This window comes from Psittacula echo, assembly GCF_963264785.1.
Source record: "Psittacula echo genome assembly, chromosome: 2".
Taxonomy (NCBI): domain Eukaryota; kingdom Metazoa; phylum Chordata; class Aves; order Psittaciformes; family Psittacidae; genus Psittacula; species Psittacula echo.
The window spans coordinates 124,165,481-124,453,838 of record NC_137737.1 but is presented as its reverse complement, the minus strand read 5'-3'; the positions used below and the strand labels follow the sequence as shown (position 1 = coordinate 124,453,838).

The following is a 288,358-nucleotide window of genomic DNA, read 5'->3' as shown; positions in this document are numbered from 1 at the left end:
AGAAAATCTATGGAAATATTTTTTTATAGTGGGAGTTTATGATTGAAATATTTTTCTCCCACTTTATTGAAGGAAAGGAAAACTGCTTCACAGAAACCATTTCAAGAACTGCAAATATGAAGTTCCGCTAATTCTTATAGACATCTACATAGGAGAGCAAAGCAAAGGGAAAATAGAGGTACCATTGACACCTGTCATTACATTTGTGATCTAGATAATAAAGTAAGCAGACCCAAGCAATTCGCTAACACTAACGCTATTCTTTACATAAACAGTAAATGTTTAGATTTTCCTGTTCACTGACTAACAGCACACATATCATAAACACTAAGCTGTTATAGTACGTTTCGTGTGTTGATTCACTTTAACAGTTGTTAGTGTGAAGACAGGAAAAGAAAAGTGGGTGTAATGAGACCATGTGCAGTATGCTGTGAAAACAGAGGCCCTTATTTGGCATAATGGGTTGCACCATAAGGGCCATAAAATTGTGCATGTGTTAGTATCATTTTAATTATTACGGGTGCCACATGTTAAGCAGAATAGCGGAACTACTAAAACAGCTTCAAAATCCTTACTGCTGATCGCTGCATTTAATTACAAATAGGAACATTTGGAGATAGGTCACCATAAAACCCTTCTGTTGTCAAATGAGCTCAAATCTGATTTTTGTAATTATGTTTTTATACCACAGATCCTGTTGAATAACTATAGGGAATAAAATTTTAATAAGAACTTATTAAATGCAGGTACATCTTGCTTCCTAAGACTATTTATGAATGTTCTTCATCACATCAAGGTACCATAACTGCTTCTGTTTTGGTCAGTGGTGATCATTCAACCTTAATGCAAATAAGCTGAATAACTTTATGTGCCATGAAATATTGTTTTTTACCAGTGAAGCATAAAAGCACTGGATTTCAATTATTCATTCTGTTTGCTAGAGCTGTGTACAGTACTCTAATCCTCTACTACCAAGGCGCTTTCATTATAAAACTACATGTCACATGCAGTAGAGTATGATAATTAACCTTCCTGAGGCAGAGTTTTGTTGAAAAGAATGGCAAGTTTTATTGGTCTTTACCTTTTTCCCTTGTAATAACATATTCCTAGGTTCGTATTAATAATGTTCTTTTTTTTAGTATCAAAATGAAAATCGTAAGTATATCAAATTTGTAGTTTAATAGGGAAAAAATACTATGATATTAAAAGGTGTTAAAAATAGTAATTTTGGATTTAGATAAGTAAAATTTCATTTCATGTAAAGACTGACTATAAAGTTCTCTAAACAGGGTTTTCTCTTGGGAAGGATGAACAAATTAAAGAGGTATTCAGCAATATAAAAGGGAAGTAGCAATTGAATATATAAAAATTTATCATATGTTGTAGGCTGGATTTTGAGTTATACTAAGGACAGCAGCATTGTATTTGGATATATTGTTCAAACAAGATTAAAGGCAGAATGCACGTGCCTGTTTAAATCTCTGTGCATTTATCTGTTCATACTCCCTGTTTGCTTTCTGGAGTTACATGAAAACTTAAACAACGCCTGACCCTGTGGTTTTTCAATTTTAAATATTGTCATCAAACAGAGTATAAAAACAGCAACACATTGTAATGTCTAAAGGAGCGTCTGTCTTATGTGAGATTGCCATTGGGCTCATGGGCTAACCCCCAGTTAAGAACATGCTCCAGAGCTACTGCATATACACTGGCTTCAAGAGACCATCAACTGGAAATAAGTAAATATATAGTGCTTCCTGGAATGAGACTGATGTAATTTGTAAAATGGTCAGTGGAAGAGAATTACTTTGCTAGTTTTGATGCAGACTGACTGCTCTGCATCATTTATAGCTGCATTGTAAAAGCTCTCAACCCACATAGCAGTCCAAAAACCTATGCCCTGGTTCACAAGAAAAAAAAGAAAACTCTTGTTGACTTTCATAACCTTTTCAAGAATGTGATTGAATAAAAGCTAAATAGAGATCTCAAGATATACTGAGTGCCAGGAAAATAGTCCAGAAGTTTTGGCGATGGCACCAGGCAGGCAACACCAGGAAATAATGAACTCCTCTATATTAGAACATTTGCAGGTTATGTGCTAATGTGAACCAGTAGAAACATTTGTACCCAATAGGCTAAAACCATAGATATTGGTCTGGCTTCATTCTGATCTTAGACCATTTTGAGCACCTTTACAACTCCATTGGCCCACATATTATTTGTACTCCTCCCTGTAATGACAGAATGGAGTCCTCATTGCACCTTGGCCCAGTGCTGTAATAATGCATTGCTTGTATGAATGAAATTGTCTCTCACTAATGTGAAATCCTCATCTGACATAGTCACCCTCCTTTTAAAACACATGCGGCTAAAATCAGATGCTTGGCTTCAGTACTTCCATTGTAACTCTGAATCCCATGTAGCTCTGGTTGTGATCCTATTTCACTCTGTAAAGCGTGCTTAGTGTTGGACGGAATTATGTCCTTGCAGGTGAAAAATAATAATAAAGTAGTGTGAAGAATACTCAGCTGATTAACTGAGAGAAGTCATGTAGAGAAAGAGAAAAAAGAGTTTTATTTGTGGGGTTTCTTTCAGGTTAATTCCATTAATTGCTCTTGCTCTGCAACTGCAGAAATACAAATCTCTTAGTAGTAAGAGAATGAAGAAAGGCATATCTATATAAATACTGAAAGTTACAGAATGGTAAGACAAGTTGTCAGGAACATAATGGCTCATACCTGTGTGTTTGGGTAGGAAATGCTCTGTCAAGAAAGCAGAAGTCCTGTATACTAGATGTATCAGTCCTCATTCCTACAGTACTTGTATTCTGCTGCCTATGAGTGACTTGCTTTGGAAATTTGATACTATACTGGTGATATTTGTGCTATATTGCTTTGTTTGACTCAATCTCCCCAACTACAAAGGGGGAAAAAAAAATCTAATAAAAAAATCAGACACAGTAACTTCTGGGAAAAAAAACAATGCATCACCTCACATTTCCACAACTTAATTTTAAAGATCCATAACATAAAAATTAAGATTATTACCTATATTGCTACTGCATCTCAAAAACCCTGTCACCATTTTTTGTTGATAAAAAATATCATGGCACTCCCCTCAGAGCACAGTTGAGACTTTTGCAGGGATTGTGCATCTTGGGAGCTACAGCCAAACTTATGGTAAAGCCAGCTCATACAGATGGACTTGAATTCACATCCTTGAGGTCCACTTGTGACTGGTCTGTTCCTCCATGCAAACGTGGTTTCGTGTGTACATGAATCTTTAGGAATTTGAATCTCTGTAATTTCCTACAAGTATAGTAAGGAATGTTCCAAATGAGCAGAATATTTCCTACTGTACTCTTAAATAATCCTTCTTTCTAGAAATATTTTGCCACTACTAGAGGACCTTCTTCAGGGCCCTTTCTTTCATTCATTTTGCAGTTGGAGCCTGCAGAGTCGTCCATTTATGTGCTGTTGTGAATACTGTTTTGGGGAGCCAGGTAAGACTGTATTGTCTGCCAACTCTGCTCCACTTTCCAGGCTTACTGCTCTTTTTCCTCTTCTCAGTAGCTGGAAGATGAACTTTATGCAGTGGTAGATCTTGCTTTTTAAAGTTGAAATGTGTTGTTATGGAGGAAAAGGTTAGAAATAAAAAAATAAGGGTTATAAACATTCATTTGTTTTCTGGGAATTAGTATTTTACATAGTTATTTATTTAACTTTAGTATTTGACTTCAGTCACCAAACTAATCATATCTTCCTTATATAATTTGTATTAGTTCTCAGGTAACAAAGACTATCATCCCACTGGTCGTTGGCTACATTTAGAATCAGACAGTATTACTAGATTTTTAGTATTGAAATTATTTGAAATTTTTATTATAGAAATTATTTGATTGTTCCAATCAGAGGAAAAATATCCTAAACAATAGATTGCTATAAATTAAAATGTCTTATCACTGGGACTTAGTAACACTGTTACTTAGTGTTCAGTGACTGCATCAGATATGTTTTCTGGTTTTACTTCTCCATAGTGCCTTGTAGTACACATATTTTTGTGCCGAATTAATTACATTTGCTGGAATTTACAGCTACTAAAGCAGAAAAATTTGTGGCCACTTCATTTTCACCTCTAAGTCTTTGATGACTATGAGGTGTAAAGTGTGTAATAAACGAAAAGTTTAATAAACGAAAAAAATAAAAATAAACGAAAGTGCCACATAGAATCACAGAATTGTAGAATAGTTAAGGTTGGAAAGGACCTTGAGATCATTTAGTTCCAACCCCCTGAGATGGTCAGGGACACCTCACACTAGACCATATTGCCCAAGGCTCTGTCCAACCTGGCTAACACTGACTCCTGAGGGACACCACTTGTTACTTGTCTTCAGCTGGACATTGAGCCATTGACCACAACTCTGCATGTGGCCATCCAGCCAAATATTTATCCACCGTGTGATCCATCCATCAAATTGATGTCTCTCCAGTTTAGAGACAAGGATGTCATGTGGGACAGTGTTGAATGTTTTGCACAAGTCCAGGTAGATGACATCAGCTGCTTTGCCCCTATCCTGAGTGTCATTAAATATGAAGAGAAATATTTTTGTTGCATATTGAAAAGCATTCTTGATGAGACATTCCATCTGGGTCACTCTTCTGGCAAGGCTCCTGATGAGGACTGCTGCTTGCAATTGTACATATGTAACATTTTTCTCCTGCAAAATGTTAATATATGCTGAAATGGAAGCTCACCAATCCACTACATTTGCTTATCTATTAGTTTAATATTCAGAAATATTTGCAAAACGGTCAAGGACCTTTTAGATACTGGTCAAAATGTATTGTTTTATTTATGGCCCTACTTGCTGTGTCATCCAGTTACTAGAGGTAACTTGACATGTCAATGCCTTTTGTGAGGCATGTTGTGTTGTGTTAAAGCTTTTAATTTTGGGCCACATCATTAACAAATACACTTTAGCCTCCAGACCTGATCTGGCTTTTCAATGAGTTTAGGTTTTGTACTTTGTAAATGTAGAGAGCAGCTAATGCCCATTGAGCTAATTACCCCTGCAGTACCCACCTATCTCTGGATCTTGGTTCATTTTTGAGATAAGGGAGAAACTGCCATTGCTTTGTTTGTCGTGCTTTTTTTGGGGGATGATAATTTAAAGGAATGTCTAAACTTTTTTCATCTGTATCATGCACAGATTCTCTATCCTTCTGAGCCAAATCACGCCCTAAGAAAAACTATCACTTTACTTCCATGAAATGTTACTTCTTATTATGCAAAAGTGTTGCCTGTGTAATTTTATGTGGAATCTTTCTGTTCCTTTCAATCTTATTATGATTGATTTGGCTGAGCTGTCAGCAAATATCAGATTCTCTGCTTATCCAGCTCTGTGTTTTGGTTTCATTGTGAAAGTCTATCAATCACTTTATTAAAGACATTTAAAACTTTTCCTTCATCTCATAGCTTGTGTGAATCACAGTGCTTCTCCAGTTGTTATATGATAGTGGTCATGAAGAAGAAATGCCTTACTTTCCTTAAGAGGCAATATAAGTGTACCATGGTACTCAGATACACATGGTACACAGATATACAAAATACTTGAATGACCCTTTAAAATGCTCAGCAAGCAGACAGAAATACTAGCATTGGAGAAGGATGTGACAGAAGGTAATTATTATACATATCCAATTATTATCCATAATAGGGTAGAACCTAAAAGCCACCACAAGATTGAAATCCCATTCACTGGAACTGTTCAAAGGGAAAAAGAGATGGTCTCCTTGCTCTGAATTCTTACTATTTAATTTAAAGAAAGATATCAAAAGGAGGGGGGAGGCTTTTAATTACTACTGCATAGACAATAAAGAGAATAATCTTACAGTTTCACATATTCACAAATTATTCGTGTTGATTGCTTAGATCTATGGTTAAGAGCATTTAAATTCCAATGCAATCCACATCTCTCTCTGCTCCCATTTTACATATTTGTCATCCCAGAAAATATCAGTGATATTTCTCTGGCTATTCTTTCTATACTATTTATATCTTTACTTACATGTACCGTTGAAAAGATGGATAAATTGTAGGAATAAGTGAATTATGAGATGGCATCCATGCTGAAGAAGCTGAAAATGGGGTAACCCAAGAGGATAATTCATGTACTGAAACAGGAGCAGATGTCAAAAGAGACAGCTTGTCTGGTTTGTTTGGATGATGATTCTCTAGCATGTATTGACGGAGCAAGATTGTCAGACAGCCTGTTTGTGAAGTTCAGTATTGCCTGTCTTAATCGTTCTTTACGGGGAGGTAATATTTTGTTGCAGGCAATTGTAGAGCAAAATTTTTGTGAATTGTTTAAAGTAAACCAGAGCTGTCCTACCGAGCAGCATCCTTTGCAAATATCCAAAGTCCAGTGAGAACAACTGCCATTTTGACTTCTTAAAATGAAATTGGATGGGCTGCCTCCTCTATGTACTATGTGCAGAGTTGTTCTGTGCACTTCCTCTGGTATCCAGATGAGAAGGATTCAACTGACAACAGTGACAAGGGAGGAGAAATCTGTTATAGACAGAAGTTTGGGTAAACTGAGTCATTTAGAAAGCAATATGCATCTGCTGCATTTAGGGAGACGTGCTTCCTTAGGCTGAAGCTTGTGTTATGATGCAGTGTTAAAGAAAAGGCAATGAAGAATCTGAAGAATTTGTGGTATTTAGTAGTGCCCAGAAAAGCAAAATTCTACCTGGCTGACCTTGGTCGGTGATCAGATTTTCAACTATCTGCTGTGTAAGTAAACACAAAATAAACATTCAGCTCAAAACCTGATGTTAACATCTTAAAGGGAATGAATTTAACCCTCAGGTTTTGTGAATCCTGATGATATTAAGGATCAAGGGGTTTAGGAGGAAGGCTTAGCTCCTTTTTAGCAAACTAAGGAACAGCGAACACACGCTCCAAGAAGAATAAGAAAGGAAGGCTTGTAAACCCCTCTCTTCACAGACAGAAATGTAGGTTTTAAGCTAGCCTGACATGGTTGTGTATGCTCACCCACCTCTCAAATTATTTTATTGATATTAAATTTGCTTTCCATAGCTACTTAATTCTTCAATTTTTCAGTAATACTCTCACTGAAACACTTCCACTGACTCCAGTGTTTCCTCCTCTTGATGTTGTGGTCATATTTATTTAATTTACATAATATTCTGCTCCCCATCTCCTTTTCTGTTTCTCTCAATTTCCTGAAGGCCATAAACCACTGATGGTGACTTCAGGTTTCTTTCATTTTATTTAATATTCTTGTATTTTACAAGACTAGGATTCTTCAGGTTGAAATTGTTGGATTCTGCTCTCTCTTCCTATTACTGTTTTACTGATACTATTGTGCTTTCTACTTAATTTCTCCATCCATGCACTTCCCCTATCATCCTTCATGTCAGCTTTTCCATCTCCTTGAAACAGCCTTTTGCCTCTTCTGTGCCAGCCGTCAAGCCCCTCTTCTTTCAAATCCATCATTAAATCACATTGTTGCTTTTCATCTGTCAGTGACCATTTTTCCATGACCAGTAGACTATTTCCTCACTAAGCAAATAACAAAACCAGAAAAAGATAAATCAAGACACAAGATTTTCAAAAGTTACAGTCTGTTTTCATTAGATGCTAACTCTGGTACTCAGCATGATCTGCCCTTCATTTTTGTGTCTTCCTTCTTTAAAAGGATGCAGGTAAATCGGCATTGCCTTTGCTTTTCTCTTTTTCTTTTTGTCTAAAAACAATCGGTGTTGGTATCAAGGTTTATAGTAGAACCATATCGAGAACTTCAGCTGAAAGATCCTGATGTCAAGGGCTTTGTTGTTGTATTTCTTTGCTAAGTGAGATATATATTTCGTTCAAATACAAATAATAGTAGAAAACTGAATGAAAAGACCTTCAGAGGTTAAACTTAACGTTAGAAAGAAATCTGTGAAAACACAGGTGTTTTAACTACTGGTGGTTTTGTGCCAGCCATGACATATGGAGCAGACGCTAAGGAGATGGAATGGAAGACTATTGTTAGAATGCATTGGCATTATCTTGCATTTTGAGCATTGCAATCTGATTTACTAATCCAATTTATATCAGTGTATGTGTGCTTATGCTTAAATATATGATGAAACAGCCACGTATTTTTAAAAGATGACATATTTTTATTTACACTTAATTTTGCACTTCTCAGAATTTTTCTGTCTTTTCATATTGCCTTATGGTGTGTTGCTTGACTCCCGCTCTCTGTAAGTGTGAAAAGTCAGGAGGAGAGTTCACAGCAGGTTGATGGCCTGGAGATTAAAAGTCTGTCTAAGGACATTTCAAAGTTGTAAAGGTATTATTCTCACATGTACTTATTTCTTGGTGGGTGTGAACAACAGCTACTCACCAAGCTGGTGTAGTGTGAAATAGTTTCCTGTGAAATGATGTGCAGACATATGCAGAAAGCCACATGTACAGCACGTGCACAGACTCATCCCTGACTTACAGTTAGTGAGATCCTTGCTGATAACTGAGTTAGGAATGACCAGTGGGGAACCCGATGTTTTAATTACCCACACAACTATGTGGATTTTCCATATTTATCAGACTAAAGGCATGATCCTGTCCTAATGCTTTGAGATTAACACACTGGAAATGACCTTGACTTCTCAGCAGTAGTTCACTATTACTAGGCCAACTGCAGACTGAGAATTTTCTCTGTGAGTGGTTGTTCTCTATACATTCTTTTGTTTGTCAATGCCTGGGATTAGTTTTTCCCATGTTCTCAAAAGGAAGTTTTATTCTACTAAATGCTAAAAGTTATTCTTAGTCAACCTAAATACATCAGCTAAATTCAATAAAAGGAAGTTAAGTCTTTTCAGCAATTTTCAAAACCTGACTGATAATTTAATATCTGGCTATTATGGGGATGAATATAGAATATAGTATAACTGCTACTGCTAATAATTTGCTTTTATCTTTTTAAGGCAGTGAATAGTACACTGGAGCAAGTGGATCCAAGGCTTTTAACAAGGCCTGCTCAATCACAGATGCCCAGTGTGACTGTGACCAGAATGAGGGGCCTTTTCTACATTCACAGAAGTGAGCTTTTCCTGCCCTACTGCCATACACCAGCACAACCACACCTTTCTGGTGGGCCAAAAACTAGTGTGACACATGCCAGAAACGACAATAAGAAAAGAAAAGGCCATATGGAGCCATTGCTGCCTGCCAGTCATTGCAGTAGGTGGCAACTGGGACAGGAGACGTATTGGAGAGAGCTCCATGCATTAGGAGACTGAGAGAGTAATGCAAAATCTGGATATGATTCCTGGCAAAATTGGAATTATTTCCTTCTTTATGCTACTTTGCTCTGTTGTAATTTATTATATTAATAACTCCATATTAAGGATATACTGAGTTTTGCTTTGGAAACAGAACTCAGACTTGCTACAGCTACTAGGGTAACAATTTTCTTGCAGTACTATTTGGTGGATATTTGCTAACGTATGCATGTACTTCAGTCACCTGAAAGTCAGGCATTTTATCAGGCTTCGCCTGAAGTCATTGAAGAGAGCTAGATGACTCCAGGAGGGGAATCCTCCTATCCTAATGCAAGCAGATTGGATAAGTCATACTTTAGTGGGGTTCATCTCATTATGAAGTACTTGCCCTAGAGACCAGTTGAAACATGCCCTGGAAAAGCTGGATTCTCTCCAATTACTAGAGTGACTGCTTAGATGAGGATAATGTTCAGATGAGATTAATGCAACTAATGGTAAATACTTTCTGATCAGGAACATAGTGTGATGTATCAGAATTGTGAGGTCTTCTCAGAGAATTCCTGATTATTATGCATAGAAGATAAATTTAGAAATGCAGTGCTGGAACTAATGACATTTAAATGGAAAATGGTATTGCAGTATGAATTTGTATATTGAACACAAGATACTTACAGGCACATACTGTAGTTTTGTTACTCATAAGAATACCTTATTTTACACTAAATATCCAGTCTTTGATTTTGATTCCAAGTATACATCTCTGATGCTGCTTTGCTATGGCATTGCCAGACTTCTTTTTTCTTTTGGGCTAGTAGCTTAATTAAACTTTCATTATTTAAGAAATATTTTTTTTCTAAGATTTTCTGCATATTCCCTCTTCCCATCTTTCTGTTTCTTCTTGTATGTGATCCACTCCCTTTCATTAGTGGAAAATTAAAACTTGATAACTATTGTCTTGAATACTAAAGAGTTTAAATATAACTTCTGTACCAGTTAGTATGCTAAATACATATGCTTCTAAATACTAAAACAAACATGATGAAAAACAAATTTCAGTGCTTTAAGTGATAGCCTTAAGTACCTGGTGAGGCCATTCTGGAAATTTTTATGCAGGAAGACCTCTGTGCATATAGAAAATCTCAGATAATTTCACTCCAAATGATTTCTTAGCATGCTGTACTGTCCACTTTCTTGCCAGATGTCCCACCTCAAGCTCTAGCCTCACACCTTGTCCTGTGCTGATCAACCTCTGCAGAACAAGCTTAGGGTTTCTACATTTTAGGACATTACTCTGAGAGCAAAAAACTATTCAACGTGAACAAGGCTGTCAGACTGTGATGCTAAAAATAAAGTATTCATTCTTGTTCAGCTGTAACCTAGCTTAAGCCAAGGAAGGTCCAAAACACAGAGAGAAGGCCAAAAAGTTCTTACATGACATTCAACATTCTGGTCACTAGCATATTATTAGACAAAGAACCAACCAGACTGTAAATAAGGCAAGCATGTTTCGGAATAAGGTTTATCCAGGAACAATCCCAGGAGGAACAATTAGTCATCATCTGGCTCAGGTAAAAGAGCTGCTTATAATAAAAATTTCTATTTTGCACTTTAAAGGTATATTAAGGTGTTAAATTTTGTTAAATGTTTATTGACAAAAGAAAAAGAGGGCACTCATGCAGTCTTGTATCAGTCCATTTATTTGGTGCATTTGTTTGCTGATAAGAAGAATTTCCTTAAAGGAAAACAAAGGGAAAAAGAAAGTAAAATTAACCCATTTGGTGAAATTACCATTAAACATGAATGCTGTTATCCGTGATCAGGTGCCATTCTTATAAAAAAATGAATCCCAGAGGTGTTCATCATGACTCGTGTTCTCATCATTGTCTCACTATAGGGCTGTGTGTCCAAAGTGTGATAGATCTCCCTCTGTGGAAAAGATGGGGGTTTGCTTTTTTTTTTCTTACTTTATATTCAGTCCTCTTTTTATTTCAGGCATTAGCAGTGAGCAATTTGGCTTCATCTTCCTCCTAACTGTGATAGACTTTGTGGACATGACTACTGGTTATAGGCAGATTGCTCCATTACAAACACCATTTTCATCTGTTTCACAATGACTCAAGGAAGAAGTGATCTTACTGATTTTTTTAAAGCAACTTTAAAGTGTGAAGATAGAGCTTCCCTCTTTCCAGGAATTTGCAAAGTAGCTCTGTAGGCTTATAAAAAGTCACAGAGCAATCTAGGAAGGAAATTAACTCAAAAGGCCATCTATGTGGTTCAAACGCCTATTCAAACACAAGGTTATTTATTTGCACCAGGTACCTTGTTTGGACAAGTCTGAGTACCTCAAATGACTAAGGTTCCACAGTTTCTCTGAGTAACTTGTTCCAGTGTTTGATCTCCTGTACAGTGGATTTTGTTTCCCGGTATCTCATTGTAATTTCCCTTGTTGCAACCTGTATCTGTCGCCTATGTGCTGTTGTCTCTGTGCACTGCTAGGATCTGTTCTTCAGGCTGTATGTGGCTGGATAGATGCAGTGCTAGCTCATCCTCAACTGTTTGTGCACTTGTCTCATCTCGCAAAGTATATGATGAATTTCCATATTTGGAGAAGAAGGCAAACATGTTCATTTCCCTTCTACTATTTCTCACTTTCATAGTTCACTGCAAGGAAAGTCTAATCCAGAGAAAACACAGTTACTAACAAAATCCTTATATATTTCTTTATTCATGCCACAAACCTTACAGTAAATCTGTTGGAATTGTTTATTGCTGAAAACTTCTATTTCAAGGAACCATTTATTTTCATGTTCAATGAAACTGGGAATTTAAGGCACAATTTAAGACACAACTTCAGATGGATTCAATAAAATGTTGTATTTCTATGTGTGAAAACTGTCCAAATATCGGATAGGTATAAGATTTCATGCATAGTTAGGACAGGTTAGAACTGAGAGTAAGAAGCATATTTCTGCTACAAATCGCTTGTAGGCTTTGCATAAATGATTAAGAGACAGCTGTCCTGATAACTTTTTCTGATGCTTCTTACATCATAAATAAAAACTGTTCTCCGTAGTAGTCTACTTAATTGGAAGGTCCTCTGGACTATCTCAGATTGTGAACATATCTACAGAAATCACTTCTGTAACTGGTTCCTGAAAAGTAATTAAAAAAGGAAAGATAGACAGAGAAAAGAAAAAAGAATGAAATGTAACGGTAATTATCTGCCTTGTAAAAAACACATTGAAATTATGGGTGCAAGATCCAACTCAACCAAAAATAATGTTGATCTAATTTTAATTACTTTTACAATTTATATTCCTTTAATGGATTTCTAATTAATCAATTTCTGTATAGAGTTTTGTGTCTCATTGTATGTAAACAGTTGTGCCAACAGAAAGTCAGATTCAACTATCATCTGTACAGAACAGAAATTAGACCCTAAAGAGAGTCAGCTCATCATTATGGAATTAAATTAAGTCTATTGATTAAACCTTCCTATTGAGATTGGGTGTTTTTGGAGGCATGAATTTCATTCAGTTACATTACAGCAGTGAGGGGAAGTATATTTAAGGGAATTTCCTGTTCTCTCCACAACAGTTGCAATATACGTATTTTACTGATTAATATAATAAAAAATTAAAAGTCTCATAATTATGAACTAAAATGAATTTTTTTTTGAGGTTTTGGTGATAAAAATTTCAAAAGCAACTTTTGATTTGCTTCTCATGTTTCTACTGGAGATCCAGTGCCAGTCCTACCAGTCTCTCCCTTGCTGAAATCATTGTCATTTGATGGACATGAAGATCTGATGTTTAGAGGTCTTTCATGATTCATTTGCATTAGTGTGCCAAGCCTATGGTTGTCACTGCAAACAGATTTATCTTCTTTTTCTTCTGTCCCACACCTCTTCCTCCCTCTGTAATACTGTTACTGCACCTCCTCCCCTTCACTTCCCTGTTTTCACAGGAAATCATAGAATCATGCTGAGGAATTAAATCGTGTGTCAAATATTTATTGTCCAGCTGAGAACTGGAAGAGAAGCATGTGAATCTGAATAACACTCTCTAAGGGTCTCTCTAATTCTTAAAGTCAAAAGTTGCTTCTTTGTGAACAGTTTATGTCTACAATTCAAGTAACAAGTAAAATATATTGCTAGTGAAATGCACAGTTCTGTGTCATCTGCTTGTTAAATCACAGAGTGCAAAAGGACATTATCCTTACAACTTTGTTGTCATTGCTAATTTACATATAACTTTGTTATTATGGTCCTGGAAGTGGAACGGAGAACAATAGCTGACCTAACCTGCCCAATAAGACTAATCTTCCACCAAAGGTTATGGTAAAATCAAACGACTCAGGCCCATTTGTGGCCAATGGGAAATTTGGACCCAGGTCCTTCAGAAGTGCAAAGATACTTTTCACCAACAATAGCGATTAGCACCTTCCTGACACCATTTTATTGCTTAGCCATGTATTGGTCTGTGTCAACACAGATAGATAAAGTCATAAAATTTTACTAGACAATGTGAAAACTCATTTGCAAATTTTACAGCAGTTCATCATTGCCTGCATTCACAGTCCAGAGACCTTCCATTGCTGTGCATGACAACTGGGAGAAATTTCTGTCTATGGTCAATGTAGAGGTTGCAGTCTTCCACCAACAGGTGTTCTTTCCTAATTGCTTCCATTAGTTTCTTTTTATTGCAGGGCTTCATTACCCAATGAATACAGTGCTTCAACAAATACCAGACCAGATCTATCAGCTCCAGTGTAGCATGCTAATCAATGTACACTCATTGAATCCAACCTTAATAAAACACTTCAGTCAAACGTACTTCTATTTCCCAATACAGCAATTATTATAACAAATGCAATATTTTAAATAAAAAACTATTGGTGCTGAATTTGTGGCAAATACAAGTATTTGCCAACATTCGTATCAGAAACAGTGTGGCCAGTAGGACTAGGGAAGTGATTGTGCCCCAGCACTCAGCACTGATGAGGCCTCACCTCAAATACAGTGTTCAGTTTTGGGCACCTCACTACAAGAAAGACACTGAGTTGCTGGAGCCTGTCCAAAGAGGGGCAATGAAGGTGGAGAAGGGTCACGAGGAGAGGCTGAGGGAACTGAAGTTGCTCATTCTCCAGAAAAGGAGACACGGGGAGACCTTATTGCTCTTTGCAACTACCTGAAAGGAGGGTGTAACGAGGTGGGTGTTGGCCTCTTCTCCCAAGTAACAACTGATAGGACAAGGGGAAATGGCCTCAAGATGTGCCAAGAGAGGTTTAGAGAGGAAAAATTTCTTCACTGAAATGGTTGTCAATCACTGAAACAGGATTCCCAGGGAAGCCATTGAGTCACCATTCCAGGTAGTATTTGCATGATGTTTAAATGTGGTGCTTATAGCCTTTGCAGTGTTAGGTGTATAGTTGAGCTCAATTGATCTTAAGGGTCTTTTCTACCTAAAAGTTCTATCTCACCATAGATTCAATGATTCTATGATTTGTAAATACGCTGATAAGAGAAGACCTGATTCCCATGGGAAGGACAGAAACTTCTGATCTTGTAATCTCACTGCACCATAAAGGTTGATTTATTCTACATCAGGAACCTTCTTGTTCATCAAATCTTTGCCTACTTTGAACCAAAATCATAATAATTTTATCGAAGAGTGCATTTTGATTCCTCTTCCTTTTCATGCTTACTGAAGTATTAGCAGACATATCATGCAAACTAGATTTTTGCTTGCATCTTTCATTGTGAATTGTTGGGGGTTTTTGTTGGTTTTTTTTTTTTGTTTGTTTGTTTGTTTGTTTTGTTAATGGTTTTGCTTGGGTGTTTTATGTTATTTCATTTATTTTATTTTTTGTGGCAGTGCACAGAGATAAATGAAGAACAGAATACTCTTTCAGGCCTTTTGCTGCGTGTGTTGATACTCAAGCTAGAAAGAATAAAACTTGATTTTTTTTCAGATCTGAATTCACTTTTGCAGAAATTACATTTTAAAATAACAACAAAAGACCAGTGTCTTCTTACTTAGGAACTGAAGAAATTCAGTTGAGAATTCTGAAAGACAAACCCCTCAGAAAACCATTGTATGTCTTTCTCTAGAAGTGTGGTGTGATCCAAACCACAATTACATACCTCTATAGCTGCAAGGAATTGCTCCTGAAGTCCCTTTCTGCTATGGTATTACTTTAAAAATATTCTTCAGTGACAACTTGCTGTTAAAAGTAAAGACCTTTTTTTTGAGTAATACCATTCTTCCTTCAAAGGTAGATGTCTCTAAAAGCACTGAGTTTTTTGCATTCATTCTCTCCCTGTTTCTCTGTTTCTCCATGGTAACGCAGAAGTTGATAAAATTGTATGACACTTACCAGCGGGATTCAGAAGGGAGAAGTGTAAAGTGCAAGAAACGTAGAAACCTGTGTCTAGAGCTGCACACGTTTTCTAACTTCTGCAGGCTTTAACTTTATTCTGCTCTGTTCACATTCTCCAAAATGGACAAGTTCATTGGTTTTATCTGTTGTTTACTTTACCCTTCTCTTCCCTTTATTGGTTCCTCAAAGTGCAGAACAGTTCCTCAAGGTTTCCTCTGGAATGTTTCAGTGCTGACTGCAAGAGGAGAGAATCATGCAGCTGCTAACCTGAACTCAGAGGCAAATATCAATACAGCTAATACGGATGGAAGCTTGCAAGTGGAAACAAAACTAATTGGCAGCATAACCATGAAAACAGCAGCCAGTCTCTGTTTCGCAAACATTTTATTAGGACAAACCGAATTTTCTACGGATCGAGCTACTCTGGGCTATATATTGTTTTTTTGGCAAACTCCCAGCTGACCATCCATTGACACACTTGTGGCTCTTGTACCTGGACCAGACTCTGCTGCTGGGAGAATTCTCTGCACCAAGAACAACCAGAAAATAGCTTTTTCAGTCAATGTCATTTTGTCTTTTTGCTCTAAAGGCTAAATTACAGAATGAAAGACCTTTCAGATCTCTCTTTTTTTTCAGCTAGTGTGCAAAGAAGTGCCCCCAAATCCTCATCAGCTGATGCCTTTTCCCGCTACTTGATGTAAACATGATATCTCATTCATCGTGCTATTACTGCACCTTTATGGTTTTGACCACGTTGCTTGTACCTCAGCATCTCACAACTGTCTTGGCCAAATGCTTAGCCAAGTGAAAGGCCAAATTTTGGTCTGGAGGATTCATAAGACACAGTTCATGACTATGTTTTCCCTCTACCTGCAGTGAATTTAAATAATCCCTGTTTTCTATTAGTCTCCCAGAAGGAATGCAAATATCAGCATCATGATATGAATTTGTAACATTTTTTACACTCGTAGTCACACATACACACATTCACAATTTCTCTTTCCTTTGTTTTTGGGCATGCTTCCAACAGAACAATATGTGTCACTGAAATTTAGAACCGTTTGCTTAATCCTACCTTCTGGCACTCTCACCTGTGAGTCACAGACACAGTTAACGGATGGGATAGACAGATCCTCCAGAGTGCAAAACCCTGCTTCAAACTTGTTCTCCCTTAAACTAGCTAGCAGAGACAAGGATTTTCTAGCAAAAAAAGTTAGGTGCTTTAAAGCTCGTAATTAGAAAATAGGGGGGTTGTACACATTTTGGAGGTTGATTTTGGTAAAATGTTGCACTATGACCTTTTTCAGTCCAGAGTATTTCCATTTTTGGTACCAAAACCAGCTTTTCAAAAACCAGTCTTCATTTCAGCTAGTGAAATCAATTATTCATAGACTTTTATTGCATATCAAAGTTGCCTGGCTGTGGTTGGGCCCAGTGCCTCTGCTCTCACATTTCAATTTTCGTTTGTTTGCTTCTGCAGATCTGTGATCCTTAGAAAGAGCACATTTTGAGACCAAACTGTTATTTACAGCAAAGAGTTAAAACAGCAAACAAAGACAACCTAGGATGTAGCATACCAGTTTAGGAGGCAGCATACCATGCTGTTCTTTCCAGTTCAAAAGAAAGCGGGATTTGTTACATAAAGGATCCTTTTGTGGGAGTCTGCTGCTTTGCATGGGTATAGACTGGGTGAATATAAAGTGGTTTGGGGCAGCATACAGAGGAGGAGTTGATGCTGGTCTGAAGTCAATGGACTACCTGATGGGACGGAGTGGGTGACACCTCCTCCCTCCACTGGCAGTCTTGCTGGCATGGCTACGAATTTGCCCACTTTATGCCAGAAGCCATGATCTCATATTTCTTGGGTATTGGAAGCAGTCAAAGTCAAAAACACTCCTACGGTTTTGAGGACATGAGGATATTATTCTACTGCTACGCTACAGCTAGTTATGCTGTGCTGCTCTCACTTACTACCTCCTGTGCCGCCACCTGCCAGACCCAGCCCGCCTCATCCAAGCACCGTCTGGCATTGCTGGAGCGTGAGGGGCATGGCCTCCCCGTGAAGGTGGAGTATGTTGGCACCGCAGGCCAACAACCCTTCATTCTTCAATATGGCTGGCGCCCAGGGTCAGCACAGGAGAAGGTTTTTTTTCTGGTCCAAGTAGCTCGAACAAAAGCCAATTACTGCGCATACTGTGAGTCTAACAGTGCTCCCTGGGAGCAACGCTGTGATTGTATGGCAGCTACCTGCAGGTCCTCAACACACTGTTGGATCAGAAAACGTCATGTTCACCTGGCAGGTTAAGAATCTAGACACTCAGCCTGTCTTAAGGTACAGTGTATATTGAATGTCCTTTTATTGAAACCACAGAACTGCTTTCATGACGTTTGCATTTACCTCCTTACTTTCAGTCTTTACAGCTGGTTACAAGCAGTTCAACAGGTCTGACGGTTGTTTTTTATTCCTTTTCTAGGACAAACCCGCTGCAATTCTCCACTTTCAGGGTAAAACTGCAGTGCAGAGGCATAGCAGGGCCCAGGCATGCACTGCCATGGAAGAACAGCGCAGGCGACAGTGCGGCAGCTTGTGGCGTTATGGTATGTAACCCATACAACAGCAGAGAGGCAGATTGCCTGGCTTGAGCAGAGCCTCTTCTGCTGAGGTGCGCTACCACTAGCTCATTGAAGTGGGGACCTGTAGTCTGGGCCCACTCCCCCATTCACCCCATTACTCGCCGCCGTGGCCGCAGTCCAGATGGACACTGCGTTATGCAGGCTGGAGATGAGGCTTTGTTCCTGCTGTCAGTGCTGTGGAGCCCATTTTTCTGAGGAAGCAGCTTTCAGATATTTGGGGTTGTGCCAGGCCCTGATAATCCAGAAAATCCTAAATTTAAGCATGTTCCTTAAAAATAGTGTTCCCTATAACTTTCTGTCCAAAGCTCCAAATGCTGCCCTAGGAGTAATGGCACCTTGTTTGGCAGAGGTTTTTGTAGGTTCATGTGTGGCTTTTGTTTTAAAATGTATTAATTTATTATAATGTAAAATCATCTGCATGGGGGATGTAGGATGTTGTTGGACTACAACCAAGTATTGGCTTGTAGCCTCCTAAACTAGAGTGCTAAGAAATAAATCCTAAAGAGAAATGGATGAATGGGTTATGTTGAAAATGCATTCAACAGACATTAGCCTTCTTTTCTAAGGGTTTTTCTTAAAACAGTTGATGATTTCTGGATTTGTTCAGCACATGGAATACTGTATGCTGATACTAAAACCAACAAAAGTTGTTTGCTTAATTGCAAATTATTTGAAATGGTCTTCCCCTCTTTGGGGGCTCCATGGTCTTCTAATTACGTTGCATTATTCCTTCTCTCTGATTAGATGAGTGAAAAATTCAAAACCAAAAAAGACATTAACTACAACTAGTTTTCCTTAGGTGTTATCTTATTGCCAGTATTATTACATATAAAGAACAGATCAAAGAATGTGAATAGGAAAAACATACTAAAAATCTACTGTAAAATTATTGAGTGTAATGCAAGCAGTACATTCTTTTCCTTCTAAATAATTTTGAAGTGTACTTTCTACACTTTGAAGTATTTTTTATTATATTTGAAGTATTTTTTATTCTACTCATCTATTAATACTGATTTCCTAAGGTCTTACAAAAACTAGCTATAAAGATTCCCCTAAGGTGAGGATTTAAAGATGCATAGGTTTTTTTTCCTTCCATTGATGTTTCAACAGGCAATGCATTCTTCTGGAGTAAGATCGTGATATGAGCTGTGTTAGTTATCACCTCTCACATGTTCATTAACAGAATTTTTCAGACTTTTTAGCATGTTTGGTGAATTATAGTGACACTTTTTATTGGTTCAGTTGCTGCCGAATGAAATGTAGGTGTGTAAAACATTGTTATATTACTGATGATTAATTTGCATGTTTGTAACATCTGCAGATCAATGAGGAGAGGGTACCATTGTGCTACCCCCTTTACAAACACAAAAACTAAGCAAGCACTGATTTTTAACATCACAGAGTTTATAGTACTGCAGCACTTCTGCAATTGGTGGTATTTAAGGCAGCTTGCTGTGTCCACTGGCACTTCATTGACCTTAAAAGAGATCCTTATGGGAATGGCAGTCTTCTCATATTCTGCCAGTTATAAAGTTGGGAGAAAAAGACAGAGGGAAGAGACATAATGTGCAAGAAAGATTGATGGACACAAATTAACCCAAGCCAGCCCTGTGCAATATGACGTATTCAAATCTACATTTGATGCATTTGACATTGACTCTTCCCTTTTCAAACTGAAACTAGAGTAGGATGATGTGAAGGATTAGTTAAAGGAATCCACTTTGACCTTCACTGAATTATAGAATGATCATATCCATGGTTACAGGAGCACCTTGTTTTTAATTGGGAGCTATTTGACGGAATTCACATTTTCGGCTTTGGAAAGATAATCACAGAGTACTGGGTTGAAAGTGCTGATATTGTCTCAAAAATATTAGAGATTTGACAAAGAACAGCATTACTCTTTTCTTATCAGTACTCATTATGCTTGGGGAAAAGCTTCAGTCTAAATCCAGAAATCTGCCATGCTATGTTCCTGTAATCTTTACAATTAGTTTTAACACAGTGTCGGCAGAAGAATGCCAGTTGACAATGACTAAGCAGAGGGAGAGGAGCCTATTTTTTACACAGAGAAACATTTTTATTTTTTCATTTCCTCACTTACCCACAGTATTTGTCTCTTTCCATCATCTGTTTTGTCTCTTCAGGAAGCCAGGCTGTAAGCTGTCTGTGGCAGGCACCCATTTTTCATTATTTGTGCAGGTACTCTAATATAAATAAATACCAAAAAAGTCTTTTTCACTCCTCAGACAATAAAACATTTAATATAAGTGATGATACTAATGCTTGAGTGTGAACATGTGTGATGGTGTTGGCTGGGATAAAGATAATTTTCTTCATAGTAGCTAGTATGGGGCTATGTTTTGGATTTGTGCTGAAAACAGTGTTGATAATACAGGAATGTTTTCATTACTGCTGAGCAGTGCTTATACAGAGTCAAGGCCTTTTCTGCTCCTTACATGATGTAGTGCATGAGGTCCCAACAGCAAGTAGTGTGCGAGGAGTTGGGAAGGGACACAGGGGGACAGCTGACCCCAACTGACCAAAGGGATATTCCATACCATATGGTGTCATGCTCAGTATATAAAGCTGTGGGAAGAAGAAGGAAAGGGAGGGGGGGACATTCGTAATGACGTCTTTCTGCCAAAGTAACAATTAGTGTGTGATGGAGCCCTGCTTTCTTGGAGATGGCTGAACACCTGCCTGCCCATGGGAAGTGGTGACTGGATTCCTTGTTTTGCTCCGCTTACATGCACAGCTTTTGCTTTACTTGTCTATATCTCAACCCACAATTTTCCTCACTTTTACCCTTCTGAATCTCTTCCCATTCCACTGGGAGGAAGTGACATGTTACATTGAGGTTTCAGCTACCTCAATGTAGAAACCTGTGAAGAAACTATTACAGACTTTATACATGCAAAAGTTAAAATATCCCCAGCCAAGTTCGCTGTTGTGGGTTGTCTAGGAGGAAAAAAAGAAACCACCACAAACAAACGAAAACCCCCCAAAAGAAGGAGGACTGTCATCATTTGTAACACTAACGGTAACAGCATAGTTACCTGCATGTTTGACTACCCCAGAAGGGATTTATAGCTTTATGTTTGACTACCTCAAAGATCTTTAAATTTAGGTTGGTAATCAAAAATATTTTGATTGTAAGCTTAATCTTTTGAGATGTTACAAGAAGGCACTAAATTCATATAGTTAAATAAATAAGTAAACCAGACAATTATGTAAGAAACCTTAGGTAAAACCGACTTCAGAGAGATTTGAGAGATTACAGGCTGTTAACACTGTCATAATCACTGTTAAAATCTGTAATCTCATTAACATTAAAGAACTAGAACCAAACTGAACACAACTGAAAAATGATTCAAGAAAGACAAGAAATCTTTTTACTATAACCTCCAGTATTGCTATGAAATATAAGATGGAATACAGGAGAGCTAGAACATTTGAGAGGAGGCTGACGAAATGAAAGCTGTGATGAAATATCTCCTGCCCTTCTTTCCAGCACTTACAATTGAAGATTTTACATTTACTCCAAACTAATGTCTGTTAAGAGTGTTCTGTCATGGGGGCCGTGGGTGTATCCAAATGATGCATAACAGTAGTAATGAAATCACAGAAGATAGAATGGTACAGCTCATAATTTTCTCCATTGTTAAAACCCCTGTGTATTTGTTCAATGATTTTAGTATCAAATTTCTGTTTTAGTGCCTGCTTGTTGTTTATGTCAAAATTTCATAGGAATTTAGAAGCTCAAAATCAGCATTTTTCTGCTTCTGTTTTTGTTCAGGTTAGAATGAACTGGTGAGCTTATCTAGATTGTATACTTTGGTTACTGTTCTTTTTGCAGATAGAATTGTAAGATTTTTGATGAAGATAATGTAATTAGGTGGGTTTAAACCTTTTTGTCACCCATGATATTTTCACAGGATTTTGAAGAGTCAATATTTATTAAAAAAAAGGGGGAAGCATTCTATCTGATGCAAGCAGTCCCAAGGCACAGACTCAAGAGAAAGCCTAGATATGGCAATTCAGCATAAAGCAAAGCAATTATTTTTACTTTACAACAGTCTGCATATGTTACAAGCAGCATCTTCAAAAAGATAGGATGAGAAAGTGAGCAGATCCTCCTTTGTCAACACTGTGCAAAAATAAACTCAAACTAAAGAATAAATTAAAGATAAATAAATAAGATCTGTTTACAGCAAAAGATATTACACGGAAAAACCTCTCCAGAAGTGGGCTTTAAGTCTTTTAGTGTTGCGAAGTCAGGGTATGCTGGCCATGGCTCAGTGCTAGGGCTGGTATGGTGGATAGCAAGCAAGAATTTTGCCCTTGGTTCAGCTTCTGTGATTGTTCTAGTGTAGATCTAGTGTGTAGTTCTGTTTAGAGTGTGCTATGATAAGGTAATGTGGAACATGCAAAGGGATGGATGATAGCTGACAATTGTTTCTGAAAGATACAGTTAGTATCTATCTGTAAATATATGTTTCTAAATGGGGAAAAAAACCCTCAACTGACCTGTTCAAAGCAGCTGACTGATTTTCAAAGAAGAGGGAGAAGAGGGTTTCATGGGACAGCCCCAGACAGGGCCTTTAATCAATCATTCCAAGAATCTTCTGGGTCTACAGTAGGAATGGTGGAAAAGCTGCAATATAATCAGCAGGTAGAACGACAGGACTTCATGGGCAGGGTTAGCAAAACCTGCTCTTAGATTTAAAAGAAAGATGGGCACGTGACTGTTCTGTAGAGAAAATAAGACTAGTAAGCAACCCAGTATAAGCAATTTCCTGCCTTAATAACAGACTGAGTATAGTCCTAAGCTTTTGTGTCTCTGAATTGGTTACCAGAATGGCAGATGCTGCCAAATTTGCCTTTCTGATACTTTTTCAATAGTGTTCAGTTTACAGCTATCTGCAAAATACATGGCTGTGCGTACAGGGGAACAAAACCAGGGCTCTTGCTCTCTCCTGGGACACACAAAGACTCATCCTTCAACAGATGCAAAAGTGAAAGCAGATTCCCAACATCAGGAGGTTTGGTCAAGTGAACACACAACGGTAAGCTCTTCCAACCCCAAAACTACATAATACCTGAGGTTTGGTGTGGCTTTGCTCTAAGTCAGGGAGGTGGTAATAACTGCTCTCACTCAAAGCACCAAGGTGCCTATGTAGTTTCCGTTGCATTGTGGCCCATAGGAAGACTGATGTTATCCTTTCTTCCCTGGGTCTGTCTGGACCACATATCACTGCTTCTGAGTCAGTTACAGCTTCTGAAGTTGTGGGTGCTGTCTTTTTTGCACAAGCAGTGGAAAGCTTATGTTCATTAATCTGGCACTGCTGGGTTCAGTCTCTGTAGCTGGGGTGCCATTATACCACAACTGTATCTTCCAGTAGGACAGATGGGCAATATCAACAACAGCTCTTTGAAAACAATTAAGAAGCATTTCTGAGCAGAGTCCAGTGTGTCCACCATCATGGTAAAGTAGTTGGTCTATCTTGGGTGAAGATGGAAAAAATCATTCATGAAAAGTATGGTTCCCGTATTTGGATGTATTAAAAGCAAACCATGCATTTTTGAAAACTGGAAGTGGGCACTATTCAGGGAGTGCTCTCCCATTTTGACATGCCATGTGGACTCTGGTATAAAAAAAAGAAAGAAAAAAATAATAATGCATATGTGTGGTAATAATCTGCACATGACTGGTTGCTGTAATGTGCACTGCTGTACTGCCAGCAGGGAAGTGAATGATTGCCTCTTGCCTACACAATGGACGCTGCGTTTGCCTCACATGGTTTTTCAGCAGGAGAGCAAATAAGAGGGGGCGAAATAAGGAATGAAAAGCACTGCCTGACCCCACTGCATCACAACCCTTGTGGCTTGATTAAGTAGTCAATAAGAATTTTTTTTTGCTTTTAAAAATTTTTGGGTGGGCTGCTGTGCCCAGGGAACTTGCAGAGCAAGAGATGAAAAGCAACTACCTGCCTTTTGCTTTGACCTCTGTATCTTTTAGCTTAGGTGGAGAGACATATGCCACAGGAGCTGTGCTCATTGGGAAAGTTTTTACTTGTTTTGCTAGTCTGGTGGCTCATCCAGAGCAGTTTGATATTCAAATGAATCTGTCAGGAACAAGAGTATGGTGCTTCAGTTCTTGCTCGGGCCTGATGACATTGATTTGTGAGCATACTGCTTGACTACGGGATGTGTGACAGATAAATTTTATCAAAATTAAGGCACAATTAAACATTTCATCTTCCTAATTACTGGCTGTAGATTCAGCCTGATGACCATGTGCTGTAAGAAATCAGCGACCATTACACATTTTAATGGAGCACAGCTGTCTTACAGCTTGGTAATATTTGCACAGTGCCACAGAACTGTAATTTATGATAAAAAGAAAAAATGTGTATTGGCTCTTTTTTGCCAAAATAGATTAAGGATTCATATACTTTAATGAGATTTGGACCTAGCCTTGGATTATCGTTATAAATGATTTATGTGCATGTTGGTGGACTCCTGTAGTTTTGAGTTGATTTGTGTTTTGGTCGACCAATATGTAATTCAGTATTTCCTTGTGTGCCAGTATTTGCATTCTTTCCCCATCTCTGTTTCAGTTCTATTTTTCCTCCATAACTTAGAGAGAAGGGCAAGTCAGAAAGTTAAGAAAGCGTTGAGACATATTTTCCAGGAGCCTTCCTTGCAGCAATGCCCACTCCCAAAATCCATCCCTTGCTCATTGGCTCCACATCCTGAGCACGGAGAGGGCAGGAGAGAGGGAAGGGGGAGAGGTGAGTTGCACCAAACTGGATCAGGGTCGTTTCTGCAGACTGGAAAACAGGGCACAGGGGAACAGATGCTACCTGAACCTCTGCTTACGCAGAGACCTGCTCTAACATTGCTCTATCTCAAGGCAGAGTATCAAAAAATCTTCCTCCTGCTTGTTTAAATCATGACCTGACTTACAACAGGCTGTTTGTTTCCTCATTTGATATTTTTCCTGTTCCAGTCAGTTTTCCAAAAAATGTACTGCTGCTTTAAAGGAAAAAAAAAAACAACCAAACACCACCAACATACATAAACAAGTTATCGTTTTCGGAGCCACCTTTCTTCTCCACTGTTTTCTTAACTAGGTTTCTTTCACAGAATAATTAGTGTGTGGAATAGGGGAAATGATGAAGATAAAAGTAAATGTTTCATATATACATGTATATACATACATATATATGTGCATGTATGCATACACATACACAATGGCTGTGTTTGTATTTGTGCATGCTTTATTTTTACATTAAACTTAGTGAATCAAGTTCGCACTAAGTTTAACTGCCTATATTTGCAAGGAGTCACACTGAAGTTCAGAGTTTGGCCCCATATGTCGCGAAACCCTGAGACCCATATGTGCAGATGAAAAGAGAAACTAAATTATAATTTTCATAATAATAAAAAAAAAAAAAAAGTCCTGTCCAAGTTTGATTTACTTCAGTGTTCATATGCTGGAATGTTTCATACTGTACCAGGTTGCATATGCTTGCACACTAATTCTCAATTGCCGTATGCAGTTTGTGACAACCATCTGCTAAGACCTCCCTTAGAGTTCTTTCTCCCACTCAGCCCAGCTGAAATAAAAATATGGACAGAAACAACTTCCGCAGGGAGATTAAAAAGTTAATGGGGGACTTGGAATTAGACTGTGTATCTGATTCGAATTCAATTGTTCCTACAACTTATGCCCTCCGTATAAAACATTCCCGAGGGTTAAACATTAAATATAATGGAAAACTGTAAAATAAAGCCATACTTCTTTTGACAGACTTGACTGGGCTAGAAAGGTAATGAAATATGTATGCATAGTGCACATGTGTTAGCTAGCTCTCACTAACAGTTCTAAACCAGCAGCTTAGACTAACTGTGTATAGCACCTTATCACATTAAAGCACCCTAAAGCAGGAGGGGAGTGAGTGGTGAGAAAAAGAGGGTGTGAGAGAATAGGGGTTGAAAATGTGCTTTCAGTTTCCTCACCGCAGAAGTAATTCCATTTCAGCCAATCTCATCAGAAACTCTGAGTGTCAGGCCTTAGCTACTCTCTTTTAAGCTCAAGGGGCAAGCCAGCAACCAGAGCATCTGAAAACCAGGTGAAGGAAATGGGTAGATGAGAAAGTGATGAGCAACAGTAGAGGAGGGAGCTGTGGGCTAGGAAAGTGAAGATAAACTCTTACCTTCCAATATCTGATCATCTCCAGTTTTACATTTCACCTTATCATGCAGTAATGGGTTAAATTCCCCATCACAAGTATTTTTTAATACTCATGGAAACATGAGAGAGAGAAGGCGTTCAAAACTCCAAGTAGTCAGACCCCTGCCCCCAATCAGGACTGCCTTTGCCAAAGCCATGGTGTACCAGTGGCAGTGATGACAACTCAGTGTTTAGCTAATCTGTTCTTTAAAACCTTCTGATACAATAAAGTTGATCCAATCAGATTTTTCCTAAGATCAAATCTATTTCCATTTGTACCATCTAAAGCCTCAAGCTTCTTGCTGGAGTATCTGCTGTCATGGAAAAAGGTTGTGTTAGGTTTCTCTAGTGCTGCTCCTCTGCACACTTGTTGAGGTCCTGGCAGCAGAGTGGAGCAGAGGTAAAAACTATTTCAGGTGTCTTTTACATGCCAATATGATGCTCATCTAACCCATAACAGCATGACAGTTTTGCCTCATGTTTGGTTTGTGAGAGGAGACTAATGAGAGAAGAGAAGAATGAAGAGTTATATGTTTTGAGATGGAAATTATGGGTCTTAATGTGCATTTCTGTGATGACTTTATTTCAGTAGGTTTTCTGTGTAAGCGTGAGCGAAAAATCAAGCCCAGTGATGAAGCCTAACTGCTCAGAATTAAAAGGGGAAGAAGGGAAAAGGTAGAGGAGGAATGATTTTGATCTGTTGAAAAAAGCATACCTGGAACTCATGTTTTGTTAGTTTGTTAAAGGCAACTCATCAGGTTATTTGACAAACACAGTATTCCTTGGTCAGATTGTCTCAGGTGATAACCTTGGATTTTAAGGGCTCAGTAAGTCAGAAGGAATTTTTCCCTAGAAATTGTAAGGCTGCGCACATGTAAACCTTGTAGCTGAAATGGGTTTGAACTATTTTAAGAGCTTTTGAAAGGCTGGCATACTAAGTTATATATCAATCTGTCCCCCATTGGTTATAAGCTTTACAGCTGCTCTAAGTGTAGCCTATCAGCTTTAAATATAGGAACAGCAGTAAATAGTGCATTATGATACTCCAGATGGAACACTTAAAATAAATTGAAATATCCATATATTTGAGCGTTTTCTAGAATGCCACTATTATGTCATCATTTTTTGTAGGTAGTGTAACAACCACTTACCCCTACAGCATTAAAAATTTAGAGAACATAGATGAATGGACGAACTGACAACAACCAAACATCCAGCAAGACCTTTTGGCTTCAGAAAATGTTTCAGGTTTGATGCAGGAGTGTACTAGAGGAAGGAATGTACCAGGGATGAGATCTGGTTGCTCTTCTTCCTTCTTCTTTCTGCTCATGCCAGCTCTTGGAAATATCTATAAGTCCATGGAATCATGAACCATCTATGGCTGACTAGTAGAATGTGGTGTCTTGAGGGGTGTCTGCTGTAGAAGGGGAATAACTACATTAAAAGGAATTAGAGAGAAGGGCAGCTCTAGTGACTCAGCATTTCTGATGGAGAAAACACCCTGAATTCAACTGGAGACCAGAGGGCTTTCCCATCACAGAGCATGACCAATGTGCTTTGTTTACAAAGTAAAAGGGAAGTGAAATGACTGATCATTTTTCCTCTGCTGTAAAACTAGCTGCACAAGGGCATGGTAGCTTGCTTTTGAGGGACTGGGGCTGGAAGTGAGGTGGTATAATTTCTTAGCTGTGCTGAGAGACTGGTCTGCTGAGCCCTGGGTGTGATACTTGTACTAATTACCGTTTGGATTAGTGTTGCAATAACAGCCATACTAAAGCCTCTGCAAATCCGCTTTTTTTAACCCCACTTGCATTACTTAGGATATTGATGCTCTCACCTCATTTCACAGACAGGCGTTTTAGCTTCTGGCCTTACTATAGTTGCTCCAGAGGCCCAGCAGCTCAGCAACTTCAGAAACACAGAAGGCAAGTTATGATGTCTCTTTGTGCACATGTGGGCATTGAACAGATCAACTCAAACTTGCCATGAAAATATAAAAATATATCCCAACATATATTCTACAGAAAAATTAGGAAGATAGGACAAATGCCAGAATGTAGCCTAACTGTGATGGTTCTAAGCTGCACACAGAGCCTCATCTATCACTACTGGTCTTGCAAGCAGTTGACTTGGCTTTACAGCACTAGGTTCTTTGGAAGATGCTTGGGAAAGACATTCATCAGGCTCAGGAAATATTGCCTTTATTGTGTTCACATGCACTTTACTTTCTATCTAATTTACTTTTTCTCATCTGTTTGAAAGCCGTTTCCTGCACTGGAATAGTTGTGTTAATTATACTCATGCTTATCGGGCACAATGCAAGGGAAATGCGTCAGCTCAGATCTCTGCTGAAAACAAGGTAACATGGAAGTGGCTTATGCAGAATCACAGAATAACTTACTGGCTCCTTCAGAGCACTGCTGATTAGCAACAGGTATCTGTTCTGTTACTGCATCTCAACAGGGGCACAGGGATCTTCACTCACTGGTGAAAACCTTTTTAACCAGGAGTGCACATGCCCACCTGATCATGCCCAGATCATTCTTAGTGTCATTCTTATGAAACAGTTCATTTTCCAGCAACTTTTCTGGATGAAGTTGGCTACAAAATTAGCTTCCTTTTGTAAGTGGGAAAAAAGACCCCAAAAATCTCCACCTCCCCAAGGTCAGTTGGTGAGCCTAGGCTCACTCTTAAATGATTACCAGATTTTCTACCTATTAGATTATGCTACACCCAGCTTTATTTCTAGAGAATGCAATATTTATTTATAAGAGGTCATGATTAAGAAATCAAAACAAAATTGACATTGGAATTAATTATAAGACCTTCCTTACCATACAGTTCTTGGACTCTTGATCCCTGACTTTGGGTACAACCATTCCAACCCTTGTAGTTTTCAATAAAATTTCCATTTATTGACACTAGTCTGAACAGCTGAAAGCAATTACTTATACATAGCTTTGTATGAGCTGGGAAGAAGCACATTACAGGATGCCTATAGCCACATAACTCAGTACCAGTGGCAAGAGCCAGTATTAGGAGCAACATGATAACTGAATGCTGAAAAACCTCTGGCAGATTAGCTCCTCGTACTGGTAGGTGTTACTGTGACAATATATCAATCTTTTTAAGGTAACGCATTACCATTCACAGGTCTGTGGGCTGCTTTTATACTTCCATCATCATATCTTTGGCCTTCAAAATTACAGCTGATTGACCTTCTGTCAAGACCCAGCTATTTAATCAATGTGACATCATCCTACATTTTTTGAACCCCAGAGGCCTTGGAAAAGTTTAATGCAGCTTCCAGGTAAAGTTCAATCCACATGGCTGAGTCCCCTGAAGTATTTTCTGCAGAGAACTCTCTTCCCCCACCTTTTAGCAAACCCTATGTCCTTCACATTTGAAGAAAGGGAAGAGTTAAGATGGAAGGCGAGGCATTATTGCAATAGAAATACATGGTTCTTTCCTGCCCACTAAGAAGTCGGGTGCAAAACCTATAGTTAATCCCCACACACTTGGAAGAAACAGGACTTTTGCCAACAATAGTGAGTTTCTCCCCATCACAATAACCCAATGCATGTTTATGAGCATTTGTTGCCTAGAATATGAAAATTAACAATTTTTGAGGAAATGAAAAGGTGTGTTATCATTTGACAGGTAGAATAACATTTTTATCCATAAACATTCTGATGCTGATCTCAGTTACAATGTGCATGCACTGACATAACCCCATCAATGACCTCAAGTTACTTAACACTGTTGTAACCGTAACCGTCAAATGGTGGTAGGGAAATAGGATTACTTGAAAAAGTCACTGTGGGTCTGTAAGCCTCTCTGCTTTCCCCAGGTATAGCATCTGAGCCCAGAAAACACAATCCCTCTTTCTACATATCTTACTTTCCTAGGTAAAATAATTTCCTCTGTCTGTGTGTAACACAAATGCATACACACAGGGTCAGAATCTGATCCACAGTTCTTTTGTTTACAGCACTTGCCAATGAGTGCCAATTATATGTAAAAGAAATAAATGTTAGCCACATTATGATATGAATTTCCTTTAGAAGGGAATGTTTCAGAATTCTAATGGCTGCATTTTCTTTGTCTCTTTGAGTTTTACCTTTTACATGCAACATTATTAAATATAGTCATTATCTGACTTAAATAATAATGCCTGTAATTATAGCAGAAGCCAGTTCATTTATGGTTAAGTTAAAATGTTACATATCAGATATGTCAATGTGATCTGTATGATACCAAAAATTTAAACAATGAAAAATAACATTATCAAACATGAAAATCCATTAATGCTAGTCATTAGATTTTAACTATGCTTTTAGGGTTGTTAATATGGAGAAGAGGAAGACACTTCAGCTGACCATGCCTAATGCTGCAAACATGCAGCAGAATTAAATTCTTTATTTTCTCAGTACTCAATAAAGAAAACCAGAGCATTGCCTATTAAAATATAGCACATTTGATGAAAAGATTCCTTAGTTCCTAGTCCCTTACAATATCTTCCATCCAGAAATAGTACCGCAGGTACTACATTGCACAAATAAGCTGACCTGTCAGGTTTTTAGCAATTTATGGGGCCGGTCAGCCTGTACATTCGTGCAGTTTTTTTGTTGCAATGAGATGTAATGGCTTTTCAGCGCACCATAAGCACAGTTGTGACCACAGGCTCACTAGTGTCATTTTGTGTGCAGTAATGAAGCCTGACGAGTGGTCTCCTGCTTGCAGATAGCCGGCTGTTGTCCTAAAAATGCAAACCATTGCCTCGGGCCATGGAATCAGGAACAGGCAAAGGACAGTGGCACAGGCACGGCTCCCCACTGCTCACCCTCCCTTTAGCACACTGTACTTGGATGCAGTAGAATAGTCTTTACCCTTGTACATAAGGACACAATGAGAGAAAGTGATAAAAGCAATTGTATGAAGGCCATGTTGGAAATCAGGTTTTGTGAAGTTGCTGAGCTGACATTTGGGGGAAAAATTCCCATTGCCAACACGTTTTCCCCCATGCACAGTGAGGCCTTTGAGCAAAAATGCAGCTACTTCATTATCGCTTCCCTTCCTGTATTTTTTTTTTTAATCTGTATAAATATTTGTGCAGAAATGTGCATGCATGCTTATTTATATTTATTTATATTTTGAGAATATGTACTTACACCCACACTAGCACACATGCACACATGTATACATATATACAGAGAGACAGAGCTAGCAGGCACAGCAAATCACAGGAACAAACCTCTCTGCTATTTTTTTTTCACAGCTCATCAATATTCCACGGCCCAGGAAGGCCAGGCATGCACGGGGGTTCACACTTCCCACGGCACAGCCGCCTCACCACAGATCCCCCTCCTTGCTTCGACACCTGAGGGTCGCCAGAGAGCCACTCTGAGCTGAGTAGCACGGTGCTGGGAGATGGTCTGTTTTCCTGAGAAACATGAAAAACAAGTCTACCCTTACTCAAACCGCAACTGGGTCTTATCCTGGGAATGTGTGACTTATAATTTATTTAAGCCCCTTTCTATATACCAGACACCACTGAGCACCCTTGATGCTCGAGGCAGCAGATTGTCTAAATCCTGAAACCTGCTCTTTAGGAGGGTAGGAAACGCTTTTGTGGTTTACCCATGCACACCCAGTGTTTTGTAAACAACTAGAGGCAAAGGATATTGGAGCAAAAGTTACAAATCTGTTTCAGTTCTAACCTTGTTGTCATATTTCTTCTCACTGTTTCATAGTCTCTGGGAGTGATCCTTCCCTCCAAAACTTTTCCCGTGGTGGGAAGTGTCTTTGTAAAATGCCATATTAGAGGGAACGTATGGAGGCCAATGCTCTCATGCTTTCCTTGCTGAAACTTTTCCAATCTTCATCCTCAAAATATTTGTCCTTTCATCTCACAGACCACAAAAAGCTGCAGTTTATTTGGTGTTTCTCATGCAGAGGTAGAGTTAAGTGGTGCATGAGGCTGAGAAGAAGGGAGGCCAGAGGGAGGCAAGACAGGGGATTGTTTGCAGGCACTGCTCATCTGCTGATATTTTGTCTTAGAAGTGAGACCCTCGACCTCAAATATAAAACCTAGACTACATGTTTTTATATCACTTCACTTCTCAAATAAGAGGAAATATCTGGTGAAGTACTAGGTCTAACGCAAACTAACGTACTCAGCACAAGCAAGCAGTTCATCACATTATGTCACGCTAAAATGGCAAAATCAAAAGCAGTAGCTTCTATTGTAACAGTCAGTCGGTAACATGGTTTGTAAGAAACACATTACATCTGTCTTTATTTCTTAAATGTGTAGCTTAATATTGATATTTTTGACATGTTAAATATAAATCAGATAACACAGAATGTACAGCGTTGCCTTGGGAACCTTTTCTTTCTTTTTTTTTTTTTTTTCCGATTTCTGAAATTTTTATAATCCAAACTCTGCAAAGTTAAGGTAGCATTACCCCAGTCTTTGGGTATATATAATACAAAATGCTTGAACTGCTGGGACAGCAGCTATTTCTATGGATACAGTATGTTGAACAGACATAGAACAAAGAAAACCAAAACAGTTGGTTCTCTGCTGTCAAGGAAACAAGCTGCTCTTTCTGCTTAAATATCTTTTACCAAAACTAGGAGGAAAAAATCCTCCAAAACTCAAGTTTGCACTTAAAAAGAAGAAATCTGACGTACAGGCACTGGAATAAACGTATTTTCAGATATTTCAGTGAGGGATATTATTATGTTTGGTGTAGGTAGATAAATAGAACTCCCTGAAAGCCTCTAAGGCTAAGGTTATTCTTAAAGGTAAATATTAAATATTTTTTTTGAGAACAGTAGGAGTCCAGAAGGAAAATAAGAAAACGTTCTGCAGGGTTCTGGTTTTTGTGCTGTACTTACCTAGATCAAATTCTGTTATTTGTGCTCCTGTAAAACAAAGTCTCCCCTCTTTTTTTTATTTTTTTTATACCTATTCAAGCTGTTAGGAGCTTTGTGGTTTAAAATAATGAAAACTAAACCTCCTATTTGTTCAAACCCAGAAAATTTTAATGGGTATATTTCTTTCAGAAGTATTAAAAGGTGTACTGAATAGAATTACTTCATTTGATAAACAGGCTAAATGAAGATGCACGTATGTATTCTATATGACACTTCCAATATACAAATGAAATAAAAGACAGCAGCTACTCAGAAACATGGTTAAGGTGACATGAAAGAAAGGGGTTACACGAAAAAATGAAATTACTCATAACACTTTTAAAATCTTGGCATCACCTCCTGGTGAGTGACATTCTGGTTCTGGTTGGAATAAGCTTCATCTTGAGCTCCTGCACGGCTCTCAGCAAAGCACCACACTAGAAAATAGGTCTCTTCTAAGACAGAAAAATACCCTAGGAAAAAGGTCTGAGACATATCACTTAAGCTCACAGCATTCCTAGACGTATAAGTACACTGAAAACGCCCAGCTAGCTTTGAAACAAGTTCACAGACACGAATCCTTGCCTATTCACAGCACCATTTCTAATTTGAATGAGGGAACACAAATGAGGTTGAAGGTAAATGATCTGTTGAGTTAAAATTGGCTTTGTTTATGGGCCACACAGACTTTCTCTGGCAGGTTCCGTAACACCACTTGAGGACTTATATGTATGATGTCTGGATACTAAGTGTCCTCCCAGCAACGGGTACTGTCCATGACACGTTCTTATCTCCCAGTAGCGGAAAATGAGTACTTTACCCTTCTGTGAGCAGGAATCAGAGTAAACCCTATCATTGCACTCTTCCTGAGGGCTAGGAGCTGCAAAGGAACCTGGGAGTGTAAAGGAATCTTGTGTCCAGAGAGAGCATCTGCGTTGGAGGGAAGTTACAGAGAAATTCAGTGTATTTGGCCCATTGCATTCAAGTGGTTAAGGTTGATTTTGAAGAGAATCATAATGAAGATCCCTGAGCCTTATGACAGTGGCCAGAAGTAAGCCCTTTGCCTAGGTATTCTTGTCTGCTATATTAGCTTTGTTTGTCTTGTAGGCAAAGCATTAGGCTAGAAGTAGTTTTTAGAGTGTTTTTCTTGAGAAAAGACTGTGAAACATTTTAAAAACACAACCCTTAAGGAACAAGAAACTGATAGATTCAAAAGGCATACTCCAAAATGTCGTTAAAGATGCTACATACAACCCCACTAAAATAAGAATTACTACTGAAGACCTAGTACTTATCCATAATTAACTTCACAGTGTCTTCTTCACAAGTGCATGGATTATAAAATGTTGTATAGTAACCTTCTTATATTTGAATTTTTTGGCTTTTCTTGCTTTGTTTAGACACTATTGTAGCAGAAAAGAGGAGTGGGTTTGGGGGGGAGGGCTAGTTTGTACACTTGTGAATATTTGAGCTGTGTTTAATCATCCTCATGTGTGAAATCCTTTATTAAAAAAAATCAGTTTATCTGATACTTACTGCTCTTTAGTACAGCACAGCTTGGTAGCACTAGGTACGTCTTGTTGAAAGTATGTCCATAAATATGTCCCTTGCAGCACAGAACAGCTTGTTAACTTGGCAATCCTCAGCAATTTGCTTTGAAAAGTTTGCCTCAGTTTTGATAGTCCAAATGTAGGGCAAAAAACTCTGAGTAACTTTTTTAGCTAATTTTACCAATTGACACTTTCCTCCCAGTTTTAACTGCCTGTTTACTAGAACAGAGAGCACAGTGCTTCTTCAACCTCATTCAATAAGATTTTTTTGCAAGGTTTTACTATTTTCAGTGGGCTGGAGCTTCTGATTTTCTGTTTTACTAATGTACAATCTAAAAATCCATTATCTTCAGAAAGTATTATTCTACCGTCTTAGCTATATATATAAACCTGGTGCCAGTATTATATAGGGATAGTATTACTACAAATTTGCAATGCTTTCAAGCTGAAGAGAGTTACAAAAGTGGGCAAATGCTGCCTCTATGTCACAGGCAGAATAAGTGGGGCAGAGAGAGGGCAAGTAAATTGACTAGTACCCAAAGGCTACAAAGGATCAGCAGCCTTGAGAGAAGAACAGATTTTTGCATGGCTGGTGCTGTCAAGAATTTCCTTTGTTTTAGTAACACTTTTGGCTAGCTTTGATGGATATCCTTTGTAACGGGAGAATGCAAGTAGGATGCCCACATTACTTTTTTACCAAATACATTAGGTTGGCTTATGGGAGAAACCCTGAAGTGAAAACTCTTGAGTTTATGTTCTAATTTAGTCACATGAAGACTGTGATTGGAGGTACTTCAAAGTGGGTTACGATGGTTAACTAAGTGAAAGATAATATCCCTTTGCCATTACTGTCTAGTAGGTCTCGTTACTCCTCTGGGCATGCTCCTTAAAATAAATTAAGAGGATCCACTGAGAACCATTTTGCTTTGGGTTTTTTTTAATGATTGCCAAAAGCCATTTGCTAGAATAGTACAGAATGTTTACAGATGCCTTAGGAAGAAAACAGCAGAATGTGGAACTAATTGTGTTTATTCAAGATAATTATGAAACACAAATGACCATTACTTACAACAAGTCCCCTGACAGCTAGAGTATGACTCATGGGGCCAGTATCAAACTCAGAAAAAAAGGCCTTAATGTTAAGTTATATTGTCCATATGGACACCATGTATCTACACTAGTTCTCGCAGTTATTGCTCTTGCTCAGTGCTCTTCTACCCAACTTGTGTTCAGTACAGAATAAACACAGCTGCTAACTCTGAAGACGAAAGGCAGGTGGAAATGATGAGTACTTCAGAAGGAAGATCTTGCTGGGGTGAGAAGCTCTGAGAAATGCAGCCACACACTTTTCTGGCATTTGAAGTAGAAGTTCTGTCATAGGAAAACAAACTAGCTTTGCTGCACCAGTAATGACATTTAATCTCATCAAAGGATGGGATACATAAAGCAAATTTAAAGACATGACTATTAATTCCACTGTAAAGAACGATGATAATACTCACTGCATCTGCGTTCATCCCAAAATGGTTTGTCGAGCCATCCCTATATTGATGTGTAAAACTGGTTATATATGCTTCTTTTCTGCATAAGAGAAAAAGTGGAGTTTAGGGTAGAAATTGCATAAATGTAGGCGGAGAAGAAAAATTGTGGAAAATTTAATAATAAGAAAGTTTTAATAAAATGGATGCTAGTTGAAGGGAGCTAAATATAATCTGATACCCTGTTTGGGTTTTTTTTTAATTGATCTAGGAGGTTTTCTCTAATAATACTCAAATGGTCAATATTGTCATTACAGTTTAATTTCATTTACTTCATTCTTACTGCTGCTGTAGTTAAATTGTTTTTGCTTTGGACAAAAAATGAGATATTTAGACTACCAAAAAATTTATTAACATGTGGTTCTCATACAGAGAGGTCATTTATATTTTTAACAGTGTGAAAACATGATGCAGGCTGTACTGCTTTTGTTGATTTCATTTTCTGGCAACATACACAAAATCCAAAGCTCAGCAATGTCCAAAGGAAAAAAACCAGCAAGTTCTTTATTGACTTTAGATCTTGTTTGCCCATATGGATGAGAACACACCTTGGTGAAATCCTGGCCCTTAAATCACTGCGAGTTTTGGTTCAATGGTTACTCAACATACCATGCATGTAACTTATGTTGAACGTTATAAATCAGCATTCAGTGTAGATTTCAAAATTCCAGGGAAAAGGATGAGTGTTAGAACTAGCACACTAATACAGAATTGTTGATGAGGGTTGAAAGCCACCAGCAAATAAATTGTGACTGAAAAATGCCAGCAGCTCAAGGGGACTAGAAATGGTCTTAGCACACACGCTGGATCTTAGCAGTCTGGGTCCCTGTTAAGTTCCCATGTTTCAGTCTTCGTTGTTTTTCCTGGGAAAGAAAATCTCCACTTAGCTCAGCGTTTAATATGGCCAGAAGAAACTGGACCGAGATCTCAAATTAATTGTTAAAAATTTTACAGATGGTTTATCACACCTCCTGTGGCTGTTCAATTTCTGAAGTAAGTAATAGTAAGTGCACTCATATTCTGTAATGAACCCCTTGTTGTCATTGTTTTTCCTTGCCCTTTTCTTTACTCTCTTCTCAAGGTCCTGCCAAGACTGCAGGCTGTTTCCAGAACCCCCAGGAACATGCTGAGGCGAGGCAGGAGTGACCCACCATGAACAGGAGTCACTTCCCTCGGGGACAAAAAGAATTTTGAAGGAAAAAAAAGACTGTCAACCAAGACCTTGCCCGTCCTGGGAAGCAGGCACAGACACTCGTCAGCTGTTTGGGGGCATGGTTGTGAGAGAGAGCAGCAGGAGAGCTAGCTCCAACAGCAAAGTCCATGTGCTGCTGGTGTCCAGGGAAGCACCCCGGCAAGGTCCCCTCCACCTTCCACTGGGCTCACAGCAGAACCAGAGACTTCTCTGTGTGTGAATGAGTCCACGTTATTTCAGGTGGACTGAAGTGATTCGTGGTCCTGGGGGGAATTTGGTGACTATTTTTTTGTCGTTTAAAAGAAGCAGGGAATTAGAAGAATTCAGAAAATTTTTACTGTAAGATTTCTGCTTTGAATTTTTTTCATCTAATGGGTGATACAACTATAAGAAGGCAAACTGATTTTTAAAGGACTCCAAAGAAACTCAGAATTAAATTTAACATGTAACTGCATCAAGTAAAAAACTTTGATAGGGCTTGAAAAATTTTCCATGGGTTTTCATTTAATAGCTTTAAATAATGTTTTTACTTAGACCCAAATCTACCTTTTCTCATTGATTTTTTTGTTCAGCCAGTTTGCACTGGAGGATCAGTCCCTCCTGGTGACAACTGTTTTCACTGAATGTTACAAAGACCAGTCTGTGCCGAGTTCACCAGATCCCCAAACTATGTTTTTAGCCAGAAGGAAGCCTTACCTCTGTCCTATGAGTACAATTCCTTTTTGTGTCACTACAGGTACAGGCTGAAGTGATATGTGAGGAAAAGAAGGTGGAGAAGCAGAAGGCAAATAGTGTCCTGGGATGAGCAGTTTATACTAGTGAGAGCTCCTTGGATCTCTTGTCCAGTGCATGCAGGCAAGGAAAAGAGTGGGAAATAATTTAGCAGGAGCTGCAAAATAATAACAATAAAAAATTAATAGTAAAGCTCGCCAAAATCTCCTGATCTGTTAGGGAAGTAAACCCACAGCCTAGTGAGCCTTATATCTAAGTGCACATTTGAGTAGCCTGACTTCTCAGAAGTGGCTGTAAACAGCTTTTAGTGATGGCATTTAACAGGGCAGAACTGAAAAGGACCTTTGCTTGTCTTCCCTTTCTTGATGATTGTACCCCATAAGGGTTAATGAACTGCCTGCCAGCTGCCAGGCCCCTGTAAGCACCCTGCTCTTCTCTTGGCTGCCAGCTGATCCCCTCACCAAGACACCAAGGTGAGAGTTCACAGACAGAGGTGGATGAGGTTAAAGATAATAAGAGTCTAAATATCCATAGGGAGTTCAGCTCATGTACAAAGTCATAATTACATAAGCCATTACCATTGCCTGGGTGAAAAGAAATCACTGCAAGCAGGGACAGAAAACATTTGCAAAGACAGGCTTAAGAAGCAAGGATGGAAAATATCAGCCTTTATCCAGTGGATGAACTGTGGCTTTAGCAAGGCTATAAAATGAGGGTTGTTTGGTTATTCAAGTAGAAACCTGTTAAATGGATAACCTTGTTGCAACAATTTCCAATTTTTTTAGCAGGTCTTTTCTTTCAACAGGTATTGATTCAAGCAGCCTCTGCTATTTTTATCAAATGCATTTTAGAGCCGCAGAAAATGCCACTAAGGATTCAAACCCGAGTAAGCTACAGACGCAGTGTTTGTAGTATACTGCTTGCTGCTTTCCCAAGTTGGACAAACCTCATACATTATGGGCCAAATTATGCCCTTGGATGAGTATGCCTGATTCCCACTGCTGTCAATGTGGCTGTCATAGAAATCTGTGGGAGACCAGCTTGTGCATCCAAAGAGGAATCTGGCCTAAAATCTATTGTGCTCATATTCCTTGTTACTTAGATATTTCTCATGTCTGCCTAACTCACTCTCTTTTTTGTCAAGATAAAATAAACACATTTAAAGATGTTCTTCAGAAAAAAAGAAAATATAAAAGACCTCTAGTGCTACATTGTTTTGTTTGTGTGTCTGACTGTAATTAATGGATGTTCTTTCCCCACGGTTTCCTTGTAAAGTCCCATATAGATGAGTTTATAGAAATCTAGTGTTTCTGCAGCCTTTTGAGTTTTGGACAGGCGTGGCTGATATCTCCGAAAAAGTGGGAAAACATGGTCATTTCACCCCAAATTTTACTTTGCCAATTCTCAGTTGCATATCAGTGCTGCCCTCCCCAGAGGAAATACCTAAAATGAGCCATTCAGGAAACATTCTGCAGCCTCCATGATGCAGAAGCATCTCCCTTCTTCACTCAGGTGGCTTGTCTGGGAGTAAAGGATGGAAATAATTTGCAAATATAAATTACAAGGAAAAGACAGTTTTGGGCTGGGTAGCCCACATGAAACTCATACCTTGTGGATTGCCCATGGGTACTATTGTGCTATGGTGAGGCTGCATGGATGACAGCAGGAAGGATAGAGCTATGTGGCAGCTCCTCTGGAGGTATTCCCACTGGTCCCTCTGAATGTCTCAAGGTGTCCTGGATACCTCTGTGAGCTGGGTATCGAGCTCAAGATTTACTCCTCTTTGCACAGTTGCTTTGAATTTATTTTATTCCTAGGCAGCTAGTTGGAGTGGTAAATTTTTACATGCATTCAACATTGTCATAGTCATATCTTGCCTGAGGGCATATTGATCCTTGTTACCATATTGACTTGATGCTTCTACATCTGCCAGCAATAGGTCTACACTTTTTTTTCCCCCCAAAGAATGCACATTTTCCTTCCCCTGCCCCAAATCTCCTTTCAAAGTCTCCTTTTATTAAGGTTAAGCACTTTTTTTTTTTTTTTTTTTTGTAATGCATCTTTTTAAATGTGATGTGTTCGTGTTTTCTCAGGTGAAGGTTGTGCAACTGTTGCAGTTTAAACTAGCAAGAAAGACAGCAACCAAGCACCACACAGCTACATGCTCATTCACCTCAAAGTGGGTTGGGGGAGAGAATTGGAGAGGTAAAAGTGAGAAAACTCATGGGTTGAGAGAAAGACAGTTTAATAGGTAAAGCAAAAGCTGTGCAGACAAGCAAAACAAAACAAGGAATTCATTCACCCCTACCCATCAGAAGGCAGGTGTTCAGCCATCTCCAGGAAAGCAGGGCTTCAACACACATAATGGTTACTTGGAAGATAAAACCATCACTCCCTATGTCCCTCTCTTCCTTCTTCTTCCCCAGCTTTGTATGCTGAGCATGGAATCAAATGGTATGGAATATCCCTCTAGCCAGCTGAGGTCAGTTGTCCTGTCTATGTCCCCTCCCAATTCCTTGTGCACCCCCAGCCTACTTGCTGGTGGGGTGGTATGAGGAACAGAAAAGGCCTTGGCTTTATGTAAGTACTGCTCAGCAGGAATTTAAACATCGCTGTGTTATTGACATTGTTTTCAGCACAAATCCAAAACACAGACCCATAATAGCTCCCATGAAGAAAGTTAACTTTATCTCAGTCAAAATCAGCATTTTCTCCACCCCTTATTCCATATCATTTATGTTGTGCTCAGGTCCCACACTAATACATCATAATTAAACACCACACTTCTTCCCATCTTTTGATAGAATACACAGATATCATTCCCTTAGTCTATGGACCACTCCCATAAAATCACAGTATCACAGTATGCTAGAGATTGGAAGGGACCTCAAAAGATCATCTAGTCCAATCCCCCTGCCAGAGCAGGAACACCTAGATGAGGTTACACAGGAATGTGTCCAGGCGGGTTTTGAATGTCTCCAGAGAAGGAGACTCCACAACCCCCCTGGGCAGCCTGTTCCAGTGTTCCATCACCCTCACTGAGAAGAAGTTTCTTCTCAAGTTTAAGTGGAACCTCTTGTGTTCCAGTTTGTACCCATTACCCCTTGTCCTATCATTGTTTGCCACTGAGAAGAGCCTGGCTCCATCCTCGTGACACTCCCCCTTTATATATTTATATACACTAATAAGGTCCCCCCTCAGTCTCCTCTTCTCCAAACTACAGAGACCCAGCTCCCTCAGCCTTTCCTCATAAGGGAGATGCTCCACTCCCTTAATCATCTTAGTTGCCCTGCGCTGGACTCTCTCCAGCAGGTCCCTGTCCTTCTTGAACTGAGGGGCCCATGTCTGCAGAATGCTCAGAAATGTCCACAAATTGTCCACTGAGTGCAGCCTGGTTTTGGTACCCCATAACTCCATGCAGCACGCTTCCTCTACTGTTGTGAGTAACCACTGTAACAGATAGAGCCCAAGGTCATGGACTAAATGAACTCAGTGTACCTTCTCCAGTGTGGACTTACTCTTAGGCCACAATCCCTTCAGAGGTATACCTGCTATGGCACAGACATCACCAAGGCCAACAACGCCTGGCTCTGTACCTGCTCTGGCATGGACTAATTCATGGCCAAAGACACTTCAGGGTGTCCTGCTCCCACATGGACTCATCCACAAGTCATAGTCCCTTTGACTTGGGTTCATACTGGAGTTCCAACCTGTCCAGTACAGCAGTACAGCAGCACAGGAGCAGAATCAGAATCAGAATCAGAGCAGTAGTGATGGCCTGGCAATCTGTCCGCCAAGGCAAATAGCTGGTTTTTTCGGTAACATTGCTGATATCAGAATGTTCCCAGGCACAGCAGACTGAGATGATAAGAACTACAGCAGTACAGCAAGCAGCAAAAGCAAAAAGCAACCACTAACAAGCACTAGATTCTAACATACAGTAAGGCAAGCAAGTCTTATGACAAGGCACAGGAGCCTGTCAGTTAAAAGCTAAACAGCAGTAACAGCTATAAATTTAATCTAGCACATTCCAGTCAATTCTGTTACCTTAAACCCTTTGAGCCCTATGCTGGGTGCCAAAAGCGACTGTCATGGTTTAACTGGCAACTAAACACCACACAGCCACTTGCTCACTCCCCTCAAGCGAAATGGGAAGAGAATCAGAATGGTAACAGTGAGGAAACTTGTGAATTGAGACGAAGACAACAAGCTTAATAGGTAAAGCAAAAGCCGTGCACACAAGAAAAGTGAAATGAAGAACTCAGTCACCACTTCCCATCAGCAGGCAGGTGTTAAGCCATTTCCAGGAAATCAGGGCTCCATCACACCTAACCCTAACCCTTTTCTTTTTCTTCCCCCAACCTCATAGGCTGAGCGTGGAGTCATGCAGTGTGGAATATCCCTCTAATCAGCTGAAGTCAGCTGTCCTGGCTGTGTACCCTCCCAGCTCCTCATGCATCCACTAGTTGCTGGTGGGGTGTGTGAGAATCAGAAAAGACATTGACTCTGTATAAGCACTGCTCAGCAATAATGAAAACATTTCTCTATTATTAGCACTGTTTTCAGCACAAATATAAATTGTAGACCCGTACTAGCTCCTATGAAGAAAATTAACTTTATCCCAGCCAAAACCAGCACAGCAATCTTTAACGAAAAGAAAGGGTTGAAAATTAATTGGCAGCAGAACTTCCTTTCTAAATTATAAATGCACAGAAAGCACATTTTCTATTTGCTTTCCAGAGTGAAAGAAACAAAGCAAAGGGGAAGTTACCTGTTCATGTATAATTAAATCACTGAAGAATAGGAGAGCAGCAGCAAATTGGTCCTTGGCAACTGATATGCTTGCAGCAGGAGAATGGTCACTGCAGTCAATTTCTTATTTTCACTCATGTTCTCCATACAATTTCAACTATAAAAGTCACTAACTAAAGGCAGATGCTAGAGTGGGTCCAAAATAGTTTTTGCTTAACTTTTAGCATTTACTTAACTGATTACTAGTTACAAATCTGACACACGGCAGACATAACAGTGCTCTCAAGGAGATTAAAGGATTAGTCACTCACTAGCTTAATCAGATTAATCAGAGATTTTGAACACAATATATAATTCTATCCACAGAGGGAATACATGATAGCCACATGGTAGCCTAATTTGGGAAGGGATACTAGGGATGGACAGATCCAGACACAAGAGGAAAGAAAAAACTGCTAGTTATCACAAGGATTTTTCTATGTACTGCACTTGTAATACCACTTTGAGACCTTATATTTTCTGGTGGAATTACAAATTCACACAATATAACACCAACATCAGATAGTAGCTTACACAAAGCTATAAGACAACTAACATAATGTCTTGATATAAGCATGGTATACAATAAACATATGTATCTGCTTTTCCTTAATTTCATATTTGAAAGTGTGTTTTTAATTTGTAGAGAGAAGTTATTTCTTTTTAATTTGGATGTCACAGCATCAGGGGTCTGAAACATAAACTGTGGAGAAGGCCTGTGTAAAATATTAAAAGCTTTGTGACAAAAGGGAAGATGGTATTTGATATCGTAAATTATTCTAAAGTAGAAAACCCAAATAAATCTGTTGCCGTTTGTGAGAGCTGCCAAAGCATTTAAACCCGGTTTTACCTGTGGAAAAATCTAGTATTTTTAAATAAAACACGTGCTTCTCTTCCACATGGTTTGAATAAAGGGAAAAATAGGGTGGAATCTCAGCTCATTGAAGCTGAAGTTTTCCTGTAGTAGGGGTACTTAACAACTGTAGTATTTCTACCAACAATTAAGGAAGGAAATCATAGGCAACATTCCTTAATATGAGCCCTGTTTTTACATGTAAAGAAAAAGAGCCAGGAAAAGCAGCATAACCAATGCTATCTTATTCCATCACCCCCTTCTTATTGAAACCCTAGAATATTCTCTTCTTTCTTAATGAATTTTTTTTTTCCATTTTCCTGGGGTTTTTTTTTCCATTTCTGGGACAGTGACCATAACAAGTTCTGGTGTCTGTCTGGTGTCTGAATCCTATACCCTGACGTCCAGCCTTCAGAAAAGAAGCACTTTTGAGAAAGAAACAAAAAAATTACTCTCCGTGTGCTTCAGGAAAGACACCGTAGCTGGAAGTAGGCCAGGTTTTCACTCTGAAGGATGCTCTGTGCTTGGCAAAGCCCAGAAATGTGTGTCTGCAATGGTTCTTCTGCTAAGATTTTGAGATTTAATAATTACAGTTCTTTAAAGGAGGAACTGCAGCTTAGTGGGAAGATAGCAGCTAACAAGGAAAAACCGTGTTACCAGCAATTAAGTGTTTGTTATGCAGAAACTGCAAAAAGAAAACTGAACTCTCAGAGAGAAACACTCAAACTGTGCAATCTGGCAGCCTGCACTGAGGGTCACACATGCAGTACATGCATTAAATGAGACGAGGTGAGCGTCTGTGCTACGTGCAGGCTGTCGATGCTCCTTCGGCAAAGAGGAACTGTAGGATAGCTTTTTGCCGAGAGGATTCAACAAACCTATTTACAGGGGTCCACTGGTAGACTCAGCATTTGTCATCACCTCTCCTGTGACTTCCCTGTTCCCTCTCCCATCCTGACCCAGACCCGATGTGGTTCCCTCAGCGAGTTCCTCTTCCCCCAGCCCTGGCAGTCAGATTTCAGCCACGCAACCCATGGTAACCAGCATCCCATCACTGCTCTCCGACAGGAGAAACACAGACACAGACACAAAGCTGCCTTTGGAAAAACAGCAATCACACGCTCAGGCTTTGCTATAAAGAAAGAACGTGCTGAATTAAAAATGTGCCAAGAACAACCAGGATGGAATTGCTTTATTTTCACAAAGAAGTCTCTCCTAATTGCACATTAACTGTCTTTTCGCAAGCAAACTTGTTTCCACCTAACGCTGTCAGTCGCAGGAGTGTGTGTGTGTGTGTGTGTGTGTGTTGGGGACGGCGGGGGGGGCTGCTTTGTGGCAGTGTCTGTACGTCTCATGCCTGCGCTGATGGAATTATTGTTTATTTTTTTAATTTTCAGAGGTAGGTCGATGACAGCTGAAGAAGACTGTATTTGCTGAAGAGCAGCATGATGGTAGAGAGGAGCGGAGCTCCTGAGGGAGATCTAATGGTGCCTCTCCTTCCTGCACAGAGATAAAGACTTATAATAAGCGTGTATGTTCACCATCTGGCTCTGTGCATGTGGTCCTTATGGAGGCGAAAGCAGCACAATCTGTAAATGATCAGGAGCCATCGCACTCTCTCCAGAGAATCCACGATGCAATCAAGGTGACAGATGGCATGGCCGCTGCTGTGGCCTCATGGAGAAGATCAAAATCACCTTCAATAAACTCTGACTGAAATGGGCATGAGCACCTCAAAAAAGTCAGTTTGTCAGTCAAACTGCGACAGCAAGCTGCATTGGGGAAACATAGCGGCCAGCTCTCTGTTTTCAATCGTTTCCGTCTGACTGAGCCTGAACTATGATCTTTCTCAAATTGTCCTTTCTGTTTAGCTGAAGCAGGCCAGCAAATTGCCAGATTCATAGCTTTATTGAAGGAAATTGAAAACATGATGTCCTCAATTCAAGGGACAAACAGCTGGCAGGTGCTTGGACACCCAAGCACATAAAATGGACCCCTAGTCTTTTGGACAAGTTTGTCCAACTTTGGTCAGAATAAATATAAATATATTATAAAACAGATATAATAAAATTCCAATTTAGGCAGGGTTTATCAGGCATTAGCTGACAGCGATTATATGACTGCAAATGAACCTTGCACCATGTATCAAATGCTGGGTTTTCCCATTTATGCTAAATATTCCACATCTAAAGCTAATTATAGTGATTTTTGTTACCCCGTTTTCAGATGAATATCTTAGTATAGCCTTTTTGCCTTAGCTGCTTATCAACTTCAGGCACTAAGGGCCCAATCCTGCAAGGTTCCCAACACCCCTCCCTGACAAGGTGGCTTAGTACCTTACAGGATCTGCTTGCTGGAGCCAGACCCTCCAGATCACTCACTGTGTGTTGGCAACCTGGCCCCTCCACCTACACTTACACCACCAGCAGTCCCAAATGCCAAATTTCTACCATTGTGCAGGCAGGAGGTACCTGCAGGCGTTTTCTCTTATTTGTGCAACTGTTTGAGCAACCAAGGGGCTAGGTGAGCTTCCCTGAATGCCATGGTGAAGAAATACATCCATTCCTTTTTCTTTCCTATATCTTTCTATTTGTAATTCTTTTTTTTACTGTGTCCTTAGCTTGATTATCTCCCTTTTTTAAAGGAAGCTAAAATAAAGCACTTCCAGGCTGAAGCCCTATGGCCAAGCTGAAGCAAAAAGGGCAAACTGGTAGGTGACAGAGGAAGAGAAGGGCAGCCTTCCTCCCGCCTGTGGAATCCTGCCCCAAGATCTTTCTGGGGCCCATTGCGTGTCTGTTTTGGTATGAGAAGTGGATGGATGACTGTGTCCCTGCTCCATGTGGCAGATGGTCACTGTCTTTCTCGGTTTGCTTGTTTGCATGTTTGGTTTTCTACTGCCACATTTTAAGAAGTCCCTGTCGCCCTTAGCCTTCCCAGCTACTCATTTTTAGCTTTGCTACTCGTGAAATATTTTAGAAAGTCCTTTAGCCTGGTTCAAAGTCTGTTAATGGAAGGGAGTCTCTTCGCCAGCTTCACTAGGTTTGAAAAAGTCCTTGGCAGTTCTCTGTAAAACAGAGCATTATCAAAGGCAATTGAAAAACTTTTATTTTTCAGTTGATTGTGAAGCACAGGTCCCTTTTTAAACTCCAGGTTCCTGTTCCATCTGACTGATTCTGCACGTATAGCTGACCATCCTGGACTGCACATTTTACAGCTGCAAAATAAATAATAAACCAGTTGCATCTGTACTAGCTACCACTGTTCCTCTCTACCAATGTTATCTTTTTGGAAGTATGGGAGAAGAGCTAAGCTTCCTCTCACCAGTACACAGATGCCAAGAGATTGGGACAGAAATGATCCACTCTAAGAACATCATTTTCACCAGGCAGAACAATATTTTGTTACTCCAGTACTCTGGGAGTTGGGTAAAAATGCAGTGACAAAGCCTTGCTCTGACAAAGAGGGAGGTGGTACCAGGAGAATGAGGAAGGAGTTTTAGAGCTAGACTACTGAAGGTTTCTGCTGTCTCTATTGAGAAGTTTTATTTGGCATTACAAGATCTTGCACTACTTTTTCCTGTAGTATGGTACCAGAGAGCACAGCAGACCAGGTGTACGAACAATTTCTTTCAGAGCAGAACCTTTTCACAGTTGTCTGTGCTGCTGGTGTCCAGTTTATCCTCAGTGAAACATCTGAGTATTGCATGGACGTTTTCTATGGTGCAGTTGCCAAGACAGAGCTAACATAAAATAATAACTACAATAATAACTACAATAATAACTACAATACTATAAACTTGAGGTTCTTATGTGGACCATGTAAAAATATCTGAATATTTAACATCTTTATTATGGCAACCAGCCTGTGTGGTGAGACATTAAGGCATTTGGACACTGAGATTTTGAAACTAAAGTATTTTGAAAAAATAATGCCTTTTGCCACAAGCAACAGTGATCTGGGGTCTCTGAGTTGTAAATAAACCCAGGTAGTTTTCTGTCTTGGATTACCTCCTTAGTCCTATTTTATTTGCTGCTTGTTTCTGACACTGATCACAAAGGGAATAGCAAGGAAGTCTGCTTTGCTACATTGGTAAAAAGGGCAAAGTCCAGGTCAGGTGATTTTGTTGACAAGCCTCAGTCCACAGCTATGCCCTTGTTATGGAGTTTATTTTCCTGTACCATGATCTTCAGCAGGTTTCTAGATGGACTCTGCTGTTGGAGGAAAGGCCTGAATGAGTTCCTGCGTGGGAAAAGGAATGTGAAATCACCTTTAAGAGAATGCTTTGAGTATAATGAATGTGTTTACCTTGTGTTTAGTGGGCGACAATGCATGTCACACAATGCAAGGCAAATTTCAATAAACACATGCATTATATCAATGGAGGAAAAGCCAGGCCCAATCAAAATTTGTCACTACATGGCTAAGAAATCTGGAGGTCTCTCCCCAGCAGAGAGAAGTTTCACACAATGCTTAGAAATTTGATGTCATATATTATCAGGAGGAAAAAAATAGGTTTCTAGATTAATTGAATGAAGTGAAGGGAAATTTAGGGCCAGAAACTCTTTTGTCCTTGAATGTTCTTTTATTATATTCCAAATAAGGACTCTGTGTCATGGACCTGTGAATACAAAGACTGCTTTTAAATCTCTGCTTCTTGCATGACTGACACTTATAATTCAGTAACATCTTTCAAGATATCCTTTGTGCACATTTATTTCAGAATAATATATTGAACCTGTAAAATCTTATTAGAATATTTTTGCTGCAATTACACTTCCATATTCTGTGATCAACATTTAAGTTGATTGTCCCTTTTTCAGTATGACCTTACCCCATGACAGCAGAAAGACAGCACAAATACAGTGACAGTCACTGTCTGAAATTAAACAGCTTTTACATCACGTACTGGGGGTATTTTGTTACATATTGATGGAGGGGATAGTTGATTGAAAAAGGAAATCGTTTTGTTTTCTGGAAGAAAAGTACAGAATTTGGAGCCTAGCAACGTTGCCTGGGAACGTTTAATAATATTGCCATGCCTGCCACTTACCAGGGAAATTAACTTCCCAGCTATGCCTAGAAACTCAGGATCACTCCTTACCTTCCTTTTGTTTGCTTGCTTTATCTCTTTGACTCTCTTTCTAATTGGATAAAACATATTGCTTTAATCTTTCTTGAAATAATTAAAATGGAAGGAAATCAGGAAAAGGGGAATATCAGCATAGAGCAACCCACTCTCAGGAGTGGAGTCTCTTCCATTGGCAGTTCAGGGCAATATCCATTTCAGTTCCCTGGACAGCTTTATGGGGAAATGGGATGTTCTACTTCCATGGTTATCATCGCAGCAAAGGCAATAAAATAGCCCCTTAAGAGGAGGTCAACAGAGTCCAGTATCAAGAGCAGGAGTTTTCAATCGAGAAGAGAGGATAAGAAAATTGAAATAAAAGATTGATTTCAAACGCCAGTGTCAGTGCTTCATATATATGACTGTCTTTCATCTAATGAAAGTACTTCTTAAAGGGGGAAAAAAAGTAATTCATAAATAAAGAAGATTTCTTATGCATGTGAACCAACATGAATTTCTTTAACATGAACTTGCATTACTCTGATCAGGTATCACCAGGAAAGGAGAATGGCTATCATAATGCTCTACTGTGAATTTTTCTTTCAAAATTTCTGAGATGTTTCATGTAGTCTGTATGGTGGCTATTCAGCATGAACTGAAATACAGATAAAATAAAACTAGCATGGAGTGGCCATTTGGAAGTATTTGGGGGTGTGGATTAAGATTGCAAAAATTTATATGAGCAAAAGGGGAATGTTTTGCATGCAGTTTTTCTTTTGTGCATGTGCACACAGTTTTACCACCACAACAGATAGACAGATACATCTGTGGATGGTATTAAATAGCTACAAAAAACATACCCCTGTGTAGAAAGGTTCATTTACGTAGTGGTCTCAGCCTGATTTCTAATTGTTCATATACTGTTGTTTCAACGTAAAATCCTGTAATTGCTCCTGTGGTGGGAGCAGATTAGTGAACTCAGAATAGTCGATCTAAACCAAGAAAGCTGAAAGCTTTCAGCTGAAAGTTGAAAATATTTAGTATGATTGTGTTATATTTTGTGTTACGAATGTACCACAAACCTCTCAGATCATTATGTACTTGCATTACTATTTTAACAGCAGCTGCTACATCTGGGTGGTACATGGGTTCTGCTCCTACCTACCTGCAGCTCCACCAAAGTCACAGAATGGAAGTCTGATAAGAGGAGATGTATTGCTTTGTATGAGAAAAGGTACTTTCTTTGTCTGGCAAACCACTTCTTTTGTATGCACATCAACCAGATGGCCATTTCAGTTTGTCTCCGACTGTGAATCAGACAATATGGCAGAATTAAGGGAAAAGCAAAACCTTCCCCTCCACCCCTCCTCTCTGTACATAAAATTAGAAATCAACAACCTTTAGGGAGATTTAATTTTAATACTTCATTCCTTTGGTAATTTAGAGACTTCTGACTTTTTCAGTCAGTTACCGTGCATCACTGTCGTTAAGGTTTGTGACTAGTTAAATGCTTAAGGACCATGAGACAGAAAAAAGGGGGTAAGAGATTCAATAAAAAAAGGTGTGAAAGGGAGTGGTTATTAAAAAAAAAAAAAAAAAGAAAGAGAAAAAGAAAAAAAGAAGGGTGTTTTTTGTGCTTTAATTTGGTACAAACTATAGTTTTCATGGTAAGTTTCTTGATGGTATGAGACTGTGACTGCAGTTCTCTTTCGTCTCATACCAAGAAATCTGGGGTATTGTTACAGGAACACAGGAAGTTCTCTGCTGATGGTCTACCCTATTTTATCCTGCTTTGGAGATCCTTCTGCAAGTTTTGGACAGCTACATCATTATCCTGCAAAATTTAAGGAGGATTTAGAAAACCAATTTGTTTCTGGACCAGGCGGTGAACAGCAACTCCCACACAGGTGGAAAAGGTTACATGCTCTTAATACGTAAATTTGATGGGTTCAACTGGAGAGTAAGAAACAAGGTGAAGAAAGAGCACCAGCACAAATCTCGGTAAAACTAAACCTTAAAAAAAGTCTGAAATCTGCAACAGGACCCCTAAGACCTTGGGTGTTGGACTTTAAGGGCAAAAAGGCCTTACAAGGTTTACAAGAGACCTACTGTATGCAGCATGTAGTTACTAAAATCGTTTAGAGCCTCCTGATACTGTTCATTTGACTTATTTGGCATAACTGTGTGGGATAAAATCTTACAACAGCTATAAAAAGACCCAAAGTCACTATGCTAGAAAAAAACCCTAAACAAACACACACACAAAACTCCAAAATCCTAGTCCCTGGTAGGAGATGGCAAGTCTATATTAATTCCTATATTTGACTGAGGTTAATTTTGCAGTTTTCCAGATACCATACCAGAAATTTTCAAATATTTAGATATTGATTTCGGCACATCTCTCAACACAAAATGATCTCCGAGTACCAGCAACTTTTGCTATGTAACACAGTGATAGCCACATGCAGTTGTGAAAAGACACATAGTCTTTGAAGCTTGTACCCATGTTTTAGTAACTGCTAGAATTAAATCCATAGGTGGACCCCTCAGTTTGTTTGCTGTTTCCACCTACTAGTAACAAACATATCAGGAAATATGAAGATATTTCTCTAATAAGTGAGTAACATAACATCCTCTGGGCTCATAGAAGATGTCAAAGAATGACTGTGAAAGTTTATGTAAAATTAGGTCCTATGAAGTAATTAAACTGGGCCCTTTCAGGATTCATCCTACAGTTGGCAAGAACTTCTGTCTACTTCTGTTGAAACAGAGTTTTGAATCCTGTTTTAAACTTTTTGTTAGCAAACACTGCAACTTCATTCCTGTGACACTTAACATCCAGGACAATAAAGAACACTTTCCAATGCATCCCTTGTTGGACACTTGGAATTTATGCCACCAGTGACAACAAGCAATTGTATTTCATGATTTCCTCCATGTTATATATAACTAGTTTAAGTTCAGCTTTAACAAAATTCACTCAGTATTCCATTTATACATACGAATTTTACCAGAAAGCATGGGAAGAAAAGAGCAGTAAAAAAAATTTGGGAACATATAATGTATTAGTGAGTACCACTTTAAACAGAAATCAGGGTATAGGTTATAAATAATTAAATTTCAAGAGAATTTGGGATGTTTTACACCTTTAATCATTTATCTTAAGGCTCTAGAAATTGTATTTCCTGAGGCTGGCTGCTGTTTCAGTAAAGGTAAACATAACAACAGGCAAAAAAAATGAGACTTTCTGGAGTTTTGAAATTATTAGTTTCAATTCTTGTGCATTAACTTGTGTTAAGAAAACGTCGTGAGGGCCAGCAGACATTTTACTGAAGTTTGGTAGGAGATAGCTTTTACCCTTAAAGTTTAAGGGTCAACTTGCCAACACAGAGAATGGAGAAGATAGAAGAAAGAATCAATAATCACGATTTCAACTGTAAGATATCTGCTTATAAAATCTTGTTAAGTGTGAAATTGTGACTGAAATATTATAGATTTTCTGATAATGAAGCAAAAATCTAGAAAAAAGTTGCATGAGGGTTAGCTGAGTTATTTTTAAATGAATTTTCTAGGAGCGAAAAATCAAAAGGTAGAAGCAGCAAACATTCACATAGTTTATGAGTTTTGTCTCTTTGTCTCAAGACTTGTATTCTGACATTTAAACACTCAGGCTAAAAGCCTTGATTTTCAACAGCATTTGATGTTCATTTTCAGCTTTATATTAGATACCTTTCACGTTACAAGCTAAAGTTTAATCTCTTCTTTAATGTGCTTAGATCAAGTAAGATATCCATTACAGTCTGAAGGATGACAGATCCTTGAAAAAACTGTGAAATTAAAATACCTCAGTGCAAATCTAAGATCTATGGGGAATAACCAATTCTGATGAGGAGTTTCTTTGAACATCAGTGCTCCAGTCTGCAGAAATGAGACCATAATACGCAATTCCTTTTCAAAGTACCTTGAGATCTGAAAAGTCTGAACATACTGTATAATAAGTAGGTTTTGTTATCAATTAGTAGTGCATTGTTTGTACCAGATGTATTAGAGAAAGACAGAAGAGATCATGTGATGTGCAGTATGGAATAAACTCCCCAAGGGAAATTTCTTCTTTATCCATGACAATTTTACCTAAATGCAGAGGAAAAAAAGAACGGCATTCTGAAACGACTCTGGTCAAATTGCTTTTTTATGCAAGGAGTGGTAGAATTAACATGCTATCTGGTACACAATAACTGGAAGAATACATTTGACAGCATATCTGCATTTTGATACTGCTGCCATATAAATCTGATGCACTAGATATCAAATGCAATCACAAGAATCTGCATACCCACCTTTATCAATATTATAATATAAAAAAAGAAAATTGTTGGTTTCCTTGATGATTAAAAAAAAATCCCTAATTGGCAGGAAAATGTTTGTTAGGTATCTGCAAATCTCGGCACCATTCTCTTACTGGGTGATCTGTAATCTTACTCTGAAGTCACTTCATACTTATGGAAGCAAATCCCAAAAGTCAACAAAACAAGTCATTTTTCTGCTTTGAACTAGCATGCAATTTTTGCATTAAATAAAATTTATACCCCTACATAAACAGACTGCTCAAAATTAATGTCTTCCTACCTTTATTCAGTTATCTTCTCACGGTTTTAAATAATCAGAAGTCATAACTTATGGTATATGAATACCTGAGTGTTTTATATGTTGTTATCGTTCCTGAGGATGGCTTCCACAGATGCATGTATAGCCTGCAGTGTGTGTGTATATAACTTCTCTCTAGTAACCACTAAGCCTCTGGAGACAAACCCACCTCTTGTGCAGTTCTTAAGTACATGAATAACCTTAAGCACATGACTCATTCTGTTGATTGGAATATCATCTCATGCATTTAAAGTTATATACATGCTGAAGTGATTTGATGGATCAGGGACAAAACAAGTAGGGACTGTAGCACTGTGGGGCTAATGATGCTCTTGTTGTGAGACTCATTATCCCTGGTTTTGCATGAATTTTAACAAAGCAGGTCATTTGTGATTAGTGGGAATTCTTTAAGGTTTATTTAAATTTGTTTGATTTTATTCCATTGTGCATGGCCCATTTTTATGCTTGTGTTTCCAAGGAAACAGTTGTAAAGTGGAATTTGGTATGATGTGTTATCAGGTTCCTTGTCAGCAAGTTTCAAGTGATGGTTATGAACTTGACAAATTAAGTTTGAAAAAATTATGATTTGAGTATTAAGATAGTGCTACAAGTATAATGTTTGTTGTCATGTGAATTGTGTTCTAACGCTTTAATTTGGGGCGGAACAGAGAAATTGTTCTGATCACTGCAAGGAGGTCAAAGTATTGATAGCACACATCTAATATACAGTGTATGCAACACCGGAAGCAATGCTTGAGTATGCTGCTGGTTTGATATAATCTCATGAGAAAGTACATTGAGTTAAATTAGATGGACTCCATTTAAGAAGCCCTTTATCTTTACCAGATGGCTAAAAGTAAAAGGAAAGTGAAATCTAACTGGAGGGACCTGTGCCTTATATACCAAATACAAGTGGGGGTTGCAAATACAATAAGTCTATGTGGATGCAGTACTTTGGATGATATTTACAATCTGTTAATTGCTGTGCAAGCACAAACACAAATGTTTATTCCAAAACATTTGTACAAATGTATGTGTTTAAGAGAGCAACAAACAAACTGAAGTTCTGTTCCTCAGCTCCTCAGCTTCATTATTCTCATTGCAATAATGAAGACACCTTGAGTAAATGCACCTAAAAAAAAAAAAAAAGAAAAAAAAGAAAAAAAAAAGCATTGCTAAAAACAAAACCTTCGTGAAATTCCATGAAATTCAATCTCCAAAATGCTCTAGATCCAAGTTTGTGTCTGTGACATTTTTCACAGTTATTGACCTCAGGACAAAGTTGACTTGGAAACTCCAAACTCATACTGAAGACTCTGTTTCATACAATACTGTTTTTCAGTGGCCAGAGGTCTCTATCTTAATTAGAGCCTGAGGAACAGGACTGCACAGGAAACTTAGTGCCAAGCAAGAAGTCAAACCTGGTTTTCCTCAGCTGTAGGCTATTGCCTTAATGCCTGAGCTGATCTTCCTCCCTCAATACACAAGTGACGTGAAAATGAAAATGAAAAAATCTAAATGGGGATTATTGAAATGTTTACATCCTGACATCTTCAGAACACAGAATTCTCTCTGCTTTTTCTTGTTCCAGTTTCATAAATTTAGGGGCTGAGACTTCCAAATCCTCGCTTTTTTACATATGAGAAAATTGCTGCCTGCTCCTGATTTGGTGCTCCTACCCCGAACCTTTAGCAAGTATGATCCCAGGGAGGTGAATCTTAATACTCGAAAAGAATAAATGCTTTCCCTGTAGACTTAAGTGTTGCGGCAGCCCAAAAGTGTGTAATTTTTAATGATTTTTAGAAAGATTTCACACCAAAGATAGGTGAGGTGTTATAGGTGAATTATTTTCAAGCATAAACCTGCGTGGAGAAATCACCACTATTTGTATAGTTGTTTATGCAAGTGTACAAAATGTGACGTGCATACACAAGTACACTTATTGCGGATTTTTTTTATTTTTCATATATTAAAACTAAAACCAGTTTATGGGGTTATTTTGTATTAACAGTTTGAAGTGAGTTAATTTAAAATCAGCATAGCTGGACTTGGTGAGGCAAGGGTGAAGTGTACACTCAGTCATAGAAGTAAGTAACTTCATTTAAAATACTGCATTATTGTAGTTACATTTGCCTTAGATTTTTCCCTTTAGTAACAGTTTAAAAGAAGGAAAAGGAAAACAATTCATCTTGAAGGCAATTGAACCTGACACAAAAGACTGTAAAAGCTTGAAAGATGGTCTAATGTAGAAATACATATTTCAACAATTTGTAAATTGTGCATTGTATACTTAATGAATAATTATGGTCTGCTTGCCATATATGAATGTAGACAATTGTTAATGTACTATCATGTCAGTCCATATGACAGAGACATTATATTGTTGATACAAAAATGCACATTGAAGAAACAGTACCAAAGAAAGCAATACTTGCCACTGTTCAAGCATTAATAAAAGAGCTATTTTAATGTTGTTAGAGGTTGGAAGAAGTCTCATTTTGACACAACTAAAACTTTAAAGATTCCCTCCCTTAAATGTATATTACAAGAGTGCAAAATACAGCCACATATGATGTGTCGTTATCTTGTCTGTCTCTTTTTCTAATTCTGTCTTTTGATGTCATTTAAAAATGGCTAGGGGAGTGTTTTGAAGGCTTTTAAGGAAAAAAAAAAAAAAAAGCTGGTCTCATTTCCAAGACAAGTCTTGCTATGAAGTCTCAGGAATCAGTTTGGGTGAGTTATTGCAAATCCTTTAAGAAAATGGAAATACACAGGCTATAACAGCTCTATTTAAAATAGAAAATCTACTTTGCGTGTGTGTGTGAGTGTGCGTGTGCAGGCAAACATGGCATTCAGGAGAGTGAAATGAAATGAGCCAGAAACTTCTCACATTTTCCTGGCATCTGTGGCGTGTCGCCATATGAGAACCATATGACTGCTGGCAGATTGGCATGTCAGCTCAAGCATGTACAACTTGACCTCACGGAGCTCTGTGTTTATCAGTTTATAACAGGAATATTGATACAATTTTAGCTGCAGTCTTTCTGTGCAAGGACACTTCATCCTTTCACAGTCCTAATTCTCCTTTGCTAAAATGACAGCACCTTGTTTTTGAAGTTGCTTTTCCACTCGGGGAAGAAAAAAAGCAAAGGCGGCAGAAGACAGCAGAAAGCTGTTCTGTGTGCCAGAATGATGTTTCATTCATTGTTTTGTTAACTGTGAAGTTCTTAGTGGAGTTTGTAGTGGGATTGCCTGGCTGACTTGTGCTGTCTTTGTGGCTCAAAACCACAGCAGTATTAAAGACAGAGGTGGAGACAAAAATCTGTATCGTGTTAAAGCTGAAAGTCAATGCTGAGTTGTACCTTCACAGAGAAGATTATTGTCCTGGCATTTATTCACTCAAAAGGATAAAACGAAATACATAAAAATGTGGATGGGCAGATTTTCACCTCAAGTTGGCTTTAGTTGTCTTCATATTCAAATGAGTGGAATGTAAGCGTATATTAATTGCCACAACTCATATATATGCAGTTAAATATCAGAATGGTGGATGTGGTATAGAATCTGAGACAATAGCTCTCCATCAAGAATGAGATACTGGAGAGAAGTGTAATCATAAATCTGAGTTTGCTTAAAAAAATCTGATGTCATAGAAACTTATCAGGCTGTCTATGGCCAGGTGAGAATTGATAACAATGAAATGATGTGGGTATAGCCTGACTATGATCTGGATTGCAGACAGAAATAAAAAGTACAGAGAGCACTTCTGATCATACAATCTCATTTAAATTGCCTTTGTCACCATAATTTCCTTCAAGATTTAAAGTTTATCTTTGATCTTGACGCACTTAAACATACACTTACACCATGACTTTTTCCACTTAACAATGTGGAAAGATGATGTAATGAATATGCTTTGCTTCACATTAGTGGCTGCAACTATACTTACACTGTCTTTGAGAAATAATGTTATTCATACCTGCTCAAGCTTCCTTGAAGGTTAACATTTAAACTCTTGTAATTTTTCTTATTTTCTCAATACTAGCAATTTAATTAAAATTTCATCAGGGTAGATTTTAGGACCAAAGTTAAATCTTTCTCACCCACTGTCTTGACCAGAAACATCATAGAGATGGTACTATTACGACTAGTTACTTTGAAATGGCTGGCATGAAGGGTAGATGGAAAAGTAGTGAAAAATACTAGCAGGAAATTTTAATTAGATGACATCCTGAAGACTAAAAAGAAAATTAGAACAATTTTACTTGTTCTATTAAAAAAAACCCAAAACAAACCCAACAAACTAGGAACTGAAAGAAAGTGAGTAAAATCTCAGTTTCCCCAGAGGCAGACTATGGGACACTACGGGATACAAGGCAACATCCTGCCACATGCAACTATATAACTCTATATAACTCAGACAAGGAATCTGAGGTGATCAAAATTGCCATCTACAATGTCTTTGAGAGAATTTATCAGAAAACCTAAAATATTTGGATGTATTTTCCAGAATCTCATTCACCAGCCTTTTCACACTGATGGATTGGAAGAAAGCAAAAAAAATAGAAATAAAAAAGGGAGGGAAAATGGCTCTGTTCTGCTGAAAATGGAGAGCTATTTATTTCTAGTTTGTTTTGGCAGGTGATGTTTGGCCAGCAAATCTAATATTGTGGTAAGGCCAAACGTTTTTGAGTTTACCCATCTGTAACCTCTACACAACCTATGAAATTCAAAAAATTCAAATTTTCAGAATCTTTCATGCATGATGAACTCTGATTGAGTTTTCATTATCATCTGTAGTCTGAATCTCTGCTGATAGCTTGAGAAAACTTGCCATATCAAATTACTGCAAAAGATGTCCAGTCTCTGGAAAAGAGCAATGAGCAATATTTATTTGATAATTGTCTTTTATGTTGGCCGAGACATACTCTGTCAAAAGCACCACTATGGACTGATGATGACATCTAAAGGGGCAAAGTGCACACTCAGAAAGACCATTGAAAATCAAACATGGACACAAATTCTCATGGATGTGTCAGTCAGTTCAGGAATTTACACACACGTTTGCACTGTTGCACACTCAGAACTGGGAACAAACTGACAATTTATGAGTGAGCTAGATTCTCTCCAAATTGCATATATGGTCTGTGATATTTTTTCCTCTATTAAGGAAACAAAACCCCCCAAGAGATTATTTGCAATTACAGCTACATTTTCTTATCACGTTTACTTTATATATAATGTATTATTTTGAATGGTAGCGAAAATATGTTGAAAGGTAGTAAGAACTGAAAGTGTACCTGTGGCTCATGGTGGTGGTATACCTTTTTAAATAAAAGCCACTTCTGAGCTTTGAGTTCATCTTAAGCCATGGGCACCAAATAATCAAATTGTAGTCATCTCGGGAGAATGGCATAAATCTGCATAAAACAATATAAAAGATCTTACAGTTGTTACAGTATAAACTTGACTGAATGGTAGATTTATACATGAATAAGCAAAGCCTCTCATCATTAAATAGCACTTAGTGTAAATGGACCAGTCAAGCTGTTTGTGCCTTTTTGTTCTTTTCATAGAAGTGTAGTGGGGGGTGCTTAAGCATATGATTCAGAAGGGAGGGAAAATCATTTACTGCAGCATGTGGACAGGTTTGAGTGAGAGCAGATTTCCATGCAGGAATGAAATATGAGCCAGGGAAAACACCCCTTTTTGAACACACTCACAAGCCCTGATTACATGGCCCACAGCTGGAGTTAATCCAGATTCCTGTTTAATTAAATAGTAGCAGGCATTCTGCTGTACTACATCAAAATACACAAAGATGGAGGTGAAACATAAAATGTGATACCCACCTCCTCTTCATTGTTACTGAGAAAAAGTAAGATTTATTTAAAATAGTTCAATGAAAATCTATTAATTGCATGGGATAAATTCTAACTGCATAAAGAAATGTACATGATAAAGTGATGGCTTGGTACTAATGGACCAATGTTTGTTATTGAATAAACTGTGTACCAAATAACCTGTACTATAATTAGCTGTGAGAAAATCCATCCCATCCTGGACCCACACTATCAACTTGTTTCTGAAAAAGAAGAGTTCAAACTTTTTTTCTTCATAGCAATGAGAAGAAAAACTTCAGCTGAAGGATCTCTATATTTAAGAAAACCCAGATATACCATCCCATTTTAAAGCTGGGCACTTATTTATCCCATGGGCAGGACCTATCCTTCAGCATCTATCAAGCTCTACTGAAGTCTTTCACAGGTCAGAGTTGGAAACTTCCTCAGTCTTTGGGACTAGCAACTCATCTATAATGGAAGTTGAGTGAGATGTGAAAGGCATCCTCCAAGGTTAAAGGTTACAGAACAGAAGTAACCAGGTGAGAACTTCCTTACAAAAAAATACAGATGTATGCTCTTCTTCTCCCTAAAAGGAAGATCTTTTCTTTATTACAATTTCCATCTTTGGCACATGTATGCTGATTTCATTGCATGCCAGAGTCTGCGTGATTGAGAAGACATAGATACTTCAGAAAACACAGGCCATGAATATTTCCTTTATTTGAAAAAATCAGTTTTTACAGCGTATCTTATCATGCAGGAAACATGATATTATGGTATTGTGCATTTTTATAACATTGTATGGCAAACGTGGCTAACATCCTTGAAGAAATAACAACCACACCACCACCATCTGGGTTTCCTCCTGTTCTGAAATATAAGGGTTGAGTTCTCTTTGCTATTTGTCTGAAGTCAACAGCAAAGAAAATTACTGACCATAGACGGCAAAGAGGTTCTGGGTCTTTGAAGAGAAAGACTATTGAGTGGGTAAGCAAAAAGTGGATGTGAGAGGAGCAACATTTCCCTCACAACACATTTTGGCCCACTCTCAAAGAAAAATGTTTCTTTCTATTCTTTTTGCTGAAAGCACAAACTGAAACGAATAAATGAACCTGAATTGCAGATGGTTTAACAGTGGTCAAAGCTAAAAGTTGTCTTTATGTAACTTCTTATTAACTGGTGTAAACCCTTTCACAGAGATTACTGAGCCAAAGGTCAGCAGGATTCAGCAAATGTACAAAACCTTTCTGTGGTTACTGACAGCATTCAGTTACATTAAATTAAAATACGTTATTTCCTAACAGTATGAATACTGCTATCTTAAAGACTGAAACGCCCTGATTGCCTGCTCATCCTGGCTAGGACATTATTTCCAGTGCAGGCAGATGACTTCATATGGATTTTTAAACCTTGATGTGACGTATTAGAGGCCAATTAGATGGACTATTGGTCTGACCTGACATGGTTATTCTTATATCTCTTTTGATGTTGCTTGTCTTTTTGTCTGTTTTAGCATCATCCTTCTTATCACTTAGGCACACCTTTGGACATACAAAAATTTATTATTTACATCACATACCTTGACTGCCCACTTCCCTCTGCTTCATCTCTGGCAGTCTGAACACGTCACCCTTTCCCAGAGTCCCTCTGCATGTTTTTCCTCAACCCTTGACACGTTTCAACTCTGTGGAAACATCCTTTAAAGACTCCCTTAAAGAGTAAAGTAGAATTCATTTCCACCTTTCTCCACACATTCCTTCCACAGGCTTGCTGCTGTAGCAGGCTTGCCACTGTAGCAGACTTGCCAGGGATGGAAAGGATAGCAATAAATGCATTTGAGAAATAATAACACCTAGAAAAAAGAGCAGTGTTTCAGAACAAGAAAACGTTTGCTCTAAATTTTGCTTAATATATTTGTAAAATCTTTCCAAAGTACCTGTCTGGTTTCCAAATCCAGCCTCAATTGCCCCTTTTTCTTTTCTGGGTTTGAGACCCCATGTTTGCCTCCCTCCCCACACATCTGGAAGAGGGTCCTCAGAAGTAATGCTTTGCTTCAGGTTTCCTCTTCCAGGCTACTCATGGGGGCCAGGGTGCAGGTGGCCCCAGCTTGCACTACCACACTGGTACTGGCTCCCATTTCAGACCCCTGATGTTCCTGGCAATGGAGCTGCATTGGAAACATGCTTGTGGGCACTGTGCTCTGGGCAGTGCCTGCTAGGATACAAACTACAGGTAAATCATGTGCTCTACAGAACAAAGTATTTGGATCCAAGAGTAGAGGGATATCATCTCCATTTTCTTGCCAGCCACATCGCAGCCTGTGCAATACATTTACTTTATGACATCTAAAAAGGGCAAGTATTTTCCATCACAGCTGCATCATCTACATGCGTTATGTGTGTGCTCCATGCATATACAGTGTGTCTACGGCCAGCCTGAGACTCCCAAGAAGCCTTATAGGGCTCCCACACTAGTAGCATCTCCCATGAGAGACAGTGGGGCTTCCTGGTGTAGAGATGCAGATCACATTCCTACTGCAGGAAGGCAGGAGCAGACAGGGATGCCCCAGACTGCTAAGGCTATTGACCTATAGCTCAGTCTTGTCTCCTGGTGCTGCTGGAGGAAGCCTGGAGCACCCTATCTAGGTCATTTTCTCACTGCATAGTCATTGCTTTAGTTCTTTTTTCCTCATTCTGCTTGTTTTTGCTTCTTCAGACTATATTTGGTCACCTTGATTTCTTTCTCCACGTATTAGTCCTATTTATTTCCTTTTCTTGTAATGGCCTGTCATGGCTTAAGCCCAGGCCGTAAATCAGAACCACGCAGTCTACTTCCCCCCCACACCTTTCTTCCCTCCGCTTCTGGAGGGACGGGGAGGAGAATCGAAAGAATGCAACTCCCACAGGTTGAGATAAGAACAGTTTAATAACTAAGGTATAACACAAACCACTACTGCTACCACCAATAATAATAATGATAGAGGAAATAACAAGGGAAGAGAATACAACCGCTCACCGACTGGTACCTCGCCCCCACCCTGCAGTGATCCAGCCCTTCCGGGGGACTCCCAGTTACACATCCTGGGCATGACGTGCTGTGGTATGGAATACCTCTTTGGCTAGTTTGGGTCAGGTGTCCTGTCCCTGCTTCCTCCCAGCTTCTCCTCCTCCCTGGCAGAGCATGAGACTCACAAAGTCCTTGGTCAGGGTAAACATTCTGACCAGCAACTGAAAACATCGGCTTTATCAGTATTATTCCCAGGCCGAAAGTCAAAACCACAGCACTGCACCAGCTACTAAGAAGGAGAAAAACTGACCGCTGCTGCTAAACCAGGACATGGCCTTATTCTTTCCACCTGTTTGTTTCTTTCTGCGTGTCTACAGCTCCTTCTCTACCTAAATCGGAGAACTTAATATCTTTAGGGAAAGAAGCCCTAGTTTGAAACCTAGGCTTTTACTTTGGCAGAATGGATTTTCCTCTCCTTATGGCAATTTCCTTCTTTCCCCCAAATACAGTTTTAAAAACAATTGGAAACATAAGCCAGACTGAACTAAAAAGAAACTCAGTTTTAATAAAATGTCATTCAGGTCTTGAATGACAGAGTGAGGCTGTGCATTTGATATACTATAAAAAGCCTTGAACACCAGTATATTATGAGAAAAAGTAACTGCTATTCTTCATGAAGGTGCCATTTATCAGCATGTGAGGAGGTTATTCAAGTGAATAGATTAACAAACATGAGCTAAAGTGTAATGTTTATCAGCTGTCCTGTTTAACTCTAAATAACACCACGGAAGATGGCTCTTAAAAATGAAATGCCCATCAATCAATACACATCGCCATTTTACACGAGAAGCTATATATAACCCTATGGAAACAATGCATATATGAGGTGTGCCACCGGGGGTCACTCCACCAGACAAAGGAGAAAGGCTGAATCACACACCTTGGGAAGGCACAGGCAAGCACTCTATCATTTTAATAACACTCTCATTGCAGAAAGTTTCACCAGTTATGGCCGTGATGCTTAATTGCTCTCATTTATCTCCCTAATAAATGATGTCATTGACTTAGAGCTGTAGTACAAATACAACTGTCAAGTCTGTAAGCAAACCTGCTATCCACACCTACTGATGAGAGTGAAGGAATAAACGGGAAAACGAAATGCAGTAAAGGCCTTAACCATGTAGATAAATGAAATTTAGGACAGCAAAACCTTTCTTCCTCTATTTGTCTGAGACCATCTAAATTTATTGAGCAGTGATACACTAAAAATACATACAGAGAAATCCCAAATGCTCTGAGCGCAGAAGTAAGCCTATTTTGTCATGCTGGCTGGACCGTTTAAGGGGTGACAGTTGTCCTTTGATCCTGCTGTATCTTCACATAGTCAGAGATAGCTGCAAGGCAGTGCAGTGGATCCCTCTCTCTGTGCATAGAAAAAATGGCTTTCAGATCTTTATTTTCCTTTGTAGCAAAGTATCATTTTCGCATGAGGTAGAATAAGGAAAGCAATAAAGAGAAAAAAAACAAACAAAAGAACTGAAGCAAAAAAAGAGCCCCCCAAATGGCTTTACTTAAGCTGAGTGAACAAACAGAAAAATAAAACAAACAACCCAACCAACAAACATATACATTTTTAGCAATGACTCTGCTTTATCTCTATAGGGTACAAATCACTGCTATTTTCAAGTCTTTACCTCCCTTGTGGAGGTTACCACCTGCTGCCTTTCCAGCAGGTCTGGATGGTGTTGCTGTGGCCTGGCCAGAGGCTGTCAGAACCACTGTGCCCAGGCAGGATGATCTGTGAGCATCCAGGAGATGTGTCCAAGGTGGCTGCATTTGTGTTTGCTTACTCATTTGTTCTCATATATTTTTATTTCTCTCCTATATCTCTAAAAGGAATCTGTTCTGACAGAGCTCAGCTTTCAGAGCCAGTCTGGACTTCTCATCTCAGCTCTGTCACTTAATGGTGGGAAACATGAGAGGGCTGTTAATGTCCTTCTTCCTAGAAATCCTCCTTTCCCAGTCTCAGGGATTAAATGGCTGGAGTTTGATAGTTAAGAAAAGTTGCCTAATCTCCGTTGACCTTTGTGCCTACAAGGGCAGAAAGCAGCAGGACTTTAGAAGTCTGAGCACACTAAAAGTGGTCATGCAAGATGATGGGAGTCTTGGGGCATCCTGTGCTGCTTCATGCGGGAAATTATGTGATTATTTGAGATAAACTTCCTGGGAATTGTTAGGTTCCTCAAGACAGGATGAAAAAAAAGAAAGCTCCTTTAAGGAGAGCATAAAGGGAATGAGGGAGACAGAGCATGAACACAGAAAAGCCAAAGGGCTTCTGCAGGGGCAGAATTAGGTAATCGTCTGCTTGAGCAAATGAGAGGTACAGCAGGGAAGGATCAGTGACCCTGCAGCAAAGCTGGGCTGCTCCTTTCTCAGAACAGTTTGTTTATCTTTCTATTATTCTATTGCTTTTCAGGCGAGGGAAGATGATTTTTAAAGATGCTCCCTGTTTATGGCATGGCTTTAGATTTATTTTTATTTTTTTTAAGGTCTTGCACCTCTATCTGGAGCGCTCAAACTGCCGGTGGGCAGATAGCTTGCCACTGCAGCACCGAGAGACTGCCTCAGCAGAGTTCACAACTGCGGCTAACAGTTTGGGTGGTTCTACTAAAAATACATTACACCTGGAGATACTTGATGACTCTTTTCCCAGAGCTGATGAAAATTACTGTTACTTTTTTGAAGGGAATTTTCAGGAAGTGTTAAAAATATCTGTAATAAGAGGAGTTGGCTCTAAATGTAATATTCGCCACAGCTTTGAACTGTTGGCAAATCCAGTTTGCTTCCCACAATATCCCCACATTTCTTTATGGAAATAACTTCACACAGTTGGAATCTGTGAGAAAGAAGGTGATAAGGGTCATGAAATGATACCAGATTTTAATTTCTACTGTATGAAATTCATAGTGTGCAGGATCACAAACAGCAGCTAACAAGTTAGATTGTATTCTTAATATAGACCCTTTTGTGATTAGACCTTGACTTTTTTTTTATGTGAAAAGACAAGAGGTTGATATTGTGTGGGAAGTTCAAGGCACCCAGAATACAGCGTGTAAAAATAAGGAGAAAAAGGATTCTTTCCCCATTTTAGAGGCCTTTTAAAATATTAGAAAAATGTTTCAGGTCATTTCAAAAACAGTGGTTTTGAAAATGTTGGTAGAATTTTAAAAAAATATGGAATTAAACCTTTGTTTTTATAAATGGCTCTCACTGGTGTTAGAGAAAATTGTAAATGAAGAGGAATTAATTATTACTAAACCGCAAATTGAAATTTGTGGTTAAAAATACTGAAGAAAAAGATTTCAGTTTGTTCCACAGTCTCTTTAAAGCCTTTCAATTTTCCTAGGTAAACAACCTGGAAAAACAATGGAAATTTACGAAAAGCTTCAGTTTTGCTGACACAGAATTGTGAACGCTTCCCTCAGGCATCTGTGGCAGCAACGGGCACTTGGTCTGTGAAGAGCTAGGGTTTTACTAGGAGCAGAAGACTGCAGCAGAAGTAGGGAATAGGGACAGGAACGTCAAGAAACTACTGCACAAGTTATAGAGTGATGGAAAATGGACACACCAAGAAGAAAGGCAGTAACATGAAAGGAGACCCAACAGCTGAGACAAAGGAGCTACTGAGAATACAAACTGTAGATGGAAAGCCAATGAGTTGTATTGGCATCATGAAGGAAGCATTAAAAGGTTAGGAAACAGACATTAACAAGCAGAAGAAAAGACCACAGTGGGGCACTGGCGACAGTTCAGAAAGTGGTACTGCCGAAGAAGAGAAATATGATGTAGAGAGTAGAAAGGGTATGGAATGACAGCTGGAAATGTGTGTGCAAGCCGCTGTGAACTAGCCATGCGTGTTCCACAATAACACATATTCATTTATTCACTCTGGGTGAAATCCTGGCTCAGTGGCAGACCGTGGGAGTTTTGCCATTGACTTCACTAGGGCCAGCATTTGCTGGTTTTGGTTTAGTTCCATGAACAGTGTCTGTCTCATTTTAAGTGCAGAAAGATGTTTAAAAATGAAAAAGTTAAGTTTGCAAATCAAAAAATGTCATTACTCGAAAGGTTGGACCACGACTACAGAAACCCCTTTCTCAGAAACCAGTTGGGTGAGCAGCTTCTGCATTAATGGAATGGAATGGAATGGAATATTTATTTGTACGGGACTTAACATGATTATCTACTCCAATTGCCTGACCAATTCAGGGCTGACCAAGTTAAAGCATGTTGTTAAGGGCATTGTCCAAATGCCTCTTAAACACTGACAGGCTTGGAGCATCAATCACCTCTCTACAGAGCCTGTTCCACTGTTTGACCACCCTCTCAGTAAAGAAATGCTTCCTAATGTCAAGTCTAAACTGCTCCTAGTGCAGCTTTGAGCCATTCCCACATGTCCCATCACTGGATCCCAGCGAGAAGAGATCTCTCTGCTCCTCCCTCTCTGCTTCCCCTCCATAGAAAGCTGTAGAGAGCAATGAGCCTCCTTCTCTCCAAACTAGGCAAGCCTAACTTCCTCAGCCACTTCTCATAGGACATGGCTTCCAGTACTTTCACCAGCTTTCTTGCCCTCCTCTGGATGCATTCAAGGACCTTCTTAAATTGTGAGGCCCAGAACTGCGCACAGTGTTCAAGGTTTCTCAGTCTCTGCCTAGAAAGGCAATAAATGCACTGGCCACCAGCCATTTTTGTTGTGCCTATGAATGGCTGTACAATAGACAAAAGGGATATTATTTCTTTCTTCTATTTTTGTGTTCTGCAAAGCAAATTTCCACTAACGTTAAATTTCAACAAAAGTTGAAAAGAAATATCAATGTGTAGGTAATATATAGTAATAAACGAGTGAATTTTTAATAACCTGTTACTTGAGTATAGTTTTGTGAAAACTAAAATATCAAGGTGTATTTTAAACTAAAGAAGTTAAATCCTGATCTTTGGGAAAGCAATAAGGATTTTTAGCTGGGTTTCAGTGAAGTTGTTTTTGATGCCTAAATAAATATCACATGGGAATATCGTAACCAAGTAGGATATTGTTTGATTCAAAATACAGATATATTATATACCAACTGAATCATGCAAATAGAGCTGCTTTGGGTGATATCAGGGTAATGATGTTGTAAAACATTATTCCTGACTGGTAACCTTATCTTTCACACCCTTTGCAAGATATCTAAAATGCCATATTAAGAGAGTTTTAAAAATAAATAATTTCTTCCACTTCCTGGAGTGAAGTGCCTTTCATCAGAGCATACATTCAGTATGAAAATAAAAGGAAACCTTTGCAATTTTTCTGCAAAATTAAACACTGCTATCTGAATCACTGACAGAAATATATTTACATATTTCAGGCTAAAGATCTTTTGTAAATGTTTAGTTACCACATTCAAACCTTTCAACATTTCACGCAAAATCACATTATTCTTATGAAGATACAACAAGAAGTCAAAGAATAAAATGTAAAAAGCTCTACTTTAATAATATGAAGGTTGTGAAATGAGCTGACAGCATCCAGGAAGCTCAAAGTTATGGCTGACAGTTTGTCCTTAACTCAAGCTGTGTGAAAAAAATTGAATAGCACTAATGCATGTTAGCTGAGCTCAAAATTTGAACCCCTTGGCCCATCCCTCTGTCTCTATTTGAGTTATGGGAGCTGTTGTTTTAAGGTTTCATTTTCAAAATTGGCTTTGGTGTTGCTGTTAGGGGGCTTGTGTGGCACTTCCACACAAAATAAATCTTTGCTCCAAAAGCTCCGTTTTGTTCAAGTATGTGCCGATGCAGCAGCCAGGACACAAGATGTTGGTTACAAACATCAGTGTCTTTCTGTAGGCTTCAGCAAACACGCAACAGCTTGCTGTACACATACTGAGAAAACTTTTCCTTTTCCTGCTTTCTATCTTTCACCCTTGCTATAGTTTATTGGCCTTTTATGTATTTCTAACCCGTGATACTCACTAAGGCTAACACTTAACAAGCTAAGTACACCATATATGTTTAAAATCTCAGGGAAACTCAGAGATGACCTATAGGTGAAATCTATTCCTTTCTAGGAACAGAAGCCGATCACAGAAAAGTCGGCTCTAATGGTGCTTCGGGAAAATACCTGTGTTTCAACATGATATGTAGTCAGCTTACGGGAAGCAGGACAGACTTCCACTCATGCCTTGGAAACTCTGAGAGTAGAAATAAGTTCCCTAAAAGCTGAGTAAAGCAGCTTTTATTAGTCCACAGCCTAAGGAATCTCTCTTGCACTTCCTAATATACCACCAAGAACACTGTTTCAGCTAAAAAGAAATACTTTCTCAAACTGTTCAAATCCTGCTATGCCTTTTAAAAATAGAGTTTAGGCTGGGCAGGATGCACAAAAGTCTGTGTCTATCTTGTAGCATTTCTTTTATCCAAACTATGACCAAATATTCAATACCTGTAGCCTATAAACCCAAAGTATTCCCTGTATTTCAGTATAAGCAAGGTGTCTGCAGGATTTTGATGCTTACTTTCTTTGAATCCTCCTTCCTCTAGTATTGCTTCCCAAGTTACTATGTATTTGTATTACAGATTAATCTGAGCAATTTCCATAAGAGTGAGCCTTGACAATGTTCACTGGTTCTCGTGGGATAACACTTCTGTGACCCCTATTTGTGAAACCTTCCTGCCCGTTCCTGACAGTGTCTTCTTAGTAAATCTGAGATCAAACAACCAGCGGAAGGTGCTGGTAGCAGAATAATACTAATATTTTGTAAAAAGAACCAACCAACCAACCCCCACACTAGAGAAGGTACTTAAAAAAATTACAACATCTGAGATAAAAGGTGTAGAGAACATGACAGTCTGTCAGTAGAAGTCTGAGCTGATAAAGCCAGCAGTTTGTTGAAATGTAACGGCCTTCTACTAAAATGCTGGGAGAGTAACAAGGCACCCGTGCAAAAAAAGAAGAAACAAAAGAGGCTGAATGAACATTTTAATTAACTCATGTGCAATTTTAATTAAAAACATAATGTGTCAGGAAAATGAATAATGCCTTGGGGCAATAAAATAGCTAGATTTTCTGTTCAGTCTTCTGCTTCATATATTTTATGGAAGTAGGGTATTATTGTTAAAGGGGAAAAAAACACCCCCTCCAACCTCCCACCCCCTCTCTTATACATCCAACTGAGAACACGTAATGTAACAAAAAACAAAGGTGTGAACAAAAGGAATGGGATTAAATCAAGGTAACTTACAAGATATTCTGTGTTGCCATTGTGTTGGTTGTGCTGCAGCTCTTCTGGATCTTAACACAAAAACTTTGACCCTCAACTTCAAAGTCAGTGTTTTGGTCTTAATACATAAAAAACATGGGTGCCTCCATTTTTCTGACTGAAAACTTGAAATGTCTGAGTATTATCAGGCCTTCATGAAGAAGTGGTGGTCTCCAGCCTTTACAGATTAAGCCATTCTAAACTGTTGGGATTCGATATCTGTACCAGAAGTCACGTGACTTTTTAAATAAGAAAACTAAAGCTTTCAAATATCAGAAAGGAAAGGAAATAAAATAAAACAAGGAGAACTAAAGTTGAGGAAAGTTAACTTTTCCGCAAATGGAAAATGTGGAATGTCTAAACCTATTTATTTCTTTTCTTTGCCCAGATACCACTCAGCCCTTACTGAAAGAGATTTGAAATTCTAGCAGCTATAGCATAGCCTGGGGCAAAGGCAGGGTCACAAGCACCATCATATAACACATTTTAAGGGCTGTCAGAGACGTTTCTTCAGCGTCCTCAGCAGTCCCAGAGTCACTGGCTTGCTGCAGGGACTTGCTACCTGGTTATACCTTTTCTGTGGCTCACATCACTTTGACCGTAAATCACATCTAAACTGTGAGAAGGCTGTTTTCCTTAATGCACTCTGAAAGCATATGAAGCTTTGTGTGCAAACAGTTCTGGGCCACATTCAGTCTGCATCAGTTTTTGCAGAGCTCTAGTTCAATGGGCTTCCATGTGAAGTCCTGACACCCAGGATCTCCTCTAAATGTCCCTATGTATGTTTAAGATCCTAAATTTAAGCTTCTAACTTTAAAAATCTGATGGCAGTTATGAGCAGTTTCTAGGCTGATTTTTCTTTTTCTCTTCTGAAAGCAAGCAGGAAAAAAAGGTGCAACGCTGCGATGAGCTGGTGCCTATGAGTGTCCATGAGAGAACAGGTAGGGCATCATAGGCAGCAGGAATCCAAAATATGTCTGCTCCATGACTTTGAGCAAATTACTGATTTGGAAGTGGAGGTAACAATACTGAACGTGGGCAAACACTCTGAGTGCAAATGTTGTTCCTCAGCACGAAGTATCACTACTAGAAATGAAGTAAAAGTCCCTGTGGGATCTGCACATAACAAGTTGATCTCAGAGCTCGCAACGAGCAGCCCGTTCCCCAGCCTTCGCATCAGTATTTGCCTGCACATTAGCAAGCACAGCAGAAGCCGTAATCCGAACCCTACAACTTTTACTCATGAGTGACAAACCCCTTCATACTACGGCACTGCCAAAAGCAACTATTTCATGGACATTAATAATCACTACCTGAAACAAAGTGAAAGATTGTTGCTCAGGCTTCGTAAGGAGTGACACAATCAGTCCAGATAGAGCATCAAGGCACTGATGTGCTGCTTTTGCTGGACCCTACCGAAACTGATAATGGTGAACAGTTGTACCACTCTTCTCTCTGAACTTTTTTCACTTGAGTAGGATTTGGGTAGGCAAATTTTAGGCATTAGGAATTGGAATTTTGGATTCCAGGATGAGATTTTTTGATCTGGTCCTGTAACAGGACCAAATGTGATAAATGGATTTGCTCTGGACTTGGGACGAAATTTCTGCTAGCTGCAAACTCTCTGAAACCCTATTTCAGTAATTTTGTTCTCTCTGCCTACCTGTATGTTGGTGAGCATAGCACTTCCCTAGCTCTGAGAGTGCTGTGAGGATACATAGGCTACAGAGTCCTCACACCCTAGCATCGTGGAATCACATAGATGCACATACAGGAGAGACCCAAGTGCTGTGGGGCCATATCTGCTGAAGTCCCCAGAAAACATACCTGCAAAATCTTCCTCATCCATTTAATTTTCTCTTCCTGCTCCATTTAATTTCCTGTAATTCTGTCATCCCTCCAGCTTTCCCATATCAGGTTTGGGTTTTTTCCCAAGGAACTCCCCACATTTGCTGAAAGGTTGTGGATCTGCGCTGAAGCAACAGCACAGGAGTCCCTCTCAGAGTAAATGGTCAAGGACAAACATTTGCAGTATTTCACAGCAGGTTTGTTTCTTCCCCAGGGCAGGCAGTGGTGGAAGGCTCATTGCACAGCCTGGTGCCGACCCTGCAGAAGCACCTCTGCCTCTGGAGTTGCAGTGGTGTCAGATGTACCCTCATCACCACCGTTCACTGGCCAAACTTTAAGAGCCAAGACAAGCTGTGGTTTTTAGTCATCCAGCAAACAGTGGAGGGCTTGCTGCAGAAACATGCAGGGTTTAGACATTTAATGAGCAAATATGAGGTAAGGATCACCCTACAAAAGCCTCTGCATCTGAGGTCACTGCATTTAGATTGTGTATATGTCTGCATTCACTTAAAACACTGAAATTCCTGACAGCAAGGTTGAAATGCTGTTTTCCAGAGCCTGAGGGAAAAAACCCAAACTGATTTTCACTGTACAGAAAATTCCTTTGTTAGAAGTGCTTCTTTAATGCTTCCTCAGACCTGTTACTTGTCTTTTCCCCTTTTTGGTTCCCATCAAATTATAGGCTATAGCATATGTAATAAATAAAAACTACAATTCCAGGTTGCACGCACTATTGATGAACAAATGTGTTCTAGCAATATGCCTGCCATTTATATTTACTTCTCATAAATGATCTTGCTTTTGGCACTGCAGGAGTGGCCACAGTAAGGGTTAATTTTATGCAAATTCTGTAGAATATTCAGTTTAATTCTTTTTTTTTCCCTTTTTTTTTTTTTTTTTCTCCCAGTCATTGACTTGATTCTAAGACTGTCATTCACTGAAGGAATAGTAACACACCATTTGATTTAGGAGAGCAATCATGGTTCATGTTTCAAATCCTAAATATTCACAATAAACTGAAACAAATTTTTACAGAATTATTTATCAAATTGCTTTGAATAACAAATATATACCATGGAATTATGGTCTGAATGCAGATGCTTCACAAAGAGGCAAATACAGTAAAATGAACTAAATAAATTCTTAGCTGCTAATTCGGGGTTAGACTGCTACATTCTTCGATTGTTTGAGCATCAAGTTCCTTTGTAAACTATCAATTGATTTCAGTGGGATGATCTTCACCGGTATGACTTGTAGTATAAAAATTTTGCCATAGAAATGTTGAGCAATAGAAAAGAAGAACAATTTGATACCTTGACCTAGTGTCTTTATTTCTGGCCATAGACTAGAAGGATCTGAAAAGATGTATTTATTCGTATGAGCTGTAAAACAAATACATTTGCTTGTGTCTCTGAGTCTATTTATAAACTTACACCAAATGTTAAGGAGTTTAAGTTTGTCCACTGAGTATTGCAGACCTCTCTCATAATTTCTCTTTACAATTGGCCAGCCTTAAATGTCTCAAAAAATAGTGTCCCTAGGTCAGCTGGGATGCCTGATATGCATCTGTGTATGTAAAGGGCCATTCTGCCTCTGATGGCAGCAGCGTTGTGTCCTCTAGCTGCAGTGACTTGTGCAGCCTGAACTGAGCAGTCAGGGACTGAGCAGAGGCTCCAGAAGGCTGATTCTGGATACTGGCTGACAGTTATTTTCTCTCAATTCCTACTTAAATCACTTAAAAAAAATACTGAAACCATTTATTTGTATTTTGCTTAGTAAAGATTTGTCTGCATCAAAGCTGGAGCCAGAATTCAGTTGGTCACATTTGTTTTGGTAGAAGTCCACATGGGGACACTGCTGCAATAAATGTGCCTGCTTTTGAAACAGATCAGGATTGAATTGAAATAGAAGTACAGCTAGCTGCAAAATCAGAATTTTTCACAGACTTCTTCAAAAGGTACAGGTGTAGCTCATAGTCAAATCAACTAACTTGTTCTCAAGTTCCATATAGACATGCTCTATACCACTTTCTAGCCTAAATACAAGATCTCATTTCTAAAAGCATCCCATAAGAAGTGTTTCCCACCCTTCAGAGTACGAAACAAAATACCTGCCTAAACATCTGCAGAATCACCTATGCTGCTGAGGCCTGACATGCAGTTCAGTGGTTGTTAGCAGAGACTTTCCTCTTGTGTAACAGAGCTTTCCTTGGTGAAGCCTCTTTCTATACTGCTTGCCTACAAGTCAGGGATGGAAACACCAGTGAAACTCAACTCTGTCCTCCCTTTTAGAGGCCCAGAAATTTTTTTAATAACTCCTATACCCCCAAAATTATTATTATAAGCTTTCCTCACCTGATCTCCCCCAAAATACTTTCATTATGGCCATGAAATGGCTCGCAATCATCGTATAAATATAACAGCACTTGGGACTTTCAGGTTATGTGCTTACTAATATTTTGCAAAATGTCTCTGAACATGGTGACTGCAAACAGACCTATGCATAGGTGGAGGAGTTCCACATACCCTTTTTAAGGAAGTTTCACACTTCTAGGAGGATCCAGATCACCTTGACTGTTCCATAGACCCATCAAATATTTTGTATGACAGTTTAAGCTTGTGAGCCCTAAAATTTTACTCATTAAGGAAGTGGACTAGATCATTTACAAAGAAATAATTGCATACATCATCTAATTTAATCAATCTAATTTAGACTAGTAGATGTAAATCAACCTTTTTGCCTCAAGGTATCAACTAATCCTTACAGGATTTATCCCTTCTGCTCTGCACTCGACATTTCCAGATTGTCCAGGTAAGTTGCATAGGTTGACAACATGGTGTCTCAAAGCTCCTTGAGAGATGTCACACTTACAATTAGTCTGGAACAAAATGAAAAACAGTGGCCTTGCAGGTTCCAGCAGCAAGCTCTGCCCATCCGTCTGAAGTTTCCCTGTATGGCAAATACATATTGTCAGAAAAAAGAGGTTTCAAAAATTCAGAAGAATGAGGTTTGCATCCACCGTTAATGTTCTCTGTTGCAGATGCAAAGATAATTAATGTAATCTAACACATCTTGAGGTAAACTAATGTGCATACAGATATAAACAACAATTTCAATCTTTTAAAGAGCACAAATCTGGTGCTTATTAGAACGGTTCATAATCACTCCCATTTCAAGTTCTGCATGAGAATATGCTGTAATGAGGAATTTAAAATCTTCTAATTAGACATGATTTTATAAAACAGACAGATAATAAAATTGGTGACAGTTGCACAGAGAAGGATGAGAAAACTCTGTAGAATGGAAAGAAAGGAAGAAAAAAGATATAAAGGAAGAAAAAATAAACACGATGAGTTACTGTTGTAACAGATTTATCTTACAAAATTTGAAGCGTACTGCAGTTTTAAATTTCACAGTGTGAAAAGCTACTATTAGATACTTTTTTACAAAGTTGCATTAGAATAGGTAGACTTATGCTGCCTGACAATTTTATCTGATTAAAGGATGCTTACTAAGCCTTGGGGCTTATTTACTAACGTTATAGCACTGAAGAATAAGAAACAGAGGTATCTAGACAATCTGTTAAAAGCGATCAAAGCACCAATTTAATAGTTCTTATTTATGGAGCCACTGCAGAGCTATTTACCCTGATTTGTATTCAGTGAGATATTGGAACAAATAAAAAATATTTTCTATATATTTTGAAGAAGGATGATGTTCTGCTAAAAGACAGGAAGGGGTAAGAAGTTGACTTTACGGTGAGCAATTCTTCCTCTTCTATCACACAGTGTAAGTACCAGGTGGGATGCTAAAGGCTGTTTATTCCCCAGCAATACACAGAAAACACTACAGAACAGTCTGTTTGAGAATGAAGGTGACAGGTGACCCTTGTTAGGACAGATTGCACCCCAAGAGGAGGGCTGTCCTATTTCCTTCTTTTTAAGTTCATTTTGCCCTTGTAGTTTTAACAGAGACATTTTAAAAGGCTTGGAAATGACACTTTAACTGTGAGACTCATTTTGTTTTATGTTGTCACTGAACCAGCTGATTTTCCCCAACGGTTTAAGTTATTTCCAGATTGTCACAGGGGATGCCACACGCTAGCTAGATACTGAGCAAGCGCCTTATCCAAAGAATTGCTGCATTTCCAAATGCTCCATACCAGTGGGAGAAATTCAAGGAAGTACATATGTTGCATCTAGTTTCCACAATATTTTGGGTGTGACTGACTAGACTCATATGTTCCCGTATTTCACCAGCAGATATGTATTGGACTCAGAAACAATTCCACACTATCAATATGAAAGTGATGTGCGAAGCCAAGAATGATATTACTTTAGATCTTGCCAACTAGTCTTGATCAATAGATGAAGGTCAACTCACTCAAACACATATATCTATTTCTGATCAACTAGTTCTAGCTGCATAGCTGGGAAATTTTTTATCAGTTAGGAGCTAATCTGCATATATTAAAAGAGCAATGTTCCTCTTTACTGTTAAATAAATATCAGTGTTGAAAATGATAGCTTATTTTGTGAGGAATTGTTGTCTTGACTAAATCTATAAATGATAGCAAAGAGAAAGCAGTTCAAAACTCATCCAGAAGTGAACTTGTTGAGTAAAAGTCTCTTAGTGTGGTGTTTTGATGCAATTATTCAGCAAGAAATGACTAGTATGTCATAAAAGATAAAGTATGCTTTTCTCCTTCCACTTGCAAATACAGATAAAAAATTTGCTTTCAAAGAGAACTCTAAAATTTGGCTAAAAAGAAAATAATAGATAAATCAGAACCTTTTGAGACAAACTAAAATTATACTAGAGAAAGGCGCCTTTCCTTTTTCATACTGTAGCAGATAAAACATAGAGACATTTGACACTGCAATAATTTTACTTTTGACAAGGGTGTGGAATTTCGTGAGGCAAAATCACTAACAACATCATTCCCTATTTGCAAGCTTGGACTGATTTGCCATTGTCTTTTATTTCTTCTCCTTTTGCCTATACACTGAAACGATGTCTATGGCTCCTGGCACTTTCATCTTAAGCTTCAGCAGGCACTGATGTAAGGGGATCCTTGCTCTGTCTCAGCAGGCTTTGATATGAAGTAACTTAAGGTGTTGGAGGCTGGTCTAACAATGCCATACTTTTCCCATAACAGGTGGATTATCCTGTTTGATTCCTTCACTGAAAAATTCTTTCTGCCTCAAAGTGCTGAACAGACTTGCATATCACGTATATCTACTTCCTCTGATTCTTACCAAGCTTTACCTATAATGGCTTTTCTAGCAATCCAGGCCACTGCTGCAGTGGCTTGCTATTCCAACATACCTTGATCTAAAAGTAAGAGCCTAAGACAACCCTGAGAGCCATAGTTACCTGCTTTCAACATTAAAATTAAATATAGGTGATTTTAATCCCTAGAACTGAGAGATGCCTCACTTGAACAGAGGCCATCCAGCTTAACTTCTAGGTACATGTGTGCAGGGCTGGTGAATAACTAAATTGTCTCTGTATAGAGAGGCACAAAATATTTCTATGTCCAGTTGCTCAAAATTGATAATAGCAGCTACCTGTGTCTGCTCAGGGATTTTTGACTTCTGAACCAAGGAAGAAAACTATATGAGATAGCAAATGTGACGTAGAGAACATAATAGATGGGTGATAAACTGCAGTTCACATAATTTTGTGGTTTATTACATTATGTAGTGTTGCTATATGTGGTGTGGAGAGCAGAAAAGTATCACCCTTGAGTAAAGCATTGTTCTACAATACTTTACTTGAGACTTTCAGTAATGCCAGTGAGCCCCAGTTAAAAACCAAGACACCAACAGCTCATTTGTGGCTTGCACTGGAAAGTTAAAGTAGTAAGAGCTTTTGATGGCTTTTATTTTATTAAACCAGAAGATGAGTGAATTCTTGATTCTTCTCATCCAAAATCCAAGTATTCACAAATCAAGCTTTGTTCAAGGTGCACAATAATTTCAAAAGGATTTTTCTCCTTAATGAACATCTGATCTGTTCCTGGCAAAATGCATTTTTAAGCAGTCTCTTCCTGCTTTTTCTCAGTAGGTAGCTCAAATTGGAGTATGCTGTAAAAGATTTTCACACCATGGGTGGGTTATTGGGAGCTTTAGAAGGTAAGACCTGATTATTGAATAGCCATGGAATATGTCAGCTTCATATGGAGAAGAGGAGCAAAACAAATAAGAAATGTCCTCTCATGGAAATAATTCTTAAGTAGAGAGTCTGGCAAGGATTATCTGAGAAAGAAAAATGTTTAATCTCGGCTATTGAAAGTCAAAATTTCACACCGTAACCACAAAGGACTCTGGTTTTCAGCAGAACTGAGAAGCTGGCTTTCACCACTGCTGTTAAGTCCCCAGTTACAGAGGTGTGAAATGTTTACTTAGGAAGTGCAATTCTTCACAAGTGACAATGCAAAAACATTCATGCCTATGAGAAAACGCCGTTTGCATATATGCGTGAATATATCTAACCCCCCTGGATTTTATCCACTGAGTCTCCTCCAGGAAGAAATATTTCTTGGACTGACCTATTCCCCTGTTTCATTGGGGACTTTGCCCCCAGGGGTAGAAATTTCCCTGTTGCTTCTGCTCCCATTGGGGACTGCACTGAAACCTGGTGACAGGAACTTCTGAGTCTGTGTATCATCACACCATGGCATGGTCCTTTTTCCCCATGCCATTTACTTCGGGGCCATGCTGACTTTCTCCAGCCCTACTTCAAAGATGTTTTAACTGCAGGCAAAGACATTATAGAAGGCAAAGACTAGTTCAACTTTCAGTAAGACCACTGTCCTACTCATCTGTTTGATTGAGACCTGAAAGCAATGATAACCCAACTGGCCTTGGATTATCCATTCATAGCAACATTTTGGTTCATAATTGAGTTAAACAACTAGTTATTCCTATAGCCAGAAAGCATGAACGGGATGATAAGGGAAGAGTGATTAATGACCACTTGGTATCTGAAAGGTGTAACATTCTATTTAACAAATAGTATTCCTCTAGATTGGAAAACATCATAAACACATTGGAAAACCTTCAGCCCAGGCTCATAAACCACATGTATTTTTTTAACGTTTTAATTTAGCTATCTGTTTTGGATTACATAAATAAAAAAATGAATTCCGTATTTTTTTTTTTTCTGAAATAAATCAATTCTGCTACATTGGAATTGCCGATTAGATTGAGCATTAGGGAATGTATAAAACTGCATCTTTAACAGACATGACAACATTTCTCAATGAGAATCAAGCAGTTTGCAGTGACCTTCATGTTGATCAGTGGGGGGTCAGTACTGGCATTAAATCATTTTGATTCACAGATGAGATCAACATATTCATATTTGTTTGCCAAATGTGTATTTTAATTTAAGCTTCCTCTGATTGATGCATGTAATTTATGCTGCTTAGAACTAAGGCATCATATTTTTCTTTTTTCCTAACTAACCGGGGGAGACTTTCTTGGAAACAGATAAAGGAAAAAATCCAGTAATTTGTAGCAATGTGACTACAGCCACACATGTTCTAGAATTAATGTTCTTCATTAGGGTGAGGAGTATCAGCTGTATATATACATCAGGATTTTAATTAACTTGGTCCCCACAACAGGACACATGATTCAAACTGTTTTTCCTTTATTCCTTATTAAATTAGAAAAAATAAATAAATAAATCCAAATCAACATGATGTAAAGTTAAAACAGAAAAAAAGCCCCCAACAAAAACCAACCCCAGGCACAAGCAACAACAAGAAACAAAATCTAAGAGTTGCAGTTGAGGTCAAGTATATTTCTATAAGTCAGAATTAATTATTGTTAGTTACTTGGCACTGATTGCTCACAGAACTGTGCTCTAACTAAGAGGTTAGCAGTTCTACCTACCCTGCATAGCCCAGTCTGACACAAGGGTAGTGACCCATTCATGGGACAGTTTAAATTCTTTTCACGTATTTTTGAGATAGACACTATTGCATTTACAAGCAACTTGTAATTGTCTACAGAAATTGCAACTACTGAAAAAGAAGAAAGGTTTGGGTTCTGAGATAAAGGCATATTTTGAGGAAAACACGACCAGTCTTCCAAGGCCTGTGAACCTTGCCCATCAGCCACTTCCCTCACATCTCCAAAATTTCCACAGGTATTTTGTCATGTAAAAAAATGCGTCTAAGAAAAGGAACCTTTTTTTACAGTAGTGTAAGCAAAAGCAGGATGGTGCCTTTCATGTAGTCTCAGGCACGGCACACGAGATCCCAAATCATTTTGTGCATTCAGGCAGAAGCACATGGAGCTGAGTATTGGGTTAGATGAAACTGGTACTGATACCATATAACTCCATGGCTGGAGTATAGAAAGGGACTTACACAAGTGGAGCCAAGAATGGTGATAAATAATATGTGCTACATGTCCTCCCTCTGTGCCTCAACACGGTACCTTGTTTAGTTCTAGGCATGTCTTCATGTGTGTGTATTCAAGACAGAAATAGACAAACTCATATAATACCATACAGACCTCTCAACTTATTGCTGGTCAGAAGGAAAGTCAGCAAGAAGTGCCTTGCATTTGATGCTCACTGGTCTTAGACCAGCTTCAGAGAATCCTATAATGGTTTGGGTTGGAAGGAACCTTAAAAGTCATCTAGTTCCAACCCGCTGCCACAGGCGTGGACACCTTCCATTAAACCAAGTTGCTCCAAGCCCTGTCCAACCTGGCCTTGAACACAGCCAAAAATGGGGCAGCCACAGCTTCTCTGGGCAACCTGTGCCAGTGCCTCACCACTCTCATAGTGAAGAACTTCTTCCTAATCTCTAATCTAAATCTACCATCCTTCAGTTTAAAGCCATTACCCCTTGTCCTATCACCACAAGCCTTTGTAAAAAGTCCCTCTCTGGCTTTCTTGTAGGCTTCATTTAGGTGCTGGAAGGCTGTTACAAGGTCTCTCTGGAGAAGGTTCTCCATTGCCTGTAAAGATGATCTCCACCTTTTCTATAGAAATTATTATTGTGCTAAACTATTATTGTGCTAAAAGATTATTTATGCCCACTACTACCTTGGAATTTACCTAAGATACATAATTGTTGGCCAGGAGTCAAAGCAAGTTGAATTGTTGCACCTTATACAATCTGAACAAGAACTCATGTTTGAACAAAAATGTCTGCACTGGTGTGACTGAGATCCTCCCCTTTGGCAAAGACTGCATCTCAACAGTGAGATATAGTTTATTTAATTAAAGAAATTCAGAAGACATGAATAAAACCTGCATGCAGCTGAATCTTTGGGGTTAGCTTTTGCATAATTTTTGCCTTCTGACACAAATTCAGGCTGGAGTCTGACTTGTTGTTACATACTTCCTACCCTATCCATTTTGGACATTAAAGATGTAATTCAGAGAAATTAATATCCTACATTCTTTATACAATCAACAGAAGAGGTATACTGATGGAAAGATGTAGAGTTGATGCTAAAGTTAGGACAGATTCCTATAGCTTTGAAATAGTGAAAAATAGATATGCTGCAGAGAAACATGAAGGATCCTCACGTGCTGACAAAATATCCTGGCAATCTTGGCACAGTATAATCTTGGTAAAATAACACTAGTCTTTGTTTGTTGTTTTCCCGTAAGTCTTTATTTGTTTCTAGTATCTTAAACTGTCCTGTTAATCAGAGTGATTGAAAAGATGCCTTTTATCAGTCTGGAGCCACTGGAGCCAGCTGATACCTTAAATCTTTGCATTTCTAATAAAATAAATTGCATATTTAAAGAATGATAAATGACAAAAATTTATGTTTCACTATGTCACAGTGATATTTTTAACAAAAATTGGATTATAAACGCTTTTTTTTTTTTTTTTTTTTTTCAGGAATTAAGCATTTTGCTATCATGCCATACATTTTCAGTTGGCAATAAACAACTAAAAGCTATTTATTGTGGGCTTAATACAAACATGTTTGAAGCTCATCTGACAACAGGACACTGTCTTCATTTCACTCTAGGGGAATGAGGCTATCAATTGTTTTGAGGTTAAGAAATATTTAACTGGTTGGTTGTGTCTGTTATATAATAAATCAAGACTGTACATCTAGAGATCTATTCCTGGAAGTCGACCTGGCAGTCAAAATCCAGGTTGCACACTCCCTTTGCTTATGAATATCACAGGTCATTAAAAAATTGCCTATTATCAAAGCCATTAATCAGCTGATTATTTCCATACCATTATGTCTTACACCATTCCAGCCACCAACAATATGGAAATATTGTCAAATATTTCCTAAAAAGAAAAAAACCCCAAAAGCTCACACTTTCTCTGCAGTTGATCGGATAAGCTCTCTCTCATACATCGGAAAGCTGACTACTTTCCAACAACTTGATTTCACAAATGGAAAAACAGCATCTGTTTTCCCGCAGCTCCACATATGGCTCTCACTGTTGCTGCACGGAGCTGAAGCAGGTAGCCCCCGCGAGCACAGCCCTCTGGAGCCCCATGGCCCCCTGGGACCAGCCAGCACTGCCCGGCTGAGAGGGACACCGTCTCCCCAGGCACTTGGAAGCTCATACTTCATCAGCATATGCAAAGCATCCTTCCCAACGTCAACTTGTGGGGAAAAATGCTCAAACGTGTATTTAGGGCTCTTGCGCTTGTCTGTTTGGTGTGGCAATTTCAGTATATCTATTCTAAGGCATGATTGCTCAAGGACTTTAGAAAATGTCTAGCTGTCATCAGCAGAGCGTGAGGGGACCTCAAATAATTTTCAGGCAGAGTGGTGTGTGCATGTGAAGAAAGGAAACAGAGCATCTATGCTAGAATTAAGATAAAATGCATGCATTTTTTCTCCACGGCACATGATTATTTTTGGCTCTGTAATGTGTGCTATGCTATCCAGCAGCTCTTGCTGGTCCATTTGGAGGAGTTTGAAGCTGAAGTCAGATAAAAATATCCAGGTTGGTGGGTTTGGGTTTATTGGCATTTTTTTCTTTTCTTATGTTTTGGTAAGCATGTGTGCTTGTGAAGGTCAAGAGACTGGCAGCATCAGAAATTGCATTTCTGAATGCATCCACAGTCCAGGTATATTTCAGACAGATGCTCTTATTCTTGGACTGCCCTGCCAATGACCTTAACCCCAATTTGGAAGGACAACTTAATCTACAATAAAGAGGAAAGGTGATTTAGTCTCCAGCCAGTATTGGACTTCTCTGAACACAGTTTGTCACTTGTGCTGAAACATCAAATCATTTGGTAATGTGAACTATCTCCCACTAGCAATCAAACTGAGACTAATCATTAGTCTTTCCCTTTAAAATCTGGCTCTGAATAATCCCAGTGATAAAATACTCTCTATTTTCCCTCTCCATAACAAAATGTAATGCATAACTGTCTATTTAACCACCCATCTATACCATTGTTTCAGACTTCCTGAAGGCCATACTCAGGAAAAAACAAGACTATTTTCTGTGGCCACTGCTGGAAACTGCTTTATAGCAAGTTACTGCTTGACAACAACCAGATTGGTTCAAAAATATCATTCCTTTCTTCAAAGCTTTTATCCGTATCTTCAAACTGGGCCCCAAACTCCTAAAAGTAGTTTGGATCAGATCTAACAACACTAACTCTAACTGCACATCCTCTGGTGAGACAGCATTTCAATTCACAGCATCAAGAAAGCACCATGATCCAGGAGAAACGCTGACACGTGGCTGCAGCAAGATGTCTTTAACAGGGAGTAACACAATCCCCAAAACTGGATGCAGTCTACCTTTGGGGCAGGAGGAAGTAAACAAAGCTCATGGCTGTATTTGCCACAGAAGAGGCAGCAACACCTCAGACATTACTTCAGAGAGACAGGGATAGCAGGTGGGTCTGGAGAAAGTGAAGGTAAGAGATGAAGAAAAAGTGAGCATGAAGAGAATGTGGAAAGAAAAGGGCATACAGAAGACAGAACTAAAAAGAGAGAGGGAATCAGAGGAATTACAGCTGGTGAGAGGATGGATAAGGGGGAGAAGAATAGTGCCAGTTGTGATATTTAGGAAATCAGATGTCTCCTCTGATCTCTTACATATCAGCTGAAGGAAAACAAATGTCAACGCGATTTTGTTTGATGCAGGGAAAACAAACATCCTTTTACTGAAATCTGTGACAGTGTACAGCATCATTCCACTCACCTATGTCAGGAAGGAGCTGCTAGTGCTTAATCAGCCAGGGCAGACATCAGACTGTGAAGGAAAGGGAGAAAAAGAAATGCCAGCTTGGCAGCTGGTTTGCAGGATGGCAAAAATCTTCATTTTCAGTAAAACGGGGAGCCAAGTTAAACTAGGTATTATGGCAAAAAGCCAGCCAGACTGCTTTGCTTGGCCTCTTGTGGCTTTAGTTCTGCTCTAACTTAGTGAATTGTGTGTTGTGAAGCAAATGATCTCTGCATGCTCTGCAGACCTGGGCAAGATGAAAAGTCCACTGATGCCTGAGCCCAGAGGGAGAAGCAGGTTTTGGTTTAGGGAGTTTCACCCTCTCACATTCAGGAGAAGGCAGAGTGTTCCCATCCCTCTGTAGATACCTGGGTATCTCATCTGGAAAAATGCTGAGACCTACACTGAAACTAGAAGGCCAGGAGGGAAGCAGAGCTCCACGTGCTCTGCGCCTGCCGCAGTCAGCACTGTGGCAGCAAGCATCAGGTGTCTGCTTTTCATGGCTGCTGAATATCTTCTCAATACTGAAAGACTGACCCATGGAAAATGATGTTGGTCATTTAATAGATATCTTTAGCACTTGGAGAGTTAAATGCGCCATAAGGTCAGTGCAGAAATCCAGCACTTTCCAGCAAATTTGCAGAATAGCACTAACAACCATTGTATGGCTGCTCTCTAAGTGTCAAAGTTTCTGTTTGTTTGATAACCTCAGTTTCTAATGCATTAGTAAAGGTATGCTTTTATTTGCCTTGTGGTAAAGGTGTTAAATAGAGATCATATTTTCTGTGAGGCTCATTTATCCACAGATAAAGTTCCTTGAAAAGAAAATATCTAAGTCCTAATATAACAGGTGCCTATAGGAAAAACACCAAAAATGTAGTTGATGTGAAAACAGGCATCGTGACATATTAAAAAAATATGATTCCTCCTTTTACTACCAAGGTCTGTGTTTTTATGTTGAATCATGCTTCCATGTAACACTCCATTTCATTCAGTGAAATGCCATGGTTGTATTTGAAACGAAAAGCAAAATTCCTCCCTCACAAAGCAGTCAATTTTCCAAGTGTTTGTGGTTTGTTCTTTTCAGATGGATGAAAAAAGGAGGGAATCCACCTCAGAAATTATTAGAATACTGTCATAGTATCATTCATCTTGGCAAAAGTTGACTGAGCAGATGATGAAGATCCACTTAACTTGGACTCAATCAAAGGTTTTGCTATTTTCATTTCACAGGCCAGATGTAGCTCATCACCAGTTGGAGCTGATTTCAGAAGAGGTGTTGAGTTTGCTGGTCCAAGAGAGGATCTGATCCAGACATCAAAGGGATCCACGAGAGAAGCGTGTTCTCCCCCCTGCTTGCAATTGTCTGCAGTACTGGCTGCTCACTTCTGACAAACCTGCGCTACTGTCCCAGAGCAAGGGTTCCTGTACCCCTCTTCTCAACCCTCCCCTCCCTGTCCGAACCTACTGTCCTGCCAGCAGCCAGCTAAACACCGCAGACCTGACACCTGCAAAAAAGTGAGGAGGAATTGCTAGTAAATGCAAGCCTGTGCGTTGGGAAAATTAGGAGCCAGCTTCCTGCTGTGTGTTCTTTTGACTCATCCACGCCCATACACCAAGCAAGGAGGTAGCTATCTCTTAACCACTTCTTTGTGATTCTTAAACTTTTTCACTGTTTTGTGAGAAACACATTCCAAGTTATCTGTGCAGCATCTGTTGCCTGCTCTTTCTGACCCATGCAAGAAGCTTTGCTGGTCTAAAATGACTGAAATGGTTTATTGATGATGCCCACAGCATTCAAGATGCAAAAATTTCAGCAATACCCCAGCAGGATGCAAAAAGTGTGTGAAAAATTTTCTTACCCTGTCTTATGTCCTTAAATACAAAGTGTGCTTGAAACATTACTGATGCCTATTTTCCCCTGTTTCTGTCACTGATTCTAATCAGAAATCAGTACACCTCTTGAAAATGAAAGCCCTTGCAAGCAGTGGTAAATAGAAAATATCTATTATTGTTGTATTAATGTAGTACAGATTTGTTCTGTTAGGATATGACTCAGTCTTCTACAGAGGGTCAGCCTGAAACCTAGGCGTGACATTGTGAGCTTCAGAACCTAGCTAGACTTTCTCTGGGTTTCACACTTTTTTCCTGATCCTTCACACGAGGTGACCTTTCTCTCTCTTGTAGATTTTCTATGGATGGGTCACAGGAATCTCTGATGCATTTACAAAATTTTGTCAGCATTAGTAGCATAAAAAGCTCTTTCTGATATTATTTCTTCTATTTCCAGTCTCTGACTGGATAATCTTCAAATGACTAACCAGCAGAGCAGGAAAACGTCATAAAGACGTTGCAATCAAACAAACTAGTGAAATATTAATTTGGTTTTTCCAGCACATTTCCAGCACAGATGAATGCTGGGGTCAAAAGTAGTCCAGTTACAGACTTCATAAGGTCAGATCTCTGCCTTGTCATAAAAACAGATTGCATGTTAGTCACTTGCAACGTTCTGTTCCAACAAAAACTATTCAAATTCACATTCTCCAAGTGTCTGAAAGGATGAACAAATTGAAATTCCCATTGTAACAATAGATTTTATTAGAACAGTAAATATATTTATCAATTTTGGAAAAGATGGGCTGTCAGTTTTGTGCTTCTCCTTTCACATTTCTTCATTTTCTTCTTTACCATCATGCTAATGACAGCAACCAAAAAACCACTTAAAAAAATCCCAACAAACCCCCTTCCCCCATTGCCCTAGCAATCACCATTTGGAACACTTTCATAAATGTTCTTTTCAAGACATGCCCTACTCAATGAAATAGATGCCTGAAATCATGCATACTTCAGCGTATTTCCTTTTCACATTCCTTCTGGACATGTATTTATATGCCAACTCGTCTTCATAAATTTCATACCGGCCTTATAATAGCACAAATTAATGATGCTACTAGAAAAGAACTCAGCTGCTTTCAAAGGAGCAATAATCATGTCAGAGGTGCAGTTGGCATGAAGATGATTGAGTTGCACCTCTTCTCTGAGATATTTTCAGGGATGAATCATCCCTTACATAACATATAGCAATGGACAAATTTTCCATGTTACTCTGATACCTCATGCCATCACATTTAATTGTGTAACAGTCAATCACTCTCGCATAAATTTGCTTCCTCAATGATTTGTTGTAAGACCGTGGTAGATGTGTTTTCGGTAAGCTGATTCCAGACTTCAGAAGACACTGAATTGCAGGAACTGCAGGGTAGTGACACACCTTTCTGGACACAAACTCCCCTTCTGACTCTTTGATGTGAGCTAATTAGAACTCCTCTCTCGAATATTAACTCCTCCTTTGTGAACAATTACAAGTGAAAATGATAGACAATAAGTCACTTTACTGTAAATAAAAGACCTTCTTACACATTTTGCTTAAAAGACTTTTTCATATCCCTGTATATCAAAGATTTGCTTTACTGCTTGTGTCTTTTTTCAGGTTATGCCTTGCACCTCTCTGAGAGATGGTTAGATTAATCATTCTTCTAACACTGCAAGCTGAATATGCTGACCACAAGGCCCATGCGTCTCCTATACCACAGTACACAGACAGCATTGCTGACGTGTCACACTTTCAAGCCAGTCTTCTAGAGAATTCTTTGGGTTACTGACTATTTTAATAAACCAGAGTTCATTTTAGCATACATTATTGAAGTTTTTCATTGTGGACTGTTTTAAACAATAAAATTACACAGAAGTAATTAAAAACAGTAGTTTTGTATTAAATAGTTATTATACTGGTGGGTTCTAAACACGGAAAGTCCAGGAACATTGGCCTTACTTAGAAAAATGTTTTCAGTAGAAAACCATAGATCTGGCACAGTGTATCAGGCTGCTATTTCACACAGTGCTTCACAGAGTATGGAATATCTATAAACCACCCACTCTTCAGGACTGATAACATTTCACATCATCTTAGTGCATGACATCTCCGTATGCCAGAGAGTGGTGAAGTGGGTTTATATTTACATTGACTTTAACCTGGCTGAGGGTGATTCATCTCATTTTACTTTAAACATGTAACTGAAGTGACTAAGTTAGTAATCTAGATGCCCTGCAGCTTAGGTTGATTCAGTTTTGAGCTGGTGCATTAGGATTCACACCCCTAACCTGCTTCTCTCCCTCCTTCCACTGAGCCTAGCTTACCTCAGTGAGGTGCCAAAAGATACATGGGATAAATGAAATGAAATTAAAATATTGGATGGAATTCTGAAAAAAAGTAAGACCCACAATTATTGAAGGAGAATTTCTGCTAACAATAGAAGTATCAGAACTTAGTTCCTCTGATGAGGAGGAGAGTTGATTAGACTTTTACTAACATTGATATTTCAAAATCTTCAACAGGTATCGGATTCTTTTTACCAGAGGAGAGGGACATACACACACATTACCTAACATATTCCACCCCAATGACACCTGCATGAAAGAGCTCCCAGCAGACATTTATTTTGTGATAGTAATTTTAACGTAAATCTTTACTATATGGGTTTTGCGTAGATTTCAAAAGAGGGTTTATCTAAGCTATAGCAATGCTGAAGAAGGGAAAATCAACCTATGTAACACTGAACACAGTAGAGGAAGAGACCATAATTTTGGAAAAAATATGTAAAATCTTTTCTGTCTTACGCAAAAAAGAATTTAAAATCAGGAAAGGCTTTAAAGTTCACTGAAGACATAATATTGTGAATGGTATTTAAGATCTGAATTCTGCTAGAGTGTATTTTCCCTTCCACTGCAAAGTTTCAAACAGTGAAATAAATTTCCCTCGTCTCCAGTTATACGTGGTATGCACTCAACACAAAGTTTAGCTGCAACCTATGTGATCTAAGCCCTCATACAAAAAGTCGTGCTTTTCTTAACTGGCTACCATATATGAAAGGCTACCATATACTAAACCTTTCTCTTGATAAATTCCCTTTTCCTGCCAGAAATTTTGTCTGGATAGAAATTAAGGATCTTGAAAATCTGTCCAGAAATTCCAGATGTTTGGCAACCTGGCTGGGGTAACAACACTGCCTGGAACACTCTGGACATTCAGAAAACCTGATTGTGTCTGCAGTGGACATGCACATCAACCCTGAAAGATATGTAGGATATGGCTGAGGTTCTGGGAATGCATCTGTCAACAGTGCAGCTCGTGCTCAGGAGACAAGATGGCCAAACTGCATCCTACCTCAGTCTGCAGGATTGCTCTTGTACTTCACACTTAAGATGCCTTGTGCAATAAACCCTGTCTTGCCAACCTTTCCTCAGCTTGGCTATTACGGCACTGTTGAGGGGATGTAATTTGATTCCCATCAGTTTGGAGAACTCAGGTTACCCATTGCACAGAACATGTTTAAGGCTGCTGGCTTTTCTGTTTAATATCAGCTTTACATCTGCACATCTCAAGTCTCTTTAGATCTAGGCCTTCCAGCAAGGACATCCAGAGTCTGACAGAGGCAAGAGAAAAGTCTCCTAGGAATGACACTGTTAGCAAGAAAATGTATTTTATGTTCATATTTTCTGCAGTGGTCCTTCTGGGTCAATAAGTTGTACCTTTGGACAAAGGGCCTGAAAAAGGTTCTGGCTCCACTTTATGCCTACTGTCGAATTCAGCCCTTATTTGATATTGTGGTGGACTCATGAAAGTCAAAGTATTTGCTCATGTGCTAGCCAAAGTGAAATCCAGGATGTGAATGTTCATTTCAAGGGGCTGTATACAGTTTTTGACTGATTCAGTTCATAAGATTTTGGACTTGTACAAAACATTTATTCTACCTTCATAAAGATACAAACATACACCTTTACCTGCCTTTTCCAGTGCCACTTTGCAGAACAGAACATCAAGCTTAATCTTGCATTGTTACAAAAGATCTTAGCAAACCTAAGTTGTTCAACATATGTAGGGCCTTATGTCAAAACTTTTATATATTTCTCTGGATAAGCAGAGAGAAGTTGTTTAAAAAAAAGGCATCTGACCATAACTCGTGTTCTGGGAAGTTACATAAAACAGGAAACATGCCAGTAAAGAGTTTCTTCACTTTTAAGATGTTTCCAAATTAACGGACAATTGCCTTGGTTGACCAGAGACAGATTTCTTTGGTAGCTTGCCCACAAAAACAATCCAAGAATAATGAGTGTAAGTAGCTGGACAATATTTTTCTAAAAACTATTGCTTGAGCAAACATCATGGTTCTACAAATGACCAGCATGACTTTATGTTCTGTGTTTAAATAGTCCAGTATTCATTTCCCTCCTTTCCTTCTTTCTGAGTGTCCTTCCATGGCAATCTCCCTGCTGATGGGAAGATCATGTATTTCAGTACCTCTGTGAAAAAAAACCCTTATCTTTCTTTTTTATATAATAAATTAGACCAGGATTCTGCATTTTCACTGTAGTGCTTTTGGCTCTGTGGTGATGCAGTGAAACTCAGTAACTTTCTATTTTTATGCCTTAGTGGACGTTACTGCATGCAGAAAACTTCCTAACTTCTAAATATTATGGATTTGCTGGCTTTTAGTGCATTTCTTGACAATGTAATCAATCTTTCCTCCACTCTCTTTTTGTCAAGAAATGGCACCTTTTTAAAGGAAAAGAGAAAACAAAATCAAAACAACCTGATTTGAGGTCTGGATTCACACACAGTTTCCCTCTGGATTCACACACAGTTTCCTTCGTGGTAAGGATGAAGAAAGACACAGAACCTGAGTGACAGGTATGTTATCACTTCTATGAAATTGGCTACTCTTGCTAGACTCTCCCAACACAACTGTTAATATCTTATAATGCAGGAACAGAACATTGGTATTTAAACAAAGCATGGGTTATTTGTTTCATGTATCCTCTCTTCTTGGACACTCTATTCCTTTGCTTTTTATTTGCTTTTCCTCTTTATAGTCTGTCATTTTAACCAATATATCTAAAGGAATTTGTAACAACCTCTTTGCATGCATAGAAAAAACAAGAATTTTTTCATTTATTAAAAACTACTTCATGAAAAGAAATTTCATAATACTCTTTGGCATTCTATCCTCCTCACATGGCTTGTGAGACATCAAGTATTTCTCTCTCCAGGTTGTGAAAGTCTGTAAAAACTGCGAAGATAGCAATCAGGATCTGATATGAGGCACCCAGCATTTATAGTTTTAATCAAATTTTAAACATTCCAAACTGATTTAGGGTCTTAAACCAGAAAGTATTGCTTTGGCAACCTATCAGCTACACTTAAGCAAAAGCATATACAACAGTTTTATTCAGGAACTGAAAAGAATTGTTTCTTTTTCTCTTTCTGAAGAAAATTTGCATTAAATCTCTAATGTGAGTATTATTTAAAAAAATTGTTTTATTTCATCAGAGAAACAAAATTTCCTATGAATATTTGTCACACAGTAGATATTTTCCCCTCTGAGGTGTATTGATCCTGGCTGGGTGACAGGTGCCCCCCAAAGACATGCTGTCACTCCCCTCCTCAGTTGGATGGGGGAGAGAAAATAAGATGGCTCATGTGTCAAGATAAGGACAGAGAGATCATTTAGCAATTACTGACATGGGCAAAACAGACTCAACCTAGGGAAATTAATTCAATTTATCACTAATCAAATCAGAGTAAGATAATGACAAAATAAAAGCTAAACCTTTAAACACTTCTCTCTACCCCTCCCTTTTTCCCAGGCTTAACTCTACTCCCAAATCCTCTACCTCCTCCCTGCCACCCTGCCAGTGGTGCAGGAATAGGGTTGCAGGGTCCTTTTCATAGACCTTTGTGTTTGCAGAGTTGTTTCTCTTCTCACTCCTCTTTCCTGATGAAGTTGCCATTCAGTGGGTTTTTTTTCCCCTTCTTAATTAGAGTTGCTACCACCATCATTAATGGGCTCCGCCTTGGCCAGTGACAAGATCCCTCTTTGGAGCCAGCTGGTGTTAGCCACATCAGACATAGGGGAAGGTTCTAGCAGCTTCTCACAGAAACCACCTCTGTAGCCCCCCCACTACCAAAACCATGCCATGCAAACCTAATGCCCGAATTCCAAAACAAAACTGCTGTTATTAAAAGCTTACTGAAGTTAAAAAGCATTCAGTTGTTTAGGGTTTTTAATTGAAGACTAGAACTTCGATAGTACGGCACGGAGGTTTTTGAGTTAGGTTTTTGTCAAAGATTTGACTCTGACATCTAAGGGCTGAGTAGCTAACTGCTTTTAATCGTATTATTCTCACAACTTGTGTCAGCATCGCCTAGAGCTACAGAAAGCTGCTCGGTATTGTAGAGACTAAGATTCTAGTAAACAAAAATCAGTGTAAAATGTGAACAAAACTACATCAGTATGGATTTAGATAAAAGGAGGTGGGCAAGGGTAAGCTCTCATTTACCCTCTACCCTCTAATATGCAAATAAGAGGGCTGAATGGATGCAACACTAATGGGCAGCAATGTGTATGATTTACAGAAGCAAAGGTGAATGGAGGTGGGGGGGATTGTGGTAGTGCAGAAAAAAGGGAAGCCAGAGCCCAGCTGCTGTGTAACCATGGGCAACTACACGGACTCACAGGGAATTTCAAAGGTACCAGCACAACTGTCTTCGGTGTCTGCCAAACAGCCAGATGCTGGTGCAGAGTGAATGTTTTAGACCATTTGCCATACTGTCTTCAGAATTCTACCTGATCATCTTCCCAGCTCCTTTGGAAAACCCAGTGGTGTGTTAATTACAGACTTCATAAAAGGAAAAAAAAAGAAGTCCACAGTAAGCTTAGTGTATTTACAGAATTTCTGCTGAAATGCAAGACAAAAACGTACACTGTTACAATCAAGACGTTAAAATTCGTGAGCAATGTACAACATTCATGGCCTCTTTGATTAAAAATGAAATTCCTTCTTTCTGTAATACCCAGGGATTTTCATTAAGCAAAATGAAGATCTTAAGGATGGCTACTAAAAGCAGCAGCTGACATTCCTGTTAGTAGAGCTATACAGTGGCCTGTGACTTGTTTTTTCCCCACTTCTTATTTCTAGCAAGGCAACACATATCTGCTCCATATACCCTTCTTCTGAAAACCCTCTGACCACTGGAGAAATATGAGAGTCCTGTAATAATTCGTGGTTAAGTAGTTCTGATGAGAAGGGTAAGCTGAAGCTATAGATTTGCCATCGGTAGATGCCTGTCTGTTGATTAGATATAACTGTGTTTTTATTTCCATCTCTTCCAGATTAGAGGATATAAAAGCAGTCACCTGTCAACCCAATCCAGCAATGAAATTCAGCAGCCTATTGTCCCAATCACTGCTTTCAATCACTCTAAACGGTCTCCAGAGACAATCATTATTATAGGACATGTTCCTAAGAGTAGATAAATGGAGCTCAACCTGCCAGCCAGCATAGGAAAAGATGGACAGTCTTGGCCAAAAATATGAAAGGGCCTGGAGCTTTATTGACATTTACATCAAAAATAGTTAGCAATGAAAGCAGCTGTTGTGGAGAGCTTTCACCACAACGTGTTTGGAATATGCTGTGAATTGAAATACAGACCTCCTGACAAGCAATTTACCTTCTGTCATTCTCCATGTGCTTGCAGCATTACTGGGTACTTGCTGTGATAGCCCACTTAAAGCTGCACATGTGTACAGTTTGGATGAAAGATTAACTGCAATTTGAGGCAGGAAGTAACGAATTGTGGAGTGTCATTCATAATGGCCGACACTGTCATCTGCAGGGTGACACCACAGCAAGAAGGTGCCTCTGTTGTGACGAGCTTATAGATTCAGATGTCATTCATCCTGATGAAGATCTGCCTACAGTTCTAATAAGCAGAGTGTGAGACAGCTCAGGATTATAAGCATTAATCTGCCTTGTTTGTTGACATTAGCATGATGAGTAAAATGCCATTATGCAAGAAATTCTTTCTAAAGCTATTAAAAAGGGGCAATCTTAATGTGAGTATTACAGCCCAGAACAAAAGATGTGCCAGGAGTTAATTTCCGTGTTTACTCTTGTCATTTTCTACACCACATTGATTTTTTTATTCCTCAAAATAACTTATGTTGCACAAAAGTTTCTGCTATTTCATGAATATAGTACCACTTATTGCAGCTGAAATACAACCCACATGCTGGTTTCCTCTAATGCAAAATGTAAATCCATTAACCCCCAGTGCTCATAGCAGGTTATGTTTAATGCAAATAACAATAAGATAAATATTTATCTATCATTTTGTGAAAATAACAAACCTAAATCGTGCCAAGCATACTTAAAAGGAAGACTTATGCTAATATTTAATTTAAATAATTGACCTAATATGTAGGTAGATTGGATTTTCTTTTCAGCCACACGAATAAGCCATTTTCAAGCTGATGCAGTGCTCTTGACTAGGGGTGTCAATGGAGAACTGCCAAGGCTGATTTTTCCAAAGACATCAAGTCTCTTACATGTCATTATCAAATGGAATTGAAATAAATCTGTGTGTAAATCTGTGTTTAAAGAGAGCTAGAAGAAGGATATTAAGGGGTTTGATCTTTATCCCTGCAGAAGTGGATGACATATATAAAAAATGGATTTGTGTGCCTGTCTTTACAACTAAGCTTAAATATCATTTGCTATCTAAAAACTGTATTCACTAGCAAAATCCAGGCAACAATCTAGTATCTCAGATAAGGGATAAAATATTTTCATTGTAGATACACCTAAGACACACTGGTTTTAAAAGACGGTGATGGAGATGGGAGATTTCTTTGCACTTGTACATGCTTCAGCATCTTGGTTTGTTTTTTGTTTTGCTGTTTGGTTTTGGGTTGGTTTTTTTTTTTTTTACACCTAGTTTTTAAAACCAACTTGAAAATTCTTAATTCTTAATTTATGTAAGACACATTTCACCAGAACATAGCTATTGCTATTTTTGCTGTCTGGATGTGGAACAAATTACACTCCGAAGTAAGAGATTTGGGTTGAGGGTAGGTTAGCAAAAGATCTTCTAAAAAAGTTAGTAAAAATCTAGTGGCAGCTGTTATCTTTGTAACGTGTCGGTGGAGGACAAGGTGAAAGATTTATCTTGACATATGTTTGCCTATACATCAATGGATGGAGGTGAAGTAATTTAAAAGCAAGGAGGACCTAGGAGACATGCTGAGGGACAAGAAAATTATTCACTGTGCTTTCTAAGTCTTTTATATCTCTGCAAAATGGACAACACTAAATAGTCATATCTACCACAGTCCAGCAGGAAAAGAGTGGGAAGAAAATCCATGTTACGTGTGGGACCACTGTAGGCTGCTTCTAATGAGAGCTGGGAAGTGGGATCCTTATTGTAATTCTGTGACTTAGTGACTGAAAACTACATGCTACAGCAAAGCTAAGCATGGATTTTTGTTTTTCCTTCTACTAAAGAAGTCTTTACTACTAAGGCATGATACCTTTAGAAAGGTCCTTCTGTAACACTAGCTTAAGGACATATAAAAGGGAAACTAAAATTGCCAGAGAGTGCCTTTATTCCATGGGAGATCCAGGTTCCTTCGGGAGGTAAAAGAAGTACTCATTAAAGGTGAAGGATAAACTACCAGTTTATATCAGGCTTATATTTTTGCCCTACAGGCCAAGTCTAGTATAGCAGCTAAAAATGGTAAAGGCCTTCAGACTGGGAAGTCACTGGACTCCAAATGCAGTAACTGGGATGATTTAGAGATCTTGGAGTAGGGTTTAAAAACTGCTCGAAACAAAGAGCTTCCAGAAGAAGCAGGGGCATGGCATGGCATTTTAAGCCCAGACAAATAGGGAAATACCTCTGATGGGAATAATCCTAAATCTCAGTTTACAGAAATCTCTCACAAAAGCAGGAATTTTATCTCATTTCAAACAGTCAAGCAGGGAACACATTTATCGTATGGCAGGACCTGGAGAATGTGGCACTTCCCTTCTCCCCTGATTCTGGAGCAGAGTAGAAGCTGGCACATGGGGGGCTCAGGTTCATTTCATTTCCTCTGTTTGATGGATCCCTAATTCCACCCCCAGGCCTCTTTGGGGGGTCAGGATATTTGGTTTGGTCTCCAAGTCTCCCTGTGGATGAATGGGCTTTTTCTTAGCAGGTGAGAAGACTATTTCAAGTCTTCTTGAAGGGTGATTTTGCTGAAAGGTTTGAGCTGCCGGGCACGAAGCTCACTTGTGCTAGGGACTAGCAATAAGACAACGAAGAAATCCCAGGGGGGAGATGGAAGCTGGCCTCTGCCTTCCCCTTATTGTCTATATGGGATATGCTCTGAGAGTCTGAAGCACAAGGCTGCACTCACACAGAGGCATCCCATGTGGCTTATTGTCTTCTACATCCCTTTCATGGTGTGACTCCCTTGGCAGCGCTGCCAGGCAGTCCCTGTTGGCTGTTTCAGCTGGGTGGGACTCCTGGCTCAGCTAGCACTGACTCCTTGACATATTTCTGACTAGAGATATGCTCTGTCCCTGTGGGAATGTACCTCAAAAAGCAGCTGCTCTTCCTACCCCCTGCACCAGCTGCACATCTCTGGAGCACCAGATGCATACAGCAGCTTTCACGGTGTCTACACAGTGGGCTGGAACAACACAGTACTGAACCATTTTCCTGCTCTGTTTGAACAAGGCTGCTATTCATTTCTTAAGCCTGCATCAGGTAAATGAGGACAGCATAAAATTAAAATTTCAAGTCCTTCTGAGAGAATTTTCCTCTTGTAAAACACTGTGGTCCTTCATGGTGGTAATCTGGCTGTTTGTGGGAAGTGTCCTAGAGGTAAGGGTGAAATACCACCTGCAAGCATGTTTCTAAAACTTATAAAAACTACCTATCTCAATTACATAGCCATGAGAGTTATTCCAGGCCACAGAAACCCTGCTGCCATGCTTTAACCCCAGCTGCAACCATGCCATACACAGCCACTTGACCATTTTCCCACAGTTAGTTGGGGGAGAAAATGATAAGGGTAAAAGTGAGGAAATTCATGGGTAGGGATAAAGACAGTTTAAAAGGTAAAGCAAAAGCCACACATGCAAGCAAAGTAAAATAAGAAATTAATTCACCACTTCCCACCACAGGCAGATAGGTGTTTAGCCATACACAGGAGAGCAGGACTTCATCACATGTAATGGTTACTCGGGAAGACACACACCATCACTTCCAACATCCCTCCTTCCTTCTTCTTCCCCTACCTTTACATGCTGAGCATGACATCATATGGTGTGGAATATCTCTTGGGTCAGCTGGGGTCAGCTTTTCGGCTGTGTCCCCTCCCAACTTCTTGCGCACACCTAGCCTGCTTGCTGGTGGGGTGGTGAGAGGACCAGAAAAGGCCTTGACTCTGTGTAAGCGCTGCTCAGCTGTAACTGAAACATCCCTCAATTATCAACACTGTTTTCAGCACAAATCCAAAATATAGCCCCACGCCAGCTACTACGAAGAAAATTAACTTTATCCCAGCCAAAACCTGTACATTTGCTTAGGCTTCACGTAAACTGTGATACATGGATGTATGCCCACAGCAGGGTCCTGGTCTTCTGAGCAGGGGAGGTGCTTGGAAGCACACCGTGTATTTTGCCATCCTCCGCACACAGGTAGTCTTCCTGTGGAAAAACAAGAGGATTTGAGATGGTGAGGTAGAGAGGATCAAACCCCTGAATCACACCCAGACAGAGACAGCCCAGTCCTGGAAATCGCCTGCAAGCCACAGGCTGGGCCAGCTCTGAAGGTCTACCTACATCACTTCACTGAATAGCAGGCCCAGTTCAAACCCAGTAGATTCACAGGATATCAATTCAGCAGGAATAGTGTCTGCAGATTCAAAAGCCACCTCTGTGAACACTTGTTGGAACGGGGATTTTTAATTTTTTTATTTTTTAGTAATGAAAAAGACTTTTGAAGTGGTATATACTTACACTTGTTTGTTTGTTTATTTGTTTCCAAGCAATAAAATGAAGCATTCCAACAATCCAAACCCAGCTGAGATTTGGGATGAAATGGTTCTTTGCTGGGAAGTGCTTTTGCTTGTGGCATATATTTATTTTTGGGTAAAATCTAGTCATCCAGAAATGTCCACAAGCTCTAAGAAATGAGTCTGCAAGAACAGGCTTCTTACCACGCTTTTAATTCTTGACTCAGAGCAAAAACATAGCTGATTTATTAGATATTGCTAGAAATGTAAGTTAATTGTTTGAAGTTAACTACAGATTTTGGTGGCATAAGTGTCCCACAGATCCGACTGACTGAAGACATGTGAACAGGTGAATAGCACCCGAATTACTGATTACTTTCCATATTTAAAATGAGAGTGGAGTGGCGTATTTCTATAAGGCAAAGGAAAGTGATAGCTGAAAGCGTGAGGAGAATTTGAAGGAGAAATAAATTAAAAAAAAAAAAAAAAAGAGGGGGAAATTTTTTTTAAGATAAAAGTAGATAGAACCCAAAGTGTATGATGTTCAACAGACTCAAAGTATTTTTAACGAAGAGTTTCATCTGTTTTGATTTAATTCACTGAATAAAAACATTGCCTTTTCTAAGCAAAGTCTGATGCACAGTTTTCACAGAGCTTGGCAAAGCTTCCATCAAATCACTTGTGTCTTTAATTAGACCTTGTGCTGGGAAGAAGCTGACTGTGACTTTAGGGGTCAAGATGGAGCGTCTTATTTTTAAGAGAGAATAATAATGGGTCATTGAACCACTGGGTAGATGTTCAGAAAGCATGAGTATTTGACTGCCTGTCAAGTTTCCATTTGGATCTAGGAGCAGATCAGAAAAAGTCCATCAGCCTGCATGAAGAATTGTCAAAACTTACTGCAAGGCTAAGGGAAGTAAGCAAGAGAGGGTATCCTGGTGATCACACTGATCTGACCGAAAGCAAGGGCTTTTGGTCTATGCTTTGATATTTTCATATCAGAGAAAAATACTGGGCTTAATAATGGAAGGGAAAAAAGCCAAAACTAAAGGTCTGAAAATTGCTTATTTTCCCACAAGTATTAGGAGAAGCAGCCAAATGAATACACTGGAGGATTATCTTTTCCTCTTTTCAGACTGCATTAACTTTCAGCCAGAGCTATGTAGGCATATTTCTAGCCCAGAAGCTGGACCTACTTTTGCCTCCTATAACACTGTCATTAAACAGTAACACTATCTGGCAGCAACAAAGAGTGCAAAATAAGTCTAAGATTATCCAACAGCACACACAGCTGAGAACATTCAAAAGCAGCTGGCAAATGTTTGGATTTACTCCAGATTCTCATAGTTATCTTCCTTAATGCAGACAAAGGTAACAAATGTGAAAGAGGGGCCAAAGATACCTGGTTTGCTCCCATGCTGTGCTTTCACCATCAAACTGATTATCAGGTGATCTTCGCTAACAAGGACACACTGTGATTTTCTTTCCTTAAATCCCCTGAATTTTGTTGAACCTTGGCAAGGGATAGAACAAAGAATAAAAAAGCATCCATGAGGACAGCATGTGACCGAAAGGAAAAAATCTTCTGACATATCTTAGCAAAACCTTGCAAACTGATTATGTTGCGTATGACTTTTCTTCATTGTGCTCAAAGGGCCACACAAAATCAGCTCTCCAAAACCTGAAGCCTTGGCTTATAACCATCAGAAAAATCCAGACTCAGAGAACAAGTCCTTGAGCAAAGGACTTGTCTCTTTCATACAGCTCTTGTAGAAGAAGGAAAGACTTCAGACAGGCGTTGCCTGACACTAAAACCTGCTTGTCTGCCTGTGGTAAATCTGTGTTTGATACACCGATACAGATGTCCCCATGCTTGCCTTTCACTTGAGACCTTTCATTGCTTGTAGCTGACATTCAAACCAGCAAATGGAATAAAAGCTTGATTGCCCCAACCACACCAACCGTGAGCTCCAGCCTCCTTTCTGCAGTACACCTGTGCTGCTGGCAGCAGTAGGCTGCTCCACAGGACACTGGTAAAAGAAAAATTGTGAATGTTGTATTATTATCTACTTCTACTATTTGTATTTGTACTCAAAGAAGAGGCATGCTTTTGATTTCAAGCACAGCTGCTTCTCCTCAGTCTCCCCACCCCCTCCAAGTTCTTCCAACAGACTTGGGAGCTGCATGAATCACATCCTTTGTGAGGTTATTTGGTATCATGAGAAGACAGTCCTGCCATTTAGCCAGAAAGTATATTTTCTCTGTGAGTAGCTACATGTGAACACAATTTTGTAGCCAAGTTCAGCAGTAAGATGTTGTTAGAAAGTGTAAGTGAATTCATGCAGCTCTTGATCTCAGTGCTTTGAAGAGCAGGATTTCCCTTGTCAGGGAGGTCTTACTGCTCTGGAAGGACATGTCCTATTCAGCATACCTGAAGGATCTTTGGGGAGATCATCTGTGCCCTTTCCTGAAGACAATCTGGACCAAAACTGCCTCATTCCTGGGGGGAAGGGTGTAACACCCAACTACAAATGCTGGGGGAAAAAAGGCATACTTCTTATTGTGATGTGTGCCTTCTCTGGATTCTAGATATGATCTCTGAGAGGAGCTGTGTACTGTAAGACAGAGGGAAAACTAAGCTGATGCTTGATATTTGAGTACGGCAGGACCTAGGAGCCCAAGTCAGTCTCAGGGCTCCCCTATGCCAACTTTCCTTCAAACACTTTTTATGCTGTATCGCATTTACCTATTAATGGGGTTTTTCTCTCCTTTTTGGCTTCTTACAACTGTGGGGTTTTTTTTTCCTTTCTTTCTCAGGGGCTTATTCCCTCTGTCTTGTTTCTAAAACTCAGTAGGGAAAGCAAAAAATTTAGTTTAATTTAATGGGCTTCTCAGATTGCATTTGGTGACTAACTGACAAGGAAACTCCCCTGCTAGGGAAAATTTCCTTTGAGGTCTTCTTTTCTCGTAATATGAACAGTTTGAACAGGCAGTACTTGTTTCTTTTTAAAGCATTTTCTGAACAAACAACTTGAGTTAGAATTCTTTTGCTTGACTTCCTTATGACTTTGGGAGTACTTATTGCAAAAGGTACCCTCTAAGCTAATTAATAACTTATTACTCTGTTTCGCAAACATCTTCATTCTAACCTTTCAACTCAGCTACCTTCATAGACAGGTGAGGGCTACTTCAATAGCTGGTACAAATTGCCCCAAATCTGAGTGAAGAACTGGAGGAGACAGAAATGGGCAAGAAGAGAGGACTAGTTATATATCTGGCCAAGACACTGAAGGCAACATGATTTCCAGGCTTTCATTCCATGCTGCAGATGCGCAGACAGAAAAACCCACATGCAGTGGAATCAGTGAGCTCCACTGTGCTCTAATTGGTTTATAGCTATAAATTGACAAGCCGTTAGGAACAAAACCTGTTAAGATAAGTACTGTTAGAGATGCAGTTAACAGTCTGTGATGTTCGTTAGACATCCATGGCTGTGGAGCTGCAGATCACCCTATGGAGATGGAGGTGAAACTGCAACGCCTCCTTCCAGACCTGTCCCCTTCATGTCCTGGTGTCAGAGTTTGCTGCTGTTTTGTGAGTTGAGCAAACAGATTGAGCAGCAGCTCTGGAAGGCAGGGGGCCAGCGGGGCCCAGTCTCTGCAAAAAAGTGACCCAATGTGTGATGAAGGAATGGGAAAGCCCTTGAGACATGTGATGGCCATACTTCTCCGCCTAGCAGTATGCTTCTTTCCCCTCTGCCTTTTAATCTTGTCCTGTCACTGTGCCCATACATAAGCTCTACTACCTGTGAACCTTATCCCTCTCCTGCATAGTCAGACAGAAGCATAAATAAATGATAGCAAAGGGTGGGGAGAGATCTGAGTTTCAACATTTAAAGTAAAGCTCTGAGATAAGGGAAGTTGTGGTCATTTGAGCAAACAAACCTTGGACAAGTAAGGAAAGTTCAGGGGAGAACAAATGAATGAATAAATAAACAGATAAAGTGCTTGTGTGAAGCTTTAAATGAAGAGTCAGCTGCTCCATAAAAACAGGAAGCCTTTAAAGTATGAGAAAGAGGCTTTTGTTTTCTGTATGCAGAAAACGGTAGCCTTGCTGAGGTGGAAGGAGCAGTGGTTAGAGTCTGGGTACTTTCATTTCCACTCACAGTGCATGCAATTGTAGAGGCAGGCTTCTGCTCTAATGAGATGGGGAGACAGAGTCAAAGCCTGTAGGTTGAGTGAGTCCCTATGGACAAAGGGTAGAGCTGCATCTAGGCTAAGATGAAGCATGAATCAAGCCTTGGCCCTACTGAGATCATTCCAGTTTCCCTTCTTGCCACTTGCTTCTTATTTTTTGCTAATTAAATTTTCTTGAACTGAAAGGCTTTTTAGTTGCAGGACCAATTATAAACAGCTCTGAGTATTCAGTCTGAAGGAGTATGAAAAAAGAGAGGTATCTGCATTTACCTGATTCTGCATTTCACTAGCCTGTTTCTAGTTCAAGTTCAATATAATTTCCCTGTTTCTCATTCATACAATAGGAGACTCCTCTCATGAAGATATTTCAAGTATCTTGTTGATAAATATTTGATATAGACATATTGATATGCAATTTCTGACCTAAAATGACATATTTGTTTGCTTCTCTATTCACAAGAAGAGCAAATAAAACTTAAATTGTAAAGTGTATTGCATTAAAAGAATGCAAAGATCTCCTTAACAACATTCACAGGTGCTTCCCTGCAAAGAAAAGTTTATGAAACACATTTAAATATTTATGGAATGTTAAAAATGAGGCATTAATTGGCAAATGACTTAATTAAAATTCTTTTTTGAGTAATTAGGAGCAAATACTTTTGTCTCTGTTTTGCATGCCATTTGTCTTGTTCTCTGTTTGATAAAGCCTGCCTGTCAGTCAAACTTTGCTGCAGGTAATTTTTGGCTCTGTGGGGAAAATCTTCAAATATTACATCTGAATTTAAAATATTTTGATTATAATTTTTGTCTAACAAATTCTCCTTTTTACTTCATCTTCTATATGTCCCAGTAAAGCAGCATCTTGGGAATTTAGGGCCTGAAGATGAAATTCTGCATCAAGGCATTACTGAGTTTCCAAAACACTCTCCTGAGAACAAACTGAATCAATCTAGAATCAACAAACAGTGCAGTTAATTAATGAGTACACCATAAGGGAGCTTTTTTAAACAATGTTGACTGCTGCTGCCTCAGGACCAATAGCACCAGAAGTTATTGCTGGTTTCAAAGAAGTGATTCTTAGGGTTCCCCCAAGGCACCTTTTGCTTACATTAGCTATTTACTACAACTTTTCCTCTTATTTGCACCCTAGGGAAAGTATACTTATTTGCTAAATTACTTTTTAAGTGATGCTTCTTCATGCCAGTAGCCTGAGGCATATGAAGGAAGATGCTACAGCATAAATAACAGCAGAAATTGAGCTGCTTTACAGCAAAGTGCACAGAAAACCTTCGAGCTGGACATCACTCAGGCAGTGTTTCCAAGCCAAGCTGAACCTGGAGGGCTGGGGAGAGCCGCAGGGGCCAACCGCACACCCAGCCAACTGTGTGCCACCAGTGAACATGGACCCACACAAGTGCGTGGCTCCCCAGAGGGAGCAGCCCTGCAAATCACTTCAGAGAATCAGAACAGGATAATTGAGAAAAAACCCCAAACAAACCAGATGTCCAGCCACTATGAATTGGGGAAGCCGGTCTGATCTTAGGAGAGTGATGCAGGTTCGCACGAGGTGAGATACTGGATAGGAGACTGTCTCCAACAATGAATATTCAAACTACAGCCTTTAATGTAAAAAAAACCCCAAAATCCAAACAAAAGAATATTAAAAATGCTACTGCATTTTCTTTAAGGTCACAGTGCTACACAATGACAATGCAGTGATTATTTTTCTTGTGTAACTTTGGAATTTCCCTTTCGGGACACTCTGTAGGAGGAGAAAAAATTATCTAAAGTAGGAGGCTGTGTTTACCAAACACCCTTCAAAAGATAAGCTGAGTAGATCATCATGTTCTTGCAAAATGATGTTTTCTTATTACAGCTATGCAGTAAGAGTTTAAAATTGTTGTTAAGTAGGGTCAAGCTATCACTAGCCTAGGGTAAAGTTGTTTTTGTGTGTAACTAAATTCAGATGTTGGATAAATTGTGGAAGTTCCCATTTTAAAGACCCTTGCTGGCAATTTTACTTACCTAAGGCATGCTTTGAGCTCTTTTAACTGTAACAGCATCTGTCATTCACCAATTTAAAGTGTCCCATGAAACTGAAGTGTAGAAATTTTAATCTAAATCTGAATGTCAGCATTATATATCAATAAGTCCAAGAGACTGTACAAGCATTGGAGATAGCAATAATCAGTTGACAGTACTGATAGGTTCCTGCTGGAAGGTGTTTCCAGTCTTCACATGCTTTAGTGATGTTTACTTACAAGTTACCCCTACCATAAATATTTCAGTGGGGATTCACTGATGAAATGTAATTCCTCAATGTTAGGAATAATTAATATTCCAGTTTGCTCGTGTTATAAAATGCCATAGCATTTTAACCAGATTTTTGCAGGACCAAGGAAAGAGTGATGACCTGCAGAATAGGGGTGAAGCAAAAACTTTGTGTTTCTGGAGGACTTTCTCTGCAAAAGGTTCAGGCAGACTGAAAATGAAAGGATCCTGCAAAATGCTGCCTTTGCTCCCAGAGAAGACAGACAGTGAAATCTGCTGCCAGGAGGGCAAGTGCTGTCTAAACCCAGGAATCTAAACTCAGTCATTTAATTCTCTTATGTTTATGTCTGGTTTTGTTAATTTACTGTGAATTTGAATGGACTTTGCAGCACAGGCACCATGACAGGTTTTGACCCAGCAACAACCATCTGCTGGGAGGGAAAGACCTCTTGCCACCAAGGCTTGAGCACACAGTGCATGAGCCTTGTGCAGCTGAGTGTGAGGATGCTGTTGCTTTGGAGCTCCTTCTGGCATTGTCACTATTTATTTATTTTGTGGGATCCAGTTTCCCCAAGTGAGTGCTGCTGTGTGCTGCATACCAGAGCAGCTTCACGCAGGCACTGTGACCAGAGTTGGGGTGCTAGGTGGCCCCAGGGTCTAATCTCTAAAGGGCAGTGCTCAGCAGGTCAGTGCAGGTTTGGCTGCAGAGAAAGGTCCACAGAAGTTGCCATTTCCCTAGTGTTGTTTGGGATCGATTCCATTTACTTCAGACTGCAGTCACGGAGCATCTTCTAATTGTGCCTTGATGGTAATAAATTATACCTGATTGAAAAGATGAAACAAATAAACAAACAAAGATTGCTTAAATAAGAAAGAAAAATAGAATAGAAGTGGATACTGAGGTGGAAAGCTGAAGTACTTTCATTAAAAAAAGCATCAGATTTGTACTGCTGCTAGTGATGGTTCTGATTTCAGCTCTCAGAGCACCTTTATGAAGCAGCTTGTACATGCTGTTTTAAATGTCTCAGGAATAAGTGTTGCTTCTCTCCTTCAAACCTCAAATGAGGTTTAGTATACTTAAAGGATATGACTTCAGATCAGAAATGTTCATATCAAGCATTTCTATAAACAACATTTTTGTATCAAATAGAAACAAAAGTAATATACACTTGGCACTGATACACTGAATACTGCCTCAGTAGGAAAGCAAATGGATCATCTCCATATCTATTTGTTCCTTGATGTAAAGTTAAAATCTGCCTTAGAGATGTGCATCAGATTGTTGCATGTAAAAGCTGGAGATGTTTGCCTGCTTATCTCATGTAATATTCCAGTAACATGAACCACCAAAATCCTGGGACAGAATTTCTGCCTTACAAAAATTATTGTCAATATCTGCTTTTGTTTGTGTGTCATTCTTGTGCCAGATGGATGTGATGGAGTCAATTATTAAATCAAATCACTCAAAATTTTTAGTATGGGAAGGAAACAGTGCGCAACATGCTTTGTGGCACCACCTGCTGCCCTGTCTAGTCTACTTATAACTCAGCAGTATCACCTCAACATCTCCAGTCTTCAACAATGAACTCAACCAACTCATGTTCCCAAGTCCTTCCCTTTTCTCCACTGGATGTGGGACCCTTTCACCTCCCTTATAACGGCTATAATAGGTTGACTTGTTCCTAGTGCTGAGTGTTGCACTTCTATGCTTCTGCCCAAATGTGTTCTTTGTTTTATGCTAATTGAAAAGCCTTAGGAAAGTATTTCTTTTATGCACAACTTGGCCAGCCAGTTCAAGTTGTTTTCTAGTGGATCTGGTTCTCAAAATCACCTGTCACTTTACAGGAATGTGTTCTCTCCTTGATGATCTTACCAGCAAACTGTCCATCTACTACCAGTAGACTTTGACTGCACTCCTGAAACAAAGTGTCTGCTCTTCCCTGTTCACAATAACTCTATTGGACATTCAAGATTCATCTAATGTTTTCTGAGGGTTTAGGCTTAGGTACTGTTATTAACCTGCATAGCTACAGGGAGTATAATCTGAGGTTTCTGAATATGCTTCAGTATGAACACTTGGTAGGGCCAAATGATAGATCTCTCTGGACTTCTCTACTTCCAAAACACTTAGAAAAATGTGAAGCTCTCCATATCATAATGGACAAGATTCCAGGCAGAAAAGACAAAACTTCTGACTCTGCAGGTCAAGTACCCAAAAGTTAGGTATGACGCTGGATCCAGTGGCAGACCCTGTGTGGATTGACAGTGCTTCACAAATTTTAGAGTGCCTAAGGATTTAGTTTTTGACTGAACCCAAATTCTGGATCCTCTACAGCTTTAGAAATGCTGTACTAGTATGAACACATTCAACCAGTTCAAACTCTCTAAAAATGTTTCTGAGGAGTTGACTTTGTACAATACGTCTATGCATGCAGCTGTAATTGCTTTCTAACTCAGGCATCACCTAGCCTCCCCTTCTGACATGGAGCTTCATAAAAACATGTAGACAAAATAAAATCTGTATTCTGACTAATTTCACAGACAGTTGTGAATCCACACTTAACCTGGATGAAGCTTATATTAGCGGTTGATTCTATCGTGAATATGGCTGGTATGAAGGACTGTGCAACACAATCTCTGACCTGTTTGCGGTGAAGTTTAGAAAACATTTTCACTTTTTCTAATGTCAGATCATCTGAATTAGTGGAAGATGATGTCTAGTTTAAGTTGTTAGCTGAAATAACATACTTTAATTACCAATCTAATTGCTACCAATAGAAGTGAATATGAATATTGACATACAGCTAGTCTCTACCTGAGCCTTAAGAAATTCCTCAAAAAAACTGAGCTACCAAGTATCCCGAGTTTTCTGGACCACATATCATCAGCGCTGGTATTCTAGAAGGTGGGGTTTATAAAGCTGGATGAGTTGGGGATAATGTTGCAACAGAGTTTGTGACCCCCAACTTCCATATAGTCCTTTGCTGCAATCGCTTGGCAAAAAGAGTTTGGGTGGTGCTTTTGGTTCTTAACCACTTCTGGTTTTGGGTTTTAGGTTTGCTTTTTTTTTTCCCCTGTACAACATCAGACTGCTTAAGCGTTATAGCTGCAAGAGTTTGAAATGCAGTTTGCAAGTCAAACTGTTTCTAAGTAGCCATGAGGGAAAGGAAAACAAATATTCCCTTAACCTTCATTCTAATTATATCAGTCATTAAAATATAAGGAATAAAGAACAGTGTTTATTAAAACTATCTTCTGTTGATAGCTCCTCTTTTTAGTGTGGTTCATACCAGCAGATGTTTAGTGGCAACATCTTTGTGAGGAAGAGAATGCTTATAAATTGAGATCTGTTAACCAAATATTTTTAAATATTCAGATACTCCCTACTATATTTTTTATTATTTGTAAGCAGATGAGTTATTCTTAAAATGCATTTCCGTTATAGTTACCTCTGTCATTGTTCAACTTTGCGCAGTCCACTTAAATGTACAGTCCTGATGAAATGACAGTGTTTGATAGCTGACTAAGATACAGAACTGGCATTGTATGCTCTTCAGATAAGCAAACAGGAAGAGCAGAAGTGGCTGTTCCCCACTGAAGACTTAATTTCCCTTTGCAATGAGAACTCTTGATTCTGTAATCATAAATTAATTAGGTTAATTTTGAGATTATTAGTATAACTGCCACCTACTTCAAACAACAAAGCCATCTGCTTTTATAAGGCATTGAAGAGGTGCAGACTTCTGCTCTAAATCATTTACCTTCTTCATAGGTCTTATTTCATATGCTGCAGTTTTCAGAGTGTGCTTCAGAGCAGGTGCAAATATCCTGAACTTGCGACAGAGGTAACTACTGCACTGGATTCAAGATACTCACACTGTGCTTTGGAAAGATTGATTTCTGGCTGTCCAGTGATACATAGAGGCTACCAGAATAAAAGGAATACTCTGCTTTTTAGCCATAATTTGTACCTGAGTGGATAATTCTCTGTAAATTAAATGGCTTTTCATGATGATGTCTAGAGCAGGCTGTTGATCTCTATTTCTCTATTATAGAAGATAGATCTGAAAACCTCTACTCGATTCAGCTTTCAGTTTTCTTCCTAGCAGATAACTTTGTTATAAAAGTTTTAAAAATCCTAAGAGATTCTGTATTTATTCTAGAAGTGATCTCTGTTTCCTTACACTTTTCCTTTCATAATCCACAGAAAAGAAAATTGACTGCCATAAAGTTTTAGAAAACTACTTAAATATTTTGAAGCAGTATGTACATCTGGAAAAAATGAAGTTTGGAGTGGTGAACCTACTAGTCTGATAAAGACAGTAACAGTTTGGTTTTCTTTCTTGGTGCTCATATCACAGGGCCTCCAACTGGTTTACAGGATTGTTCTGGCATAAGCAAAATGAAGCAGCCAGAGCAATCAGCATGGGACTAAGGGGCTCTAGCTCTCAGATTGGTGCTGTGTTGCATGTCTACCTTTATAGGAAAATACATGTTGCTTTTGATGAACATGACGGTGATAGTGTACACTACTGATTTAATCCTCCTAAGTTGGGGAATTGTAGCATGTAAACCAGGTTACAGAGGCTTGTATGAAATTCAGGTCACACCTGACACAAGAAAGACAAAGGAGATGACTTCTGGGAAACTGCATATCCCAGCAGTAAAAGAGAGAGCACAACAAGCTCTTTAAGTTGAGTTCTCGAAGCTCCATGGCATGCAAGTGTCAGCTGGTATCTTGAACTCTGTCATGTCTTGTGGCTGTGAGTATGAAGACCATTCAGAGTGAAAAGAGCACAACAAGAGCACCAAGCATAGGGCTGATGGTATGAAAACAAACTGTTCAGGGAGCAGGTGGGAAGCAATGGGGGCCAAGCACCTTAACCCCACTTCAAGCATGTCTACTGCTCCAGCAGCAGAAGGCAGCTGTAATTGGCATGGATCCTGAGGCAGCTCAGAGCTACTGCAGTGACATGTAGATCCCTTATCACTGGAGTATAAGCTGAAACTGCCAAAGCATTTCTGTAGCATTTAAACATTTGTTTTCATTCAATACATAGATTATTTCTTTTGTTGTGCCTATGATATCAAAATAGGTGAGGAGTGGGCCTCTACAACAGCAGAAATTCTTCTGAGCTACTTGCTACAGAGGTATATTGAGACAGAAATGACCAGAAAGTAGCTCCAGTATGCAGCCATCCAGAGTTCTTCAGTAAATTTATCTCATCTCATTTAAGAGAATAGCATTGATTCATTCATTTTTTCTTCATCTGTATCTGGTTTTCTTAGCTAAAAGAAAAACAGCATCTGAATCTCTATTTCTATTTTAAAAAATAAAACTAGCAGATCAGTTAATATGAGTATTATTGGTATTTGTAGCGTATGCCCAGAGGGCTTGCTTCTGAAGACTCTCTTATTCCCTAGCAAGAGGTAATTCCCGATCCTCCGTGACTAATGCCACCAGGAAAATCTGATGATTTGTAGCAGTCTATTCCATGTTCTGCTGTGTCTTTTACCTCTAAAATCTGTCCCTTGTCTTTTTCTGTAAAAAGAAAAGCAGAGGAAAAAATGTGGTTCTGACAGATTTTTATTTTACTGAAATGCACAATTATTATATAGTATGTGGAATCATGTATGTCCTGAAGACAAAATGCTTGAAGTTATCAGTGTTACACAACTTGCATTCAGAAACGAGTTTTCACCACTTGTTGAATCTCAGGTAAAGAATTGTTGTTTTAAACAACTATGTCTTAGATTCTCTTAGCATTGACACAGACGCTGATACATTCAACTTGAGCTGGAGCAGAATAGATAGCTTTCCTCTACACTTAGCAATACAGGCTATAGAGTGACTTGGCCTTTCCAGATGAGGGGCCTAATTCCTTAAAGGTAGATTTCCATAGGGTTCTGGAACATACTTCCTTACTGAAGCATAATAGGATCCTAAAAAAAAAACCAAACAAAAAACCCGAATTTAAAAAATCTGGATATTTAGAAGCCTTACACAAGTTGTAACCAAATCTTTTTCCCTTAAGGATGTCATGCAAATAAGTGGGGTACTATTTTATGTGAAACTAAATGCATAACAGAAATCAGCAGTTCAGATTCTGTTCTGTCATACTCCAAATGCATTTAAATTAAGGATAATGCCTTCTACTTACACTTGTACCAGAAAAAACAACTGAGGGGGTTGCTTATTGCTAGATGTTACGGGAGCAACATGCAGTAAGTCATGTATACTCCGCTTTTACTTCTGAAATATCACAGGCACTATCTATCTGCTTCATTCTGTTTGGAGCCTTACGTTAAAAACAAAACAAAACAAAACAAAACAAAACAGTTTGGCTTTGAAAAATCACAGCAAAACTCAAATAATCCAATATTACATGTATTTTGAAAAATAAATATGATCTAGTTTAAAATGTGACTATAGAGGTAAAGCACCAGTTGCATTCAGTAATTGTCAGCAGTCAATGTTGTTTCACGCAGAAAATTGACTAGTATACCCAATATAAATTATTGATGCACTCATATTGACTTTTTCTGACTTTGATGGATAGAAAATGTGACACTATTGTAATATGCATATTGTATTAATAACATAACTAATCAAAGATAATTTTTAACAAACTATGACATAAGGCCTTAAATTATTGATGGAGAACAGTTTAGGGATGGTTAGTGCATTAGTTGAATGTGTTCATTTCACTGACCATTTGGTCTGGTCCCATCTGCCACAAGTTAGCTTCCGCATCTCTCTAGTACCCATTCAGGTGCATTTGGAGCAGCTGGAATATTAGTTCTCTATGGAGAAATAAGATCTCACCATGACTCGCCAATACTCCCTGCAGTTCCATGCTCCCCAGCAGCCTCTTCAACAATAGGACAAGGCCCTTCTCAGTTCCAGGTCTAATAATTTAATCTCATAAAACAATGTAACTTAGTCCCTTGGAGAGCCTTGCCTTATTAATAAAAAATGCAAACATACAATTTACATTGTTACAGTGACATTCCTCATATTGCTTTTTTTTCATTCTGTCAAAAGCTTCTGGAAAAAACCTTAATAAAGAGAGACTTTTTCAAGAAAACAATGTGGCTATTTGAGCTAGGTGGCCTACAATTATAGCACGAAAATGAAGAAAAGGTGGAGAGAGGGGTGGGAGAGATATGAGACATGGGGGAGTTATTGCATTAAAGGAGATCTGATTCTTTAATTCTTTAGTTTGGCAATGCTAAAAAAAAAAGTATGGAGTGCAAAACAACAAGTGCTCACTTTTGACCCATCTTTGCAGTTAAATGCTGTAATAACAAATAGACCATATTTGCTGAAGGACTCTTGTTAATACTAGTAGCACCATTTAGCAATCTGTTGGACAGTGAAGCAGGACAACACATAATGTGGAGCAAAGCACTAAAACAAATGGCTTCCCATGACTTTTATTTAAGTTTTGCAGTACAAATTTGCCATCTGTAGCATGCAGTGTTCGCAGGCTGTGTCCATTTCCACAGATGTTTTAAGTTAGAAGTTCTTTGTTCTTAACCCTGAAATAGCATCTCAAGAAGAACATCAAGGAGAAGCAAAAAGTTGGAAGCTTAAAGAAAACCTTAACTGATGGCAGGAATCTTTGGAAAGAAAATATTTTTCATTGCCAGCCTTCACTGGGGGTGGTGGGAAATGATGCTCATTAACTTAGTAGATGCTCATTAGCTTAGTAGACCTTCCAGAACTCCCCCTCCACTCTGCTGATTTTCTGCTGTAGGATGACTTCAATCCTCTTTACGCTGGAAGACTTGCCGTACTCCCACATGGTCTCCTAGACTGGATCAGCTTGCCCGCCTAAGCAGCACTTTGCATGCTTACACTGAGTCTCCGCCTTACTTAATACTTAGTGTGCTAAATGGATTTCAGTAACTACCAGCAGCAATCAGAGCATGAGTCAGAGGATGAAGTCAGCCTCTGAATGAACAAAAAGATGTGTCAGAGAACTCTTTGGTTAATCTTGTCAAAAATGTCTTTATTCTTTGGTTCCCAAAGTCGGAGAGTATATGATTTTACTTGTTCTTCCTTTAGGTAGGCTGCAATTACTATCCCCACTGAAGCAGAATGAGGTCTGAAAAAGCAGACATATTTCAGGAAGCATTCACACAGCAAACCACCATTTACTGTAACAACATGGACCCAGGAGCCAATGGTGAAAATGTATCTGGGTTTTCCATGTGCCTCCAGAGAATCAAGGCAGTGTTTCTATCTCCATCCTCAGCTTGCTTGCCACCTCACTGTCTAAAAACAAGCTGGAGGAAAAGACTTCTCCTGTCCTAGTCACAGGTGAGAGGTTATTAAGGGCAACTGAGAAATATCACAGCCACACTGCAGTGTGATCTGTTTTATGTGACTAACATATAACAAAGGAAGCTGTGAAGAAGTTTCCAGCTGTACAGCTCTGGTATCATGCACTGAGGATGTCTGTGGCTCTCCAGCTCAGTTACTCGCTGAGGGAATGCTTGGGAACTTCCAAAAGCTCAAGCTGGACTATTTCCCTTTTACTGACAAAACCACCACATTTGGCTTCCCCATCCTTGCCAGACATGACTAACTCTCAGGACTCATAAAAGCATTTCTGAAGAAGTGCTTTCTCTGAAGTGTATCAGATGTATAAATGAGAAAAGCTTTCTTTTTTTCTTTCTTTTTAAATGTTGCAAGGAGACTGTGTCCCATGAGACAGCAGAACCATCAAATTTTAACTCAATGTGCTGTTCAAATCTCACAAGCTGAACACGGCTGTGATATCAGTATGTGATTTTAGGAAACATGGCGCAAAGTACAGACGGGACAAAAAAGTGTTTTCCTACTGCTGCTGGCAAAAGTACTTATTTTGGTATTCTAACTGCTAGAGAGCATATGATCTCCAACTGTTTCTTCCAGAAGAATTAAAAATTGTCAAGTGGCATTCTGTCTTCTTCCTGGATTTCACGCAAGCAGCTGGCTAAACTTCTGTGCTCCCTCACCCTTCTGCTGGAGCCCAGTCTTCAGTCACTGGCTCCCCTTTGTGCCCTTCTATTTAAACATTGCTTATGCCTTATTAGTCTAAGTGACGTAAGACATTCTGCAAGGTATTGAAGTAAAGAACAAAAAACGTGTGGCAGATTTGTCAAAATGCACTTGAACAAGGACTGAGGTCTGACACTCCCAGTGTAAGTCAAAGGGTTTATCCATATTGGCAAAAGTTATTAAATCCCTGTATGATTTCACAAACATGAACTGCCCAATTAATGAAAAGAAGCCATAAAAGAAGCAATATTTTTCCTGAACTATGTATTTTATAATTAAATTGTTTGTTTCCAAGCCAGAGAAAACTGCGTATCTTGACTGCCTATCTGCATGCTTAAATCCTCACTGTAATACAGCTTAGTCAAAAGCTGGGGCTAGATGTATGCTCTGCTCACAATGCCTTCTTCAATCTACCAAACCCCCCAAAATTCTTGTTGCTGTTATTGGTGCCTGACTGTACTATTCATAGGATATGAATATTCATATTCATAGGATATGAATTTTTCTAACGAGAACTAAAATGCTGTGTAGACCAGTTCTTGCAAAACAAAGTTGAGGTTAGTTTTAAAGGGGACTTTTTTAGATATTGAGATTTCTCCAAGCAAAGAAACCCTGTTTTACTTCTTCGGGCTTAGTGAATTCAGTAGTACATTCTATTTGAATTCAGACTGGCTCTCAGTACATGGACACAGTTTTTCTGTTGCTGATTTTCTTTGTGTATTATGGTTATAAAAGTGTGAATGACAGCCCAATTACTATTTCATATTCTAGGTGAAAGGCATGGTGCCATCTCTTTTTGAAGGTGGCTTGGAAACCTTTCATAGAGGACAGAAGGCAGAGGTTTAGGTTGTACCACGCAACATCACAAAGACTGCAGTGTCACAAGCCATGTAGCAACATGAAAATACTGGTATAGCTTAGGCAATGTCTGACCTGTATTCTGTCTAAGAATACAATGGAGAGGTGAAGATATCCCAGGGTGGAATTTATTTACCCAAGCAGGCTGCCCAGACTAAAGCACCAGAACCTAATTAGAGGCATTTGCTGAAGTGCTCTGCTCTGCCAGGATGGGCAAACATGGGATGTCCACATTTCACTGGAGGTCTGAACTGCCCTTCCCACTCACACATCAGTGACAAAATCATCCTGCCCATCAGCATCCCATCTCTTAAGGATGGTACATGTCATGGCTTAAGTGCAGTCACTAACTCAGACCCATGCAGCCCGCTCGCTCACTCCCCCTCTTCCTTTCCCCCTGCTCCCGTAGGGACGGGGAGGAGAATTGAAAGAATGTAACTCCCATGGGTTGAGATAAGAACAGTTTAATAACTGAGGTATAACACAAATCACTACTGCTACCACCAATAATAATAATGATAAGGGAAATAACAAGGGAAGAGAATACAACCGCTCACAATCTGCCGATACCTAGCCTGACCCAGCAGTGACCTAGCCCTTCTGGGTAACTCTCAGTTTACATCCTGGGCATGATGTGCTGTGGTATGGAATACCTCTTTGGCTAGTTTGGGTCAGGTGTCCTGTCTCTGCTTCCTCCCAGCTTCCCCTTCTCCCTGGCAGAGCATGAGACTCAGGAAGTCCTTGGTCAGAGTAAACATTTGAGCAGTAACTGAAAACATTGGTGTTATCAGCACTGTTCCCAGGCCAAAAGTCAAAACCACAGCACTGCACCAGCTACTAAGAAGGAGAAAAAACTGACTGCTACGGCTGAACCCAGGACTGTACAGTAAAAGGGTACAAGAAAAATTCTGCTGTGGTTTTATATGCAGATTTCTGAGCCTCTCTAACAGGTTTTCTGGAGGGACTTGGATTTCATTGGCTATAGCTATGTTATAATGAGTCTGTGTTTAAGCCCAGAGCATATGGACACAAGCCCAGGCTGTGGCACAGACATTCAGTGAGCTCCATTCAGTGCTTGTGGAGAGAAAGCCTGATCCCACCTTCCCCCTTACAGAGAAGCCATGTCCCTTCTGCCTGTAGTGCTAAGTGGCTTTGTGCAGTTGTCCTAGTCACCAGCCTGTAACACACACCACCTCACAGCGATTGCACCTTGCTGAATTCAGGCAGCAAAGACAGGCCAGGGTCATTGCAAGAGCCAATACCATACATAGTAAGGACTGAAGGGGTGCAACAGACAGCCTGGGGTGCAACAGGCAGCCTAGTGTGCAACGCAGTCCTTTCTTTCAGCTCCACCAGGGATGTAACTCCACACTAAGAGTATGACCACTTAGTGCCAGCCAGACTTGCAAGATAGAGCTCTAATAGCAGGTGGAAATGTCCTGTTTCCTCCTTTTAAATTAATAAATATAGTGCTTTCTCCTGTTAAATTACATGCAATTTTTCCATCTACTACATTTGAAAATATGAAAGTGCTACCTGTTTTATTTGGTCAATAGAAGTGCAAACTTAAAAAGAAGCCAAGATATTTTTTTGTATTTTGCTCAGTTTACTAGTGTAACAAGGTGACACTTAGCTATAGAGCATTCGTTTGAGGACTGGTTTCTTTTGCACTGCATCATGAAATATATGGGAACAAGATTATATCTACAGTTACTGCAATCTCAAATTACTAATTTGTTTAATGAAATTCGACTCCTCCCAAGATTGCCCCAGGACTATGTAATGATTTGAAGTGTTAATGCTTGCATTGGGATCTTTACATTAGCAAATAAATCTGGGAAAATAAATGCATCCATTTGTCTGCCTTGAAGGGATATTTCTGAGGAGGCAGCTGCATGCTGTTTTGTTTCATTGTGTTGTTTCAGTTTTAACCAGTTTGGCTTTCTTTTCAGCCATGCTGCAGGATACGAAGGCTCCATTTCAGTGGTAAAAATGTTTCTTTTAATCCAAAACCATAAATGTGTCAGCTCCACCATGGAAATTGTAAGGCTACACAATACAGCTCTATTTGCAGTAGGACGGACTATAGAAGACACCACAGAGGGAGTCAGTCTTCTTTACTACTGGACTTCCACTCCTGAAAGCAGCCTGTAAGGACCAATCTCCAGACTTTAGTGAAGAAACCAGCAGAAAAAAATCAAAAATGTCTTAACTGAAGTAAAAATGTGAATTCATTTTTAAACTGAGATCATGTCTTTGAGGCTCAGCAAATTTGGGGGTCAGGCTCAAGTAATCCCTCCTGTAGGAAAAGTTTCACATGAGACAGATAAGGAAATCAAATTTCTTTAGATATCAGCTAAGGTGCCTGAAATAACATCGGTTCACAAAAATGAGGTTCACAAAAAAGAGTTTAATAATAAATCCTATTTTCAAATAATTGTTTTACCAGCTCCAGGTAAAGGAAAACCTTGGGAAAGAGATTCCACAACTGCAAACACATGTAACTACTACACATCCCATCTCTTGATTTTGCCAAGTAATATACATTTCTGTCATCTTTCAATCTTCAGAAATGAAAGCAAACAAAAAAAAAAACCAAAACAGAACCAACTAAATTCTTAATTTTTAACTTGGAATTCTGAGACTGCTCTCGTTCTTGCTTTCATTGCCTTACATGAAGATGCACCCATGTGAAAACTGATGCATTTTCTTTAAAGGATATCTAGGCTAGCAGATGGCTCACCTAATACTTATTTCAAATTTTAAGGTGTATTGAAGAGAGAGAGACACATACTCAACCCCTCCTAACATCACTGTCTCAGCTCCCTGGACAGTGAAAAGAAAGGAGTATTTCTGGATAGCTAGTTTAGATTTAGGCATCTAACTTTTGGTGGCTTAGGTTAAAGGAGATGAATCCCACCCTCAGTGAAGCTGTGCTGCCAATTGCCCATAAATAAAAGCTGTCTAAAATCTCCAGTGTGAAAATAAACTGGTGTTTGGAATATATAGACCTCTTTCCTGTTTTTTTCTGCTCACCAAAGTAACAGCTATACCTGTCACCTTAGGAGATATATACAGCTAGCTAGGTAGCTAGATATTTTCCACTTTGTGTCTAACTGCCATTACTGCTAGTAGGAGATCTAAGTGGCCATTGAGAGCAGAATATAACCCACTTTCAAGTACGTGAATTATTTTTACTTTGCATGGAAATATGATTAGTTGTAATGAGAATTCAGAATTCAGTGAAGGTGAGGTAGCTTAATGATAAGAATTTAGTGCACTTTTACAATCTGATTATCTTAAAATGTCTCAACTTATAGGTTTTTCAAGCAGACATAATGGACCTTATTCAATAAGTTTGCTTAATCAGGTGTTACTTGCAGAGAAATATGACCATTCTTCTAAAAATAAAAGATTATGTTTCCACGTGTTACTACTGGGCTTTTTCCTTTTCTTCCTCTGAAAGAAACTTCTGATATAGCCCCGAAATTCTTTTATTAATGTCTTTATTTCACTGAAACCAAAATAGCCTGTAGAATGGTCTCCCCTGTGTTTAGGTTTTCTTATGTATCTTATGATAGCAGTAACTTAGAGGTATTTCAGCCTCCACAAAATTATTTGGCAAAACCCAACTTAATTAACAAACCATGGCTTTGTAGGAACTAGGAAAGCCATTCTTCTGGGCTTAGGCACTGAAGAATGGGCCTCCTAAACCTGGCTTTGTCACTAACTCACGGTGTTTTTTCAAGAAGCTTGTCACATCCTCACCCTGCCTCAGGGTTTTCATCTGTAAAAAGGAGGCAGCAATACTTCCCATATCTCAGGACAAACCATGAGCATAGCCAGTGTTTTACTTGGTGCTTGAACAAGCTGTATGGAAAAGCTTAGCTAGTATCAGTGTTACAGTGCGTTGTCTGTGCCTTTCTCCCCATGAAGGCCACAGCCTCTTAATTTTGTGTTCAGAAATGAGTAATTTTGTGAAAATGGCCTTGGTATGCCTCCTTAAGGTCATAGACTGTGTCCACTTTCCTCTGCTTCTTTGGGACTGCTGCACTTAGTATAATAAGACACAGATTGGGTTGGGAACACTCCATTTGTGATTGCAATAATTCAATGTTTTTCCTGGTGTAGCTTTGGCTTATGACAGGATTAAGCAGTCTCAAGTAAAATATGTAATTTTAGGAAAACCACAAAGTCAACTATGCAGTGGTGGGGTTTTTTTTACGTTTTACATATACTGGACAGGTATCTATTTATGCATATATGAAGCACCTAACAAAGAAAACATCCTTCACCCTTTCCATGTTTAAAGGTTCAGACAAATAAGAACTCAATACTTGCCATGTCACCAACGTAGGAGGGCATGAGGAACCAGGAAAGTGTCTTCCACATGCTATCTTATGGTATGCTGTGTCAAGCTGGATACTTATCTCTGTGTGTTAACTCAAGCTGTCTAAACATTAATTTTCAAGGGTAAGCCATCTGAGCCTGAACACAGCACTTCTTCTTCTCTTAAAATCAGTGTTTAGGAAGGTGTAGTATATTGTCTTTCGGAAGCTTTAATCTTTCCACTGAGGATATAGGGGTCCAGATGTCCATTTTAGTCTAAAATTAAAAAATAATTTACATTACCATTGAGCAAAAAGAAAACAGCCTTCAGATTACTTGAAAATGCTAAAAATCTAAAAAGACTGTAAGAACTGGAAATAAGCAGAATGGCTTTAAATATGTTCATAATTCACTTTTAGCCCCATAAAGAAAAAGGTTGTTAATGTTATGAAATATCTATGGATAATTTTGAATACTTGGTCTTCAATAGACAATACATATATTGCTAGTGAGGGCACAAACCTTATAGATTTTTGACTGATGACATATCATGTGAGAAACTCACTATCACTGAACAGACTGGTATCCTATGCCGAAACAGTAGGCCAAACAAATGACTAACATGTTAGGGATGGCAAAAATCTGTCATCTCACACTATCAGCACCTCTCCACGGTTTTTTAGTGCTGCTATTTAGTATCAAACAGCCTATGGGATCTAGGAGGCTAAACCAGAAGAAAACTTTTAAAGTTTTGAAAGAATATAATGATTCAGAAAAGATCAGGATAGAGCAAATTTATGAAATTGAATCCTGTAGTCCATACTCAAACATTCAAATGGATTAAAGTTTTGTCTGGGTAAGTACGAAAGTTCACATTTTGACAGCACTTGCCAAGTGGTACTTTTTACTGATGGATATAGGAGATTGGCTGTGCCATTTCAGTCTGTTGAATATCAATTTATTTACCAGAAATAAAAATAGTCTGGGACTGAAAATGAAATCCAAAGTAGATACTAGAATTTGGAAAAAGCTAAGAAGCTTTGTGGTGACTTCAAGTGTAGCAACAAAGTGCCAAATGGCAACACGACAGAAGTAGTTTAAAGATCATTCTATGACTCAGTGCTCGAACAAATTTGGGGCTATTTTGGATGGCAATGCAGAAGGTCATTCCCTATTCATGTCTAGATAAGTCACTGGAGTTGCTCTGACCACACTGATGATGCCACTGGGAGAACAGCATCACCCCCATCTTTCAATTTCCTTTACTTGCTGATCCACATTGTCTTTGCCTCATACACATATACTGAGAACTCACTTCTATTGTTGCAAATGGTTGTAATCTAAAACAACAGTTTGTGGAGCAGACCTTTTGGATGATATTCAGGGTACTGTTATGATGTCGTCCATTTTGAAGTCTGCCGTGTCCTGTGAACCTCCATTCATGTTCAGAGAAAGTCACTTTCCTATTGTCTCTGTGTCATATGCACATATAGACAACGAATATGTTTTTGAAAACTAGAGCTTTCAGTGACTGGCTCGGCTACCATCATCCTTAACAAGCTTGTTTTAGTCTATTACTTCAAATTAATTTTTTAAGACTAGAGCATTAGAGAGTGTGTCTGCTGGGGCTACAGTTGGAAAGACAAGTCTGAGGGCTAGACTATGAAATAAAAACAGCACATAAGGGAAGAAAACTGCCTAAAGGAAACATACTGTTGTTTGAATAGCAGACGAGAGGTAGGAGGCAACCAGTTGAAATAACCCTCGTTTTTCAAAACTGGGAAAAAGGTCCAGATCCTCTTTAACATGCCAAACTCAAACTAAGGCTTTGCCAGTTTTATCCTATCCTACACATTTTTCTTATCACAGTGGTTGGCTTTTGAGAAATACCGGTAAAAAAAAGTGGAAAATTGTAAATGCTTTAGGGATTGCAACATGCCCGCTGGCAGATATACACTGGGGAGGAGGGGGCAGAGAGTGCTATAGTTGCCTCTTTGGCATTCTCTGTTTGATATATCTCATATGGCACATGGCAGGGAAATATCATTTTGTGTACAACTTCGTGCACCCATTAAACTTTGCAAGTCAAATTCTGAATTCCCAGAGCATTCATAAAAGGGGAGAAGCTTTATTTGTATGGTAGAAAAGAATAAAAAAGCAGATGTGACAACTAGGAGATTGTCATAAACACTCTGAGATTGTATGTGGTGGCTTCTTCTGATTTTTGGACTTTGAGAACTCACCTTCTAGTTAATTTCTACAAAGTAAATAACTATTTCTTGAAGAAAACTAAGATTTTTCTGTGGCTCCAAGATCTGGAGCTTAAAGAAAATGATGAGGCTCATACTATTACTGAGAGACAGCAAAACTGAGTCTAAAAGTCTGTCCAGAACCCGTAGCTCTGACAATACTAAAACCAAGAGTTCCTTTGAGAGGCACCCACTTATTAGTCAGGTGAAAGCAGAGCAGGTAGTACAGGACATTCCTGACCAAGGTCCTTCTAACAGAAATATTCATCTAGGTCAAAGGAGATGATGCTGTTGCCTCAGCCTCAGATGGCATTTGATGCCCATTCCAGTTCCCTCTGCTTCTTCTGTGAATATTTAATACTGGCAGCTTCAACAGCCTCACCTGGCTGCTGAGGCCCCTAGGAAACCCAAGCCTGAATCCTAGTGCAATTTCAGGTAAAAATAGGAAAGGCACATTAATGTGATATGTGTGTACATACCCCAAAAATTGTGATCAACAGACTACCGTGAGTTGTGATTTTTGGACTTTTATGCCGCTAAAAGGTTTATCAATACAGCTTCAGCCTTCATTTGGAAAAGGGTGCCTGCAATATTATGCATTACACTCCCTGTTCTTTTTTATTCTGCTGAGCACATTGCATGTAGTTCTCCAGGATTTGGTTAGATCTGAGATCCCCAGCTGTCAAATTTATACCTGCATCCTTATGCTAAACTTGTTGTCTAATTGTAATAGATTTCCCATTAATTTAGCTAATACACATCATGCACGTAATTTTCACCAGGTCAAAAACACTAATTAAGACTGAGCAGTAGTTAATATGTCCTGCCTAACTAACTCTTCCAGAGCAAAGAGATGCAGTTTGAACTTGCATAGCCAAAAATTAAATACAAAATCAGGCACCACCAAAATGACCAGCAACTGATAAGATTCCTATTTTAATCTGACAAAGAAATCCTCCTAGAAAAACAGAACCCGTGAAGCTGCATCCATCCTGCATCACATAATCCTTTGTGGGAGAATCAGAATTCCATACCAGCTGAGAGTAGGTATGTGCATACACGCATGTATGTAGAGTTACTTAAACAGCACACTACACTCTTTCCCAAAGGTAAAATCAGCATCAATTGAATAGTTTGCTTTCAACTGAGTGGTCTTCACATTTAACTCCTTCTCAAAAAAACTGACTGTGTTTAAAGCAGGACAGAATATTTTTTCCTTAAGTGCTTTAAGAAAAAAAGTGCTGAAAATTGCTGCTACATCCATTTTTAAATTATGTTTAACAACATAATTGCCACTAAACCTTCTCTTCTCCCCCACCCCCAAAAAAGAAGTGTATTTGAGGATACAAAATGTCATTGAAACAAGGAGAAAAAATATTTCAAACTGCTCTGTTGTTAGCATAGTATGGCTATAGCGAAACATATACTAGTGAGTTGGAATCATATCATCCTGAGCATCTGCACTACTCCTCCTTGGAGAGTGCATACTAATCATCGCTCTTCATGGTCAGTAACCACATAAGGACAACACCAGACGATGCCAGTGGTTTTAGTCCTGTAGCATTTATATGCTTTCCTGCAAAGATAGTCATGCCAGATAATATTCGTCAACCTTGTCTTTGGTCTTCTCTCTTGATTGAGGCAGATGTTTATTTTCCATCTGCACTATATGTCAGTGCAACTGCAGCCTTCATCTGGCAAAGGGTGCCTGTAATATTATGAGGCCATCGCATAAGCTGCTGGAAAGATTACTCTCGTGAATAAAATCATTTTATGGCTAAAAACATTTATTCTTCATTTTGATAAGCCCTTAACAAATGAAAATTTGCTTCCTTACACTTTTGCCAAGCATAGGACCATGTTTATTTCTAGCTATATGGGTCACGAAGGATTCCCAGCTGTTAGACAGAGTCAGTTGTGCATTGCTGCACTCAACAACATCTGTTTCACAAAAACAGTATCCAGCTTTTAGAGCTCAAATGGAGGTTATACCATATGCCAGCAGACCACTTAGTTTTTACCTTGGGAACCAACTTTACACTAGTCAAGGTAACAGAGGAAGTACTGAGTATTTAAATGCTACCAGGCTTCAGTCACATCTTCATGTGCTCTTGTCATTTCCAACTATATATAGTAAAATTAGTTCCAAGTGTATACCGCAAGCTGTTCCTCTGTTTAATAATTAACTGGAAGAAAGTTTGTTTGCAAAACAGTTAAAATGTTTTTTGTGATAGACTCTGATGTTGAAAGTGGTGCCATAAGATGCTTCTGCAAATACAGAACCTTGTTAAAATGTCAAATAATATCAGCTATCAACAAAGGCAGATCAGGTTGAATACCCTTTAACTACTGAGCAGGATGTCAAAAAGCCATACTACCGTGGAACTCTTCAGAGCCTCTCAAGCCATTCAAAATGTCTGGCTGTGTTACACAACCAGGATGTTTCGATTATGATTTATGCTGTTCTACCAACTGTCTTCTTTCCTCTCATTTGGTTTTAATCACTTAATGGCTCTCTAGAAATAAAGTTTTAAAAATACGTATCTTTGACAGCGACAGATAAATTGGATTAAAGGAGATGCCTCTGATAGGTCAATCATCCTCTAAGGAGAATACCAAAGAATTTTTATGCCCTTACTGGTACTAGGAGGACTGTTGTCACTGTAATATTGCATGGTATTATATTGCACTTTGTGATGTAGTAAAGCGGATTTGTTTGATGATGATTCATTTCTATCATAAATGTTTTGTTGCAAAATACATTTCTTAATTCCTAGTAAGATGTTTTCAATAGCAAATGGATTAAATTGGGTGTGCTCTCTGTAATAGCTACAAGATTCACATTACACTTGATTCTACCAAATTGTACCAGTGAATATGTGGATTATGTCAGTGAAGTGAATGAGTTAGATTCTGTTAACACAGACAAATTTTACTTGTATATAAGGCAATCGACTGCAATGGAATTATTCTTCATTGAAATGATGCAAAAAGCATCACTGAAATGATACTATAGACCAGTTTGCTCCAAATCCCATCCTTAGTTTGTAAAAGTGAAGAACAAGATGAGTCCAGTTGTACTGTGCAATTTCTTATTTCTATTTCCCTACCATTACACAACCAAGAAACTAACAGATTCATATCACCAAATATATTCTGTCCTGCCAACTTCAGGGGAGCAGCAATAAATTCACTTGTCCCACTGTAACTCTTCTGTGAGCAACACATAGTAGGAGTTTTATCTAGCTTACACTGTCTCCTTAACTTACCTTCTGCTCTTTTCTACTGGGATAGGGACTAGATCATCATGCCTCTTTCCTGGCTGCTCATATTTCTCTTCTGGATGAAAATGATGCAGTGTAACATGCTGGTATGGAGTTCACATCCTGATATGGAGAAAGGTATAGCCAAAAAAGCATCCACCTCCAATAACAAATGCTCTCAGTTCCCTATTACAGACTTTGCCAGAGCACCACAAAACCTTCCTTTGGGGAAATGTGTCAATAAATCTACAAAAGGCAAAACAAGATCCTAAGTAAGGCAAGTCATAAATTATACTTAGAATTCAGGGGGTTTGTCCCCAAAATGGATATTGACAAGAACAAGGACTCCAGGGCAGATCAGAATATTAGAGGCATCCTGAACAGGATGATGTGACCTTATGGTTCAGTTTATGTATCCTTTTTGCAGAAAACAGATGTTGAACTTTCAGATAAATAGGGATGGAACAGAAATAAGATGGCCTAGTTTTTAAATTCAGGTTAGGTGCTTGATAGATAGAAAATCTTCCCAGATAGCTAGGTCCAAACTGGTTTAGCAAAATTAAGTCAAGGAAATTACATCCATTTACACTGTCTCAGGGCTTCGCCTCTATGGCTTCTTCGTTGTTTTTTCTTAATTTTGCTCACTGTAGTAAGGTATGTAACTGAGCTACATCTGCAACATTTACGTAAATCATGGGTGGAAATTTGAGTTTTCAAACCTGTTTTCTGTTTCCAAGCCTTTAAGAAGTCATCCAGCTAAGAATGATCTGCTCAAAGGGCAATATGGAATACTTCATTAATTGTAAAAACCATCTGAAATCCAGGAAATTATCAGTTCTATCTACTCATGATGGAAAAACCCCATATTTGCTTGTATTTTGGATACATTTTTTTCTATCTTTATCTATTTTAAGTTCTCTGGGACATTGATGCCTTGCTGTAAGCATGTATCATGCCTGCATTCGGCTAATTATTATTATAAACAGTAACAGTTTAGTTTGTTCTTCCCTCAAGGGCTAAAATCACTGAAGTTTTGGGACTCCCATTTTTTCACCAGCAATTGTCTGAAGAGTCACATCCTCCACAGACTAAAACAGGGATTTTATTTAAAAATAAAGTAACCTTTGCAAAAAATGAAAAGTACGCTATAACTTTATGGCTTTCATCTTAGAACACACATTATTTTCCAAAGAAGGTGGGAAGTGTTACTGTTTCTATTTTTCAGTCTTCAGAAATTTATAAGTTCCTGGAAAATCTTCCCTTCTATTCATTGCTCTTTGGCATCCAGCTCAGTTTTAAAGTGTTGGCCCTTGCTCCACTTGAGAAACAAGAGGATTCACAGGAATGAAAATAAGATTGACTGACATGGCTAGGGTGCTGGGAATATTTACTGTTCCAAATCAAACAACAGCACAAAAATGTTCCCTCCTCACTGCAGGACCTTATCATAGAATTTTTTTTGCAATATTTTTGGCCAAGCATGCTAAACTTGGAACAGTAACTCCGTACATCCAGTATTCAGAGGTACTCCTGCTACCACTGATTTGATAGGAAAGCAGATAAGTACATTAGACTTATTCTGGACTTTGAAACTTTGCTCTTTCCTCCTAGTGAATCATTGACAGGAACAAGGGACCTCTCAGTGCCCCCTTTCAGCCCCTTAATTTCTACCACATACCTGCACAATCTTGCTTCACATAAGAAGAATTGCATGGGTACTTCAAAAGCCCATCTTTAGCCTGGAGCGTCTATGCTGCTGCAAAGCTGTGATGTCTCACAGCTGTCAGCTGAAAAGAGCCACTCTTCATTTGTCAGCTGTAGCTGAAATGTCAATATTGAATTTGTGACTCTCATTGAACACCTAGTCCCACACTGTCATTTTTCAGAGTCCAGCATACTTCTTCATGGAGCCCCATAGCCTCAGCAGGATAACAGGAGGGTAGCAGGCAGAGGGGTCAGACAAATTCTTGTTCAACCTTTTGATGGTTTCACTGTCATATCTCCACTTTTCATACATTTCATCTACCAAATCAAGGATGATGACTGGCACCATCCACTTCTGACTTCCCACTGTCTGTCACCTAGATTTTTTATTATGGTTTGTGTTTCTGCTTCATGTCCTTTTCCCTTCTCCCCCATTTAAAACTCTCCACTTGCTTTATTTAAGATCTCCCTAAGCTTACAAGTTTGGTGAGCTTTCCTGAACAAAATATATTCAAAAACAAGCTGGTTTTCCAGGTGGGTTTTCCCAAGCTCTCACAGCTCTCATTAGAATAAAGTTTTTACAGTTACATCTGTGCAAACACTGAAAGCAAATATAGTGTAATGGCACAGAGCTGAAAGAAGTTAAGTACACCTCTCCACCTGCCAAGGCCCAGATGTGGGAAATAACAAGGCACAAAGACCCCAAATATTGGGATACAGCACAATTATTGCTACAGAAGGCTTCGGTACTATGTTAATTTCTTGAAGCACGGTATTTTCTCAAATGATTGTTTTCCCATTTCTGCTGCAAGCAGTTTTGCAGCACTAAGCATGAGGTAAGATTTATAATGTTGCTACAACCAGAAACGAGAAAAATGTTTGTCTGCAATGAAGAATGCCCATCATTAAGGGAGACTATAAAGAGAGATGTTTGCGTCTATTACCAGAGATAGATAGGTAAGACATGCAACTTACAGCAGGACTTATTGCCTTACAGAGTTTGGATGTGTATTAAGAGAGTGCAAGACAAGTCTGTTTTCTGAAATTTCTGAGTTTCTCTAACTTCCCTTCAAACCCACAAATGAGGGCAGTAACACTCACACTGAATCTTTTTCTCTTCAGAAATCCTCTTATTTCTTCTTATGAAGTAATGCTATGTAGCATACAAAGGCAGTGTTATTTCTTAAAGCTGTTTCTTAAACAGATAAATACGCTGTTAGGGCCAGATACTTGCATCTACCAGACAGCCACAAACTGACATTAACTAGTGACTGTGAAAGCCTGGAAAGCTTCTGAGATGTAGTGGACTCAGTACATCTTGTCATACTGGGTCAGGCCACAGCTCTGTTGTATCTAGTATCTGATCTTTAATAATAAATATGACACTGCTAGAACATGTGCAGCACAATACTTTCTCAAATATACTTTCTCCCATTTTGTGCAGTCATACAGACTTGTATGGTCTTACAGACTTCATGGGTTGGACGTGCCAGCCACATCTTTCCCTTTAAATATTACTAGCATCGGTAATAATTGGAATGAATGGAAAAGTGCAAATGAAAAAAATGCTTTGTGTTTACATTCTGACAACACAGTCCACATCTGACAAATTAGGATTGGTAATAAAGCCAGGTACCCTTGGATTTCTTCAGGGAAAGCTTTGTTCAGGGATTTTGGTTGGGGTATTTTTTCCAAAATATTTACTATATTTCAAGTATGATTGAGGAGAAATTATTTACTGGTCTAGAAAGAGTAAAATCCCATGCTTAATAGAAATTATTTAAAAGCCTAGATTCATCCTTCTTTTGTTAGCTTATGGTAGTTGGAAGAATTGGACAAGAAGCGTGTTTAGATTTCAAGTGTAAGGATTTGCTTTCTGTCATGTTGCATCAGTCTTGGTATCTTTTTAAGAAGAGGTATTTATCAACCTGTAATGTAGGTTTCAATCATCTCTGTCAGTGCAGGATAGTGGAAACTGGTGAAATATGAACATAAGTGTGGGGAAAATATAGAAAAGACCTTCACATAGTTACTGTTGTATCCAAGTTACTTGACTCTTCAATTTGCCCAGATAGCTGATTTACTATAGTATTTTTTTGTCTTTGTTCCTAACCTCAGCTGTGAAGCTTTTGTGCTTTTCATATGACTAAAGTTCCATATATGATCAAATAGTGCTGTTATTTATCAGCAAGAGATTAATAGTCACACAGACTTGACTAATAAGGACCATATTCCACAAACAACTGACACAAGAAAGGTTATTCAGGGAATAGAATGCTACTAAATGTGCCTTGCATTAGTAGGTAATGTAGTAGGTAAGTAATGTGCAACCAGGCAAGTGCTCTCCATTTGTATTTCACTCAGAAGTTATCCATCTCTGTTTGAAAAAGCAGAATTTTTAGAGTTGAGAAATGGTTTGTATGCATAAAAGCTTGTAGCTTTCTCAATGACTTCAGCTGTTCTGATGGTACGTATTTTCTCTGCCTGCAATCCAAGACTTGCGCATGTCCTTAAACCTAATGAGTAGTGATCAGCAGTAATTCTATCACTTATTTTGATGACAACTTCAGATGTTGTTGATCCTACCACTGCAGAAAGACTCAAGACTAATGACAGTTTATTTGTGTACACCTTCTCCGGAAAACTTCAGACTAAGTCTTCCTCTCAGTCCTGATCCTGGATACAGAAATAGCTGTTGTCAGCTAAATGAACCTGCAAAGGCCCTATTTAGCTGGTGAAAACATTCTGTTTAAGTTTTGTTGCCTAGTGTTTTCCTGAATCCAGTTTTCCTGAACATTAGTATATAAAAAATTTGGTACTTGTTCAGATTTTTTCAGCTAGGTATAAGGGGGGTGTGATCTCAAAAAATTCGGATGTCTGCAGTGACAGATTGCTATATCTGAGATTGTTTCCTTTGGCTTCTTTGGTGGTCAGCAGAGAGAAGGAGAATTTATTTGATCTCTGTCATGGTTTAAGCCCAGGCCGTAAATTAGAACCACGCAGTCTACTTCCTCCCTCACCCCCCCAGAGGGATGGGGAGGAGAATCGAAAGAATGTAACTCCCACGGGTTGAGATAAGAACAGTCCAGTAACTAAGGTATAACACAAATCACTACTGCTACCACCAATAATAATAATGATAAGAGAAATAACAAGGGAAGAGAATATGATACCGCCCGCCGGAAAAGAGCCCGACAGAAAAGAGGACGTGCCCTTCTGGGTAGCTCCCAGTTACATCCCCCGGCATGACGTGCTGTGGTATGGAATACCTCTTTGGTTAGTTTGGGTCAGGTGTCCTGTCCCTGCTTCCTCCCGGCTTCTCCTCCTCCCTGGCAGAGCATGAGACTCACAAAGTCCTTGGTCAGGGTAAACATTCTGACCAGCAACTGAAAACATTGGCTTTATCAGTATTATTCCCAGGCCGAAAGTCAAAACCACAGCACTGCACCAGCTACTAAGAAGGAGAAAAACTGACTGCTACTGCTGAATCCAGGACAATCTCTTTTATATATTTGCTTTATAGAATAACAATAGAAAAATAAAAATTTTTAGGTTGGAAAAGACCTGGAAAATCTTTGAGTACAACCACTAACCCAGCACTGCCAAGGCCACCACTAAACCATGTCCTCAAGTACCACATCTACATGTCATTTAGATACCTCCAGGTATGGTGACTCCACCACTTCCCCAGACAGCCTGTTCTAATGCTTGACAACCATTTTGGTGAAGAAATTGTTCCTAATACCCAGTCAAAATCTCCCCATGTGCAGCTTGAGGCTGTTTCCTCTTGTTCTATCACTTGTTATGATGGGAGAGATCGCTTTGGAAGAGTTTGTCTCTTTGCTGCTAACAGGTAAAAAGGATACATAGAGTCTCCTCTGTAAAAACCTTTATGTAGTTTAATAAATCCCTCCCACCCAAAATGTGCTGTCACTTTTTCTGAGTTGTAAAATTTCATTAACAAAAACAGTTGAAGGAGAACATACAGTACTTGAAAAATCTGTTCCTTTACCTCTAGCTCACTGGTCTGAATGAAGACTGAGAGTGCTCATGGTCTAAAAGCTGTTCAGTGACTTCTGTGATATGGGTTTGCAGATTTTGGGTTTGCAAAATCCTAAAAATAACCTTCTTCTTGCCATCCACCTGCTCTGTTGCCACTGCTTGCATGCTTGGAGTGTTCGCTTGGGTATGTTAAATGTAGGGGGTTTAGTTCCTCCTTGGAAACAAGCTCTTCAGGAATTATTATGCCAAATGAAAGAATAAAGGGAAGAATACAGATTTACCTGATCTTGTCAGCAAGCGCTATTGCAAGAGCTAGTACCAACCAGCACAGTACCAGACAGGATATCAGAAGATAGGGACTCCCCTAACTACAGATTTGCACTCAAATTGTCTACTGACTTGATGTCATTTTCCAATGCCAAATAAGACCTTTGTCCTTATTTTAAAAACAATTCATAGTTTAATCCCCAGTTGCATCAAATTTGCATTATGAATTCTGCTGACAGCTAAGCTCTTCAGGGGCAACGCTAATCACAAATCTAAGAGCAAAGCTGGGGACACAGCGTTCTCTGTTCAGGGCATCTGGCTAAGGAACAACAGTCCAGAGGAAAACAGCTTTAGAAAATGTTGCAAAAGCTATGAGATATCCTTTCATCTCCGTAATTTACAATGCACAATTTGAACACTTTTTCTTCTCTTCATCTCAAAATCTTATCTGAAGAAACCATACCGCAACAGAGTTTTGGCCTTAAATGTACTGGAGACTCCCTGAATCCCGCTGTGCACTTTACTATTGCAAATGCTTTCATTTAGTGCCAGGACTTCTGGCAGCAGTATAAAACCCTGAGATGTATAGAATAAATATTGTGGTGCTTCCCAGGACTATTGAGAGGCCAGGTGGTACAATTGCACAACAACCTGTTAGGTCGAAGCAGAGGTGAATGAAGATAGAGGCAAATGCCAGACAAGTTGGTCAGGACTTTTTTCCTTATGCCAAGGAACATGCTAGCCTCTGGTGCTTCAGGTTATTTGGGGAAGACAGGACTCTCATCGCCTATTGAAGAGATTTACTTTATCCTGTGTTCTGTTTCCAGGGGAGGTTACTATGTGCCTGGCAAGGCTAGAAGCCGGTAAAAGAATTAAAAATTCAACTTTCCTTAAAACATTCATGCAAAAATCTGTACCTACGTAGTTGAATGCCTAAATTACTTTGCCTTTCTAAGGATTACGTAACTATATGTTTTCCATATTCAACATTATTTCAAGGACATTACCTGAAAAGGCTGGCTATCTAGAGCCCACCACACAGAAGCATTAATATATTAATAGCACCTTTTGGTATAACTGGGAAACAAAGCTGTAAAGAGTTATTCAATCAAGTGATACTAGAAAAGTTAGAAAATGCTTGTGGTATCATTTTGAAATACTTTTTGAATACCAGTGTTTGTAATGTAATAACAGTGCCATTAAATCCTGGGTACATGTCCATACCACTGTCACAGATGTCCCAGGGACCCCATGAGAGTTCAAGAGCTGCTCTCTGTAGGCAGTGAGACTTCACAGGTACTCAGAATTAGATGGGGTTTGTTGTCTCAAGACTGCATCTGATTACTAAGAAGAAGAAAAAAGTCTCTTAAATGCCCCATTATTGGTGTTGTGCCATTCATCAGAAGGTTCCCAGCCCTTTTGTAAGCACAGAGGCAGACAAGCAGGGGACGTGAAGTTTGTAACAGCTGTGGCAGTAGATTCCACAGAGCAAAGATAAGAAGGAGGAGGTGGCTGGTGAAAGAAACTCCGGAAATCTCTGTCATAAAAATGTTTCCAACCATAACCTTAAAATAATAACTATGCTGTTCATCAGGCATTCCAGCCAATAGCTCATGCTCTGTCCCATTGCATCATACACTTGCATCCCACTGGCAATGACTTGTTCTTTGAATTGCAATTAACCTATTTAAGACCAATTAAGAAACAGATATTGAATAGGCCTGCAGTATTACAGCTCAGTACTCACAGAAGATGACAATGATGTTTTAATTAAATATGGGAGCAAAAGGTCTCAAACTGAAGCTTACAGCTAACTAAGCAGCAGTCATTTGGTTACTGAACAGGCAAGGAGTTTTATGGTCTCCTTCCACATGGTTCAGCCTCCATAGCTCTCAAGTTTGCTTAAGGCTAAATAGCTTTCCTAACCTATTATTGCACAGAAGTCCCTCCCGCCCCCATTTTCCAGATCGCAGTTTGGTATGTTTTAACAAACTATGATAATCCCTTGGTTTTTGCAGGGCAACGTTATGGCTGATAAAGTGATTTCATTTAGGCAAATTAACTCTGTTAGTTACATGAAAGATTGAACACTGTTATCTTATGCTGGTATGTGCGAAGTCTCATAAGTGCAAAATACACATCAAGGGCCAATTTCATATGAAAAGCTCCTGATAGTATAAGAGCTGGTTAATATTTCTGAATTATTAAGTCTGACAGCAAAATCATGCTTTTTTGTTGTTTAGGCTGTTGATACCAGATGTTTAATGCACAGTAAAATGTGACAGTGTAATAGGAAGCATTTTAAGGAAGCACAGTTTTGGAAAATGAAGAAACTACTTGGGGTAATTTAAAGCATAAAAACAGATGCTGGAGTGTGGAGCTGCTTTAGTTTCAAGCAAATTGGAAGCCTTCCCTTAGAAGCCTATAGATACTCAACACCATTCGCTTTCCTCTCCTGGATGTAGATCTGTGGCCAGCCCAGCTGTGGCCAGCTTAGGCTGGGAAGTCAGGTCGAAGTGTCAAGTCTCACCATCATAGAATCATAGAATCATAGAATAGTTAGGGTTGGAAAGGACCTTGAGATCATCTAGTTCCAACCCCCCTGCCATGGGCAGGGCCACCCCACACTAAACCATGTCACCCAAGGCCTCATCCAACCTGGCCTTGAACACCGCCAACGATGGAGCATTAATAACCTCCCTGGGCAACCCATTCCAGTGCCTCACCACCCTCTCAGTAAAGAATTTCTTCCTTATATCCAATCTAAACTTCTCCTCTTTAAGTTTGAACCCATTACCCCTTGTCCTGTCACTACAGTCCCTGATGAATAGTCCATCCCCAGCATTCTTTTATGACCCCTTCAGAGACTGGAAGGCTGCTAGGAGGTCTCCACGCAGCCTTCTCTTCTCCAGGCTGAACAGCCCCAACTTTCTCAGCCTGACTTCGTATGGGAGGTGCTCCAGTCCCCTGATCATCCTCGTGGGCCTCCTCTGGACTTGTTCCAACAGTTCCATGTCCTTTTTATGTTGAGGACACCAGAACTGCACACAATACTCCAAGTGAGGTCTCACGAGAGCAGAGTAGAGGGGCAGGATCACCTCCTTCGACCTGCTGGTCACGCTCCTTTTGATGCAGCCCAGGATACGGTTGGCTTTCTGGGCTGCGAGTGCACACTGAAGCAGGTTCATGTTCATTTTCTCATCAACCAACACCCCCAAGTCCTTCTCTGCAGGGCTGCTCTGAATCTCTTCTCTGCCTAACCTATAGCTGTGCCTGGGATTGCTCCGACCCAGGTGTAGGACCTTGCACTTGGCATGGTTAAACTTCATAAGGTTGGCATCAGCCCCCCTCACAAGTGTGTCGAGGTCCCTCTGGATGGCATCCCTTCCCTCCGGTGTATCAACCGAACCACACAGCTTGGTGTCATCAGCAAACTTGCTGAGGGCACACTCAACCCCACTGTCCATGTCACTGACAAAGATGTTGAACAAGACCGGTCCCAACACCGATCCCTGAGGGACACCACTAGTTACCGGTCTCCAGCCGGACATCGAGCCATTGACCACAACTCTTTGCATGCGGCCATCCAGCCAGTTCTTTATCCACCAAGTGGTCCACCCATCAAATTGATGTTTCTCCAATTTAGAGACAAGGATGTCATGTGGGACAGTGTCAAAGGCTTTGCACAAATCCAGGTAGATGACGTCAACTGCTCTGCCCCTGTCCATCAGCTTTGTAGCCCCATCACAGAAGGCCACCAAATCGGTCAGGCAGGATTTCCCCTTAGTGAAGCCATGCTGGCTGCCACCAAGCACCTCCTTGTTTTTCATGTGCCTTAGCATGCCTTCCAGGAGAATCTGCTCCAAGATTCTGCCAGGCACAGAGGTGAGACTGACTGGTCCGTAATTCCCCGGGTCACATGATGTTCAACACCGTGCCTTGGCTGTGGTCACTGCAAATGTGAAGGAGGGATCAATCCCACTGCCTTAGAGCCGATTGCTCTGCCTCTGCTGGTTATTTAGCAGGACGACCACAGGAATGAATTGAAAACTTGATCGCAGTGCTCTTCCCGGTGTACTACTGGATTCAAGAAAGTTTTGGAGGTATTTCAGGGACATCAGTTTTACATTTGGGTGTGTTACCAAGCTGGTTATAAATTTGGCTGAATTTAGACCATGGATGCTTTTGTTAGCTCTTATAAATTGAGATTATTAAAAACTATTGCACAATGGGACAAAACACTATCTATGATTATATATTTCTTTAAAATATATTTGACAAAATATATGTATTTAATAAGGTGAGTTGCACATTAAAGACTAGCTTCATATGGAAGCAACAGACAATAATGAGTGCTGATCAGTATTTTGGGACTGCTGAGTCTAATAACGTAACCATGCTTCCCTTCTCCTTGCTGCTTCTTTTGGCACCAGACGCTTAAAGCACAGTAAAATGGAACCTTAATGTTCTCTGTAATTAATGGGTGAAAGCACAGAAGTATATACAGACCAGTTGTGTTTCTATTAAGATGTTGTCATATAATTTATGAGAGAAAACAGATGTTCCTTTAAACAATTTTCACTTGGTGTGCCTGGATTTACCCTTGAGAAATGCGATGTTGTGGGAATTTTCCATGACAAAAAGGAGTGAATTTCATACTTTAAAAATAGCTGTTATCATACAGAAATGATACACGGCTGGAAACTTTGTCACAGCAAAAACCATTCCAGTTTGATTATACGCCACCCTGTGTGTTGCAAGAAGTTCAGTTTTTAGGCAAGAGAGCTCACAGAGCTCAATGAAGGAGAGAGTTTATCTACAGGAGAAGATTAGGTCTCTCCTCATCTCTGACTATTTAACGAGTTGATTTGTGTTGGGTTTTTTTTCTTTTTGAAAGTCAACTGCTTCTCATTGGCCCAATGTCGTGCTTTAAGCCCAGGCTGTAAATCAGAACCACACAGTTTCTACTTCCCCCCCACACCTTTCTTCCCTCCGCTCCTGGAGGGACGGGGAGGAGAATCAAAAGAATGCAACTCCCACGGGTTGAGATAAGAACAGTTTAATAACTAAGGTATAACACAAATCACTACTGCTACCACTAATAGTAATAATGATAAAGGAAATAACAAGCAAGAGAATACAACCGCTTACCAACAGGTACCTCACCGTCACCCTCCAGTGATCCAGCCCTTCCGGGCACTCTCAATCCTACATCCTGGGCATGACGTGCTGTGGTATGGAATACCTCTTTGGCTAGTTCGGGTCAGGTGTCCTGTCTCTGCTTCCTCCCGGCTTCTCCTCCTCCCTGGCAGAGCATGAGACTCACAAAGTCCTTGGTCAGTCTAAACATCTGTGTTACCAGATCTGTTCCCAGGCCGAAAGTCAAAAACACAGAACTGCAGCAGCTACTAAGAAGAAGAAAAAATGACTGCTACTGCTGAACCAGGACACCCAAGAAAACCCTGCCAGATCCTCTTTGACACCCATCTGAACACAACTGGTATTTCAGCTTTCTTCAGTGGCTCTGATTTGCAGAGAACAGCTGCTGAGAGTTTTCTAATAACGGGCTTTTTGAAGGTGTCACAATTCAGCCACCCCAAAGAAAGCACTCAGATAGGCCTTAGTTCAAATGGGTTTTGAGTCATTAACTTAGTGGCACAGTGAATTACGTCTTCAAAGCACATTGCAAGTATTTTTTTAGCACAACACCCTTCACAAATGAAGAAATTATTTTCAACCCATGAAAAAGTGTGGCAGAAAGGGAAGAACACAGTGAAAAGCTACACAGGGAGAAGTCAGGCTCAAACCAGAACTGAAAGCTCAAATATTCCATCAAATTCTTGCAGCTTTGCTATTTATCTCATATCATCTGAAGGGCAATAACTATTTGTGAATACGTGTCTAGTTCATGGCAAAGGAAAGGTTAATTAGCCTACTTCAGTCCATGGTGAAAAAGGTGTAGTGGCTTAGATTGTGCACAGCAACATTCCTCAGCACTGGTCTTCATATTAGAATCATAGAATAGTTAGGGTTGGAAAGGACCTTGAGATCATCTAGTTCCAACCCCCCTGCCATGGGCAGGGCCACCCCACACTAAACCATGTCACCCAAGGCCTCATCCAACCTGGCCTTGAACACCACCAAGGATGGAGCATTAATAACCTCCCTGGGCAACCCATTCCAGTGCCTCACCACCCTCTCAGTAAAGAATTTCTTCCTTATATCCAATCTAAACTTCCCCTCTTTAAGTTTGAACCCATTACCCCTTGTCCTGTCACTACAGTCCCTGATGAATAGTCCATCCCCAGCATTCTTTTATGACCCCTTCAGATACTGGAAGGCTGCTAGGAGGTCTCCACGCAGCCTTCTCTTCTCCAGGCTGAACAGCCCCAACTTTCTCAGCCTGACTTCGTATGGGAGGTGCTCCAGTCCCCTGATCATCCTCGTGGGCCTCCTCTGGACTTGTTCCAACAGTTCCATGTCCTTTTTATGTTGAGGACACCAGAACTGCACACAATACTCCAAGTGAGGTCTCACGAGAGCAGAGTAGAGGGGCAGGATCACCTCCTTCGACCTGCTGGTCACGCTCCTTTTGATGCAGCCCAGGATACGGTTGGCTTTCTGGGCTGCGAGCGCACACTGAAGCAGGTTCATGTTCATTTTCTCATCGACCAACACCCCCAAGTCCTTCTCTGCAGGGCTGCTCTGAATCTCTTCTCTGCCCAACCTGTAGCTGTGCCTGGGATTGCTCCGACTCCGGTGTAGAACCTTGCACTTGTCATGGTTAAACTTCATAAAGTTGGCATCAGCCCACCTCACAAGCGTGTCAAGGTCCCTCTGGATGGCATCCCTTCCCTCCGGCGTACCAACCGAACCACACAGCTTCGTGTCATCGGCAAACTTGCTGAGGGCACACTCAATCCCACTGTCCATGTCACTGACAAAGATGTTGAACAAGACCGGTCCCAACACCGATCCCTGAGGGACACCACTCGTTACTGGTCTCCAGCCGGACATCGAGCCATTGACCTCAACTCTTTGCATGCGGCCATCCAGCCAGTTCTTTATCCACCAAGTGGTCCACCCATCAAATTGATGTCTCTCCAATTTAGAGACAAGGATGTCATGTGGGACAGTGTCAAAGGCTTTGCACAAGTCCAGGTAGATGACATCAACTGCTCTGCCCCGTCCATCAGTTTTGTAGCCCCATCACAGAAGGCCACCAAATCGGTCAGGCAGGATTTCCCCTTAGTGAAGCCATGCTGGCTGCCACCAAGCACCTCCTTGTTTTTCCTGTGCCTTAGCATGCCTTCCAGGAGAATCTGCTCCAAGAGTTTGCCAGGCACAGAGGTGAGATATTCCATGCTTAGGCCTCTCAACCATGATTTGAAAAATTCATAAATCTAATCAATGTATTTGCTTTAATTTTCTAAATTGTGAGAAATCTTCCATTGGGTTGTCCTCTAGTCACTGGTTTTGCCAGGCTTAAAAAACATATGACCAAAGGCTGCTGCCATGTGCACCAGATCTATAAGGCAGGACAGTAGGAAGATACTGAACTTTAGTTGCTCAGCATTGTCTTCCAGAGTAAAACAAAGATTCAGGATCAGATCCTGGGTCTAAGATTGTCCCATTATCTCATTTCAAATTAAAATAAGCTTCCCGAATCTTTCATTGCACAATCTGCTAATTTTTTTTGTAAACAGATGTGTAGTAGACAGCTGTTTTGTTTAACAACCAACTGAGAAAACCAGTCTCCTAAATGTAGTAAATAAACAGATGAAAATTAGATTTAGAATTGCTTCTTTCAGAAATATCAGCCAGAAAATACTGGTGGGGGCATGTCTACCCAATGCCTCTTCTTCTTAGCAATTCACATACTCCTTCTGGAAAACAGGGCAACTCCTCTGTCTCCAGCACGTGTGAATGAAACGCATAAGCTATCTACTCTCCAGTCTGTACCTCATTAGTTTACCTTATACAAATACAATTAAGATAAAAATAAAACTCAAAATTGGGGCGCTTTGGTGCAAAACTGCACTAATGGGCTACTTGTAATTATGGATTCGAGCAGAAAGTACAAATAATAGTATCAACATCTGAACCAAGAACACCCACCCCTCAAAAACTACTGACTCACCAATAGATTGCAAGAGTCTTCCGTGCTTCCAGTCACTCAGCACAGTCTTGTCAGGGCTTCTGAGAATTGTAGTAATACATTTGGGAAGTTCTCTTCTCTGGAGGGGGAATAAACTTGAAAGAAAAATCTATTTCTGTATGGTTTTGTGGCTTTGACATTTGCTTCCATCATCTCTAGTAACCCTAGTTTGGTAGAATGTCTGAAACACCATTCCACTATGCCTCCATATGGCCAACATTAAAAATGAACATCTGTCAAAAGTAACTTACTATTTAATGAGAAAGCAGTATTCCAGGAGAAAAAAAAATAATTTTTTTTACAATACAGACTTATTTCTCCTGGCAGTCTGGACACTTGTGTATTGTTCTCATTAAGTCGTATGACTCCCAAAGTGTCAACAAATTATTTGAGATGCCCAAAACAGAGTAACTATTTCATAAGATAAAGATTCCTGTTTCGATGTTGAGGATTACTGGGAATAATTCATACAGGGCTACTGTATTAAGGAAAACTCTTGAAAAGCCCGAGATTTTTTCAAGTATGTTTCTCTCATTTTTCAAGAAAAAAAGAAAAAAGCAAAACTAACCCTTTATATCTCACAATAAGCTCCATGCAAATCAATGGGTTATGATAAAACCCCCCCTCAGAAGGAAGGAACACTAAAAATATTTACCCTGAAACTAAAGCCATGATGATTCCTTTGGTGGGAGAAGCACGTCAAGTGCAACAGAAGTGTTCTCTGTAGCTTCCCTAACCCCAGCTGTACTTTTCAAGGATACAGATGACTCTGATTATAAGGCTGGCTCTACAGAGCACTTTGTTCACTCCCCAAAAGATCTGCTGCTCGAGGACTTGATGTCAAGATAACTTACCTTGCTTTGCTTGCTATGCCCTGGGAGACTGAAAGAACTCCTGCTCTCCAGAGATTTCATAAGAGATGTGGTTTTTTAAAGTCTGTTTAAAGTCAGGTATTTTTGTCTGTTTCCCTGCAAGAGGACTGTTCTTGACAGTACTTATTTATTCCCAGAAGGGTGAGGTCAATATGCCTACTGTATTGATTGTACGGGCAGATCCTGATCTCAGTTAGGCTGGAGTAAAGTAATCACTCCAGATTCAAACCAGCACAACGAAGCTCAGAATACAGCCCACAGTTTTGTTGTATGGGAGCTAGTCTTCTCATGTTTGCTCAGGGAGATACATCTGGGGGAACATGAGGGTTCTTCAGTGTCTTCATAATTTGTGCATTGCATTGCTCTCTTCTTTTGTTGTTTTATTATTGTTCTGTTCATATAGACACAGTCACAAACTACTGTGGAGAAAACTATTCACAGAATCGGGAGACAGGTTAAGTTTCCACAGCTTCCAGTGATTTTAAAGACTTAAAAATTAGCATGCCTGAGGATCAGGCATGTTAAGGAGACTGTAGGCAGTATTTGTTTAGAAATGGAAAGCTAAAACACTAATCACTCAAATTCACTGTTCTTTAACAGAGCCTAAATTTAATAATGAATTTCCCTCCCTCAGAAAAACAAACAAACATGTTTGTATGTTAAATATGAAACTGAGGTAAGAAGAAATATTATCGTGTCAAAATTAATGTCAGGAGGAGGAAGCCATGCTATCGGAACAGCAGTTATATCAGATGTGAAAAAGGTTGTTGTTAAAGAGCAGGTTTTGACTATATTGTTCCAGAACAAATGATTAGATGAGACAACAAAACAAGCAATTAAACCAGACATGTAGGAGCAAGGGGTGCAGAAAAACAACAGAAATCGAGAGGAAAAACCTGAGCAGGAATTTTTTGGAGAGTACAGCAATCAGCCGGGGGGGATTCAGAGCCATATTAAAACACCTTAAACTTAGGGTTCTTTTGTAGGTGTTCACATCTGCTTTAGGTGTTCACACCTGTTCAGCTCCCCTTGGTGCTCATTGGAGAGCTACCATGTGTGGAACCAGAGCTAATGATGGCAATGCCTGTCCATTTGAAGGGAAATGTCCCCATTGACCATAAAGGGAGTTTAACTACTACCTTATCTGTAGACACCTACATATTCATTTTTACACATTAAAACACATCTAAGTGTCCTGATCTTGAACATAATCTATGTTGAAATGGCAGGTAATGATGTTACGGGAGTCAAGCTGAGAACCTGGCAGTGGAAGCCAGGCAAAACATGACATTAACCAGAGGAAAGTAGTGGATGGGGAAAGCAGCTGTAACCTTGAAACTGGCTGGAAGCATGTAAGAACCATACCTCCTTTTCTTCCTTCCCACCATTACAGTGAATAAATTGAGAGAAAAATCATATGAGGTGTCCTATGCTAAGGAAACAGAAAGTGATATCAAAATATTAATTTAATATGGTTTTAATTTATAGCTATATTCTAGTTCATATATATTGACAAGTTAACCCTTAGAAGTATTTGTGATGCTACATATTAGGACACCCCCTCTCCCCAAATCTAATATTATTAATATGGAACAAAAATATAAGTGTGGTATGACTTTCAATTATTAGTGCTACTCCTACTTGTTATTTCTCATTTGCAGCAGTGCCTGTGAGAATGAGGGAATGGTACACATTCAGAGGTTGATAATAAACAGAGAGGATAGTCCTCAAGGTTCTTCATTAGCGAAGAATACATCACATTTCCAGACAGTACTTTTACTGAACATGCTAGGCCATCTGCTCATGAGGCTTTTGGTTTCATTTCAGACACAACTGGCTTCAGCCCATCTCTAGCAGTCAATAAAAAGAAAGTTTCTAAAAAATGAATTACCGTCCCAAAACACAAATCACTTTTCGCAAACGTTTTGATAAAGTTTCCAAGCAATGCAAAGTGGGCTACCATATGTGCAAAACTCTGTGGGCTCGTAAGAAGGGAGACATTCCCACTGTAGTTCTCTGAGGCCATGTATATTTTCATTTTAATATGCCAGTATTAAAAGCTATAGTCATTCTCCTTCTTTGTTAGCCACTACTGAAAAAAAATAAATTTTGTTCTGTTTAAATACCCAAGTTTAACAGTTGGTTTTCTTTTTCAAAGCAGACTGATAATGTCAGTAATCATAAGAAGTCAGCAAAAAGGGCAAATATTTCCTGTTGGTTGAAGGGAATTTGTGGACATTTTCTAGTGAGGACTCTCACTTGCAACAGGACTATCATCAACTCAAGAACAGGTCAGGTGTGACTTTTTCCAGCCAGCTGCTGAAAATCTCCAAGGGTGGGCTAAACCCTGATTTCTCTGGGTAACCTCTACCACTGCTGCATCACTGTCCTGGTGACAAATTGTTTCCTAATGACCAACCTGCGCATCCCAAGCCACAGCTGGAGTTTACTGTTTGCTTCCAACAAAACAGTATAATGCAGAGGGCCAGCAATGGCTGCAAGAATGACTCAAATATTAGATAAACTTGATCAACAAGAGTCAGGTAGAATCTAAGGGGAAACAGATTCTGTTTGTACATTGGCATTAAATGCTAAGTCTTCTGCCTGCAGCACTTTATTAATAATTAATAATATTATAATAAATATGTTATTAATAATCCTGTGCCCACAAGCATTTCTGTCCTGCAAGCACTATCGGAAGGGATCATCAGATGAAATCAACTATTTGCTTTTAATCTAGTGTTAGTTACTGCCATGCATCAGAAAGACAGGCTGACTGAGACAGCGGAGATGTTGGGGACCCTGCTTGTCACAAGAAGGACAGCAAGGATCTGCTGGATTTGTTCCTGCCTTGTTTTAAAAGGCAGGTTTCCTGCATGCTTGGGCAGACTAAGCATTTACTATTTTATAAGCTTACACCAAAAAATTAACATAGGTTATTTAAACTTCCCTTATAGTAATCTGTACATGATTAAAACTAGCATTCACCTTTCATCAGTGGCCTCCTGACAGTGGAAGAGCAGGTGTTTTGTTGACATTTTAAGATTGGGACGGTCTTTGAATTTTAAATTCTCTCTTATTGCAATAACCTGCTGACTGCCAAGTTGCAGCGCTGGGAGCCTTTCAGCAAGGGAGGACGACAGTGCAGGCTGGGCTTTGGAAAGATACTCGACTTGTTCTGGTTGTTTGGGGTACTCTGGAATCTAGTGCCACGTTTTGTTGAACTTCTATTACCCCTCAGTCAAAATAAGCTAGGTAGCTGTTTATAGACGTAGAACGTCAACTAAATAGTGGACTTCTCAGCCTAAGATAAAGAATTGAGGATCCTGACTCTTTGGATCAAGCTGAATGACTGAATGGTTGAAGCACCTTCTCAGGGCTGACATGACTCCTTCTGTGCAGCACTGTCTGCTAAGATGTGTGAAAAATCTTGCACTGCAATTGCCTGTGTAGCTGCCATTTCATTAATGCACAGCAGACTTCAGCCTTGAGGGCTACCGGTCTGGCACCTTTCAAAAGCATGACGCTTAGAACTTGTCAAATGGACCAGACCCAAAGAGTTAAGGTGAAGCTGAGGCACCCAGCCCCCAGGCTGGAGAAGCTCTGTGCTAAGATGCAGGAGCCAGGATACGGGTGCACTTAGGACTCACATGCCCAAAGCTAAATACAAAACCTCTCAAGATGAAGACTAAGGGTCAAGTGTTTAGCACAACTGGACATTTCTATGGTCATCAACACTTTAAACAAAATTCTTTATTTTCATGTCTGCAATAACAAACACTAAATGGACAGTGAATGAGTGAGAGGCACCAGTGTTATTCATATCTTCTGGGTGTACTTTCAGAGTGCCTTCTCTCCAGACCAGAAGACATGCCAATAAATCACAATGCAAAATGCTTTCGTCTACTGTCAGCTGAAATTATTTTTAAAACAAAAGTGAATGGAAACATTTGAATTTTAGGTAGTAGTTTGTCACTAATATCATTCCCTGAGTTTTTGTTTAATAAAATAATCTGTGGGAAGACGGATACCATTGTAGTGGAGAAAATATTTTCATAATATTTGACTTTCTGTAAACTTTTAAGGACAAAATTTTAAGATTAAGAAAATATACTTAACAAGTACAGCCCATATTTTACTGCTTTCAAAGTTGTCGAGACAGGAACTTGTAAACGTATCAATTTTATTGTAATAGGTAATAGAATAATATGCCATCTCCCAGCAGATGAATAATTACACTATTACACTTTTCTGCTTCATGAAGATTTGCTCTGACTTTGGTAGGAGTTCTAAATGTAAAACATTTATAGGCTGAAGTCTTTGGTGTTGTTTTCAGAGCTGAAATTCAATTCAATTCAAGTGCAAAATTTCCAGCAGATGCTCCTCACTGTCACTGAACTTAAGTAATGTCTCAGTTTCAGTTCAGTGAGACTGTTCAGGATTTTAAAGCTAATCATGTGCTTAAGTGATACATCAACTTTTTTCTAAAACATATATATAATGAAAAATATAACTTAAAGTTTTATAGAATGAAATGATTGCTAGGGATACTTAAGTAACCTGATATAAACAGATTCTTTAAGCAAAGTAATTTTTATTCTCCTCCAAAGTCCAAGCACTGGGTTAGAAATATAAATGCAAATAGAAGTAAACTTTAATTTTGAGAGACACTCAAGAAGCACAATATTTATCAGGAATTTGGTACCACTAATTAGGTATTTCTTATACTGTTTTAGAAGTTACTTCTAATTTACCTAGAAAAAAAAATGCATGGAATCCAGGGATAACTCCATTATAGTATCACAGAAATGTAATTAGGTGTAACAGAAATGAGTACAAAATCCAACAGAAAATGATCATGCTGTCATTACGCTTTCAACCAGCCTATGCCATTTAATATAAAATTGTGTCTGAGGCAATAGAGAATTCTTCGAGTTATCACAAAAAGCAATAGGAAAGACTTGTTTCTCAATTAAATGGGACCTTTTCCAAAATAAGGAAGGAAATATGATAATTTATATTCCGAATATATACAAGTTTGAAATTTACAGGGGCCTGTGAAATACATATATCACCATTTAGTGCTTGTGAATATAATACAAAAGCATAATGGATGTTGGGATGACACATCTCTGAAGCCTGTGCTGACCTTCATAGGTTCTCCTCCTACAAACGTAGGAGCAGCGATGCTTCCATCTGGAGTAAAGGGAAGGAAAGAGGCCACAGCCCAAAAACACAGCTCACCCAGAAACTGAAACTGGGGAAAAACTGCCTGGAGAGTATCATTATGTGGAAACACCTGTGTGTTTCTGGAGGCAGAAGCCACCTGTGATCTGCAAAAGAGAAACAGTCAGAAGTCTCAATCAGAGAGCAAAAGCAGGAAGCAGTGGACCTGGCAGAAGCAAAAAAGTAATAGCTATAGAAAGGCTTGGAAATGCGAACAAAGGAAACACCCCATTTTCTGCACTTGAAATCAGGCTTTTGCTCACTGTAGAGAAACAGGGTAGCATCAAGGACATGTCTTACCCCACTCACCACCAGTTTTTCCTTCCGGAAGGAAAAAAATCCCACAATAAGTGTTTTTCAAGGTAAACAATTATTTTCCTTTTTATTAAATATTTCTTTTTTGGTTTAGGAGTTTTTAAATGTGTCCTCTCTTGCTTAAATTTGTGGTAGCCATTTGTTTGATTGGTGTTTGTGAACTCCATCATGGCCTACTTTTGCATGCTCATGTGTGATATGGCCAGGTCACTCTGCTGCTTTGGTTAAACCACTGACATCTACATCTGATAATATATTATTTCGGCTCCTCCAGAACTATGAAGCTCCCCAAACTATGAAGCAGTCATTTGAATGAAAATACAGAAGACAAGTCCAAAAGTTCAAATACATTCCCCCACAGGCACAACACTACACTTTTTTTCAGGTTTTAACCAGGCCTTGACTATTAAGCTGGAAGCATGTTTTTAGGGAATACTTTTAAAGTCAAAACACCTTTCAAAGACAAGGCTTTCCAAGCGGAGCCATTTTTAACTGATGCATACCAAAACCAGTAAGCGAAAGATGCATACCAATAACCAGTGACATCTGTATAGCTCCAGCTTACAGCTCTAATAGAAACTGAATGGATCCAAGTAGTTCCCTTTCTTCATTTGTAACACTCCTTTTCCCTAGTAATCAAGCATTGTCTTGGCTGTGCTTACAGACATACAGCAGAATAACTTTCAAGTGTTCCTTTCATCACTTCAATGCCATAATCAGCTCAAAATCCACTGCTTAATTTCAGTTATGGCATGAGTTTCCACATACATATGAACCAGTGAAAAGTGTTTCTGAATGGCTCTAAATACCCAAGAGGGTATAAATGTTTCCATCTATCGCTGCCTTCCCTTCATCAGCTACATACTGAGATGACCCATAGACTGCATTACATGCAGATGCATGGAGGATTTTAAGCGGTTATGTGTTCAGCAGGTAGGTGACCAAAATGCCATGCTGCTTTCACCATCTCACGTGTGTATATGCTAAGGAATAAATCCTATCCCAATTCAGTATTACCATTCAGGAATTACAACATGTTCTCTCCTGTTTTTAAAGTCTAGTGCTTGAATTCATAAGTCTGCATCTATTTTTGTATTCCTCTTTTTATTCCTACATCTCAGTGACATTAGTTCTGCCTGTGGAGATGACACTCAGGAAGTATCCCGTCCCTTCTAATACACTGCCCACTTATCAGAGGCCAACCTCAGTACGTGTGTAAATGAGAGCTCCAGTGCCTTCTAATAGCACGACAAAGTGAGCATGTCCTCAGTTTCAACTTAGCCTGTGACAAACCTGGAAGGTAACTGTGGGCATAAGCTGTCTGTACACACTTTTCTCACTTCCCCTTTCACAGGATCTATGCTTGTGCCACTCTTTAGAGAGAAATTAAGGCAAAGTAACTTGTGAGGTCTGATTTCAGAGCTGCTTGAACTTAATCTTTATCCACCCACAGAAGATTTAATGGAGCAAATCTATTTAGGACAGAGTCAAGTACAGACTCTACCTCACCGCCCACCAATTCCTTTAATTAAAGCTCCTCCCGTAGGTGTGCCCCACAACGAGGCACACCTTTAGCAAACCCAACAGCTTTACTGGCCAACTTCACGCTTTGACAGATTTGCAGCACAAGATTAAGATCAGCTGACTGACATAATGATGGGCCACTAGCATCTGCCCCAGCCTTGTCATGAAGTCTCTGGGGTAGGAACACACATGACCCAGTGAATGAGCTGGGTGTTGCTCACCAAACGACAAAGGACTAATTCAGATCTAGTTTAGTTTAACACCAGCAATCAAAAACTGACTCCCAAAGACAAGAAACAGTAAAGGTATTAAACCCAGAGACTAATGGAATAGAAAGATGCCATTTTAAATTAAATCTGATTCTGTTTTTTAAAGGTGCTGAGCAATCTCAAGCACCTTTGACATACCTGATTGCACATTAACTCTGAACAACTGGCTGCTAAGCCAACTTCCATACAGAGTTTACTGTGCGATGATGTTTACTTTTTGTTCTTCACAGGCTTAATTCAAATTAGTAAGTACAAGAAAATACGATAACAAAGTATAAGCCCAAATCCTTTAACTGATATCTTAATCATGACAAGATTGATCAGCAAGACCATTAATAGAAAGCAGTATCAGATCAACAATCAATGCAGTAAGTCAGCAAAACCCAAAGAGCACACATTTACCACATTTAAAGGCATGGTTTAAAAGATTTGTAGCACTAATGAATGTAATGAAAAACTGTGGTCTAGAAGTAGCTAATAAGAAAGAAAAACTGATCATGCAGGAGTATAGTTAGCACCTTGGGAATCATTGTCAGCTCTAGTCTAAGACATCAGGATTTAGAAATCTTGCAATTGAGTCATGTTATTCAAGTCACATTTCAGGTTTATATGATCTTTTTCTCCTTGAAATCTTATTTGTTAACTGCATTTCTTTTCAGGGTGAATGTGAACACACAAGCATGCATTTGGAACTTGTGTGTATCTCCACTTTTTGACACCAATGTGATTTTAGTTGATAATTACCCTGTGTTTTATTGCTAATTAACTTCCATAGACACAGTAACTCTTGGCATTGTTTTTTTGAAAGATTTTCTATACTTTGATCTGTTCAGCACTGCTCTACCTTGTCTGCTCTTGCCAAGACAGCTCACAAGTTGTTGAGTGCATTTCAACTGATTTTATTTCAATTCAGGAGATCTAGTCTCCTTTTTAAATATTTTCTTCTGTTTGTTTTGTTCGGTTTTTTTATGTATCTGCTATATGTATTTGCCCTGTTTTGCAACGGTTAGCATTCCTGACTTAACAGCTTAATTATTTTAACACAATACCCCAGCCAGTGATTTTCTTTTGTTAGTGATCATGTATTTCCTTCATTTCCCTATATGGGGGTTCAGAAATATCTGTGAGTGGATTCCTGGTTGCACTGAAGCCAGTAGTATCATCATCCTTGAAGACAAACCTGTCCAGATTTTACTGTCTCCCTTTCCTCTGCTTCTACCAACTATCCATTTGGCTCTTAAACTTGTTACATCACAGTCTATAAATAATACATTTGCTAATAGTTTTAGGATTTGTAATCTGCAATCATTTTTTCTTTTCACTTGGGTAATTGTGACTTTCTCTTGAACTGTTGTCGTGGTTTAAGCCCAGGCCGTAAATCAGAACCACACAGTTTCTACTTCCCCCCCACACCTTTCTTCCCTCCACTCCTGGAGGGACGGGGAGGAGAATCAAAAGAATGCAACTCCCATGGGTTGAGATAAGAACAGTTTAATAACTAAGGTATAACACAAATCACTACTGCTACCACCAATAATAATAATGATAAAGGAAATAACAAGGAAGAGAATACAACCGCTCACCAACAGGTACCTTGCCCCCATCCCGCAGTGATCTAGCCCTTCCGGGAACTCTCAGTTCTACATCCTGGGCATGACGTGCTGTGGTATGGAATACCTCTTTGGCTAGTTTGGGTCAGGTGTCCTGTCTCTGCTTCCTCCCGGCTTCTCCTCCTCCCTGGCAGAGCATGAGACTCACAAAGTCCTTGGTCAGTCTAAACATCTGTGTTACCAGCTCTGTTCCCAGGCTGAAAGTCAAAAACATAGTGCTGCAACAGCTACTAAGAAGGAGGAAAAATGACTGCTACTGCTGAACCCAGGACAACTGTTTATGTTTGCAAGTCAAGACATTTCACCCTCTTGCTGATTCATCCTTATAACGGACAGGACTGTGAGAGATGATTTTTTTACATTCCCTTCCCATCCAATCCTTTTTCTCCTCTCCTCTGCCTCTCCTCTGCCCCTCCTCTGCCTCTCCTCTTCCTCTTCTCTTCCTCTCCTCTGCCTCTCCTCTGCCTCTCCTCTTCCTCTCCTCTCCTTTTCCTCTCCTCTCTTCCATTTTGTGCTATAGCTATGTTTAATACTCCAGAGAAATGAAAACTGCCCAGATGTTGTTTACATATATACACCTGCCAGTTAAGGAGTTAATACATTATATTTGTTTTTATAGCAGTACAAACACTCTTTAGTTGCCCCAAATATTTGTTGCTAGCAAAGACTGCACTACTCCCAAGGCAAAAAAAACTGAATTATAGCGAAGTAAAAAGTATATTTTGAAGGTTACAAAGTCAGCTATTAGAAACTTAGGAAATCCCAGAATTGTCAGCCTTTAATGAATGTAAGTATGATACAGTTCCATTCATTTTTCATCAGACCTTTTCCAAATCCTGTCTATATAGTCCTGGTCAGGGAATACAGCATTCTTCAAAATTTTGTGATGTAACTCAGGGCATACAGCTAAGTGCCTTACTATATTGCAAATGTTAATTTTGTTTAGGGTGTATTAGCATTAATATTTTCATGCATACTTATCTGTAGGGAAGCTAAATGCTGGTTATTTTTAAGCCAAGAGTGCTATACATATTCAAAGTGCAAGTCCTGAATACTCTGCTGTTTTTTACATCTAGATACCTATAGACATGTGCCTCTTTTGATCGGCTTAGCACTTTGGCATATCAGACCCAAGCTCTCAAGTTGAGCCTGTAGAAAATGAGGGACTATCAGATATCACACTACTAGCCTATGAGCAGTATGATGGTATATGACTTACCACAGACAAAGGTGGAATGTAACTTTCAAGGAGAATCTTTAGTTATCCAGAACAGTCACTGCTCTTGCAGTCACTTCCTTGCCTCACCAAGTTTCCAGCTATGACAAGAAAGAAGCAGGAACCCTCCACCCTCTTTTTCTACATACTTTAGATTTATCTGTAAAATAATTCCTTAACTACATTGTTTTAGATATGTGTATATATTAAAATTTTCTCATTAAAAAGTCAGAATGAAAATGTGAAAATTCTCCCAGATGACATCATACTTGCATGTCCCTAGCATCACCAGGGCTGAAAACCTTCATGCTGCAGCACAGCTCTTTTTCCTGTAACTCCCAGAATAGGAACTCTTATTTTCCCATAGTCCACATCTCAGACTGCCGGGCCATTTCACTGCATGGCTGTGGGATGAGTTGAATCAATGGCTTATCTGTTGGCATGCTATTCCTTCTTCTCCTTTAGTGACTGAGTCTTCTGCCAGATTACGAAGTAAGCAGTTCTGACTGTGACCACATGATTGTTAGATATAACAGAAGGGAAATGACAGGATCACATGACTTGTGGCACAGATGGCAGTAAGGAGAAATGTCACCATGTCTTTTGAGGCTCTTTGCAGTTGTACCATCTTACACAAAGTAAAACTACAGCCAAGAAGATGTAGCTTCATCTGTTGGTACCTTCTTCTCCTGATCCTCTTGCCCATCACTTTTATGCTTTCCCAGTGTCAGTTTTTGACCCAAATCTTCCCTCCTACTGAGACCCAACCTGCAAACTGTAGGAATCATCTCACTGTTTTGACCTCAGTTCTCTTGGCTACTCCTCTCCCATACTGTCATTTCCACACATTTTCAGTTCCACCTCTCTTTTCTGATTTCACCTTTAAGTCATATACAAATTCCACACCTTCATCTCTACTCTGAGGCAATGTCAGTTCTGTCACACTCCTCCTCAAAATCTTTCCTATTATTACACTCCTTCTCTCACTTCATTTGGTTTCCAAATTTCATCTTGCTCATTCATCCCCAGTTTTTACTCATCTATTCCTAATCATCTTTTTTACTTCCCTCCCTGGCTCCCATTCATGATCTTTTTGCGTAGTCAGTTCCCCATCTCTACCATCCAATGCCACTACTTCTGCCCTGTAGACTGCTCAGCTTCTTTTTTTTTATCCCTGACATGATACGAATCCATGTGTTGGTGCACATAACAGGTATATGTTTGGCATGGCAGTCCACATGATAGTGGGAAGTGAGACTACGACATTTGAAGTGCAGGGGCAGAGGAATGGGACTTCTCACTCCTTTCAGCATGGGGTCTTGTTCAGAGCTCAGGCAGATCAGCTATGATTGACACAGGAGGTCACGGAAGAGACGCTACAGTGCTGCATTACAAAAGCATGAAATGCAGATGGAGCCATTCTTGAAGGAGAGAACACAAAGTAAGAATCAAATGTATTAGTCTTAAATCTAGTGAGTGAGATGAGAGGTCTGTAGCCTTTTTATAGTACACTTAAATCACTGCACTTCCCTTTGCGTGTATCCTAGCAGGAAGAGAGACAGAGCAGTGAACAAAAAGGCTTTTAGTACTGTTGCCCTGAATTCAGCCCGATCTCTATTAGCTCAGAGCTTCACTTTCAGAGAAAACAGCTGCTGAGCTAAGAGCTGGAAGCAGACCCAGTTCCAGTGGCACCTTCAAGGAACTAAACCCCAAAGGTCCAGCAGGTCACAAGAGTATACAAAACCTCTCTTCTTGTGGGGCTTATAACCTAAATAAATTTGGACAGATTATCTTTGACGCAGAGGTTAATTTGTTGACCCCATTTCAAAGTCTGATGCCACTGCCATTTCTCAAAATCACCAAAAAGGTTACCACGGGTATTTTTCCTTAGCATTGTTCACAAAAATACATAAATTGTTTTGGTTGAAATATTTCATATGCATTTAAACTGAAGGCAAGAATTGACTTGCAGTATTGCAACTGCAATGGTTACAGCAGAGTAAAGCTATAAGCTGTTGAAAATAGCCTTAGATGAGTTGTGCTGGGCAAGTGGAAAAACAAGCTTTGCTCCTGCCATTGCTTGTAACACATATGTCACTGGTGTTTCAGTGACACAGAATCTGCTCCTGTCTAACTGGGAGTTTAAATCCTTGTGCACATGAAATCTACCCAGTAAAACAGGCATTTGTCCATGTGCTGCATATAGCAAAATCACACTGTGATGTGTAACATACAGTACAGATTGCAGAATATACTGTTCGAAGTTTATTTTGAGTCTTCTGCATTTTCATAAGACAAAAAAATATGATCTATATCATCTTACAACATTGGCAGTATGAAACATACACACAGTATGCATTTTGAACTGTAGCATATGTACAGAATGTGCACAATTTAAACAGGAGAAATGTAACCGAGCATCCATCTATCTATCTATCTATCTATCTATCTATCTATCTATCTATCTATCTATCTATCTAGGCTTACTGTCATGGTACTAGGAGCCTCTCTGAAATCTTGGTGGCTTCCAACTGAAAAGCCCTCCAAGCTTATCTTACAAATTCTCTATCCCTCCCCCTGACTCAGTATATATCTGCAAATGTCTTCACCTCTCTCCAGCCTGCAGCTGTTTCTATCAGATTTCTAAGCACATAAACTGCACTTGAAGAAATTTCTCAAGGAGCCAACACCAGGAACAACAGCAATTACACGCCACCAGTAAGGATAACAACTGGGTGTAGCTGTATCCAGGTGGAGAGTAAAGTTATCCTTTTCCAAACATAACAGCATTTGCATTCTTTCTTCTCACTTATGACCAGGCTTCAGCAAGAGCTCCATAAAGATCTCAGGACAGCTTGAAACTGAAGATCCCTTCAATTCTTAAAAAGCCGTTTTTCAACATGAGACCATATCACTGTAAGACTAGGTTTGCACCTCCTGAAAAGGAAATAAATTTCCTCTTTTCTGCTACAGCTGTGTTAAAGGGGACTGTTCAGCCTCATCTTCTTTCCCCAGGTAGCTGAGATGGCAATATGTACAGATACATCTATTATAATTTTAACCGTGTATGGTATGTGCAAATACTGTCCAGCTGGATCTGCATCCATGTAGTTCATACTTTAGATAATCTGACACCAAACTTCAACAGGTTTGGGCTTCTAACTCTTTGAGATTCCTTTACTAGTTGAGGAGAAATTAATCCATACTGTTGGGCTTTGTAAAGGGTTTACAGAGAAACGCACACAGCACTCATAGGGTACTGAGGACCTATTGGGTTGCGTTCCCTACGTTTTAAAATAACAGTGTCTTGCTCGTGGTGTGGTGCTTTCTGGTGTGTGGGGTTGGGTTATTTTTTTTTCATCTACTGTTGATCTGAGATGGTAACTTTTGACAAGTGTGTGAAGTGCAAACTAGTAAGTGCCAGAACTACAGTGATCTTGATGTTTTGAATCTGGACAAGGGCTTACTCCAATGGCCATAGATGTTTAATTGTATGTGGACAGTTGTTTGCCACTATACTGAAGTGAAACACTGAATTTTCACAGCAGAGGTCACTTGGAAAATGAGAAATATTTTACACTGGCTTATGTCTTACAGTGCAATGCTTTTCTGTCCGAAATTACTCCTTTTCTAAGAATTACAAGGACTAATAGCTAAGAAACCCCCTGGAATTCCCAAGCTGGGGATTTCAAACACATTTCCCTACAAAAAGCCCTACAGAGCTATGAGTAAAACGCTAGTTTCTCTTACAGTTTCACTCCGTGCATTGTATTGCACAATTGTGTCTGATTTTTTTCATGTCAGGAAGGTCAACCGATGGTTTTAAGCAGTAGTGACCAGATCCTGACACACTTTAATGTGAGACACACTGATGTGCTCTGATGGCATTTCAATGAAATCAGCAGGAATGTCTGAGGAAGAAGACACACAGTGCTGCCCACTGCAAGCCCTCAGATGTGAGTCAGGCCTCTGAAAATGATGAGATCTGCTGAAGTCAGGAAAGTTTGTAGCTAACTGGCTATTCTATCCGCTAAGATACATTTTGGTGTCTGCAATTCAGAGAAAACTTAAAACAGGGCAATTCATAAAACCGAGTGTTGCAAAACTTTTGTCCAAGGTGAAAAGATATAAACCACCAAATATTGTGAAACAATAATGTGTAATACTATAAGCAGCTGAGAATGAGTAAGGTACACAAACTTCTGTCAGCATTCAACCAATCCACAATTCTAGAAACTGAAGCATGTTACTCTATCAGAGTGAATTTGCCTTGAATAATACCTCCCATCACAGCAACGTTTTGAGTGCATCGAAAGACAGTAAGAGCTGTAAGGTACAGCTTTGTTACCCCCCCACCTGCCCTGTCATGCAGCACCAAACTCCTTGGACTTCTGCCCCATTCCACCCCATCCCTCTTTCTACAGCTGGGGATCCCTCTATTGCCTCTGTTTTTAGTTTCCCACTTCCTCCTCTCTTGTCTCTCTCTGTAGCACATCAGAGATGCTGGCATGGTGGAATAAAGGACTGGACCTTGATCCTTCTCACGCAGCAAAACCTCAAAACCCAACCTTCGCTATCTGTACTTAATTTCTCCTACCTCAGGTTAAATTTTACGAAGCTGGGGGGGGGGGGGGGGGGGGGGGGCGGGAGTTGTTTTTAAGCAGGAACACATATCAGGTGTTTGTCCCAAAACCAAGAGGAGTCAAAGGGCTGCCAGAGGCGGTACCTGCCCAAGCGGAGCACTTTTTGCGCTGGGGACAGGCCACCACCTCTCGGCCGGGTCCCTGGGGGCCCCGAGCTGTTCCCGGGGTGCGTGGAGGGATGAAGGGGATCTCAGGGCAGGAGCCGCTTTCCGGGGTGGTGGGATGATCCCGGAAACCCCCTCCCCGGTCTCTCTCCTGGGACCTTCCCGCCGCATCGGAGCCTATCACTCAAGCGAAGGCCAGGGCCTCCCCTCCGCCGCCGGGAGTCCGCGGGGGCGGGCGGGCGCGACCCTCCCCGCGCCAGGCGCTCCCCGGGGAGGAGCCGGCCGGGTCGTACCGGGCCCGCTCGCCAAAGCCGGCTCCGAGCAGCCAAACCCAGCCCCCTGGGCTCGGGGTGGGCGGGGAGGGGCGGCCGGCCTGGCGCCTCTGTTGCGGGGAGCAGGAGGACGGGCAAAACTTTCCTCCCCGGCGGCGGCGAGGCATCAGTGGCCGCCGAGGCGAGCGCTGCCGGCATGGGCCCCGACGCGCTGCAGCTCGGCACGTATGGCGGAGCGGCTGCCGCTGCCCTGCTTCTCTGGGCCGTATGCCTGCTCTGCAGAAGAAAAAGGTACCGGGATGACGGGGGGCTGCCGTCGCATTCCTTCACGGCCGCGCCAGGGTAGCGGGGCTGCGAGGCGGGCGCGGCGCCGCGGAGCCACGCATTGGGCCGCGCTTCCCTCCGCCCGCCCCTCCGCGCTGGGAAGCCCTATCAGCGCCCGCCGCCGCCACCGCCGCCCCCAGCCCGGACAGGCGGTAGGGCCCCGGGGGATGGCGGTCCATGGCCCCCTGCAGCGGCCGGGGCGAGCGCGGGGCCGCGGGAGGAGCGAGGGGCAGGCGGGGAGGCGCGGGGCTGTGGACGGCGGCAGCGGCTGTAAACTTGGCTGGCGGGTGGGGGACGCCGCTTATTCATGGGCTCCCGGGGAAGCTGGTCTAGCCTTTCTAGGTGCTCCAAAACAAGGGGTGCCCGGAGTGCTCAGCCCGGCCCCTGGCAGTTCGGAGTGTGAAGATGGTTGACTCTTCGGTTTGCTGAAAACCTGGGTGTTAACTTGTGCGCCCTATGTAGCAAAAGAGACCCAGTGCGGCACTTGAAAGCCTTCCCGTAGAGTCCAGGGTGCACCGACCTGACCTGCAGAGGCAGGGTGGACAAATACCGCTGCTGAGTTGCAACATCGGCCCTCGCTGCCTGGTTTTTTTGGTGATGAGTAGCTGACGGGTAATAGCAAAGCCTCTAGAACTCGGGTCATGTGGGTGACTTTTCTTTGTGTCTCTTTAGTTGATAGTGTTGGTTTTAGTTTGTTTCAGCTAAAGGGTCACAGAGGGTACACACGTATTGTGGGACGCTTTAAGTTGAAGTTGTAGGTTTTGGGGAGGAATTTTTTTTGGGGGAAGGAAGTGCTGTCTAGAACTATTTCTTCTGTTCCTGGGCAATACCTGTTTCTTTATATGCTAACCCCTTACCCCATACTTTTCACTTGTGTTGCAATACTTCACGCTCTCTTCAGTGTCTCTCTACTGCAGCTGATGAATAAATGTGTGTAAAGGCTTGGAGGATGACGAGTGAAGAAGGGGAGGAATCAGTACTTACTATATTGTTTGTTTATGGTTTTAATTTGTGTAATGAAACACATAGCAAATACTAAATTTAATTCTAAATGGTAAACATTTGCTTTTCCTAATCATTGAAAGTTATTTTTGGAAGGTTTAGACATGCATAAATGCAGAAAAGAAATTGCAGTACTAGCCTCTGAACAAGAGTCAGAAAGTCAGTTTTTAGACTAATAACCCAAACTTTGGGATCATGTATAGAATGAATCAAATAACAGAGAAAAGTAGTGAAAATTCTTGGTTTGATTCCAGAAGGCATCTGTCACTGACTGTAAACAGAGGTGGGCTATTTCCATGATGTCTGTTTTGGAGTCATTAATAAATGTGATTTGAGTTATAGAGCCCAATCCTTCCTTTAAGTAGAAGACATCCATCCCCACATTCGAGTGGGGTCATCCTGTAAGAGAAACTACTTGACAGAGTAGCTTAGGATGCAGCTTCATGTTTTTGAAGATGAGTGGATAGCTGATTACCAAATCCTTCTCCCTGCTGCTTATCTGCCCCCGTGTGAGCTGGTTCTGGGAGCTAAACCAGCAAAAAAAATGCTTACTTTTTTTGACAGGTTTAGTTTCCTGCAAGTTTAGCTCCCTGAAGGAGGTCAGCACAGAAAACAAAAAGCATATAAAATTGTGCCTGTTGTTAGTAGAAATTCTAGTAGAATTGTAAAAGACTGAATTTTTGAAAATGGAAACAGGAAAAGCTCTTGCTTGTAAAGTTTTCAGCCAGATGTAAGTGGGATGGAGAAAGGATCAAAGAACGTATTCTGAGTTATTTTTAAAACCCTTGTGGCTGTAGAGGTTTTTAAGTGTGCTTTTAGAGTTTATAGCAAAATTGTCTGAACATTTGTGCTACCACAGAATGATGTTATATAGGAGGTCTCAGCAGGAAGGCATACTGTCTTGTCCAATAAAGGAAATTGCTGTTTGATTAATAAACTACTTCTTTAAATCCTGTGCTGTTTCTCAAAGAAGTGTACAAAGCACTAGCTTGCAAGCAACTGGAAATAAAAAGTGAAAAAAACCATCAACATCTGTGTAGCACAGACCTCAGTATAAGGTGCTGGTGTTGAAGTGCTATCCTGCTCCAGCAAAATGTGGAATTAATTTTTCTTATTCACTAAAGAAATTGGGCATGGTCTTGAGAGATGCCTGGCAGCAGCCTGGCTGCCATCAGCAGCCACATCTGAGCTGCAGGAAGAAAGGCTGTACTATGGGCACAACATGTTTAAAAATGGGTATGAGTTCATGCTCCTGAGATTTGGTGCAAGTTTGTGATCTCCCCTTGCTTATCTGCCCCTTACCTGTTTGTCCATCCCCATGTATCCTTCATGTGTCAGGTTTCTTCTTTCCCTGTATTCTGTTTGAATCTAACAAACCCAGCGGCAGGCAGGGCTGCCCCCCTCAGAAATCCACAAAAACCATTTGGGAACCTGTTGACATTTGAGCTGTTGGAAAATTACTGAATAAATGCCAAAGCGAAGGTTGTCATGCTTCATACCTGTTGGGACAGAAACACAAACTTCTCTGGTTTTGCAGAGATTGCCTATGCTAGATAAAATGTTGCTACTTCATCTATGCATGTGTTTCTATAGAAATTGCTATGTTGCCCTAATGTTCGTGTGCTCGTACCAGTGTGGAAACTCTGTAAAAGGGAATTGTTATGTTTAAGGCACTAAGATAAACTTTATCAGGATAATCAGTTTTAGCATCTTAACTACAGCCATGCATGGATTCCATCAGGGTAAGGATAGCAACAGTAATCAAGTGCGTATGTATAGAAATGAAGAGTTTAAGTAAATAAATATGCACCACTAAGTGCTAACTTGCACTTCAGAGTTCTGTAAGTTTGTTTTGTCGGATGATACCTCTGTCCTTCTGGACCAAGGTGAAACACAGCCCCCTACTCTGAGAGTAAATGTGTCCAGGAGTGTAATGAGGGTTTGTATGTCCCAGAAGAAAAAACCTTTCCAAATCCATCACTGATGTTCCTTAAGCAGATGCTGCAGGATTTTGTCTAACTTGGAGTGAGGTGCTCCTGCTTTGTTTCCTCTCAGGCTGAGTGCTCATTACTGGAGATATTTTGTCAGGAGAGGTGTTGTATTAACTTAATCTGCCATTGCCTTTTCCTGTAGTGAGGTTGGTGTAATCTGGCTTTAAGGGATTGCAGGGTGAGTTCAGTACCGGTGTTCTTAATTAAGTATTTAGATCTATTCTTTGGAGACTGCAAAAAAGGGAAGTGGAATTTCCTTTTGTATTAATGTTTATCATATGAGTTCTGGTGGCAGTAATAACACAAAGGAAACTAATCGGAGTCTTTGCCAGGTTTCGTATCACAGATGGTGAAGAAACAGAGCAAAAGTTTCCTTAATCACAGAAAATTTTGAGTTAAACTTCGGTGTCAGATGAGGCTCAGTGCCTTCTGCATGCTACAGAAAGATCCCAGTCTTACTGGTTAATGAAGAAAAGCCTATCTAGGCTGTTCGCTGGGAAATGTTTTTTCTCCAGAGAGAGCTTCCTTTGTGCTGCTTCACGAAAGTATTTCAGCTATAGCAAAACCTGATGACTTCCTAGCCTGGAGATTGTATAGATTGGTCTCTTTTGTCTTCATAAAATGTCTAAGTCAGCTCCAGCTTTATGTGGGTCTTTTTGTTTTCAAACTGTTTTTCCTCTAGCTATGAAGAGTCTCACAGAGCAGGAGGTGAGACAGCAGGTGAAGCCAACTCCTGCTCATCTTCCAGTAGTAAAGCTGCCCAAGTCAGGGAAGGGCCCTCAAAATCAGCAGGGGTTGGTTCCTAGTTACTTCTGTAGGTGTAGTACTATTCTACTTTTTGTTGCTCAAACTGATGCTTATTTTTGACTGCTAGTGTCTATTGCATGCCTGTGACTGAAGATGGTCACAGATTGTAACCAACAGTTTGGGGATGAGGCTGGGATGCTCCCTGCCTCCCTCCTTGTGGGGCAGACATTGCAAATTACCAGGAAGAGGAGGAGAATCAGGCTTCAATTAAAACCACTGGCTTTGGGAAAGGGGAGGATGGAGAGAAATGAAACTAAGATTGTTGTATCCGTATTTATCCATTGAAATTGGATCCTGCTGTCCTGAGGTTTGCATCCTAAAGTTCATCAGACAAAAAAGATACAGACCCAACCTAGAAATACTCATTGTAGATTTATCTCTGCTTGGAAAGTTAAAACGCATCCTACAAGAGCAACACCAGTGAAGGAGTTTGTAAAAATGATTCCCTCTGGAACTCCACAGGTTGGTGGGATTGGTATTAATTATCAGGAATGAGCTTCACAGTCAGGATTGCTTGCATGGAATGATACAATCGCTGTATGGCATATGTAACCTTTGTGGGTTTTATTGTACAGCAGTATAGGAATTCACATGCTAGGTTAAACGGAGCAAATATGTTCTAATATATTATTTCTGACCAGTTTCTAATGCATCAGAATATAGTATATAAAAAGCTTAAACAGTGTAATTGTAGATTAAAATCAACATACAAAGAATTTGATACATTTCTCAGAAAGGATTTTGCTATGGCCTAAGTTTTGAATTTAAAGCCTCGTTGAAGCAAAGCGTCTTTCATTTTTCTCTTTTATTCTAACCCCTAAAATACCTCCAATCTATACAATCTCGTTCATTTAAGATACTTTTCCAAAAAATTGCTCTCTTGAACCTAGACAGATATTGTTGAAAAGAATATAGATTTTGTCTTTGCCTTCAAGAACATCTTATCCTTCTCTGTGACAAGCTGTGAGCTTGCTAACAGCTCTCTTACCAAGTGAATTGTAGTTCACAAGATGTCATCAGCCTGTCTTTTTTACCACTTTTGCTAATTTAGGCAATATGTTAAGGTAGTTTTCAGTTGGAGGGAACATCAGGAAGGACAGAGAGAAGGATACCAGGAAAATCTAGCCTCTCCCTTCTTACCTTGTCTTTTTACAGAAGCCTTTTTCTCTATCCTTTTGGTTGGAGCTCTGGGGAGAGCATGTGTTTTCATGACCTCCTTTTGTTTAATGTCATTGTCCACTCTTCCTCTACTCTGAAAAGATTGAGACTAAAGACTGGAACTGTTTAAGGCAGAAAAGTAACAGTTCTGTTTCTTAAGTAGCCTTAAAAACCCTTTCTTTCTCACCATCACACTTGCGTTTTCTGTCAACTTTTCACTGCTCTGCCAAGATGCGGTGGAAGCTTATTTCTCTGCTTGCTGCTTCTGGTAAGAGCTTAGTGAAAGTCAAAAAAACCCAAGCAAACCTGTAGCCTTCTCAAGATGTACAAGACTCAGTTCGCTGGCTTTTGGTGTTCTTATGGCACTAATAGAGCTAGAGAGCCATTATGTTGAGAGTCCCAAGATATTTTTTTCCTTTTTCTTATTTCTTTTTTTCACTGCAGCTTCTCATCCTTCTGATATGTAGTCTGGGTATCATGTACATCTTGGGTTCTCTTCCTACCAAGGCTTTGAATATGACACCTTTGTTAGCTCATAATTAACTTTTCCAATAATCTATGGTTTACAGTATTCTTTGCTTAAGGTACACTGCCACCTAGCAACAGTTTCCCTTCCCTCCCAGTTTTCTTGACCTACTTTGTCAGGGGTTGTTCAGCTTTAGTTCGTGCCTGGTCTGGTTTTGATTAGCATCCAGAACCCATCAGTAGATGCCATTCTGGTAAATGCATATGTGTTTGTGGCGCAGATAGTTTTAGTGGCAATAAGAACTGCTAGCTTCGGGTTTCTCAATAAAATACAATGGTTTTTACTTTTACAGGGGTTTTTCCTTTCAGTGTTTTTGTGGAAAATGCCTATAATTTTTTTTCTTTTTTTTTTTTTTTTTTTTCCTTAGAAGTGCTAGGTTTTCATTTCTTCTGTTCATTATTCTTTGGAGGAAATAAAATTAAAGTGCAAGAATTAAAGGGAATTGCTTTCTGCTCTTTTTATTATTCCAGTGCAACATGAAGCGTGGAGCATCCATCTAGAGTACTGTACACAAATGCACATAGCTTACAGAAAGTACTGAACGATTAACCCTTTTACTCCTCCTCGAAGTTGATAGTCCTAAAAGTATGAATGAGGAAAACGCAGGTAAATACAGGGTGCTTCAAAAATGAGATTCATGCTTACTACTCTCATTAGAGGAGGAAAACACGCTCATTGGCAAAACTTGGCTGAAATGTTACATATGAAGGCTGGTGTGAAGGAAGACACAAATGGGGCAAATCTTAATCCTAGTATACTCTTACAGGAGATATTAACTACTCCTCCTTTAAGCATAATGGTGAAATTTGCCACCTGATGTGTTTTAATTGTTGGTGATGTAACTAGAGAAGTAAACTGCCAGGCAGGACAGACTGGAGTCCCAGCCCGTGAACCTACCTGGGCCTCTGACTCCCTGGCAAGGAATGACTGAACTTGCAGTCTTGCCTGTGGACTTCGCCTCAATTCCTCCCCTGTAAATTGGAGGTCAATGTGACCTCTTCTTTATGTACTGATAGCGCAGCTGAATGCTTCACAGCATATGCAGTTATCAGAGAAGCTGAAAAAAATTCTCCCGTGGTATAACCACTCAATATGTGCTGAGGAACTGTTGCCTGCCCATTCACTTTCTCCTGTATGCTGAAATACAGGTCCTAGTTAGTGTTTCAGGCCAAAAATGCCACATTTTCTCACAATATTCAGCTAAGCTGTTGAGTCATGTCAGCTGCTTTAGTATTTAACTCGTGTATCAGAATTACAGTCCCATATAAAATTGTTGGGTTTTTTGGTTTTGAGTTGGGTTTTTTTTTTAGTCAAGTATTTTGATTAAGAAGTTGGGCAGGGCTTGTTTTGGTAAAGTAATATAACTGTTCTCAGTACTCCATCTAGTCACTTATTTTGCTTAGTACATCATAATGCCAGGGAGTAGGGGAAATATAGAAGCTAAAAGAAACAGCATAAGTGCAATGTTAATACACTATATGAAGTTAGGGAAAATCTCACAGCTAAGTTGGCAGTCTTCTTCTCTTTTATCCAAGTTTTATAGAGCTACTTGGTAGTGGAGCCAGGGTTGGAACTCATTTTCCTGACTTCTAGTTTTGTGCTTTAACTCGCTGTCTTTCCTTTCCAACACGCTTACCATATATGACATTATAGCTGTCTGGTAAACTAACTTTTTCAACCACGAGGCAGATTTTTACTTCGGATTTAAAACTTCAGTAGTGTTCCTTTTCTTTCCCAACCATTTACTGATCCTTCTACAAGATGCGTTTAGGTTTTTAGGCTAATATCCATTTGCACGCCGTCTGGGAGAATTTTGGCTGACTGAGAGTCCCGTAAAACAAAAGTTTCCTCTTTACAAACCACATGGAGCTTGGCTGTAGATATTCAGTTCCTTTCTCCACAAACTGTTTTTAATGGTGCCAGATTCTTCTGTTTCTTCTCCTTGTTTGGCACATGTCAGGCAAAAAAATCTTGGCTCTCATATAGAACATATCTTGTTTCCTCTTAACTGCTCGTACTTTCTATTCGTAATTCAAATCAGCAGAAAAATGCTATGGTTGTGCTTCTCATGATTTAATCTTGTAGTTTCCTAAGCAATATTCTAATGTTCTTTAAAAAGTAGTGTGCTCTCATACTGTAGGCCTGGTGGCAGGGGATTCTAGCTGACTGCAACGAGCATATCCCTGTTGATTTGGGAAAGTATTGCATGGTGTCCTGAAGGGGTGGCTTGCTCAAGCCCTGTGGAGGCATGTGAAAGAAGAATAGAGAAGCAAAATGAAGCTAAAATGGGATGTTAGAGGAGTGTCCTGTCTGTCACACAGCTGACCCTTTCTCATGCTAAAGTGAAAGCCCAGCACGTTGCAGGCTTACGTCCATAGCGGGAAGTTGAAGAAGCATCTCCTTCCTGGTCCATGGCATCCAAAGAGCCTGTGCCCGTTTGTCACAAGCTACTCGTGTTACTTGCTGACAGCCTCACTCTGCATCCATGGGAATCGATCTGCTACTGATGGCTAAGACAGAGTGTGGTACTGCTGAGTGTGGTTGCTTATCTGATTTCTTGTGGCTCCCTAGGAAAGCAATTAGTGGCCTGCTCTTTCCTTACCCCAGTTTCTTGCTTCTCAGAAGGCCCTTGCCCAGATTTTCCCTGAGTAGTCATTACAAATTCTTATGTTACTTGCCTTGCATAAAAACATAGGAAAAAAAAGTGAAAATTTTGAATGATATGTTGAAAAAATTGGAAGAATAGAAAATTGCCAGATTTTTATTACTTTTTAAAGTGCTGCAGTATTTAGAAAAAAAATAATGGTCTCTTTTCAACACTGTGTGAGAATGCAGAAGTTTTCCAATTATTAGCTCTGGCAGTAATTACTTTTAAAAAAAACCAAACCCCAAAGAAACCTGTATATTCCATAAGAAGACAAACTGCTGCTGCTGAAGCACATTAGACAGAATTAATGGAGAATTGGTGATTAAAATGAGGTTTCTGAGAAGCCAGTATTTCAGTCTTTTTGTACTTTTTTTCCCTTTGTATGCATGCCAGCAGAACGATGGATTTACCCCTTTGTCACAGTGTAATACTGTAGTCTTTGAAGCCTTCAGGGACATGGTCTCCAACTTTCTAATAGGGCCACAAGGAAAATCAAAGTATTTTCAGACATCTTCATTTAATCTGGTTAACAAAAGCAGGATGCTGAAAGAAGGACAATTGTTGATATCTGCTTGGAGAAGATTTGAGCAACTTCCATTGCTGGTCTGCTCAACTGATGCTACAGTAGCGTTTGGTCACCGCTTCCCCAGCTGGGAAGCACTGTTCCATGTTTTCCTCTTTAGTGCTGGCATGTTTTTTTAGGTTACAGTAGCTCCACTTCAGAGCTTCTGGTATGCTAGATCATAGCCATTCTAATTCTCTCCAGCTGGTTTTTCATCATGATAAGCTTTGGGAGTCACGTTTGGGAAGCTTCTCTGAAAATAGCTCAAACAGTGGATTGATGACAAGGTATAATTCTTTCCTTCAGTTGTTCAGGTATCGATCTGTGATACTTACTCATCTCAGACTTACACTTCATTAAGAAAGAAGAAGCCTCCTTGGAAGATTTTTTGTTTTGGTCATTACTGCATTTGTAAAACGTTTCCAATGGAGTAGGCGTTTCTTCCTTATTCCTTTCAAAAACTTCTGTTATTCTATTGGATGGGACTTTTTTCAATTTTTTAAAAGATTTTCAGATGTCTGGGTTAGTGTTCAGCACAATAACCGTTTTGCTTAAATAGTGAATTCCCAAGCCCTACAGCTGAGGGCAAGGCATATTGCCAGAGCCTGCACTGCAATGTTTGTATGTGATTCCCATTTAAAAGGAGCAGCTGTGTATCTGTACAAGAAGCGAAAATGTCTCTCAATTCAGGAGTCATCCAAGAATCAATTGTAAAATGTGATGAAAGCGCAGAATTGATATTGGGGCAAACAGGGAGAAAAAATGAAAGTACTGGGACAGCAGGCTTATATGTGGTGCTCTTCTTAACCCTAATACATGCCTGAAAGAATCTAATTCAACAGCAATAGGAATTAGATGTGTGTATCTGATGATGAAATTAAGCTTACGGTGCATGACAGTGCACCAAACTGTTTGGGCTTTTCAGTAATAGTTGCCATCAGAGCATGCGTGACTGATGGAGATTAATTTCCAGGCCCTGGAACAAGTGCAGCAAGCCAGGTTCAGAGCCTGGGCTCCTTCTGAGTACCAAATGAGGGAAATTCTAAGTTTGTGTCCTAGAGGCTTGCACGTAGTATCCTTTAAAGCCAGGTTAAATTTTCTGTCGCTGCTAAGGAGCGACACAGAATTGATCGCAGCAGGACTGGAGAGGTTTCCCGTGTATGTCAGCATGCAGTGGCTTGGGAAACAGCTGCTTGCGCAATGTCTGGTTTGTGGTTGAATAGACAGCTGAATTTCTGGTGTTGCTGCTTTAAGATACAAAAATTATAATTAAACTTCAAAGAAATTTTGCATATGTGAATGAGTCAGAGTTATCTTTTTTTCTGTAAGCTGTTTAGTTTCTTTCATCCTGTATAGTGAGAATGCTGCTAGATCCTATTTGATAATACCACATTAGGAGTGAAGGGATTTTTTTTTCATAACCTGTGGACTTCCTCAGATAGAACCATATCAGCTATAATAAATTTAGAGCCTTAAACTCCCGTTGTTATGAAGACTTTAAAATAAAATTGTGCATTTAACTCCTATTGGCTCTGCAGTGGTAAGAAGCTAAAATAGACAATGCTGAGATCTGCTGGGCTCAGAAGAAAGTTCAGGCTTTCTGGCTTCACGATCTCATTTGCAGAAGTAGGACATACCTACTGTTTTGCCCTCAGGACAGGTGTCCAATAAAGCACAGTTGTTGTGACCTGTCCGGTCTTATCTCCTGCATAGTTTAGGCCATTGCAGTGTCTCCTGCATCAGCTACATTAAATTCTGCTTGAACACAGTCCTGCTTGAAATGCAGAAAGATTTTCTGCATTTGGTTTATTTTTTCCTTTGAGTGATGAGTAGTCCAGTGCTTATCCTGTAGGTTGTTCTTACCATTCTGTCTTTGCTTTAAGAAAGGGGGTGAATTCAGTGTCATTAGTGGATGCATATGTCCTTTTAAACACTGACAAGATTTAATTAGAAGTGATGAAAGATAGCCTAAGATGGCATCCAAAACTAACAAAGAAGGCCATCTCCTGTTCCAAGTATTGAATCCTGCTGCAGAAAAAAATACCTGCTTAAAGGTGCAGACAGGCTCATCTGACATGTTTATTTGTGTCTCAATGGCAAGTTAGTAGGGACTGAAGCAACTTGCCATCTATCCTTTCTCCCCACTCCAGGAACATTTGGGTGGACCAGTGTAAGTGTGGTGCCTGCTTCTGATCTGTAGTCTTTACGTTGCATGCTTGCTGGCTTGTTTGGGGAAAAAAGAAGAGCAGCCAGGTTTTAACTAACACTATAAAAACCAGAGATAATTCAGATGGGACCAGATGAACAAATGCTTCATTTTTTTGCTTAGATACGAAAAAAAAATCTTGTTTTGTTTTGCGCGTTATTTCAGTGTATATTCTTATTAATAATACCTCTGAGACTATTGTTTAGGAGCCAGGCATATGTGTGATCTCATGCCTTCAAATTGTGTTTTAACAGTTCCAGAGACAAAAATGCACTATATAAAATAGAAATGTGAGAGATAAAGCAACTTAAACTGTAGTGATAAGGTTCATTTCATCAAAATGAAAGCCCAAGAAGATTTTTCAGCACAAATACAATGTGCTAATTTGGAATGTCAGATGATTTGTATCATCAGAACATGAGAAAAAACCCCAACAAATCAGTATGCTTATAGTTGTAACTTTGTAGGCAATTGATGGTGTTAGAAATGTCCAATAGAGATATGGTTTTGATTCCTCAGTCACTGAGCCTTAAGATATCACACTGGGCTCAGTTTTCGGTGAAAGACTGCAGTGTTGGAGATGGTAGGAGATGGAAGTCTCCATGTGTCTATGATGGTGGTGGCTTCCAAGATGAAGGCTGCCCTAGGACACCCACACATGCAGGACATCGCCACACCCCATAGCTTTTCTCAGTGGGCAGAACCCAAGCCTCTGGGTGACAAAATCCCTGCTGTTACCACCTATGACCATTTGTACCTCTGGTATCCTATTTAGTCCCAGGCGCGCTGATCAGGTATAGCTATAGATTCAGCCCTGCTGTATCAGATGCTTCTTTTTACTTTTTGTGACAAATATCAATTTATCTCCTCAAAGGCAGCAAGTTACTGGAAAGTGTTTCCTGCTCATGGCAGTCAGTTAATTTCTCTTAAGATTGTGGAAGGGACAGGTCAGTTAATTGTCTTCAAAAGAATGAATTTTACTGGAAGATAGTGCAGAACATGGGCATCTCTTTCATTTTCCAATGTTGGGCTGGTCAAAGCAGCTTCAATAAGTATGATTTTTCATGCTAAATTTCTCTGCTCTGTATATGGAAAGCAACCAGCACATTTGGATTCTCTAATATAAATAAGGTCCTTGGGCCTTACTGCAATTCTGCTAATAATCGTTATAACCTAACTGCAGAGTTTGGCTGGTGGGTAATGCTAGATTTATGTCAATAAAGGATGAAGTTTGTATTTATCATTTTTTCTCTTTCAGCTGGCTTTATATTTTGTATGATCCCTTTTTTCTTCTAGGTATTAGAGTGCTTTTTTTTCCTGATTTCTCAATTTGCTTTTTTGCTGTTCACAGAATTCACTGTGTTGTGTAGGAACTGTCCTCTTGAATTCCCATTGCTCTGCTCAGGGAGTAAGCTAGGCTAATGAGACCCTTCTTTGTTTCATTTGAGTGGGTTTTGCTAATTGCTTTTATCACACTGGAACCTGTAAGGGGATTTTCCGTAGATAAAATGACAATAAAAAAATGAAACGCTTTTTGTTGGTGAGTCACTTGGCAATTCCGCCTGGTTTCTCAACATAGCTGTCAGCAGATGTGAGTGACTTCTTAACGCCCAGTGTCTCTAATTGCCCTTTATTTCCCCTTTGCTCTCCTTGGATAGGATTTATTTCTCACTTGATGGGATGAAACACAAAAGCAGGTTGTGAAGGAGTGCATCTCCATTCAGCAGTAGGGAGGATGACAGGGTGAATTAGGGTGGTCAACATGTAGCAGGAAGAGAAATTTCATCCCACCTCCTGCACTGTCCTGTGGTCATGGCTGATCTCTCCCCATCCCACTTCATCCTTGTATTATCACTTCCTTTACAGCCCAGCTCATGCTGGGAGCTTGCTGCTTCTGCAGATCTAAGGAACAGGGACTTCAACACTTGAGCCTTCCCAAAGGCTCGTGCTCCCCCAGTTATCCATTTGTACCCATCTTCTCCCCCAAGTCTTGTTCAGTATACTGATCACCAACCTAAGCACCCACCTACCCAGGACTGTACTGTTATTTTCAGCTTGAGGACAGTATTAGGTTTTGTGAACATCCTAAAATGATTGAATGTATTTCAAGGACCGAGAATGAGATGGCAGCTATTAGTCAAACATACCTGGGAGTGAACAGCATCTATGAATCCCTGTGCTCTGGCCTTTGAAGAAAATTTACGCTGAATCCTAATGGAGTTTACTGACCCACTGGATTTGTAATTATTGCTGTATATGAATTTTACTTGGTTTATGTTAAATCAAGGTATATTTGGGGTTGTTTTGCTGGGTTTTTTGTCTAGCCTGAAACTTTGCCCTTGAGCTATGCTGTAGTCCCTTCTTATCTTCAACTTGGTCAAGAGTTGCCTGAAAGCTCCTTGCCTTTTCCTGCAACACTTCTGCAGGACTCCTTCCTTCACTCAGGGAAGGCATTAGAGCCGTCACTATTCTCTTCATTTATATAATTCTGTCATTGCCCTGACACGAGGGTAATCTTCTTGACTGGCTGATCAAACTGATTTTCAACAGTTTTAGACAGAGTAAAAAATTAGTGCATTTAAATCTTCCTTGATTTTTCTGGCAGTTTCTCTGTCATTCAGTCTAGCATTTTCTTTATCTCAAGTCCCTTTTGTTATTTACTGTGCTTATCTTCTTCCCTATAAAATATCTACTACAGCTGGTGTTTTTACTCTTTAGGCCTCTAATTCTCCTAATCTTAGGTTAAAGCACTTAACGAATGATAACAGATCCTTATCAGACTTTGTATTATTGCAGTGTTCAACATGACTTTTTGGCCTTACTTTAGACATTTGAGGTATTCCACCCATTTCAGCAAGCCCAGGATTTTACTTTAGATATTTGCTCACAGCATAGAGCTTCTGTAGTGGCTGCAGCATTATCATATAGCCAAATGAAATAATCTCTTCTGTAAGTGGTGCATGTAGATTTAGCATTTTTGTGGTTTATAACACATTGGTAACAACTGAAATACTTCTGCAGTAAGAAAAACTGTTCAAAACCACAGCAAATCCTGCTGCTGTGGGTCTTTGAAAAGAAGACAGAGGTCTGGTTTGTGGTCCTGCTTCTACTAAGAAATGGCTTTGGATTTTATTACACAGAGAGGTTTGAATTTTTACATTGCAGGATGAAAATACACAGTCCTTAAGGGTGCTCTAGGGAGAGTCACAGTCACTGAATTTGTCAGTGACGTCTTGAACACCAACAAAGTTTTGCCTACCTGGCCTCATTAGACAGGGCTGGAATTTGTCTCTATTCTCACCCCACTGTAGCTGTGCCTGCAGAAGCCCTCTAGCAGCAATATCTTGGGGGGCAGAAGAGATTGCTGTAGTAGCTCTTTCTGGTTGAGGAACCAGCTTAGTGTGTCTGTTCGAGGTGCGTTTGCTTACATAGTGTTTACTGACAAGTAGGGTATACCAGGCCATACGGGCAGGTGTGGAAATCTTGATGCTAAAGACATGCAGCCTGACACAAAATCTTTGCTTCTGCTGGACTTTGCTTTCAGTGGTTCACTATCTCTACATGGTGACTACCATGTTACGAATACTACTTGTTGGGGTTAATGAGTGTTAGGTTCTGATTCAGTGAATTGATGAAGCAATGCCTTCCTTTTAAGCCATTGAATAGTTTCCTATTTTAGGGGGATTTGAGCTTCTAAGTGGAGCAAAAGCTCAAGTTTTTTGACAGATCAGCACTTTCTTGCTGAGGTAAATGTGAATTTCTCGTTTGATGGTATGATACAGAATATGCAGTAGCATTTCCTTGCCTTAGTTCTACTAATTCTTGGGGGAAAAAAATGTGGCACTAATTTTATGCTTTGAACAGAATTTCAAAGCTCAGTTTTCATACAGCTAAAATGTCTTGACTCATTGATTCTTGAAGAGTTTACAATTCAATGTTTGGAATTTAATTTAAATTGCCTAGAAGTTTGCAGAGAATGAGACCACTTCTTGTTGGTAACTGAGGTTACTTAAAAATAGAACTTTCACTTCCATCTGCATACTCATGCTAGCTGACATCTTAAAAGGCTAGCACTAATTCTAAGTTTCATTTTATATGCAATATTGCATATATTTGAACTGTATGGGTTGCATGGAATCATACTGGACACATGGCCCTGATCATGAGTCAGCCTTTTTTTTTCTCACTTCTAACACTGTGAAGCTGTGACTTGTCTCTCAAAACTCCTTTCTGGGTCTATAATGCTAGCAGCTGCCTGTGGCTAGCCACCATTGGCACACTCACTGTCCTCTGCTAAACCCACCCTTTATTTTTCTGTCCATAAACTGGCACGCTTGTGCTTAACCACATCTGCTGATGAGTCCAATCTGGTGTTTCCAAGTGGGATACTAGCTTTCTAAAAACAGTCTGAAGCTTATTCTCCTTTCATTAAAAAAGATGGGGAGGTGTAATTCTGTTGTCTTAGAACAGAAATGCTCTACTGAAGAAGAAGGCTGAAGCCTTTAGAGTCTTTTTTCATTTGAAAGCAGAGACTTCTGTCTTCCAGCTGTGGGCTGCATCAGATGTAAATTTTCTGTAGTCACATGACAAAACTAATCACATAGTTGCTAAGAGTGGCAAAGTGGATTTTGAGCCACAAAGATTTTATGACATTGTAGCGTTTTTTGTTTGCTTGGGTCATCTGGAAACTGAGATGGTACTTATTTAAGAAAATCCATCCTGAGTTTGTCTCATGAGTAGCTCCTTTGGTAGCCTTCAGCTGCACGGAACTGGCCACAGTTTGTTATCAGTGAATTTTGTGGAATTTCTTCTGATCGCTTTAGGGCAAGATAGTTCCTTCTAGTATGAAAAAAAAAATAAAATGTGTATGCGTAGTAAAAATGAGAACTGTAAGCACCTGAGAAAGTAACTTCTGGGTGTACAATGGAAAAGGTGTAGGGTAGGTAGTTTAATTGGGGTATAACAGGTGGTAAATCTTCTGGAAACAAAGAGAGCTCATAAGAAGAGAATGGTAGACTGAAAACCCCAACCATCCTTTGATTACTACCATGTTTAAACATTCCTGCAATCTTAGCATACTAGTTAACTACAACTGATACATAATGTATGCTTGTAAATAAATAATTTTCCTTTAACTCTGGTTTAACTCTTGTAGATGCTATTTTAGGTGCTCATTTTGATGTGAGCTTTACATTAATTTAGCTGTACTCTTTGGTGTCAAAAATTAAACTTCGTTAAATTGATAAATGTTTCATGATACATATCTTTTAAATAATATCAGTACATAGGTCTCGTCAGTCTACAGCTTTATGACAATCAGTAAGTTTTAAAAGAAAAAGGTATCTCTTTTTTTCTTCCTTAAATCTGATTTATATCGGTTGCCCTTTTTTCTACCATCAATTACCATTTATCATCAATTCAGGCACTTGGAGATCTTTGTGTAAAACTGGAAGCAAAGCCCAACTCCGTATTAATGTGTTGAAATGAATATGTTTTCTGAGTTCATGTATGATCATCTGAGCTTCTGTTTTTTCCCTTTCCCTTTCATTTTTTCTTCAAAAAAAAAAAAAAAAGAAAAAAAGAAAAAAATCACAAAAAAAGTTTAGAGGAACCAAACTGTTACCAGTCTTTGTGCTGCTGCAGCTATGGCAGTGCTGGAAGCCTGCTGTATGTGTGCTGCCTTGATAATCTCTAATTCATGTCTTTAAATCACGCAGTCTGTGGTTGAGTGTTCTACTGCTTGGTACAAGTAGGTCATCTTCACTCTGTGCCTGCAGGGATGGAGCCACACTGGGGCTCAAATCACTATTATTTCAACAAGACCTCACTGAAATAAAAATGCTGGGTGTTTGCCACTAAAGTTATGGGGAAATTCAGTTTATTATTGCACATACAGTGTTGTCAGAAACTTGAAACTCTTCTTACAAGCTGATTAGTCAAGAGTTCAGTGAGGAGTTAGTCCACACTTTGGATTCCTGGTCTGTGTGCTCTACCGTGTTTCTTTGCTTTGTGTGTGAGAGCACCTGGCATACACCTCTCCCTAGAAGCCATAGATAGTTCCTCACTCTAGTGCTAGTGCAAATGCTGTAAGGATCCAGCCTGGGTTTTATGTCCTTTGCACCATTTTTGGACCAGTGGACCTTGCTGAATTTACTCAAGTCACCCAATTTACAGCAGGGATTCATTCAGGTGATGCCCAGTATATCTGGCTCCTGCAGAGCAGGGAGTGCCTCCCTTGCTTAGCAGGGAGCATCCTATTCTAAAAGGAGGCTCTGTCCATTTTTTCTGAGTGATCAGGAACCTACCTGGGTGGAACAATTGTATAATTGTACGACTGTGTAGGTTCACTTGGATTTTCTCATGGATGAAAAGTAAAGGCTCTCTCATATGCAGGAGTAACAGAAGAAGTAGTTGATGGTCGATATAGTATTAAAAATGCAGTCATTTTGTCTTGGCTTATTAACAGTGGTGACTGCAGTAATTAATACAGTTTGAAAATAAGAAAGAATACAGAACAAAGACATTTAGGCAACTTGTTTGTAATTCCCTTAAATGTACTCTGCTTCACAAAAATTACTGCAAGAACTTGGTAAGTCTTTTTTGCTCCACAAGATCAAAACAAAATTGCTTTTCCGTTTTTCAACCTGGTGCTTCTGCCAGCTTTGTTATGCTAGGAACATGATGTGGTGTAAAAAGCATCTGTAACCTCAGGCTCTTAAGAAAAGGCCCATGTTTTATACATTATTCTCTTCTATTTGATGGATACCTTCTAGGAAATGTCTTTGTTGTTCTTTTTTCCAGTACAGAAATACTGCTTCAACATGTTCTGTGCTGAAATGTCAGCATTGTGCTGTTGTGTAGGTGGTAGTATGTATTATACACAGTTTTCAAAACCTGAATAATCAGTGATGTGCATGACTTTGCCAGGGAAAACAAATGGCTGTGTCATCTTGATTTTGGTATATCAAGAAAATGTAACCTATAAAAGTTAATTAGCATTCTTCCAGAAGGGGGCTGTTTAACTAACGTCTTTGTTTCCATGTTTTCAGTTTTGTCAGAAGCTGGAGGGAGTGTTTTATTCTGTTGCTAATATATACCCATAGATTTGCAGAGTATTTCACAGAGCTTTAGCTACCATGCATCCGTCCTTCATTTCAGCAAACAGCTAGGTTTACCATTCACTTGAACAACTGATTAAATCCACTGAAAAGTTTTATCCTGTTTTTCATGTAATTTTTTGCATGGCTTTTATAAATAAAATTTCTTGAGCCTGATGGTGTTCCTGTTATCTATCAAAATGAGGTTTCGTTGATTTTAATCCAAGGAACCCTGCCATTGTCATTGAAATCTTGACTGCATCATCTTGACTGTCTGCATCACTGGTTACTGCTGGGAGTTCATGGATCTCTCTTTCCCCTGCTCTCTCTTTCTCTCTCATGACTTTGATTCTCTGATAGGTTCAGTTCTTCCTGTTCAACCTTTGGCTATATCAGATGCACAGAAGGTCCTGGTCTGAAACAAGGCTGAAGTTTGAGCACTCATAACACTGAATTGAGTAATCTCACTTCGGTTTTTTTGGTAACTGCAATTCATTAGCCTTCCTCCACCACTTTAGATTTAGATAGAATACTTAGGTGTTTGCACACCAGCACTACTTAACTATGTGCTAAGGTAAATTATAAAAATTATGGAACAGGCTTCTCATACATTAACTGGTTTTATAATCTCTGATTAGACTGAGGTCTTCCCAAGGTTTAAAAATCAAAGATAAATGAAATTATACTCTCATAGTAAAATTATATCAGTAGTTTTACAAATATTCTAGAAGTGGAGATGAGGTTTTGTTCTGGATATTACGTCTGGATGTTAATATTTACAGAAAGTGTTCAAGAAAGAGCAGTTAGTGAAGAAGTTTTATTTTAATTTTAATGAGGCCCATATAGAAAAGATAATCCTTAGAGGCCAGATTTTCAAGCCTGTTAAGCCTGCTGAGATGCACTTGCCATGTACCAAATCCTTCCTTAAAATGCCAAAGTTAAGATGGTCTTACGGATAACAGCTTTGTTTCCACTGCTCTGTAAATTCATGCTTGGGACTTTGATTTGGGAGTCAGCTTTGATGTTGTTACTATGCTGTGTATTAAAATGTTTGGTGTCCTTTAATGCAAACCCTGGATGGTGGCTAGAACCTGTGCCTAGACTTCAGCGTCATAACTGCGTCCTCACTTAACACAGTGAGAGAGAACTGAACGAATGGTGGTCTCCGTGGCAAAGTACTGGTGGAATCAGGGCAAAGTAATTTGAGAATTATTGGTATTTAGAGGGCTGTTTTTTCTGAGTTACTGTTGTTAAGAAGTTTCTGTGTTGTCTCATTATTTTGGGGCTTGTTCTGAGCACGATCTGTTTGGTTTTGTCATGTCTTCAATTGTGAGAGTATCTACTTTGACCTTTTGCTTGAAGCAGGCTTTAATGTTTCACTTGCCAGTGCCATGTCAACGTATCTTTGGAGAGTATGTGTCTTCCAGACCATCCCCCCGGCTTTCTTGGTAGCCAGTTCATTTTGTTCCTCATCCTTGTCTTTAAGTTACCACGTTCAAAAACAGGGTTTGCAGTTTCCTCGTCAGTGGTGGTTGCTATGTGCTTCTCTAAAATGACAGCCTGCTAAGGCTCAATTTTTTCATTTAAGACTTAACTGAGGTTTTGCTTAAATAAGTAGCTCCCTGCCCTCTTTAAAGATGGTGTCTTCATAAGAGGGATTTTGGAATAAAACCCTGTATATGTCTGACAGCTGGATTCAAGCCCCAGCACCTGGCTGATTACTAATATCCTTGCCCATGTTTCCAAGCAAATACGCTTTCTTACAGAGTTCAGTTTTCTTTCTTTTCATGATTTTCACTGTATCTAATATGCTTGTTCTCACATCTCTCACCTTTAGTCCTGCCAACCACATCACCATATTTTGAATTTTTCCTGTGAGGGCCCCAATAACCTTTACTCATTTATAACATTTTTGGGGGTTTATAACATTTTGGGGGTTGAGAGAGGCTGCTACAAAAGCTTATTAAATACAAAAGAGAATATCCATTAGTAGAGGGTGAAAAGTGTAATCTTTAAGGTAAGACAGGATATGTTCTATTATATCCATAGTATATCCCTTTCTGTCCTTAGTTTTTATTAGTAAAAGTTGTTTTCAGTTCCTTACTGACCTCAGTTGTATAGTTTTCGAACCTTTGGCTAATAAAAATCTAAGTCCTCTTGAAGAATTCTAACTCTTATTCACACTTTCGATTTCTAATTTTGCCTTCCCCAGTTAGCAATCACTAGGGTTTCCTGTAGCATTTGAAAACTGTGTTCTTTAAAGCTGTTGACTTTGGAGCTGTCCACATTGAACATAATCCAGGACATGATTACTGATTACTGCAACAGCAGCTTCCAGCCCAAAGATTTATTTCAGCTATGTGTGTCTGCAGAGTTACTGGCTTGAACAGGGTATCTCTGGTGATGGTAAGATACGGAAACTCTAATGGTGTTTTCAGACTGCCTGCTTGGCATCCAAAGAGAAGCCCCTCACATCAAAATGATTTTATTTCACCTACTGGATAGGTGCATGAGGACAAGTACATCCCTAAGTGTCTGAAGAGCTGTCATAGTGACATACAGTTTCTTTCTCACCCTTTCACCCCAGACCACTCAGGCACAGAGCTGTGGCTATGAAACTGGGAAGTAAGGTAGCTTTGTTGAGCCATGGGGTCTGCAAACCGTACACAGCCATGAGCCTCCACCCTCAGTTCTTCTGATGCAGCATCCCAGCACAAATAGCTCTGAGGCTTGGGAACCCAGCTGGGTGATCAGGTCATGAAGGAAGCACAGAGACAGCCTTCAGGAACTCTAAGACACATTAGCATCTGCTCTGCTGATTGCCAGAGCCTGTTTTGAGCCCTGCAGTTCCTGTGGTCTGCACTGCTCTGCAGCTTCACTGATCTTAAATGGGTGGAGTGGGGACAGCTGTAGTTCTTGCAAAAAAGACTCCTTTGCTACTGATACTGTGTTTATGTTTGTAATTTAACCATTTATTTCAAGTATTTTTTGAACTTGTAACTCTAAGGAGTAGGTGACAGTGTAAAATTGCTCAAAATAGATCACTATTAAGTTTCTTTTTTCTTTCCTGTCTTCATACTGTACTATGCTAATGTTAGACATACTATAATAGGGACAATTATAAGGCAAACTCAGTAATTTCGTTTGTTATCTTAAGTGATGTAGATATTTAGTGAAGGAAAATAGTGAAAGACTGTTTCCGAGGTCTGGAACTGGGAAAAGTTCTTCCTACCAAGAACAGTGAGAGCAGGTGGAAGGATGGGGAGCAAGCCAGTGCCAGCACAAGCAGAAGGAGGGGGGGTGCAGTGCAGTTTGTGGGATGGGCTAGCACCAATTCTTTTTGGACATGGATAAGTTAATGAAGACTCGAAAGCTGTAAAGTGCTGTCTCATATGCAGAAGCATCTTGTGGAGGTGGGGTGGACTTCTGTGCATGGGCGTGGGAGAAGGTGGAAGATTCGGGGTTGGGAGGAAGATGAACCCTCAGTCATTGGGGTAAGGCTTCCTAAAGGCTTGGATTGTCCAAAAGTACTTTGGAAAAGCTGTAACACAGACAAACTTTTGTATGATGAAGGCACACAGAATAGAGGAAGATGTCCTCAAAGGCTTGAGAAGATTTGTGTTCAGTTTAGTATCCTGTTCCTAAAATGGTGAATTATGAGGGGAAAAAGCACAGCAGAAGATGACTAAGTGGCGGTAGTGGGCATTTGGTTGCTTTTGTATTGGTACAGAATGTGTTTAAACTTTCTGTTTTTCTAGACATATTTTCACATTCCAGGTTAATCATGTCAGAAGATAAAATGAGATCTTGCTGTATCTGAATTTGAACCAAGATGTATCAAGAAGACTTCACAGAGGAAAAGAGGATTTTCAATAACATGGTGAACGTTTCTGGGCTAAATGTTCCATCTTACCCAGTTAGTGACCTCACCTACGAAAAGCCAGAAAGTTCACATTTCCTTTACCAAATAGAAAAAAAATGTGATCCCTACCTAAGTAAATACTCAATACAGTATTTTGTACAAAGCGTAATGTCACTGTACCTCAAATAATAATGAAAAATGAAGAGATAATGTATGTATATTAAAGCCAAAAGACATGAGCTTCCCGTTAAAAAGTTTTCTTGGAAAAACTGTCAGACTTCACCCCCTCCAGTACTGACAGAACTGTTGCTATTAGTCTATGTAAAAATTATAAGTGACTGTAAAATATGTCTATCTATCTGAATTATCTGCAGGAAAGTAATTCCAAGAGAAAGGGTTAATATGTCATTATTACAATAATTACAAGTCTTGGAAAAAGAAGCATTACTAAGTGAGAAAATAAGTGTTGCATTCAGTTCAAGCTCCCTTTGAAGGGTTGCATTTCTTTTTATGAAACTATTTTATGCTTTACTTCTGTAGTTCTTACTTCTGTATTTCAGTGTGAGGACAAAAAGCGTACCTTCCACAATGAGCCCCTACTGTAATAAGAATTACAGAAATGTGCAATAGTGTCTTTATGCTTCTATAGAAGTGTAACATTTATTTTTATCTACCTATATATATATATATATAATATTTAAAACTAGTCCTTTCTCTCTTGTCAGTGTGCTGTGCCATATGGTGCCGAGCAACATGCCAGATGATAAAAATATTCCTAGAACATATGATATCATCAGTCAATTCAAGAAGGGTGAAACTTCTTGACCAAAGCATTTGTGGCTTTGATACATTTTCCTAGGTGTAAAGTGTATATTTTGAAATGATGAAGTCTGTCCAAGAGGTCTCCTTTTATGCAAATTCTAAAGTACCAGCTTAGAATATTTTGCTTGTTAAAAAAGGTTGAAACTAAATAAATTTTGTTTTAACAAAGGAATTCATGGCAAACTAGCAGTTCTTTTCATAGCAAGAAATGATTCACCTTCTTCTTTTCAATATATATTGCTGATAGCTGCTCTGGTGTTGGAACGGTGCCATTCTTCATCTCCCTTCTTCATTCGCTGAGAAGATGGAATATAGTGCTCAGTCAGGGGATTTTCATGTTTGGTGCATACATCTATCTGTACACACTTGGGAAAAGACCATGTGTGCCCAGAAAAAAGAAAAGAAAAAAAAAAAAGAAAAAAAAAAAAGACTATTAAGTATGATGGTTTCCATCATATGGTTTCACTGGTTTTTTTCTCACTTTATGTTGAGCTTGTTTCCTGTTTCTGTTTGCACCAAACAAAAAAGAAAACAGAAAATGCAGAGTGACTGTTGGTCAAGAGACCTGCTCTGGGCAAACTGTGGGTGTTTCTTCGGAAAATATCATAAGGATGCTACAAAGCAAATAGAAAGGAAATCAAAAATTGTAGCAACAATGCTGCAGGAAAAGTGGTCTTTGCAATGGTGTTAGCGATACACATGGTAAACAACCAACTCACATGCTAGAAGTGTGTGTGCACAGACGGTGTCTTTAGCTGCCTGCCAGTTCTCTGTTCATTTGTGTCTTTGTCATGGGAGGAATATTAAGGAGAAAAGCCTTGACTTTGAGTTAGGATATAAAAATTGTGCTAGTTGATTAATCAGGATTATCTCTGTGTCACTGGACTCTTTCTTCCTGCTTGTCTTCCTTATATTTCCTTACAGTGTCTGTGTTTTACCTGAGAGTCTCCTTAGTATCAGGTTCGGTGTTCTGGGTCAGTGTTTTTCAGATTCACCTTAAAGCTCAAGTGTGTGTTGCAGCACTCTCATTCTGTATTCACTGTTTTCAGATTTACAGTCCTTAAGTTGCTTCACCTCCCATCAAATATCAGTTAAGGCTTCAACCTGTTTATTTTTGGTAAAAAACTGCTTTACAAGAATTCTTGAATATCCCAGGTTAGAAACCTCTGTTATACAAGACATGGTTTAAAATATAGCGTCTGGTCTGATTGTTATAATCTAGTGTATAGAATGAACAAATTAACTGGGCCTGAATGAAAAGTAACATTCAGAAGTGTGGTTAAAACATCTGTTTTGCATATTGCTTAGGCTCAGACCTCTCATGTTACAGTCCCTCTAATTCTCCAGTCATCCATTAAGTTCCCAAAGAGCTAGGATGTGTATTTATAATTAAAAACATGACAAAGTGCCTATGTGAGAGAAAAAAAAGTGTGGGTTTTTTGTTTTTTTTTTTGTGAAATGTGAAGAAGGAAAGAGGGGTTCAAAGTAAGATTTATAAAGCTGGGAACAAAGTGTAAATGCTGCCATAAATGACTGTTTATATCAGTACGTATGCTGCTGATGTAATGAAAAAAATGTAGTCCTAACTTCCAGTTTATACTTTCCACCTTTTCCTTTTGTGAGTACTCGTCTTCATATTTAATGGTGCTCTATAACAATCTCTTTCAACCCTTGAACCCATCAGCAATTTTTTTTACAGGTTAGTATACTTACAAATTACTTTTAATAGAATAGCCTTATTAGAGGGCAGATTTATTAACAATCCCCACCACCAACTCCTCATTTTTTTCTTTGCAACTCAACTATGTACCTCATTTAGTGCTTTTACGGTGAATGATTAGTTAGGCAAGGAGTGCTTTCCATTGTGCTTGAAGTCTGAACCTCTAGAATGTCTCCAGAGGTATATCACACCACAGGCATTTTAGTAACTCAGACACTGTATCTTCGTTCAGGTTTTGTATGTTTAATGCAGAATTAAATGTGGTTAAGGTCCAGAGCCCTTGTGCTTGTGCTCATCATTTATGAAATGGGGCACATAACATTTTTGCATGTATGTATTTGATAATAACTAATTCAAATCTTGAAAATGCAACATCCATCTTGTAACCCTTCTTCTCCAAACCAAGGTCAAATCTACAGATCCTGTGTAACCCTGTGGTTCAACTATGGATCTGAACTCGTCCTTTGCCAGAAACTTCTGAATAGCATTGCTGGTGTTTTCTGAACCAAGGTGATCAAAATGTGCAGGGACAAACCATGTTGCAAACGTGATGCACTCCTTTCAGGAAGACCTAAGTAGCCGGCTGTATTTAAAAGCAGAAGACCTAAATTGATTTCTGTGGGGGGTTCTGGTGCCTAAAAATATTCTTCATCACTAATTTGAGACTGAACTAGGCCAGTATGTCAGAGCAAGAGACATGGATGTGATTAAAGGCTAAAAGGATCTATGCTTTGTCTACTTAAAGTAAGAATAAAGCAGTACTTAATAATGTTATACAGTCACCTTTCATCTCCTATCTGAGGATCTTGTCATTACAGTACTTTAGGGCTAGAAAGCATTATTTTCCTAACCTATTAATGGGGGAACTGACAGACAGAGACTTTAAAGATGCTGTTAAGAGTTAGTGGGTTCTGGACCAGCATGGGGCTGGACTGTGCAGCTGGAGTTAGATACCATGGAACCATGTCTGATCTTGGGCAAGGGCATCTCCCATGCATTGGATCAAATAATGGGTGCTGGCCATCATAACTGAACATTTCTTTATTTGCTGTCTTACTATTGTAACCTGCAGGCCATCTCAATTAATTTGCAATCAAGAAGAAACAACACAGTGGGAACAGAAGCACTGTCTAAACAAGTAGGAGCTAACAAGGCCGTGTGATGCTCCACACAGCTCTGTGGCAGTAACCTGCCAGTAAAGCATCTCAGCAGGTGTGTTACAGCACATGCTACTCTTGTGTAACCTCAGTTAGGCTGCTTCTGGGCTACAGCTTGCCTGTTTGCTACCTAACATACCTAAGGAGCTCAAATCAGACACAGTTTGATTATTGTGGTTATTTTTTAATATTTATGAAGCAATTAATAAATTTTACCAATCTTAGCTATCTATACTGTAAATATTTTGAATGGGGCTCTACGCTCTCCTGGGTGGTGAAGGGTAACTAGAGACAGCAAAGCTCAAAAGTTACAGGCAGTGCTGAAAGACATTTTTAGGCTTTTACAACCTTTAATATTCATTCTTATAAGATCACATTTTCAGAAGGTAGAGAAACACAATTATGAGCACAAAAATATACATGCTTGTATGGGTTAGTGCAGTTGGTTCACTACACAAGCAAATGCATATTTCAGCACCTAATTACCCCTTCTGAAGTGTAGTTATGCAATGTATCCACCCACTTGCTATAAACCTGAATGAAGATATAAGCTGCATATAGGTTGTTTACATTGCAAATCTCTGCCTCTTTTAGAAAACCGAACTCTTACTCGCTTCATATGAGCAGCTCACAGGATTTTAAGAATTCATCTTAACAGAAAGCAGATGGTTTCAGAAAGCTGAAATGAAGAAGGGAAAGGAAGAAATTGAAGATCAGAGCTAAAATGTATAAAGTTAAGTGAAAACTACCATGATAGTTTCTTTTCTTTTTTAAAGACAGTGGATTACAATGATTAGTCTTGTGTCCTGGCATGCAGGAAAAAAGAAAGTTTTAAAGATGTTTATAAAGTGGCAACTTCCTTTTTTAATCTGGGAAGTGTTCAACAGTAAATTACAGAGCACAGGTTAGCATGTCTTCTTTAATTATCTGTCTGGTCGGGAGGTGATGTCTGGTGGCAATATATAACTCTTCCCTAGGACCTCCACTTGTAAAATCCCGTATTTCCTTACCATGCAAGGCCCTAGGGACTTTTGCCTCTGTGCTTAAGTTGAAAGAGGACATCACCTCTCAGATAAAGGAATGTAAACTTCTCCATGTCAGCAAGGGAAGTGTGTCTATCTGCTCTGCTTAGCCTCTGTCTCCAAAGACAGGTCATGCCTCTCCAAGGCTCTGTGGATTAGGGGAATCTCAAAGAGGGCTCTTAACAGTCCTACTGTGAAAATCGACAGCCTGTTTTAAATTAGCAGAAAGAGTAATTTCCTCTTGCAGTACCAATATTTCCTTATTAAAATGAGAGGACAAGATTTAAATATAGCATAAACTTCCAATACTGTGTAGTATTTCTTGGAGGACTGTGTTTGCTATGTTTATTTGCCTCAGGGGTAACACTTTTTTTATGTACATTGTGAGGCTCAATAGTCTGGCAGCGGCAGCGCTCAGAACTGCTTTTCTTGATACTGTGCATCTGTCTCTGTTATGGTATCTATAGCAAAGTTGATAGGGAAGAAATAGATAGTGAAGATGTCTCTGGACTCAGTTTTTTAGTGATGCTGTTTTCCAAAAGATTGTGATTAATTCTAGTGTGAGATAATTTGCTAACCTTTTTTGCCTGTCGCTATTCTTAAGGGAAGAGCGATGAAATTTTGATGTAAATACTGTACGGACTAATTACTGCCTTTTGTCTCCGCATGGCTAAGTGATCCTTTTGGGCTTGCGTGAGAAGGATCATGTGTGCTTTATTAATGATCAGTATTCGATCAACATAACTTTTTTCATTATTTGAAACTTGTGTTCTGTCATGAACTCATAGGTCTCATCAAGAACCAGAGGTAATCAATATGAATATAAACTATATTGTTCATATTTAATAGTTCCTCTGTGTCACTACTGTTACTGTCGGGCTTTTTTATACTGAAAGTTCATCTTTAAATAGCTAATATAAGCATGGGTGGTCTATCTTCTCCTTTCCACCTTCATAACTATGGGACTGATTTCCAGTGGCTACTTGATGCTGGTGTGTTGCCTGTGCTGTGTGGACTTAGAAAGCAGAGCCTTAGCTTCCCAGTAGAGAAATTTTTCAAAGCAAGGCTCTATAAATTGCACTGATGGGGGAGTATTCAAATACCCAGATGGGAGGAGAGTTGATTATAAAAGCTGTTGCTCTTCAAACTTCACTCATGAGCAGGTGATTCCATTTTGAAAATACTCTGTTCCAGAGCGTTTTCTTTTTATTCAGTCTCAAAAAGTTGCTGTTTGCAAACCATTTTTGGTTCTCAGTAGCAGACAAGCATTAGGCAGATGTCTAGCAGCAGTAGCAGAAGCACCGTTATTGTACATCTCCATAAAGATGTAGTTATTTATTATTCTTACTGGGGGAAAATATGTATCTCTACATATTCTCTTATCTTTGTATACCACACATAGAGATATTCAGAAAAGGGCAAACTATCCACATGGCTTATTAAAACACATGGTTTCTCTACCTTTTCTTCCTCTCAGGTTATTTTCATAGCACAGTTTGAGATATACATAGTGTCGTGGTTTAAACCCTCTTGGCAAGTCAGCCACCCAGTCCACTCCCTCACTCTCCCCACCTTCTTCCCCCCCCTCCCTGCTCCCGGAGGGATGGGGAGGAGAATCGAAAGAATGTAACTCCCACGGGTTGAGATAAGAACAGTCCAGTAACTAAGGTATAACACAAATCACTACTGCTACCAATAATAATAGTGATATGGGAAATAACAAGAGAAGAGAATACAATACCACCCGTCGATACCAAGCCCAACCGAGCAGTTAGCCAGCCCTTCCTGGTAACTCTCATTTAAATCCTGGGCATGACGTGCTGTGGTATGAAATACCTCTTTGGCTAGTTTGGGTCAGGTGTTCTGTCTCTGCTTCCTCCTGGTTTCCCCTCCTCGCTGGCAGAGCATGAGGCTCACAAAGTCCTTGATCAGACTAAACATTTGAGCAGCAACTGAAAACATCAGTGTTATCAATGCTGTTCCCAGGCTGAAAGTCAAAACCACAGCACTGCACCAGCTACTAAGAAGGAGAAAAAACTGACTGCTGCTGCTGAACCCAGGACACGTAGGAAAAGAAAATTATTTCCTCAATGGAATTTTTAGTTCAAATTCTGCACTAATCTACCCCTGGGCTGTTCATATACCTGTTCAGAGGTTTGTGTGTAACTCCATTCTGCAGTTTCTGGAGATACCAACTGATTTTCAAAGCCTGATGGAAAGTCATAGCATTAATATAGAAAGTAAAACATAGTATATGAGTCCTGCATTAGTACAGGACTATACCTAGTGAATAACTATGGGGTTTCAATGGCAAGAGCAATGGATTGATTTTATATCGTCTTTTAGTAGCACTTATGAGTTGGTCTGGGACGGTTCTTACTGAAATCACTGCTAAAACCAGTGTCAGGGTTGGAAAGCCCAACACTGAGGTCATGTTTGTGTTATCAGATGGTTAACTTTACTCTGGATGCTTTCATATCCTTGAGTGGCCCACATGGACAAGTAGTCAGGAGTAATTTGTTTGTTTTTCAGTATGAACAAGCCTAATGTATTGGCTGTGCACAGGCAAGTTCTGAAAGCCTTTGAAAACAGCAGCACTGTTTTGTGTTGAAGGCAGTGCTGAAAAGAAACGGTGGTGAGATCACGAGCTGGAATGACATTCATCCCCAGAGCTCAGGGGTTAAGTTCTCACTGGACTGAACTCTTCCTTCTTGTGCTTTGAAGCAACTTATGTCCTACATTTGCTAGGCAAGGAGCATTTCCTTTGTTCCTTTCATTCCTCAGTGTGGCTTGTGGTTAGCGTAAATATTGATGTAGAGTACCTTCCTGGAGGTTCATCAGACTGCATGTATATTTGGGGGAAAGGAGCATTTCTGAAGCATGGTGCATCTCATTTTAAATAAGTCTAAAACAGAGTAGACAAATAGCAACTTAAAAGGAGATGGCTCATCCAAATGTGTCCTTGTGTGCCTCTGCCAGAACTGGCCACATACATCAAGCCAGGACTTTGTTTTTCTTGTTACTCTTAAATAAAACTGGTCATTCTAATAGCACATATGCACAGCATTTCAAACTGGATTAAAAATATCCTGGAAATTTGATATCCAGTGAATTTTCCAAACACTTTTCTGTTTTCTTAAATTCTCCTGAGGTTAAGACTCATTCTGTGTGAATGTCCAAAGTACAATTGCTTCTTGATTTGTAACAGCTGCTGCAAAAAAGAGAGTCTTTTACATTAACAATCCTGGGCAGGCAGTCAGATTTTAAACTCTGGGCTACTCTATTCTCTCTGCCTGATTCTCTCAGGAGACTGGTGAATCAAGGAAAAAAAAAAATATGGATACTTACAACATGTTGTGCAAAGTGATAGGCTTTGAGCTTTCTGGAAGGATGCAACAAGTATGTGAAGACTGAAAATCTAATTTGGAGACATGATGTTATGAGACACTTCAGATGAGGAAAGAAATTGAATTTAAATTTTTATGAAAATTTTTACTGGTGCAAATATTGTTTAAAAAAGAAAAGTTTCTTAGATGGTCAGTAGAGGGCAGGCATATTTTATTTCTAAAGAACCTTTGCCCACTACTGTGTGCAAAGAATATTTGTTCTATCTTCAGATTTGAGGAGTATAAGTCTACTTTGTCATGTTACAGTGGTATAAATCAGCAGTAATAATTTAAAAAGACATTGTCAACTCCTTTGAGGAGCTAAATGTCCATTTTAAAGCAATTGGAGGATATGAGTTATGACTACAGGCATTTAATTTCTGTGTTTAGATTGTAAAAACCATGGCATAAAAAACCTGAAATACTGCCGCTACCGAGTGCTAGAGAAGAATCATTTCTCTGCTGAATTCTGTAAAGTGCTGTAGTTCTTTCTGATGTGAACTACTATATCACTAATGGAGTGGAAACACTCTTGAAAGTCACGATTGTTTAAATCTTCAGCTTGGTAACAGAGATTCTTCTTGAAGATCTGACTAGCCAAGCGACTTTAAACCTAAAGGAGCAATGCCTCTTTTAATTTCTACCTGCCTCCTTCTGTAATTGAAACAGTGTTTGTATTTCAGCTGGACAGAATAGCTAACAGGTTCTGAATACAGGATAAAATCAGTGTCATATCTGATTAACTCAACAGAAAAAATTAAAGTGGATTTAAAGAAGCCTTTATTCTGAATGAGCCCATTCTTCCCCAAATGCTTTCTAGCCCTGAAACAAAATGTAGACAGAGTGTTTTCAGGAAACAGAGTGGTATAAACACATGTTTAATGGTATTATGGTATACAACTTTTAAAGCCTTTGAATGAGATTTATTCTCAAAGAGAATGAACAATAAAAACATACATGCTGATGCTATAAAAGACTGGAAATTTTTGTTAACCCTTATAAAAGTATGCACGATCAAACTTGCTTTAGTGAAGCTATACATGCAGTAGCAGTAACATGAGACAAGGATTATCTCATCTACCATTCTTTCTGTGGCTTGACAGTTCCATTTTTTTCTGGCAAGCCTGATATTCACAAAGACACCTTTACTTAGGATCAAAAATGGTTTGAAGATTTGTCCCAAAATATGCAGTTCTCATTCACTTTGTCCTCTCTGTAGCCATCAAGAGAAAGTCTTGATTTCATTTCAGAACTATTTCAGATAGAAGAGCTGAATGCTCTGAAATATGTTGGCCATCAGCTCCAACTTCATAGAATTTGGACTTCTTCATTTGGGTGCTGCATTCCCTTCAGTACAACCAAGGCTTAGGCATGTGTGACTGAGGTAGCAGAGGTCTTTGAATTGCACTTGTAACCAGAAATGAAACCAAGTTTGCGCTATTGCTTTCATTCTTTTTAAAGAAGTGATGTGGCCTTACAGGCAAGGAGCTGAATTTTTATGCTACTCATGCCTTCCAGATGGTCTCCAGGATTAGTTTCAATTTTTCGTTCTGGAAATTAATGGAGGTCCATATTTTTTGTGCAATACAGCCAGATACTAAAATGATGGATCTGTGTAAGAAATGAAAGCTGATTGAAGAGATGCAAATGTTAGAACCTTCAAATGATTTCAATCAAAATTGGACTTGCTATCATGTGGGTACATGTTACTAAATTAACAACAATTTTATCTACTTGTATCTTTGTTGTAGTCATCTAGGCAGATGGAAGAGCTGTCCATATGCAGCCTATATCATATACAAATTTTACAGGATATACTTTAATCTTGTGCTTAACCCCTGAATGATCTAGTGTTATGTTTCCTGTGAAATACTAAGTATAAAAACTGAACTTGCTGCTTAATGCTTTTAGGTGACTGGATTTCACAGCAGTTAGACTAGATACAAAATCTGAAACTTTACTGTATATTGTTCTGTTAATAACACTGTAGCAAAATATTTTTAGCCATATGGGTCTTAATAAGAAAAAATGGTATTTCTGTCAATAGTGCAATAATCATTATATCAAGCCAACAGATAACTTTCAAAGTTTTAATGCACAAGCTTTCAAGAAGAACTTTTTCCTTTAAAATCTGTGCCTTTGACTTGAGGTAGTGAAACTGCTGTAGTTTAAATTTCAAGATGACTTGCACTGACAACATCAACTTGAAACCTTGTCATTTCACAGGAAAAAAAAAAAAAAGAGCTAGTGGTTAGTGGTTTCTATTTCTATGTTATCTTGCCAGTTTCTGTAATTCTGCAGTTATATTTTCCTCTTTGATGACTTCTTATCTCCTGTGTTGGACTGCAAGGCTCTCACCAAAGCAGGGGAAAATCCATTTATGCAGAGTAACAATGAAACAGACTTCAAACAAAATGATACTTTTAAACACAAATTTTTATGCGTTTTTTTTACACAAATTCTATTTTCACAAAATAAACAGAGATTAGAGAATCTAATTATGTTATTAGTGTTGCTTATAAATGCAGACCTATTTATTATTATGTTAGAGCTGAGCATGATAAAAGCTGGAAATAATTTCTCTTTCAAGAAATCAAGACAGACAGATGGCTGTGGAGGAAACAGAGATGAATTGAAATGGCCTGCTCTATAGTAGGTCAGAGATTTTCATCAAGGAGTACTGGAACAAGGTCTTACTGAATGTCTTCAGTACCACCTTAAAAAAACCCAGAACTGCTGTTTTAGCTTCTCTGAGCTTTTTAAGACTTAGAACAATTGTGCATGTAGGCAGCTATGCAGCATATGTTAGCTGTCTACCATAGACTCCTTAGAAATGGTATGTGGACCACCTATGGTCCCCAGCAGTTGCAAAACAACTCATCTGTATAAAGCTGAAGAACACCCATGACCACAGTCAAGTGTGAGCTGTCCTTCATGACTGTTTCTTTCTGGTGAAGCCACATTGAGTGCTGTGGATTCTTGTGCCCAGTCTTCGTCACCTACAATCACTTGTCTTCAGAGGTACTGAAATAGCTATTTCCATGGCTGCTCTTCTGCTTTTTCTCTTTGATGCTTTCCCTGATGCAAAGGCTGAAATGTGTTGTAGGAGACATGAATGGAAATTACAGTATGGGAAGCTAAATTGAGGTAACCTAGATGTGACTGCATGATGATGTTCAACTCTTAATTCCATACCTATATAAAAGTCTGTATGGTTAAAAAGTTTTGAAAGGGGAATAAGAAATAGTTCCTATGGAGTAGGACAGGAAAAACTGCATTACAGAGAGTGGGAGGGATGAGCCTGTGGTGGAGGATGAATGTGTTGGAGACTTAGAGGGGTAAAAAGAAAAGAAGTGATAGAAAGGAGGAAGAAAAGAATCTCTTGTTTGTTTCTTGCATAAAAACTTGCGCCTGAGGAAGAGCTCACTTGAAAATTAACAAATAAAAAGACTCAGGAAGGCTGACCAGGGAGGCATTAAACTGGAATCAAAATGGAGAGGAAAAGGGCTTTCTTTGGGGTTTTTGGCAACAGAATGCTCCCAGATTGCTCCCTCCTCACACATACACCCTTCACACTTTTTTTCTTTTTTTTTTCTTCCCCCTGGGTAAAAATCTCCTGATTTCCCAGCTTCTTGACATTCTGTAAACTGAGGTGGGACTTCTGACCCACCATCATATTTATTATCGTTTTGCAATACAACCCAAAGTCTCAAACATGTGGTCAGGACCTTTCTGGGAGCAAGGCTGTGGAAACAAAGAAAAATGATAAATTTTATGTACTGAAGTCTGGTTCTAAGGCTGTTGAAGGCAGTGTGAAGACTCCCATTGATGTGAATTAGTGGTTAATATTTTAAATGTGCTGGAAAACTAAGTATGTGTCTACATACTGCAGTAACATGTCATTAGGAGGTGTAGAACCAGCTCTCAACATCTGAGCAATAGAAACCCGAAATAATTCATCCCAAGACTGAAATCCTGGCCTTATTGAAGAAAATGGGAGTCGGATTTTAGCCCTGCAGCTTCTGGGACAGGAATTAGCTCGAGTTTCTACATGGGTCTTACACAGTAGTGATGTAGTGCAGCTACAGTGGTTAACTGCTAGATTGTCCTACAATAGAGGATGGCCAGGTTTTGTTAGTTTATCTTAAAGCCTAAGCTCTGTTTAATGTAAACAGAAACAGCCTGGCAGGACTGAAGAAAGTCAGGCTTAGCCATTAATTTCATAAGTACTCCTTCTTCCAGTTGCCCAGCCCAGTTTGGCCCTGGTCTGCTCCCCCAGAGAGATGTTGGAACAATTCATACGCACCTAGAATACAATCAGGTGATAAAAACCAGCCAGCATGAATTTGTCAAGAGCAAATTGTGTCAAACCAATCTTATTTCCTTCTTTGACAGGGTAACTGGCCTAGTGGATAACAGAGAAGTAGGAGATGTGATGTATCTTGACTTAAGTGAGGCTTTTGACACTGTCCAACATGACATTCTTAAGAGCAAGCTTGAAAAATATGGCCTAGATGAAATCGCCATAAGTGGCTGCAAAGCAGTTGAAAAAAGTGTTCTCAAAGAGAAGTTATCAGTGGTGCTCTTTCCAACTTCAGCAGAGGCAGCTCACCTAGCATCACTCGCAAGTCTCTTCGATAGGAAGTTCTGCTCCCTAATCTATCATTCAAAATGCTAATGAGAAAATTCCGTTTATTATTTTACAGGGACAATGGGTTGATTGGGGGGGGGGGGGGGGGGGATTTTTGCAACACTTTGAAGGAATGAATCAGTTCAGAAGGATCTATATAAAATCAACCGGGTGAAATTCGGTAAAGAAGTGAAAACTACTGCCCTTGGAAAAGATACGGTAAATGCACAAAGACAAAAGGTGGAAGCAATTGGAAGGCAGAATAGGGTATGGGGTTTTAGGAGATCACAAATGAAATATAACTCACAAAGGACATGCTATTGCAGATAAAGCACCTCTTTTTTTGGGATTCTTTAACAGGAGTGTCATGTGTAAGACATGGGAAGTAATTATTTTGCACCATATGGTGCTGGTGAGGCCTCAGCTGGAGTATTGAATCCAGTTTTGGGGACTGCATATAAAGAAAGATGTAGATAAATTGGAGAGTTTCCAAAAGAAATCATGAGGAAATGAAGAATTTTCAAAGTATGATTTAAAAAGAAAGGTTGAAAGAATTAGGTTTGCCTAGAATATTTATTCCACTTACCTCTTTTATGGTGCTGGAAGGTCTAGACAGTCTTCTGAGATCTGAGATTCCCATATTTTCGTAGTCCTCACTGCAATATTGGCTATTTGAATAGTGTACTCATCTCAGTCATGATTAGTTAATGACATAGTGGAGGCATCTTTAGCGATGTCATAACAGAGTCATCAGAAAAGATCTGAAAAAACAGGCAGATACTTGGAGTGGCTTCACAGCTTTTCTCTGTACAAATACAGCAGTAAGGAATTCGAATTTATTGGTGAAATAGAGAAGCCAGTGTTCAAAACTGACATCATTAGTAATGTAGAGAAAAACTACTTTATACATGATGATTATTTTTGTGCATGGCCACATGGATTTAAGTATCATCATTTTGACAAGTTGGTTTCCTTCTGTAAAATTTTCTTCACTGGAGATTTCTGATTAGATACAAAATTTTTTTTTTTTTCTTACTTCAGATGCAGTAGAGTGAGAACAATGTATTTAGAAAGTAAATTTTTTTGAAGAAATTAATAAGTCCACATTTACAGTATATGGTCAGATTTTTCTTTCTTTCTTTTTTATGCTTGTTTTTCAATTCCAAGGTACATCTGCTGAAATATATCATTTAGACATTGAGGTATTGGTAAAATGATTGCTGGCCCTTGCTGTCTGTTTTTCTGCTTTTCTTTATAGAGCTGTAGGACACATACTACCTATACCTACCAAAAAGTTCCCAGTGTTTGAAGGATTCAGTCCAGTGTGCTCTACTGAAAGGCGGAGTTAGAGTAAGAATGTCCAGATTAACTGTGGAGCAGCTGAGCTCAGTGGACTAATGCCGTGCCAGGTATGGCATTTATCTTTGCTGCAGGAAGTTCATATGGTCCCTGACAAAATATTAATAGAACAGTAGATAACAAATCTTTGTAAGCTGTTAAGTAAGGAATAATATATATAATTACTTTTTTTCCTAAAACCCAAATCCTCCTATCCTGCCTCAAGAAGAGTTAGGCTTTCTAATGTGGTTTGAGGGAGTTTAAGCTTTCCCAAAGTTGCAGGGATTTCTGGATCAAGTGGAAGTTGTCTTGTATCCTGTGAAGGATAATATTACCCAGACTTCCCAGAAGGATAAGACTACCCATTTGTCATCCCTAGGTGAGGCTTTGTGGCCAGTGGAGCTGAGGAGCCATGGTTATGTCTCCATTTCATCCTGTCCTTCACATCCTTCCAGACCAAGGTGTGGCATGGCTATGTTCAAGGGAGCAGAGACCATTTGCTTTGTTGTAACACAGCTTCTCTGCCTTAGAGGTTGCAAATACCTGTGATGTGAGTGGAAATGATGCAGTTGTCCACAGATATGAGCAGCATCTGTATTACAACTCAGCCTGTGCCTTCCCCAATACAGTGCTTCAAAAGCATTTGTGTTTGCCTGAAAAAAAAGGCAAAAAATAACTCTGCCTCTTATATACACAGACACACAAACAACAACAACAGAAAAAAAAAGGAAGAAAAAATCAGGACCTAGTTTAATCCCTGCAAACTCTGGGCAGCTCAAAGTTGAACTTCTCATTCAATTATTAATTCATTGCTTTTGTTTGTGGGTATTGCAGTATATGTGGTCTGTGAGATTACCTGCTGTCATTTTTCATAGCGATGCGGCTAGCCCACTGAAGGGATTAAAAGTGAAGCTTCCTTTAGTGTTTGCGCTTTGCAGTGTTGCAGGGCATGGGGAAGCTGTTTTGCATGTCTGCAAGGGGAGCTGCACGTGGATGCGAATTAATAGAGTTTTTAAATGTATTTTTAATTTTTATCTGCAAGCAATGCTCTATTATCAGCTAGATGATAAAATGTCTTGAATAGTTGACTCTAGGGCTTTCACTAAACTGCCCATGAATGCTGAAACCATCTGTTTTTCTGGACGTTTGTCAGGGTGAGTGTGGCAGAGGCAGCTGTTTGAAAAGGGACGCTTTGGATGATGAACCAGCCCATTGTTTCTGAGCGATTCGCTTGCATTCAGAGGCTCTACCCAAGCGTACTATAGAGCAATCAAAATCAAACTATTGTTTGTCCCAATCATATTGATCTGAAAAGAAGATGGTGGGATGACTGCATTGTAGATGCAAATAGTTGTTTAGAGCAGCTGTATGCTGGCCAATATGTACCACAGTAGGAAACCCACATGGAAGCTAGAGGGCTCCCTGCACCCTACTGGGGAAAGAGAAAAGATGATGCCAGATTGAACTCCAGTCTACAGCAAAAAAGAAGGCTCTGGACTGTTGGTATTGCTAGTAATTTGCTTTTTACAGCAGTGGTTGACATTAACCCTGTAGTGCCTTAGTAATTAAAGTCAATTGTTTGGGAGGTTTTCCTGCAAGCATATTGCAAAGAGTTTATCAAGACAATTATCCAAAGCCACTGCAGTGAAATACAGGAGCAACTGGATTGCTTGGATGTCAACTATCAATTTTCTCTTCTATAAAAATTAATTGCATTTTTGTTGTTGTTTTCTATGTGGAAACATTCATGCACTGTTTAAAGTTTTCATAATTTATTTATGATGATGAAAATATAGCAGCTGAATCGAAACATATTGTGGTGTTCGTTTCTGTGTTAAATATAGCTGTCTTATCTCTGCAGAAAGCAGGGGAAAAGATGATCTTTAGTGCATGTAATGAAGATTATAGCTTTTAGTTTAGAGTAACTGAGAAAGCTGCATTTCATCCATTAACATTTTAGGCTTTTTAGTTGTCCTTGTCACTTCATTGCATGCATGCTAATATCTCCTCATATAAAATTTAATCTGTTGAACTAAATGAAGGAATTAGTATCTGAAAGACATCTTTCATTAAGCAATTAACGAATCTTTCTAACAAATCTACAAAAGCATATGTGTTTATATTTAATAAGTATTTGTATGATCAGCCAATTACAATACATAGATACATCCCTTTATTTGTGATATTACAAAATCTAAACTTACAATTAAGTTGTAATTATGCTTTAGAAAATCTATTGCAATTGTCCACAACTGTGGTTAGGGGACTGCTGTCTTTCAAAATCATCAGAGTCACATAAAGCTTAATATCTATTTCTTCGTGTAAGAATCTTTATTCCTGTCTCTTCATGATTTATGGGTGGAAATGATGAAGTAGTAAAGAATCTGCAGAGGGAATACATTTGAGGAGGTGTCTTTTTAAAATTAACAATGAATGATGTATATGTGCATGTAGGAGGGAAGCAAACAAGAAGAGGATGCCAGCCTGGATGAAAAGATGATCACCTGCACCAGCTGCAACACGTTTCCTTTCACAGCTTTAGAGTAGCCTTTCAAATGTATTCTCTTTTCAGGCTGCTTGCATAATTTTTTGAAGTGACACCGCACTGTAACTTAAATTATCATTAAACCAGTTTCAGCCTCTCTGTAAAAAGTGAAAAACATAAGTAAAACCAGTGATACTGTCCCTTTGTCTTTGCACCATTAGTAACTTGTTTGGGAGTCATTTTCTTAGCTGTATATATGAATGCTTACTTCCCGGGCTTACTTTTTGTCTGAATTACTTTAGTTTTCAGAATGCTTTATCTGATGCATAGATGTGCAGATGCTGCAGCAGAATGAATTGTCAATTGACTAATAACTCTTTTAATACATATCTAAAAAAACCCACACAAGCCTGCTTGATTTTCTTGAATAAGGCAGTGTTCCTGTACTAGTTGCTCTCTACAGTTGCTCTCCTGTACTAGTTGGCCTGCTTTTTAAAAAATATTTTTTTTAATTAAGTCTTTACTTGGATCATGGAGTTGTTTGAAGCAAAAGACTATAGTAAAGCAGATGATCATCCTAGCTTCAAGTAATGGCCACTTTCCTGAGTGCGGACCAGACTCTGCATTAAATGGTTCATTTTCAAGCACATACAGTTTATACAACAAATCTAAGTACTTCTTTCTACTAAATAATAAAGAATAATATTCTTCAAAAGTTTCTACCCTTCTGAGCGTGTGTAGGTCCATGGCAGGTGGCAGGAAAACTCCACAGGCAAGAACTGGAGGGTGGGTAGGAGGAATAAACCCCCCAAGTGCTTACAAAGTAGTGCACCTGTATTCCTTCCCTGGGGATGAGAGTGAGTCCTGGGGGAGAGTTAATGAATTACAGGAAGGTACTTGGGTGTTGCAAAAATGAATTTGGCCAGTAGAAGACTTGTTTTACTTTCCAGACATAGTAAGCAGCATTAAGACAGACAGTGTAGCATACTTGATTTGACTCATTTGCTTATCTTTTTCATTAGCAGTTTGCTACCTGACTGTTTCAGAGCCAGTTCCCCAAGTGTTAAAATAACTCACCAGCTTGACAGCTATCATATATGTCTGGCAGTATTAACAAAGTGCAATCCTTGCCATAAAGTTTGAAAAAAATGTATCAGACACCTACTCACTGGTTGCCAGAGGACCGAACCTCTGAGCATGAGAGAGACAGAGGGAGATGCTGCACCACCAGAGTTTGAGGATGACGAGGAGCCAAGCCACCTGCTATCTTCACCTCCTGGAAAGGGTGGTGTTGAGGAATCCTGGGAATCTCTGTTCACTCTCGGGTACTGTGAAAGTCTGCTCAAAGTTTCATCCTCTGCGTTAGACTCAGAGTTGTGTTTGTCTTGTGTTGTGATGGAGGCCAAAGTCATCCGCCCAAGGATGCTTTCATCTGTGTGCAGTGTGCTGCAGAAAATACTGGTAAGACCCATTCCCATCCTGAAAGAGCCCTGGTTTCGCTCAAGCAGTAGGAGCTTCCTTCTTCTTTGAGTCTTTTGTTTGCTCTCACATAACTTCCTGGATGTGGGCTTTTATTATGATCCTTTTTTATATGCCTTCAGCAATTGATTCCAGTGCCTACTTCGACTGTTACTCAGTTTCACTAAATATTGATGTTGTGAAATTAAATCTGGAGATTTTACTAAGTGCAGTTCCTGGATCTTCTTTACCTCAAATGGAATTACACAAACAGGAGATACAGAATATCAGTGTTTGTTTATAGTCCTGTTAGCGAAGAGCAGTATAAAGATGTAGATAGGTAGGAATCACTGCCTTGGAAAAATAATGCATCACTAGTTTGTTGCACTTTAACCTTTTCCTATGGGCTGTTTTCATCAGAAGAATTATGGAGATGCACTTGGGTATAGGTGTAGGGTTGTGGTTTCATACTGAGTTATCTGAAGGAATCATTTGTCTGTGTTTTTAAGCTACGTTGGTCAACGCGGTGTCCCCATTTCCTGATACAAACCTGGATTGCAAAACAGGTAGATGCAAACAGTAAGTCAGAACTATTAGTGATGCATGTCTGTGTATTAACAGTACTCAGCTAGGTCTTTTTGATAGGAAAAAAAGGTGGGACTTTCTTTTTTACAGCAATGGAAGGCTCAGATCTTTAAATCCTGGTGGAGACAAGGAAATTCTAGTCTCACATAAATGTTTCTTTGGAGTGGGCACACAGAAATAAAGCCTGTTTTGCTTTGTTTCCTTTAGGATTTTAGTCATCTTAGTATAAAAATGCATACATTTGATCCCATCTTTTTTCTTTCATTATTTTTTTGTTTTAACACATGCTGTTATAATACCCTAAAAAGATTTTTTTAAGCAGTCTCCTTTTCCTGGGGAAAATTTTCTTCAAAAAGAAACATTTTGACAAGGATACTGATTAACATCCTTTCACAAGGTGAATAATATGTTAAGCGAAAATGTAGTAGAGTTAGAGAATTTGGCACAAAATTGGAATAAGGACAAAATGTTGTCAGAATTGGGTGCTGGAAGCCATATGCTTCTTTTTTGAAGGTGGGTCACGTTTTTAGCTGTCAGATTGCTAAGAATCCTCACATCACCCGTGGACTTCAGGCAGAGACAGGTTTTCACCACAGTGGAAAGGCAGGCCTGCCTGCTGCACCCAGTTTGGCACATGAATTTGAAAGTTTTATGACAAGGCATCTGATTTATCAAGCCTAATTTGTGACGTGGAAGGGCTTCTCTTACTGAGGTTTGATTTCCACTCTTCCTGTGGCAAACTGTCATTTTACTACAAGTTTCCGAAAACAGGGAAAGTTTGATTTCTTGGTTTATTTTTCACCAAAGGATTCAGTTTGTGAAGTGCTTGAATAGGAATTTCATTTTTATAAGAACACAGTAAGTTTTCTGACTTGTGGTCCCAGGCATCATTCTGTTTGAGAGAACAGAGGGAGAAAGAGGTGAAAAACTGAAGATAGATAAATATTAGACTGCTTGTCTCAACCCTGAATGAGCTCATAGGTAATTTGCACCCAGACTTCTGTGCCCACACTTTTCACTACCTCAAATAAATCTGCTGTTTTCACCTTCTGCTTCTTCCCAGTGTATTTTTGCTATGCTAAATAAGTGTATCTCCCTGTCCAAAGAACTGGTCTCACTCCTGTAGCATATAAATTTTTCTTTTTTTTAATTGTCCCATAAATTTTATTTGAAATTCAGGATGACCTTTAATCGGAGATTTCTTGGGGTGATATAAGTATTTCTGTTGACAATATGTGGCATGACAATACTATTGTGGTTTTGTATCTTTTTACTGGGAGAAGTTAATAGCTCTTCATCCTTGGCCTCCTTTGTGTTTTCAGTTATGGAAGCAACCCAGCAGAAATTCTTGTTCCTGTCCTGAAGTGAGCAACCTCCCTGCTGAGGCTAACAGATCTTCCATTACTCATGTCCCACGTTTCTTTGTTGTGGTTTCTGGTCCTTCTTTTTGTCGCCAGTGAATCCTGACTTCAAGTTCTTGTTAGCATCCTTATATTTAATACTTTGTTGGGAAAGTATTAAACCTCATTAATCTTAAAGCCTGTCCCTAAAATACTTCACTAGTAACCTCTTTCCTATATGAGTCATCCTTTTTTTGTGTAAACCACTGGTTTCTGCAGTCGCTTCCAGTTCACCATTTGAACTGGTTGTGACCGTTGGAGATGCTCTGCTGAGTTCCAGATAGATGATGAATTACTGGTTTTGTTGTATTTGTTTTTAACCCAAAATAGTAGTACTGCTAGAAAGATAGATTTCATGTCTAGCTGGGTTCTTTCAAAAATTGTTTCGAAACCTCAGTATCTCTGCAGGTGTTGTCCTGGGTTCAGCAGCAGCAGTTTTTCTTCTTCTTAGTACCTGGTGCAGCGCTGTGGTTTTGACTTTCGGCCTGGGAAAATATTGATAAAGCCGATGTTTTCAGTTGCTGGTCAGAATGTTTATCCTGACCAAGGACTTTGTGAGTCTCATGCTCTGCCAGGGAGGAGGAGAAGCCGGGAGGAAGCAGGGACAGGACACCTGACCCAAACTAGCCAAAGAGGTATTCCATACCACAGCACGTCATGCCCAGGATGTAGAACTGAGAGTTCCCGGAAGGGCTGGATCATGGCAGGGTGGGGGTGAGGTACCGGTTGGTGAGCGGTTGTATTCTCTTCCTTGTTATTTCCTTTATCATTATTACTATTGGTGGTAGCAGTGGTGATTTGTGTTATACCTTAGTTATTAAACTGTTCTTATCTCAACCCGTGGGAGCTGCATTCTTTTGATTCTCCTCCCCGTCCCTCCAGGAGCGGAGGGAAGAAAGGTGGGGGGGGAAGTGGACTTCGTGGTTCTGATTTACAGCCGGGGCTTAAACCACGACAGTTCTTTTTGGCGCCCAACGTGGGGCACGAAGGGTTGAGATAACAACAGATCTGACCAAGGCACAATGCTGATTTATTGGCTCTCAAAGTTGTTTCTCTTGATGTCACAGTTTCAGTGTGCTGCAGCTTACTTAGAGCCGGTATTTGCTGTGTTAGTGTTTATCAAGTGTGGGCCTTGGGCTAAGGTTCTTGTTTCATTGCACTTTATGGTAATGGCTTGTAATGCGGGCGGGCTCCGGCAGCAGGGCGGGATGGACGTGGCCGTGGACTTGTACCTGGCCGTCCCGCTGCTCTTCACTGTCCTGGCCCTCGTCCTCGCGTCCGTCTGTGTGAGGCTGCGGGGAGCTGAGGGGGAGCGGCCCCGGGAGTCGGCGGCGGCCGAAGCGGCCCAGGAGAGCGGCCCCGGGGACCAAGCGGCGGCGGGAGCGGGGCCGGAGGCCGGGACGGAGGCGGCTGCCGAGCAGCGGGAGGAGGCGGCGGAGGAGCCGAGCCCCACGGCCGAGCCCAGCCCCGCGGCAACCGAGAGCATCCCCCAGCAGCCGTCTGCCGAGCCTCGTGAGCCTGAGCCCCAGGAGGATGCAGGAGGCCCCACAGCACTTTCCAGCAAGGCAGAGGAGGAAGATCTGGACTCAGAAAAAGAGAAGCTGGTGGTGAGAGAGCCTGCAAGCACAGCAGCATCATTTGAGAGTTCTGAAGGGTTTGAATGGCCTCTGGGTACCCTTGGGACCTGCCTGCTGATTGTGATGGGGATCACCATGTTGGCACACACACAGAGTGTGTTTTACCCACGGCCATTTTGTCTGATCCCGAGAGTTAAGCAGAGTCAGGTTTGGGTCTTGTCTGGGTTTAGACAATACAGGGGGACCGAGAGGTTTTCCCCAAGGCTGGACAGTCATGAGTGTCACGGTGTGTGGGACAGTATGGGCGAGTATCTAATCCACTGGGCCCCTCCAGTGCTTTGGAAGCGTCGGAGATGGAAGGCAGCTGTGTGGAGTCCCCGACGACAAGTTGCAGAGACTGCTGGAGGGGAGGGTGAATTATTTTGAGCCTGATGGGCCCATGACACTTCAGGCCATCAGGGCAGACATGCAACATAGAGATGGACTCATGATCGAGGGGTGGACTTTGCAATGGGCCTCTCCTGCTCTGAAAGGCTGTTACAAGAGATGGAGCCCACCATAATGGACCGAATGGACTCAGCAGCTTTATAGGGATTGGTCCGTGCACTAAGATAAGAGTGCACTGAGATGAAAGTGATGGTATATTGAAAATGTGGGATCTGAGCATGATGTGAATGGTATGGAATAAGGGGTGGATACTGTCCTGGGTTCAGCAGCAGCAGTCAGTTTTTCTTCTTCTTAGTAGCTGGTGCAGCGCTGTGGTTTTGACTTTCGGCCTGGGAAAATATTGATAAAGCCGATGTTTTCAGTTGCTGGTCAGAATGTTTATCCTGACCAAGGACTTTGTGAGTCTCATGCTCTGCCAGGGAGGAGGAGAAGCCGGGAGGAAGCAGGGACAGGACACCTGACCCAAACTAGCCAAAGAGGTATTCCATACCACAGCAGGTCATGCCCAGGATGTAGAACTGAGAGTTCCCGGAAGGGCTGGATTATGGCAGGGTGGGGGTGAGGTACCGGTTGGTGAGCGGTTGTATTCTCTTCCTTGTTATTTCCTTTATCATTATTACTATTAGTGGTAGCAGTAGTGATTTGTGTTATACCTTAGTTATTAAACTGTTCTTATCTCAACCCGTGGGAGCTGCATTCTTTTGATTCTCCTCCCCGTCCCTCCAGGAGCGGAGGGAAGAAAGGTGGGGGGGGAAGTGGACTTCGTGGTTCTGATTTACAGCCTGGGCTTAAACCACGACAGGTGTGTAGCACCCTAGGACAGTGTTGCTGCTAGAAAGAAATGGGCATAGTCATGATTTGTATGCAACTACTGATTTGTATGAAAAGTGTATATATTTCCACAAAAATTAGCACAGTGATCTTTTCAAAGCAGACTATTCTTGAGTTTAAATCCTTTTCAGTGTTTGGAAATAAAGTTTGGTTGCACTTTATGTATGTTGTATGTCACAAGGAGGAGTTATATGCAGCAATTCAACATGCAGAATTTCTATTTCTATATGTTTTTTAATCAGAAACTTATTAGTTCTGAAAGGTGTCTTTTCGGCTTTCCAAGTATAAGCTAACAGAAATGGACCCATTTGCACCGAGAGAAAAATTATCCTACTTGCAAATGAGTTTCAAAAAAGGAGACTGCTTATGGTTATTAAGAGATCCTGTAGCAATCTTTGTCCTAGCATGCTCATCCATTTCTGCTTTAGATGTTTACCAAGTCATGTATCCCCATCATCTCAGAAAATACCTTCCCCTTGCTAATATTTGCTTTAGGTTTGATTTGACACTTCATTATTTATTTTCTATCTTCAGCTGTCCATGTTTTAATTCCAAACCAGTGAACAGCAGTTTCTAAGTGGCTTCACTACCATGGTCCTCATGTAACTGAGTGGGGTCAGCCCTTAAAACAGAGCTGGTCACCAGCAAAAGGGAAGTTTTCTTGGCTGTTTTCCTCAAGCAAGGATGTCTCTCAGGAAGCTTTCTCATGTTTCATTAGGAGGAATAGCTGACCTCTCAGTTCCTATGTGAATTTCGCATTTGGGAAAGTAGGTGATGCAGCACTTCTAAAGACATGGAGACTAATGTATTGATATATCAAGCAAATTTGATATTCAGTACTTACTGCAGACTAATACTGCACATTCAGTCCGTGATATGCATAATAGTAATCAGTATCAAATGAAGAATGTGTACTCAGCCTTCAACTTGAAGTAAAGGCTTTATTCTCAAATGACACGTTAATTCATTCCAGCAATGAGTGAATCAAAGTTTAATGATAGTAATGAGGCTAAATAAACAGAGTTTATGCATAAAATAAATATGAATGGTCATAAATATCAATTTAGTTCCAGAACCTTAAACATTTTAAGTCAAAAACTTTCTGCTACCATCATTTTTATTTTTTTTTAACTGATGGATATTTACCTCCACTCTTATTTTAAAGCCAGTTTCTCTTCTGCATCGAACACAGAAAATATAATATAAAATATTGATAGCAAATGTTGTGTATACTAACGTAGGACAGTGGTGGTTCAAATACAGTCATGAACAATGGATGGCAGTTATAGTAAAATAAATATTTAGCATAATTAATACAAAAAAATGCAATAGTTTTGTTTAGCCTCTTTCAAAAAGGCTTAGCAGTAAAATTTACTTTTTTCTGAATTTTATTAGAAATTTCACAAAGGGTTAATTGGGTTGATTTATATTGCCACTATAGGATAAGGATTAAGAGTTTAACTGAAGACTCCCCATGTCCCGCTGAACTGAGATATATGCTTTTTCATCAGTCTGGATCATTTACCTTTAGGAGAATGACTGTATTATAATGGCATTAATTATATTTATATATATAATAATACATATTGTATATATAATAATACCAAAAATCACAGTATTAAGGGAGAGTTAAAACTGGTTGCCACAATTGCGGTAACTTTTGCTAAAATGGGTGTTGACATTGTTTAGATATTGTCAGAAAATGGGTCAAAGTGTTTACCTTATTAAAGGATAAAATCAATGCTGCCATGTGGGGAAGTGGGAGCGTTCTTCTGCTCCAGATAATCTGTATGTGATGTCCAGTTTTCAGCATGATCCCTACGTGGGGCTTGGTGGGATTCATGCACAGACCCCTTACCTGAGTGTGGTGGTATTTGTACCTCAGTGTGTTGAGCCCTTTTAGCCTCTGGTGTGTCCAAATAGGCATTCAGAGCAGTTCCAGTGTGAGTTTGTACTCTGTTTTTGTTCTCTCCCTGGTCACCTCTCCTGAGATGCTGTTAATGGTTTTGTGGAAATCATTTATGATGCAGGGACATGCTGTAATGAAGACATAAAGGGCACCATTCGTTCTTCTAAACAGAGATGCCTGTCCTGCATGGCCTCCAGCTGTGGGTCCAGAAGGATGTAATTCTCCCTCGATGGCAGTGTCAGACCTGCCAGCTCTGTGTGAATGTGGAATAAATACCATGGAGCATCTCACGGTACTAGATAGAACCCTGTCTTGAGGCAGCTGAATTGAGCCCTGCTTGTTTACTTCAGGTGAAATAAATCAGTTCGAGCTCCATTGACTGTACTGGTTGCTGTTGGGGGCAGGGAGAAAGCAGAGACAGAGCATTTTTATATACATACATTCATATACCTGAATTTAATCTGAAACTGAATCCCATGTATGCAGCAAAAAGCAGGGTACTTACTATCTTCTTTGGTACACGGGACACAGGCTGGAAATTGTTGGTATACCACTCTCTACCAACCTAAAGCCATTGTGGTGGATACTCTTCTTTAAATAATATGTGACATTGTGGTAAAGGAAGTGTAAGATACATTCACCCTTGCTAAGTTTGTGCACCTGACCAGGTGAAGTGGTCTCTGTAGCTGTCCCTCTGCAGTCAAGGAAGGTAAGACAGATAGCTCTATAGAAGAATTCAAATCTCAAGCACCTAAATTGGCACTAGGCACTAGGAACAGTACTTTCCATCAGCTATATAAGATATGCAGGTTGATTGGAATCCTTACTGATTGCTATAATTTAAGCAAAATGAATCTTGACCTAAATTCTTTTATGATAGAGCTTCAGAGAATGCCCCTAGAATGTAAACCAGGTATAATAAACAGTCTGCGAGGAGTGTGGAGTGATACCCCAGCGATGGTAGGGAGGCAGGCAAATAGCAGATTTGGTGGCTGGCTGACTCAGGTGTTGGGCTGACTGTTAAATTTGAGTTAGGAATTATTTTCTTGCTCATCTTCTTTAAAAGCATGGCCTGGTGGTTTTGCGTCAGGGATGTGATTAGGTAATGTGACCATGACATTCAGTCTGTGTCTTCTCTGTGGTGAATTTATGAAAGAACAGGGGATTATTCTAGTGGGAAAGAAGGGAAAACACTGATTAATTCCCAGGAATACATCGCTAGAATAAACTAATGTTCTTTGGGAGCAATTCCTGGTAATTCTTTTTGTCCTCCAACAATGATTTCTGTTTGTGGGACAAAGCTCTCTTCTTAATTTAGTCATCTTCTCTCTGGAAAACAGAAGAGCTTTTCTGGGAAATAAAACAAGGTGACTAAAAAGAGAGACCTGAATCCCATTCGCCCTGGAGAGCATCTCTGCTGGGCAGATGTCCCTGGTGCAAAGACCCCTTCCCCAAAGTTTTGTCGAGCTGGTAGGAGCTGCATGTTTGCACTCACTTGAGTCTGCACAAGAGCTGAGATAGACGTAATATCTTGCAGGGATGTGACTCTTCTCATAGAGGGTCAGCTTCAGGCTTTAGGCCCTTTTCTTCCACTGTATTTCTAACCCTGCCGCAGTGAGTTGTCCCCTTAATTACAACAATGCTGAGTTTTTTTCAAGATTAAGGATCAAAGCTGAAAAGTAGGAGGTGTGTGAGAATTGTCCAAATATGAAGTACTGGCACCTGTACTACCCTGCATCTCTCCATGAGGGGTCATTACAATGCCTGAGGTTGTGCTGATGGTGACAGAAATGCTACAACCTCCTGTCTGCCAGCAGCAGCCTCCTATCGCAGCAGCTCTGCTTAATACCACTGATGATCTTGAGGGAAAGTCAGTGTAAAAATGCTAGATTAACTTCTACCTGTCTTTCAAGCAGAAGCATCCATTTTCTGAATGGGGTGATCTGGGCTGAATATCTGCAGGCAACTCAACTTCATGATTTAGGGGGTTTCTTCCAACCCTGTGTTCACTCGTTGTTGTTTGAGTCGCTGTAACCTTAATTAAGGTTGCCTTCTTACAGTATTTTTTAAAAACCTGTTCTTGGAAGCGTTGGACTGCTTATGAGTTTAAAGCAAATTAACAATGCTGCTTCTTTTTTTCTTTTTTCTTCCCTCTGTAAAAGCTGTTTTACAATATGTCTCTTGTAAACTTGCAGCTTTCAAAGTTTCTGTATCAGAATGTGAATTGATTATGGGATTTGGCGGATCGTATCCCATTAGCTCTTTGGCTTGTAGGAAACAGCCCTTGACCTATTTTTTTAAGCTTTATTTCATAAATGTTTTCAAAACTGTCTGAAGATCAAAAAAGCATGGTCATTCATTTAAGTTTACTTGAAGACCAGCGGTTCATGGCTAATGAATGTATGGTTTATTAATCAAATGTATGTAGCTGAAAGAAGCCAACTACAATTCACTTACAATTGCAATTTTACCCTATTTTAATGTTATTTTAATGAGCTACAGATTTGAATGTGGGCTTTGTTCATCTGTTGCTTCCACTCAATTGCAGTTTCACCCTAAGAAGACACAAGACAGATTGATCAGGCTTCCAGTCATTGTGAGACTTAAATGAAGTGAACAGGGCCTTATGTTTCAAAACCAAATGAGAGGATTAAAGCCACAAAGAAAAAAAAAAAATCTCCTATGTTATCTGTCTGCTGTTCTTAAATTTGATTAAGCTACTTGCCACTGAGCACTTTTGGTTTTACTGTAAATACAGCCTAGAAATAAATTTTCATGGCCGCAGGCACCAATCAGCAAGTGATACCATGAATAATTAGCACTTAGAAACACTTGTTCATGTTGGAATATTTCTTTGACTGCCATTTCCAAAAACACACTCAGATAATAGGACAGTACATCTCTTTAAGGTCTAATTCGGATAGAGCTCCGTGCCAGCAGTTACAGTAGAAGTATAAGCAAAGTTTTCTGAATATATTTTTTTGTATGTGTGTAATACAAGTTTGTATTTTGTGAGAACAGGTTAAAAAAAAAAAAAAAAAGAATAGTCTCGGGTTAAACTATAATAATATGATGTATTCATATTTTGCTTTTTTAACTACAGCATTCAGGTTTGGGCTATAAAAGGCACTTTTGAACCTGAATATGACCGTATCTAATATTATCTTCACAAAATGTAAGCAGATTGCAACGGCCTGTAAAATAATGAAATGGCCTGTGAAGACAGTGTAAGCAAGAATTCTGTATCCTTCTTTATTCTTATTCTGCTTTATTCTTAAAGGCACTCCAGTTGGCTTGAGAATGTCTGATAGAGAGAAGCAATCCCTGTGAGTTATACTGGACATAAACTCTAGGAACAGCGATGTAGGAGCATAGCTCAGTTTTATAGACTTTTGCTTTGGTTTGTATGTTTAACTTTTGACATAAGTGTGCTTGAACTGTGAAGTCCATCAAGAAATACTGTGAAAATATTTATCACACTCTAATAATGCTATGTTTTTCACATGTGTTTAACTTACCTATTTTATAATTTATTTTGATGCCAATTGCGCATTTCTGTATTTGATGTAAACCTTTTTTGTTCTGAATTACCTTTTGAATTTTGCATGAAAAAATGTTAACTAGCAAAGCAATCTAACGTATATGTTATTTCACCCTACTGTAGAGTGACTTTCTGTGCAGAAAATCCTGTCTGCAGATTCTGCTGACCGGACTAATGTGGAGTATCTCCATGGAGCAGGCTAAATTTGCAGCTGGTGAAACTGAGGCAGAGAAGGAAAACCTAGACTTTCTGATGCGTTTAAGCATATCTTAGGTGACTGATGTCTCTATGCAGAAAATGAAACGCAGGCTGCCGTAACCGTGCCACTTTTAACACAGCCAGAGTAAGAGAAATGAAGGGTAGGGAAGCTGTGGCAGTGGTCAACGAATGGACCTGGGGGCAGCCTAGGTGTATCTTCACTGATGCTGCCTGTAGTACCAAGATGAAAGCTAACTGGAGATTGCCTTACTAGACTGTGAACTGTGTCTTCATTCAACATCCTAAGGACAAATGCAATATAGAAATAGTAAGATTATGATCAGATTTAAGAGTCCCAGACTCCCAGATTTGCATGGTTTTCTCTTGAGCATTCAGACTCTCCTTGTCTTGTCTAAGTGTTAGACTAATGTCTATCAGTCTCAGGAATTAAATGTGTGAGAATGAACACATTGATAAGAAAAACTAATTTATAATCAACACTGAGTCTTTATGCAAAAATTTAGAATAATGCAGGTCTTAAATCTGTCTGATTCCCACACGTTGTTTGTTTTTAAATAATGTGCTTCATGAAGTACATTTTTTGTGTTCTGGGGAGATGATCATTAATAGACCTTTGTGTTTTCTCATCCTTTGTGTGGCCATATGTAAACTTGAGGAACCAAGCTCTGTTGTGTACATCTGTGTCTAGCTGAAGTCAAAGGTGATTTGATTTTTTTTTTTTTCACTCCAAATCGGAATTTAAGTGAAAAAAAATATTGGTGTGAATATGAAGCACAAATATTCGGCTTCTGTATGTTAGTTTTTATGCAAATCTATGGTATTATGTAAGAAGAAAGCTTTAAGAAATATTTGCATGTATTTTTAAGAAGGTTGAATTATTTTATCTTTCATGAAAGTATATATGAAGACAAAAGCACATAGCACAGTGAAATTTTATAAAGCATTTGTGAGCTCATTTTCTGCAGTGCAGGGTGTTGGCAGCATAGTCAGTGAATATTTCTGTATAGATTCACAGTGTTAAACAAATTTCTCTTGACATTCAATATATGTAAGTAACTGAGAATATAGTTCATTTCATTTAGTGTTCAGTCATCTAAAATCAAAGCATTTGGGATATTATTACTTAGCTTTGATATAAATGAGTAATCTACCATGTATTAAGCTTGCTCTGTTTAAACTGAAGTTTCCAGATAGCACAGGTTACCATCTGTATTTTTTCATATTATTATTGCCCTCATAATAAGTTCAAGGTGAGATTTTCAGGCAGTAAGCTGCAAGTCAGTTTTCATATAAACACTTCAGAAAAGCTATCTTGACATCAGCATCTATAATTTAAATCACTACACCTGTGTTATTTTTATTTCTTCATTATTTTGTGGCCGCCCATTTAAAAATGTTTAAAGCATTAAAAATGTCTCTGCAAATATGTGTGAAAGAAGACAATTGTTCTTGTAGTAAAGGCCAGGAAAACACACAAAAGAGGCCAGAGTGAGAGGACAAACATAAAGGTCCAGGAGATATTATGATGAGGGTCACAGATACTGTGTTCCAATCAAGCTCAATAAGCTCTGAATTCCTATTATGTTTCTCAAGCCTCTGAAAAGACATGGGAAGAAACCAAAAGTTTAAGTCAAATAAAAAGCACTTAAGCCAAGACCACATGAATGTATAGCTGGGTAATGGAGCTTTCATCTCTGAAATAAAAACAGTTCAATTCAATTGGAACTGAAGTTTCTTCCCCCTTTGAAAAAGTTTATTTTAATGAGTTTCCATTTTATGCGTGGGCTGTTCTTTAATCGATGCTGCTCCATTGAAGTTTTGCCCAATGAAGACACAAGACAGATTGTCCAAGCTTGCGGCTATTGTTGGGAGTTGATGAAGTGTATGGGCCCTTATGGTTGATAACAGAAGTAGATGGTCAGAGCCAATAAATAAAACTTTAACTCTGATTGTTGGGTGCTTTATGCTGAAAAGCTTTCTATTACCATGAATCTTTGGTTTTGAAGGACTTGTGAACCCAAAGGCAGCTTGTAGCTCTGTCACACAGACTAAGTCGGTCAGACAAGCAGCAATCTGTCCTATCCGATAAACCCAGCTTTGTCTTTTTAAATCCTAGACTTCTCTTCAGGAATCAACACTGTTAATATCTTGACAGACCATTAGCTTCATAATGCATGTATCTGCTGCCCTGTTGGTTTATCATAAAAAATTGATGTTTGCAGAAGTCAAATTTTGCTGCCCTTGCTCATGTTTTTACAAAGCAAATATTAGATAAAAACAATTTTAACAACTGTTCGAGGAAATTAGTAAAATATTTTTGTGACAGCGTTGAGAGTCACAAGTGCAAAAGAACCATAAAAAGATTCACATACAATATAGTAAGAAATCAGAATGTTAATCTAGGGTTTTGAAGGGTTTTCAATAAGATAAGAGATTTATTTTGCAGATAGAGCAGTCCCAGAGAGAGATTTGTTTGTTGCTTGATCTGAAAAGATCTCAGTGAACAGAAGAGCAAATACGAAGTCAATTAAAATATTCTGCGTATTTACTGAAGAAATGTCATTCATTTCAATTTTAAGGAGAAAAACTGTTTAATATTGGTGTTATAACTGGTTTTGTTTGAGCAATACTCAGAGTGTGGCAGCTAGTGGCTGCCTCACTTTGGAGGTGTCACGCAGATATAGTGGAAGATATTTGGCCTTAGGGTATCCTGGAGTTGCCTGATTCTTGAGCCAAAAGAAAAGTCAGGAGGTGAAGAATTCTGAACGGCTGGGAAAATGGAGGGAGTGCAGCTGCGGGTACACTTGGGATGCATGGCAGGAGGGAGAGGTTGTTTGTGAGGAAACAGGAGAGATGTTTCTCTGGGAATGTCTGTTGTCTGCTTACACGAAGGTCACTTAAGACCTTCCAATTTTCTGTGGTTCTTACCCTCCTTTGACATCTAGGTACAGGAAGATCTTTCAGTGGTGCGTGAAGTGGATTGGCTAGTATTTGTCACGTGGTTATTCTTTGTTATTCCTTACGTCTGAACACAAGAAAACAGTTTTTTACTGTGAAGGGTGGTCAAAACATTGGAACAGGTTCCTTAGACAGGTTATGGGGTCTGCCATCTACCAATACATGGTCCTAGACATGGACCATGGGCAGTATGACCCTGCTTGACCACACGGGTTGGACTGTATGATCTCGAAGGGTCCCTCGCAACCTAAACGCCAGAAGTTTTTATCCTGATAGACACGTTGTCTGGGTTCTAATACTCTATGTTGTTGGCGTGTGTTTCAGGAAAGAGAGGAGAGAAAGGTGCAGCTTGCATATGGAATAGGAGGTCATTCTCAGATTGACTTCCAAAAAAACTCCTTTACTGTAATGTCAGCTTTTAATCTGCAATGGTAATTGAAGCAACATCAGCTTATATACAGTACCTGGGGAAGGCAGGCAAATGGTTTTTATGTATACTTATTATGCCTGAAAAAAATCTCTATTTAGCCTTAATATTTGGTATAGTTGCTTTACTAACTGGTACTCTACTGAACAGTGTTGATCATTCTTCAGTCATGCGTTTGATGGGGATGAAAATACTTATTTTCTTCACTAGAAGACCTGCATTTTATCCATCTTCCAAAACAAGTTGGGCTTGTAAGAAGAGGTGGCACAGAAAGAGGAAATAATGTGCAAGATGTGGGAGGTCAAATGAATGCATTTGGTGTATACCAAAGAATCCTGGACTGTAGCTATGGTGCCTCTAAACTGTGCATCAGTGTGTGTAAGGAATGACTTAGGGTGAGGTACAGAAGCCCTTTATTGTATGTTCAATACACTAACTGCTCCTGCAATGCAATATGCCAACCCTAGTTAGTCTTCATAGCAATAAAGATTTCATGTGCTATACCATACTCTTGCAAACCGTACTTTAACTCAGAGTGTGTTGTTTAACTCAAAATGCGCGTACAACTCTGTTGGGATGTGGGTAGCTGGAAAGGCTGAACTTACAGTAAGAAGCTTTGAAATACTTGAGGGAAAGACAGCTGCTAAAATCTCTGTGAAGACTGGACACAGATGAAGCCAGTTTCATGGCAAGTTAAAGGTCAGGCTAATTTAGTGTTGACCGAAGTTATTTAGCACCCAAGATGAGTTCCTCAGGCACTTGTGAGCGAGTGAGCTAATTGCAGCCTCAATCCAAATCACAAAGTACTTGTACTGTGCAGGATGTCTTTTGGCTGAGTAGATAAGTCACTAACTGAAAGGATTTAAAGGCTTGATGCCGGCTTACTCCAACTGATAACACTTATATCTTTACTACATTTTTCTGTCCATTGCTGTTGAAGAACACTGTATTCTAGGAACTGGTGGTAGCATGGTCTGTTATTAAAGCAGTCATTATATATTTCCATGAACCAGGTCTTCTTACTGGTTCCTGCCTCTCTTTTGTAACATACTTGCAGATTTGAGCAGGAATAGTGATATGAAATTCTGGATATTATTGTATTATGTTATGCCGAGTGGCTTTGTGCTAGCAAATCTCCTCCCTGAGGAATATGAAATGTGAGCTCTTGCAGATGAGATTCATTCCCTTGCCAATGCCCATCCTTGCACAAAAGGTTCACTGCCAGCTCTTTCCCAGAGAGGGCTTGTGGCTGTACAGGCATCCTAAATAGCAGCAGACTGGACACCCCAAAGAGCCAAGTGAGAGAGGGAGAGGCACAGCCATCAAGCAGTGAATTAAAGACTCACTTTGCCACTCCCTGTTAGCACAAAGGGAATTCTCTGAGAAGGCTCAGATTCTAGAGCTCTCTCTGAGCAGGGAGCGGTGCTTCTTCCTAAGGCATCTAATTATGAGTCTGTTCCTGGGTATTACCTGGCACAGGGAGGCATGCTTGTGTTTTTCTCATGAGAAAATTATTCTTCTCCCTCTAATTACATGTGGTAGGAATTTATTCTTTTTACATTTAAATCAGTTTTATATCAAGCTTCTTTTACCTGATAATATACCTCAGGTTATAGAGTTCTCTTAATTCCTCTACTAATGGAATTGGAGAATCTGCCTGTTGTTCCCACAGGATGCCCTGAAGGATGGTTATCTGTGCTTTGCGTTGGATAGACTAGTTCATCTGGGGATTTCACCGGTTTCAGCAATTACACGTTGGGCAGAAGAATCATAGCATCACAGAACAATTTGGGTTGCAAGGCACCCTCAAAGGAAAGAATCCTGAGCAGTTAAGAGTCTGCTGGCTCCTTAACTTACCACCATCTTAAAAGCCATTCTCTTTTACGTAGCATCAGTAGAGCTTTGGTGGTGAGCTTACCTTAATGAAAGGGAAGGTTGTTGGAAGAGAGCAGTTCATCATTTAAGGTAATGAAATAAAATGTGCAGTTAAAATCCTGGCTGTAGTTTGGATAAATTTGCAGCCATAGGTCCTTTTCCATGCATCACCTGCAGTTGTGGCACCTGAGGACCATGGAATGCACTTTGACTGTAGGAAAGGACTAGGATGTATGTAACTCTCTGGTGACACTGCGTCGCAGGTCCCTGTTATACTCGGAGCTCAGGTTCCATCCAGGAGCTGCACAATTGCTCAATTGGCATGAGGAAAAGGTATGCAGGCTTTGGCTTTTCTGGTCAAGCTGTAGCAGTTAATGACCCAAGCTCTGGAAATCCCTGTTGCATTAAGCATTGTTTCAGGTCAGCAGAGCACCGACAGTCTGACTTCTAAGTCTTTGGAACATAAAGCAGCATCCAGTAGGAAAACTGTACTTGATAAAGTAAACTCCTTTTGGCGGAAGATAGGGAGCGTTAGAATTTGATTTGTATGGTAAAAGTACTGGCTAGAGGCTATATCGCTTGCTGTCCTTTATTATAATCCTTCAATTGCCAGATAAGGGTCAAAAAGGTAAGATGTACTCTTTTGTACAAAAGCAGTGGAGTAATGAGGACATCTGTTTTCATATGGTACTTGACACACACTACCAGAAATTTGATGTCATGCTGTCCAAACTTGTACATCATTGCAGAATTGCATTAGCTTTTCTGATTGATTCTGACAAGTCACTGACAGTTTTTGAGGTGAAACACAGACATGACAAAGGGCAAGCAGAGGCTGCATATGTCAGCTGGAACACTCCCTTGTTGACTTGAAAGGGTGAAAATCTTTCAGTCTTGTCTTTATCTGCCCCTTGCTTCTTTTTAACCTCCCTACCCTTGCCCCAGTGTGTGCAGCTTTAGACATTATTTGGTCATAGGAGAGGGTCCTTTTGAATTTTCTCTTCAAATAAGTATAGTGCCAAGGAATCATTTTCTTTTCATGGGTTAATGCCCATAAGGTAAAAAAAAAAAATGTAGTTCAAGAAATGTATTCCTCCTGAATCATGAAAGGTTGATTTCATTTATCATATATGCCATAAACATAGTATTTTGTGGTTTGTATTTACACATGCATAAACTTAATTTACCCTAGTGGTGTCAAGCAAGTCCTTATTTTCTTTCCAGAAAGTGTCGATGTATACGTACTAACACATAGTGTTTTAAACTACCAGTGCTATGAAAAAAAGTTGGGTTTTTTTAATGTTGTAAGGGGTTTTGGGTGGTTGTTTTTTAAGCAAAATAAGGACAAATTGCATTCCAGTGATATATATATAATGTATATATATGCACACACAGGTTTACCAGCTCTGAAACAACAGAGGATTCCCTCCGGTGCTACTGTCAGTAAGGTCAAATGCACCATTTGTTCTCAATATATGTTTCTAGGTATACTAGCAAAAGAGCAAGTGGTGTGCTGTAGCACAGTGAGTTGGGGTTGCATTTTATTTTACCATTTTACATGCTGTGTTCTGCTTCAGCCCTTCCCTGTGAGATGGATGGTAATTTTTTTTGGCCATGACTGATTTTGTTCGTTTCTTGAGAAAAAGCTGATCAGCAAATGCAAATTGGTTGCATTGTAAGTATTTGCTGCTGAAACACTCGGTGTTCTTTAAAAGAAGAATGTAACATAAATGGAAGGTGATGCATTGTAGGTAAAATACTGAAGTTTGAATTTATTATTTTAATGAGAAGATAGCTTCAAACTATATTCTTATTAGTAAAAGAAAGCTCCCCTTTGACAAAGCTTGTTTAATTAAGAACAGATCTTTTTACAAAACAGTATTGTAATTGTATTAAAGAAGCATATTAATGAAAAAAGTGAATAATTAAGGAAAAATATAATTAACTGTAGAGTCTTAAAGTAGTATCCAAATATTAAATCACAGATTATATGAATGTTGTTTAGATCTGGGTTTTTCATGAACTAAGAAATTTCATTTTGAAAGAGTTGTGGTCTCTCAGTTACATTAGTGGAAGGCACTTACAGTTGAATCACATTATCAGCTCTTCCCAGAAAGAGGAATATGTGAAGCAAAGCAACAAACTTACCCACCTTATCGTCATGTAAATTCCAAGAGACGGCCTTATCTTAGTGCCTTCAACCCACTGGACTCTGTGAAATGGACCAAGTTAGATGCTTTCGAAATACTTGATCTGTGGTCACCTGTTTCCTTTTTCCTGTGGAGATGCAGACCTTTCCTGGTTGCAAGAGACTTGCTTTTCTCAGTTAACTTTTGCCGACATCTAAGATGATACTGATTTTCCGAGATCTGGGGGTTACACTTTGAAAACTCCCAGCATTTGGAGAGTCATGTCATCTCATTGTACATGCTGAGCTGCTAAAATTATGCACTGATCAAGCAGTAGTTGCTGTAACTGTTACAGGTGTAGCTGATATTTCTGTAGCTGTAGAGAGCTATGGTAGTGTAGGCAGACCCAAGAGAAGCTCAGTCGTTGGACTGTGAGAGCTCATATGGGCGAAGCTGGCCCTAGTAAGCATGTAAACACTACTTCCTCCATCTCCCACTTGTAAGAAGAAGTACAGTGTGACCATCTTCAGCTTTGATTGTTTCAGATTACAAGCTGAATCAGCCATATTCAGGAATGATTTTGTTCCATTTTGGACCCTGGAGAGACTTGCACGAGTAAGCTGCCATTTGGAAAGCCTTGTTGTCATCAGTTTGAGCTGCGTACCCACAGAGGAGAGTGGCACAAACAGCACTACAAGAGCTCAGACACAAACCAACATTGACTTGTGGCTGCATTTGATGACCTTAGTGCATCCTTTTGCATTCTTTTTTGTATTTCCAATGCAAGTTTATATGCAAAAACATACATTGTCAAACTCTTGCAACATTTAAGACAAATACAGGGAGCAAGGTGATTTTTCAGCAGATACCCTAAAGCATCTTTTTTTTTTTTTTTTGCTTAAATGCCATTGACTTGAATTTCCATTGTATTTTGTGTGGTGAAACTTAGAGATATATGAAAAAGTATTCTCTGTTGGTTTTGCATACATAATTTGAGCTCACCAGCTGGAATCACATGTATATGTAAATGACAGCAGATTTGGGCTCATAATTGTTCAAATTGGCTATGGCATTTGTTATGTCAACCCTGTGTTCTCAGTGCTGCCACTTTGATTTCAATCAAAATTTTGTTAGGCAGGAGTCATGGAAAATCCATTCTTTTAAGTGTGTAACTTCCTCCTGGTGCAGTCTGGAGTTAGCATACACTTAAAGAATTATCTTAGCAAATGGCAGTCTTTTAATAATTTAGTCTGTAGCATAGTCTTAACAGGTTATATTCTTCAGAGACTTGCAAACTGCCCATCAAGATAGCTTCCAGTACTAATGATGGACATTTTAGTTTAATCTATGAGTGTAAATTAGAATGCCTCTTTTTGTTTCTTTTTTTTTCTCAAATCTGTGTTAATAGTTTAATCTCCTCATCTACGAGGGCATGCTGTAGATATTAGTTATTAGGGATAATTGCTAGCCACCATGCCATTTACGAAATTAGGGCCTATATTACATTACATGTATATAAAAGTACATATATTCCTTTACCTAAATGTGCTGTCTTTGGTGTAATTCAGACAGGTCCAGTTTAATCCTCAAGTTTGAGTTGGGAGGAGAAGCCTGCTTAGCCCACAGCATACTCCTACTTTCTGGTTTTCAATGTTTCCAAATTGTTGGCTATTTCACTAATATACCCTCTGCTTTTCCTGGCATGCCAGAAAAATCCCTCTCCCTTCTCAAGCCGTCTGATCTTGGGAGGATTATAGTATGGAAAAAACCAACTACAGTTGTTTTACCTCCTCAGAAGCTGTTACTTTACACAACACACTGAGTTGTGTACTTGGAAGCTGTCATTAACAGCTGTCATTAAGTTTTTTAACCTTTCCTTTACATATTTGCGTTTATAGTTCCTTTGGGTTCTGAGCACAGTCACACAGATAAGCAAACCTGGACAGGCAAACAGCTGCTCTCATGATATTTATAAAAGATAATGCCAACAGTTTTTCAGTTCCTCATAGGCCTGACTCTTCATTAAAAAGAATTGAAAGTGCAGTGCCATCAGCCTTAAAATCAGGGAGTGACCAGCGCAGAAATATAAACTGATTTGTACTGTCACGAAGTACATTTTGGTGTGTTACTTAGGTAGGGCTCAAGTAGAGTAGATGTGCCTTAAGGCACAGGCCTATTCTGAGCTTTATGCTCAGAAAGCATTTTACTGCCATGATAATGTGTCTCTGAAATTAAGCATCCTCTCCAATGGCTGATAGTCTTTTAGTTAATTTATCACTATGCAGTATCTATACAGTCACTTACAATGACAAGCTGTAGTATGGACAGTAAACCTTTCCTGTGGCAGACTGTGTCTGCAGGCTTTGTCTGAACCTGTGCTGTGAATGTTCCCAATGGGCCTTTTTTTCCTAACAGATGAGGTTGGTTATTGTCCCTGCTCATGGGTGTGTGCAAGGAGAACCATGCTGAGTAATGCTGGATCTGCTCCAGGTCCTCCTCACCCACCCCAGTCTTCTCATGTCCCTTGGTTTATCTCAGCAGAGGGCATCTTACAGATTTGCCCACTGAAATTCATAGAATCACAGAATCATATAACAGGATTGGAAGGGACCTTAAGATCATCTAGTTCCAACCCCCCTGCCATGGACAGGGCCACCTCACACTAAACCATGCCACCCAAGGCCTCATCCAACCTGGCCTTGAACACCGCCAACGATGGAGCATTCACAACTTCCCTGGGCAACCCATTCCAATGCCTCACCACCCTCTCAGTAAAGAATTTCTTCCTTATATCCAATCTAAACTTCCCCTCTTTAAGTTTTATCCCATTACCCCTTGTCCTGTCACTACAGTCCCTAATGCAGAGTCCCTCCCCAGCATCCTTGTAGCCCCCCTTCAGATACTGGAAGGCTGCTATGAGGTCTCCATGCAGCCTTCTCTTCTCCAGGCTGAACAGCCCCAACTTTCTCAGCCTGTCTTCATACGGGAGGTGCTCCAGTCCCCTGATCATCCTCGTGGGCCTCCTCTGGACTTGTTCCAACAGTTCCATGTCCTTTTTATGTTGAGGACACCAGAACTGCACACAGTACTCCAAGTGAGGTCTCCCGAGAGCAGAGGGGCAGGATCACCTCCTTTGACCTGCTGGTCACGCTCGTTTTGATGCAGCCCAGGATACGGTTGGCTTTCTGGGCTGCAAGTGCACACTGCCAGCTCATGTTCATTTTCTCATCAACCAATGCCCCCAAGTCCTTCTCTGCAGGGCTGCTCTGAATCTCTTCTCTGCCCAACCTGTAGCTGTGCCTGGGATTGCTCTGACCCAGGTGTAGGACCTTGCACTTGGCATGGTTAAACTTCATAAGGTTGGCATCAGCCCACCTCAACAAGCGTGTCGAAGTCCCTCTGGATGGCATCCCTTCCCTCCGGTGTATCAACTGAACCACACAGCTTGGTGTCATCGGCAAACTTGCTGAGGGTGCACTCAATCCCACCAATCAAGTCCATGTCACCAACAAAGATGTTGAATAAGACTGGCTTCAACACCGATCCCTGAGGGACACCACTCGTTACTGGTCTCCAGCCGGACATCGAGCCATTGACCACAACTCTTTGCGTGCAGCCATCCAGCCAGTTCTTTGTCCACCGAGTAGTCCACTCATCAAATTGATGTCTCTCCAATTTAGAGACAAGGATGTTGTGTGGAACAGTGTTGAGCTCTTTGCACAAGTCCAGGTAGATGATGTCAACTGCTCTACCCCTGTCCATCAGTTCCATAGCCCCATCATAGAAGGTCACCAAATTTGTTCAGGTGGGATTTCCCCTTAGTGAAGCCATGCTGGCTGTCACCAACCACCTCCTTGTTTTTCATGTGCCTTAGCATGCCTTCCAGGAGAATCTGCTCCAAGATTTTGCCAGGCACAGAGGTGAGACTGACTGGTCTGTAATTCTCTGGGTCATTCATTTTCCCCTTCTTGAAAATAGGGTTATATTTCCCTTTTTCCAGTCATTGGGAACTTCACCTGACTGCCATGAGTTTTCAAATATGATGGCCAGTGGCTTAGCAACTTCATTCGCAAGCTCCTTCAGGACCCAGGGATGGATTTCATCAGGTCCCATGGACTTGTGCACGTTCAGGTTCTTAAGATGGTCTCGAACCAGATCCTCTCCTACAGTGGGCCTAGGATCTTCATTCTCACAGTCCATGGATTCATAGAATGGTTTGGGTTGGAAGTGACTTAAAGACCATCTAGTTTCAACCTCCTGCCATGGGAAGGGACACCTTCCACCAGGCCAGGTTGCTTAAAGGCCGATCCAACCTGGCCTTGAGCACTTCCAGGGATGGGGCATCCATAGCTTCTCAGGGCAACCTGTGCCAGGGCCTCACCATCCTCAATGTAAAGAATTTCTTCCTAATATCTAGTATAAATCTGCCCTCTTTCAGCTTAAAGCCCTTACCCCTTGTCGTATCACTACTTGCTCTTATAAAATGTCCCTCTCCAGCATTCTTGCATTTTTGATGCATCAGCTTATACACTAACCATTCCTCTGTTAGACCCACAGACTAATCACTGACACTTTCAGGAAAAGTGGATTTTTGAGTTCTTCAGTGCTGTTGTATGTGCATTTCTAACTAGCTGGATGCTTGGGTTTGCCATCAGCGAAGTCTGAATTTCATCCAGTGATTGTAGATCGTACGCTTTAGCCTCATTTGTCAGCTTGGTTTCTGAGAATCTCATTACCATGTAATGGGTGTATATTTTAAATTGCCTTTATGATGGTAATTACTGATTTGTATGACTGCTTGAATTTGTATAGTGCCTGTTTATGAGACCAATGTGTGTTTACATCCTGAACTCCACATTTGTGTATTCCGTTGAGACTGTTGATATTGGCTTGATGGATAGCCTGTTAAGGTGGAGCATAGCTCCAGTGCCCACCAGTATACTGGGCTGCCCTATCCCTTCCCACCCAGCTATAATGTGTGTTTTTTAAAAACAACAATTTCTACTGTGGTCTGTATTTCATTGCAAACTATTGCAAAAACAAATACTTATACTCTGTAACATCTAAAACCCGTTACCGTACATTTGTCGTGCTGGTTGAGTGTGGCAGCACCATTCCAGCATTAAATTAATTGTAAGAAAAGTGCTCCTGGACACGGCAGCTTGGTTTCTATACTGAGATCCAGATTGTAAAAACCTTGCTGATTTATACCCCGTTGGATCCAAATGTTTTTATGTTATTAAAAGATTTGTAAGTACACCTTTTATTTAGAATGCTTGTGAAGGTGTAATTTATAGTTAATTCTATTAATGTACTGGGGAAAAAAATAGAAAAATACTTCCCTGGAAATAATAGTTTGGTGAATTTTTGCCTCAAAGCAACTTTTTGGCGGTCTGACAGGTCTAAGGGAGGAAAAGGTAGGTTACACTTAAGGATAACAAAGACAGAAAAAGGGTATGAGATTAGGATAGGCAGACACATCCAGTGGTTCTGTGGTTAAAAGGAGTTATTCCTCAAAGTTCCAGTCAAATCCCACCTCTCCCATGTTTCCTTTTTAGGGGGAATGCTTCCTTAAAACCCCTTAAAAGAAGGGCTTTGTTCCTCTATTAAAATTGTGATTTACAGGCAATACAACCTGCCTCTCAAGTTTTCTGTCTGGAAAGTAAAACTGCTTTGATGAGGAAAAATAAAGCAACATCAGAAGGCATATGTTTGTCTTCCAGAAACCAACAAGGCTGTTAACATTCTTTTAAGCCTTAATTTCATCTAAGCAGTGGCTCATTTCAGAGACTGACAGGTAAAGTGATTGGCATCAGGAAGGCAGTTTTCTCCTGACAACCCTTCAGTTCTGTGACTCATGCCCTAACACCGTGCAGCACCATTACAATTGCTCTGCAATGTTGTTGTATTTTTTTTTCTCTTGCAGCAGAATTGCAGGCACACATATAGAGGTCTGGACAGTGAAGCTTTAAGTAGAAGTGTAGGTGTATTTGTATGCGGAAGCATAACCATTCCTTATCAATTCAGATGCAAAAGTTGCTTAGCTGGTATACAAGAGGACAAAGCTCAAAGGCACAGAGAAATTTCAGACAAACAACAAGGTGTTCAAAATGTGACAGCAGCACTATTAAGACATATCAGCTTTTTTCTTGGATCCTCTGCTTTCAAGGTACTACACCTTTGGTTTTAAAAAGGGGTTAGTTTCCAAAATTTAGTGTGCAAGACCTGAATCAACTGAAACTGATTACATGGGGTTTGGTTTTTTTTCTTCAATAGCAGCAAAACCACACATGTAAAAATAGGGGAGGGGGGATTAGCAGGTCTTCACTTATTATTGCGTAGATGTTTCCAGGGATGTTGAAATAAATCCATTTGGTTGTAGGTAAGATAGTACTTAAAGTGCCAGCTCTCATTGTAACTGAATGTTTGTGGAGCCGTTCTTTCCTATTACAGCTCTTTCAGACTGTGGCAGGTGACAGGAGTTACTCCTGAATGGCTTCTGAGAGTTGTGGGGGCTCTTTCTTCAAGCTTTGGTATCCCTGCCATTTCACAACACTGGCTTCCCTCATTTTTCGGTGCACGTGTAAGAGTACTCAAGTGGGCTCAGCTCCTTAGTTACTGGGAGCTGGTACAAAACCAAACAAGTCAGTGACAAGATTTCACTCCAGCAGACCTTATATTGTGAACTTTCAGTATGTACTGAAAAGAAGGTACCAGATCAAAGCAAGTTTTCTTTCAAAGAAGCCAAGATATCTTCCCACTGAGAGAAATTTTCTTGCCAAATGCTGGCTCTCCAACTGTGGCCATCTTGACTAGGGAGCTATTTAAAGCAAGCATACAATGATTTTACTTTATTTTTTTTTTTTTCATTATGGCAAGACTTTTACTCCACTTCTTATGGATGGCTGAGCTGTTGATGCTCAAGCTTTCCTTAAAAAGTATGTTCAGACAGAAATAAAGATCAGGAAATTTCAAAGGGAAAGCGATAACTGGGAGGCACTGAAAGCGGAATTAAAACAGACATTGTTAGTATAAATATGTGGGTTGTTTCTGCTGCTGTAATCATAATCATTTATCTTTATTTGATGTATTCTAACCTAACTTAAGTCAGAGCACACGTGACATGGTTGTTGCATCCACTTGGATGTGTATTGTCTCCTCTACTCTCAGACATGGTTTATAGCTGCTAAAGAAAGGGCATCATATAGGTGGTTCAGAAACTGAGGCCAGATATGCCAGTCTCAGTTAAGATAAATACTGTTGCCTTGGATGACAAACTGTCCTTTGTCTGATCCCTTGGATGCTAAACATGGATGTGGCATTACGTATATTAGGAAGCATCTTACAACAATTTGTTGGGTTTATATAGAATGTGTCCAAAGCTGTTTAATATTTGTTGAAAAAAGCCTGGGAAAAAAAAATTACATCTACTAAGAGCTAGAAACAAACAACATATCCAGCAGTTGTTCATAAACTGTAAAGCTATGTCAACTTCTTCCAGGTTAGCAAGGAACAGTGAGTAGTGGAACAACCACTGAAGGGATTCATTCATGACTGCAGGGCTTCTCAGGGTGGACTGACCTGTACATTTTCTCCATAAAATTAATGAAGTCAAGACACATATGCTTAGTCTGCCTAAGATCTGGACACAGATTTTTGACCCTTGATCAGTGTAATACCTGGTTTATCTTTTTTTAAGTTTTGTTACTTGGAGATCTCCATTGGCTAAAGAATGAACAATTTGGGTGTTAGCTGATGTTGAGGTGCAGCTTGAGCAGCTTTCTGAGGTGGATGAAAGGAACTCTATTTTATGTCTACGTTTATAAGAGTTTGTCCTCAGAACTTGAGGAAAATGTGGCTAATTCCTGACCTCAAGTCACTCACCTTTGCAGGTCTAGCTTGTGTGTAAATGAGCATTTCGAATAGCAATTTATTATTTCCGAGATGATACTGGCTTCTGGAGAATTTTTTTCTTCTCTGACTGATAGTTGCTATCCTTGATGAGAAAAGCTTGGGTTTGGTTTTCTAAGTTCACTGCAAGTTTACATGCCATAGAATGAGTACTTAGGGTTCAACATTTATTATTTGTCTTATGATGAACAGCCAGTGTCTTTTTGATCTTTTCCAAAAACTTGCAGCAGTTTATCATCTAGGTCACGTAGGCAAATATAGCTTCTAACTGCCTAAACACCAGTAATAGAATTGAACTCGTTTAAAGGCGTAAATATGCACATGCTTGATTTTGATTAGCATGCCTTATTTTCTTATTTCTGCCCTTGTTATAAGAAAGAGCTTTACATTCTCCCAGACTTCCTTCCAACCCCCACTCTTATTGCCCTTTTCTCCATTGCTGTGGCCCCTGCTACCAGTCTTCCTGTGAATCAGGCATGTGATACAGACATCATCAGCTACTCATGGCTTCTAGTCAAACCATGCCAAATCTTACAGATTATTTTGCATGACGTTTTTAAGAGACCACCTTTCTTGTCCGTCTGTATATCTCTCATGCTTGCTCAGTTCCCTGCTCTGTTATGCCTCAGTTATTGCACCTTAGCACATGACCACCAGGGATGGATCCATCAAATGCAACATGCTTGGTCTCATTCTTGCACTCTCTCATGGTCTCTCTTCTCACTGATTCAACTAACCTTTCATTTAGTATCTAAGTATTTATGCACTCTTCCTTATTAGTCCAGAATGTCAGTTAATCTTTGAGGATATTGAGGATATTGCCCTTGAGAATTGACTTTCAGAGTTTGCATTTCCGTGTGATGACACAAAAACCAGTTCATCTGCTTATGTGCCAAGATGACTGCTAACTGATGTTAACTGAATGCTTTTCCTGTGCTATTTTATTCTGTCTTTAAACAGACATTGTCTATTGTCTAAAATATGATCTTTGAGGAAGAAAACGCCTTCTTCATCTGATTTGGCTTCGTGCAGTGCCTAATGCATTGGGTTTCTGATCCGTGATTCAGCTTGTATAGTTCGAAAAATAAGAAAGTACAACTAGATTGTTCTAGTGATTGCCTCTAATAGCATTATTTATGTCTAGTCTTTTTTATAGTTTTACTTGCAAGCAGTAACTTGTTAATTCCTGTAAATTTCAAAGTCAGAAAAATTCATTCTGAGATTATGAAGTAAGAGTAGATGAAACCTTCCTTAAGCACGCAGGACTATTGAACACAAAAATAAAGGACATCAACAATTTAAGCTGCATTTATGTTATTGTTCCAAGGCAGTTTACTGTCTGTGAAAAAAAGATTTTTTTGTTTTCCTCCATTTGCTCATATTTTATAGTACTTTGTTTATAAATTGCTACACTGTTTCCCTGAAGGAAATGGTGGCGAGAATGAATCCAAAGCCTGTTGAAGCCAGTGGGGCATTAGTCAGATTTGACATTTGTTTGTTTGTGCCTTTGATACAGAAGGAAGGTTGGGTTCAGGGTTTTTTAGCAAAAATACACAAATCTGATTGCAAACCCACAGAACTGGTAAACTGGCTTGAGGGCAGGTCTGGCCCCTGAAGCTGCTTTTAAATCATGCTCTTAATTGACTGCATTTAAAGTTGACTTCTCTTTGAACAACCTCATATGGATAGGAAAGAGAAATCCCCAGATCTTTAATTGATGGTTAGGGTTCTTTTTCTAATTTTTCTTCTGATTGATACTCTAGACTTTGTGTGAAGAGATAGGCATTGCCGAAATAGTTACCTAGAAAATGAGTAATTTCTTATGCACAGATTTTAGTTTTGACTCAAAAAAAAATAGTGGCCTCTTTGCCCGAGGCAAATTGTAATCTGGCAGGCACACAAGGCCCTAAAGACTTCAGAGGAGCTGAGCAGAATGGCCCATATATCTCATTTTAAAGCTTCCTGCAATAGCTTTGAGTCCAATAAGTGTGTTGGAAAGATCTGCCTCTCGACACAGCAACAGAGGAAGAAAGATTAGACAGGCACTGTATTCCCAGTATGGAGGCCTAATTTCTTTCTTTATCAGAAGGACCTCAGCAACGTGCTGTTGGATATGATAAATGTGTTTTTTACCATTAGGATGATGATGATTATGGTCTTCTGTTATCATAATTTTGTGCTGCAAGTGATGAAATCTGGGGAGGGGGGGATTTTCAACGTAAGGTAAGAAGAAAAAGTGAATCTCCATATTATCTACAAAGCTTTTGAATTTCCTAAATCTGATGAATGTGCCATGTTTTTTGAAACCACTAATGGCCACATTACTTTTTGGAGAGGCTTAGTAAGAGGAGGAGCTTTAGCGTGTATCACCTCTCTGCTGTTCTGTGTGTTTTGTGTCAGGTATGCACATTGAACAAATGTACCTGAGATTGCTTTAGACCCATTACACGGTCACGTAGATATGCAGTTGAGATGAGTGTGCACAAAATTCAGGTGCAGAAAGCTTTTAGATAAATGGGACAAGGGCCTCTGTTGCTGAAACTTATCAGAGCTCCTTTGACATCAGGCAGTGTAAATAAGCAGAGCACCACTGGTGAACTACCCATCCTGCCTTAACTCACAAATACCACTCTTTTCATTTCTGCTAACTGGGCAGCCCAGTGAATAAGCAATCTGTTTCCTTCTGCATGTGTAGTGGGGGCTAGTCCCAAGCAGTGCCTAGAAGTCCCAGCTTCTTTCCAGGTTCAGCTGTTTAACAACAACCCTCTGGACTAAAATTGCCTTTCTTCAGTATTGTGGGCATTTGCTGGCTCAGAGGAGTGACTGTGCTGGCTTAAACTGAAGGTCCAGAAGACTTCATCTGGGGTGCCTCTGGCCTTTGTTGCAATAACATTTCGTGTGCAGTTTCCAGTGACATTTGTCCTCAAAAGGACAAATGTCCTTGAAAGCCAAGAACTTGCATACTTTTTGAAGGCATTCCTTTTGACTTCAGCGTAATCATGATATCCCCAACTGAGTTCAGTCTTCATCTCAAACAACCCTAACCATTCTGTGATTCTGTGTTTCTGTTAAATAAAATCTGATATCAAAACGGACCATAGATAGAAGTTTAGGGAAAAAGGTATACTGAAGGCAGACCGCATTAAATGTTTTATATGATTTATATATACATGTATAGATAAATGTATATATTGTATATACATATATAGAGAGACATATACTTCTTTAAATAAATAAAAATAAATCTATTTTGCATCTTAGGGAAAAATTGCCCCCTGATAGTTCTCCATAAAGCAGAAGGCTCCACTTTATTTTTTCCCTTAATGTGAATGCTCACAGGTTGCATGTTAGGCTTATTTTGGAGGAAGCTGGGTATTGAAGGAGCCCTGTTCTGAGAGTGCACAATTCATCCTTCAGGATTCAAAGTTCCTGAGGGGCAGAGCTGTCAGGAGTGGTTGACATTTAGAGGAGAAGAGGCTGTCTTCTATGAATGCTGTGCGAGTGTTTCAAAGGTTTTGAAAACAGGGAGTAAATGCAAACTATACATAAACACTTGAAGGAAAGGTGCTCTTGGTAACCTGCAGATGTGAACTGCTGCACCACACTAGATTCGGATACAGAGGATGAAATCTGGTGTTATCATGGGAATATGGCTGATGTTGACATCTGGTCAGATTCATTTTGCTTACAGAGAAGAAAAGAAAGAACAAAAATCTTCAGTGTTAGTAAAATTTGTTGTTGAATGTGTTTGAATGCAGGAATAAAAACCTGCAAAGACAGATTTAAATGAATTTAGAGTCACAGAAGGGATTAGGAGGCATTTCAGTGATGTAGTAAGTTAGTACTGAGATCTTTCACCAACCATGAGTTCAGACTCATGCCAAGCTGCAAGCTGATAAAAACCAAGTGATTAAAACTATATCCTTACTAGGGCATGGTTTCTTGTGTGTACCTCTCTTCAATTGTAACCCATTTTCATTATTTTTTATTTCAGTGTGGGATTATTGCTTTATAAATTTACAAAACTGATATGTTTCAACAGTAATTATAATTTTTATAAGAAGAGCTTTTTTCTGATTGAATTAAAATGTTTCAGAACATAGCTATTGTAATTAATGGAACTGGTTTAGTATGGCCATTCTTATAGGGATATGGAAGCTCTTTATTCTTTTATTTATATAAGAAGAATTCATGTACGTATGTGTGTGCAAATAGTCTTTTATTATGATAAAAATACTAAGGAAGGGAATTGTATGTTTTTAAAAACCTTAAACCCTTAATCTTTCCATTTTACATAATAGCTAGACTTGGATATAACTAATGTCATTTGGATGTTCAGTACAACATATGCTCTGAAAGCTCAGCCAGCTACATTGATAAGATAACCCTACTTCTCCACATACTATGGGTGCAGATTTGAATTTAACACTGTTAAGCTGTGGATGTGAAATGAGAGATCATGTGAGGCCTTTTTCAGAAATCCAATCATAAACCATACATTCAAATGATACCAAGTCATAAATTCATACAAGTGAAACAGCCCAATGTTTATGTTTCTCTCACGCTCCATAACTCAGACATTTTGTGTATATGTTTGATTGTGGCATACGGTCTTCTTCTATCAGAAAGTTACAAAGATCTGAATAATGTTCCATAAAAAATTGGGAGAAAAGCTCTGGTATTTTTCTTTGTTGCAATTACGATCTGGTGGTACATGGTATAGGTGACACAACACCTATATCCAGACAGCATGAGATACAACTTTCAATAGGTATATCTATGTGAAATAAACATCATGTATGTATTTATTTTATTTTAGAAATGTATTATAATCTCTCATTGCTGAGGCAATATTTTATTAATCATTCTTTCCTGGAAGAAAAATAACATCTCACTAGTCAGTCAGGAATTCATATGATTCTGGAAGCTGCACAAGACAGCCTTTATGGACAAGAAAAGGACCTTTTAGAGAATTAGAGAAGCATAAATGTTTGTAAATAAAAGCCCCAAATGTGCCACTCTTGCTCATTGGAATAATTCAGTTTACTTCAGGAGAAGGAACTATTTCATGTGTCAGTATGAAGCACCTAGTAAAAAAACTACCAATTTGTAATTTCTTAAATAATTCATCTCTGGTGATGGATAAAGCATATTAGAACATTTAAATCGTAATGCATTATATTTTATTTCAGACTAACAGGATATACAGCAGTTTTCAGGGTTATTGTGTAATGGGTAACATCTCTGATAGATTATTTACATGTTGGGGTTTTTTTATTTTTATTTATTTCATAGACATACTTCACAAAATATCATAGGCTGGCATCTCTACAGTAGCTCGGAGCTGCTCTTTAAAATGTCCTTGACTTTAAATAAGTATATAGCCAGAATAGGCATATTCTTGGCTTCAATGTAATTTGCCTTAGTCCACTCTCTGACAAGGCTGTTTAGGAGGGAGGATGCCAGTGTTTTCCAACAGGAAAATTTATACTGGGTGAAATTCAGTGTTTGACAGTAACACAAAAAGACATTAGAGGCAGGTATGAAGGCACCTACTACAGGGGATTCCAAATCTTAATTGGACTTTTTTTTGTTTCTGCAATATTAACGGTTGGAGAATTTAATAATAATTAAATAAAACCAGTAGAATCCTTCTGTCATCATTAGGCTCGGGGGGAAGCTACTAATGTACTGCATTATAACAAAGAGTCGTATTTTGTGATTGGGCTGTGTATTGAGAAGAGCCTCAGTTTGGGAAGAGGAACAGCAGAGGACAGCAGGCTCCTTCTCTATTGCATTTTCTTGGGGTTTTTTCACATGTTGGGGTTGAGGAGTGGAACAGCTAAGAGTATTTATTTTAAACAGGGAAAAAACCCACTGCAGTTTGAATATTCTATCTTAAATATAAAGAACCAGAATTGCCTAACTGCTGGCATCCCTTTCCTATAAGGATACACGACAGAGTACCTTTACAGCTTTACCTATCTGGGCTTTCAAGTTGTTACCTCTAAACTACACCTTCAGCTCATGCATGGTACGTCCCCTTTTACGTCACATTGAGCACTTGCAGGACTCAGCAGAGCTAATGGTTCTAAGGGCACCATGAGCCTCCCGAGGTCCTCCTGGCTCTCTTCAATTCAAGATAGATAGTCCTGAGGGTTAGATCCAGTGTGATAAACAATAATGAGCTTTTTATTGCCATGTGATAGCCTTCTGATTTCTTATTCTTCAGGTAATTACTTGGTTTGTAATAGAGGAGGTGAGGATGGTTTAAGAACTTCTTGGAAATGCACCTCACTGCATTAGCAACTGCAACGACCCTGACTAAGCTGGAGTTTTTTTATACTTTTCAGTAGAGTATTTTAGAGACCATTAAATGTGAATTTAATTAATCCTTACGATTCCTTTGGGAGATATAAGATTGTTATTGGTCCTATTTTACAGATGGGAAAACTGAGATAGTTTCAGGCAACTCACTTCTATGTGGTGAACCACTGATGGAGCGTAAGACCTCCTAACTAACTCATAGCCTTCTGCCTCATCTCCAAGCCATGTTGCTTTACTGCCAGACATACTGCATCTCCAAACCCTTTTAAACCTATGCCAACTCTAAATGCTTCAAGCCTGCTTAAGTTCAGGCCTTATGATACACTGAGGCTGTGGAAGAACATGCACAAGCCTGCAGCTGGTGGTGTAACATGTAAAAAGGAAGAGAACGGTATCCTGTGATGAAGGGTGGCTTTAATTCTGATACTTCCTAACTTTATGCTTGATAAAACAATGTACCTTTAATTTGAGATGTAAAGTGTCAGTCTTTGAGTTTGTTTTCTTTATATTCTGAGAAAGCCAAAAGGAATGTGCTGCTTGCCATTGTAGCAACAGCTTCCTACATAGATGATGATCACCCATCCAACCCTGGGTCTTTAGGACTATGGCACATGCTGTTTCAGCTTGTTAGGGGATTAAGCTGAAAGCGTAATAAGCCTTTTATCCTTTAGGCACCAGCTATCACAGGGGTATGCCCATCATGTTTAAATGGTGCCCTATCTAGGGGGGATTGAAAAAGAAACAAAGGATGACTGGAGGATAATTGGAGGACAGTCCCCAGCAGCCTGGGGTGGGGTGTATTGAGTCCCAGAAGTTTTTGCTTTCTGGATGATTTGGCTGTTTATGGGCTTGATACACAGTCTGCAAAGAGGAGGGCTCTGCTGGGGCGGTGGCTCTTGGGGACCCTGCCTCTTGGTGCCTTTAAGCACGCTGTATTTCCTTTTTATTGCACCTGCAAGCAGTGCTCAGGAGTAAGGCACTAAATTTTGTATACCATCTGGATGTCAGCAAGCGTCGCGAAGAGGGGTTTTGTATTCCAGTTAGAATGCTGGTTTGCCTTAGCAGACTGATGCAAATGGGACAGAATAGCTCTGGGTTTGTTCTGCTCACTCCAGCATACTGAGCTGGGCTGAAAAAAACCCCAACATTATAATTTTCACCTCTTTCTCAGAGAAGAAAGCTTCCTCCACGAGGCTGATTTGTTTTGTTGAAAACAGACAGAAAAGGCAAAGCCCTTTGTTTCTGAATTCTTGTTCCTCTAAGACTCATCCTGACTGTAAATCTGGGAGTAGTGGCTTAATCGGTTTTTGGCCACGCTTCTAATCCTGTAAAGTGAACACAGAAACCTGCCTTGGGCATTTTTGTTCTGTTTTTTACCTCACAATAGATGTATAATAATTCTGTATAGGTAACATGTTGTCAAATTTGTGAGGCAGATCACCAGCATGCTGCTTATGGGCTGAGTTCATGATATATTCTTGTTATATCCATCCTTGGATCCAACTCTGACTTCAGTATAAAGTTTCACCTTCCTGACTTTCAGCCATAGCCATATGGTAAAAATACAATGTCAACAGCCAAAATGCTGCCCCGTGTCTGCTAATCCCCTGGGATATGGATAATTATTTGAAACACAATCATCCAAGGACTTGTGTCGGAAAGCAGAGAGTGGGAAGGTGCTGGGACAGGGGTAAGGAGTGGCTGCAGCCATACGGGTGTCAACAAAGTGCAGAGCAATGCCACATGCCAGAAAATACTGCACCTACTTCTTGCATTTTGTATAAGCAATTTTCCAGTCTGTTGTCTTCCGTCAAATGCAATGTTCTGAGACATTTGAATAAAATAAATATTGCTGTTGAGTTATATTTAGAGCCATGTGAAATTTCTCTAGTGAAACTCCTAGCCAGGCAAAACATGCCGGCTTTCAGGTTTCCGTACCACTTGAAGCTTCGTCTGGGTTTGTCGGAGGGGTTGCTCATGAAATCTGTCTGCAAACATGGGCTGCTTTCCAAAGGCGGCCGGCAGAAGCTCTGCCTGCAGCTATGGATGCTGCCAGGGAGATTTGAGCAAACCAGGGCTGGGTCCAGGTGAGCTTTGAAAGGAAGTTGAGTTTCTTGCAGATGAAAGGTCAAAAAAGCAAATGATGAGACAGGCTGCTGATGGATATTGAAATGAAGGTTTGCATAAACCTCGCACCCCCGCTCATTGTAATCACTGAGCTTTCACATTTGCCTATCTTCCGAGACGTGTGTTACTTATCTAATGAGGAAGGATGTTGGTGTAATGCATCCGAGCACACGTGAGGCTGGCCAAGGCGAGTGTAGGTGCATGGAAAACCTCTGAGATAGGGTGGGAGCCTGCTGGGATGGGGGCCACAGTGGGGCCCTGAGCAGAGCAGGCTGTCCCTGGCTTGCTTGGCCATCCATCTACCTCCATCTCCTCCACCTAGCAAGGGGCAGCTCCCAGCACACTGCTTCTTCCCCAGGGAGTCACCCTAATCCCAAAGCATTCCCAAGGGCACCACTTTTCCCCCTGATGTGCAGTCAGGTGAAACACTTCTGCTCAGCTGAAGCCCCATTTTGAGACTTCTTGAGCACAAATACATTAGGTCTGTGCATCCCCCCTGCTCTGCGGAGGGCGGCCAGCAGCAGTGCAACAGTTTGTAAGGCGGGCGGCTGGTGCCACGCAGGATCCAGTGCACGTTTTACTGTGCTTTTCCCCCAACACTAAATCTTTCCCCCCAACACTAAAAAAAATCAAATGGATTTTGATAAAGCAGCAAGCGCTATTCTCTCTCCCTTTTCCTGGCAAGATGGGGAGGGGAGGCTGAGCATACCTTTAAATCACTGTCCTGCCTCTTCATAAACGTTCCCAAAATAGTTTCAAAATATACAAAGGCTTTATTGTAGAATATATATTAATGGGGAAGCAGGCAGATTTGTTCACCACAGTGGTGGTCTAGCTGTGAAGGTTATGTAATAAAATGGAATTTTAAACATCCTTTAAAATAATAACCTACCTTGTCTAAAAGCTTTTTTTAATTATTTTAACTCAGTAGGACCCTTCTTTTATTAATTTAAAAGTTAACCTTGTTTGATACAGTGCTAGGAATGGGCACAGAAACCTTTATTCTTCCAGAGAGCTGAATTCTTTTGTGAGATATGATAGACAAAGCTGGCATCCCTTGTACAAGTTATGTAAAGCCTGTCTCCAGACATTGTGACATTGCTACAGACAGAGTTTGTCATCCATAAATTTACAGCTTATTTCAGTCTATTCATAAATTGACTAAATTTTTTTTTGAAAGAAAAAAATATATATAGGTGTATAAAATACCCAGTTACAGGTTGTGTTCTATTTAGCCCTTGATTGAAACGTATTGCTCCTCAGTATCTTTTAGCTATGAAAATTATAATATGGAACAGAGATTAGAATGAAATTATCATGGCTAGAAGGCATTTACTCAGTGGTGGCAGCCACATAAACCTGAGCCCTGAGAATGATGATAATGCATTAGGTTCTGCATGCCCGGTATTATTGCTGTACATTATGTATGTTTCATTTATACTATTTCGCACACACCAGCAACGCTGACAGATAGGTAATTACTCTCTGCGCCAATGAACACTTATCAGCCCCGCCGCTGTTTATTGCTGGGATGAAGTGCGCTTGTCAGTCAAGGTCACTTGTTTGTGTGTCCTTTTTAATAGTTCTGTCACAGTTGTTGAACTTTGGGGGCGGTTCTTATGGCAGGCTTTCGGCAGGTTGCTTTACTACATCACCTGCCTTATTAAAGTCATTTGTATTTATCACTTTAATTGATAAACAGCCTGAGTTGCAGGAAGCAGAACTGGAGAGAGGAAGGAGCATATTTTGTTGGTCAGCTGATCTGAGGAGGTGTTCAGTCATGGATGACCTCAAAAGCAGTGTTTTGAAGAGACCCTCAGACCCTGCTGGGCAACCAGTGTAAGCTGGTGAAATCTCTTGTGATAAAGATAAATCTGAATTTAATGGTGATGGATACCAACGCAATCTTCGGACTGCTGTAGGGCTGCTGCTTGTGCTTTTTGGCAGGATATTTGCCATTTCTGAACAGGGCTCATATTGTTTATGCCCTCAGGACATGCATGCAGTAGACCAAGCCACTTTGCTTGCTTTCAAATCAGGGTTTCCTTTTCTGCAAGAAGCCTCACAGAAACTGTGTGTTATTGCATAAAATATGTTTTCCAGGCTGTGTGTGTGGCTCTCAATTTATTTTTTTTTTCTGTTCTTCAAAGTAATAGTGTCAAAGGCATTATGGCAAGACCATAATTTCTTTGGTTACAAAGTATAATTTCATAAGCTTTTCCTTTTTTCCTTTTTTCCTTTTTTCCTTTTTTCCTTTTTTCCTTTTTTCCTTCCTTCCTTCCTTCCTTCCTTCCTTCCTTCCTTCCTTCCTTCCTTCCTTCCTTCCTTCCTTCCTTCCTTCCTTCCTTCCTTCCTTCCTTCCTTCCTTCCTTCCTTCCTTCCTTCCTTCCTTCCTTCCTTCCTTCCTTCCTTCCTTCCTTCCTTCCTCCCTCCCTCCCTCCCTCCCTCCCTCCCTCCCTCCCTCCCTCCCTCCCTTCCTTCCTTCCTTCCCTCCCTCTCTCCCTCCCTTCCTTCCTTCCTTCCCTCCCTCCCTCCCTCCCTTCCTTCCCTCCTTCCTTCCTTCCTTCCTTCCTTCCTTCCTTCCCTCCTTCCCTCCTTCCCTCCTTCCCTCCCTCCCTCCCTCCCTCCCTCCCCTACCCTCCCCTACCCTCCCCTACCCTTGCACCTTCGTTTCATTCCTTCCTCGTTTCCTTCCTTGCTTCCTTGTTTCCTTCCTTGCTTCCTTGTTTCCTTTCTTGTTTCCTTCCCTGTTTCCTTCCTTGTTTCTTTCCTTGTTTCCTTCCTTGTTTCCTCCCTTGTTTCCTTCCTTGTTTCCTCCCTTGTTTCCTTACTTGTTTCCTCCCTTCCTTGTTTCCTTCCGTTTCCTTCCTTCCCTGTTTCCTTCCGTTTCCTTCCTTCCTTCCCTGTTTCCTTCCTTCTTTCCTTCCCTGTTTCCTTCCTTCCTTCCTTCCTTCCCTGTTTCCTTCCTTCCCTGTTTGCTACTGAAGCTTTATTAGAAAAAACAGAATAACCTCTAGGTTATTCTAATAATTTATCCAGTCAAGATAACTGTAGCTATTTCCTTAAGCCTGTAATCAGCCTGAGTTTGAATGTTGTGAGATTTATACGGCAGTTCCTTATTACCGAAGAAACAGTTAAAAAGGATTTATGTGGTGTGTGTGTCTGGAATTTCTCTGTGTGTTCCCAACTTCTGCACTTTGGTGCCTCCTTGGTCCATTTCGTAGAGGGCAGTATTTTGAAGTGGAGACTGAACATTCAATTAAATGCAAATTTTATTCAGGCATTAAAGCGAATCACATTCATTCATTAAACTCAAATGATGCTTTTATTTAGAAAAATATATCAGCACATGGTAGCACCACATGCTGCTTATAAATAACTATGGTGATCTGGTTGTGCAAAAGTATATAATTTCATTATTAAAGGATTTAAACTCCTTACAAGGTGCATGGTGTCCATGAATGTTTCACTTAATTTGATTACATCCATAGAAAAAGCATTTCACTTACATGGAATGCAGTGGGTCTCCTGTCTTACAGCTCCGTTCTAATGCATTTATGATCCCAGTCTCATACTTGAAGGTGCTGACTTGGCTAGATCTGTTTAATATTTTGGGTGCGTAAATGCAGATTTAGGCGATTCAGTTCGGTTCTGAATCTGGCCTGCCCAGCTTCCACATTTTCAAACCACTTCCTTTTCTTAGTTCTTAGTTACCAGAGTGTTACAAAGAAAGGGTTTTGATCTCATGTAGATAGCATAGCATTAATTACCCTGACACTAATTAAACTGCATCAAACAAATACCACCGTGTTCCTCAGGGGGACAACAGAAGGCAGTTTAAAATAATTACTGGAGCTTCATGCATGTGTGAAGTTTTCATTACTCTTAGGACACAAGCAGAAGAGATTTGATATCATTAAAATCCCCTCCTTTACTGTTTGCAAAAAATGACTAAAATTTCCTCGGAGCATATTGATGTCTAAATAGTAGTGATTTCAGTTCTTGCAAATAGTAACTTTTCTTTAAGAATTGTAAGCCTGTGAAGCAGGAACAGGTGTTCCAGTCCGCATTCTGGTATGATTATGTATTAGCTTATGTTTGTCAGACCATTTCATTAACCACCCACTGCTATCACATATACATATACTTTGTTCTTTCTGAACCATGAAATGAAATGCATATATCTTCACTAATGCTTGCTATCAATGTAAATGAGAAAAGGAGGCTTATTACCAATCACTGCTGCTGTGAAGCACACACCTCTGTACGGTTACAGGTAATAAACATCTTTTTGTAAGTAGGAAGCAAGATATATTGAGTTCTACGTACAGTAAGAAGCAGGCATGCCTTCCAATGTACTCCAGTATTAATAGATTGCAATTCTCAGCCGTGTGTACACATTCAACAGGACATCCTAAAGAACCTTTGTGAACCAGAAGACGCTACTCCTTTCCTTGCTCATTTATATCTTGCAAATGTTTTGAAGCTAGCAAGACTTGCCTGGTCAACAGTTAATGGGCAACTTCCCCAAGGAAAATTGGAATGTGTGTGCGCCATTGAGCAAGTGCTGGTTTCTGGATCAGCGGTTGCTACTGTCACAGCCCGGAGCTTTACAGGCCCTTTGAAAAAGTGAGTGGAAGAGTGATGTCCCTGCCTGGGGCCAGGGGTTAGACCAGGTGGTCTTTGAAAGGTCCCTTTCACCCCAACCCATTCTATATGGTTCCATGTACCACATACCAGAGGCAATAAATGTGGAAAATCTGGAGTTTCAAATTTGATGTAAATGCCGTATTTTGCTAATGTTTACTTGACTATGCATGAAACACCGCTTTCCCTTTTCCAACCTTGTATATATTTCCCAGTATAATTCCCATATTTCCCAATACTCCAAAAGCCACCAAAACCATTGTGCAGAGTCATTTAACCTCTTTATTTCTAGAGATGGATATGGTGTTGGTAAACTTCTTTGAATTTAGTAGTAATGGCAAGTGCTCATGGTGAAAATCGTGTGAGACAGAAAGCCTTTCTCAATCTTCACTAGTCATAGTGTTCTGAGTATGTGATTCTGTCCTGGGTTCAGCAGTAGCAGTTATTTTTCTCCTTCTTAGTAGCTGGTGCAGTGCTGTGGTTTTGACTTTTGGCCTGGAAACAGCGCTGATAACACTGATGTTTTTAGTTGTTGCTCAGTAATGTTTACTCTGACCAAGGACTTTGTGAGTCTCGTGCTCTGCCAGGGAGGAGGGGAAGCTGGGAGGAAGCAGAGGCAGGACACCTGAACCAAACTAGCCAAAGAGGTATTCCATACCACAGCACGTCATGCCCACTATATAAACTGGGGGCAGTTACCTGGAAGGCTTAGATCACTGCTCGGTCGAGCTGGGTATCAGTCAGCGGGTGGTGAGCGGTTGTATTCTCTTCTCTTGTTATTTCCCATATCACTATTATTATTGGTAGCAGTAGTGGTTTTGTGTTATACCTTAGTTACTGGACTGTTCTTATCTCAACCCGTGGGAGTTACATTCTTTTGATTCTCCTTCCCATCCCTCCAGGAACGGGGGGAGGAAGGAGGGGGAGTGAGCGAGGGGCTACGTGGTTCTGAGTTACTGACTGGACTTAAACCATGACAGATTCTTTCTCAAAATTTGATTATGTATAATTGGAATGTATATAGTCATGTATCATATCCCATTTATTTTCTGTCTCCTTTGAGGAACTATTTGAAAGATTTATCTGTAATGTAAGGTCCGGCAATTCTCGTGGTGCTTCTTTTTCTTTTTTAAATTAAAGTAATGCCTGGATATTACTAAATCTGCTGCCTGGAATATAACATTGCATTAGGGTTGTGCAATTGACAGACTAAGTAGAGATGATCAAAACTGATTGGAGAGGAAATACAAAATTAATCCAGTTGTAGGATTCTGAAAACCCAACAAACATGCACAGCAGAGTACTTTTATTTCTTTGGAGCCAGATGGTTTGTCCTATTTTAAGCTGATAGATTCTTCATGCATTTCTTTTGGATGTCATTGGTTTTAACTGCCAGACAGTATCTACTGTTAGAACTTTCCTTATTCCTGGATTATTTAAAGAGTATTTTTGGCACATTCGAATGATCATACTGTACACCAAGTTAATTTTTCCTTACACTTAGCTCATACGTGAAAAAAGTGTTTATATAATGAAAAAACCCTCTAAAATGAACAGTTCTTTTTTTCCTTCTTTTGACATGATGTTGACAGAAGTCGCTTTGATGTAGTTTAGAGTCATGAATTTTCTATCTGTTCTGTTTTTCCTGGGGCTCCATCTATTCAGACATCCTGATCTGTCATTTTGCAACACTTTGTGAAGTGCTTGACAGATAGCGGTTTTGACAAGTGCTGGACATCAGCAGCAATTCAGAATAAGCAGTGTATATCTCTCCAGGTAAAGTGACAAAACGTCTAAAAGCGTAAGAAGAACTGTACAGTCTTCAATCACATTTAATGTTACAAAGCAAGACTTTTTCTGCTTTCTCCATTTGTTCTAGTAGCACGCAGTGGCTCAGACTTGAGTATCTGCTGGAATTTTGGATTGAGAACTTTCTATTTTCTTTTTGTATTTCCTAACGCATGACTCATTTCTCCAATCTGATTAAAAAATGAAAGGGCTTGCTGAGACTGAGATCTGGAAAAATGCATCACGACTAACGTTTCATGTAATAATAATTTTCAGGGTCTTCTAGTATTTGACATAAACAATGTGTATGTGATCAATCATCTCCAGTTTCTTTTATTTTTTTAATGCCATTTTGATTCCACAAGTAAGGTGTATAAATAAAATAATTCAGGAAAGTCTCCATTGTTGATTAGTCATCCCATTTCCTATTCCACTTCCCAATTCCATTCCTGAAGGTAGCTTATGTCATATCACCCATAGGTACTCACAGATTCCATATTTATATTACATAGTATATTGAAAATGTAAAACATTTCGTATAATTATTTTGCATCTGTATTCACTCAAGAAACAGCTGTTGAAAGTTGAGAGGGATGCAAAATGGCACAGCCTGAAGATGTTCTTGTTCATTCAGCTAACTCCTTTTTGATGTGATACCTACTGGCAGGGTTGTGTGGTGAATTCAACTTCTTTGACAGCCATCAGCCCCACTGACCAGTAGTTTCAGTTTTTGTAGTTAGAGGAAAGATGAGAAAAAATATTTCCATAATTTAGGGATTTTTTTTCAGCTACTGGATCGAAAGCCCCTGCCAACAGCTATCTAAATCAACACCATGCCAGCATGTTCTGTAGTCCGAAGGTCACTCAAACATCTGGCCCCACAGTCTTGTTCTTTAAGGTTTGTCACTGGGCAGCATCTGTTTATAGATTCTTTCTCAACCTCTCTTTGATCACTTTGACAGCAAAAAGAAGCTTCTATCACCCTTGATGTGCTAAGATAAAAATATCGGTAGCATTGGACTGTTGTAAAATTCAGTGCAATTTCATATAATACTATATCTACAATTTTATTTTCTTGAGTTTAATTTTTTTTTCTTGGCTGAATTAGAGGGAATTATGTGGTATTTTCTGCTGTTGAGGTTAAAAAAAAAAAGTATTGTCAGAGCTGATATGTTCAGTGGGAATGTGAAAATGACTACGCTAAGCAGGTCTTGCCCAGCTGAGCTTGGTCAGCATTTAAAAAAAATAAAAAAGTTTGGAAAGTGAGCAGAGCCGGCATATTTCATTCCAGTCTATTTTGAGTAATGTTATCTAACTCTCTCTGTACTCCTGTCCCGTGTACTCCTACAGAGAGTTACCTGTTTCGTAAAGGTTTATATATGACCTTATGTCTTTAGATATTTCTCTTCTAAATAATAATGGGGAAAAAATGGAAATATCATTGCTTCCCTGTTTCACTTTACTAACTTATGATTAACTTTTAGATCTACCATTTGAAAACAATGCAGGAACTTCTTGCTTTATTCTAGACAAGAATAAACAGGCTGTCTTTACCTTGGTCTTTTGCTTTAAAAAAAACATTTGGGAGTCCTTGACAGTTTTAGAATTATCTTATTTATGAATATTACTGAAATCTAGTTTGTACCACGATGGAAAAGATCTCAGATGACATGTTGTCTTAGAAGTCTTACGATTCTATCCTCAGCAAAGACGCTTTGTTTGAAGGTGTATGACCCAGGGACAGACACAACCTGTGATATGAATACAGAAAATAATGTATATATGGAATTAGTTTTTGTTTATGCACTTCCAGAGTTTGTGGCAAACACTGCAGACAGTCCTAGAGTCCTTTGTTACTCCATGGAGTCAGTTATGCAGGCCTACTCATCTTCAGCAGAGTGATCTCTCCATGAGAACTTAATTAAATATACACCTAAAGTCCTGAGTTCTGTACATCTGCCATGCAGCCACCTCAGTTCTGTAGTGGTGGTTTTACTGATATATATCCATCTGTTAGGTAGAAATGAGCCATGAGCTTATTTCAGCCAGGTTATTGATAGCCAATAGATAGCTAAAATTTCTGACTATCATCAGCTGAGTGTGAGAAAATCACCGTATGTGAAAACCAGGAGCAGACACATCTTAGGCTCTGTTTAGCTTTGTAAAATGATATGGGAATGCCTACACCAAATGGCCCATGTGAGGGGACTATGGCCCTGCTGTTCTCTCAGGTGCCATTATCCCGGGCATTGAGAGCATGAAGCAGTCTCTTCACAAATGATAGTAAGTGCAACAAGGAAGGGGCACCTGAGGAGTGAGGGATGGTACTGTTGGCGTATTCGGGCTTTAGTTGTGTTGTGGTTTAAGCCCAGGCCATAAATCAGAACCACGCAGTCTACTGCCCCCAACTTTCTTCCCGCCGTTCCTGGAGGGATGGGAAGGAGAATTGAAAGAATGTAACTCCCACGGGTTGAGATAAGAACAGTCCAGTAACTAAGGTATAACACAAATCACTACTGCTGCCACCAATAATAATAATGATAAAGGAAATAACAAGGGAAGAGAATACGATACCAGCCGCTGACCGATACCCAACCTGACCGAGCAGTGATCTAAGCCTTCCAGGTAACTGCCCCCAGTTTATATAGTGGGCATGACGTGCTGTGGTATGGAGTACCTCTTTGGCTAGTTTGGGTCAGGTGTCCTGCCTCTGCTTCCTCCCAGCTTCCGCTCCTCCCTGGCAGAGCATGAGACTCACAAAGTCCTTGGTCAGACTAAACCACTTAGCAGCAACTGAAAACATCAGTGTTATCAGCGCTGTTTCCAGGCCAAAAGTCAAAACCACAGCACTGCACCAGCTACTAAGAAGGAGAAAAAATGACTGCTACTTCTGAACCCAGGACAAGTTGAAATTTCTTTTTTCCCCAAGAATACAGCTAAGCCATGAAGAGTGTTAGCAATAGAGAGGGTAAGTTTGTACCCAACAGAGGGGAGAGAAGAAAGGCAAGGGGCAGGTATGGCCTCCTTCCCTACCAAAACACCCTAACTCTGAGGGGCTCAGAGTGAAGAAGGAAGAACTTAATCCTTACTGAACCATGTCCAATAACTTTGAAGGGCAAGATGACATGGACACTTGAAGAGATTTCTAGTTGTATGAGAGAGGGGAAAGGTCAATCTTCAGAGATATTTTCAGGAAGAAGTGGTAACATTTTGTTATAATCTAATATGCAAAGAAGGCCAAGCCTAAGACTGTAGATCTGAAATATACAGAGGGTAGGCGCTTCCATAGTAACTGTGAAAGAGATGTAGGCTTTGAATTTAAATTCCAGCTAGCACATTTAATAGTGTACAAACTGTTTAAGATAGATTACTTCAGCGTAATTCTCCCTGGAATACTGCTTTTTATTAGAGCAGTATTGTGAAATGGGTTGATTGCACAATCCTGTATCTTCTTTGTTCTTCTGTCTCTTGGTGTCATGATGCTTTCTTTGCATTTTCTGTTTCTGTGTAATTTTTCAAGTCTACTTGGACATATGATCCATACTCCTTTTCCTGTGCCTTACTGCTTTTAACTGTATATTACTTAATCCCTGTCTTCTTATCTTCCTCCCTTTAGCTCTCCTTTCCTTTGTAGCAATATTTTATCTATTCTTTTTGTCTAATAAAATCTCATCACTGAAGGGCTGAATTAGTGACATGTTATAGTCCCCTCCGTTCATTTACAGACAACTTGTGACTCAGGAAATACCTAGCTGAAGGAGACAATATAAGAAAGCAAAGACTGTTGGGTGGGATTTTCCCCCATAATGTTTTTCTAGAACAGTCAGTGTCACCTGCGAGAATCAGAAGATTTCATCCTATTATTAGTGGTAACATCAAAATGACATGGGCACTTTCTGAGAAAAATGGACATCAGGATTTCTGATGTCCAAACCTGTCACCCCATGAGGTGAGTTGCAGAGAGTCCTTCTTGGAGGCGGTAGAGGTTTCAGAAGCAGGAAGGTCGCATGTTAGCATTAATTGCACTGAAAGATCATACTAGGTAGAACTAATAGTCTCTATATAACTCACAAGCTGCTTACTTTTAAATTTTAAGATGAGCAAATAAATGTTCACACAGAAACTCTCCAGGAATACAAAGACCTGACAGAAAGGAAAGAATCAGGTAAATCTTATTACTTGTCTACAACTTATACGTGGTTAAAACTTCAGTCAGAACTTTAGCTGATGAAGTAAAAAGCTAGATAGGAATGAGCTTATATGAAAAGCAGCACTGAGAGCAGTGCAGTGAGCACGCACATGAAGCCGTACAGTTTCCAGCACTACAGCTGTGAGATGAGACCTCTGCTTCACTAGCTGCAAGAAAAGCATATATCAGCTTCTGTGGTTTTGTCCAGTATATTTCTTTTGGAAGTAGATTTTTACGATGCATTACTAGAGAATGAGCAAGCTTTTGGCCTAGGGGTATATCTGAATGAAGACTACGTATTCTCTTGTGCCTGTTTCTGGCTTACTTCCTCCCCTCCCCAAGTCAGAAACCTGATTTATTAACATTTTGTCTTGGTTATGTTATGTTTAAAGGTAAGTGGTCAAGATGAGGCTAACAGCTTCGCTAGCTGAGTTTCATGTTAACTCCAGGGCCAGCAGCAGATGTTTGCCAGGGAGTGCATGGCAGGAGAAGGTCGTGCAGGCACATGCCTTTTGCCTCATCTAGTTTCTGTGAATCTGTGTCTCAGTTTATTTCGGGTCTCTGTGCAGTATTTTTCTAATTTTAGACTTTCCACAGATGAATTTCACTAAATCTTTGATTAACACATCAAACTTTTAGTTTCTACAGTATTTTCCACACAGACACCCTGCCAGACTCTAGATAAAGGGCAGCCCTTTGAAACCTATGAGATCTGAACCAAGTTGATTAGGATACTGCCTTCTTGTACCTCAGAGTTCAGCATTTTTACTTCTCCTGTTTTCTGCCTTCCTAGACCTTTGGTTGACTCCCAAATATGTTCTTTTTTAATTTCAGCTTGATGTTCCCCACTGTTTCGTTCTTGATCCTATTCTCCTTTCTCCCTCTTTCCTTTCCTTCTTCCCTCTCCTAGGACTTACCTCGGGCAGCTCTGCCCAGCTGGCTGTATGGGAAGGTGTCTGCTCTGCTCTCACACAATAGAGATGGGACCCACTAGCCAAGTGCTGGATGTTGTGGGTACATCATGGATGGAGGCAGCATAACCACCAAGAGCGCCTGTCCTCAGCCACAATGTTGAGCTTGGGAGGGAGGATGAGGAATGAGGGATGAGGAGGAATGAGGGATGTTCCGCTGGCCAGAAAATTGCCATTTTAGTGGGATTATTAGCTCCATTTTCAAATTAAGAAGGACTTCTAATAACATGGGCCTTTAATATGTCAAAGATGTCTTTAAAATAGGGTGCTGGCCTTGCTCAGCATTGTCTAGGAGCACAACTGGCTTAAAGCTCCTAGGAAGACATCCCTGACTCACTGCCTGCAAGGCAGGGTTGAACTGATGGCTGGTGTTTGTTTTCTGTGATGAAACTTCCCAGAGATGATATTGAAAGCTGAAGAGCCTTTCCAAGGCAGACCGGAATAATTTGTGTAAACAAATAAGTAGCCTGAATGCTGTACAAAACAGCATATTACAGAGGCTATAAGTATTTTTCCACATTTCTTGCACAAACAACCAGGCTCATAACTGTTTATGCCACCTGTAATTAAAAATCAGATAATCCCAGCAGTTTGAGAAAGTCTTATATTATTAATATCCATTTCCTTGTTGCTTGCTGCAGAGAAGGATAATTAATTGTAAAGACATTTTTAGAAGCAATGCAATAATCTTCTTTAAGCAAAAGCTAATGTTTAAAAAGTAAGAAAATTGATAATGTAATTAATTATGTGGGTATTACAATAATCTAACCTCCTTGGTAGAAAGTTGGTGCCTAGGGACAGTATTATACACACATTAAATTGAAATGAAAAATAACATTCTCTTTATCATTGCAGTCTAGGAAATGGCAGATGTAACATAGCTGCAGCCTTATGGAGTTGCTTAGGTTGAAATTTACAGCAGTTATTGAAAAAGTGGATCTGTTTTCACGAGTAGATATTCACAGATCTGTCTCTAATATCGTAAAAGGATGTTCCAGCTAGAGATTTTAAGACTTACCCTAAATGAATTCATAGGTTTTATATTGTAACAATGCTTCCAAATTTCACAGGTGGATTTGTATCTAGATGACGGGTTAATGAGGCTGTGTCCACCAGCTTTAACCTGTGTTGTAAATACATTTAACTCCACAAGTAAACATTCATTGGACATGGATTTTTATTAGTTGTAAACACTGTATTTCAGAATTAGCCATATTGTTTCCAAAACAAACCTTAATGAAGGAAACAATAAACATAAACAACTACTTTTTTTAAATGCTAATTTACAAGAAAATAAATAGAAAATATTGTTGATAGTAGATACAGAAAACAATACACAGTTATTTCAAGCTATTGTGCTGAACGTTTTCGTGAAGGACTGTAAACTCTTAACCAATTGGGTGTATTGTTATAATTTACCTACAATATTTTGCTAATATTACAGATGGCAGTAGAAGCTCAAGATTAAATTACTTATCTGTTAGTCAGTTAGACTTCAACAGGTTGCTTATAATATAACAAGAAAATGATCATTTAAAGACTTAGCAGTTGTAACAGTAAAATGATAATGCACAAGTAGGTAAAATACAGCACTGATAGTAAGGAAAATGGCAGGAACTGAACTAGCTCTATATAACTGTCTGTGATAATGTGCATGTTTTATATATAACGTGAATGTATACTTTGTTGTTCATTTTGAAGGAGAGAGATCAATATGAGCTTTATTAGTAAAAATGAAGAAAATATATCTGTTGGAATAGGTAGGGAAAAGTTTGCCTGAAGTTTTTGTGTTTGATGTGTCAGTTGTTGATTTATTTATAGGTATATATACATAGGCATATATTGCTCTAATCTTAAGTAGTCTTTACAGCAAACCCTGAAGTGTCTGCTATGTGATTCTCTTTCCCATGGAGAATCAATGTGCAGTTCAGAGGGAGAGTATGATGTGTCAGGTGGTGCCCTGTTGTTACGATGCAGAGCAGCAGAGATTCAGAAGACAACATGAAGGAGTGGAGATTTATGAAATAGTTGCTCTCCAAGAACTTTGCTGTGTGAGTTTTGAACTTGATATCTTCCATCTGACTTCTCAGTGTGGCACACACAGTATCTCCCAGGCTCTGCCGCTGCCTAGGGGAAATCTGAACTTGCAGGAGCTTCTTGTGGGTTTCAGCAGGTATTTGTCAAAAGAACTTGTGATTCTTCTTGTTACATTTGAAATGGGGCCCAAACACTTGTTCTTACTTTCTTTCTGTGGTCTGTATGTGGCCTGGCCCTGGGCTTGCGTGAAGATGGCTTGAGCTAGCAAAGCTGTAGCAGGACTTGGTACTGTGAGTGGTGTGCATGTTTCACGTAGTGCTGTTCATCAGTTCAATCAGGAGGTGATCGCCTGCGGCAGGCAGTTTAGAGGTTTCAGTTCTATTCTCTTATAAACACACTTAGAGCACGAACTCTTGAAGCTATCCAGGCATCAAAGCACGTGAAAATAAAACTGAATCAAACAAAATAGAAAATCCCCAAAACCAACAAGAACAAAAAAAAAATCCACCTTTGGACATTTAGATCCATGATTCGTAAATAGCTGCATGCTTCATTCTGCAGTGTGGTTTGAATTAAGTGTTTGCTTGTGTTCTGCAGGGTTTGGAGACATACATTGCAGAGTATTTAAATTCGTTGCTGGCATGTTAAGACCACAATACTCTAATGTCCTGAATTCTATAATACTACTGAGCACCCTTTGTAAATTTCTAAATGCTGTGAGTGATTTGGCTTCTCGGCGTTAGTTAAGTTGTTACATAGATGATTTCCCTCATAACTGTATACAGTTTTGCTGCCTTGTTTTTCACATTTTTCTTTGGCAAACAGAATTGTTTCACTAGCGGTAATAGTGTTGCCTGTTGCTATTGAGAGTTTAGCCAGCTGTGAAGCTGCACGTATGTTTGTTATTACCCCGCACTTAGTTATGAAATGCAGCCTATTAATTATTTCATTAAAATGTGAAACACTGGGCCCGATCTTGAGGGATCCACTTTCTCCTGCTGCTTTACATTTCCATTCATCTTAATGGCAGTTCAGGCTGTTTCTTTACATTTATGTGTAATTTCCCTTGGCTATCACTGCCTCTTCCTTCTAAATACTTCAGTCAATATTTTCCACTATTGATTAAATTCAGGTTTCAGCTTGGGAGCTGTCATTGTAACTTCTGATCTCTTATTTCCCCCTCAGTGCTATGGTTGAACGTTGAGATGTACAGGGTTGGAGGTCAGGAGTACAACACTTCTTATTCACCATGGACCAGATTTTCAGATTAATACCCATCTTCAAGTATTAAAACATTTGACCTGTAACCCACCTTGGTGGCTGCATTTGACATAATAGCTCCATTTTGATTTTTTTTTTCCTTTGGCTCTGATTGGTATTGCAGTGAACTTGTTGGGAAGTTAATAGCTATCATGACAATTTTTATTTTCCAAATGAAACAATGCCCCCTGGTGCTCTAGGATTCGAGAGGTCTGATTTTACAGTCAAAATAAAAATAAACCCAAATAGAATCTTTTCAGACAGATACTTCTTGTCCCTAAATCTGCCAGCTACCACTCAAATGCTGTCACTGTCACTCACAGGAGATGGGGAAAAACACTGTCAGCGCTGAGTAACAAAGAGAGTAACAGGGAATAAAAGCACACTTGAAAAGAGATACACGTCAGTTAGGCAGGATAAAAGCAAATCATAGAAGAGAAAAACAAAATGTAAGGGTCAAGACAAGAAACAGTCTAATGAAAAGAACAGCCAGAGAAAAGTAAAATTAAAACTGTCTGCTTCATGAAATGTAAAACCTAGATGGTGATGAGAAGAAGCTATAATATTAAAAAAGGAAGTACTATTTTTATAAAAAGGTTGAATATAAAAAAGGTATTACAGAAGAAAAAGACAAAGAGGGTAACTGAAAAATATGCAATCAAGAGCATTAAATTAAAATGGCAAATCTAAAATGGAAGAGAATATAGAAGGTAAATATTAAGTGCATGAATACTACAGAAATTAGTGGAATAAATGTAGTTCGATATTTTCTGTGCACTAACAAAATGGATTATCGATGCAGAAATTTAAACCTCAGAGTGGAAAGCTGGTACCAGTAAAGCTGATAAGCAGTGAAATGAAGCAGTTGATCTCTCTTCAGTTTAGCCTGTCACTAGCATTTGCTTCTTTAAAAATTAAGATGCAAAATTAAAAATTACTCCTGATGGGCACAGCATACGTGATCCGTGAGAATGTCACTTATCCTGTTTGCAGACAGCAAACTCCAGTGCAGCATGCCTTCTCACAGCCACACAGCTGACGGGAGCATCAGCTTTTGAAGACCAGTCAATAGAGCAGACAGTGCCATGAATCACCATCTCTGATGGAGCATGGGGCTATGAATGCTACCAGAGCTATCTGTAACACCAAAACAGACAGCAAATAATAAAAAAATGAAGGCAGAAGAAAGGCAAAGGAATCCACCCCATTGCTGCAGCTGCAAGATGTGTAAACAACTATGCTCTGACAGTTTTTTTCAGTCGCAGGCAAGGATGAAATAGCACAGCTCAGAAGCAGGGATGTCTGAAAATGGCTTGAAGGTGGCTTTCTGTTCCCACAGTCCTGGAGCAGCAATGAGTCAGTCAAGTCCCCTCACTAAGTTAGCATAGCCTGAAGGCTACTGTAAATCATTCTGGCTGTCAGTGAACCTGCAACAGCAGAGAGGGGTTGCTGGGGCATACCAACATCTTGGCTGTACTTCTTTTCTTTTGGCTGTGTCCTCTAGCCTGACCAGAGGAGTTGGGAGGGGGTTGAGGGGGAATTGGGGGAGAAGAGGAGAAGTGAAAGCATAGAAATAGCCGTGATGCCTGTTCAACTGGAAGACCCCCACTTCTGCTGTGGCTGGCAAAGGTCCAGCAGCTGACTGGTGGGAACCAATCCCAGCACAAGCAAGAGAAGTTCTGTGGCAGAGCAATGGCCAGAGGCATTGGTAGGGTTTGTTTTCAATAATCTGCTTTTCAAAGGAATTTTTTGAGAGTTCTTCAGATTGTATAGAGTTCCCTTTTCCTGGGAATCTCATCATGATGGTGACGTGTTTGTAGCTCCTGTTGACATGAGTTCATGTTCTGTGACCACCATGGTCACTTTTGTTGATGTACCAATGTTAACCAAATATTATCCCGTACCCATTATCATTTGGCCTAGCAATAGCAATATTTAAATTAATGCTGCACTGTGGATTTATACTGTTGAGTATAGGTCATGATTTTAATTTGGCTTTTATTTACCTGCTCTTATAAAGTAAATGCATATAGGAGATCAGGAGAAAAGCATGAGACTGCAATTTGATTTTTCCTGTCTTCTTTGAAGAGGAAAATTCCAAAGAATATAAATACCAAATATCAGCAATAATTTTCTGTTCAGTAATCCTAACTCCAAATATTTACATTTTGGATTTAGATGCTATTGTCAGTCTCCTCTGAGGTGACCCTGTATGTGATGGAAGCTGCAGTGAAGAGTGTGATGTGTTTCCAGACTCCTCTGTAAGTGCCCCAATCTTGCTACTTCAGTGTGAGCAAAATGTGGGCAGCTTAGAAGAAGATCATGATGCTTTCCAAGCCAAAGGGCATACATTCTGAAACCTTCCCTTTCTCCCATTAAGCAGTGAACAGCCTAACCGTACTAGTGGGTAGCCATCAGAATTGGAATTCTATCGAACTGCTTAGTAACGACAAGTAATTGAGTGGGCTGTTAGAGGAGATCCCGTGGCACAGGAAAAAATATTATCCTTTTTAATAATGCCTTAAAAACAGTTCCAAAAATTTCATTTTCAGTCATCTGAGTATTCTGTCACGTGCAACAAAAGCAGAGTGATTTTTGAAGTACTGAGTAACACCATGGGTCTTACAAATAGTAGATATCTCCTATCTTGCATATCTCTGCAGTTATGCAGACATATGCATAATCTGCACATCCAGTGCAAAGGATATAGTTTATACTTCCAGATCTATTTTAATGAAGGTGTAAGGAGGTATCTTCCCCACTGACTAAACCTCCGTGAAGGCAGGTATAGAAGAACACAGACATTCAGTCATTCGCTGTCTCTACTTGCCTGTGGCAAGAGGATAAGATCCCTTGCTACAATCCACGGTAAGGCAATGGCAGTTTGTAACCACAGGTACTTGTGAGGGAGCACATATGCTGTAATCCATAATTAAATTTAGTGCTATTGATACTGTAGCTTGTAATGTCTTGGCTTTTTCTGATCATTTAGAACAGAAGTCTTTAAAGGAAGGAAAAGATGTATGTGTTCATTGGATGTATGTCAATGCTGGTTGACACTGTCAGCAGCTGAGGACTTGATCTTCAGGGTGTAAATTCATTTAGCTCAGATGATGCCAGGAGAGCTGTGTCAGTCTGCAGTACTTTAAGCTCTGTCTCAAGGACACCCAGTACCATCGGTAGGAACCTCTTACACAGGATAAGTAGAGTCCCTTGGAGAGGATTCAGGGCTTTCCTGACAGGAGCTTCAGCACCAGCAGTGGTCCTGAAGATCTGGAGCTGCCAGAAAAGATGCACAATCTCTGTCTGTTGCCTTTAATCACAACTGAGGGGAAAACTGTTTCATTCCATCTTCAAGTCTTAAAACTGCTAACATCCCAAAATATTGAAGTTCATCTAATTCTACAGGATTTGCCTGCTGCTGCCTTCTCCCTGGCCTTTTTTAGTTAGCACAGATTGCAGCTGTTAATGCTTGCATGTGGGAGATTGTTTCAGTCTTACCTGTGTCCATGCAAATACAAAGATCTTTCTGCAATGGTGAGCGTTTCATCCCATCCACAGTATTTTCTTAGAAATACCTATTGGCTACCCGGTTGACCGGTCATTGCAGCTAGTTCTAGTTCACAAAATAGAGGAATGTTTATGGTAGCTTGAGGGAAGTGGTGAGAACTGGATATTCACTGCACTCACAACTAATGCATAAGGCAGTACTGGAGAATGCTTCCAGATGTATTCCTTTGCATGGGAGAGTCTGCTGAGCAGGTATCTTTGATTTAGCAGCAGGATGGAGCTGAAATCATGTCTTGACATGCAAGCATTTTGGATTAATAGCTTAATTTTGCCTTGAGGATTGATGGCTTAGTCTGTCGTTTATTTGTTTGAGATATTTTATGATCTGATGATTTCTCCTCACATATTTTAGTCAGGTATTTTATGTATCATTGCTGCTTTATGTTTTCTATTACTGGAAATTAATTTCTCACACAGTGTCTTCATTTCATTATATAATACAATCACATATGCATTTTGCATGAATAGGAAGAATCTGTTTTAATTTAGCCATTATATAGTTTACTATCTTGGGTTTTCCCGTTAAAATTCCCAAGTTTTTGTTTTAGCATAACAATAGTCCTATTCATTGCTTCTTACATTATAACAAAAGCACTCAGATGTCAGTTCATAGATTGACATAATCAGCTTTGTCTCTTAATTAGAAAAGAGAATAAAGCTGTTTAGGTTTGTCAGTAAAGTGACAGTAGTATCATTAACAGAAGGCTACATTGGATGAGAACAGTGCAAATGCTTGGAATTGGAATGTTAAAATTTTTTACTGATAACCTTTCATTTCTAATTTTCATTTCCTTATGATTTTTTCTTTCTAATTGAAAAGTAATAAAGCCAAAGGTACATAATACAGCATATAAATGGAACAATTACTGGTGATGGAGAACTTAAACTCCTTCTGTAAAGACTCAAGTTTATACCAAAGTAGACCTACAGCTAGGAGAAACTGTTAGTCAGGATTCCTGCCTACTCTCAAAGCAAAATCCAGCATGGCCAGTGCACCCTTTGATGTACTCCTCGTCATTCATAAAATGTCACCAGTTGTTCATGTACAACAGGACAGCTTATTGATCTTAATATGAAATTCCAGACACACCCCAGGCCTGACTTCTCAGAGCAGCGCATGACAGGAAATCTTTTCACAATTAGTCTGAATTAGGCTTAAACCACAACATCAGGCTACTAGCAGTGACTTCAGTGAATCCATATTTTGCACATTTCTCCATCAGTTTATGGTGGTGTTGATATCCACCGTTTGGTATAATAGAAGTCCATTGTACTTGTAGGACACTAGCTTCCAGCTGAAACAAATAAAAATTCCTAAATCTGACTGAATTTGAAATATTCAAATACTGGGAAAATGGAAAGTAGATGCTTCAGGATTCAGACACACAGGTGGAAATAACATTGCAAGCTGCATCTAGGAGTTGTCTAAGGTGGCTTACCGCAGCAGGGTCTAGGCATTCACAAGACTCAGAATTTCATCAACTTTACTGGCAACCTCAGTTAGTGGATTTTCGGACTTCCTACATATCCAGCTGTCTTTTGGCAAGCAATATTAAGGTCCTTCTAGGAAGAAATCTGAGCTGCTTTGTCTCTTCAGCATTAGTCATATGACAAAATTTGAGGTGCATATCAGCTAGCTGGCAGATCAAGTAGCCAGTCACCTGAGAGAGCAGCCTTGAGTGTATTCTAAAACACCCACACCTACAGCTTTCTGTACGAGATGAGTGGCTGTGCAGCCAGTCTCGGAGGCGTTTCAGCAAGGGGAATGATGAATGGGTGAGCCACTTGGCCATAGTCCCAAGTTTGCATTCATTCCTATGCAGTAATATTAGCATGGATGAGGTGTCCTAAACCTTTGTCTCTGTCAGGCTGCATCCACTTTCTTTTCATTAGAACCTGTAAAGCTCATTATCTCCCCAACAGAAATGTTTTACTCTTTTAAGATTTCATGAAGCTTTGATGCTTCCATGAACTTCATGTTCTGTGTATAGGCAGCTGCCTCATTTACTGTTTGGGATTCAGCATTTAATTCTGTTGGGCTTCAAAACAAGTGTAATAGTGCTCAGTTGGAATAGCTGGTTGGAAAATCTTGAACATTTATTTAATAAAATTCCTAATTTTCAAATTCAAGCCTTTTACTTGATGGAAAATGGAAATTACTGTTGCCAACACCAGGGAGTTTAGATCTGCCCTACACCCTTGTACCAAAGTTGGAAATTACTCAGTTGCTGAGGTGAGTAGCTCCAGCACAGGCAAGACCGGCACTGGAGCACTCCAGTGTGGTGCACAGTGGGATTTCCTGAACTGGGGGAGCCCAGAGAGCTGGCAGGAGCCTGTGGCTCACATCACAGTGCCTGATGGGACCTGGGCAAGCAAATGGTGTGGTGTGGCAATCTGTGCAGAAGAGCCTGCAGGAGGGGTGATGAAGCCTTGCCAGCTCAGCCAGGGAGCAGTGGTATCCACCCAGCAGAAAGCCATGGACTCTCTAAGATCTGTACCCACCATGGCTGACACTGCTATCCAGACAGAGCTCTGGTGGGAACATGCTGCCGCTCAGGAGTCTGACTGCGGGCTGTGCCTGGCTCTTACACCAGTATGGAGCAGTGAGCACGCCTGGGGAGGTGTGCCCAGGTAGAGGAACTTCTCTGCTTAGTGACAGAGCACCTTGACGACAACCAGGTGATCACAGCTGATCAGCATGGGTTTATAAAAGGCAGGTTGTGCTTGAACAACCTGATGTCCTTCTATGATGAAGTGACCTGCTTAGCGGACAAGGGAAAGGCTGTGGAGCTTGACTGCTTAGACTTTAATGAAGCTTTTGACACCATTTCCCACAGCATTCTCCTGGAGAAACTGACTGCTCATGGCTTGGATGGGTGCACTCTTCGCTGGGTAAAAAAAGCTGGCTGGATGGCCGAGCCCAAAGTGTGGTGGTAGTCGGAGTTAAATCGAATTGGTTGCTGATGACAAGTGATGTTCCCCAGGGCTCAGTACTGTGGCCTGTTCTGTTTAATACTTTTATCAATGATCTGGACAAGAGGATCAAGTGAACCCTCAGTAAGTTTGCAAACAGCACCAAGTTGGGTGGAAGTATTTATCTGCTTGAGGGTAGGAAGGCTCTACAGAGGGATCTGGACATGCTGGATCAATGGGCAGAAGCCAATTGTATGAGGTTCAGTGCTAGGTCCTGCATTCGGGTCACAACAACCCCAGGAAACGCTACAGCTGAAAGCTGCCTGGCTGAAAAGGGCCTGGGGTGTTGGTCAACAGCTTGATGAATATGAGCCGTCAGAGTGCCCAGGCAGCCAAGAAGGCCAACAGCATCCTGGCTTGTATCAGGAATAGTGTGACCAGCAGGGACACGGCAGTGATCATGCCCCTGTACTTAGCACTGGTGAGGCTGCATCTTGAATACTGTGTTCAGTTTTGTGCCCCTCACTACTAGAGAGATATTGAGGTGCTGAAGCAGGTCCAGAGAAGGACAGTGAAGCTGGAGAAGGATCTGGAACACAAGTCTTACGAGGAGCGGCTGAGGGAACTGGGTTGTTTAGCCTGGAGAAAAGGAGACTCAGACCTTATTGCTCTCTACAACTACCTGAAAGGAGGTTGTAGCAAGGTAGGTGTTGGTCTCTTCTTCCAAATAACAAGTGATAGGAAAAGAGAAAATGGCCTCAAGTTGCACCAAAGGAGGTTTAGACTGGATATTAGGAAAAATTTCTTTGCCGAAAGGGTTGTCAAGCGCAGGAACAGGCAGCCCAGGGAAGTGATTAAGACACCATCCTCAGAGGTATGAAAGACATGTAGATGTGGCACTTAGGAACATGGTTTAGTGGTGGACTTGGCAATGCTAGATTAACATTTGGACTTCATCTTTAAGGTCTTTTCCAACCTTAGCAATTCAGTGATTCTATGAAATTATGCAATTGAGCAGTATCTGTTTTTTTGGGAAAGAAAAAAGTATATATTTCAATAGATCTAGGACAGGCAAGTCTTGGACTATTCAGAAATATGATTGTATCGTAATCCAAGTATTATTTTGTGCAGGAAACAGCTTAGGAAAACAATGAAACAAGTATTCATTTGCAATTGTAATATCTCTGATTACAGTCCCCAAGTTGACATTTACTCAATTTAATTAAAAAAAATTGAGAATTGTATTTATATTTTCTACTCCATATTTCATAGCAGAGGGATTTAAAACATGTTCAGACCTACAATGTCCCAGTTACTGTTCCATCTTATGATCTTCAATTAATAATATTTTACTTTCCATGGCTGTAGAATGAGAATGTATTCTTGATTTACCTAAAACTGGAATGAATGAAGTTACCTAAAAGTGACAAGGATGTTGTACATTCCAGAGAATTCACACAAACAGAAGGCCAAGAGCCTCATTTAAGGGTTTAACCCTTATGCCCTTGAACACAATAGAGTTTACGTAAATATTTAAAAAGGGCAGCTGCAGACCAATTAAAGGAATATATTTTCCAAGCATCAAACCATTGTTTTCAGGCAATACACTGAAGCTCTTATATTAATACATATTAAGTCTGTTAAAGGCTCAGCAGAGTTTCAGGCTCAGGAGAGGGAAAAGCAGATGAGAGCACCCCAGGGTGAGTTCGAGCAGAGATCGACTGTGAGACACATAGCCCAGCTCACAGAGTGTCCGCATGGTCTGCAGGTTGCTGCATACTGCTCTGTAAATCCATCCGGGGAGGAGACGGCACAACCATCCCTCTTGTTAGTCCTTTCCTAGGAAAAGCTGTGGGCACACTGAGAAGGCTGCAACCGTCTTCATTCTGATATCTGCTAAATAAAATTGAGGAGCAGCTGTTTTGTGGGAAATCTATTTGAGATTTTTTTTTTTTAATCTTTAAAAATAAGGCTGTTTTAAGATACTTCATGGCTTCCCTCATAATGAGAGGCTTCAGGCTAGTCCTACCAAAGAATGCTTAATAAAAAACTGCATTTCATACGTACGTACTTCAGACTCTAATGGGCTGCCGTTACGTAGCGTGAAGCATGAATTATAGAAGGGTGCTGCTCATACACATGGTGATGTGAGAAGTGTCACTACGCAGCCCTAAGAAAACAAATTTGCAAGCAGTCAGGGTTTTTGCTCCCTAATTGTGGCAGCTTGATAAGGCAGGGATAGGACTTACCCAGCCATGAACTACAAGAAAGGCTGGCTTGAAAAAGACCCAAGTGTGCTACTGGAAGCAGGGACAGAGCCAGAACAGAGCTAGGGGAAGGAGAAGGAGGGAAAGGGTACAAGTGGAATGGAAAACAGAGTGGGGAAGTTTTGGAAGAGGAGGTATGCAAAGGAAGAGCACAGAAGTACATCTAGGAAGGAGGAAAGGAGAGACTTGTGAGGAGCAAAAGATGAAGAGCTGAGATTGCAACATGCTTTCTGCTGAAATAAGTTACCTATAGTTTCTTCTGAGAGAAGTAAAATCACACAGAAACTGAAATGTTAACCTAGGCTGGTGGCAGAAGGAGATGAAGCAGGAGAGAATGGATGTGTAGTGGAGAGTCCAGTTAACAAGGAATGAGACTGTTTCTCAGAACATGTGCAATAGACTTGCAGCACTGGAAGGAAAAGAGGGAAAATGAGGATCTAGGGAGGAAGTACGTGTAATACTTTGAAAGGGAAGAAGACCTACTCATACTACGTGCATCTTACAGACATTAAGGCTTTTGAAACGTTCACCCGAGTACAGTATTCAGTTGCTGTTTTCCTGTGATATATGAATTAGTGACAGTGTCAGTTATCTTCCTTCAGTATATAATTTCAGCTTTGAGTGAACAATTTTAACCTACCTGTATTGTTAATAAAGACCCAAAAAAAAACCCCTTTTCACTCCTTTTCTCTCTAGTGATGATAAAGAACCTAAAAATATACCAAACTTTTGGACAGCTCAGTTACATGAAAATGAAGGGGCTCTTTTCATTACCTTTTTTGTTCCAATGAATATGCTCATTATTTGACATTCATACAGTTTTTCAGGAAATAATATTTGATTTTTACATTTTCATTCTTAAATTATATATTATAAACTCAAAGAAAACACAGTTGCCCATAAAAGCAATATCTTTCCATCTAACATTCCCCTCTCTTGCCTTGTTACCACGGTTTTTTAAATGTGATAATGTCCCACCACTGTTTCTGAAATTTCCTGAATTTATTTGTTTGCTTATTACGTAAGGAATGATTTCTGCCTATTTGAATATATTTCTGTGGGGAGTGCTGACATTCTTATCCACACTTCACTTGTCATTTCTTGGCCAGACAGTTAATATGATTTCCTACTATGAGCTACTTACTGTGTACAGTTTTAACATGTATTGCAGCAAGGCAGTATATGAAAGTGCAGAAATGGCTTATGAAAGAGATGGATATTGGGGAGGAGTCATTGGGTTCTCTTAGGTAAAGCCAGTTGATGTGCAAGCATAAATAGTGGTAAAAGGAAATACTAGTGGACTTTGTATTCTGATCTCATCCTTCTCACATGAATACAGGAAAATAAGTGTTTATGTTTGTGGATAATACCAAAAGAGGAGCAGCTTCAATCCTGCAAAGGAGAGGTTAGCATTCCAAATGGCAAACTGGAAAACACAGAGGACTAGCCAGCAGCATCTGGACAGGAGCACAGTCTTTTCTCTGGGAAAAGGCTGAGGGCTGTAATGGTTCCCAAGCTGGATTTTTGTCACAGTGGTGATTTTGCACAGAAAGCTGAGGTTGTGCTGGGAGGCAAAGCCAGGCCTGCCACCCTCAAGATGGGAGAGGTAATTGTTCTGCTGCGCTCAGTGCAGGGCACTGCCATAGAGCAGGGTGTGGGCTAACGCAAGAAAATCGAATGGGGAGTGACATAAGTATATAGAGGTCTAGAAAATTGTTATGAGGAAATACTGGAAGCAATTGAGGTTATTTAACCTAAAGGAGACTTAAGGGAGAACATGGTAAGTACCTTTCAATATATTAAGTGCTCCTGCAGAAGTGAAGGGAATCATTTATTCTCTTATTTTTTGCAGGCAGAATGAGAAGTAGTGGGCTTAAGGTACAACAGGAAGATAAAGGTTAGATATGAGGAGAAACTTTCTGATAGTGACAGATTGCTTGAGGAGACTGTAGAGACTCCATTAGTGAGCATCTTCCAGAGCACCATAGACAAATATGAGGCAAGATATCAGTGCACAGCACCCTACCTGGGATATGAGGCATGGGATAAATAACCTCTCATCATCCCTTTCTAGCCTATTTTTCTTTCATTAAATATGAATTAAGAAGGGGAAAGCCCTTGGCTGGGCAAATTATCTCAGATCTGTGTTACTTAAATGTAATAGAATAAACTTGGGCTTGGTCAGGCAAAGCATTGAGTAATTGTGGCTGCTCTCACTGACCTCACCCAGAGCAGGAGCAAGGTAGGATTTCAAGGATGGGGCCATAAGCACTTAATTTATATTAAGTTTTGATATTGCTGAATTATTGTTGCATTGGCCAAGTTTTGTCTTCCCGTGACTCTTATCTTGGGTGTTAGGAAACTTTACATTAAATTTTGTAAAGGACCTTTCTGGGAATTGTCAGAATTTGATATAACTTGAGCCAAGAGGGTTTTTGCAGTGGGTTTCCATTTTAAAACTACTCAGATTACTGTCCCACAATGGTATTTACTTTTAGACAATGTCCCAACCAGTCTCTACAAGTAGTTGTTGAATTTATGGATGTGTCGTTCAACACACAATTCTGAAGTATGAAGAGGTGTACGTACAATGTCAGCCTACAATTGTTGAGATAATTTAGCCTAAAAACCTGCAAAGTAATATAATTTCCTAGAGAGCAATATTTCAGAGCTTCTGAATGAGTTGTTGATATTTGGGGATGACCTAAAGGAAATTACTGGAACAGAGAAAAAAGAACTCCTGTGAGGATGGCAACACAAGTTAGAGATCTCAGCAACAAAAAGCTTGTACTATTTTTATTTTAAAATAAGAAAGGATTTTCATTTTAAATCCCCAAGTTTCTTGACATGAAAAACTTTCAACTAAAGGATTGCATTTTTCTGTGGGGGAGAAAAAAAAATCACTGCAAAAAATCACTGTTTGGTTGGTTTGTTTTCGTCAGCATTTCTCCCAGTTTGTGTCACATTATCACTAGAGTCTGTCTTTGCTGTACTGCTCTTTTTGGGAGCGCAGATAAACTCCTCTTTCCTGGTGTGCTTAACAGTGTATGTGCTATTTTTTCCTGAGTCTTCTTCCTTTTCTTTTACAAGTGATCTTTAGCCTAACGAAAAAAGGAGGTTGTCAGTACTGCAGCATGAAATCACTTTACCTAGGCAAAAGTACAGGTGTCAACAGCAGTTTTTTCCATCCCAAGGCTCTTGTTTCTTCTTCGCTGAGTCAATCCATGTCTGCATCTCTGTCAAGACTTGGCCTGATGCATCCATTTACTCCACATAAGCTCCCAAGTAGTGATCAGATAGGAGCAGCGTCTGGTCCTTACCTCTGCAAGAGGTACGTGAGCTGAGATTTCAAACGTAGAAGACTCTATATTGCTAAAACTCTCAACTGTCTTGTTCTGCAGGGAATAATTTTTCATAATGCATGTGTTCAGCCTGGAAAATTTGGAGTTCTTGATGTCACTGAGGCAGGTAATCTGGATGGGGTATTTATGGCATACATAATTTTATAAGTATTGAAAAATTGTGTTGTGGACAAATATTTTGAAGATTTTTTTTATTTCTGTCCTCATAGATACAAAACAACTAATGCTGTGAGCAGGTCTGGATGAAACTGTAACTGCTGAATTAAAAGGACATAGGAAGATAGACTTACTGCCTTTCTCCTGTCCTAACTTTCCTGTGTTTGCTCTCTCATAATACAAGAAGACACACCAGACACCACATTCTGGGGATTTCCTTTGTTGGGATTGAAGCCTTTGGCCTCATTCTTTTCCTCACAGTTAGAGTGTTCATAAGCCCCTGGAAAGACACTGTCTGTCACGTCTTGTTGCTTAAATATTGTGATCGGCCTGTGAATAATCTCAAACTGCTTTGACATGTTCATAATAGCTTTTGTTCTACTTCTGTACCCGTCCATTTCCATTCCTTAAAGTCCCCCAGCATGGTGTGTTCCAGCTTGGACGCAGTGTGTGATGATTTGGCCAGAGATGTTATGGGAAATTCAGACTGTTACCTTTAATTTCTGTGGAAGGTAACAATGGCTTGGCATTGAAAATAACCCCTCTGTAGCACATGATATTACTGTTAGACCTTTTTCTCCCTGGCTTGCAGGTGGTTTTCACCCTTTGGTGAAAGTTTCTGAGAAGCGGTCAGCTGAACCGGCTGTACCCTGCAGAGTGACGTGTTGATGTGGGGCTTCTTTAGCTGTGCTGTGTGCAGTGAAGTCTGCGTTAACACCAGATGCCAATCATACACCACCAGTGGATTTGCAAGATTATAGGACAGGAAAAAAGATGAAGGTTAAGCACAGGGCACAATAGAGATTACTTATGGTAATGAATTGTATAATTTTTCTAGACAGATCTGGATTAATGTTTATCCCAGGCAAGAGATTACTGTATGTCTGATTCTAGTTGTAAACAGACATTATTAAACAGAAGGTTTATGTTCATGAAATGCGACTATGGGTGTTAAAGCACTTATGATTTATTATGTGCAAAAAGAAAAATTAACCTGTTCATCTGCTATAGTACAAGATGCGCTGTGGATTTTTGCATAATTTGGAAGGCATCTGCTCCCTTGGAATACAAATAACCAGTGAAATGAGAAGGATTCTCCTCTCATTTACACTGATCCAATGCCCTACACTGCAGTGATGTTGAATGGTTTAACCAACAAAAGAATAGTCTTAATTGCTTTTACAAGGCAATAATATTTCTATGAGAGATAATGTTGGCAAAGTCTGTTTGCTGGTAAATTTTTAGGGTATTTTCTTACAACTGAAAAAAAAAAAAACAACCCAAAAAAGTAAATGTGCAGAGAGATTAACAAATGACCTTATTTTGTTTCCCAAATAATTCCCTGCCAGTACTTGAAAGCACAATGTTTAGAGACTTTAAACTTTTTTAAAATATATATTTTTTGAATCTATTTCTTCACATAATTGATGTTGTAGACCATTTTTCTCCTGCTTTATTGCATCACTGCTGCTGTGAGTGAGATATGGGTACAACATCCACATTTTTTAATACCACCTTACCTAAGGAGCTAAATAATCACACCTGAGTCAGTGTTCTGAGTGAGGTAAGAAACCTCACCTTAAGGAAACTGCAAACAAACTCCAAAACTTTGCTTATTTGATAGAGTAGACATTGCAACTTTATTGCTTGCTAACAAGAAAGCATCTTTTCACTGTGAAAGCAAAGAAAAATTAGGTATCAAAATCTGTTCATCCTATTTATGGGCTGTATTTGTAGCCAGCTGATTTTTGCATAATGCCATTTTAAATTATCCATTTAACAATGATGGATGATACAAACGTGTTGCTTTCCCTCCACTTTGTAACTGATCTGTCTACTTATAGATTGTATTGGACATGTTGCTGATGCTTTATTTGTAAAATTCACTTACATATGTGAGAAATTTGTCCATTAAGACTTACTGACTTCACAGCGGCTTCTCAGATAACTAAACTTATTCCTGTATGCAAGCAAAGCCAGCCCAAGCCATAAAAAGCATAGGAACGTAGAGCAAAAAGACCTGGGAATATTATAAGGTGTGTTAAGTTAATTAAAATTTAAGCAGTTAAATGACTTCTGAATAAAATATAACCTGGTGAGACATTCTGAATGCTTTGGATTAAAAAAGTTACAATTTTAAATTGCCATCAAAACACTTGATTTTGCTCTTTTATATTTCTTAGCTCTATTTTACATTTGGTACAACATTATATATTGTGTCATGAGAAATATGTAACTAACATTTTCAATATTTTGCCTAATTATCAAATCTTCCAATGTCTGTGAAGTGTGAATCCAGAGTTGAAGTTCACAAACATATTGATTAACCCGTAAAAGTTTCTGTGGGCTTTGTTAGTGGTTCAGTGTAGCCTCTGAAGCTGATGAGAACTTCTGGAGGTACTCGGGATGCAGGTGAGAGTCCTTCAAGAAGCCAGGGTCAGCTGCTTAAGAGTTTGTGCAGTGAAGCATTGTATTTTGGGAGGCACTAAAATATATGAGGTGCTCTTTTCTTCACTTTGTATTAGCAGACATTGATAAGTCATAGAGATGACCTCCATCTTCCAAAGAGAAGGAAAGCTAGAAATTAAGACACATTTCTGTTATCAGCCTGCTGTGGGTTGTAAGTTGAACTGGTGGTATATTTTCCTCTGAAAGCTGCGTAGCCCTGACACGGTGTTTAACAGTATTAAGCTTATTGCTGCTGAGCTAAACATGTCTGAAGCAAACGATGACCCTCACGTCTTTGCAATAGCAAAATGTCTCCCTGATGTGATCCTGCAGACTTGGAGCATTAAGTTAATTTTCCTCTGGATTTCTGAGCTGCCTTCTTTTTACCCAGTGGAGAGCTTGTGAAGAATACAGCTTCTGACCGAATGACAGAACGTGGAGGGTGAAATTAGATGCATTCAATTAGAAGATGACAAAAAGACCATCTAAATATTTGTCAGAATGCTACTTACGGGGCGTAGTGTCCAGACTGGGAAGTGAAAGGCAGCTGCTCTCAGGACTTAACAGTCTGGGGGGTGAAAAATATGGGTAAATCATCCAGATTCCTTATGGGCTTGGAAGGCATAATTGAGGATATCGAGTTGGCTGTTATGCTTCCAGGGCTGGTGATCCTTCTCATGTAATCTCAGATTAGTTCTTTTCTTGTATTCACTATTACAGAATTAATCATCACAAAAGTTTTTTGGACCACTTTTTGTTATCCATCCACCACTAGAGGATGGATAATGCAGTGGTTTATGGGAGGTATTGTAAAAAAGGGGCTGCACCTTCTCCACAATTAAAAAAACCTACCACAAAGCAAACAAAACCCCAAAGCCACAAAACCCAAAGAAACAAAAAAGCATGGACAAACTTGTCAACTGTGAGACTGTGGGGTTTGGACCAGAAGTTTTACTGGTTTTCCAGAGGACAAAAAGATGCTCTTGAAAACTAACATTCAAAATAAGTGGTAAGTTAAATTAAGAGATCGAGATACACAGCTTGGTTTGGCCACATCTGTTTGTCTGTATAAATTCATAGCAACTTTTTAAAATCAGAGAGCAAATCTCAGGCTTTTAATTTCTTGTTCAGAAAATTTTAATAAGGAAAATATAAAATGCAAATACAGCATATGATGTTTACCTTTTTTATTTTTCATTTCTGTTGCAGCAGTTCAAGGCAGAATGTGACTATGATAGGGTTAATCCAGCTACATAAAAATCCATGCTGTGTATGATAGTAGTAAAGCTTGTGATCCCTTGATCTTTGATTAGATCCAAGCTAGTAAATATCTTGTATTTAATCAGAATGAGTTGTACTGCATGTAGTATAAGTCACCTTCACAGATGGGATGTAGCAGCAGAGTTGTTCGCGAATATTTGTTTTAATCCCTTCCAGAGCAAGCACGCTCTATGTTTCTTTGTTGTAAATCAGATTCAAGCAACTAAAGACCAGCATGAAGGAAAGACATTTACTTGCAGGCAAGAATAGGACAGTGTGGGAACCTTTTTTGCTTTTTAATGAAAAATGTAACTTACTAGATTCTAGAAAGGTATTTTTCAGTATTTCATAAACGTAACCAAGACACCATGCCTGCTTTTTTAGACTGGGATGCAAATATCATCATCTAGAATTTAATCTTTAACTGTTCATGCACATTTCTACCTTAGGAGACTATAAATGTATGGAGACTAAGATTTATTATGGTAAATGTTTAGCCTCTATTATTATTCTATATTTTGAAGATATTTAGTTAGAATGGTAGCTGTTCTGTGTGCTGGTAAACGGAAATTATTAAAACGTTATCTGTAAGGCTAGTTGTTTTGTGTGGTTTGTCAGCATCCTATTTACCTAAATCTGCCATAATTGCCTTCTGATACATCTTCCTCTGACATGCCAAATATTGAAAATGAGATGACTCTTTACTGGGAGGTTTTCTACCAAATGTAATTTTTCTGTGTTATGACTTGATGGTAATAACTGTACGACCTGTAGTTAAATGCATCTCAATTTCTCTCACTTATTTTTCCTAATCACCACACAGAGCCTTCTGTGCTCAGAGGTGTGATCAGATTTAACCTGCCATCATATCTGAAGAACTTTCTGTACAACATATTATACATTGCAAGAATTATATATGTAAATGGTGGCTCTAAGTGTAATATATAAATAGATAAAAAGATGAGTTGCTCTCATGCCAAAGTTAATTCCTGATCATTTTTTTTTCTGTTTTTAACAGGAAGTCTGGAGAGCCCCCACTAATAAATGGCTGGATTCCTTACCTTGGGAAGGCTCTGATTTTTAGAAAAGATGCTTTCAAATTCTTACTGGATCAGCAAAAGAAACTTGGAGATATTTTCACTGTACATATTGCTGGTGAGAAATATTTTAGTATTTCCCTTTTTTTTTCCATTGGTGAAGTTAAATACTAATTCAGATGCGTAGTTTAGAATCTTCTTTATCCGAAACCATTTTTGTGGAACATAGACCAATAAAAATTACTTAAATTCACATGTATTGTATAAATAATAATTATCCATAGGATATAATTATGAACATGTGGATTTATGTACAGCTGTAGGTGTATATGCATATTGACAGAATTTGTAGGCATGTAATGTATGAGTATAGCTTTTGCCAGCACATTTAATTGTGTATTGTTTTGGGATTTTTTTCCTAAAGAAGGGAGGACTAACATCATCTTGACACTGCACAGAAAAATATCAGATTAAATTTAGAAAACAAGAAAAAATGTGCAGAATATGTTCTCACACATTTTACAACTGGTTGACAGGAACACAAGGGAATGAATGACACATTGACTCAGTGATACAATCAGGACTGGAACACAGAAACTTCCCATTGCCAGCCTTTTACTCTGATCATGCTTGCTGAAAATAACAATATAATAAAGTATGATATAACCTTGCTGCTTTCTGTATTTATAGCTGCATTACTACACTAGCTTGAATACAAACATTTGAGTGATTTCATGTAGACATTTAGCTGTAGAAGAAAAATATAGAATGAAACTGGAATCTTGAATGAAACCTTAATATATAAATTTACATATATATACACACAGATGTACTTTTAACTAAAATCAATTTAAAACCCAGTATTTTCTTCTATTCGGAAAAAGGCAAACTCCTATTGGTGTAGGTGCATGTAATGGATCTTTTTCCCCTTTACATGCTGATATCCTTGTTCAAATGGTCAACTTTAGAGTTAAGTCTATCTCAGTTTTAGGTGTTCCTGTATTTTTAGGGAGTTTAAAATAAAAATGTAAAGTGTAAAGTATAAAGTGTGCTTTGTAATTTCATGCAGTAGCTTGAAATTACATTCATATTAGCTTTATATTTTGATACAAGTAATACTTTGCAATAAAAATAATATTTTTCTTCAAAAGTCAATTAATTAAATTGCAAGCCATATGTTTAGGTAATAAAATTTGTCTTCCTCTTACCAAATCTGTTCATTTTATTTTTATTTGGAAGAGCATTTTTACTTCTATTAAATGTGATATATTTTTTACTCATTCAGGGCTTTTTCTTTGGAAACTGGTACACTTAGGGGTTTTTTCCTACTTCAAAGTGAGTTTGTTGAAATATAGATTTTGTTGAAATATAGTCTTTTTTATTGTTAATGTATATTCACATTATACACAGTTGTGGCTTCTTACGAATACAGATTAATAGTTGTAATTCAGAGACTACCTTAGTACATTCATGAAACCAGATACAGTCATACTTCAGAATCCTTACTGTGTTTAATCAAATACTTATTTCTTTATACAAGACTATGTTTAGAGTTTTGTGTGTTTAAGCAATCTATGAGTGTAATCTAGTTTAACAAATTTCTATTTGTGTGCTAGACAAAATTCCATTTCACCTAATCTTCCTGTGTTTGGGTATTTTGAGGAAGCCTTCCTTGATAAAGACGGAGTAAATGGAGTGAGTTCTGGATCATTTCAGCCTTATGCAGGAAGATCTTTGATTTTGTGAATTTGTCATAACAGATATTCCCCTTTAAGTTCTCTTTTCTTGGTATGAAAATACTGGCCATCAAGGCTTCACTGAGGAGAAACAGTTTGTCATTCACAAGTCAAGGAAGAAGCTGAAGCTAGTTAGTACCTCCTATCATGTCCTCATCTGACAACGTACAGAATTTCTGTATGTCTTATTGATTTGAGAAAGATGATGTTTATGTGTTCGGCAAACATAGCATAGCTTGCTGTATATGGACTATCATTACTTTGCCCCCCTGGTGGGAGTCTAAAGGTCCTGTCAAAAAATTCTATCAATATATATTGTTCTAATTATTGGTTCTCAAACTAGCTCATTTGGAAAATGCGGAACGATGCTCGGAGTTTCTGGCGTTGTCCCGTACCGGTAATGCGATTTTGCTGATTGTACTTTCCCATGTGATGAGCGAATGATTGTCATCCCTAAAAGTCGCAAGGGACATGGATGTCATGTTAATAAAGAAATTAAAAAGCACATCTTTCTATGAGAAACAATGTAAATTCCTGACCTGTCGCAGAAAATAGTTCTCTAATTGGTTTTGTGTGGTGGTGCAGCAGAATCGTTTTCCCCAGACGTCATGCCAGCGAAGCACCACTGTACATCATTGTCAGCAGTTCAGCAGAATCTCCCTAATAAGAGGACGATTACGTAAATGCAATAGTCTTAAAAAAAAAAAAAGAAAAGAAAAGGAGGGGGGAGAGAGAGAAGAGAGTCTGTGTGTTGAGATGATATACTTCCCAAGCCAACCTCTGCTTGTTAAGGGTCAGCAGCATAGGCAGACAGCTAGGTAAGAACTTGAAACAATTTTGTCATTGTTTCTTGGGATTAAACTTTGTCTCCTTTTCCTGGCATGTTATTAGGAATGATACTGAACTTTACAACACTCTCTCTGAGACTAACTCAACCTTTAATAAGATAATATAAAGGTTTTCCACTAAGCACACTTGCCTTTTCGAATGCTGCTGCTAAGTCATTCTTTTCTTTTAAATCATGATACACCTACAGTAACATACCACATTTTTCTTTTAAGCAAAAGGTAATTTACATTAACTCCTTACCAAGCTGAAGCCCGCTGCAAGCATTACCGAAATAATATCCATCATTATATGCCATCTGAAATGCTTGTCTTTTATCATTAGCATTAGAAAGCTCCAGAATGCATTATTAGAGTAATTCCTTAACTATCATACAAATACTGGCTTCTGTGCTTGGATTTACCAAAGTTGACAATCTTCATATTTTCCACATCAATCTTCTATTTCTAGGAGACTGTAAAAACTAAATGGAGATAATCAAGCTATTTGCAGCATGGGTGTAACGCAGACTGAAGGGTTGGATGGGGAAGTATGAATTCTCTGTAGCTATGTTAAAAAAAATAAAATAAAAAAAATCAGAGGGCTTTTTACAGAAACAAGGATGCATCTCATCTTCACTGGCTTTTATAGTACTAAATAAAATAGCTCAGTGACTTGAACTATTGGGAATTGGAGTGTGACATTTCTATACAGACATGTCTACTTAGTTTTTGTGTTGAAGGATTTTTTTACAATCTAGCAAGGAAAGACTTAGTCCCCAGTGGTTTTTATATAAATACCTTCAATATTCAAGTCTTCCTGATTTGTGGAGCATGTGGTGTGCCTCCACTTTTGGCTGATCTGGCATTTACCTTTACCACTACTCTGATGGAAATTCATGAGCATCAAGATGTTGGTTCAGTTTCAGAAAAGGCTACTTGTCAGAGATAGTTCTTGGCATTAGCTGCAATGGAAAGGCATGGGAGGGGGGAAGCTGCATTTTAAAATACTAGATAATAACTGGAAACTTTAGGAAAGATTTACATTTGTTGGTCTCTGACACCGCCAGGGACAATCAGTGGGAAGAGACCTCATCGGGGGCGACAGAATTTAAAAAGCAAAATTAAGGACCATATTGACACATACAAAATTTAAAATCATAACTTGAGGTGAGAAACTTTGTTCCAGTTCGGATGTTTGCTGCTCAGGGTAGAGGAGGTGTTGGGGCATGGTTTTGTAATTAGCAATCTGTTCCTATGTGGAAGAGACTGGGGTAACCGGTGTAGCCGTGTAGTGCATCTGTGTGCGAGTATGACTGTAATTGCTAAAGGCTCCCATACCCACTTTCACAACAACTTTCTAACCGCCGTTAATTAGCCCTAGATTTTAGTCTTTTTTTCTAATTAAGAGATCTAAAATTAGATTCTTGGTGAGGTACGTAAACAAGCTGCCTTTGTTACAGAGGGGTTCTACTTTTCTGACTACATAGATCTTTACTAACTGCAGTAACAAAAGTATTTGAGTTTCTGTGTTTGTATGTATTGTTTATGTGCAGTGATGTGGTCTGGAGCCTGAATTAATTCTACAAAATGAATTATATTTTGGTACATACTTACTTTTTGCTACCAGGAACCTGATGAGAATAATAAAAATCAGGATCTTTAATATTCTGTTTCTCAGAGGGTTTGTTGGTTGTTTGTTTTTTTCTTTTAAAGTATATGCTAGTGTTGAGTGAGTTTTGATTTAAAATTATTGCTAAAATTGTTTGTCTGAAAACTCATTTGCTGAAAATCATTTTCTTACATAAAGATGATAAGAATTGATGTGCGTTTGCTAAGTGTCTGATTAAAGATCACAAAGAAACTCATATTTTGCATCAGAAATAAGCAGATGGTGGACAGATGGTTTAAATTAATATTAATTAAAAATCTTAACTTAAATTGTTTACCCTGTAAACGCAAAGTTAGGAAGCCAGCTTTCATCTTTAGGGTTAATAACACTCCAGATCTATTTATTAAAGATTGCTCCAATGGGCATTCTTTCCAATCTTTGATTGCAAAGATGGTAGCCTCAATAAAGAGCATGAAAGTGGGGGAAAGCTAGAAAGATGGAGCAATTTTAGGACTTAACAAAGATCCTGCAGAGGTCCAGGCTAAAAATTCTTACTGATGTCTGTGGTCTGGGAAGGAAGAAATTGTCTGATGAGAGGACTGAGGATTCTGGATCTCTTTTTCATGCTGGTTTCTTGATATATCCATTTTTCAAAAATTAATTTCCATCTTTGTGATTGGTTATGTTACAGTAAAGCAAATTCTACTCAAAAATCTTAAAAACCTTCACTTGCTGTTGACAAAAAAAAAAATAAAAATAAAGGTGTCAAATTCTTTCTCAATTTATCCCTTGTGTTTCCTTACTGGTTCATTGGGATTGCAGTGGACGTAACTGGGATGGAAATTATGGCATCTGGTAATTGCAGAGGAAATCCAGAGTAGTGCACTCAGATTTACCATAGAGCATTGACTAAGTATATGTAAGACAGAGTACAGAATAACTATGATAATTCAAATATCAGTATATGGTAACCATGGATACTTGTTGACATTTTTAGTGGTAGTGACTACTTTATCTCAGGACATCTGTCACAGAGCCAAATTTGGTCCTCCGTTAAGCATGTAGTGTTCCCATTAAAATCAAAGGAGATTTGTCCCTTTAGTGAGACAGAATTAGACTGTAAGTCCTTGAAGCTTTTTTGTTTCCCTATTTTGTAACTGGGATATTTCACAGAGGATGTGTACATTTTAATGTACATTTTAATGTACACATTAAAGAGGATGGGTACCCTTTTTCCCTAATGCGTCTCTCAATTCAAGTTAAGAATCAGGAATTCTAAATTTAGGCTTAACATAGGAATACAGGGTTAAGATTCATTTGAGCTTTGTGAGTGTTACCATTTTGATTCATGGTTGTTCACCAAGATGCAATTCTTTAGTAGCTGACTTAAAGTTTAGGGAGAAATTGCAGGATTTTTCTGTCAGGGGCAACTTGAAAAGTGTCAAATGATGCAATCCTGTGTCTGCACGAGCAGCCTAACGTATGGGTGTGTCACCTCACTAAGAACCTCAGGAAGGGTAGAAGGTTCTCGGTGCACTCTCAATGGATGATAGCACTAGGACAGTGTGTATAACAGAATAGCATCCATATTATAAATGGTAGCCTGCTCCACTGCAATCCGTGGCTTCAAAATCAAGCCCTAAGGTAGTGATTTGACAGATACTAAGCACATTCTCAACAAAAAGTTAGCAAAACTTAAGGAAAAAACCAGATGTAAGAGAGGCTTTAGATGTTGGGGGAGTTGCAGTTTGCACTTAAAGCTGTAACCAGCAGATTTTGCATTCCTGTGTCATCTGCTTGAAGAAAAGCTGCCTAAGTGGCATATTTTCCACTCCAGCCCCCATCATTCACTTTCCTCCAGGCAGGTGAAACGTGTGTGTCTCTCCCTTCCTGCTGGTTAAAATACCCTGTAATTTTCTAATGCGGCTGCAACTACACATTGTGTTTTCATGAATTACACCATAGCAGTAGATGATTTATTTCAGAATACCACAACAACAGAGATCACTTTTGACAAAACCAGTCTATATGGACATGGCTTCACACTGATTTTAAAAGAGCCGTGAAAGTACACACAGGCGGAATCTGCATCCTGATAAAGAGAATCTAAATGAAACTTGTTGTGTCTTACTTTTTTTGTTTGTTGGTTTGGTTTGGATTTTTTTTGTTGTTGTTTTCTTCTTTGCAGATTTCTTCACAGATCCTTGCTTTGGGGAATTTCTGCATTGTTTTTTTTTTCCAGACATTGGCTTATTTTCAGTTATTACTTCTGAAAGTGTCATCAGATTTTAAAAGCACACGTCTCAATTTTTTCCTTTTCTTCTATTCAGGTAGATATATTACTTTTATCATGGACCCATTTCAATATGTCTATGTCATCCGAAATAGCAAGCAACTTGAATTTCATGAATTCGCTGATAAAATGGCTTCCAAAACTTTTGACTACCCAGCCTTGTCAAAAGGAAAATTCCCTGATCTCAAGGAAAACCTGCACAGAATCTACCAGTATCTACAAGGCAAGCCTTTGGATATCATTTCTGACCACATGATGAAAAATCTCCAGGATATATTTGAATGGAAATGCTCACAAGCAACAGATTGGGAAACAGAAAAAATGTACAAATTCTGCTGCTCTGTAATGTTTGAAGCCAGTTTTGTAACACTGTATGGAAGAGTTCCTGCTGCAGATGGCCACAAAGTTATTAGTGAAATCAGAGACAAATTTATCAAGTTTGATGCCAGCTTTCCCTATTTAGCTGCAAACATACCAATTGAGTTGCTAGGAGCTACCAAGAAGGTTCGGAAGGAGCTTATACATCATTTTTTACTTCAGAACATGACAAAATGGCTGGGAGGGTCAAAAGTGGTCCAAGCCAGACAAGATATATTTGAGAAATATGAGCTGCTTGGAGATTATGACAAAGCAGGTAGGAAACTTATGAATGATTGCTTGTCTAAAATAAAATAATTTACTATAGACCTTTGAAATAAAAAGGCAAAATGGCGACCTTGAAATTTTTTTATGTTCTTTCTAATTGGCTAATGATAAAATGTTTTACTCTGAAACAACCCTCTATGATAATTGATTTTTTTTTTGTGCTGAGGTGGTAAAACAAGATACTTAATGGTGATAATGAGAAAGATTATAACTGAGCTGCATTTCCTCCCCTTATTCCCCCCACCCCACCCCCCCCGACATTACATTTCAAACTATTCTCATTAAGCAGAAAATTAGACTTCAGAAGCCTATTGGTCCTCATTAGCATTCACTGATCCTTGGCTGGGTCTGTGTCCTAACATCTTTTAATTAGCACACTGCAAATCTAATCAGTGTAATAAACGCTATTAATCTTCCTTTTCACTTATTTTCTCCCAGCACATCATTTTGCCTTCCTGTGGGCCTCTGTGGGAAACACGATTCCAGCTACATTCTGGGCCATGTATTATCTTCTGCGGCACCCAGAAGCTCTTGCAGCGGTGCGTGACGAGATTGACCATTTGCTGCAGTCAACAGGTCAAAAGAGAGGGCCCACATATAACATCCACCTCACCAGAGAACAATTGGACAACCTGGTCTACCTAGGTAATTTATTTTTATCTGTTAGGAAGAAAAGAGGGGCTCTCCCGGCAAACTCAGTTTATCACTCATTTCTGCTTACTGAGAAGGTGGAGGACACAGCTGCCTAATTGACATAATAACACCCATTTGCATCAATTATAAATTATGTAGTTTATAGCTGTAGATACTCTCATTGCATGTAAACATTAAAGCCTAAGTAATTAACTATGCAAGGTATGCAAAAGGCTAAATAGAAGCTTTGCAATTATTTGAAAAAAAGTTGATGCCTAATAAGTTGTTTGATTCTGAGCATCTGCCGAAGTGTTAATGCATTTCAAATACTTCTGTATGGTACTGCCAAGAGCGGCCCTTTTCTGAAATTAAAGTGGGATAATGTATTTAAACTGCAAATGTAATTTTATCACAAGCAGTTTCTTTCTTTCTCTCTCTGTAACAAAACAAAGGCTTCTAAAGCGGGTTTCAGTTGAGCGATGCCTCCAAACAAAATATACAAAGGTAAAGCTTTGCAGTGTAGAAACATTTTTTCAGTATTGGAAATTTTACTTTGATTCAAAATAGGGAGCTTTAAGGGAGATACAGGTCTTCCGATTCTATATCAGGGGTTCAGAGGGAGACTCTTGCCAGTGGCTGTTAGAACTTGTTTGATTCAGAAGCTGGATAGGCCTTCAGAGCATCAGTTGATGGTTTCATTTTGTTTGCTAGTGCACAGGCATTGGTAAGATAAATGCTAAAATAAGGTCAAGAGAGGAGAGAGGGTGTATCAGGTCAGAACCTAACCTTTAAGCCTCTGAAAATCTCTATGGGTAGCATTAATAGGGTAGACATCAGCTGAATAAAAGCTTAAAGGTTCAGTACTCCTCTCTTTTCAAATATCAAAACCAGTCCCTGTTAAAACTGACCTCATGGCAGTATGTTTTGGTATCTCATGTCTGTATGTCTTGGTAATTCATGGCCTGAACTGATGTTCCACTCTTAAATGAAGCTGTGTCAAGAGTGGTGGAGCAGTGCAGTTTCTGTGCCTGGTTTGGATCTAAGTAATAGCTGCTGTTCTTCAGGACCATTCAGTGTGGCATGTCTCAAGAATCTGTGTTCAAACTTGATTTGTTTCTCATAGTACAAATATAAAATTGAGTTTGATTCAGTTACTTTTTGTTAGAGCATTAATGTTAATCTTACATAGTATAAGTCTAGTAAGTTGTTTTCAGCTGGAGTCATGGCTGTTTTGGTGCAGATTTATCTCTAACTGATGAAGAACACTTTTTAATTAGGGGAGATATGGATGACAAGAGCACTTCCGAAGAATAACACAACATTCTAAGCATTTAATGTACTTTTAAGGAACACAAGTAAAACTGCTTAACATTAGAGCTAGCATCCACCAAACAAGATAAAAGGAAAGTTACCGAGTTTCAGTAAGATCAGGACAGAATTTATTTTGTATTTGGAAACTGATATGGGAATGGCAAGGAGATAAAAAAAAAAAAAAAGAGGCACCCCAGAAGTGTAGAAATAAGGAAAATAAAAGTGTGTAGTTTGCTAAAACCCTCTGGTGCAAAGTGGTATGAACAATTTAAAACATTAACTGTGTCATTCCTCTGCTTCGCCTTGAAATCTTGAAGTACCTTGGTAACATTTGATTTATGTGTTGAGAGGAAAGTGCCGCATCCTACTTTGTAGTATTCTTGTAACACTTTTGTTAAATTTTATAATCATGTTAAACATAATGTGATATGAACAGAAGCTAGATTTCAATTCTTCTGGCACTTCAGTCATAAAGGGCTGGATCCTGTCCCATAATAATAATATAGAAAAAAAATCTGTACCATAAGAGAATTAAAATCATGCTTCATTGTAAAGAGGAAAGGGATGTTTTGTTAGTAAATGTCTAAGAGGGACAAAGGCCCCCATTTGCATTGCTTGTGCACCAAAAATCCCCACGTTGAAGAAAGGCTATGGGTCAGAACTGCCTTTGCCCTTGCAGCTCACTGACCCCAAACTCCAAGGCCGAGCTTTTCCACTTCCCACTCTCCCTGTGCCAGCCCAGAGTGTAGGAAACTAGGATTTGTGTCCCTGCTCTCGAGTAAACAGACCAGGTGGGATTCTTGTATGTTCAGCACCTTGTCATCTCATTCTCCTGTTTTAAGTGCTCTGATTCTCTGTCCTCTTTTTGGCCTACTATAACAAGAGCCTTTTTTTGGATTCCTCATGCTATGGAGAACAAGCAAAAATTGCTAAAAAGCCTTTCTGTGGAAGCAATGTTGTTCTTATGGTCAGATTCTTTGGGTCTAGGGAACAATATGCCCTGATTTACTTCTAAATTCAAAGCACAGGTATGTGATATTTTATTAAAAAAAAAAAAAAAAAAAAAAAAGGCTTTCAACCCACAGCAGAGCTAGCACTTTTTGCCTCTGATTATTTTTTTCTGATGGCATTCCTGGGACAGCACTCTTTGTTTTGTCTGCGTAAGACTTCTCCCAAAACCCAAATGCACTTATTTGTGTGTGCAGAGTAACATACATTATTAGTCATTATGGCTCACAGTGGAGCTCTAATATGGTAAACAGCACATGAGAATGGTCTGTCAGTTTTTATGGTTATAATGGAAACGCAAAGGGTAAAGCAGAGATGTACTTAGTGCATGTTTAATGCTAGGCATGTTTAGTCAGTTCGTTTGTTTAATATTAGTCCATTCATTTATATGGTGAAGTATTCTTGCCCCAGGTCATTGCTGAATCCCAGATATCTCCTGCGAAAAGAGCACAGCTTGAAAAATTGTTTTGTACACAAGAAATGGTTGGAACCCAAAAACAGTTCATACAGAGTGTGTAGTCATAACATAAAAGCTAAGAACTAAAATCGTTGGTTGGATTGAGAGAAATTAATATATTTTCCTGGAATGGGCTGGGCAGTATCATTTAGTTCTTAGTAAGATGCAAATGTACTTGTTTCAGATTATCATTTGTGTTGGCACACCGTGATGCCTGTGTGTAAATGACACCCCCCCCCCAAGATATTTGCATACTCAATAGCTATTTTCCTACAATACACTCTAATAATTATAGTACCCTATTACCTGCTATGTGTTAGTGTAAAATTAACAATCCATTATGCACAATAAGTTTTATAAAACATTTATAGATAGAGATCATGTTTAATTAAAATTAACTTGCCTACGAAAGCCAAATGCACTTATGATTCCAATGACCTTTTATTACCTGCAGTCCCTTGTTTTGGCTGGATGATTGACAGCTTGCTGTTTGGCTACCATGTTGTATTTCAGCTGACAAGACTTTTCATTTTAACTCAATTTGCCTGCCTATCACAAGCTGGTGGCAGGCCAGGCTCAAGTCACCCAGCTTTGCCTCAGCAGCTTGCTCTATTTCTCATTAGTACGCATTTATTCAGTGGAAATTGGAAGACAAATGCTTGAAGGCATGTGAACTAAGTATAGCAAATTAGGGTTTAAAGACTGAATATTTATAAGTATATTGAAACAGTTTTTTTAAAAAAATCTAGAATGAATTGGAAGCTGAGTGCTAGCTTTAGTATAAGAAACGAAGAGAGAAGTGGGAGGATTCTAAGAATAACAATACTATGAGAGAGATATCTCTCTTCCTCCCCCCCTTCTAGAAAATATGTAAAATCTCTCTGACAACACCTTATCAAACAACAGGCTGGCTTCTTTATGTAGCGCTTGCACAGTGAAGTTTAGCATCTCATGTGTGTAAGAAGGGAGGAAAAAATGAGGGTCATGTTCATTTGCTGCTTGGTTATCCCTTGGTATGCTTTAAATTGCCTTGTTTGTTCGGCACAAGCACAGAAACAGATGTTGCTCTACCGTGCTGGATAATTTACTGTACCTCACAGTTCAGAATGGAAGGCCTCCCAAGCTACCCAGCTGGTCTGTCAGCAGCGATGGCTGGTGTCTGCTGAACTATGACAACTGCAAGTAAAGGCTGCAGTTTTATTGTGCAGTTGTCATTCCTCTCAATGTATAGCCCCAGCATTTGTGGAAAGCTGACTGTCTATTTTTTTAATGTGAGCTTGCAAAGCCATATAAGCTCCATTCTCCTTTGTTGATCATAATGTGACTCATTACTTTTGTCATCTAATGATTATCGGCATGATCGCTCAGAGCAAGAGCCAAGCTCGCCTTCCACACATAACTGGTACTGGAAGGTAAAACAGATTTGTCATTTACGATCTGACCGCTAAGCCACACTTTGTGCTCCATTATTGTGATTAACTTCTGCATAAGATATGCTGCCCAATTGTCATTTGGGATCCGGCAGCGAGCAGGGACTGCCGCGCTTTCTGGGAAGATGTCCACTGATGGGTTGTGACCGTATCAGTTGGGTGGTTAAATGTAAACCTGCTATTTTGCAGCAGCAATTTAATAATTATTTTTCTTTTTTTTTTTTTCCCCCTGCATTTTCCCTCTTCCTCATTTGATTTCTGCTGTTGCTACGTATGTCACCACCATTTCCAAATAGTGGACCATCACAGAGTTACCAGCTTCATTTTCTGCAGATTGAAGACCATCTGGGAGCGGAGGCTGGACCCTTTCTTTGTACCACGTAAAGTTTTGTTGCCAGAGCGCTGCCAGTTGAAATCTATCGTGTCAGGTGCCTTGTGGCTATCCGCAGTAGAGGCCATCTTCTAGAACCAGGGTTCTTTTCTGGCTTCGTCACCAACAAGCCGATTTGACTCTGCCTGATTATAGTAACGAAGGCAGTCCAAAAGAATATGCACAGACTCACTGTACGTCACATTGAATCACGGTGCTGGCCACACAAAGCTGACCGCAGCCTCATTTCTTTAGACAAATGCATGCTTAAGGAAAAACCTCCTGCAAGAAAGCATCCAGGGCCACTTTATTTGCTATGCATGCTGCACTAGATTTAATTTTTAGTGAAAGAACATTTGCTATTATTTTTTTTTCAGAGGCATCTACACTGGGTAGCTACTATCTCTAATAAACCAACCTTTTGGGTGCAGCAGTCGTAGTGCCTTGGTGAACACTTAAAGAAGGCTTATTTGATAACACAGAACATAAATGCAGACACAAATGGATTATTATGTGCAAATGAAACCCTATTTTAGGCTATTTTTCACACTGATGATTAGAAGGAATCAAGTCACATATAACAGTGCCCATGCACGCTGGTGGAAAAATAGTCAGTTTTGATTACAAAGTGAGAGATGCAGCCCTAGACAGGAGCTACATGCTGATATACATGCTATCAGAATGATTTATGCAAATTATGCATATTATTCCCAAAGGAATTCCTCCTCAAACTGCCAGGATAAATTGCCGGAAATTAGCCATAAAATCTGTCGTGCTAGGAGCAAAAGGTGAAGGCCACTGGGAGAGCAAGGACATTCAGCTTCTGGAGCCTTCCAGGATGTGATGGTGGAGACAGAAATCTTGCTTTCCCTAAGCCTGAGAGGACTATGTTTCTTTTTCTCTTGGCTAATTAAAAGTATCTTTCTCTCTTAAAATTACCAGGCAAATAATGAATTGCTTTCATTCACTCTGACCATAACAGACACTGTCATTTGGCAATGTGGCACACTGGAAATAAAATAAAGAAATTTTTAAATCCTTAGATTTACTATGAAATTAACAAGCGAAATGATTTTTCTAACATGTAGTCCTGCCATTACATCCACCAGCTTTCGAAATCCAAGCTAAACTGCTCCATGGATGCTTTGACTGGTATTTGCTAGCAACCTCCAAAATACACGTAAATGCATAAAGCGTTCTTGTCTTTTGATTGTGTTGCTTTCAACGTGATGCCTGAATAATGACTTTCCACCCAAAACTCAGTGCTGCCTACAGCTGACAGGATTTCTCAGCACCATCAGTGAGAATCATATCGGGAAGTTCAGCATCGTGGCTGCCCCCCCCAGCCCTGTGGGATTGTTTATTGCCTGCTCCTAGTCTCTGCTTTATGTTTGGTTTGGTTTGTGGGGTTTTTCCTTTTTTTTTCTTTTCCTTTAGCCTGCCCTACTAAACCCGTCAAGATTCAGCAGCTGTAGCCATGTATAACTTCCAGTCATCTCCCATATTTCTGATGCTTCTCTCCCTCCACTTTTGTTTAATCGCAGAAAGTGCCTTAAACGAGAGTTTACGAATGTGCTCATCCTCCATGAACATTCGCATCAGCCAGGAGGATTTTGTTCTCAAGCTTGAAGGGAATCAAGAAGTCGGTTTGAGGAAAGGAGACTGGATAGCCCTTTACCCACAGATTTTGCACATGGACCCTGAGGTCTATGAAGATCCGAAGGTAAACATTCAGCTGGTGCTACTACTCTTCCTACTCCAGGCACATAGCAGCAGCCAAGCCTTTTGTGATCTCTGGGTTGTGGGTTTTTTTACTGATGTTCCTCCTTGTGGAACAAATCTTGCTACTTTCAGATGTATTTTGTAGGGCCTGATAGGTCAAAGGATTCATGGCCTGAAGATAAAAATATGGTGATGAGACTGCTTTCAAAGGAATTGACAATTGCACAATGACTACCATAAACTTTAGGCTAAATGTGGGTTTTGTTTGGCAGTGGATCATTTGATACCCAAGGAGGGCTGAATAATAGAAGGTGGTTTAAATACCAAATAATGTGGGCCATTTAGCTAAGTGCCCGCAAAGCATCATTGACTTTCTGAAGCCCTATAATAGCAGTGTCTTACTTGAGCCTTATGCTTTTTCACCTCACTTCATAGGGATTCACCCCTTCTTGATCAATTAGTAGAGTGTTGTGAACTTGAGGCTGTAAAGATGTTGCTCTGCAGCAAAGCTCAGAGGGTAATTGTGTCATCTCCTTGTATTTTTCTCTGATGCTGGAGTTAATGAATATCAAAGACTCGAAATTAGTCCACTCTTCCTCAGCCTTAATACAGCTTCAGAAGTTCATCACCTGCATGCAAATTGGGTAATCCTTGTCTTGGCTCGGTTGCTCCCACAGATTGCTGTCCCATGCACAGGGTGCCGTGAAGGAAGAGTAAGGTGCACACTGAAGCTCTTAAATGGCTCCTCTGCCTGAAAGGCAAGAGCTCATACCTGATCTGTTCCTCACCCCCATTTTCCTAAGCAAATGGCTGTCTCCCAGCCATGCTGATTTCCATCCTTGGCATTTGAGCCAAAGAAGAAGGGAACTGGATTTTTTTACATATTTATAGAAAACTTATGTTAGAGGCATTGCTTGCTGGGGCTCTGCCTTTCAGGAATTTCAGGATATGAGGTTGCAGAGGAAAGATGAGATTCAGGTGCCTTGTTGGTGCGTGTTAGCATCTCACTGTACAAGAACTTGACCAGCCTTCTTATCTTAACTTATCGGAGTTAGTATAAGTGAGGAATAGTCAGGGGGATGAACACTGGAGCCATGAAAATGGAAATAATGTTCAGGATGGTTCTACTGGCTGTCCCCACCCAAAAATGAGGACAAAGCCCACTGAGAAAATTAGAGTTTTAAAAAAGAATCCATATATTGGCAAATAGTCAATTAATATTTCTATCCTTAAAAAGTAACAGTTAACAAATAAGCTTTTTCTTATTTTATTCTTAACACCTTCTTTTGGAGAACATTATTGATTTGTCAAAGTCCATCTGTTTGTTTAGGTCCTAGACCAAAAGCATCAGTGTGGAAGCTGATCCCCTCCCTTATCCAATAATTGCCGGAATATATTACCATATTTCCATTGCTTGAATATATCTGCTTGGTATCAGCTCGGCTCAGCTTTCACAGTACAGCTTTAGTTCATATATTTTATCTTTTTGATAGTGAATGAGCAATCCACACATTGCGGTACATTGATTTCAGCACATGGGCCCTCTCGAAAAGTGGGGAAATCACTGTTCTGTTTAGTTCTTAAAATATGCAGTGTGCTTTCAACAATAACTACTGAGGATCAGATAGCGATGGAGAATGAATTTTTTGAAAGGTGCAGTCTTGAGCTTGTCATGTATTTAGGGAAAACTTTCCTGGGAAAACAGGCAGCTTGACGAGATAATTTTGTAGCAATGCTTTTCTCCTGAATACATAAATTTAAGTTCAAGCTATCTTCTGCTTTGGCACCATACTGCGTAAGTGTAAGCATATATTATTGACCTCTTCCTCCACTCATCAAAACCTAAATAAATGAGTCACTTCTCTCTGAAGTGGATAAAGTGAACCCCTAAATCCTAACTCAGCTAGTTACGGAGGTCAGTAAATGAATTCTGCAAATCCCATAGAGCGAAATATCAGGAAACCGTACATGGTGGCTTCCCAAACAAAGCCAAATACAAGATGTGACAGAGGGAGACTTATATCAATCACAGGATATTGCTCAGTTTTCATAATACGCTTCGCAGGCCGTCCACAAGGAATTTTGTCATCTGCTCTTGCTCAGTGTCTTCACCTTTTCCTTGCCATCAGTCACCCTGACTCTTCCCAGGAGGCCTTGCACATGACTGAAAGCTCCTTTATTGTCAAAAATTAGTTGTTATTTAGCCAACGAACTGGCTTTTAAGGAAACACTGTCCTACCCAAGGGGCTTCAGCAGCACAAACCTGAGTTCGATGCCACTGTCACTGGCTCAGTTCCTGTCTCGCACTTGTTTTCTGCTTTCCCAGCTCCTTAGACACCAATTTATTTTTCGTTAAAAGCAGTTACAAGTCTCAGATGGCTCTTAAGAGGACAAAGAAAGCATAAGATTTGACCCAGTATGTCTATGTGTTCAATACCACCACTCATAATTGCTCCAGACGCCAGGAGTGCACCTTGTGGAAATGTTCCAACAACATGAAGAGCTCTGGTTTGGGTTGGGTTGGTTTTTTAAGCTGTTGCAGTTCATATTTAGCAGTGGTGTTTTTAGACCAGTAGGATTTAGATTACAGGAAGTGAATCTTTTTTAAGGAAGAAGTGGTATTCTGGGCTTTCATTTGTCATTGTGCTTCTTCAAACGAAGTGATAACTTATGAAGGAAAAAAAAAATGCCATGCTTCCTTTTGTCTTGGATGTTCAAAGAGTCTGAAAAGAATTACTTGTCAGTGGAAACATACACCTTTATCTTTGTGGAAAATCTAGACCTCTGCCATTTAGAAAAACAAGATCCTGTGCTTCAACCCAAAGTTACATCCCCTTCAATGCACCTTGTATTTGTTCCCCTTCTCATAGACCGCCTCCCCCGCCACTGTTTTTTTCTTGACAGCAAGACCTGCAGTGCATGTTTTACAAAGCCTTTAATCTAATGGGTAGATCAGTATCAGTGTATTTTTCATTGTAGCGTGTTTCTTTTTTAATCAGTAGAGGTTGGTTTCTGTCTGACTGACTTGTTCCCAGCCAGCTCCAAATGGCTGCTGCTATAGCAGATGTATGCAAAGCAGGACAAATGCTAATGAGTGACCATAAGCAAAAAGTGTCTGTCATTTTTATTCAAAGCATGCAGGAGGATTTTGTAAGTGGTTAATTTGCCATTGACTGAGTGAGGATGCCAGATCTCCTTCATTCAAAAACATGAATTATCTCTAAGCAGGGATCCTGCTACTGGAAAAGAGTCAGAAAGATGTACAATTTATGGGACATAGGTTACAAGTGCAGCCTCAAGCCTTACTTGAAAGCACTTGCTTTAAAATGGTCTGTCACTACTACTACTTTGCACACAGCTTCTGGAGCAAAACATTTGAAGGTAAGATGTGGCAAATTAAGCAGCAACCATCTCCAACTGAAGGGAAAATTGACTGCAAAGCATCAGGTCTGGTTTTCAAATAACCTGCACCACTGGGTGCAAAAGAAGGATGGATTTTGCTCTAGCTTGCAAGAGCAAGATCGGTGCAATGCATTAATTTATTCATAGGCATTTGCAGATTTTGGCAGATTATCCTTATTCATGATGTATGTACCACACTGAGCGTGCATGATGCTTTACAAGAAAATTGTCCTTCCACTAAGGTTCATTGTTCCTGCTACAAAGCGGTCAAAATCTAATTACAATCAGTATAGGCGAGACACTCAGTGGATGAGACATGGAAGTTGAAGGAGCTTGATGTAAAAGGGCTAAGCTAAGTAAGTGGATTTAAGGAGTGCTCTTTGCAAGGAAGATAATGTGAGTTAATGAAACCTGAGGGAACCAACTAAAAAGGAGAAGCTGTCAGCTCCTTGTCTTCCTCTTTATCTTATTTTCTGGGTTTCAAAAGCATTACTGTTGTGCAAACAAAGCCACTCATGATCTTGTTAGATACCACCCTGTCTCTCTTTTATTTTCAGGAGTATAAGTTTGATCGATACATAGAGAATGGCAAGAAGAAAACCACATTCTACAAGGCAGGAAGAAAACTGAAGTATTTCCTAATGCCCTTTGGCTCTGGGATCAGCATGTGTCCAGGGAGGTTCCTTGCAATGAATGAAATGAAGATGTTTCTTTTCTTACTTTTGGCTCATTTTGATGTAGAACTAGTGGAAAACAAAGCTGTAAGACTTGATAACAGTCGTATGGGCCTTGGTATCCTCCTGCCAGACGTTGATATTGACTTCCGTTACAAGCTAAGGTCCTTAAGAAAGTGAGTGGCTGCCTATATGCCTTCTACTAATCTCCATGTTTGCTCTGTTTTATCATTCGGCTTTGTATTTTTGGAAGCATTTGCTTTTCCCTCTCTGCTTTTACCTCCTTCCTGTTTGTTTCTAAGGAGAAAAGCCCTTGGGCTGGAAGTAGATACCAGATGCAGGGACATGCAACCTCATTTTGTCCTGCCTGAGTCGTGAGTAGTAAGCTGAGACGACAAGAGTTTGGCCGAGTAAATAGTCCAATATCCCTGCAAGACGGACACCCCAACTCTTGGCTATGAATTAGGTAGGATTTACAGGGAGGATGACATCAAGCTGAATCCAGACCGTTTATATGGCAAATAAGCTCAGCAACCCTTTGTCACAGGGATTAGATTGGAAGGTCCCATACACCCACCATCTGGAGGCATCTCTGCATCTGTTCATAGAAGAATAATAGCAAGAAAGGGGGAACTTAATTCTAGGGTGTGAAAGAATTTTTAGTGATTATTATTCTAACTTTCTATTTACTCTGTTCCCTCCATGGTCTTCTGTGTCTTAGCCCTTATTTGGGAGATGTAATAGAAGCTGTGGCGGGTAGCGGGTGGCGGGGAATGATTTGCAAGACTGTCTTACTGGCAACACATTTCTGACTTCAGTTTGATGTACTGAGGGTGAATGCTTTGCTTTGCTTTTTTTTTTTCCTTTTTTTTTTTTTTTTTTTTTTTTTGCTGCAGTGCAAAGGAATTAAAATCTGTGATTTTTTTCCTGCAGTCATTTTCAGTCAGAAGGGAGGTTCTGTTGATTTTAATAGGATCTGGATCAAGCCTAAATTACCTATTTTGGCTTTTGAGCCAAAAAAAGTATATTCTTCAGGGAGAAAATATATGAGCCTGTTTGAAATATTCTAGCATCTCAAAAATGACCTTCTGTTCCTTTCACTGATTTCCTAGTAACATGTCCATGTGTTTATTTTGGCCATTTCTTGTGTTTGTTCATTTCTCCAAGAAGGCAAAAGAAGAAGAGGGCTTCCAGGGCAAGTGTGGTATCTAAACCTACTTTTTAACAGTGTTTTATTGTGCCTAAGTTACGCGTAGTGTGACCTGTGTACTTGTCCATCTACAAATTGGAAAACAGGCTGCTCCCTGCAGGCAAAATTTGGGCAAGTGAAAACTCTGGGCAGCCACAGAAGTTGCCGTATCCTGACTGCCCAACCTGCTTCACTGGGTGACCAGCTCTTGTTCCAAAATTAATTTCCTAGCAAGATGTTTAGTCCCTGTCTCTTCCCAGCCATCACTTCAAAGACTGATGAGGATTCTCATGGCTGTCCAGTCTCAATTTGCCAAGAGGATAATTGTGATGGGAGAGTAGCCATGTCTGTGGGCCTTGCCTTGTGTTCCCAAAAAACATCTCTCTTTGGGATGTGCCAGTGTAAGTCTTTTAAAGTCAGAAATTTTACTCATCTCCAAAGCTTTTGATGGCCTATGGATGGAAACTTCTGCGTACATAGTAAGGGTGAGAATTATTTATTGTTATTTGTGTAGGAGCCTGTGTAGTTATTCATGTAAAGCACATACCCTAAATAAGCATCAGCATCAGTAGGAAGGCTTTCAGAGATTGGCACAGCCACATTCTAAATCCTCCGAGGAGAAAATTGTAGTTTTGTGAGATATATTGGATAAACATTTTATCTTCATATTTAATATCAATAATGTCTACAGTGTTGGAGTGCACTTACATTAAATGGGCTTTGCAGTTGATTAAATGTTTTAACTTTGCTTCAGCATTTAATCAACAGCAAAAGCTGATTATTGCTTTGTGCCACAGAATAAAATTTGTTTCTGTGGAAAGATCCTTGTACTCAAGTTACTTGCTCCTGTAGTTACTCTGTAGGAGCTATTCTGTACTCAGCCATAGCTCACAATACAGTCTGGACATTAGAGCCTGCTTTATTGAAAGAGGAAATGTTGGTATCATTACACTGCTCACTGTATTCCATTATTGCTTAAGTGTAAGCTGTAAAATGCCTCATGCCACAGTTTTGATAAATCTTTCTTTGGCGCTTTGAACCAAACCTGAAGCAACTGCAAAAATAACCACAGGTATTAGTTTTAAGCAGAAGACTTTTTATATATAATTGTATTCGATTTGGGGATTTTGAATTAGGATATCACAGGCTGCTGCATAATTTGGTAGGACATAATAGGACTGTGCCAAAAGTATGTGCAAATCATTAGTAATTTTGGATTAATTGCTGATCAGTTTGTATAGTATCTATTTTGAAATTAAAAGAGCTAGATTGTCTCCAAAATAGTCAATTAAATCTGTAGAGCATGCATCCATTTAAAAAAGAATAAAAGGGTCAGAGTCTTTCCCAGGAGCTGCAGGAAACCCCCGTGATGGCACGTGAAGGGCTTGCATGGGGTTGGAGAGCACTCCTTGCACCACACAAAAGGCAGCATTTCACTGGAGAAGTGTGAGTTGCTCTTTTTGTTTAGGGACCAAAATAATCAAAGATAAAGCAGGGCCTACCCAGTTTGTCCCTGGTAACTCATAATCCTGGTAGATCAGTTTTAATGGTAAGTAATGTATCACTACCTTAGCATACCCCAGATGCAGGGAAGTATCCCTCACCCCCATATACAGTCATAAGAGCTGGAGCAGGACAGAGGAAAAGCCCTTTTGGTCCATGTACTCCTTAGCTGAGGAGGCGACTTACTGAGAGTCAGCAGCTGCTCTGACCAGGAGTGACTTGGTCTCCATGGAGCAGGGAGTGAAAGGCCCATGATGTCAATAAACCACATCAGTGCAAGAGGATGAGGGTACACCATTCCTGGAGGTCCCAGCTGGAGCCATGACAACAGCATGTTTTATGACGTGCGACACAATGCAGTTTTTGATGATCTCTGCTGCCACAGAACCCAGGAGTGACCAGCTCTTAGTGTCTGTCAGAGGGCCACAAAGACAGCAAAGTCATTGACGCAGAAACGGCAGTGCTGTTTACAGGCGTTCAGGTGCCAGTGGTGCTGCAGGAATGAGTGGTGGGAGACAGACCTTGTGCCTCCCTGTCCATGTCCCTCCTCTCCCCTTCAGCAGGAGGGTCTGCCCTGCAAGCCCAGCAGTGCCTCCTCATCTCACCAGACAGGTGTAGGATCAGCTAGGAGGAGTGCACGGGTGCCCCTGGAATCTCTCTGCTGTTTCTCTAGTGAAACGGTGCACTTGTCAGTCTGAGATATGACTTGTCTGGTCAGTACAAGCCTCCAACTGTAAGTTGTCCCTGCTTATGGTTATATTGATAGTATATTCTGCTATAAAAAAAAAAATAAATCAACTTTTTCTCATTTACAATAGATTTATTAAGTCAGTATGGCCCTTTACAGCACCTGAGAAAAGTGAATTCATTGTGAACTAATGTGAATGCTAAAATGTGATTTTTTATTACCATTTTAATTTACAGATTGTATGTTTTCTATTTTCATGCTGGCACTCAGTACTGCTATAAGCTATTGTAAACTTCTTAAACTGTTGCATTGCTTAAAAGACCATGTTAGTCTACATGTACCTGTTTGCAAATTAGTCTCTCCCATTATGTCCTAATGTGCTAATACAAAACTGTGTAATAGTTGTTCTTGAGTTTATGCTTTTAAGCCAGTTGCATGTCGGTGTTGCTATTTTTAGGAATAATTACTGGTCTGTGAATTTCTCTTGTAGAATTATAAATGATCTTTTGTTTCCTCATTATTGAACTTTCTGACATTCAAAAGATTGTGAATTGCTCTTAATTGTGCAAACTGACATGCTGTATACAGATGAACAATGGTTAGGTTCTACTTTAATAGTTAATATCCACCATTAAGGCTCTTGGATCACATAAGGTATATTGTGAATTTCTGAGCAAGAAAATTAAAATTTCATTATTTTAGTAATCTAACATCTTAAATGAATTTTGTATTTTAAAGACAGAATAAAAATGAATATATATATTTTAATATTGAATGACTGTCTATGGTATTTTTTCCTTCACGTTTACACTTTTCTCACAGATTCACAACTCTTGCTTTGATTTTTAAAGTATTTATTCAGCATACCACATTTTTCTGTAACTTGATCTTGAAAGGTATTTCAACAAATCAAAAAAAAAAAAAAAACCACCTTTAATTCTGCACTGGCATGGAGCAACTTCCTTGAATTTAGGAAATTATTAAATCTGGTTTACTCTCCCATCAAACTTAAGCCACTTCTTACCAGATAAGAAAAAGGAGTGGTACTTCTGACATTCTTAGGACATTATTCAAAATTAGTATAAGGATCTGCAGTCCACTAGTGATTCCCAAATACAGCTCCTAGGCTTTTCCTTTTGCAAACCTCTGCATCGTATAAGATGTACTACCTGGTGTAAAGCATTCTGTCCTCTCAGATCATTCATTTTAAAAGGGGAAATGAATGAAAATTGTTACAATACACAGCACTGCGCCAGCAAAGCACAGCTTGGCTTTTCTAAGTATCAGTGTAGCTACAGAGTTCTACAAGTAGGTATTTAATATGAAGGTTGTACCCCAAAGACATCAGTGTTTCTTCATTTGCTCATGCAGAAATGCTTGCCAGGTATGGCTGTGAGGATTGTTGAAGGTGCATCCTAGAGAAGATAGACCTTGCAGCAGTTTTCTGGGTTTGATGAATGTGTTTGTAACTATGCACTTGCTTTAATGCCAGATTATAGTAGAAATTAGTGACGTTTATAAATAAAAAGTGGAATTTTTTGAGATTCCTTGAAGGGCACGTTTCTGACTGAGCTTTCCATGGTGGTCTGAAAGATGGCTTGGGCAGGAGGGATTAATAAGACCTCTTAATACTGTATAATACTTGGTTTGATACAAAGTTCTTTCTTGATGTTACTTATATCACATTGTATTTTAAAATTACTCAGACATCAATTTATGCATGACATATGATTAATTGATATGAATAGAGCTATTTTAACTGTCACACCATAGGAAGTGAAGTCTTTTCCCTCCTATTACCTAAACCAGCCTTTGTACCCTAGCTAGCCACGTCCTGATACCCACAACATAGCAGAAAAATGATCTTATTACAGAAACACCCCTTGAAACTAAGTGTGTGAAAGTATTGTTATCCTTAAGTTCTTTTCTATGTTTATAAATAGTAAGAAGTATGAAGAAATAATTGCTGCATATATAGAAGCACAAAAAAAATAGAAAATGTTGCATTTTCATTTGAAAGCAAAGAATTAAACTGTAGTGGTATCTTTATCCTCATATAAACCAGTACTGTGCCTGTGTAGCCTGTCCTGTGCATCAGGCGCTGAGTCTGTGTGAATACATCATTTGTAATAGCAGAAATGTGCTTGTCTTCAAAATTGTTTACACCAAAACAAGTAACGAAAAAGAAGCCTAAGCTTCAGCTGCTGCTGCTAGGAGCCTTGCAGGATTCTATCTTGCAAGACTTTGTTAAACCGATTTTGACACTGATATGTTGGTTTGTATTTGTTTCCCCCTGAGCAGCAGCTATGAGTACAGCGAAGTTGAGTAAAAGTCAAGGTTCTGGCTACAGGGAGAGTAAAAGACAGTAAGTAAACACCACGGGATGACTTTTGACAGTGACTTCTTTCCTGCCAGCTCATCCTTCCAGCTACCTCTTTCTTCCACACATTTTAGCCGCAAACTCCTACAGGCAGCAGGGCTTTCCCTGTCTGATTTCCACCTCGTGAGCCAGTACGTCGGCTTTCTGCTGAATGTGATATTCAGATGACTTCTAAACATGAAATCTTTACCGGAGCCCCTCGCAAAATCGGCATCGCAGGTACCTACAGCTGGGAGCAGTGCCGCTAAAGCTTTGAACCTGAAAACTGGACGGGTACTAGTTGGGCTGGGGACTGCTGAGGACGGGATTGACGCACAAGGCATACCGCCGCTTCTGGAGGGCTCCGCTCCGGTACCCCGTCTCGGAGTGTCCCTGGCCCGCGGCGGGACCGCGGACCAACCCCCCGCTCCGTCAGCCCGCCGGGCTCTGGTTCTCCGACCCCCTGCAGGGGTGAGGAGAGACTCCTGCCGCCCCTTCCTAAAAACAGCCCTTGCTTCGAGGAATGCTGGAGTGGGGAAAAGGGGGAGAGGACTCCCGGGGAGGTTCTTAGGGAAGAGGTCTGGGTGTTATGGGAGTTTGGAGAGCTTCGGCTGGTGGAGAGGAGGTTTACTCCGGAAAGGCGATTGTTTGCCCTTAATCCTCAATTACGAGGATTTCGAAATAGTATTAGAAGAGCAATCTGTTCTGCAACTTCTCGGAAGAAATAATTGTTGATTTAGATAAGCACTGATCCCTTCAGCGTTTGATGAAGACGTTAATTTATGGCTGTCTAGCAGTTTATGGCTGTCATTAGATTTTCAGCTTTGTCTCTGTTCGAAATGTATCTTTCTTTTTATTTTAATCTGAGACAATTATGTAAGAAAACGGCTATGTTTGATCTAAAATGCATCGTTTTCCTATAGCGTTTCAAATTATTCACAGATCATAGTTCTTATATGTGCATATATGAATTTAAAAATACAGCAGTAAAGTGCTTGCAACAGACCATAAATTTGCTTCATATTTTATTACACGTCTCTGAATCAGGTTGAGAGGACAAGGGCAACTAGGGGCTTAGGGGAGAATTTAACCCTTCCCGAGGTGGAAAGCCGACCAGAGCAGCGCAAACCCCCTCCGGAGCGCTTGGGGAGGGGGCTGACACCGATCTGATGAGTGACCACGGGGAAATGAGGCTGGCTCCCTCTCTTTGCTCATTTAGCAGCTGTTCCTTCCATGGCGTAGCCGGCTGCCGGGGTTCCCCGAGTCAGGCCCGGGGCGCCGCCGGGGCCTCCGCGCTGGCTCCCGCTCCCGGCCGTGGCTCCAGCTTTCACTCCCGCCGGGGCCGGGAGGGCACCTGGCCGGCGTGCAGGACCGGCTTAACCCCTGCGGCGCTGCCTGAGCCAAGCGTGGTACTTCGCAAGGAGCCAGCACGAACCCTCCGACGGCAGTCCACCGGGCGGGGGCCCACCCCTGTCGAATAGCCCCGCGGAGCGGGCGGCGGTGACAGGAGCCGGGGCCCACAGCCAGTTCCCCAAAGTTTTGTCCCGCCCCGCCAAGGAGTTGTTCCATCCTTACTGAAGCCTTGGGATCCCTCTGGCCTGTTGGCAGCGGGTGCGATCAGAGTTACAAATGATCCCGGGGAGAAGTGGCCGAGATCTGGCTCCTTTATTTTAGCTCCCAACCTACCCCCCTCCGCCACTACCACCACTAAAAAAGAAGGTGTTAATTGCTGTAAAGTTTCTGAACACGTGGATAATTTACTTTGCTGCGTTTTAATTAAAAGCAAACTTATTTATGTTTCTGATGTTTATATTACGCGATTTAATTACGTTTAGAGGCAGAGTCGCGCTTCCCCCCTCCCCCCCTTCCACTGTAAATCACATTTTCATTAAAGGTTTTAATAAGAAAACTCACTTGACCACTATTCATTATCTAGTCCCCTCCATGCACACAAGTTCACTTACCCATTCATTTATTCACTTACTCATTCCAGCAGATCCGCTGCAACTGCTGCTAGCAGGGATGTGAACACTCATAATTATTTGTCAAAGTCTGGAAAGTGTATTATCCCTTCTTCTAGTGGTAATTAGTTACCATAGCATCTAATACGTAAATGTGCCCAGAGCACACCATTAACAGTTAAGCGGAGGATTCAATTTAACACATGATTATATCTTTCATAAGTCATTACATTAGGAAAGCCAATGTCACTCATGCTGGGGCAATTTCAGGCTCCGAGCCGGGGTACGGGGCTGAGAAGGAGCCGGGCTGAGCGGCGGGGGGCAGAGGGAGACTCCGGAGGAGGCTGGGGGAGAGACCACGGCTATGGGGCGGTGGGAAATGGGGAAGAAGCTGCTTGGAAGAGGGGGGACCCGCTCGGTTCCTGCTAAGCGGTCCATCAAGCGTTAAGAGGGGCGGGGGGGTGCTCTCTCCTCCCCCCACCCCCGGCACACACACGGCGCTCGCGTTGGCCAGACCTGCCCAGGGACTGGTCCCGCGGCTTCTCGTCGCTCCTCGGCGAGGCTGCTGGGTGCAGAGGGCTGAGGGGTGCAAGCAGCACCCCTCCCTGCAAGACCCCCTCTCCCTCTCTGCAGCGAGCAAGGAGGAAGAGATAGAGCCCAAAGTCGGGCGGCAGCAGGGAATGAAGAGTGTTTCATTCCGCTTTCCCGCTCCAAAGCAGAGACAGGCGAGGGAGAGAGGAATAGAGAAGCCGCTACATGTGCCACAGGCGGCCCCGCAGCACGCACTCTGCCCGGCCTGCACCTAGGCCCTTCATCAGTGCCCGGGAGGCAGAGCCGGGGCGTCCCCCGGGCCCTCTCAACCCTCCTTTCCAGCCCGGGTCCGAGCCTCTCCAGGAGTTTGCTGGGACCTCGCCTGCTTCCCCCGTCCCACGCTTTCCCGGGGAACCCCTCAGGAAAGCCCGCTCGGTAGGCAGGGATATTAAGCAGTAAATATCGCAGCAAAAGTGTCCCGCGATGTTAGATGCACGAACACACACTCACACAGACACACAGGCACGCACCACGCCAAGCTGGTGGCGGTGGTTAATTCCTAATCAGAATGATGGACAGCAGAGACAGAACAATACAAACTAATGGCTGTGTTGCTGATCACTTTACCCCTTGATTAAAGACACCCAATTATGGCGCAGAACAGTGTCGTAATTATGTTCCTTAATCACATCCAGGAGGTTTAATTGCCTTAACGATGTGTTTCATTAAATGAATTTAGGTATTATAGTCGACAGTTTTCATACACAGTTGTTTTCAAATTAACATAATATTAGACATCGTCATGGAAATTGTTTTAATAATCATAATTAGACGCACACAGCCTTTGTCTAGTAAATGCTGAAAGACGCTTCTCCTTGCGCCTGGAGGCTGATCTGCCCACCCTCTCTGGGCTGCCTTCCCACAGCTCCGTGGCACTTTACAGTTACGTTTCCTGAAAAGTTACAGGTTCTGATTAATCTTTTTTGATGAGAAGTGGAGCGGAAAAGATTTATCCCCTTCCTCCGCTTCTGGTGCTGCCGTTAGGGGAGGCGGCTCCGTGGACCCCCGCCGCCGACCTGGGACTCCCGAGGGGAGGGGGGACCCGGCGGGACAGCGACACCCGGGCCGGGCCCAGCTCAGGGCTGGCATCTCTGGTGAGCTGTCCTCTTCTCTGACCTCGGATCTGGGGCAGGTCGGCGGCGACACGAGGGGACGGGTGGCTCCAAAACTTGAGGGTAGGGAGAAGACGGGGGCGGGGAGTCCGGTAACTCACCCCGGATCACACCCAGCACCACGGTAGAAACGCATCACA

At 39.7% G+C, this 288,358-nt stretch overlaps 1 protein-coding gene across 1 annotated transcript; it reads left to right on the top strand.

Moving 5' to 3' along the window:
* Positions 1-154,526: 154,526 nt before the first annotated feature.
* Positions 154,527-278,995, top strand: CYP7B1 (cytochrome P450 family 7 subfamily B member 1; the record flags this gene model as incomplete). The annotated part of the gene is made up of 6 exons (XM_080610670.1): positions 154,527-154,621; positions 260,680-260,816; positions 267,201-267,797; positions 268,247-268,453; positions 274,562-274,740; positions 278,699-278,995. 6 exons carry the CDS (start codon positions 154,527-154,529, stop codon positions 278,993-278,995), a joined length of 1,512 nt encoding a protein of 503 aa, XP_080466796.1.
* Between the last annotated feature and the right edge of the window lie 9,363 nt (positions 278,996-288,358).